Here is a 267,366-nt window from a genome sequence, read left to right on the forward strand (position 1 = left end):
GAGCCCACATGCTGCAACTAAGGAGCCCGTCTGCTGCAACTAAGACCCCATGCAACCAAATAAATAAATAAATAAATATTAAAAAAAAAAAATACTTCCAGCAAGAAGTAAAAATGGAACCTGGGGTGGTAGTCAGGGAAGTGATGGGAAGTGGTTGGATTCTGGAAATATTTTGAAGGCTGAGCCAACAGGATTTGCTGATGGATCAGAGGTGAGGTGCAAGAAAGAAAGTGGAGTAGAGAATGCCTCCAGCACATTTAGCTTAAGTAACAGAAGGGATGGTGTTGCCAGTAACTGAGATGGGGAAAGGGGGACAAGGGAGGAATTTTGGAGGGGCAGAGCATTTTAACATTTCCCTCATGTTAAAATTGAGATGTCTACTAGATGTCTAGCTAGAAGCCAGACTATACAACCTTTTATTCCCATAAAAGGGAGCAAAAAGTATGGGATGGTAGCCATAGGGAGAAGTGGGGTTGAGAGAGATTTCATTTTTTAACATGACAAATGGGGATAATACCTGCTTTGCAGGGCTGTCTTAAGGGTAGAATGAGATCATGTTTGCAGGGTGTTTAGTACAATAGCTGATAATAATAAGAGCTCAATAACTGGTTAATAATGATAATTGTTAATAATGATATGAATAATTCACCATAATTGCTATGATGTAAATAAGCACAAAACCAGAAATGCCTAACCCAGCTGGCAGTTGGGGTGAGGAGAGGATTACTGGAAGACATGATCAAGTTTTGAAAGAGGAGTAGGAATTGGCTAGACAAGGAAGGACAAGGGGGTGGTATTCCAGGGACAGAGGTACAAAACCATGAGAACATGTGGCATTTGGGGGATTATGAGAAGTCAGAGTGAGAAATGTGGCTAGAGAGGAAGACGGGCCAGGTGTAAAGGCCTGTGTGCCATAATAAAGCAAATGGATATTATCCTGAATAATATAATCATGCATTTTGCTAATATGTATTAAGTCCCTGCTAAATACCATACATTGTTGTAGGCTCTGAGGGTACAGCAGGGAACAGGACAAAATCCCCTGCTTCACAGAGCTTACATTCTACTTGAGACAACAGCGCTCACAGAATGAATGAATATTTGCTAAACAAATGAGTGAAAAGGTGGTTGACAGGGTTGGAGATGAATTAGCAAGAAGGGGTGAAGGCAGAAGGAGTTAAAGATGATGCAGGTTTCAGGCCTGGGTACCGGCTAGATGGTAGAACTAGTTACTGAGATAGGGGACCCTGAAGGAACAGGTTAGGGGCAGGGGGTGACCAGTTTGGGATGAGCTGAGTTTGAGGTGCTTATCAGAGAGGGTGTGCAAGGGGCAAAGGACACATTTCTTCTCATCCACTTGACTTCAGTTGGTTGTAACCTCATGAACAGCATGACAGAGGTCCGTTAACCAGGACAACTGGCTATGGGTCCTGTGACCAATGGAAGCCTTCCTTTACAGGTAAGATACAAGCCCACCATTTATCCTGGGGAAATGTCCGCCCCCACCAGGATCTTTTGGATTAGCCTGTCTGCTGCTGCTTCACTGCTCTTGCCAGTGCTTACCTGGCAGAGGGTTTGTCAGCTTCTAAGCCCACCTGGTGCCATCATATGATACCCATTCCTGGCGGTGGAGGGAATAACCTGGATGCTCTGGGTCATCTTGGAAAATGCCTCAGTCACACACAAGCTGAGACCAAATCCCTTCCTTCCTGGTTTGACGATGGGTGGGGTCTTCTTTGAGCACCCTGAACATATTATTCATTCACTTAACAACTATTTTACTGAGCACCTGCTATGTGCCAGGCACCGTTTTGAGGTTTTGTTTTTGAAACTTTGTTTACTTTTCTCTTTTCAAATGATTTTTTTCATATGTACAGAGGTATGTATGTATATATCTCTGGTGAAACATTTAAGTTCTACCCTCTTAGCAAATTTCAGTTATATAGTCTTATCAACCAGAGTCACTTATGTTTTACCAGGCACTGTTTTACGTGCTGGGGAATGGAGTGGCAAACAAGACCAAAGTTTCTGCCGTTATGGAGCTTGTATGTTGTATGTTATATGTTGTATGTTGAATAGTGATAAGTGCTAAGGAGAAATAGTAAAACCCAAGGTGGGTATCAATATTGGGGTAGGGATGAGAAGGTCACTTTTGAGTAAAGACCTGATGTGAGGTTGCTGACCGTGACACTTTGAAAAAGAACATTCCAGGTAGAGAGCATAAATAGCATGTGTGTTGGTGCAGCATGTTTGAGGAGCAGCACAGGGGCTGGAGTGGCTGGAATGAAATGTACCAGGGTCCAAGCGTGGACATGAGGTCAGAGAGGCTTCTGGGAGAATTGTAAGATCAAAGTAAGGACGTGTGTTTTTCCTGAGTGAATCACCCTCCAGGAAGTATCAGAAAGGCTACCAGCCACTAGTTCCTAGGAATCAGCCCCCTTTTGTCTCCTTCAGGAATGAGGTGTAACTCTGCATAAGATCTGTGAATCGTGTAATTCAAATCCTCCAGTGGAACTACTCTCAGGGAAAGTCACAGAGAGGGAGAAGGAAAGAGGCCAGGGCCAGCACCTGAGGAAAGCTCAAGGAATAGACTGGCTCTCTAAGCCCAAAGTTTCAGGCACCGGGACAAGTAAAGTGACATGGCCTTGGGAAGGAGAACCCTTCCCCAGCAGGTATGAAATGCCTGAGGGCCTGCTGCTCAGGGCCGGGATGCAGCTGCCTCCTGCAGCCCTCATCCTCTAGCCCTCCACTGAGCTCTAGATTCTGCATTCCAGCGGCTCCCCTGGCAGCCACAGCAGCAACGGGGCCTTCTGGCCCCATTGGGGCCTGGGATGCTGTGATTCCGGATTTGCCAAAGCTCTGAGGGTGAAGCCCGCACGCGCGCGCGCGCGCGTGCGTGTGTGTGTGTGTGTGTTGGGGCAGCGGAGGCTACTGAGGGTAGTTCTCGGCATCTGCTGGCCGGAGGAAGAGAAGGCTGCTCCAGCATAAGTGGAGACTTACAGCCAGGTTTAGGGTGAGGTGTAAGAGAGCCCAAGCTTCACAAATGCTGGGACCTCAGGCCGGAGTCCTGTGCCTCCAGGAGGAAGATTGGCAGAATGCTTCATGTGGGGGAATAAATGCCCAAATCAATAATGGCGCAAAGGGATGGGTCACTCCCTGAATTCCCAAAGCTCCCATCATTGCATGGCTCAGAGCTACCTGCCACGCCCTTTCCTGCTCCTGCTGCTTGCAGTGGCCTTGCTGGCCTACACAGCTATGAGGCTGGGAGCCCCCAGACCCACACATCAGATCTGAGTCAGTCTCCCCTAGATGTTCCCTCAGTGAAAGTGGCATGAGTGAATGTCACTTCTGCCCTCATCATCCAGGTCCAGGTCTGTTTTTCTCACAGGCCTAGAAGCCCCTGGAAGGCAAGAGCCAGGACTTACAGTCTTGGCTGCCAACTCCTGCCCCAGGGCCAGCACACGGTGGGTGCCAAAACTCACAGAGGACCTCCTGTGTGTCAGGCCCTGGCAAGACACTGGGTGCGCTCTACTGAATAAATGAGGCAAGGCCAAGTCCTTGCCCAGCTGTACAAAGGCTGGGAAGGATCTGCCCAAAGTTAGACAGAGGGTCACCATCCTAACTCTACCTGCAGCTTCATCCCACAGGTGTTCCTCAAATATGCTGTGCCATCCTCATAATTCAGGATGTACCCAGAGGAAGGTACCCCGCCCTCCACCCTCCCCTTCTGGAGCCCTTGACCATCCTGCTCAGGACGTGGAGGCCCACCCCTAATCCACAAGAAATTAAGCCCAACACTCACATCCTGGTTTGTACCCAAGTCAGGGGCTTTTATTTACAGAAAGGCCTGGGTGGATCTAGCGGTTTGGTGGGAGAGGGTGATGCCAGAAAGGGAAGAGAGATGGGTGTTTAAATACTCAGATGGGAGGAAGGCAGGGAGGAAGTAGTGGACTGGCTTAAGGATGGCCACCTCCAGGCAGTCAGCCAGTAAGCCCAGGGGGTGAAAATGGAATCAGGAACCAGCAAAGGCGTCAGTCCACTTGCCCCAAGGACAAGATGGCCAGTGGAGGATGGTGCAAATTAAGGAGACATTTGTTTTGGTGACATTTGAGCGGTGCTCCGGGAAGGAAAGCCACCCCATCCTCTGGACCTTGCACTCTCCGGTGCCACTTGCCCTGTCTGTTAGCCTCACCTTTTCACTCCGATGTCCTCCCTTCCCTTCCCCCATGTTTTAGAATTTCCTTTTCCTCAGGACTCCTGGGTCCCAGACAAAGGTCCTGGGGAAGCTAGTTTCCTGGGCAGAGGAATGGGATGCATGTCCACCCAGAGGGCACCTAGTCCTTTCACCCTAGGATGCCCACTGGGCTCCGTCTTGGCCTGATGCTCATGGCCCCTTGATGGATCCAGGCTCTGTGAGGCGTGCAGACGTGTAGGCTGAGGCTCCAAGGCAGGCCGCAGGCTCACAGAAGCCTGGCAGCCCCATGGGGCCTGGCAGGCCAGGTCGGCCTGCCTCTCCTGGGGCCCCTGGGACCCCTCGATCTCCATCTTTGCCGTTGATTGCCTGGCCAGGCCGGCCAGGCAGTCCTATGAGAGGGAGAAGGTCAAGACATCAAGGTGGGAAAAATGAAGCCAAGGACACACAGAAAGGAGGGACTCTGCCCCAGACACACAGGTTCTGAGAGAGTCGTGTCTGATTGTCCTTTCCTCCCAACTCCCAATCAGTGACTCTGTCTGGGGAGCACATGCCCCTTCCTTTCCCTCCATGAAGCAGATTTTTGTGCAACCCAGGAAGTCCTCAGAATCCCAGCTGTCCAGTTCTCAGCCAGACCCCACCCAGAGGCTCCTGGGTGCTCCGAAAGTATCAAAAATCGGATGTGTGGGACTGAGTTGGCTGAGCCTGAGGCTTCCATGGAAGAGACCCAGTTGTCTTTGGGTCATTAATCCCAGAGCTGAGGGACACAACTGCCACTGGGCAGCGCCAAGATCTTACCTGGGATCCCTGGGGGCCCAGGCATCCCGGGATGCCCTCGTCCAACTTCTCCCCTATCACCCTTCTCTCCACATTTTCCTGCAGAGAAAGAATCAAGCCTTAGTTTTTCAGAATAGGAAAATGCTTTTTTTCTACTCGGCTTGCTACTTAATTTCTATTTCACACACAATTATTTGTTTTGTGCTAGTTTATAATAGGGGAAAGTTGGACATGACTGCAGAACTGATTAAATAAAGGCAAGTCCAAAGGATGGAAGACTATACAGCTGATAAAGGTCTTTACAGGAAAGTGTCTAATAATAACAACAGTTGGCATTTACTATGTGCCAACTCTATGTAAGTTACCTATAAATGTAATCTTCATGACAACTATGAGGTTGTTGCTATTAATATCCCCATTTTACAGATGATAAATCTAAGACCCAGGAAGATAAACAGGTAAGTTGTTCAGGAGCCACAATGAGAAAGTGGCAGAGTCTGGACTCACACCTGTCTTGTGACTCGAGCTTGCCTTCGTTAGTATTTTCTTAATCTGCCTCCCCACTTTTAGAGACATGGAAGGAGGTTTATGGAGTACCACTAAGTAAATTTAAAACAAACAAAACCCCCCAAAAAGCCCAATCTGTAAAACAGTACATTCATTTCTATCAATTAGCTACTGAAAAAGCAAGCCCAGGAGTCACATGTGGGAGAAATGGGTGAAAGTGTCTATACCTCATCCTGGGAAGGAGAATGATGAAAGATAAAACAGGAGGCGGAGCAATCAACTCAGTAACTGAGACCCCTCAGGGGCTGGTCTTAGCCAAACCCCCATCCCCTGGCCACCACAGAACAGCACTCACCCTTGGGCCCGGTGTTGCCAATCTGACCCACGGCTCCCACGATGCCAGGAATGCCCCGAGGGCCAGGGTGCCCAATGGGTCCCTGTTTGCCTGGGTACCCAGGAGGCCCAGGGGGTCCTGGGAGACCCATCATCCCGGTCGCACCCAGAGCCTCCCGCTTGGCACTCACAGCCATCTCTGCCAGTTGCTCTGGAGGGAGGGAGGGAGACAGAGAAGTCTGTAAGATGGGTGTCAGCTCAGTAAAACTGGGGAAGGCAGAGCATCCCGGCCCCTGGCCCCTGGCCCCTACGTGTGCACACAGAACAGCCTGGGGGTTAACCTCCACCTTCCTCAGGCTGTTTTATGGAGGTCAAAGGTCCTGAGAGGGCAGGGATGTAGGTAAGGTCCCCAGACCCTTGGAGGCAGAGCTGGAAGGGCCGCCCCTGACTGCAGACTCTCCAGCAAGGCCACTTGAAGAGGCTCCTGAAGGATGGCGATGCCCTGACTGTGGGGAGGAGTTGTTGCCCCCCCGCCCCTCACCTTGCAGCATCTTCAGCACCACATCCTCGATGTGCTGGTCACTAGCATCTCGGCCCTGAAAGCAGAGGAGGTCTTTCAGGAAGAAGCCCCTGGCTGCCAGGGCTGACCGCTCCAGCGCTATGACCCCCTCCTGTTCCCATTTTCTCACCAGAAGTATTTTCAGCATCTGACTGAAATCCTTCCTGCACACACACCCATCCTCTCTGACCCTGAGGTTTGGAATCAGCCTCAGGGAAGCCAGCTTCCTCTGGGAATTCCCAGCCTTTGGGGCGATAAGCAGCAACCCAAAGAGATGTCCTTCCAAAGAGACCCCTCCACCCCTGGAGGCCAACTTACCGCCACGCCCTGCCTCCCGGGCTGTCCGGGCAAGCCTCGGTTTCCAGCCAGTCCTCGAGGGCCCGGGGGCCCGGGGTAGCCCTGCACCCCCGGGGCGCCTGCATCCCCGCTGGGGCCCGGATAGCCGGCTTCTCCGCGGACTCCTTGCTGCCGAGCGGGGTGGGTGCAGAGCCGGGGTCAGAGGACGCACGCGCTGGGGGCAGCGGGGGGCGGGGCCGGGGAAGGATGGGATGGGGGGGAGGGAAGCCTGGGGAGCCGCGGTCCTGGTCCCCAGCGGCGCCGAGGGAAGGGGGATGGCGGGAGAGGGGGAAGGTGGTGTCGCGGCTGCAGGACTCACCTGTCCCTTGGGCCCCGGCTCGCCGGACTCGCCCTGAAGGCACAAGGAAGCACGGTCACGAGGGGTCCCAGGGCCCGCCCGCCGCTCCCCCCACCCCGCCGCCCCCCACAGCCGGCTCACCTTCTCGCCTTTCTCTCCTGGGAGGCCAGCCACCCCCGGGTCGCCCTGCAGATTGAGACCGAGTCAGACCGCGGTGGTCCCGCGTGGCGTGGGAGCAGGGGTGGGGCGGCTGTGCTGGCCTGTGACACCCGCGTCCCCCGCCCCGACGCGGGATGCCCAGACGGCGGGGGAAGGGGACATGCTGGCACTCACCACTCCGCCGCGGGGCCCGGTCTTCCCTGGGGAGCCCTGGAGAAAGCGGGCGGGGGGGGGGGGGGTCCGGGGCTTGGTGAGCTCGGGTCCAGGGGAGGCTAGGTCCACAGGGTCCCCCCAACCCCGGCTCCTGGCCACACGCCCCTCTGCAGCTCCGCCGCGCCCCTGCCCCCACCCCCACCCCGGGGTCCCTTGGGACCCGCAGGGAGTACTTTTTCCACGAAGATTTGCGGTGCTCAAGGATCTCACTGCCCTCCACCGACTCCTCCCCCAGAGTCTTAAGGCTTCTTTCCCTGGTATTTTCCAGCCCCATTTGGTACCTTGTCTCCCTTGATTCCTGGCAAGCCTTGGGGCCCTGGAATTCCGGGGGGACCCTGTTCCCCCTTGGGGCCCTGAGGAGAAAAGAAACCAGAGGAGTAAGTCAGATGAGGTGCCCAGACATGCTCCCCATGCCCATCTCAGCCGCCCTGCACTTACCTGTAGGCCTTGAGGGCCTGGCTGCCCCACTGGCCCCCTCTCACCGTGGTCACCCTGAAATGGAAAGTGAAGGTCACATCCGGCTATCAGCGGGGGCAGCCTCTCCCTGCCAGATCCCAGACCCTGCGTGGTCAGGGTGCCCTCCATTCCTGCTGTCACCACCGTGGAGGTCCTTGGCTCCACTTCAGACCAGCAAACTGAGGCCCTGACTGGGAGGCCTCATGCAGGCTGGGCAGGACTGGGCAGGTACTGGAGCCTTGAGAGGACCCAGATCCTGGGTCCAACAGTGCCAGCTGCTGCAGAGGCCCCCAGGGAGGGGCCACTGTGCCAGGCACTTACCTTCTGCCCCATGATGCCCTGGGGACCGATTTCTCCTCGAGGCCCTGGCTCTCCCTGGGGGACAGAGAAATCAGAGGTGAGCAATAGCCTGGAGGATCCCTCCCTTCCACACCTGGCCAGCCCCTACCCACCCTTGGGGCTCAGCTAATTTGCTTCATCAGGAAGACTTCCTTCACCTCCTCTTCTTCCGGTCCCTGTACTTTTCCTTCATAGGACCCAATACAGTTGTAGTCATCATGCGATCATTTATTTAATTTAATGTCTGTCTCTCCCACGAAACTGTAAGCTCCATGTGAGTAGGAGACTGTCTATCTCAGCGTCTAGCGGGTTGCAGATATTTGGTGAATGTTTATGGAATGAATGAATCAATGACTTCCTGCTGGATTCTCAGCCCCAGTCAGTTGGGCCACCTGGAGAGGTCCTACCCCAGGACAGAAGCAGCTCCCACCCTCTCTGCATTGTACACAGGGAAACCGGGGCCCAGAGAGAGAAGAGAGCTTCCCTGGGTCAGTGGCAGAGCCTTGACTGGCACCGAGGGCACCCCTAGGCTAGGGGTCCACCTCATAGTCTCACTCAGGCCCCATACAATGAGTGCAGGGTCCTCAGGCCTGGGGGAGCGGGGGAAGGGAGCAAAGCAAGAGCCCTTGTGTCAGAAGAGGGGACACTCACCTCCTTCCCGGGGGAACCAGAGACTCCTGGGAAGCCTTGCCGGCCTGGCTCACCCTGCAGGAAAACAGAGTTCTGAGGTCAGTCTGTGTAGCCCAGTCAGGCCCTTGGCCTTGGAGAAGCCCAGGGAACCTTAAAAAGACTCTGGAACCAAATGAGTTGGGGAGAGGAGAGGGTTATTGGTGAGGTCCTCTGGACTCCATTGATTTTCCTGTTTCTCATCTAGGTATGCAGCCATGCCATCCTGTCTCCTCTAGCCAGGATGAGGGTGGGAGGGAGGGGACAGGAGGGAGGTGGTTAGGCCCAAGGGACTTGTGTCCAGGCCAAGTCTCTGATCTTGGGCTGAGGACTGGGCCTTGCAGTCTTTAAGCCGTGTCCCTGGTCCCTGCCCCCAGGCTCCCTTGCTCAGATGAAGCCAACTCTGCCCTCTCACCTTGTCTCCAGGGCCTCCTTTTGTCCCAGGCTGGCCGGGCACACCCTGTAGAAGGAAGCTGATGTCAGTTTCTCCCCTGGCAGGGGGAGCCCTGTGCACCTACTGCTTTACCTCCCGGATTCCTCCCCTGCCTTATGGGAGCTGAACAGCAGAAGGCCCAGCCATGAACTTGACTGTGCCTAGCCGCGAATCCCTGGTGAGAGAGTAGGTGGGTACAGAAGGACCTGCCTACAAGTGCCTGTGGTCCATGGGGAGAAGGGGACCACATGTGAGTGCACACAGGAACACAGTCTGCACGTGGACATGTTAGCGGGCCTCGGCCTCAGTACCCCTGGCAGGGAGGGACGGGGGTTCCCAGAAGGTGTGGGATGGAGGTGGGCCTGACGGTGAGAAGGCACAGAGAGATGGGAAGGGCATTCCAAGCAGAGGGACCAGTAAAGGCTTGAACGTGTGGAGGCAGAAAAGCCAAGGCCATGTTGAGAAGGGAAAGGATGAAGAGAGGCAGTGGCTGATGAGGCGGAGGGATAGGCTGGGGTCCGATTATGGTGGTCCTTAGATGCTAAGGTGAGCTGCGAGGACGAGGGGTGTAGCTGTGCTGTTCACAACTTTCCCTGCCACTTACTGGACCTCAGTAACTCTATTGAATGACTGGACAGAATGACTTTTTCCTGGAGGCAGCAGGGGAGGGGGAGCACGGAAGGTGTTTAGCAGGGAAATGGTCAGATTCCACTTAGCCAACATGGACGGTTGGAATGGTCAAAGAGAAGGCCGGAGCAACTGTCCAAATGATGAAGCCCAAGCCAGGCCAGACTTGGTGAGGAGGCCTGAGCTGGGTGGGGACAGGGACTGGAGCACGAGCCCTGGGTGTGTGACTTCCATCTCATCAGCCACTCACGCCACCGTGGGGAGGTGGGCCACAGGGTGCCTGGCCTCCTGGAGGAGGATAAGCAACTTGCTGTGTGGCAGCCCCCACGGCTCCGCCCCATACTCACCACTAGGCCCTGGTGGCCCGGGTTTCCTGGCCGCCCCACCTGTCCTGCGCTGCCCTGCGAGAGACAGAACCAGAGACACAGATGAGTCTCCCACCCGAGTGGAGGCAGGGAAACTGAGGGCCCGAGGCAACCAGGAATGTGTCCGTGACACGCGTGAGGATCCCAGGCTCCTGGGCCTCCAGGCTCAGTGTGATGGGACTCAGAGCCTCAGCCGGAAAGGGCCCTGACCCTTGCCCCAATCCCACCAGCCGTCCCCACTCCTACCTTCATGCCAGGTGTGCCTGGGGTCCCGTCCTTGCCGTCAATGCCTGGTGGGCCCTGCTCAGGAGGAAAGTCGAAGGGACACTCACAATGGGGAGATGCCTAGGGTCAGGCCACCCACCCATGTCCCTGTGCGTAGGAAGTGAGTCAGGTCATCTTGGGAAGCCCCACCAGCCAATTGGGGGTGGAAGTGGGAAGGGATTTCGTGGGATGGACCACAGTCCTTCCCTTGTGTGGGTGATAAGTGTCCCAGGACCTCTCCTACATCACCACCCTATTTACAGGTGAAAAAACTAAGGCACAGAAAGAGGGCATTTCCCGAGGTGACAGCCCACTGGCAACAGAGTTCAGTCTAGAATCCCAGGCTCCTCCTCCTCTGGGGGCTTGGACAGCTGCCTGGACCCCGCCCTCTGTCCACTTACGGTTGCTCCCTTCGGGCCTGTTATTCCCTGGGGTCCTCGGATACCTTGGCTGCCCTGCAAAGTAGACAGAGATCAGATCACCTTCAGGAGGCTGAACTCCTGTCTGGCTGTTCAGAGAAGGGAACAGCTGAGAACAGTGACCTCCGGGTCCCAGGGTCCCTGTGGCACAGGCCATGCTGTGCGGGGGCCGGAGGAGAGGGGCCTAGTTGTGTGAGTTTGCCCTGGACCTAGCGGGAGGGAGCAGAGGTCAGCACCAAGCAGGCTGGGCTGGAGCAGAACAGGGGAGGAGCCAGCGCTGAGACCCACCAAGGCCCCGAGTGACACTGATGTGAAGAAACACAGCAACTAAAGACAATGTGTGCACTTGGTTTGGGTCTTGATTTGAACAAGAACCCTGAAAAGACATTTTTGAGATCACTGGGAAAAACTGACTACGAGCTGATGATTAGATGATGTTCAGGAATAATTGATAATTTTGTTGGTGTGATAATGATATCGTGGTTATGTGAGGAAAGAGCCTTATTTGTAAGAGATACATTCAAAAGTGGGTAACATGACGTAATGTTAAGAATTTGCTTGAAAATATCAGAGCAAAGCAATGAAGTGAAGGAAAGAAAGGGAGAAGAGGATGGATGAAGTGAGAGCGGTAAAAGGTTAATTTGGGGAGGTAGGTACATAAGAGATCACTATATTATTCGCCCTACTTTTGCGTTTGTCAAAAAACTTGCACAATAAAAAAACTAACAAAAAGAAAAACAACCCTAACTTTACCTTCTGCTCAATTTTTCTGTAAACTCAGAACTGCTCAAAAGAGATAGTCTTTTACTTTAAAAAAAAGAGAGAGTTAAGAGAACTGGGATCGGACCAAATCCCATTAGCCCCATGACTGATTCCCTGGAATTTCATTGTCTGGCCCCAGTGACCGTGGGACTGCATTACACGGTTCTCCCAAAGTCTGAATTTGATCAGCAACAGGCTGGGCTTGGAGGAGGGGGCTGCTGGGGCTGGCTGGGCTCTGGGCACAGACGTTCCTCCCTCACATCAGTCACCCACACGCACAGACATGCAGAATAACGTATGCACACACACACACACGTTTGTGCACGCACGTGAGCCTTGGGTGGAGCTGAGTTCACCCAGTTCTCCCCAGGGGCCGTGACTGGACAGGGGTGCCTGAGGACTCACCACGTCACCCTTCTCCCCAGCTCGGCCTGGTGGCCCCGGAGGACCTTCCTCACCCTGGCAAGAAGGACAAACAGAAATGCAAGTTATGTGGGCTCAGGCGGAGCCGCACCCCTCTGCAGCCCTAGGAGCTGTGTCTGGAGGAGGTGAGTGTGGGCAGAAGCAGGAGTGGACTCACTGGTGACCCGGCGGCGCCGATGGAGCCCACCATGCCTTTGTACCCGTGAGGACCCTGGGGAGAGGAGAGGTCGCGGGTCAGTGCTGGCTGGACCCCAGAGGCCAGAGGGCTGGTTCCAGCAGCTCTTGCAGGACACCCCAGACCCACTCACCGTCTCTCCTTTGGGTCCCGCCATGCCCGGGTAGCCCCTGATGCCCTGGGGACCCTGTCAAGACAGAAGAATGACAGCGATGGCAACTAGAAGGCCCACTTCATGACACCTTCCCTGACCCCCACCCAATTTTCTCAGTGCCTCTCTGAGGCAGGCACGGAGTCCCTATCACAGACGGTCACTGATGCTCGGAGGTGGGAGAGACTCGCCAGGGTCACTCAGAAGGGACAGTGGCAGAACCTGGGCCTCAGGTGAGTCTTCTGGCTGACAGCCTTGGTTCCTGTCCCCCAGTCTCTCACAGTCAGCCTCAGCCTCCCTCCCCCACCCCCAACCCAGAGACACACCAGCTGGACACAGGTGTCTCTTTCACAAGTTAGAGCCCAGAGCAGGAGAATGACTCCACTAAGGTCTCCCAGGAGAGGTGAGGAGGGCCCTTGGAAAGTGTTCCTTACCGGCGGTCCAGGGATGCCTTGCTCTCCAGAGGCACCCACATCTCCCTTGGGACCCTAAGGGGCAGGAAAGAGCAGTCAGATAGGCAGGCAGATCGAGAGACAAACATACAGACAACCAAAGACACCATCCTCTTCCCAGCAAAAGCAGACAGGAAGGCCTCCTAGAAACCATTCGGTCCCATGTGATGGACGGATGGGGAAATGGAAGCACAGCAAGGAGAACGGACTTGCCCAGGGACACATTGACCTAGAATCTAGTCCTCTTGCCTCCCAGCTCAAGGCTTTATCCCCAGAGCCCCACAGGGGAAGGGGAAGGGAGAAGGATGGGGGGGAGGCTCCTGTAGGGCCCTCTCCACACACACACCCTCCCAGGGCCCTCAGCCCTCACACTCACCGGCTTCCCCTGGCGGCCGGAATCTCCCAGAAGCCCGCGCTTGCCAGGATGCCCCTGCAGGGAAGGAGAGAGCTCAGAGTAGGTCCCCTCCCCACCCCCCATCCCCCAAGACTTGGGCCAGGAGCTCACCTTCACTCCCTGCAGCCCCGGGGGCCCTTTCACGCCCGCTGGACAGTTGGTTGGACACTGGAAAGGAAATCCCGCAGGGCTCTGAGGTCACTGGCCTGCCCCAGGCCAACTGGGCAGTGCTTCCCCATCTTGCCAGCTCCGAGCCCTCCTCCCACCGCACCTGGCTGCACCTCTCAGCTGCAGCCCCTCCCCCCTCCCTCTGACCCTACCTCCTGAAGGAACCTATCTCCTTGCCCGCCCCTCTCAACATGACCCGCCCCTTCCCCCGATTAGCCCCGCCCACCCCCACCCCCGCACCGCCTCTCACCAGGAAGTCCGCGCTGCCTTCCAGACCCTGAATGGTTCCTGGGCGGCCCTGAGAAAAGATGTATGGAGACGGAGCCTGAAGCAAACTGTCCCCACCCCGGGCTTGCGCCAAGGACTCTTGTCCTTCCCCAGCCACACACTGCCGTGTGGGAGGTCTGAGGACACTTACCGGTTTCCCAGGGGGCCCCGGGGGCCCTGCTGGTCCCTCTGGTCCAGGATCCCCCTGGAAGCAAGAAGGGCCCAAATCATACCCTTGTCCAGTCCTGCCTAGGTCACCCCTGCCCCCTCCTCCAGTTCCTGCTACTGCCCTGTCCACCCTGCCCTCCAGGTCACCTCCTGAGATCTGGGCTCTTGGGGAGATCAAGGCCTGATCTTCGGGGGGATGGCCCCAGCCCTTGGACTCCCTGGAAGACCTACCACAGGGTGGGCTCAGCAGGAAGGGTTTCTGCCCTAGACCTGCAGGAGCTCCCTGGTGGCCAGAGGCAGACTCAAGAAATCCTGGAGAGATACTCAGCTTGCCAGCTTAAAGGCAGAGGGCAGGAGGCAGAGTGAGCAGAGGGGTAGCTGGGGCTCACCTTGGGGCCCGTGATTCCCATCTCACCAGGGAGGCCAACAGGTCCAGGTGGTCCCTAGGGACAGAGACATCAGTGGCTGGGATGCCTCAGAGGGTCAGCCCAGCCCTGGCACAGAGGGACCCAGAGCCCTCTTCCCCACTTTCACTTTGCAACCAACACCAGAGAAGCTGACAGATTAGGGCTTTAAGGGCCAGAGAATCTCAGAGCCAGTGGATACGCCCAGAGTTCTCTGACAAGTCTGCCCACTTCCAACACCATCACAGCATGCTGGCCCCTCCCCATGCTGGTCAGTCCCCTGGAAGCCCTCTGTACCCTCCTTCCCGGAGAGTCCCAGGGACTCTGCCCCATCCCTGAAGACTTACAGGAGGTCCGGCGAAGCCAGGGCCCTGGAACAGAAGAAAAGATTAGGTTCATGGCTCCTTTTACAAGTCCCCCTACCCACAAAGGGTCCTTTAAAGCTCTTGCCAGTTATACTCACCGGCAGGCCGGGGGGACCTGGGAGCCCAGGCTGGCCCTGCAAGAGCAATGGAGAGGCTCAGAGGCTGGGGTCTCCTGGGTCCCTGATCCTGTCTGCAGAAGCCCCTCCCAAACTCTGGCGCTAGATTGCCCGTGCTGAGGCCCCCAGCAGGCTACTTACCTTGACTCCAGGGATCCCCATAGAACCAGGCTCCCCCTTGGCTCCAGTTAGACCCTGGCGAAGAAAGAGAAGGTATATCCGTGAGAGACGAACCTGCTCCCTGACCCACGGGGCAGGGCGGGTCCAGAGGTCTCTCCTGGGTGGGCCCAGGCTGCCTTTCACCACACTCCATGAAGGCCTAAGGGCATCAACACCTCACTTCCCTTCCGCCGGTTCCCACCATAGCCCTTGACAATTATTGTCTTTTGAAAGATGAGAAACCAAGGCCCAAAGATTTGTCAGCCCAAACCTCATGCCTCAAGTCTAGGAGTCTAGAAAACCTAGATAGACATAGGTCTGGATTAGCCATTGTCTTGATGTCTGCCCTTGGCAACTTTTTCTGAGCCTTAGTTTTCTCATCTGCAAAATGGATTAATAATCATGCTTGCTTCTCTGGGTGGCTATGAAAACTGATGTGGAAGGCAATATACTTTGTAATCTTTGCAGGGTGTGGACGAGTTGGAACGGCCCTGGTGGCTGGTCACAGCCCTAATGGGCACCTCTTGCACCAGCAGGGCAAAGGCAACTCATGGGGTCCTCTTCTTCCTCCCATCTTTCAGTGACTGACTCAAATGTATGCCCCAAGAAGAAGACTTCCCAATGCCCCTAGCTGTGTCCAGGAGCCTGTGACCTTGGGGTCCCCGGGAACTCTGTGGTATCAGCCAAATAATGTTCCTCTCCTGAGTGGTGCCTGGGGCTGTGATGGGTGGAGTGGGGAAGGAAAAAGGAGAGGAAGGGAGAGGGAGCATAAGGGCAGCTCTGCCCAGAGTATTCAGTTTGATACTTGGGGGCCAGAAATGTGAGACTAAATTCTGGCTGCTGCTGATGAGCAGAACCTGTCTCTGGACCCCCATTTGCTTGTGATTCAATGCTCCTGGGGTGGGTGTGAGGTCACAATCTCATATGAAGGTGAGCGGGGCTCACAGCTGTAGAGTCTCCATCCTGCTCTGAATAGCAGATCAGGGAAGATGCCAGAATTGGGTTCTGGAAGTCAGTGGGTGGAGCCCTAACCTGCTCTACCTGACGCTCAGGTAGGTACTCACGTCAATCCCGGGCTTGCCGTCTGGCCCATCTGGCCCCGCTTTGCCAGGCTCTCCCTTAGGTCCCTTGAAAACAGAGGTGGAGCAAACATTAGACACAGGAGGGCAAGACCTGGAAGGGTCAGAGGTCAAGGAGGAAAAAGCACTCACCGGAGGGCCAGCTTTCCCAGGGGGCCCCTTGTCACCCTGCAAGATACAAGTTGTTGAGACAGCACACTATGGCTCGTGCTCCCCCAGATGGGCACACACAAGCCCTGGCTGGCCCGGCCCACACGCTCCTCTCCTCACTCTCCTCTCTTCTGTCCTGGGCCCTCTCAAGCCTTGTGCTTTTTAGAAAAATAGCTCCCTTTCCCGCAAGAAAACCATAGGTGGATTGAGACCAATCCCAGGCAGGCTGCAGAGGGTGATAACAGCATGCGAGTGGGTTCTCGTCATGCCAGTGTTGGTAAGGGGCCAGTTAGGAGACCTGCGAACAGGGTTGTTGGCTCCAAGTTACCTCGGAGAGCAGGTGCCTCTTGGATTTGAGCAAGTGTGGGGAGAAACATGGGGTTTTTAGGAAAACATGAAGGGGAGGTAAGCGAAGGGGGCAGTGACGGCCTTCTGGGTTGGGGTCAGGAAAACGAGATGGGGCAGGGGCAAGGACCAAGGGGACAGATTCAATCTGTCACCAAGGCAAGAAGGACCTCCTTCCCCTGTGACAAAGGACCCTTGGTGGAGGACAGACATGGGCTGTGGAATCACATTCAGCCCCAGAGAGACATCCAGGCATTTCAGAGCCTGTGGCGGCCAGAGAGCCTGGCAGGGACCCTGTGCCCTGTGTTTGGAGGGTGGGGCACCAGGTTGAATAGAAGGCTGTCGAGATAAGTAAACATGGGGTTGACCTCCTGGGGGAGCATCCAGAATGAGGTATTTAACCCTCACTGTGGTAGGGAGAGCAGGGAACGAGACCAGCTGGTTCTAAATCGGGGAGAAAAATGCAAAGGGAAGAGACGGGAGTCTGGCCCTAGCTGGTCAGCGGTCTGGCCAAGGCTCCCAAGCTACCCTGAAGAAGCATCCAGACGTGCCAGGGGGCAGGGCGAGGAGGCAGGGCGCCTCCCACCCCCAAAAAGAAGGGAGGAGGGGGCGAGGGATAAGGAATCGCTGTGAGCTGTGGCGGGCAGACCGAACAGCAGCTCCTTGTCCGCCGGCGGCTATAACGGGCTCTGCATCTCGGGGCTGGTTTGAGGTTTTTGTAGAACAAACGGTCTCCTTGTGGTGCAGGCCGGCGCCGCCTACTGGCAACAGGGGGCACTGCATCTCCAGGCGTCAACCTCACCGCCCCGCCCCCCGCCCCCTACTCCCAGGGCTCACAAAGTTCCCCTTTGTCCGCCGCCTCTCTCCCCGTCCCGTCCCAGGTTAGAGACTCACGTCGATTCCGTCGGATCCAGGCACTCCCGGTGGCCCTGGGGGGCCCGGGGGGCCCCGCTCTCCTGGTGGACCTCTCTGAAAACACATACAGGGGTGCAGCCCTCAGATAGTGCAGGGAACTGGGCATCCAGGAGTGCACCTCTCCCCGAGGAAATGGAGCTCCTCAGGGAGCCGCGAACTCCCCGTTTATTGAGAACCCACTGTGTACCAGATATTGTGTACCATTACATATATTATCTTCTTGAATGCTTAGAACTGTGAGGCCGAAACTAAAAAACCCCAGTTTGCAGTTGAGGAAACAGGCTCTGAAAGATGAAGGGGTCCGTGATCACCGGAAGTAAGCGGTGGAGCCAGAATTCCGTCCTAGGTCTCCCCAACTCCTTCCACTGTACCATGTTGCCCTTGCGCTGTCGTGGGTGGGAACAGATGGAGATGCTAATGGTTCAAATAAATAACCGATGGTAAGGAAGATGGTGCCTAGAGACGCTTGGTCCTCAATGGACGGTTGCTCGGATTCTTTTTAGGTGAACAACAGATACTGAAGGTGAGTAGGTACCCCTTCCTCTCCCCCCGGTGCGGATAAAGTCCGACGGGACAGCTGGGGAGGCGCAGAGAGACGGGGCGTGGGGGGACCCAGGGAAGGGAAGCCTGTTCTCTCCTCCTGTTCAGAGCACCCCTCTCGCAGCACCGCTCCTCCGTCCTCCCTTAGGTGGCTCTCTTACGGGGCCACCCCCGCCTCGGGTGGGGGTCCCCCGCCTGCCAGGTGCCCGCGCCCTCCCCAGGCCGAGAAGTGCCAGGCTGGCGCCCGGCAGGCCCCAGATGGCGCCCGGGCCCTGCCCCTCCGCGCCCGCGTCCCGTTAGGCCCCCTCCCCCCAGCCGGCCCTCGAAAGTGAGACGCGAGCGCGCGAGCCCGGCAGAGAGGCAGCAGCCAGCGAGAGCGGCGTCTGGCTGGAGCCGGCGCCCCCTGGGAGGCGGCGGGGGCGGAGAATCCGGAGCCCCGTGAATGGGCACCATTGTGTCCCCCGCCACCTGGGCTCTCCGGGCTGCCAGGACCCGGCGCCAGCTCTCGCCGCACGCTGCCCGTCCCAGGCAGGGCCGAGCATCTCGGGACAGGGTCCCTCTGGCTCCCCGGCTCATCCACCCCCTTTCACTGTGCCGAGACGCTCCCCGTTTGTGCCCCTCCTAAGGGGACGTGCGCCGCGGGACTGTCCGAAGCTGCCCCTCGCGCTAGGGAGTGTCAGCAGAGGGTGGGGGTCAGGCAGAGAGAGCCCTTGGCTAGACCGCGGGATGCTGAACCCCGGACCCAGACCCCGCAGTCCGGACCCCGGCGCGGGACTTACGATCTGCGCCAGGGCGAGCCCGAGCACCTGCAGGAGAACCAGGAGGCTGCGGCGGGCGGCCGCAGGGGCCATGGCGGGCGGCAGACTCGAGGAGGATGGGTGCCGGCTCCGCGCACGCACCGACCGCTGAGGCTCCCGGCGCGGCCGCGCTAGCTGCTCTCTCTCGGACGGGGCGGGTCCGGCCTCCCGAATATGCGGCGGGGCGGGGCGGGGGGCCCGCGGGGGTCTGTCACCTGAGAGGACCCGGGGAGGGAGGCCGGCGCCCTCGGCCCAGCTCCGCCCCGCTCCGTCCAGCCGCCAGCGCCCACCCTCCATCCTCGCCTCGGGCTTCCCCGAGGCATCGGCCGGGTAATCCGAAGAGCCGCCAGGGTGCGGGACGGGGACCACGCCTCCGTTTCTCTCTGAGGAGGCAGAGGGCCTTCCCAGGTCCCTGTCCAGCCTGATCTCTAGGACCCAGCCCCTTCCCCCGACCCACAGTCCGCGTCCCATCCCCTGAGCCACGTCTTCGGCCACTTCTGCCTGCGAGCCCCGGCCTGGGTGCTCTACGCCAGGGCCCAGGCCCAGGGCGCCTCAGGTTCTGCAGACCTTGGAGCAGGCTCTGCCCCTCCCCACCCACCTCGTTCCTCTCCACATACAGTCAGTCAGGCCTCTTCCATATTAAAACGTACCAAGACCCTTCCTGCATCAGCCATCCTGTGAATACCCACTCCGCCTCCTCCCTCTGGCTTCACTGCTAACACTAGCACTTCTAAACTTCCTCATCTTCCTCTCATCTCCCTGCTTCCGCCCCTGCTGGAGGTCACCACTGAGGCTTAACCCCTCTTCAGTCCTCCAGTCGTGAAGCTGTTGGCACCTGGGTCTGCCTTGGCCATTCCATCCTTGAAGTCTTCCCTGTCCAGGTGTCCACCATCCAGCCCTTCTTCTATTGCTTTTTCTTCTCTGCAGCTCCCTTAAGCACCAGAGTCTGTGGCATTGGCCAGCTGTCTCCCTCCAAGTGATCTCCTCCCTGATCATGGAAACAACCATCACCTTATTTACCGGTTTCCAAAATAACCTCTCTCCAGAGTTTCTTACCTTCCCTTTCATTCACTTAAGCAATGTTGGTAGAGTGCTTTGGAATCTGACTCTGTCACTGAGTATGACCACAGGACCTAAAACCATATGAAGTCTCAGTTTGCTCATCTGTAAAAAGGAATAATAGTCCCTATCTTACAGGGTTTTTGTGAAGACTGAACGGGATGATGCATATGATGTCCTTAATCTAGCAAGCAGCACATAGTAGGTGCTTGATACATTTCTGCTTTCATCATGATTTATTGAGGACTTTCTGTGTACCAGTCCTGCACCCAATGTGGGGAAGACAACCGCAAGCAGGTCAGCTAAAATAGTGAAGGAGAATACTCTCTGGAACCTGGGAAAGTTCAACTCCATTGGGCATGTTGGCAAAGGGCCTTGGGCTTTGAAAGGGGTTCCTGGAGCTGAGTTTGGGAGAAAGGGCTTGAGAGAACTTAATTGCACTGCCTAACAGAGTGAAGAAGAATTTGAAGTTTGTAGGAAGTAAGATGAGAGGAGGAGGAGGCGACAGAGGGCTGATGGGTACTGCCTGGGTGCGCGGAACGATTTGTAAAGGACGTCTAAGAAATGGGATGTACAAAGTAGTTGGTTTTATGTTGTTTATTTCTTCCTCTCTTTGTAGACTAAGCACACAAAAGCCTCTGAGGTGTAAGTGTTGTTTGTGTGTGTGTGTGTGTGTGGAGACTGTGGAAAGGGGATGAGCTTCACATTTGGACAGCACACGAGTGTATTCATTGTTTATCGCAGCGTAACAAACCATCTAAAAACTGAGTGGCTTAAGACAACCATTTCTTGGATTGGGAATTCAAGAATGGCTCTGCTGATTGGTTCTGACTTGAGGTCTATTACAAGGTTGCAGTTAGATGGTGACTGGAGTTGGAGTCAGCAGGAGCCTTCTTCACTCATGTGTCTGGTGTCTGTACTGGGAAGCCTCCAATAGGCTGGAACAAATGGAATTTCTTGGGCAGCTCTCTCCTTGATCCTTTTGTGAGCTTGCCACAAGTATCTCCCACATGGCAGCTTCAAGGTAGCTGAACTTCTTACACAGCAGTTCAGTGAGAGCAGGACAATACCAGACTAAAGCAGAATTGCCTCCCAGGACCCAGGCTCGGAAGTCACAGTGTCAATTTCAGCACATTCTTTTGGTGCAGGCAATTACAAAGGTTTGCCCAGTTTCAAGGGGAAGGAACAGAGACCCCCAACTCTTGATGGATGAGTGTCAATGTCACAATTCAAGAAGAGCATGGGGGCCCAGACAAGATGTCAGCCTTCGGGTGAGTACTCCCAGGTATGTTCACCACCAGCTTTTATGTCCCAAGAGAGGGCCCCCCCTACCTCCCCAGGAGACCCTCCAAGACCAGTAGGAAGAAGCAGAGACATGAGGAATGCACATGCATAAAAGAAAGACCGTGTGAAATCACAGCGACAAGGCAGCCACTTGTAAGACAAGGAGAGAGGTCTCAGGAGAAACCAACCCTGCCAGCACCTTGATCTTGAACTACCAGCCTCCAGAATTGTGAGAAAATAAAATTCTGTTGTTTAAGTCAACAAACAACAACCAAAAAAACAAAACAACCCCCCCCCCCCCAAAAAAAGAGGAAGAGCATGGAGGGCGGGACATATATTGGTGCAGCCATCTTTGGAAAGTACAACCTAGCACACTCGGGCTTATAAACTGAACCAATTCAGTGGAAGCTTAAGCTCAAAGCAGGAGCTGATCAAGAGAAATCTTAGACACAAGACATGGATCAGAGGTTCCAGCCAATCTCATATAGCTGTTAAGGAACAGGGAATAAATGGAGAGTCATATATCCACATTCCTGGATAGGAAGTCTCAATGTTGCAAAGATGTCAACTTAAGTCTATAAATTCCACGCAATCCCAATCAAAATCGGAATGCAGTTTTTATGAAATTTGACAAACTGATTCTAAAGAGAGATTCTAGGAGAGAAATGGCACGAAAATAGCCAATAAAAAATTTAAAAGCAAATGAGAAACATCTTTCCCCACCAGCGATCAAAACATACTATATAGCAAGTATTGTTTTATCAACCCAAGTATAGAAGAAAGACAGAAGACACATACACACACTTATCACATATATTTAATCTACGATAAAGGTCTATATATTTAGTTTATGATAACGGTTAACTTTAAGATCATTGAGGAAAATGTAGATCAGTCAATGAATTTTGAAGCAATTGGATATATATTCAGAAAAAAATGTCAATTTTGTAGTAAGGAAAACTTTCCTGAGCAATAGACAAAACCATGAAAAGATGTTTAAATGTGACTTCACAACACTTTTAAAATGTCTTTTATTTTATTTTATTTTTAAAAATTTTTGGCCGCGTTGGGTCTTCGTTGCTGCACTTGGGCTTTCTCTAGTTGCAGTGAGTGGGGGCTACTCTTTGTTGCGGTGCAGCCTTCTCATTGCAGTGGCTTCTCTTGTTGCGGAGCATGGGCTCTAGGCGCGTGGGCTTCAGTAGTTGTGGCACACGGGCTCATTAGTTATGACTCATGGGATCTAGAGCACAGGCTCAGTAATTGTGGCGCACGGGCTTAGTTGCTCCGCCGCATGTGGGATATTCCCGGACCAGGGCTTGAACCCGTGTCCCCTGCATTGGCAGGCAGATTCTTAACCACTGCGCCACCAGGGAACCCCCTAAAATGTCTTTATAATAAAAATGTTTAGATAAAATTAAAAGATGGAGAGAAAATATTCACCATCTACATTAGCAGACAAAGAATTAATATGGATAACATACAAAGAACTCTTACAAATCAATAAAGCAAGCTCTATCAAACACTTCAAAGGAATATCTAATTTGAATCTTCTACAAGCTTTTTAGAGAATGGAAAAATAAAGAACGCTCTCAAACTCATTTTATGGGGCTGATATAACCTTGATATCCAAACCAGTGATGGGCTGTAAGAGAAAGGAATATGGGAGACCAATCTGTCTTATGAACACAGATGGAAAAATCCTATTTAAAATACTAGCAGAGTGAATGTAGCAATCTATTAAAAGATACATCATGACCAAGTTAGTTTTATACCGAGTTTAAAATTAGAAAATCTATTAATGTAATTCACCACATTATTAAAGAAGAAAGGTTTAAGGTCACTTCAAAATGCCAAAAAAAGAAACTCAAATGTCTGCTCTTGTCTTTCCACCTACCATAGTAATTACCTCTGCAAGAATAAACCTGAAAATGGTGGCCCAAGAAACCAGGTACTAGACCAGAAGGAAACATTGACATCACACCCTACCAGCCTCATCTCTCCCAAAGGATGCACAGAGCCTGGATGCAGCATCATTAGTCATTAGGGAAACGCAAATCAAAACCACAATGAGGTAGTACTTCACACCCACTGGGGCGGCTATAATAAAAAATTAGGTAATGAAAATGTTAGCAAGGATGAGGAGAAATTGGAACCCTCATACACTGCTAATAGGAACGTAAAACGGTACTGCTGATTTGGAAACAGCCTGGCAGTTCCTTGTACACAAATGTCCATTGTAGCATTATTCACAATAGCCAAAAAGTGGAAACAACCCCAGTGTCCATCAACTGATGAATGGATAAATAAAATGTGACATATACATACAATGTAATACTATTTGGCAATAAAAAGAAATACATGTAGCATTGTACATGCTACAACATGAATGAACCCTGAAAACATCCTAAGTAAAGGAAGCCAATCACAAAGGACCACATATTCTATTATTTTATTTATACAAAACGTTCCTAATAGGTAAATCTATAAAGGTGGAAAGTGGATTGATGATTGCCTAGAGCTGAGGGAAGGAAGTAGTTGAGGAGAAATGGGGAGTGACTGTTAATAGTTACAGAGTTTCTTTTTTTGAGATGATGAAAATGTTCTAAAATTAACTGTGGTGATGATTGTATGTACAACTTTGAGAAAATACTAGATATCATTAAATTATATGCTTTAAGTAGATGAAATGTATGATATGTGAATTATATCTCAATAAAGCTGTTATTTAAAAAACTGATAGAATTGAAAAAATAGAAATAGACAAATGCACAGTTTAAGTTGGAGACTTCAACATCCCTCTCTCAACAACCGATAGAACAACTCGACAGAAAATCAGCAAGAATATAGAACTCAACACTCTGTTCCAGAAAATAGGAGAGAACACTTTTCAATTCATTTTATGAAGCTAGAATTACTCTGATAGCAAAACTATATAGATATTATGTTACAGATACATAACATCCCATTTTATCAGTTTGAGGGAAGTGTATAAAACTTATCTCCCTTCATGTCCTTTTACTCTTCCACATTTATAATATAATTATCTTAAACATTTATTTTACGTACACTTAGAAGCACATCAAAAAGTGTTATAATTTTTGCTTCAACCTCCAAGCACAACTTAGAAAGCTCAAAGAAGTATTTACCCATATTTTTGCTTACCATGTTTTTCTTTCCTTCCTGATGTTCCTAGATTCATTTTAAAAAATTCTTTCTTCTTTGTTTAGACAACTTTCTTTAGCTATTATTTTACAGTAAGTCTGCTGGCAACAAATCCTTTTAGTTTTCCTTTACCTGACAATGTCCAGATTTATCCTTCATTATTGAAGTTTATTTTCACTGCTTTTGGGTTGATAGTCTTTTCTTTCAGCACTTGAAAAGTGTGCCACTTCCTTCTGGACTTCAGGGTTTCTGGTGAGAAATCAGCATTCACATTGTTTTTTCCTCCCTTGAGGTAATGTAGTGTTTTTTCAATCGCTGCTTTCAAGATTTTATAAATGTCAGTTAGGCGAAGTTGACCGGTAGTGTTGTTCAAATTTTCTATATCGTTACTGATTTTTGTTGGTCTATAAATTCTATCAATTATTTTAAAAGGGGTGTTAAAATCTCCTGCTACAATTGCAGATTTGTCTAATTTTCAATTTCATTTTGTCAATTTTTGTTTTGTGTATTTTGTAGTTCTGCTATTAAGTGTGTTGATATTTAGGATTGTTATGTATTCTTGATTAATTAATCTGTTTATCATAAAATTACCCACTTTATCTTTGGTGATACTCCTCATCTTGCAGGCTATTTTGTGTGATATTAATATACTCACTCCAGCTTTCATGTGTTTAGAGTTTGCATGACATCATTTTTTTTTTTTTTGGCTCTGTTGGGTCTTCGTTGCTGCGTGTGGGCTTTCTCTAGTTGCAGCAAGTGGGAGCTACTCTTCATTGTGGTGCGCCGGCTTCTCACTGTGGTGGCTTCTCTTGTTGTGGAGCACAGGCTGTATGCAGGCGGGCTTCAGTAGTTGTGGCACATGGGCTCAGTAGTTGTGGCTCGCGGGCTCTAGAGCACAGGCTCAGTAGTTGTGGCACATGGGCTTAGTTGCCCCGTGGTATGTGGGATCTTCCCGGACCAGGGATCGAACCCATGTCCCCTGCATCAGCAGGCAGATTCTTAACCACTGCACCACCAGGGAAGCCCCTGCATGACATCTTACTTCATCATTTTACTTTAAACCTTTTGTGTCTTTATATTTAAATTTCATCTTTTGTAAACAGTATATAGTTGGGTCTTGATTTGTTTTCCAGCCTGACAATCTTTGCCTTTTAATTAGAGTGGCCCACCTACATTTAAAGTAATTATAGACATGATTGGGTTTAATTTTATCAACTTGTTATTTTAATTTTATTTTTTTAATTAATTAATTTATTTTTGGCTGTGTTGGGTCTTCGTTTCTGTGTGAGGGCTTTCTCTAGTTGCGGCAAGCTGGGGCCACTCTTCATCGCGGTGCGCCCGCCTCTCACTATCGCGGCGTCTCTTGTTGCGGAGCACAGGCTCCAGACGCGCAGGCTCAGTAGTTGTGGCTCACGGGGCTAGTTGCTCTGCGGCATGTGGGAATCTTCGCAGACCAGGGCTCGAACCCGTGTCTCCTGCATTGGCAGGCAGATTCCCAGCCACTGCGCCACCAGGGAAGCTCTCAACTTGTTATTTTCTTTTATCTTCTCTCTTGTTTCTTGGTCCCTTCTTTCATGTCTTCTTCTGGTATAATTGAGTATATTTTAGCATTTTATTTTATTTCCTCTACTGGCATTTTATTTATTTATTTTTAAAATTTTATTTATTTATTTTTTTATTTTTGGTTGTGTTGGGTCTTTGTTGCTGCGCGTGGGCTTGCCGCGAGCGGGGGCTACTCTTCGTTGCGGTGCGCGGGCTTCTCATTGAGGTGGCTTCTCGTTGTGGAGCACGGGCTCTAGGCGCACCGGCTCAGTAGCTGTGGCTCGCAGGCTCTAGAGCGCAGGCTCAGTAGTTGTGGCGCACAGGCTTAGTTGCTCCGTGGCATGTGGGATCTTCTCAGACCAGGGCTCGAACCCATGTCCCCTGCATTGGCAGGCGGATTCTTAACCACTGCGCCACCAGGGAAGCCCCTCTACTGGCATTTTAATGATATCTCTTTGCAGTCTTTTATTAGTGATTGCTGTGGGGATTTGCAATATGCAACTCTATCTTATCACAGTCTACTTAGAAGTAATATTATACCACTTCGTATAATACACCTTATAATGTAAGAACCTTACGACAGTTTAATTTCATTGCCACTCCTCTTGTTCACTGTACTGTTTTTGTTGCATATTTTACTTCTACATATGTTATAAACCCCACAATATGTTGTTATTATTTATTGTTTTAAGAAGTCCATTGACCTTTTTTCCAAGAGAAATAAAAATATTTTATCTTCATAAGAACCTATAACGTGGGCTTCCCTGGTGGCGCAGTGGTTGAGAATCTGCCTGCTAATGCAGGGACACGGGTTCGAGCCCTGGTCTGGGAAGATCCCACATGCCGTGGAGCAACTAGGCCCGTGAGCCACAACTACTGAGCCTGCGCGTCTGGAGCCTGTGCTCCGCAAAAAGAGAGGCCGCGATAGTGAGAGGCCCGCACACCGCGATGAAGAGTGGCCCCCGCTTGCCGCAACTAGAGAAAGCCCTCGCACAGAAACGAAGACCCAACACAGCCAAAAATAACTTAATTAATTAAAAATAAAATAAAATAACAAATGTTCAAGTAAAAAAAAAAAGAACCTATAACGTTTGTATTTTTAGAATTAAATTCCACAAATAGTTTAGGTACTATTTTCTATTACTGTTTCAACATGGCTGTTCTTGGCTTTGCATTTGCCTGGGGTACCGTGACTTCTTAACTGGTTTCTTGAGTTCTCATAAAGGCATTCTGAACTGTATATTGTTATTAAGTCTGTGTCTTTGATGGGGAGCAAGGTCTGGACTTCCTATTGCACCATCTTGCTGACATCACTCTCCAAAAGTCCACTGACTTTTAAAGAATTTAGAAAGTAAAAAATAATATACTTAATGTTTATCAACATATTTACCATTTCCAGTGCTCTTCCTTCTTTTGTGTAAATCCAAAGTGACATTTTGTATAATTTCCATTCAAGCTGAAGTCCCTTCTACATCATTTCACACATTTGGGTCTTTGGTGACAAATTCAACTTCAATCTAACTGAAATTTCTTCATTTTGTCTTCATTTTTTTTTTTTTTTAATTTTTATTTATTTATTTATTTATTTATGGCTGTGTTGGGTCTTCGTTACTGCGCGAGGGCTTTCTCCAGTTGCGGCAAGCGGGGGCCACTCTTCATCGCGGTGCGCGGGCCTCTCACTATCGTGGCCTCTCTTGTTGGGGAGCACAGGCTCCAGACGCGCAGGCTCAGTAATTGTGGCTCATGGGCCTAGTTGCTCCGCGGCTTGTGGGATCTTCCCAGACCAGGGCTCGAACCCGTGTCCCCTGCATTGGCAGGCAGATTCTCAACCACTGTGCCACCAGGGAAGCCCCTTGTCTTCATTTTTGAAATATATTTTCATTGGACCTTGAATTCTAGATTTGCAGGGGGTTTTTTTGTTTGTTTTGTTTTAGCACTTTAAAGATATTGTTCCAGTGTCATCTGGGCTCCACTGTGTCATCTGGGCTCCATTGTTTCTAGTGACTACTCAGTTGTCATTTTTATAGTTGTTTCCCTGTATGTAATATGTTTTTTGAAAATCTCTGGCCACTTTTAAGTTATTTCTTTATTTTTAAGTTTTCAATAGTTTGACTATTATGTATTCTGATGTAGTTTGATTTGTACTTATCATACTTTGTGTTTCTGAGCTTCCTCGATATATAGATTGCTGCGTTTTGTTTTATTTTTAATTAAATTTAGAAATTTGTTAGCAATATTTCCTCAAAAATTTGTTATTCCTCATAATCTCTCTCTCATCTTTCTGGAACTCTAATTATACATATATTGGACCCTTCAATAGTGTCCCATAGGTCATGAAGTTTGTGATTATTTTTTCCCAATCTTTTATTTTTCTCTATGATTCAGGCTGCTTGATTCCTATTATCTTGTCTTACATGTATGGATTATTTCTTTAGTTGTGTCAAATCTGCTATTAATACATCCAATACATTTTAAAATTTCAGATATTGTATTTTTCATTTCTAGGCTTTCCATTTGGTTCTTTTCTACTGTTTCCAAGCCTCTCCTGAACGTCCTCATTTTTTTACCTAATATAAAATCCATCTTTTCTTGTGGACTATTAAACATATATTTTCATGGTTATTATAAAGTCCTTGGGTCCTAATTCCAATATCTGGATTGTCTATAGCTCTGTTTCTTTTTTTTTTTAATTTTTAAATTTTATTTATTTTTTATAGAGCAGGTTCTTCTTAGTTATCTATTTTATACATATTAGTGTATATATGTCAATCCCAATCTCCCAGCTCATCCCACCACCCACCCCCACCACTTTCCCCCCTTGGTGTCCATATGTTTGTTCTGTACATCTGTGTCTCTATTTCTGTATGGCTCTGTTTCTATTGACTTATTTTTCTACTTGACTATGAATCACATTTTCTTGGTTTCGTCATATATATATATATATATATATATATATATATATATATATATATATATATATATATATACTGGGCATGAATGATGTGCTATAGAGACTCTGAATTTTGTAATATTCCTCTGAAGAGTGTCAAAATATTTTTCAGCCAACAGTTAACTTACCGGTGGATCATCCTGAACTTACGGATGTTTGCTTTTACTCTTTGTTGGGGTAAGTCTACTTTTGGTTTTGCTCCTAGATCTAGGATATATCTCTTAGTTATAGGATATAGAGTTTTTTCCTAAGCTGTGGTCTTTCTGGGATTTTAATAGAATGTCCTGGGTGTTTACCAAGCATTTCTAACCTGGCATAATTTAAACTCCAAGCTGTCTTTCTTGCAGTGGACAGCAGCTACAATCTTTGCTCAGTTCTCTCATCCTTCATTATAGATTTCTCCGTGGGGTACTTGGAGTCTTGTTTGTGCATGTGCAATTCAGAAGTTAGCCAAGGATTAGAAGGCAGTTTATGTACAAATTTTTGGCCATCCCTCCTTTTGGCTCTTTTGTTTCTGGGGTTTTCCCCTAAATTTTTAGGCACTGTGGCAACTCTGAACTCTGTCCTCTAATTCATCAAACCAATAGGATTCTGGATTTCTGTTTGAATTTTAGTTTCCCTGTGCTGTGAAGATTGAGAAATACCTTTGGCAGAAAATCCACATCTAGCGTGGCTCACTTATTTTAAATGCTGAATCCTCCTTCAGTTTATGCCTGCTTTTGGTCACTTTCCTGTTCCATAATTCAGTTTTTTTGTTGAATATTTTGACAACTTCCTCCACTGTTACCAGAGCTGGAACTCAGCCCAATTTAGGAATTTAACAACTATTTAGTGAACACCTGCTTTATACTGGATAGGTATAACTTTGAACAAGGTAGACGGCTTCACAGAGCTCACACTTGGGGGTGGGGGGCTCAGATAAAAAAGAACCGTGCTGTAGGCTGTGTTATGGGAAATTTGGAGGACTATGGGGGCCAAAGGTATATTGATGTCAACTCTCTAATAAGGATTTTGCTAGGGATCCTATTTGTAGTTCCTTCTCAGATATGCTTAGCTCAGCCAAAAGATTTCCTTGAGCTTTTCTTTCTTTTTGCTCTTCCTCCCTCATTTCCTTCCTTCCATTCATCCTCTTTCCCTTCCTTCTTTCTAAAATATTCACTGCACCTTTTTTCTATACCCAGGCACTGTTCTGTATACTGCAGAGGGTGTGGTTATCCTTAGCTGGTCCTTAAAGACTCCACCTCCAGAAAGTCTTCCCAGCCTCTACAACCTAGATTAGCCCAGAGCACATGACTGAAATTCATTAAAAAATTTTTTTTTCCACTATTATTTCCCACGGACCTACTTACTATGTGTCAGGCCTATAGTGTGAGGAATTAATTAAGTGACAAAATCATAAAAAGGATAGCTAAAAACTACTATTTATTAGGAACATTTATCATTTATATATTTGTATTATTATAATATAATTATATATTTATAACAGTACATATTGAGCACTTGCTATATGACAAATATTGTACTAGTGTGTTATGTGCATTTTGTTGTTAAGTCCTCAGAACCCCTCGATGAGGTGGGTCCCTTGATTATTCCCATTTTATGAAAAGAAGACTGAGGCTTAGAGGAATGAAGTGATTTCCCCAAGGATGCTCAGCTGGGTTTCCCCTGTTTCTGGTTATGGTAGGTACCAGTAATATGCATTTCCTCCCTTTTCCACTAAGATCACCGTTTATGGCTGTGCAATTTGAGCTCTGCACAAAAGTGGATGACAGAGCAGGGAGTGGAATGAAATCCAGCCCCACCGCAAGCCTGCCATCACTTTTTTTTTTGCTGCTCCTAGCCCTTCTTTTTTTTTTAAAATAAATTTATTTATTTATTTATTTGTGTATTTATTTTTGGCTGCGTTGGGTCTTCGTTGCTGCGCAAGGGCCTTCTCTAGTTGCAGAGAGCGGGGGCTACTCTTCCGTTGCGGTGCACGGGCTTCTCATTGCGGTGGCTTCTCTCGTTGGGAGCACCGGCTCTAGGCGCGCGGGCTCCAGTATTTGTGGCACTCGGGCTTCAGTAGTTGTGGCTCACGGGCTCTAGAGCGCAGGCTCAGCTGTTGTGGCGCGTGGGCTTAGTTTCTCCGCGGCATGTAGGATCTTCCTGGACCAGGGCTCGAACCCGTGTCCCCTGCATCGGCAAGCGGATTCTTAACCACTGAGCCACCAGGGAAATTCCTCTTAGTGAATTCTTAGACTTGAGGCCTGTGCCACTCCAGTTTACAATACTCGGACCTCTAATCTCTAATCTTCCAATCCCTGATCTTTTCTCTGCAATTCTGATGGGAAGGAGATGTGGACTTGGATCAAGAAGGAAAGGTCACACCCCCTTCCCCACCCATTCCTCCCTCTCTGGGAGAGTCCAACTCCTGGCCTGCAGAAAATCAGGCTTCTGGTCCTCTGGTGCCACCTAGTGGTTCTCTGCCGCATAACACCATGCTGAAAACTTCACAAGGTGAATAAAAGCCTTTTTCTCAGGTAGAAAAATTCCTAGGGAGATGGAATGCAGAGAGAAGATAAAACACGGTGGGAAGTCAGTGAGGGAGAGATCACAGCTTCTGGGGAATTACAGCTTAGAAATTGTGTTCAGCTAAACTTGGGTCCTGATTCTACCACAAACTAATTGTGTGACCTTGAGCAAGTCACTTCACCTCTTTGAACCTCAGTTTCCTCGTTTGTAAAACAGAGGCAACACTAATGCCTCTTGATGTCCATGAAGTGCTTAGCACAGTGCCCTGCAAGCTTTGGATATTTATTTTAGGTAGAAGGAACTTTGTAAGCAAAGACAGGGAACAGGACGAATGTTCAGAGCACAGGGTAGATAACATGATCCCTCCTCCCTGCTGGAATTGGGTGGGGTAGCGGAGCACGGGTCTCAGCCACAGCACAGTGAGAGGAGCTAGAAGCCCTTCTTGGAACCAGCTGCCCATTCTAAACGGAGCCCCAGCCGTAAGTAGGTTTGCTCCCCTGGACTCTGGCTGCTGTCATATGCCTAGCAGAAAATGCCAACCACCATACTTCCTTTTCAAGCTGGAGCAGAGCTCCTCCAGACTCCTGTGAACTGCCCAATCCTGGTCTTGGTTCCATATTCCCCCCTATTTCTTGCATCTGATTCTTTCCCAGTTCTGGTACAACATTGGTAAACCCCAGTGCTGGCTTCCATGAGCTATATTCTCCTTGTTTTCCTCCTGCTTTTCTATAGGTGTCCCTTCTCAAGCTCCTTTGTGGGTTTCTTTTCTCTGCACACCCTTATTTACCACTCCAAAGGGTCCTGTCTTGTCCTTTTCTTCTTAATGCGTATGTTCTTCTTGGGCCACCTAACCCACTCCACTGACTTTAGCTATCACTTATGTTTTCCCCAGAGCCTCAGAGCACTTATCCAACTGCTTCTTGGATGTTCCCCAGGTACCACCAACTTGATATGTCCAAAATGAAATGATCTGCTTGCCCCCAAGCTTGCTCTTCTTCCTGTGTGGCCCACACAGCCAGTGGTTCCTTTGTCCTGTTGCTTAAGCCAAAAATCTGGGTGTCAGCCTGGACTCTTCCCTCTCTTCTCCCCCAGAAGTATTATCACCATGTTCCAGTCACAATGCCTCATATATGTTTATCAATCCATCCCCACTGCAACTCTGGACCCCAGCCTCTTTTGCTTGGATTACAACCACCTCTGAATTTGACTCTTTGCCTCAGTTTTGCCCCTTGTTTGTTTGTTGTGTTCCCTCCTGGAGGCTCTAGGGGGGAGTCCATCTCCTAGCCTTTTCCACATTCTAGAGGCTTCCCACATTCCTTGGTTCATGATCCCCATCCTCCATCTTCAAAGCCAGAAAAATTACACCTCTCTGACCATTCGTTCATAGTCAAATTTCTCTACGCTTCTCTCTTCTGTTTTCCTCTACTTAAAAAAAAGAAAATCACATTTCCTTGTGATTGCATTTGGACCCACGTATAATCTAGGGTAATCTCTCCATCTCAAGATCCTTAACTTCATTATATCTACAAAGATCCTCCTGCCATGTAGTGTAACAAATTCACAGATTCTGAGCATTAGGATGTGGACATGAGAGCTCTTATTTTACCTACCATAGTCGTCTCTCTGCCCTCCAAATATGTCTGTCTTACATGAAAAATACATTCACTTCATTCCAAAAAGTTCCCCCAAAGTCTCAGCCCATTAAAGTATCAACTCAAAGTCCAAAATCTCATCAGCTCAAAAGTCCCAAGTCTCACCACTGAAATTGTCTGTGTTTGTTAGGTATTGGATGACACTCAGTATAATCTAGTGAAGTTTCTCTCCATCTGTGGACCTGTGAAACTAGAAAACAAGTTCTCTGCTCCCCAAATAGAATGGTGCTACTGGCATAAGGTAACAGTTATAGACATTCGTGTGCAAAAAGAGAGAAAAAGAAGAGATAAAGGAATCACCAGTCCCAAGTAATTTCAAAATTAAGTTGGACAAACTCCAGTAAGTTTCAAGGCCTAGGAATAATACTCTGTAGCTCAAGGCTCAGCTCTCCGGGCCCACAGATCTGCCTCCTGAGTCATTTTTCTTTTTTCTTGAAAGATAGCAGCTGTTTCAAGGCTAGTCTTATCAGCCTGTTTCCTGCCTGTAGAATTTTGGGAGTCATGTAGTCTTCTTTCATTTCATCCTCTCTGTCCCTTTCAGTCCAAGTTCCACTGTTTCTCCTGGTATAAAATTCTCAAGAACCTTGTAGGTCTCTCATGTAAGCCCACGAATTCACTCCATTAGACAAGAGGCTCCTCCACAGATCTTCCCTAGATCATTTCATTTCTATTTTTGGCTTCTGTTGAGATAGATGAGGGGAATCTGTGGGTCACATACTTAATCTCTCCAAAAAGCCTTTATGTGGCTGAATACGCAAATCTTTGGATCTTTCAGAGAAATTAACAAAAGAATGTCCAGCACATCCTCAGCTTTTCCCCTTAAACAGCTTTCCCGGCAGTGAATCTCTTCATTTTAATATCATGTGCAATTTAGATAGGCTGAGAATTCCCCAAATCATCAAGTCCTGGCTCTTTTTTGTTGGTCAGTTCTTCTTTCAATTTATCTGTTTCCCCTCTCATTTTACCATAAGTGGCAAGAAACCAGGCCATACCCTTCAACTCTTTGCTTGGAAATCTCCTCAGCTAAATATTCAAGTTCATTGTTGATAAGTTCTGCTTTCCACAGAACTGCAGGGCACACAATCCTAAGGTTTTGGGGGTTTTTTGGGGTTTTTTTTTTTTTTGCCACTGGGTATCACCCTTTCCTCCAGTTTCCAATGACGTGTTCCTCATCTCCTTCTGAGCCTGAGGCCTCACAGGCAGCACTCTAGCATTCATATTGCTACCAAGTTTGTTCATGCTGATTTAGGTATCCTCCAAGTCGATTTATGTTTTCTCTGCCATGCTTTTCTCTGAGTCCTCACTGGCAGAGTCATTAGTCTCCATATTTCTACTAAGGTCTGTCCAAGGTGATCTCGGTTTTTTTCTTTCATACCCCTCAGAGATTTTCCCGCCTCTTCCCACAGTCCAATTCCAAAGTCACTTCCACTTGTTCAGGTATCTGTTACAGCGGCACCAAATCTGTATTATTAGTTCTTATTGCTGTTGTAACAAATTACCTCAAACGTAGTGGCCTAAAACCACACAAGTCTGTGATCTCAAAGTTCTGTGGGTCAGAAGTCCGACACTGGGCTAAAATCAAGATGTGAGCATGGCCATCTTCCTTTCCAGAGACTCTAGAGGAGAGTCTATTTCCTTTACTTTTCTACATTCTAAAGGCTTCCTAGGACTTCCCTGGTGGCGCAGTGGTTAAGAATCCACCTGCCAATGGATGGGACACGGGTTCGATCCCTGGTACGGGAATATCCCACATGCTGCAGAGCAACTAAGCCCGTGCACCACAACTACTGAGCCTGCACTCTAGAGCCCGTGAGCCACAACTACTGAGCCTGCGTGCCACAACTACTGAAGCCCGCGTGCCTATAGCCTGTGCTCCGCAGCAAGAGAAGCCACCACAATAAGTCAGCCGCACCCCACTAAAGAGTAGCTAAATAAATAAATAAATAAATAAATAAATAGGACCCAATTCATTATTTTAAAAATAAATAAATAAATAAATAAAGGCTTCCTACATTCCTTGGCTCATGGCCCTCCTTTTCCATTTTTCACGGCCAGCCATGATACATTTTTCTTATCATTCTTCCATAGCAAATCTCCTCTGCCTCTCCCTCCTGCCCTCCTCGCCTTCCACTTTTAAGAATGCTTGTGATTACATAGAGCCCATCGGCTAGTCTAGGCTAATCTCCTCATCTCAAGAGCATTAATTTAATCATGCCTGCAAAATCCCTTTGGCCACATAATATAACATATTCACAGGTTCCAGAGGTTAGGATGTGGAAATCTTTGGGAAGCCATTATTCTGCCTACCACGCCCCTGCAAATTTTAGCCAGTGTGGTCTCTCCAAACAAATTCGGTCATGTTACTTCCCTGCTTAAAATTCTTTTTTTTAATTAAAAAAAATTTTTTTTTTAATTTTTAAAAAAATTTAATTTATTTTTTTGGCTGCATTGGGTCTTCATTGTGGTGTGCGGGCTTCTCATTGCAGTGGCTTCTCCTGTTGCGGAGCACGGGCTCTAGGCGCACAGGCTTCAGTAGTTGCAGTATGCAGGCTCAGTAGTGGTGGCGCACGGGCTTATTTGCTCCGCGGCATGTGGGATTTTCCCGGACCAGGGATCGAACCCGTGTCCCCTCCATTGGCAGGTGGATTCTTAACCACTGCGCCACCTGGGAAGTCCGTTGCTTAAAATTCTTAAATGAGTTTTGTCTTGGGGGCAAACATATCATGTGGTACACCTGAAATTAATATAATGTTATATGTCAATTATACCTCAATTAAAAAACTGAAAAAACAAACCAAAAATGAATCTTGAATGGCTCCCCATGGACTTCAGGATACAGATCAAATTCCTACTGTGGCTGTTATAAAGCAACTTTTGTGATCTGGCCGTCCTTACCCACTGGACACTCTCTCACCTTCCCCTGCAGTCCTGCCTCAAGCACCCTGCAATACAGCCACATGCAGCCGCTCAGTTCCCATGCTGCCACCAAGGTCATTGTTCATTGAGTTCAGCATCGAGTCTAGTTGAGCATCGTCTTCTTCTGGAAGCCTTCCCTGCGTTAGGTGTCCCCCTCCAACACCTTCCAGCACGTTTCCCAAGGCAGGGTGTGTCCTATGGCATTGGAATGACCCGTGGACTTTTCAGTCTCCCCCACTAGATTGTAAACTCCATGAGGGCAGGGACTGTGTCTGCCCCGTTGCTGTGTCCTCTATGTGTGCCCCGCAAGGGTCCACTATGAGATAGGTTCTTCATGAGTTTGCTTTGAGAAGTAATGGACACGATTCCTTCCAGCTCACACATTCTGTTCTGTGAACTCTCACTGCAGGATGCGCTGGAGGATTTTGGCAGAGGTGTCCAAGGCAATCATCATGCTCGTGGGAGTGATGCTGAGCTGTGAATGACAGAGGCAGAAGTGAGAGCCTTGAGCGGCCAGACCGTTGCCTCGCTAATGGTTTCCGCTGATTCCCAGCTCAGAAGGCAACACTTCTAGCCCCAACTGTCACACCCCAGGGTAGTCAAGGAGTTTCCCTTCTGTTGATGGAAAGGAGACTCCTCAGCTCTAAAGGTTCACGTTTGCTTTTATTTTTTATTGTTTTTTTGTGAAAAACAAAACAGTAAGTAGCATCCAGACTCCCACCTCTTAAAAATGCTTTCTCTCTCAAGCTCTCTCTCTCCCCGCCACCATACACCCAATCTGCTTTTCTTCAACATATCAACATATCATGGATTTCTTTGATCAGTACATAAAGACTCCTCTTTTTTTAAATAAGTTTATTTATTTATTTATTCTTTCATTCATTTATTTATTTTGGCTGCGTTGGGTCTTCGCTGCTGCGCGTGGGCTTTCTCTAGTTGCAGTGAGTGGGGGCTACTCTTGGTTGTGGTGCGCGGGCTTCTCATTACAGTGGCTTCTCTTGCTGCAGAGCACAGGCTCTAGGCGCGCGGGCTTCAGTAGTTGTGGCTCGCGGGCTCTAGAGCGCAGGCTCAGTAGTTGTGGCGCACTGGCTTAGTTGCTCCATGGCATGTGGGATCTTGCCAGACCAGGGCTCGAACCCATGTCCCCTGAGTTGGCAGGCGGATTCTTAACCACTGCGCCACCAGGGAAGCCCTTTTCCAATATAGTTTATTACAAGATACTGGATATAGTTCCTTGTGCTATGCAGTAAATCCTTGTTGTTATCTGTTTTATATACAGTAGCGTGCATCTGTTAATCTCATACTCCTAATTTATCCCTCCCACTCCCCTTCCCCTTTGGTAACCATATGTTTGTTTTCTATGTCTGTGAGTTTGTTTCTGTTTTGTGTATAGATTCATTTGTATCATTTTTTAGATTCCACATATAAGTGATATCTTATGATATTTGTCTTTCTTTGTCGGGCTTACTTCACTTAGTATGATGATCTCTAGGTCCATCCATGATTGCTGAACATCTTTTAATGTGACTCCATGTAAAGACTGGACTGCTTTGGATGTGTTAGGATTACAAAAACAGTGGATGCCACTGAATACGCATCTTAAGGTGCTTTTGCTATTATTTCTGCAGGAGCCATCCCCAGAAGAGGAGTCCTTTGTTCAGTAGTATGTGCATTTAAATACCACTCCAAAAATGTATCAAACCACTTTCTGAGAAGTTTGTAACCTCTTTTATGCTCCCACCATGATTTGTGAGCCTGCCATTTTTCTACACCCTCACTAATACCAGACCTTATCTATCTTTCATGTGTTTGCTATCGTGATAGGAAAAACATGCACTAGCCAAGTAATTCCTTTTCTTTTTATTAGTAGGGAGGTTGTGCCAGACATTTTGATGACACCATTTTGATCTGGTTGATATTTTCACTCTATGTTTATGAATATAAATGTTTTAATCAGAATTGTACCCGGTGTTTTACAGACCTAATACTTTCAACACCTCTACTGTTCCAATGAGTAACCCAAAGGTATACCACAAGTGGCAGAACTAGGTTTAGAAATCAGCTCTCTTAAACTCTAATTCGAAAAGACACATGCACCCCAATGTTCATAGCAGCACTATTTACAATAGCCAAGACATGGAAGCAACCTAAATGTCCACTGACAGATGAATGGATAAAGAAGATGTGGTACATATATACAATGGAATACTACTCTGCCATAAAAAAGAATGAAATAATGCCATTTGCAGCAACATGGATGGACCTAGAGATTATCATACTAAGTGAAGTAAGTTAGACAGAGAAAGACAAATACCATATGATAGCACTTATATGTGAAATCTAAAATATGATACAAATGAACTTATTTACAAAACAGAAACAGACTCACAGGCATAGAAAACAAACTTATGGTTACCAAAGGGGAAAGAGGTTGGGGGAGGGATAAATTAGGAGTATGGGATTAACAGATATACTGTTTATACTATATATAAAATAGATAAACAACAAGGTCCTACTGCATAGCACAGGGAACTATATTCAATTTCCTTTAATAAGCCATAATGGAACAGAATATGAAAAATAATATATATATGTATGTATAACTGAATCACTTTGCTGTACACCAGAAACTAACACAACATTGTAAATCAACTATACTTCAATTTAAAGAAAAGAAAGAAAATCAGCTCTCTTGAATCCCAGTTCCACGCTATTTCCTCTAGCTCATGTCCACTCACCATGACAGGAAGCAGCTGCGTGAAAACAGAAAACCCCAGGTTACAAACAAGGGCTAATTTCACAGTCTTCTTTCTCTGGTTCCGAGTTTAAGCTTCTCTGAAAGAACCAGTCATGTCACTATTCTACTCCATCACATAATTTATTCATTCTATAATTTTTTTTTGAGTGCTCAGAACTGAGACTGCAACAGTGAAAGTGATGTTTAGGCAAGAACCTGCAGATGAGCAGAAACAAGCGAGATGATCCCTTGAGTGTTTTGGGCAGAACACTAATTTGTCACCCACTTAAGCCAATAGTCTTTAACTATTCATTCAAAATGTATTCAACAGAGAGCAGAATACTATACAAGGGAAGGTTGGAGAGGGAGACCTATTGAGGGAAGTATTCTTTTACTCCTCCATTATACTAAGCAATTCAACTCTAGCCCAAACTTGCAAAACAAAAGCCCTACTTTTAACCAAATCCACCCATCCTCTCTAAAGGCAGTTGCTGGAACACACGCTTGTAGGTTTCAAACCCTCCATCCCACCCAACAGTAGTACACATTATTCTTGAACGGAGTTTGTTTTGTTTTTTAATATAACCAGTCTTTATGTTTCCAGGGTTTCCTCTTATGATTTGGGGTCTGGATCTGTGTGGGAGCTAGCCAAGTGAAGAGGAGGGATGGAGTGGGGATGAGGGGTGTGGAGTAAGGCATGGTCTTCCGGGCAGCGGGACCAGCCAATGGAGGTCCAGAGGGGAAAAGAATCCTGACCTAGAAGGACCAAAATTATGTCAGGCTGGAAAGGAAAGGAGGTGGGGAAAGTCTGACATCAGAGTTTTTTCCTTCTCTTCTACCTATTAAATTAGAAAAATATCTTCAAATCTGTTATTTCTATCACAGGTCATACTTTTCAACTCATTTTTATATCTCTTAGTATATTTTTGTATTTGTTATATCATTTTTATATCAAATCATGTATACCTGTTATATTTGTGGTGTCTTCTAGAATATGCATCAAGGAGATAGATGATGAGATCAATGCCAACGGTCCCCTTACCCTCACCCTCCGCCCCTACAGAAATATGTTACTTAACCAGTCTCTATGTTTGCAAAAATAGTAATGCTGAGAAGAAAGTTACAATACATAATTAATTGTGGATTTACTGGATTGTCTCCTTTGTACAGTGCTAGAATGGGAGCTCAAGGTCTGATTTTTTAGGGAATTCCCTGGTGGTCTAGTGATTAGGACTCCGAGCTTTCAGTCTCTGGTCAGGGAAGTAAGATCACACAAGCTGCATGGTGACTAAGATCCCGCAAGCAGCGCAGCTCGGCCAAAAAAAAAGTCTTGTTTTTTAAGGTATTTAATATACTGCTGGTGGTTTTCCAGAAAAAAAAAAAATTAAACCAATTTAAATTTCTAACAATAGTAAATGAAAATGCATAGTTCCCTATATCTTTAACAATGCTGGGTATTATAATTAAACTTCTTTTGCTAACCTGGTAAGTTTTTAAAAACCTCGTTTACATATGCATTTCTTTCATTACTAATAAGGCTAAATATTTTTCTTATGTCTATTAACCATTTGTACTTTTTCTGTGAATTGTCTTCGAATGATTCTTTGTCCATTTTTCTATTGGAGGGCATTTTATTGATTTATAGTGTAGTATTAGGATATTATCATTTTGTCAATTTTGTAATACATATTTTTCCAGCTTGTTGCTTGCTTTTATATATAATTTATGATTTTTCTAGCATATAGATTTACATTTTTTGTACATGTGAATTCTTCTATGGTTTTCATACTTAGATAATTCCATGGAAACCGCCTCTAAATAGTCACCTTTACAAAACTGATTTTGAGGGCTTCCTTGGTGGTGCAGTGGTTGAGAATCCGCCTGCCAATGGAGGGGACATGGGTTCGAGCCCTGTTTCGGGAATTTCCCACATGCCGCGGAGCAACTATGCCCGTGTGCCACAACTGCTGAGCCTGTGCTCTAGAGCCCTCGAGCCACAACTACTGAGCCCGCGTGCCTAGAGCCCGTGCTCCACAACGAGAGAAGCCACTGCATTGAGAAGCCCACGCACCGCAACGAAGACCCAACACAGCCAAAAGTAAATAAATTAAATAAATAAATAAAACTGATTTTAATGTGTTATAAATTGTGCTTAAAGATATCCTTGCATTCAACTATAATTATTACTTTTGAATAAATTCATTAAAGTGGAATTATCATGACTGAATATGCAATATTCTAAGACATTTAATATATATTTCTGAATTGTTCCCCAGAATTGTGTTAACAAATCTGTACCCCTCCCCACAGCAGTATACAAGATTACTGGTTTTCTACCTCCTAGACCAAATGAGGGTATCATAATTTTAAAATCTTTGCCAATATAACAGGTGAAACCAATTTTATTATTCTATTAATTTGTATGTATTTCTAGTGAGAGCAAATTTTTTTCCATATGTTTATTGATCATTTTGTTTTTTAGTGAAAGTGTCGGCACATATCACCTACCCTATTTTTCTATTGGGACATTTAATGTATTAAATGCTCCCACAGTTGCATTTCTCTGAATTTTTCTTAGACTACTATTTCTGCCTCTTGTTGGTGCTATGTTATTTAATGCATGAAGTTCTGTGACTTCAGTTATAAAGTGGGGTCAAAAATAGGCCTGCTGCTCATAGTTAATAATAAGGATAGGCCCCCTTTGTTGAGACTTCCCTGGCGGTGCAGTGGTTAAGAATCCGCCTGCCAATGCAGGGGACGCAGGTTCAAGCCCTGATCCAGGAAGATCCCACATGCCGCGGAGCAGCTAAGCCCCTGCACCACAACTACTGAGCCTGCGCTCTAGAGCCCGTGAGCCACAACTACTGAGCCTGTGCACCACAACTACTGAAGCCCATGTGCCTAGAGCCCGTGCTATACAACAGAGAAGCCACCGCAATGAGAAGCCTGCACACCGCAACCAAAAGTAGCCCCCGCCCCTGCTCGCCGCAACTAGAGAAAAGTCTGCGTGCAGCAATGAAGACCCAACGCAGCCAAAAATAAGTAAATAAAATAAATAAATTTATTTTTTAAAAAAAGGATAGGCCCCCCCCTTTTGTTAAATACCTACAATATCCCAGATACTTCTCAGGTACTTCTCATATATTATTTCAAATGTTCATAACCACCATTTTAATCCCATGTTAGAGATAAGAACACCGAGGCACATAAAGGTTAAGTAGGTAGAGGTCATGTAGAGAGCAAGTGGAGAGATCTTTATTATTTCTAATCCTCATGACAACTTGTGTGGTGTTATTTTCTCTGCAATCCAAGCACCCATTTTCCATTCTTTCTAAGGTCACTCACAGGAGCCCCTTGTCCAATATGGTATCTTGTAGGCGGTTTTTGGAAACAGCAGAGGGCTGGTGAGTCAGATAGACAGGAAGAACTGTCTCCAGCCTTTTCAGAGAGCAAAGGTTGGTGGAATGGACAGTACTCTCCAGCCCTCTCAGAGGCTGTGGAGGTAAATCCTCCACCAGTAATGAGGAGCAGGTGTGTGGCCATGGGATCTCTGTCTCAAGAAGCCATGGAGTGGCTGCCCAGCTGGGTTCAGTACCAGAGACCAGGCCAGAGGAGCCAGGGGAGAAGTCACGAGCTTCCCCAGCCATGACCTTCAGCAGGGTACCCAAACAGAACCAGCTGTACCTCAGGGTACATCAGCACCAGATATGTAGGAATCAGATCAGACCCATCACACCGTTTTGGAGATTAGCAAAAGGCACAGAAGGCAATGTACAAACCTGAGGTCCCTACTCCATGACACCATAAGAGCATGACCAGAAGAGGTCCAGGAATCAATGAGGACTTCAAGAACAGAGGAAAGTGGGCTTCAAGAATGGGTGATACATCTGTTTCCTGGTAAGAGACAAAACCAAGAGAAAGACTGTATTATTGGTGCAAAACTGAATTTGTGTGGCAATTTGCAAATCTGGGCTACTTCCTGTTCAGGCACTAGTTGTGTAATATATTTGGGTAATAGGGCCCCACCTTGCTGGATCAAGGGAAATTCCCACCTTACTCGAGGGTACTGACAAAGTTATTTGGAGGTCTGTTGAGTCTACCTGGATGAATATTTCAAGTATATGGTACTTAAAGGGCTGAGAACCTAAAAGCCTTCTTAAACTCAGGAACTGATTGGAAAGAACCAAAAGAACACCATTGTCGAACAGGTTTAGTCATGTGAAGAACATTTCTGTATCATCTTCTAAAACATTTTTTAATAAAGTAATTTCTCTTTAAGAAAAATAAGCAATTATATTCTGTCCTGCTATGCTTGTTCATTCATTACAAATAATGGTTGCAAGCCTCCAGAGTTGAGAGACTTCTGAAGACACAAAGTAGGGAACAGATCCAACTGATCCTACTCTACCAGGAATCACAGGGACAAGTCGTAGATGAGAAGTTCCTCTGCACTTATCCCACTCTCCTTGGAAACATCCACTCCTGTTGCATTTTTCTGGTGACTTCTTGGTGCAGGGAGTGCCATTCTGGAGTGTCCCCGCTTTGACGGAGAGCAGTGGTTCTTGCATCATAGATGTCCCATCTCCCCCTTTCCCATCATTTGGAAGAGGTGATAGAGGGCAGGACTGAGAGGTTTATGGAGAGAGGAGGAACTCTGTGACCTCGCAAGTGTTTCTCATACACTGGAGGAGTACCCGTCTCTCTCTTGGCATTTGTTGGAGATTGCCCATTTCAGAGATTTCACGGGAAAGGGCTCTGGACAGGAAAACAGAACCCTGGTTCTAGTCTGAGCCCTGTCCTTCTCTAGTTAACCTGGAGCTAGAATCTGGTTGGAGTCTGAATTTATTCTGGTGATACATACAAAATTTAATGACTAATTCTTTGATTCCTCAAAGAAGTGATTCTTAACCTTGTTTGGGTTATGCATATTTTTCAAATCTAGGACCCACTCCTCAGAAAAGTGAGCACACCCACACACCCATGAAATTTGTCTTATAATTTCAGAGGGTTGACAAGGCACTAAAGTCCATCTGTGGACCCAGGTTAAGATACCCTCCAAGCTTTAATGATATTAGGAACAGTGTGAAGTTCAACCTCCTCAGCACAGCAGACAAGGTCCTTTATAATATGGCCCTTTGCTCCTTCTCCAGCTTTTCCTAACACTCATCACATGTACCCTTTCTAACAATTCACAGTTCTCCTTTTCCACTTCTGCCTTTTCATGAATACTTATATCTCTGCCTGGAGTGTCCTCCTGCTTGATTGCCTGGAAACTAACTCTATTAAGACAGAGCTAAGCACTTCTTTTTCTGTGTTATGGGTACCAAAACAGGGCATTTTGATGGGCTGTTTGATCAATGGTATCAAACAGTCACTATGTCAAATCTCCATGTTAACATGTAAAAACAGTGTTTCTTTCAGCCAGTGGACTGGAGAGGATTTTCTGTCCCCTCTTTCCTCTATTCCTTCCCCTGTTTATTTCTAATGGAAAGGGATTCTTTCAGCATAATGAATTATGATCAGAACCACCATTTCATGAGAGGCAGATAATATTAATAAGAATTCGATTTCTATGTCTTGTAGATTCTCCCATCTCAAGAATTTGCAAGTTCTAAGGCTACTTTTGCAGAAGAGTGACAAAATCTTCTGCTGCTTTTCCAGGATGGGGTCAGGAATGATGTTATCTATGACTCTGACCATCATAAACCCTGTGGCAGATGCTGTCTGCTGGCTGTCCACAGCCATTCCCAGCCCCCTTCTCTACTGTTGCCTTCTGGTATAGGGCCTGGAAAACCAGACACACACTTTCGTCACCACCTTTGTAGTTAGGGGTTGAGTCATGCAGCCTGGTTCTGGCTAAGGAGCCTTAAAGGAAAGTCTGCTGGGAGGTTCTGGGGAAAACTTTGCTTTCCTGATAAAAGGGATTGAAGGCATTCTTTCTTCCTCTTTCTGTCTTCAAAGATGATGTGATGTTTGGAGCTGTGGCAACTATTTTGTGGCCATGAGGTTATTAGCATGAGCAGTGGTTCTCAAACTTGAGTGTGCAGCAGAATCATGCAGAGGGCTTCTTAAAACACGGACTGCTGGGACCTATTCCAGAGTTTCTGATTCCTAGGTCTGAAGTAGGCCTGGGAATTTGCATTGCTAACAAATTTTCATGTGATGCTGATGTTGCTGGGCTGGGGGCCACTCTTTGAGACCCACTGAATGTGAGAGTGGGAATTCAATAGCCTAATGAGGGCAAAGCAGAATGATAGAGTCTGGATGCTGATGGCCTTGTCAGGTAGCTTAATCAATGTAAATAACTGCCCCGCCTGTGGATTTCTTGTTCTGTGAGAAAATAAACCACTCTTTGTTTAAGCCATGGTTATTTGGCTTTCTTATGACTCACATTCAAAAGCATTCTGAACTTACAGAGAGCTGGACTCTGTGGGGAGGGCAGATGGAGAGAAAAATCTAGAAGAATGCTTATTTGAGGCTAACTTAGCATGGAGTAAAAACCGCCTCAACAGGAAATACTTTGAAACATTTCTCAGAGTCCATGGGTATGATTATAGTAAAATTGTGGTTTTTTTAAAATATTAGGTTAACTAAAAATTTTTTTTTATCAAACTAAAACGTTACAATATATTAAAAATCTAATTATGCAAGGCTTATAATGACAAATGATAATGATCTGCCCTACCCCTACCCCTACCCCTACCCCTACCCCCCCTGCTCCTACTCCTCTGAGGCAACTGTTTTCAGGGGTTTTTTTTGTTTTTGTTTTTCGTTTTTGTCTCTTTTTTTTTGGTAATCGTTTTCTTTTTTTTTTTATAAATTTATTTATTTTATTTGTTTATTTTTGGCTGCGTTGGGTCTTCGTTGCTGCGCAAGAGCTTTCTCTAGTTGCCACGAGTGGAGGCTACTCTTCATTGTGGTGCGTGGGCTTCTCATTGCGGTGGCTTCTCTTGTTGCGGAGCACGGGCTCTAGGCGCACAGGCTTCAGTAGTTGCGACGCGTGGGCTCAGTAGTTGTGGCTCACGGGCTCTAGAGCACAGGCTCAGTAGTCGTGGCACACGGGCTTAGCTGCTCCGTGGCATGTGGGATCTTCCCAGACGAGGGCTCAAACCCGTGTCCCCTGCATTGGCAGGCGGATTCTTAACCACTGCGCCACCAGGGAAGTCCCTGGCAATCGTTTTCAACGCTTCTTGTTTCTTCTGGAATTTACAAATTTACCTAAATGACATGCTTATACTACCATTATATACCTTTTTGGCTTTGTTTATTCATGTCCTGCTATGGAAGATGAGCATTTAGATTTCTTTTTCTGTATCCTTCCCCCACCACACACCACCTACTTCCTGTCCCACATCTTCCCAATATAGTTAAATAACAATATTTTGCTCAATTAATACTCAATGTCTCTCATATTATGACTAAATATTATTGACTGCTGAGGCTTGTATTCACTGATTACATTTTTTCTGGCTAAACTTTTTTTTCTTCTGGAGTCAATAATTGCTCCATTTTTTATTTGCTTAATTCTCTATGAATCTATGATTAATTCATACCCCTTATCCTCTGACAGAAGAGAATTTCCTCTTGGTTCCAACACATCACCTAATCTATAAATTTCATTTTTCTTGGCACTGGCCATTCTACTGCTCCAATCTGGGGTAGCTACTCTGCTGTATAACTGTCACCCTGGAATTTCCCTTCTCCATCACACTGGGAATAACCTCTATCTTTTTCCTGTTGAATCCTCTCTTTTTTGGATTTGATGTTTCCCTTTTCCTTGATTTACTCTGTCATTTTGGACAAAGTATGCATGGGAGGTGAATCAGGTTCCAACAGGAAGCATATGGCCAACACAAAGAGGGCAATTGAAAAGAGTTTAAAGAAGGGACCATTTTACAAAATGTGGGCAGGGTTAAAAAAAATTCAAGGGGCATGATGTACCTCGGGGCTAGCAACAGCCGGAAGCTGCTGCCCTCAAAGCTGAAAGGGGCAAAAGGAGCTGGTGTTCCCAGAACGTGGTGAGAGCCACAGCCACAGGAGAGGGCCACCTCATAGGCACTCTGGCTGTCACTTAGGAATGTGGTTGTTCTGCCAGCAGGGAGAAAGCAGGGAAAATAAATAATTCAACTTCTATTCACTCCTGCCCTCTGATATCCCACTCATGCCTCCAACTGGCTGAATTCAACCAGAAGCCAGTGTTCAGGGGAGCTGAGCTGATACCCTACACAGAGGTTGCCTCTTGGGGCACAGAGCAGGGTGAAGGGTGGAGAGTGGATATGGGGTGTGGGTGCAGTGGAGCACAGCCAGCATAGGAGGTAAAATCTTGAAATCTAGTGTATCTGAAAGTGTCTTTACTCAATGCTGCCTCTAGAGCAATAGTTCTGCTGGTATAGAATTCTGGGCTGGCAACTCTTTTTTTTTTTTTTCTTTTTGAAAACATTTTTATTGGAGTATAGTTGATTTACAATGTTGTGTTAGTTTCTGCTATACAGCAAAGTGAATCAGTTATACATATACATCCACTCTTTTATAGATTCTTTCCCCATATAGGCCATTACAGAGTACTGAGTAGAGTTCCCTGTGTTATACAGTAGGTCCGTAATAGTTATCCATTTTATATATAGTAGTGTGTATATGTCATTCCCAATCTCCCAATTTATCCCTCCCTCACCTTTCCCCCTTGGTAACCATAAGTTTGTTTTTTACATCTGTGACTCTATTTCTGTTTTGTAAATAAGTTCTCTTGTACCATTGTTTTAGATTCCACATATAAGCAATACCATGTTTGTCTGTGTCTGACTTACTTCACTCAGTATGACAATCTCTAGGTCCATACATGTTGCTGCATATAGCATTATTTCATCCTTTTTTATGGCTGAGTAAAATTGCATTGTATATATGTACCACAACTTCTTTTTTTCTTTTTGAATTTTACCTATTTTTTACACAGCAGGTTCTTATTAGTTATCTATTTTATATATATTAGTGTATATATGTCAATCCCAATCTCCCAATTCATCCCACCACCACCACCACCACCACTTTCCCCCCTTGGTGTCCATACGTTTGTTCTCTACATCTGTCTCTATTTCTGCCCTGCAAACCGGTTCATCTGTACCATTTTTCTAGGTTCCACATATATGCATTAATATACGATATTTGTTTTTCTCTTTCTGACTTACTTCACTCTGTATGACAGTCTCTAGATCCAACCACGTCTCTACAAATGACCCAATTTCATTCCTTTCTATGGCTGAGTAATATTCCATTGTATATATGTACCACATCTTCTTTATCCATTTGTCTGTCGATGGGCATTTAGGTTGCTTCCATGACCAGGCTATTGAAAATAGAGTTGCAATGAATATTGGGGTACATGTGTCTTTTTGAATTATGGTTTTCTCTGGGTATATGCCCAGTGGTGGGATTGCTGGATCATATGGTAATTCTATTTTTAGTTTTTAAAGGAACCTCCATACTGTTCTCCATAGTGGCTGTATCAATTTACATTTCCACCACCAGTGCAAGAGGGTTCCCTTTTCTCCACACCCTCTCCAGCATTTGTTGTTTGTAGATTTTCTGATGATCCCCATTCTAACTGGTGTGAGGTGATACCTCATTGTAGTTTTGATTTGCATTTCTCTAGCAATTAGTAACGTTGAGCAGCTTTTCATGTGCTTCTTGGCCATCTGTGTGTCTTCTTTGGAGAAATGTCTATTTAGGTCTTCTGCCCATTTTTTGATTGGGTTGTTTGTTTTTTTAATATTGAGCTGCATGAGCTGTTTATATACTTTGGAGGTTAATCCTTTGTCCATTGATTCGTTTGCAAATATTTTCTCCCATTCTGAGGGTTGTCTTTTCGTCTTGTTTGTAGTTTCCTTTGCTTTACAAAAGCTTTTAAGTTTCATTAGGTCCCATTTGTTTATTTTTGTTTTTACTTCCATTACTCTAGGAGGTGGATCAAAAAAAATCTTGCTGTGATTTATGTCAAAGAGTGTTCTTCCTATGTTTTCCTCTAAGAGTTTTATAGTGTCCGGTCTTACATTTAGGTCTCTAATCCATTTTTTTAAAAATTTATTTATTTTTTATTTTTATTTTTGGCTGCATTGGGTCTTTGTTGCTGGATGCGGGCTTTCTCTGGTTGCGGCGAGAGGGGGCTACTCTTCGTTGTGGTGCGCGGGCTTCTCATTGCAGTGGCTTCTCTTTTTGTGGAGCACGGGCTCTAGGCGTGCGGGCTCAGTAGCGTGGCACACGAGCTCTAGAACACAGGCTCAGTAGTTGTGGGACACGGGATTAGTTGCTCTGCAGCATGTGGGATCTTCCCGGGCCAGGGCTCGAACCCATGTCCCCTGCATTGGCAGGCGGATTCTTAACCACTGTGCCACCAGAGAAACCCCTCTAATCCATTTTGAGTTTATTTTTGTATATGGTGTTAGGGGGTGTTCTAATTTCATTCTTTTATATGTAGCTGTCCAGTTTTCCCAGCACCACTTATTGAAGAGACTGTCTTTTCGCCATTGTATATCCTTGCCTCCTTTGTCATAGATTTTCACAATACTGATTCTTCCAATCCAAGAACATGGTATATCTCTCCGTTTGTTTGTTTCATCTTTGATTTCTTTCATCAGTGTCTTATAGTTTTCTGAGTACAGGTCTTTTACCTCCTTAGGTAGGCTTATTCCTAGGTATTTTATTCTTTTTGTTGCAATGGTGAATGGGATTGTTTCCTTAATTTCTCTTTCTGATCTTTTGTTGTTAGTGTATAGGAATGCAAGAGATTTCTGTGCATTAATTTTGTATCCTGCAAATTTACCAAAGTCATTGATTATCTCTAGTAGTTTTCTGGTGGCATCTTTAGGATTCTCTATATATAGTATCACGTCATCTGCAAACAGTGACAGTTTTATTCCTTCTTTTCCAATTTGTATTCCTTTTATTTCTTTTTCTTCTCTGATTGCCATGGTTAGGACTTCCAAAGCTATGTTGAATAATAGTGGTGAGAGTGGACATCCTTGTCTCGTTCCTGATCTTAGAGGAAATGCTTTCAGTTTTTCACCATTGAGAATGATGTTTGCTGTGGGTTTGTTGTATATGGCCTTTATTATATTGAGGTAAGTTCCCTTTATGCCCACTTTCTGGAGAGTTTTTATCATAAATGGGTGTTGAATTTTGTCAAAAGCTTTTTTTGCATCTATTGAGATGATCATATAGTTTTTATTCTTCAATTTGTTAATATGGTGTATCACAGTGATTGATTTGCATATATTGAAGAATCCTTGCATCTCTGGGATAAATCCCACTTGATCATGGTGTATGATCCTTTTAATGTGTTGTTGGATTCTGTTTGCTAGTATTTTGTTGAGGATTTTTGCATCTATATTCATCAGTGATATTGCTCTATAATTTTCTTTTTTTGTAGTATCTTTGTTTGGTTTTGGTATCAGGGTGATGGTGGCCTCATAGAATGAGTTTGGGAGTGTTCCTTCCTCTGCTATTTTTTGGAAGAGTTGAGAAGGATGGGTGTTAGCTCTTCTCTAATTGTTTGATAGAATTCACCTGTGAAGCCATCTGGTCCTGGACTTTTGTTTGTTGGAAGATTTTTAATCACAGTTTCAATTTCTGTGCTTGTGATTGGTCTGTTCATATTTTCTATCTCTTCCTGGTTCAGTCTTGGAAGGTTATACCTTTCTAAGAATTTGTCCATTTCTTCCAGCTTGTCCATTTTATTGGCATAGAGTTGCTTACAGTAGTCTCTTAGGATGCTTTGTATTTCTGTGGTGTCCATTGTAACTTCTCCTTTTTCATTTCTAATTTTATTGATTTGAGTCCTCTCCCTCTTTTTCTTGATGAGTCTGTCTAAAGGTTTATCAATTTTGTTTACTTTCTCAAAGAACCAGCTTTTAGGTCTATTGATCTTTGCTATTGTTTATTTTGTTTCTATTTAATTTATTTCTGCTCTGATCTTTATGATTTCTTTCCTTCTACTAACTTTGGGTTTTGTTTATTCTTCTTTCTCTAGTTCCTTTCGGTGTAAGGCTAGATTGTTCATTTGATATTTTTCTTGTTTCTTGAGGTAGGCTTGTATTGCCAAAAACTTCCCTCTCAGAACTGCTTTTGCTGCATCCCATAGGTTTTGGATCGTCGTGTTTTCGTTGTAATTTGTCTCTAGGTATTTTTTGATTTCCTCTTTGATTTCTTCAGTGATCTCTTGGTTATTCAGTAACGTATTGTTTAGCGTCCATGTGTTTGTGTTTTTTGCATTTTTTTCCCTGTAATTGATTTCTAATCTCATAGCATTGTGGTTGGAAAAGATGCTTGATATGATTTCAATTTTCTTAAATTTACCAAGGCTTGATTTGTGACCCAAGATGTGATCTATCCTGGAGAATGTTCTGTGTGCACTTGAGAAGAAAGTGTAATCTGCTGTTTTGGGATGGAATGTCTTATAAATATCAATTAAATCTATCTGGTCTATTGTGTCATTTAAAGCTTGTGTTTCCTTATTAATTTTCTGTCTGGATGATCTGTCCATCGGTGTAAGTGAGGTGTTGAAGTCCCCCATTATTATTGCGTTACTGTCGATTTCCTCTTTTATAGCTGTTAGCAGCTGCCTTATGTATCGAGGTGCTCCTATGCTGGGTGCATATATATTTATAATTGTTATATCTTCTTCTTGGATTGATCCCTTGATCATTATGTAGTGTCCTTCCTTGTCTCTTGTAACATTCTTTATTTTAAAGTCTATTTTATCTGATATGAGTATTGCTACTCCAGCTTTCTTTTGATTTCCATTTGCGTGGAGTATCTTTTTCCATCCCCTCACTTTCAGTCTGTATGTGTCCCTAGGTCTGAAGTGGGTCTCTTGTAGACAGCATATATATGGGTCTTGTTTTTGTATCCATTCAGCGAGCCTGTGTCTTTTGATTGGAGCATTTAATCCATTCATGTTTAAGGTAATTATCGATATGTATGTTCCTATTATCATTTTCTTAATTGTTATGGGTTTGTTTTTGTAGGTCTTTTTCTTCTCTTGTGTTTCCCACTTAGAGAAGTTCCTTTAGCATTTGTTGTAAAGCTGGTTTGGTGGTGCTGAATTCTCTTAGCTTTTACTTGTCTGTAAAGCTTTTGATTTCTCCATTGAATCTGATTGAGATCCTTCCTGGGTAGAGTAATCTTGGTTGTAGGTTCTTCCTTTTCATCACTTTAGGTATATCATGCCACTCCCTTCTGGCTTGTAGAATTTCTGCTGAGAAATCAGCTGTTACCCTTATGGGAATTCCCTTGTATGTTATTTGTCGTTTTTCCCTTGTTGCTTTCAGTAATTTTTCTTTGTCTTTTATTTTTGTCAGTTTGATTACTATGTGTCTCTGCGTGTTTCTCCTTGGGTTTATCCTGACTGAGACTCTCTGAACTTCCTGGACTTGGGTGGCTATTTTCTTTCCCTTGTTAGGGAAGTTTTCGACTATAATCCCTTCAAATATTTTCTCGGGTCTTTTCTCTCTCTCTTCTCCTTCTGGGACCCCTATAATGCGAATGTTGTTGCGTTTAGTTGTCCCAGAGGTCTCTTAGGCTGTCTTCATTTCTTTTCATTCTTTTTTCTTTATTCTGTTCCACAGCAGTGAATTCCACCCTTCTGTCTTCCAGGTCACTTATCCGTTCTTCTGCCTCAGTTATTCTGCTATTGATTCCTTCTAGTGTATTTTTCATGTTAGTTATTGTATTGTTCACCTCTGTTTGTTTGTTCTTTAATTCTTCTAGGTGTTTGTTCTTTAATTCTTCTAGGTCTTTTTAAAATACTTCTAGCATCTTCTTGATCTTTGCCTCCATTCTTTTTCTGAGGTCCTGTATCATCTTTAGTTGTTTTTCTAGGTTTTTTTTTTTTTAAGTATTTGTTTTGTTTTGTTTTTTTTATTTATGGCTGTGTTGGGGCTTCTTTCCTGTGCGAGGGCTTTCTCCAGTTGTGGCAAGCGGGGGCCACTCTTCATCGCGGTGCACGGGCCTCTCACTATCACAGCCTCTCTTGTTGCGGAGCACAGGCTCCAGACGCGTAGGCTCAGTAATTGTGGCTCACGGGCCCAGCCGCTCTGCGGCATGTGGGATCTTGCCAGACCAGGGCTCGAACCCGTGTCCACTGCATTGGCAGGCAGATTCTCAACCACTGCACCACCAGGGAAGCCCTTTTTCTGGGGTTTTATCCTGTTCCTTCATCTGGTACAAAGTCCTCTCCTTTTCATTTTGTCTGTCTCTCTGTGAATGTGGTTTTCCTTCCACAGGCTGCAGAATTGTAGTTCTTCTTGCTTCTGCTGTCTGCCCTCTGGTGGATCTGGGCTGGCAACTCCTTTTCCTCGGGATTTTGGAGGCAATTTCCATTGTTCCCCGGCTTCCAGAGTTGCTGTTGAGAACTCTGTGCCATCCTGATTCTTGATCCTTTTTATGTGACTTGTTTTTCCTTTCTGGAAACTTAAGATCTTGTCTTTGCCCCAGTGTTCTGCTATTTGGTGAGGGGTAAGTTTCTGTTATTATACAACAGGGTCTGCAGAGTAGGCCAGGCCAGGTATACTTGCTCAATCCCTCCTAGGCCCTGAAAATGCAAGAAATATGAATATCTGTGCCCACTCTCCTGCATCATTACATAGTTGCAATGCAACTGCTCACATGTGATGTCTGGTCACTATTATGCACCTGCAGGCAACATAGCATGATTGCAGTGATGGTGAGTTAGGCTGGGATTCAGACACTGCTAGTACAGACGACTCTGCCTCCTCTCCCAGATTCGTACTGGTTGATAGTCATGGGAGGTTTTATTGTGAAACTAAGAGAGAGAAGGGAGGACAGAGATGTTTAGTAGAGGTAGGGAGCTCAAGTTGTCTTGAGGAAAATGGTGAGTTTATATGGCATTGAAGTCTGTTCCCCTCAGACTCTTCAGGTCCCTGGGCAATGGGCCTGAGCCCTTAGGTTAGAGGGAGAGGTTCAAACCCAGCTAAGCTGCCTTTAAGAAAGACTTTGTGAGGACTTCCCTGGTGGTGCAGTGGTTAAGAATCCGCCTGCCAATGCAGGGGACACGGGTTCGAGCCCTGGTCCAGGAAGATCCCACATGCCGCGGAGCAACTAAGCCCGTGCACCACAACTACTGAGCCCGCACTCTAGAGCCCACAAGCCACAACTACTGAACCTGCGTGTTGCAACTACTGAAGCCCGTGAGCCTAGAGCCCGTGCTCTGCAACAAGAGAAGCCACCACAGTGAGAAGCCTGTGCACTGCAATGAAGAGTAGCCCCAGCTCGCCCCAACCAGAGAAAGCCCGCATGCAGCAACGAAGACCCAATGCAGCCAAAAATAAATAAATAAATAAATATATTTTAAAAAAAGGAAAGAAAGACTTTGTGAGACTGCACACCAGTCATATGGGGCCCAGATGACAATGTGTGACGGAGCTGGGGAGAGGCCATCCTCTCTGTCCTTGCAAGGAACCACCACTGATCACCTGGAGTCCTGAGAAATGCTATGAACAGCAAGAAATAGTGCTGTTGACAGAGACACGGCTTTCTCACAGTGCACTCCATCAGCAATGGAAAATCAAGGCTCTTCCTAGAGTCTCAGGCTGTGGAAATAGACAAATGGGAAGTGGAGCAGGAGAGGAGGGGCATGTAGCTCAGCCTCAGATCTCAAAGAGTTGGCTTATGGAGCAGATATACGTTTGCAAGGCAGTGGATCTGCAGTCCACTGCAAGGCAGGGGAAGCTTTTAAATAATCACAAGTGCTCTACACTGAGAAAAAAAATTGAGAGTTGGCTGAAGAGAGTTATTGAATAGATTATGAGTTCACTTGAGACCCTTAGTTCATTTACATGTGACAAATAGTACAGAGCTAGCAATAAAATGGAGAACCTAATTATCCAGCTTTTTTTTTTCAATTTTTATTTTACATTGGAGTATAGTTGATTTACAATGTTGTGTTAGTTTCAGGTGTACAGAAAAGTGATTTCATTTTACATATACATATATCTATTTTTTTTCAGATTCTTTTCCCATATAGGTTATTATAAAGTACTGAGTAGAGTTCCCTGTGCTGTACCGTAGGTCCTTTTGGTTATCTCAGCTTTCTTGATGAAAGTCATTTTATTGAGTATTACCCTGAATAGGTAAAGTGTCTGAGCAGTGGATTAGAAACTGCTTTATTTCAATATGTGACTCAGAAGATTTGATCTCTTAGCAAGAAGATATACTAATGATATTCTCCAATAGCAACAGTCCCAAAATATTCACCATACCATTTTTTTGGTAGTATTCTGGGCATTTTACCACAGTGACTATTCTAATATAACAGTTTAAAAACAAGTTTCTATTTTGTACTTTTATTTATGTGAGTTGGGGTTTCAAAATATTCTGATATAAAGACCAAGAAGAGAAATCATCTGGCAGTTGAGTATATGTGGTGTCAAGTCTCTTCAATTCATCCCAGTTTTCTGAAATCCATAGGTATAATGCAACCAAACTGTATCCAGTAGCCACTGAGACAGATAGGGAACTCTTATCTCTGGCGGTAGCTAATGTGAAATAGTTTTATGACAAGATAACACAGTCACATTATGGAATAGAGGGAACATTTTTGCAAGAATTGTCAAGGAAAAATTCAAGACTTCAAAAACAAATATATGTACTTGCGGAGAGGAGAAGTTTGCTTTGGCCATATTCTCAGACCCTGGGATATGCATTCACTTTCCTCTGCTTTTTTTTTTTTTTTTTGGCCATGCCACCTAGGATCTTAGTTCCCCGATCAGGGATCGAACCCATGCACCCTGCAGTGGAAGCATGGAGTCCTAACCACTGGACCACCAGGGAATTCTCTCCTATGTTATTAGTAATAATAAAAATAATAATAATAGCAGCTAATACTTGATGTATCAGTTGGGATAGGCTCTGTTATGCCTGGGGGTAAACAAAATTCAGTGGCTTAACACAAAGAAAGCTAATTTCTTGCTCATGCTACATATCCTTTATGGGTTGGCAGCGGGCTCTCACTTATTAGCTACTCAGGAATTTAGGATAATAGAGCAACCACTGTTATGGACTGAATGTTTAAGTCCATAATTCCCCAAATTCATATGTTGAGATCCTGCCCCCTAATGTGATTGTATTAGGAAGTTCAGCCTTTGGAAAGTGATTAGGTCATGAGGGTGAGGGTGGAGTCCTCATTAATGGGATTAGTGCCCTTATAAAGGGACCCCAGAGAGCTCTATTGCCCCTTCCACCATGTGAAGACACAGTGCTAAGTCCCCTGCTGTGAACCAGGAAGTGGGCTCTCACAGAATCTTTTGGTGCCTTGACCTTGTACTTCCCAGTCTCCAGAACTGTGAGAAATAAATTTCTGTTTATAAGCCACCCAGTCTATGGTATTCTGTTATGGTACTAAGACAACCACCATCTTGAACGTTGATGGTTTCCATGCCAGAGGGAAAGAGAATCCGAGGAGTCTCAAAGCAGTAAATAAATGCTTCAGGCATGAAGTGACACATATCCTTTCTGCTCAAACTCATTGGCCACACCCAACCATAAGAGGGCCATGAAATAAAACCCTACCATGCACCCAGAAGGCAGAAAGCCAGAGATATTTAGTGAAGAGCATTAATTGTCTATCGCTCACTGAGTGCCAAGAGCTATTCTAAATATATTACAGGCATTATCTCAGTTAAGCTTCACAAAAATCCTATGAAATAGGTGGGTTTAAAATCATTATCATACACATTTTACACAGAGAGGTTAAGTTACATGATAAAAGTCATACAGATAGTAAGTGGTAAAGCTCTTTTAAAGCTTTAAAAGATTTAAATCCAGTCATTCTGGTCCCATAGTCTGTGTGCTTAACCACCAGACTAGGCAATCTCTCTCTAGATGGGGAATTTTGAGAAGCAATGTCATAGATCATGGAGAGCCACTAAAGGGTTTTTAATAAGGAGCGTTAGTCAACCAGATTTGCCATTTAGAAAGCTCTCTCCAAAGAGTGGGGTGAAGGATCAAATTAACTAGGTTAGACTAAGGCAGGAAGGCTATTTGCATAGTGCAGAGATGAAGATGAGGAGAATTTGAACTAAGGCACAATGATCACAATTAACTGGGTAATCTTGAGCCTTTCTTTCATCAACTTGAGACTCTGTTTCATCATTTTTTGAAAAATGATTATGTTAATACCTATCCTGATGCAGTTTTCTGAGGATCATAATATATAACATAAGCAAAAACTCTGATAGTACTAAGGCTCTGGAATCATAGAGATCTAGGTTAAAAATCCCAGCTCTACTACTCCCTAGATGAAGGAGTTTATTATTCTAACTCTCAGTTTGCTCATTTGTCAAATAGGTGTTAAAATAAGGAAATTTAAGTAAGTTAAAGTAAGAAAAATGATTACAAATGGGATATAGGTTGAGAAAATTAGCTTAGGAGGAAGGCAGAATTCCTTCTAGAGAAAGAACTGAGAGTTTGTTTAGGAAAAATACCTTAATGAACTTTTGTGTTTATGAAAGTCAAATCTCCTTAGGCATGGCTTAGAAGGAAAGAGCTTTAGACAGAGAATCAAATTGTTTTGATTGATAAAGTAATAGAAAATTTTAGTTTTCCTCTGATGAAAGTTTTGAGGGCATCCTGATGTTTGGGGGAAAGTAAAGAGATGGAGGAGAGTTTGCCTAGAGATAAGATAACTCTGAGCATCTGGTCTTACCAGCTTCCCTGATCCATTCTTCCCATAGCAGCAGTGACCTTTTAAAACCACTAATTGAATCATGTTGTTCCCCCTCCCCCCAGGACAGTGCCTGATACTTAAAAGTTTCTCAGTAACAATCTGCTAAGCCAATGAATGAACGGAATGAGTGAACAAAAACATTTGCCAGATGGCAGGTGGGTCCCTAAAGAAAAGGACAGCCATTGAGAAATTCTGTACTTACTACACTCTGTAGTAAGGGTGGCTTTGGACAGTGGTGTTTAATAATCATTTTAAAGTAGTTACCTATTCTTTTACTGTAATTACCCCTCCTCTCCACCCCACCTCTCCAAATAACCTTCAGTAAAGGTCTGCTGCACAAAACTGCACTATTTTGGGAGGATTGAGGAATGAAACAAGGAAGTGTCTAGGCACCAGGCAAAACAATGCCCAAAGATGTCAGTAATCACAAGAGGAGACCTAATGAACAGGGGGACCAGGAATTCAGCAGGAGCATGCATTCCAAGTGAGAGGTAACCAGAATCCTCTGAAAAGTTGGGGAGGTTGTGATGTCCTCTTATCCTGGGTTAGGAGGTTGGGCCCTTCTATTTGGCTGTTGAAGGAAAGAATAAGCTGGAGGACTTTGGAGTATTCACAACCACCACGTTACATAAGGATGGTAAATATTTAACTCGTAGAGAGGTTTTGGGATTATATTGGGATAATGCATATAAAGCGCTTAGCACAGCGCCTGGCACATAGTAAGAGCTCAGCTAATGTTAATTGTTTCCCTTCGCTTGCCTCTACTCTCTCCACTCGCTTTCCGCCGGCTCCATTCATTCTTTTCCAAGGACATGCAGGGGGCGGGCCCACTTCCCCCTCCGCCCCACCCAAGCCCCGCCCCTCACTTCTGCCCCGATTGGTTCCTGAGAGGCGGAGCGGAGGGAAGAGCCCATTCCGAAGCGGAGGGGGCGGGGCGCATGCGCGGGCTGGGAGGGGTGGAGGAGGAGAGGAAGAGCTGCCGGAAGTAGGCGGCAGAGGTGGTGGCAGGGCTGGCAGCAGCTGCCAGGGAAACCGAGGCGCGGGACGCACGGCTCGCAGACAGGCAGGCCTGGGGGTCGTCTCTGCGCCCGGCACGCAGGAGGCCTGAGCGCCCCCCTTGCCTGGGCTGAGGGTCCCTGCCTGGTCCGGCAGCCTCGTCGGGACCTGGGTCTTTCCCTAAGCCCGCCAGGGGGCGCCGCGCTGAGGGGCTGCAGAGTGGGGGGCGGGCGCGGCTGACCCGAGAAGGGGTGCCGGGCCGGGCGGTGGGAGAGGGCTCTCCCCCGCTCAGGAGGTGCCCCTGGGCGGGGGACCAGGAGTCCTCACCTCCGAACTGAGGCAGGGGTTTCTGGGGGCGAGGAGGGCGCGTCGCCCTCTGCCCCCGCCGGCACCCTGGCCATGACGGGCAAATCGGTGAAGGACGTGGATCGGTACCAGGCGGTCCTAGCCAACCTGCTGCTGGAGGAGGATAACAAGTTTTGTGCGGACTGCCAGTCTAAAGGTAGCACATCCCACCTGGCGGGCGAGGGGTGCAGCCTCCGGGCGGCGCGGGGGAGGCGGCCTGTGTGGGGAGGGGGCGGTCTCTGGAGCTTAGGTGGCTCGGATCATCTAAATGATAACGCGTGCTACCGTTGCTGATGAGGCTGCTAGGTGTTCTGCGGCGCCGGGATTGGTGTGGGGAGAGGTTGCGAGGGCGAGTGTGTGTGGTTGGGGGGTGGGGCGGTGGTGGTGTGGGTGGAAGTGGCGTGGTGTGTGCAGGTGAGAATGTCTGTATTTCAGGGCTCTGAATGAGTTCTGGGCCGACTGTCAGTCCAGAGGCAGCCCAGAGCTCGCAGCCTTCCGCTTGCAAAGCTGGGGGCGAACTGCGGTGGTGCGCGCGGGGGTGGGGGGGGGGCGGGGAGAAGCGAGATGACGGGGAGGAAAACTGCTTAAATGATTTTTAAAGGTGGTGAGCGTCGCTGCCTGCTATTTGGTTAGCAGTTCCATCTGTCATTTTACAGCCTTGCTGAGATCTGACAGAGCGCTTAGGTGGCTTTCCTCTTTTTGGATGTGTGGAGGGGGGAAATGCCTTATGCAGTGACACAGTGCGGACTTCTAGACAGCCTAGCCCTGGCTTGTGGAGTGTGTTGGAGGCCTGATGTGTGTGTGGTGGCAGAAACTAGCAGACTGTGTCTGTAGTGCAGGATTGGTTTAATCAGTGCGGAGGAGGAAGCAAGGGATACATCGAATTTGTTGCTTTCATGGCCATCATCCTTCTTAAGGTGAAATATGACCGTTGTAGACTGGCAGAGCCATTTAGTCTTTGTTTTCTGTGCCCTCAAAGATTCATGATTTGATACAATTACAAATCAGTATGCTACGAAAGCTTGGTTATTAGTGAAATATTTGCACTCGAAATTGATAGATTATAAATATTTTGTTTCCTTATTTTCTTTCTGAATTCTTTGGAATATAAATTGGAGAAGTTGGGAAAATTCTTTTCCTTTTTGGTTTGGGTAGAAAGAGATATATTTTGGGAGCTATTGTTAATTTACTTTTGTTCATAATGCAGTGAATTTACCTGGATTGTTTGCCATATAGCATGTTGGGCGTATAGTACACAACAAAGGTTCAAATGTATTTGTATTTATCAATATTGAGAAAGGAAGTACATGCTTAATTAATGCTTTCACTTAATTACCTTTTATTTTAGAGAAGTAAGGTTTTTGTTTTGTTTTTGTTTGTTTTTATTTTTGGCTGCGTTGGATCTTCGTTGCTGCACGCGGGCTTTTCTACGGTTGCGGCAAGCGGGGACTACTCTTCGTTGAGGTGCGCGGGCTTCTCAGTGTGGTGGCTTCTCTTGCTGGGAGCACAGGCTCTAGGCACGTGAGCTTCAGTAGTTGTGGCACACGGGCTCAGCAGTTATGGCTCGCGGGCTCTAGAGCGCAGCCTCAGTAGTTGTGGTGCACAGGCTTAGTTGCTCCATGGCATGTGGGATCTTCCCTTGCCAGGGCTCGAACCCGTGTCCCCTGCATTGGCAGGCGGATTCTTAACCACTGTGCCACCAGGGAAGTCCGAGAAGTAAGGTTATTTAAGGAGAACAGGAGACAGATACCACCAGGAAAGTCCGAGAAGTAAGGCTATTTAGGAGAACAGGAGACAGATACTTTGATTTGGACACCTTGTAGTATATTTTAGTAGCCTTTACCAATGGATAAATGGCATGTGCCATTAGGAAAGCAGGTCCCCAGGCTTCTCTCCTGAATTTTTGCATTGGCAATAATTCATTTTAAAAAGTACTTTAGAATCAATTTACGTTGAGTAAGTTAATTTCTTATAGTTGACTCTTGTGAGATCTTGTGCTAGATCTATTGGAAGATTCAGTTTAAAATTTAAGAGTATATCTCTTGGTTTTACTCAAATTCCCTTGTGTCCTCAGTTGACAGATCTTGAGTCACAGTGAAGCAACCCACTGGAGTGAGCATTGCTACATTTGGGGAGTCAGATGCCATTTTGATGATTAGTACCACCCTCATCCCCTATTTTGCATACCACTCTTATACTTACTCATATTCCTATAAAATATAGCACATGGAAGAGAGGTTGATTGATCACTTCTTCCTCCAAATTTTCCGTTGCTCTTTATCAACAGAATTACTGGGGATCAGGTAATAAAACATTAGTCAATTCATTCTTAATGAGAGCTAGTAACTGCTGGCCTGTAAACTTTATTAACTGCTCTTGATAATAGAATCCTGGTTTCTGAAACAATTTCTTTTCACAAATTAGCTTTACGTTTTGGCTTGGTGGCTTCAGTGACTCGGCCATTGTATTAAAAAGGAGATGACAATGTGTCAGTCAGTCATCTTTCAGTTAAGACATTTGTTGTGGCCTCAGTTTATCCAGTTTGTGAATAAGCTAGCCCCTTCCACTCTTTCAACTCCTTTTACTCATTTTCCCTCTCCTTTTTCCTGATTTTAGTTGTTGTAATCATCATGTGGACAAATGTCAGACCATGGAAGGAAGAAACACTTGCATCTGTAGATTAAGTTAGCTGTTCAGCTCTGGTAAAAATAAATAATAATAATACATTTAGTGGGAGGAGGAATTTTAAAGCTGTAGGCTAAAATGAGGTTTGTACTTGAGTATTTATCTGTAGGTCTCATGTCCTTTCTTCCTTAGAAAACTGAGAGCTTAATTGTATAGGACCTGGTGAGTGACTGCTTGCTAATCCATTAATATGAAATCAGATGATGTAGTCCTGAACTGCAGACCTTTGAGCAGGTATTTTTGTAATGTTCCAAAATAACTCTGGCAATAAATCTTTTTTAAAAAAATCTTAAACTGATTTAAGAATGATATTATCTTTAGATATGTAATTTGAACATCAGAATAGAGAATAATCATGTGTTCTCTTTGTATAGTACAAGTTTTGTTGGTCCTGGGGTTTTTTAACTCTCTTGAGCATGAGACTCACCAGTTTCCGGTACCTCTAAGGCATTGAAATAATTTCTGTGTGGGAACGGAGGCTGCTTTGGTATTGCCTTTAAAAAAATGCTGTGACTTGCTTTAGGCTGAAAGATGTGGTTTCATCACCCAAAGCCCTTAAGTTATTGTGACCTTTAGGGTAAAATTTTGGACTGACTTAAGTTGTGGAAGAACAGAGGACAAACATACTGGAAATTTCAGATATGTTAATGGTTAATTCCATCTAGTTGAGGCCAGGTCCCGTTTTTGGATAGACCGTTGGTGGGGTTGTACTGGTCTAAGGTTTAGTCTTTAGCTCTGCAGTTGCATATTTTATCAGTGTGGCTAGAATAACCCCTAATCAACCTCGTCAAAGACTGGTTTAGAACTTCCCTGGTGGCGCAGTGGTTAAGAATCCGCCTGCCAATGCAGGGGACACGGGTTTGAGCCCTGGTCCAGGAAGATCCCACATGCCGTGGAACAACAAAAGACTTGTTTAAACTGGACACTATCTTATTTACCATGAAAGGATCTACCTTTCTGATGACCTGAATACTTACATCCACTGTTGGGACACTCCTTTCTCAGTATCAAGGTTAGTGAAAACTTGAGAGCTGTTTAATGAGCAAAGAATTAGAATGGAAGAAATTTGATGGTCTTGAGGAATATTTACTTCCAACTGTGAGATACCACATGGAATTCTGGAGTCTGACAAAAACTTTGTAATACCTTTTTACTTCTCTGTTCTTCTGCTACATCCCATTTCTGAAATGTTTCACTTTGAATCACCTAACCATTGCCTTTGTTCCAACTCCCATTATGTATTCTTAAATTTCAATTCACTTTTTGCAAAACCACTTTCATGTGGTTCAGAATTCAAAAAGTTCAAAAGGGAATATGTACAGTGAAAAGTGGTGTTCCTGTCCCTGATCCCTTAGCCACCATTTTCCAGTGCTTCTGGAAGTAACCACTGTTAGTAATTTCTTATGTGACTTTTAAGAGATAGTATATGCATGGACAAAAAGACTACATTTAAATAAATTTCTTTTCAGTGCTTTTATGCAAATAGTAGCATGTTACCCACAGTTCATGGCACCTGGCATTTTTCAGTCCACAATATAATGTGGAGGGCATGGAGATTCCCTCTCCATGCACGTTAAAGAGCGTCCCCATTCTTTCAGGGTATTAAGTTGAAAGACATGCGTAAGTGATTTGGAAACATCTACTCTCATTGAAGTCATCTTAGAAAGTGTCCTAGGCCCATCCATAGCACAGGTAGGCTCACCTTTCAGGTGGCAAAGAATCAGAGCTGTAAACTTTTGATGTTGGAACATACGGTTAAACTCCATTACTCTGCTTATTTTAGCTTTGTGACCTTCAGCACACTACCTTTCTCAGTTTAATTTTCCTCATTTGAAAAATAAAAATGCCTCGTAAGCTAAAGTGTTACACAAATGTAAGCATTATTTATTATTACCATAGCTGAACTTGTTTATTTTAGCTTGATTTTATTCATTTCACTTTCAGACTTTATTCCCTTAAATACTCTAGTTACTGGAAGCCACAGTTAGAATGACTCACTGAATAACTCACCGAATAAAAAACCACCTAGTTTTTAAGCCAAAACCATTTCCTATAGGACTTTATGGTACCCTTGAGGATGGTCTCTGGATGTTTCCTGACTCTTCAAAGTTGTACGAAAGGTTAGACCAGGGAATCTTTTTGTAGACATTTTTTTTTAACATTAGTCTTTTAATATTAGTTTTTTTAATATTAAATTTTAACTCTGGTAAATTAATCTCTAGCTTTGCTTTACATTTGTTTTCTGTCAATAGCTAAATCATTGCCTGTTAAATATCATTCCTTAGAAATGAACATTCCTATCAATTTTAAATTATTTTAGCTGTATCTGTGGCACCTCTTAAGAGATTTTTAAAAATTGCATCAGATCTGGACAACAGAAGGAATTTTCCTTCCATCTCTAGTTGTTAAACACCCTTCTCCAGCCAAGATCAAATAACCTTCTGGCTTTTTACAGCTAATGCACCTTAACTCTGACAGTTGTAGTTAGGTTGACACAGTTTTACTGAAAGTAATTTATAAAAGTCCCCATTAGGTTGTCTTTTAATATCAACTTGTTAAACCTGTTCCCTGGGAGATACTTTGCTATTTGTTCTCCTTGCCATTATCCAGTGGCAGTGGGATAGAGAGTACAAAATGCCTTATCTTTTAAGAACTCTTTGCAAGCCTGAGAGTACAATCCCACACTACATATATTCATTCAGAAAATAGTTCTTAAGCACCTGCTTTGCGTCAGACACTGTACCAAGACATGTAGATTAAAAGATAGGGCCTTTGGTTTCAAGGATTTTATAGTCTAATGGGCAAGCAGATGTGTAAGCAGATAAATGATGCAATGTAGTAATTATCATTGTAGGATTGTGTACAGGGAGAAATGAAAGCATTGAAGAAAGCAAGAAAGTCTGCCTAGGAAGTCGTGGCTCAGAGAGACAAGTAGGCTATGTCTTGAATGATAAACATGACTTTGTCAGGTGAATTTAGGGCATTCCAGGCAGAGGAAGCAGAATGTGCAGTAGCCAAGATGTGCTGTACCATGTGTATAGTCTCCAAGATGTGCTGTACCGTGTGTGTGTGTGTGTGTGTGTGTGTATGTGTATGTGTGTGTTGGGGATTGGCAAGGGATAAGGTAGGCAGAGACCCATAAGGTTAAAATCCTAGCTCTGTTGTTGACTTGCCGTATGGCATTGAGATTATGAATATGCTTTAGACTCCCTGTTGTGTAAGAAGCCCCTAGTATTGGAAGTCCACCTGCTACTCAAATGGAATTATAAATATTGCAAACGTGAAATGTTCTCTAACTGCTGAGTAGTAAGGAAGGTCTGAGGATTGTGCCCACTAGATCTCCATGGAAGTGTACCCTCATGAGTACATTAAACTATCTTAGAGAAGCCTAGTGAAATGTCAGCAGTAGATGTCATGCCATTTCTGGAGTTGGTGACGTTGAATTTTGAGGCTGAGCGTGCTCTCATACTCAAGCAGTCTAAGGGTGTTGAATATTTGAGTGTGCCCTTGGTTGTTCAGTGCTTAGGATGTGTAAACAGGCAGTTGCAGCCACATCTCTCAGTATACCTTTCAACAAATCTATTGCTTTTAAATAAATCAGAAAATTTCCTTCTTTCTGCATTTTTCATCTGATGTCATTATGGTATGTAGGTGGCAGCTTTTTTGGGCACAGTTGTCTATATTACTGTTCACCCCATGAGTCATTGTAGGTTTCTGTTCTGCCTGAAAATTCCATCTTGGAAATAATGTCATGCAGCTGGAGACCACAACACGTTACTCGTTATGAACATTGCAGCTGGCTTTGTATGTTATGTTGGAAGCTACCTATGCCATAAGGAAGAGATAAAGTGACTTATTAAATGGACTCAGACTCAATTCCTCCAAATGATATCCCCTGTGAAAAAGATGCCCAGCAAGAATCTGCATAAAACACACATGTGTTTTACATTCTAAGCATACAGTGCCTAACTTTTGTCATTGTGTCTGCTTAAATCCTTATCACAGTTACACTTCTGTTTGAGCAAGTGGCCAGTTTAAGTAGATACTAACTTTGAAAAGTTCTGTGTTGGCCCCTGGAGTGTGACAGTTCAGCATACCACATTGAAAAGGTAGGAACCAAGTCTATGTAGAGTAGAACCCCTTAAAGTTAATTCACTTTTACCAAAGTGAATTATTTTTAAAGAAATATTCCTCTGCTAGTTAACTTCTTAAAATTGTAACTTGCTACATTTAACACATCCACTAGAATGTAAGCTCCATGAGGGCAGGGGTTTTGTGCCTGTTTTGTTCACTATAGTATTCCTGGCACCTAGAACAATGGTTGGCACAGGTCAGGCTCTCAGTAATTATTTGTTTGAACAATATAAATCCTTTGTTTCTTATTAGAAGAAATCCCTTATAAGTTATCTGAATATTTGTGTAATTCTTAGGAAAGCTAAGTTTTAAAATATATTTTAAAGTCAGGGACCCTCCAGAGAAACAGAAAGCACTGTAGGTGGTACAAGCAGAGGGAATTTAATATGGAATAGTTTCCATAGGTGATACAAGAGCCAAGAAGGTCAGTGGGGTGGTGAGACAACCCAGAGATTGGCAACACCTGGGAGCTCCTAGGCCCCTAAGGAAATTAGAAGATGCTAGTGTCACCAAAGGCCAGAAGACTGAGCCATCTGCTGTGAGCTAGAAGCCTGGAAAGAAGAGCTGTCTGGTGGCAGCTGGAACTCGGACCAAGTAAGATAGAGAGCATTACCCTGGCTTCCCTCCTTCTCCTGCCTTTCCTCATCAGTGCCTCCCATTGGTGGAACTTACTCAGAAATCAGTTGGCAAGGGAGCCTGGGAGATGTAGTTCCCTGTGATAGTGTAGAGCAAGGGGAGGATCCAAGCTGAGACAGGCAAAGGCACAAAGGCATTTAAATCTCCAAGATGTAATTCTTTCTCCTTGTAAGTAGACAGTTATTTTGGACAAGCAATAAGAAGGGTTTTCAGGCAGATAACCTCTTGTGCTTCAAAAGGATCTTAACTGTTGCCGAAACAGTAATTAGTCCTGGGAAGTAATGTAACTTTGTATAGTCATGTAACAAGTAGTGTAACTTTTATATAGCCATTGCCTATATAATTAGGATGTGCGGCTTCCGTGGAATCTGTATTTGACTTTTGGTCTCCACCAGGACAATTTATCGTTTGGTTACTCAGAAAATAAGTTCCCACCCTGTTAATTCTGGGAAGCCTTAAGCATGATGTGTATGCACTGAGCTTGTCCCATCTACAACTAAAAACTTTGAGTCCGTAACACTTAAGACGTACAAAGAGAGTTTTGAGGATTGCAGCCTTAAAACGTGGTACAGATTAGACTTTCCTTGATCGTTAAGGAAGTTTTCCTTGTGCCACGTATCTTTTTAAACAGTTTGATCGGTTTGCCTGTGCCGCCCGCCCCGCGATTCAGTCCGCTTACCACTGGGTGAGAGAGGTAAGATCACTGGACATACTATCTTCTATACTGAACCTGAAAAATAAAAAATATTTTGTCTTATTCGGCAGGTTGCTGCCACTCCATTTAAAGACAAAGCTTCTCAAGTTATGGCTACTAGTTTTCTCCTTGATTATAAAGTGTTTAATGAGTTACGTGATACAAGTTTAGCACTTTCTAGAAGTGCTTTTTTTGTCAATCAGGTCACCTGCCTTTGGGCGCCTGCCACGTTAATGGAATTGGTGGAACTAGGCCAACAAGGGTTTTCAGTGGAGTGTATGTTTGCTTTTAGGCTGTTATTTTCCACAGAAGCTATGGATAAGGAACCCTCATCGAGTAAAGTTACCAATGGTAAAAAAAATTGCATAGGTTTCATGGTTTTTCTCTTTTCTCCAAAAATTAATTTCCTCTTCTCAGGTACTACTGTAATTCACAGATGTGATTGAAATGTAATTTGGTATTGTAAAAAGCGTATCAGCCTGCTTCCCAGAGTACCAGTTGTTCCCATCCACTCCATTTTACCTTAAGAGGTACATCTATGCGTTTTTGAAGCCTCATGTTTAATAATTACAATATTTCACTACTGTATTTGACTCTTCCATTTTCCAAACTTTCTCCTTCCCTACCCCACTCTTCTGGATCCTATATTTCCCCACAGGCTTTGTGGATGCTGGTCCATTGATGGCTGAACTGCAGGTCCCTTCCCAGTGGAAAACCCCAGAGATGAGCCAAATCTGCCTTCATCTGTGGCCATCCATCAGTGTAAGGTTGCCCTGGTGGTTGTCTTCAGTTTGTCCACCACTCCCCGTGACCCCCATGCTCCCTCCTGGGTGGCTGAAACGCCCTGGAATCCCACCTTTGTAACATATTGCTGGGATTTTATTATTGCTGCTCGTTTTCGTTTTCAAGTAATGTTAAGTAGTTTTCTGACCATTTTTGTTGACCATAGCCCTCTTTTCCCCATTTGTATATTTCCTATGGGTATTCTGGTTTGATTTTTACATACCTGTAGGATATGGTTTATTTAGAAAGTACTGGGCTTCATAAGCCCACTTGGAAAATGCTCTGTTGATCCTTATTTAACTTCAAGTCAAAACTTTCAAAAAGAAATGTCTTAATCGGAAACAATGAGAACTGGATCCCGCAGGCTTCGCGTCATTTCTCCTCACCCAAAAAACAAATGTGTAACTTTCTCATTTTATCATGTGTTGAAAATAGTAGAGCAAATACAGGAGGAAGAGAGACGTACTCTCAGCTGTAGCTGTTAAGCCTGTCCCAGCGTAGAGATGTGAGAAAATAGAGCACCTTTTCTTTTCCTCTACTGAAAATAGCCATACTGTCTTTCACAGCAGTTGCTAGTGATGGGAAGACCATAAATCCCCACGCCTCTATCTCAGAGCTTACGTCTTTAGATGTGAGTTTACATGTTAATCCTACAATGTTACTTCCTGAAGTGCACAGAGAGTAAATTTTAACTTCTTCCTCTTTTCTTATCTTAGTGGAAGTCCCCTCTGTGTGTGTGTGTATTTAGAAGTGAGATCTCTAGTGTTTCAAGCCTTGAGTTAAAAACTTTGTCTTAATATTGTTTAGACGGTTTTTGTTCTATCTAATGCCTTCGAAAAATAATTTCGTACAGAATTTTCCATGTGAACTGGTAATATCATATGCTGGTGAGGGAAGGGGCATTGGTGTCTTTTCTTGTTGATACTTTACCACTTGGGTTATAACTGACCCAAGCCCTCTGATGAGAAATAGAAAGGAAACTCCCTGTTCTTACCGTGATGCTTGTGTTCAAAATAGCTGGCAACAATGGACCTAATGGAAACCGATTTGTGTGACGGCTGATTTGAAAAAGAAAGAAAGAGAAGATTCAGGCTCTTCTGCTGTGTTGAAAGCATTTTTATTGAAATAATAGCTGTAAGGACTGGGGACTTTGTCTCTCTGAAGGTAGATGTGAGGGGTTGGGTTGGAGGAACTGTTTCAGACTGAGGAGAATTTTGAGCAAAGGTCTTTCGTAGAGTGTGAGTGCTATTATTAACGTTACTAGCTTTTATGTGAGAGAAAGGAAGCATCATTAAATACAACATTGGAATCAGGAAGATTCCAAATCACCTCCCCTGAGCGTTCTGACTTGGTTTTGAGCCTAGTCTGTGAATAGGCATCAGGCACAAGTGACTCAAATCAAGGGCAGAGTAAAAATAAGGCTCAGTTTCATTAGACTTCTTATGCATATAAGGGGAAAAAAGGGACTTCCTTGGCGGTCCAGTGGTTAAGACTCCTCGCTTCCACTGCAGGGGACGGGGGTTTGATCCCCAGTCGTGGAACTAAGATCCCACATGCTGGATGACCAAAAAGAAAAAAGAAAAACAAAAAAAAATTTGTTACCATAGGAACAGACTCCCAGACCAGTTGTGCTTATTAGCTAAACATTAAATGCTTTTCTTTAAAAAACAAAAACTTTATTTTTTCTCATTATGAAAGTTATTCATATTTGTGATGAAAATCATCGGAAAGTATGAAAAAGTATGATGCAGAAGATATTTCATATAATCCTTATCACCCATTTTTTATTTCCGCTTATACTATAATAATTTTATATCATTATTGTTTTGCTTAACATTTATCATAAGCATTTTTCATGACATTAAAAACATTTAAATGCCTTTATTGTATTCCATTGTTTGAATATATCATTACTTAACTCTTGCCCAATTGTTGGACCCTTGGGTCTTAATTTTTCAGTGTTATAAGATAATGAAACATTGTGAATTTTTGTGTTGCTGTGAGACTAATGGGTTATTTATGTGTTCAGAGTTGAGTAGTTATGTGGGCCCTCTAATTTTAAGGAGTTGTCAGGGAGTCCTCTGGGTGGAGCCCATGTAGGGATGGCCTTGCCGTGGGGGCAGTTCATTTTGAACTGCCTCATGGCAGTGGACATTTGAGACAAGGAGCACAGAGAGCTGGGGAGAATCCCGGCTTGACTGTAAGGAACAGATTTATGGGACATGATCACAGCAAGATGGGCCAAGATATATTCTTATATCTCACGTGCAATTTCCACATTATATACTTGGTATGTGGAAATATTGTTGGGCCGTTGATCAGCATCTTATGTTGTTCATACAGGCCTCCTTCACTTAAACTCAGTCCACTGAGGATGAGGATTAGAAGCCCGACATTGGTGGAAAGGGGATAACAGCTACTGTTTTTTGTTTTTGTTTTACAAAGCTTTCCTTAGACTGTGCATTCCATGAGGTCAGGGACTGAGTCCCATGTCTTCCTGTTAGCTAAAGCACAGCATCGGATACATAGTGTCTGTCTCCGTAGTGAACACTATTCTAGTTATGCGTGTTCAGATCATAATCTTGTTTAGTTTTCTGAAAGTCACCCTCATACTCTTAACTCAGATATTTGAAGCTCTGTGACATTGCAGGAAGCCAAGCAGGTGAATCTCAAGGTTGCTCTGCGGCAGTTGCTTCTGTGCACCATCTCTTTTGTGTGCTCTGGCATCTGTACCGCCTTGAAAGCTGGAGCCAGTCACAGAGCTGGTATTCTGCCCTTTCCGTAGGAGGTCTCAGTGAGACACACCATTTTAGGGGAAATGGAGCAGGGAGTGTAAAACGGGAGTCTGAAACAGCAGTCCTTTAGCCTTTTTGTGGGCTGGGAGTAAATATTTAGACACTGTCCTCAGGTGCTATAGAGATTAATCATAACCTTGCAACACTTAGAAGCTCCCCTTGTTCCTGCTGGAACAGGTTTGTCTAATTTGAAGAACCTTGCTTTGGCTCTTTTGAAGCCGAGATTTTTTTCCCCAAGAGACCTGCCCTGAGTTCCTCTGCGTAATGTCCCCTTTGCAGGAACTTTCTATCCACACGGCTGGCATCTTTGTGCCACCCGCTTGCAACATACCTTCTGACCTGTACCTCATTATACCCAATTTTGAAACACCTGGCTTTTGAAACATAGTGAATATCTTCTTTTGAAAGGGCAAATCTCCACTTTTTGCTCTGCTCCCTTAAGCCAGGGCTGTTTCGATGACTAACATTCTGCGTGTCCCTGGACTAACCATCTATACTTTGGTCCCAGAATTCATTTCTATTCTGCTGTTTCTGTGGAGATGAAAGTTCTCTAGCTTTTGGATACGGTTGTGATTCAGTTAAACTCGCACTGGTTTTCCATCTGTTTGCCATTGGTTGGGGCTCCTCTGATGTGTTGGGAAAGCTGCACACTGTCGTGGAAGGGAGAAGTTCACATGTCTGTGGTCTTGTACAAGAGTTCATTTGCTGACTCGGAAGGTTTTGTGTAAAGCCTCTCTCTGCCTGTGTGAAAAGCACGAGCTTCCCTTCAAACAAGTGAAAAACGAGTTCTGCCTGGCTGCTTGTTCTTCGCTCTCCTCCACTTCTGGGCTTCCTCTGAGGAAGAGGAACGTGGCTGGGAAGGGGTGTGGATGAGCCTTCACACACAAGCTCAGGCCTTGGGCTTTCCAGCAGCAGAGAGTGTGTACGTGAGAAGAGAAAAGAACACCTGAAGAATAGGATATCAATTTAGAGACTATTATTGAGCATCTACTATGTATAACACACATTTGGGGTATAGAAAGATGTTCCTCATTCCAGTCCAGCTGGTGATTTCTTCTATGAACTTGGGTAAATGACTTGACCTCCCCGGGCCTTAGATTCTCCGGCTGTGCTTGGACTAGATAATCCTTAAGGTTCTTTCCAGTTTTGGAATTCTGTATCTAAATGTTTATCTGTTTGTTACAGAACAAGAGAAATGGCTTTTCCACAGGATTGGCATATTCTTTTTTTTTTTTTAAAGTTTGGGGAACTTGGTGCAGGCCCAGTAGCTGGCAAGTGGTAGAACTCCTATTTGAAATTGGAGTTGTATGAATCCAAAGACTGTTTTCTTTTTCTTTTTTTTTTTAATTAATTAATTAATTTATTTTTGGCTGTGTTGGGTCCTCGCCTCCGCGCGAGGGCCCTCTCTAGTTGTGGCAAGCGGGGGCCACTCTTCATCGCGGTGCGCGGGCCTCTCACTCTCGCGGCCTCTCTTGTTGCGGAGCACAGGCTCCAGACGCGCAGGCTCAGTAGCTGTGGGTCACGGGCCTAGTTGCTCCGCGGCATGTGGGATCTTCCCAGACCAGGGCTCGAACCCGTGTCCCCTGCATTAGCAGGCAGATTCTCAACCACTGCGCCACCACGGAAGCCCAGGATTGGCATATTCTTATATCTCACATGCTTCAAACTAAGTGGCTTCAAGATGGTTTCTCAGCACTATTGATGTTTCGGATACTTCTTTGTTGAGAGGTTGTCCTGTATAGGAGGTAAAGCAGCATCCTTGGCGTCACCTACTAGATGCCAGTAGCACCCCAACTTTCTGCCAGTTGTGACAACTAAAAATGTCTCCAGACATTGACATTGCCACCTGGGGGGAAAATTGCTTCAGTTGAGAAGCACTGCTCTAAAGAAAGAAGAGTGGTACTGTTTGAATGTGGCTATTTTTAATATCTATTTTCATATTGGTCCTCTGCTGCTTATTACCTGTCCTGGGGATGGAGGATGAAGAGCAATCTCATTGGTCAAGAGCTCTGTCACCTTTCTTTGGTAGCTTCTTCTAAAGATATGCCTCCCCTCAGTGGGCAGGCTTCCTTTGCATCTTCAGTATTTTTTTCAGAATATGAGAAGCTATTGGTTGTTGCAAAGAGGAAGCTAAGGCTTTAACGGGAAGTAACTTAAAAAACATAAAGAACTAAATGTCCCCAGGGGGTGAAGACAATAACTTCTAGAGAATCGAGTTAAACATCTGTTTCCTGAAGTGAGGTCATGAGTGATAGGAAATTAGTTTAATTATAATGTCAAGTTTTGAAACATCAGGTCCACCTGGCCGACTTTGAAATGATTGCCCAGCTGTTAGCTCAGCGATCCATCTCTACACACTTCCAACCCCCAGCCTGATGAAAGCCATTGAGGTAGTGATTGAAATGTTCTAGCTCTCTTATAAGATCTGGGTTTTATCCTTATTGCTTTCGCTACAAAATGTTGGTTTTATTTTATTTAAAAAAATTTTTAACCATTTTTTTGAAGTGTAGTTAGTTTACAACATTGTGTTAGTTTCAGGTGTACAGCAAACTGATTCAGTTATATATATATATATATATATATATATATATATATATATATATATATATATATATATATATATATATATTCTTTTTCAGATTCTTTTCCATTATAGGTTGTTAAAAGATATTGAATATAGTTCCCTGTGCTATACAGTAGGTCCTTGTTGTTTATCTATCTTATATATAGTAGTGTGTATATGTTAATCCCAGAGTCCTAATTTATCTCTCCCCCACCCCCAAATGTTCTTTTTAGGTTGAATTACTTTACATTTGTCCCCAGTGTCATCTTTTTCTCATCTCTTTTCAATCCACATTCTTGACTGGGTTGGGTGCAGAATGATGCTCTTTGCTGATTGGGGTAGAGTGTGTTCTATGAGCATCCTTGCTGGGATGCTCTGCAATCCCAGAGCCGTGACTGAGACACTTGAGCCTGTGTCAGTCTCTATCCCTCAGTCCTGGCAGGCTCCGTGTTCCATTCCAGCTGAGCCTTTGCCGGAGTAATTGGCCGCATGGAGCCTTCAAGCCAAACAATTGTTTGTACTGAGATAGTCTCACTGTTTGGCTCCTAATCAAATAATCTCCTTCCTGCCCCCAATGAAAGCAGCTATTTTTTATTTCCTCCCTCCCCTTTTCAGAGAAGCCATGCCTCAGCTACCACTCTTCTTGCTTATTCATGAATGCTTTAAGCAGGGTCTTTGTGTAGAGGAAATTAGCTAGAGCCAAAATATCCCAGCTAACCAGGCTACAAGGAACATTAAGGACACCCTTCCTCCTAATTTTCTATGTAGGATATTTAAATCACCTTTGTGTGGTTTTCTGAGTAATAAGGGATTCAAACCTCAAGTCCACATAAGAAAAATACTCATTCTAGGTTTTTAAAAAGTATGCTAACTTAGGCAGTTGTTACCTAAAGGAGCTCACAAAATAAAAACAAATATAAAACCCAGCAACAGAACAAGCATAGATGAGTGCCACAGGAGAATGACAAAGTGCTTTGAGAGTCAGAAGAGGAAGGAAAAAAGGCTTGATGGAGACAGTGGATGGAGCAAGATTTTCACAAAATGAGGTTTTGCAAATGAAAGTAATAGCCCACGTAGAGCTATTTGTGAGCAATATTAAGTTGATCCAGAAAGTATAAGTAGTCCAGTTTTCCTTATTTGTCAAACCTGTGAACCTCCAAAACACGAATTCAGGAAAGAGAATCCACAGGTAGAGATGGAAAGTTGCCCAGGTGGCCCCAGTGTGTCCTGCTTCTCTTTCCCTCTTTGGGTGCTTCTTCTGGATTATCGATGCTTTCATCGCATTGCTGCCTCTGCTCTAAAGCTCTGGCTCATATATAGATACAAATCACTTCCTTTGATTCTTTTCTCTTAGCCCTGTTAACACCATTCAGAACTTTGAGTACAAGGAGGGAACAAAAAAGGGAACTTGGGCTTCCCTGGTGGCGCAGTGGTTGAGAGTCTGCCTGCTAGTGCAGGGGGCACGGGTTCGAGCCCTGGTCTGGGAGGATCCCACATGCCACGGAGCAGCTGGGCCCGTGAGCCACAACTACTGAGCCTGCGCGTCTGGAGCCTGTGCCCCGCAACGGGAGGGGCCGCAATAGTGAAAAGCCCGCGCACCGCGATGAAGAGCGGTCCGCGCACCACGATGAAGAGTGGCCCCCGCTTGCCGCAACTGGAGAAAGCCCTCGCACGAACCGAAGACCCAACACAGCCAAAAATAAATAATAAATAAATAAATAAAAGTAGCTATAAAAAAATTAAAAAAAAAAAAAGGGAACTTATCACAAAATATATGAAACTAAAAAACAGTCACCCTTGTCTTGGAAGGCTTAACTTCTGATCCTACCTCACTCGGCTTGTTCCCAGTCCCTGTTCTGTTTCAGAATCCTGAGGTCACTTGCCTTAGCTTCATAGGACCAGTGTAGATTCTTAGTTACCTTCCTTGATTTTTTTTTTTTTTTTTCAGCACCAGGTCCTCCTCCATGTGAAAGGTACTGTCTAAGGACCCAGCACCAGCAATGTTCTCTCTAGAGAACTTGACCCAGAGGATAAAGCCAAACTAGCCTTCCTGTGCAGCTGCTCACTTAGGGCTCTTTTACTCATTTCTCAGTGGATAGGCATCCAGGCCTCTTCCTAAGGTTACTGGCATAACCAGAGACCTCATCCTCCAGGCCGAACTCAAGATTCTCCAGAAAGAGAGGGGCTTCCCACTTGGAGGCCCAGCACTATGTACCACAACTTTCATACTGGTCTCTCATGGGAGCATTTATTTAACAAGAGCTATGAACATACTGGTTTTTTTTAGAAGGGAAAACTTTTATTTTGACTTCATAAAAATTTAAAACATTTCAACAGCAAAGCATTTGCTAAACAAAATAACAGAGGTTAAAGAGAAATTTAAAAACAAGGACCAAAAATTGGAAAATGTCAATTCCCCTAATCTATGCATTTAGGGCTAAACCAATAAAAATAGTACTGAGATTAGCTGGGGATGTTGTTATTTAGTTTTTGTTTATTTTTACATTGTTTTAAAAACCAATCAAAATTTATAAGGATAAATATTGTTACTTTTATAGATTTTTAATGACAGCTTGTTGCATTTCCTGTATTGTTTCAAATGCCTCCACCTGGTCGCATCAAACTTCAATTGATGCTTTAAGTAATAGAGGATCTTTTATTGCAGCCAAAGTATAGCAGGTATGCTGTCCAATTCTAGAGAGTCCAATGAAGTGGAAATAATATATTCTTAAGCATTATATTAAACCCTATCTTAGGAATTATAGTGAAAGCAAATGTAGCATCAATTGAATAACAGCCATTAACTAAAGAGAGAAATCAAGAGGACTTTTAAAGACGGAAAACATTAGGCAGATGTCCTACTACGGTTGTGGATATTTAGGAGGTGGCTGCTCTGGAATTAAACCTGGACATGACCCTGGGTCCCTCAGCCCTCATGGTTTGACCTCCTCCTTCCCTGGGAACCTGATGAAGGAGAGGGATTCCCTGACCCTCTCGGGCCTCTGCTTGCTGAATAGCGGGGCAGAGGAGCCCCTGGGGGAAAGCTGGAATTTAAACCCTGCTTTGGCCAATTTTGTCTCCTGTGACCGTTTCTTTTCTTAGCTTGTTGAGCTTTCTCTCAGTCAACAGAGATGCCAGCCAACTTTGTTGAGGGTTTTTTCTCATGGGACATGATCCATCTTTGATAGAAGGAAATGTTTCTTTCCAATTCTCTCTCTAGGTCTTTGGCCAGCTTTCTGTAGGAGTTGCACTTGGGGTGTACACTGCTGATATTTTCGTACACTTTGGGAAGTTTCTTCTTTCCTTCTAAGCAGTAAATTCCCTCCTTGATTAACTTTTTGCAAAGTTTCATTATATGTTCTTGATGTAGTTCAGTCACTATTTGAAGTTTCAGCTGAAGCTTTTGAATTTCACTTTCAAGCTGTGAATATTCAAATTGCAAAGAGGGTTGCTCAGTTTGGAAATTTTTCATTTGACTTGTAAGCTCCTTTTCATTTGATTGTCTTCACATAATTTTTTTTAAATTAATTTATTTATTTTTGGCTGCGTTGGGTCTTCGTTGCTGTGCCTGGGCTTTCTATAGTTGCAGTGAGCGGGGGCTACTCTTCGTTGCAGTGCGCGGGCTTCTTATTGCGGTGGCTTCTCTTGTTGTGGAGCACGGGCTCTAGGTGCGCGGCTGCAGTAGTTGTGGCATGCGGTCTTCAGTAGTTGTGGCTCACAGGCTCTAGAGCACAGGCTCAGTAGTTGTGGCACACAGGCTTAGTTGCTCCGCGACATGTGGGATCTTCCTGGACCAGGGCTCGAACCCGTGTACCCTGCATTGGCAGGCGGATTTTTAACCACTGTGCCACCAGGGAAGCCCATCTTCACATAATTTTTAAAATGTTCCTTGCTTTTCTCCTTCTAGCCTTTTTAAGGAAACATTTAAGTAACAGCATGGATGAGTTTCTTTGAATCGACTTCTGACTCATAGTCTAGGTGGTCTCCATTTTCTGATCCATTCTTTTTGTCTAATCCCAAATTGCCATCATCCACATAATCTCTAAAGAGAGCAGGTAAATTTGTCCTCTCCAGCACAGTTTTTGTCATAGATCTTTTTAGCTGGCTCTTTTTATGATTTACAACCTATTTCACCCGTGTAGTTGAGTTTTCAAACATTTTTTTTCTTCATTTCCCACACTCTATGCCCCCATCCTGCAGCTTCTCGGGAAAGCAATCCTAGGCTTTCCTGAAAATGAGTGTTTTCAACCATACCATCCATTCTTTCCCTCTGAAGTTGTTCTGCATTCTTCTGAGACGCTTTTAGGGTGTTTTGGCACCAGTCACTAAGGGTTGGAGAGAGTTTGACGTATCTTTGAGTAACCATGTATGTCCTTGAAGGCAAGCCACCATCCCTTCATGAAATGAAAGTTTAAGGGCTCACTTCTAGTTCTTTTTCGAGAAAATCTACTGTGTTCTCAAGTAAAGAGGTGGACATGTTTAGATTATTACGTTTTGCCATACTCAAGGTTTGTAACGTCAGAGGACTGGCCTCTGCTGCAGGCATCAGCTTGTGTAATCAGTCTAATCTTCTCACTGACTTTATGAGATTCTTCAACCCGGGTAGAAGATGTTTTGGCTAGCTCTTTTCCCCTCTTTAAAATATTATCAGCTCTCTACTATGAAAACAATCATAGCATCACATACCAGAACCTCCCAGGGAAACCCCAAGAGACTTGGGCCTTGTTTCAGGCTTTTAGAGAGCACCACCAGCGGTACTGCACAGCTGCCTGCTCCAGGACTGGCTGGAAAGACACCCTTGTGGCAGTCGGAGGCCCTCTGGGTAGAATCAGGGACTCACCTTGTCCGGGAGTCCCTCAGTCTGCCTCTTGTCCCCAAATCAGAGAAAGGCCTCTGGGTGTCTGTGGGTGAGAGTCACCCTCTCAGATTTCTCTGTGTGGCTGGAACCTGGCAGCTGGCAGCTACACACACCATTTTAGAGGAAGTGATGTCTTTGTTGGTGTATAGAAGTAAGAAGAGGAATAACAAGAATTGATTCTAGAAAGGCCCAGATCATGGAAGAATTTAAGCCACACTTAGTTTGGAGTTCAGTTGACAGTGGGGGTCTAAGTTACATGTCTTTGAATGGGGCAGTGACATCATCAGCACATACCTTGGCAGAATGTCCTTTTCAGAGCCAAAAAAAAAAAAAAAAGTTCAGACTAGGACCTGGTCCTTTCCCTTCTGAAGTATTCTGGGAAATAGAGTTGAGTAATAAAGGTACAGGTTGTTTGATTTCGTAGTCTTTATTACCAGAAACATCACCTAAGTATACATTAGTTACCGTCCACTGCTGGGATGGCCAGAAAGGAAGAGTTAGAGCCTAACCTGCAATAAATCTCTACCTTCCAATAATAAATAAGGCAGATAAGATTGATGTGGAGCTAAATTTACTAAAAGTTAATTGCCCTTCCTTCAGTCTTTTCAGAGTAGTTTAATTAATTTTAGAGATACAGTTATTATCTTTTAGCCCATAGCTTTGTGCCTAGCAGGGGTCAGGTAAATACCATGAGATATGTACAAGCATGTTACTGGACTAATCCAGAGCAAGTACTGGTTTTCCTAGGATTTAAAGGAAATGAATAGCCAGTATATAGAGAAGCTGAGAAAGCTGCTGCACCCAGCAGTAGACATGTGCGTTGTTCTAGCGCTGGCCCTTTGGCTGTTTTATTGTTTTAGGCTTATTACTTTCTGTAGGCTTTTTATCAATTGTATTTAATTTTCTCCACCACCACCCCCGCTCCAGAGCAGAGCAAAGTCAAGGCCAATTCATTGTCTGTAAGCACTGCTAACAGCAAGAGAAAGATTAACAATGTCTCCTCCTTTTTTCCCACTAGTCCCCATTCCACTTCCCTGTTGATTTCCTAGTGTTACAAGCTTTAATGTCTTTAGAGAAAGACCATTTTATTTTATTTTAAAAAGAATTTATTTATTGGCTGCGTTGGGTCTTCGTTGCTGCGCGCGGGCTTTGTCTAGTTGCGGCGAGCGGGGGCTACTCTTCATTGCGGTGTGCTGGCTTCTCCTTGCGGTGGCTTCTCTTGTTGTGGAGCACACGCTCTAGGCACGCGGGGGCTTCAGTAGTTGTGGCACTCGGGCTCAGTAGTTGTGGCTCGCGGACTTTAGAGCGCAGGCTCAGTAGTTGTGGCTCACGGGCTTAGTTGCTCTGCGGCATGTGGGATCTTCCCAGACCAGGGCTCGAACCCCTGTCCCCTGCACTGGCAGGCAGATTCTTAACCACTGCACCACCAGGGAAGCCCCAAAGACCATTTTAAGTTATCTGCTGAAATGGGTTTAGATGTAGACTAACTAATTATTTCATCAGTGAGTGCTCAGCAGTGTTCTACTTCACTAACCACCTTTTTCTGGTTACCTGATAGGAGGATAATGTTGCTTTGCTTCGCCTCCATGGATATCATAGCAGTTTGTTTGCTACATCTGTTCTGTCATTGACCTCCTGGATTAAGTTGGCTCAACTGGCTTGTATTTTAGTTGAGTGTAGAATAGCTGCTCTCTTCTTCTAGAATCTTCAAACCTCTATCTGTATCTTGCATTTTTTGTTATTTTATATAAATATGGGAGTAGTATAGAAGCAGCACCAGGAGGTAAAAATGGTAAGAAGGCAGATTAATGGGACTCAGTGTAAAGAAGGCATCTCTAGTATTCAATGCCATCCAACAGTAGAATGGCCTTCCTTTTGAAATGGTACATAACTGACTTAGTACCAGAGCTGTTTAGGGAGGAACCAGATAAAAGGATCTCAATGACTAATGAGAAGGTTAGACTCACCGACTTCTAATGTTCTTTCCATCTCTGATTTTCCAATTTTAAATTCCTTGGTGTAGTATTTACCTTTATTCTCTAATCCATCTCAGAAATCTTTCAATTTGTTTTGTCTCAAACATTTAAGAAGATTAACTTCTGCTTTTTCAAATATATGAACGTGGACAGTGTCTCTTTTTGACAAAAGGAAACAACATTCTTACAAGATGTACCGGATGGAAAGGGACTTACTTCTCTTGCAGAGCGTACTGAGAGCAGAGGTTGATTGAGTAAGCTTTTATTTTGGCCTCATGGTTCCTTAAAATGTTTGTACTTACAGAGGTTCAAAGTTACTGTTTATTGTTATTTTCGAATAGGGAACTAGGTGAATTCTCTTTTGTGTAGATGGGATTAGGCTGATAAACATACCTCTTAATAGCCCTACTTAATTTCTCCAAGATGCCACTGGTGTTTATGTGTATTCTTCTTTGTAGTGAATCAAGGGTTGAAGGGGTATAATGAGTGGAACTGAGGTACCTAGCGTTAGAATTGTTCTTAAAACAAATACTGCTGCTGCTTCGCTTTGATTCTCGAATTTCATGCTGGAGTTAATGACAGGCCAAGTTCAGGAGAAATTTGCCTCTATTTTCAAATCAAAATGTGTTGATGGAGGTTCTTCCTTATGTGTCTGTCACGTTTAAACCAGCTTTCAGTGCCAATCATAGGCTCCATGAACTGAATTTGATTTCATATTTTTAGATTCATCAAAATCTAACATCTTCAGGGAATTCCCTGGAGGTCCAATGGTTAGGGCTCCGTGCTTCCCCTGCAGGGGGCACAGGTTTGATCCCTGGTCGGGGAACTAAGGTCCTTTATGCCTCATGATGCGGCCAAAAAAAAAAAAAAAGACCTAACATCTTCATGGATTATCTCACGTTGTACCTTCAGAACCACTGAATTTCAAGCAGGAAGGGACATGAAAATTTCCTACAAATCAGCCAGTAGAACAATGATACTAGAAGGGACTTTACAGCTCATGGTTTACCCCACCCACTGTGCAGGGATCATTTCTCCACCATCCCTGAGAGTTGATCATCCAGCCTCTTCTTGAACACTTGCGCTTACTGGGATTCCACTGTTTCTGGATATTCTGCATTTGTTTTCACACAACCTTAATTATTAGTTAGGAAATTCTTCCCCAGAGTGTGCCCAAATCAACTTCTACTCACTGGTGCTACCTCTGCCTTTGGAGCCTCACCAAAGTAACCTAATCCCTTTTCTGTGTAATATCTTTGCCTTGAAAGTGTTTGAAAAGTTCTTCTCCCTTCATTTTGCAAAACAGAAAAAAATTGTATGCCTTTTGTCTTGTTAATTGACGACTTCATTTAACAAATACTTATTTTGTATGTACTACTTGCAAGTATGGTGGTAAATGTTTGGGATAAATGATGAAGGGACAAGGTCCTTGCCTTCCAGAGCTGATAGTCTATTTAAGGCAAGAGAGTCTCATAAACAACTAACTGTAATAAGATATTAAGTATTGGAAGAGCAAAGCATGCAATGGACTCTTAGCCATAGCAAAGGTCAAGATTTATTCCCTTGACGGCCTCACAGAAAGAGGTGACATTAGACTAGATTTTGAAGTTTTTGAGCAGGGAATGGAGGAGAAAGCCATTTCAGGTAGGAAGAAGGTGTAGGCAAAGAGGCGTGAGTCATGACATTTTTCAGAATGATGACTTGCTCATCCTGTGTAAAGCATGGGCTTTACACAGGATTATTTATTTATTATCATGCTAAGGAGTTTCAACTTATCTTGCAGCCAGTAAGGAGCCATGGATGGCTCTGTTGTTTTGTTTTTAAAATACCTGTACTGTTTTTTCTCATTACAAAAGTAATACAAGTTCATTGCAAACAATTCAGAGAGTATATAAAAAAAAAGGAAAATAAATATTTCACAATCCCACTACCCAGAAATAATAGCTTTTAATATTTTACATATATCCTTCTACACATTTTTTTCTGTGTATACATATACATTTATTCACATTCTTAAACAAAAATGGTTTGATTTGTTCTGTTTATACTGTTTAAAATTGTATTTTATAATTAATACAACATGGACATGTTTCTATATTAAATAAAGAGCTACAATTTTCTTTTCCCTAACTGAGTAGTGATCTCATAGTTCTTTTATGGAATCTGTTGATGTTTTTTGTTGGAACATTAATATATTAATGAACATTCTTAATATATTTCTTTGTGTACTTGACCTGTTGTTTCCCTGATGAATTCTTACAGCAGGGGTGGGTGGTGTTCAAAGGATTTACTTACTTTTAATTAATTTTTAAACAAATTTTGCCTCCCTGCTGTGTGCGAGGAACTGTGCTGTGTCCTGGGAATGTAACAGTGAACATCACAGATCTGCCTGCTCTTGTGGCACTTATAGTTTAGTGGAAAAGACATGTTCAGCAATCACACAAATAAATATATGATAAAATATGGTACAACTTAGAAGGAAAAAGTAAAGGGTAAAATAAATGAAAGTTTATAACCTTTGAAAAGTCCTTATTTTTAGAGGTATATACCAAAATATATACAGATTGAATGGTATGATATTTGGGATTTGCTTCAAAATATTCCAAGGTTGGGAGTTGAGTGTGTGGGAGTATAGCTAAAGTAAGATTGGCCAGAGGTTGATAATTGCTGAAGCTGCTGGTTAATTATGCTCGGCTTTTGTGCGTTTGAAATTTTCCATAACGAAGTGTAAAAACCAGAAGAAAAGATGGAGGAGAGAATATAATCTGGTTTAGGTTGGGGGACCAAGGAAAGGCTCCTTTGAGGAAGAAGCTTTTCAGCTGAGACCTTCATGATATATAGGAGTTGACCAGGCTACAAGGGGTGGATAGTGGTTGGGGAAGGAGCTCTTTAGGCAGTGAGAGAGTGTACAAAGGCCAGAAGCCCTAAGTAAAGAACATGTTGGTGTTTTGAGGAAATGAAAGAAGGCTGGCGTGATTGGAGTTGAGAAGCTGGGGAAGTAGCCATGGGCCAGATCATGTAAGACCTTGGAGACCACGTTAAGGATTTTGTTCTTTAATCCAACAGTGACAGAAGGCAGGCTTCCCTAGAAAGGTTTTAAGCAGCTGAGTGACAAGGTCACTTTTGCTTCTTTAAGAGCTCAAGCTGACTGTTTTGCAGAGAATGGTTTTGGTTTGGTGTTGGAGGAGAAGGGAATGTAAAAGCGGAGACAGACATTAATTAGGAGGTTATTGCACTAGTCCAAGAGATCTGGTGAGTTTGGATTAGAGAAATAGTGTTGCAGATGGAGAGAGGAGATACTGATTTGAGAGATATTTGGTCTTGGTGATGGTGTAGATATGGCGGTTGAAGAAGACAGGTATAAAAAATGATGTATAAATTTCTGACTGCTGCGTTTGAACGGATGGAGGTGTAATTGATTAAGATGGAGAAGAATGGAGGAAGAACAGGTTTTGTGGCAAGAGATTGAGAGTTCAGTTTGGAATATGCCATTCAGAAAATTAGCACCAATTTACATTTGCACCTCTATATTTGAGACTACATGAAAAGTTTACATTTGGGGGCCTGATCTGTACAGATTTGTGTTTTGGAGAGATTATTCTGGTGGGAGTCTGTTTAGTTGTTAGTCTGTGAGCTCTTTGAAATAGGGAATTTCATCTTCATTGTCTCTGCTTTTGTATTCCTGGTACCTAGCAGGCAGAGTGCTTGGCACATAGTAGGTACTCAACAAATAATATTAAAAGAATGAATGCTTAATACAACATTGTAAATTAACTATATTTCAATAAAAATTTTTAAAGAAGAGCTAACAAAAAAATCTTATGCCCATTTAAAAAAAAATGAATGCTTATAGGTGAGATATGAGAAGGTCTAGGTAGAAATGGATAGATTCTGGGAAAGTTTCCAAGGTAGATTCAACAGGGCTTGGATGGAAGATGGAAGAGAATTTCTCTCCCTTACTTGACCCTTCTTGCTGCTGAAGAGCTTTTCAACAGCTCCAAGATGCTGGCAGGTCTAATTTATGGGTATCCATTGATTTAGCAATGGTTTTTTTTCCCCCTTAACATTTATTTTTTGGAACTCCATAGGTTAGAGATCAACAAGTTGTAATTATTATAATAGTAGCTTCAAGCTATCTGTAACTCTAGTTCTCTTCTCTCTGCTGATTTCTCAAGCCCAGAACCCTCCTAGGCCTAGTAGCTCTGGTGATGGGGGAAGTTTCAGCAGCAAGAAAAATTTGCAGCTGGGCATCAGTAGTTAACTCGGTTATGTAGAAGCCATCCAGTAGTTGAATGTACATCGGATTTATTTATATGCTTTCCATTTTACAAATGGAGAAATAAGCCCTGGAGAATCTTGTCAAAAGGCATGTAACTAGTCAATGTAAGCCCAGATTTCCCTGATACTGGGCTGGTACTTACTAGAGCTGATTTCTTGACAGATTAGCCAAATCCATATACTTTTTTCATTTTTACTGATCCCTCATTGCAGAGTGATTATTTGTTAATTTTAATATTGCTTAATGCTTCCTGAGCCTGCTTGTAGGCCCCTGATGAATATGTTCACTTAGCCATGACCTTGCTCTTATGTTGTGCTAATCACTACCAGTTTATATTGCTGTCTATCCTCTTTGCTTTCAAAATGGTTTGAAATATTGCCTCTCAGAGTCTCTTTCCATTTTCGACTTCAAAATGGTATCTTTTATATTTTCTCCCTGGTTGCCATGGCCAATGTGTATGGAACAATTGGATTATCTTTGCATGTATCCCATGTTTAAGTAGGCTGGCCTTGTAGCAACAGTACCAGGTACTGTGGAATCCAGGCACATCAGATGGCTGTCAGCTTCCCACCTTCCTCTGTGTGTGCAGTGGAGGCGTGTATGGACACCAGGGCAGGGCGGGGGCGTATAACAGAAAAGGGGAACAGCTGGGGGTTTAAGTAGTATATTCTCAAGGAATATTTTGAGGGAGATAAAAGAAACTGCTTAAAATTTCATGTTTTCTAGAAGACTTTGAAATTGAATCGAGGGTAAGTTTCTTTCTGCTCTTCAGTCCGTTGATTTTGATTCTGACGTTTTAGGACTAGAACTCACATTCCTGTCTAACAAGCAGCATTCTGTGGTGTTGCATAGTGTTGGTTTATACATATGAATTCGTTAACATGCTCTTATCGGACTTCCCTGGTGGCGCAGTGGTTAAGAATCCACCTGCCAATGCAGGGGACACGGGTTCGAGACCTGGTCAGGGAAGATCCCACAACTGCGGAGCAACTAATCCCGTGCACCACAACTACTGAGCCTGCGCTCTAGAGCCCGCGAGCCACAACTACTGAGCCCACATGCCACAACTACTGAGCGCACGTGCCACAACTACTGAAGCCCGCATGCTTAGAGCCTGTGCTCTGCAACAAAGAGAAGCTACCGCAATGAGAAGCCCGCGCACCACAACGAAAAGTAGCCCCCGCTCGCCGCAACTAGAGAAAGCCCAGGCGCAGCAACGAAGACCCAACGCAGCCAAAAATAATTAATTAAAAAAACAAAACAAAACATGCTCTTATCATGAAGGAGATGAATGGGAAATGGGTTCCAGAAATCTCATTCTATACCATGTTCTTATATGTAGCTCTCTTTTATTATTACCCCTCCATATTCTCAGCACTGTGAGGTGAATATTATTGTACACATTTTGTAGATGAGGAAACTGGGTTTTAGGAAGCTTAAGTATCTCTCTGAAGGTCACACAGCTAATCATTGACGAAGCTGACCTTCGAAATGTAAGTTTTTTTCTGGCTGCAAAGATTATGCTTTTAATAACAACACCATTTTCCCATATTTTCAGCCATATAAGTATCTCTCCTGTGTTTTCCTTTTCTCCAATTTCAGAATCCTTTATGGAGCATGCAGTTATTGATTAATAAATCTAGTGGCTTAAAACTAAAGGAGGCTGAGTGTCTGAGATAGAACTGTCTGTATTTCACAGGGAAAAGGTTGTAGGAGGGATGTGGGAGGGGGAGCAGAGAAGGCTTCCTCTGACCTTTCATGAAAATATTTTTGCCTGTGTTTCTATACTGAGGCCTCGTTAGCGGCTCCAGAATATCAGGATTTAGTCTTGTATTCCTCCGAGGCAAAGAGACGTTAAATACTCTGGAACGGGATCTGGAGAAATTCCACGGTTGTGACAGTAGCTTAGATGTTTGGGAATCACCTTCTCCAGACTTAGGGTCAGGAAGCAAATAGCATAACATTCCACAGGTAACTTTTTACTTTTATTTTTGGCTGTGTTGGGTCTTTGTTGCTGAGCACGGGCTTTCTATAGTTGCAGTGAACGGGGGCTACTCTTCATTGCGGTGCACAGGCTTTCTCATTGCGGTGGCTTCTCTTACTGCGAAGCACGGGCTCTAGGCGTGTGGCCTTCAGTAGTTGTGGCTCGCGGGCTCTAGAGCGCAGGCTCAGTAGTTGTGGCGCATGGGCTTAGTTGCTTCCTGGACCAGGGATCGAACCCGTGTCACCTGCATTGGCAGGCAGATTCTTAACCACTGCACCACCAGGGAAGTCCCACAGCTACCTTTTAATTAGTGTTTTTGGCTTCTAATTTTGTTAGCAAACAAATATAATGTAACTATCTTATGAGTTCTAGAATCTAGAGCAAAGGGAAAATGGTAAAGAAACATGAAATATTAACTTTTGGTCCCATTTAAAATCCTGTATAATTTAGATTTTATCTGAGTTCCTTTATGAAAACTGTAACCCAAAATAGACATACAGCACGCTAAGGAACCTCATTCACATCTATTTAGGTTTTCTGTTTTGTGTTTATGTTAACTCCCACTGAAAGAAGTGTGTGGATCATTTGTGTGTTTATTGGCTACATAGCAGATCTACTGTGCAAATCTGTCTGGGGATTTGAAGGGACTGAAGGTCTTTTTAGAAGATAAATCTATCTGAGCCTAGCAAGATTAGAGCAGTAAGAGGGTATTGGGATAAAATTTCAGGCCAAGAACACCACCTGGTGGTTATAAGGAGGACTTGAGCCTTCTGTATTTGTAGTTTTTGCCATAGTATCAGTAATATCTTTGTCCAAAAATTACATTCTTACTTATAATAATTGCAGATTCAAATTTCTAAGAATAATTTTCTGCCATATGATTCTAGCATTCCCTTATTAAAACTGCTGCCAAAACCCTTAGACCAACCAAACTATTATCTGTGTCCAGCAGAATTGAAACCTCATGTCCTTTGTTGCTCCAAATGCAGGTCCTGTTTATCTCTGTAGAAAATCAATTAGTGTCTTTTCACCTCTTTATCAAAACCTCTAACTTTGACATCATGCTTCTTTTATGTGGTAAATTTCTGCTTAGTGGAATGATGGCAGAGGAAATATTAGTGATTTTTCAGCAAGTGTTTGGCAGGTGTCATATAAAAGTAAGTCAGTTTTATCCTGTATAAAAATTATGAAGAAGAGTTTGAAAATTTCCCAGAGTGATTATTAGGGTGAGCAAAGTTGGCAGGAGATTATGTAACAGAATTTTACTGAAATACATATCTGAGATTTCTTTTTTATTGCTGTAAGTACCTTTATTATTTGACAACTGTGAATCTAAATAATTCTGTAGTTGGGTAAAGTAGGGACATCAGCCCGAGGGGAAAGGATCCTATTAAGTGAATCTGGATGCATATTTTATAGGCCTGGTTGGGAGGGGAAGATAAACAAAGTTTTAAATTTCAGGCTGAGCCTTGAGCTGGCATGGCATGTCTGTATCTTTTTTCCTAGTAGGAAAACTGAACCCAGGTCTCACTACCATTGAAATGTTTCTTGAGGGAGGGCTGTTCGTGTAAGATACTAAATAGAATGTGACATGACTTCCCATTGTTCTCCTGGGATTTTTAAAAACCATGAGTAACAGTATTATAATATTTGCATTTCAACACTCATATTATCAGACACTGTAAAAAGCTGCTCCGTACTCAAATGCCCACACATTATATAATCCCATTTATATGAAATGTCCAGAATTGGCAAATCTACAGAGACAGAAAGTAGATTTGTGGTTGCCTGGGGCTGGGGTGGGGGGAAGTTGGGAGGAAATGGGGAGTGCTTGCTAATGGGCTTGAGATTTCTTTTTGGGGTGTACACCATCACCAGAATTAGATAGTGGTGATGGTGTACAATTCTGTCTGAGAATACTAAAAACCACTGTATTGTACACTTAAAAAAAATTGAAACTTAAAGAAAGCTGATTCTTGGAGGAATGAACAAAACCAATTTTTTAAAGAAAGGTGATTATGGGAATTCCCTGGCGGTCCAGTGGTTAGGACTCAGCACTTTCACTGCCAGGACCTAGGTTCATTCCCTGGTTGGGGAACTAAGATCCTGCAAGCTGCACAGCACAGCCAAAAAAGTAAAAATAAAATCTAAAAAATAGTTTTTTAAAGATGATTGTGGTAACAATTCTCTCACTTATGTTCTAGCAGAAATGTTGTCTGATAATCTAAATATTCCACTTTGGGTCTTGAATGTTGTTTTAATTTGTACTTTATTGCCCTGTTCCTGACCTCCACAGGACCACGATGGGCCTCCTGGAACATTGGTGTGTTCATCTGCATTCGATGTGCTGGAATCCACAGGAATCTCGGGGTGCACATATCCAGGGTAAAGTCAGTTAACCTCGACCAGTGGACTCAGGAACAGATCCAGGTATTTACACAGCCCAAGAGTGAGTCAACTGCTCCCATACTTCCATGTAAAAGTAGTTCCGGATGCATTTCAGTCAAACTGGGCATAAAGGCGAAGGTAAAGGAAAGTTTAGTTGTTAAACACTTATGTCACATTTAACATTTTTAATCTTTATATTTAAGACCCAAGTTATTCTACTTATATTTTGCTTCCTTCAAAGCACAAAGAGTCTATGGACTAGGACCCCATGGATCCATGAAGGTATAAAGGGGGAATCCTTGGATTATTTTCTAAGGGCCTTGGCATTTGCAGATCTAACGTTTATAGTTTTAGATACTCACTTAAAAAAAGAAAACCTCCCAACACATAGACTTATAATAATGTTTTATTGCAGAAATGCATATGTGAATCTTGCTTGCTGTTAGGTTGGTGGGCTGGGCATGAGACACTTAAGTTAGTGAGTCCAGCCTGGCCCAAGAGCTGCACCTCGATGTGGCTTCATTGTTCTATATTCTCTTCCTGCATTGAAACTTGTTAAAGTAATTTAAAAAAATTTTTTTTCCTTTGTTTGGGGGGAAAGAGGCTCCAAAGAAAACCAGTTGCTAAAGTTGGTGTTAGAAATAAGAGGTTATTCTTAACAGAAAATGGCTTTATAAGGTACTTTAGATTATTTTTATGGATTCACTAAAGGACTAAAAGGTTAGTTATATTTTCCAGTTACACTTTACTGCATCTTATGAAGGAAATTACATGCCATGGAGGTATTTGGGAATTTGAAGATTTTTTAAAATCTTGGAATTTCTCTCTCACAAGTGTTAAGGAGTCTTTCAAAAGCCTAATGAGAAACACATTTATTGGTAATACAGCGGAATAGGTTAATTACTGCTATAAACTCAGAATTGTAGTTGTTCCTGATTATTGCCTGCCTGATTAGGCACTGATTATTGCCTGCCAAGTAGACATTTTGATTGGCAGCTATGTCTTGGACTTTGAAATGGGATCTTGAATTATTATTGAATTAAGTGTATCCTGTCAGACAAATCTTTCAATAAAAGGAGGAGGGGTGGCAGGAAAGACAGCTGTGAAAGTAAATGGTTGGGAGTAGAGCAGAGAGAATCATGGATTGGAAATCAGAATACAGGTTTAAATCTCGGTTCTGCCACTCCCTAGGTTGGTTCTTCAATTGTAAAATGGTACAATTGGGTGAGAAGTTTTTCAGTTCTTTCCTGATGTGACATTCCTTGTTTCCACATCTTTTTTATTGCAGTGCATGCAAGAGATGGGGAATGGAAAGGCAAACCGACTTTATGAAGCCTACCTGCCTGAGACCTTTCGGCGACCTCAAATAGACCCGTATCTTTTCTGGAGCAACTCAGAAGGCTGAGTGGTTTTTTTGGTGTTTTGGGAGAGTCACACAAGACTCAGAACCCATGATCTGACTGGGCCATATCTATATGTGGATTAGTCGAAGTCTGGCTTTTCCTCTCTCCTGCAACCAAGACACATAGGAAGTCCACGTATACTTTCTAATGTCAGAATGGTGGTGTCACATGGGGAAGACTTGTTCAGGAATTAAGACTGCAGTGGTTCACTGTGAATTCTTCCAGAAAGTGACATCTCCAATAATTTTTGGATCTCTGAAACCATTGTTTGATAAAAAGAATAGTTTATTGTGCTATGTTGAGTTAGCAAAACTGCCATTCATTTTTAACACCTTTTTATATCCTAGCTCAAAGAATTAATTGTTGTTGACCAGTTAATCCATAACTTTCTTCCCCCATCCCCTCCAAAGGAGATAGCACCCAGCTCACAAAACCAAACCCCCTGGACGCAGTGCTTCTCAAAATGTGGTTTGTAGACCATCTTATTAGAGTTTGCTTTTGGTGGGTGCAGGTGGAACCTGTTAAATGCAGATTTGGGGCCCTGCAGAGGATCCACTGATCAGAATCTGGCAGTGGGGCACAAGAGGTTATAAGGGGCACTCGGGTGCCTTTGTTTAAGACTTGTTGACTTAAGGGCTTTAAAATAGATACTTGACTGCTTTACCTGTATTCTAGAATAGCCACAGGCTCCACTGATGTCAAAATGAAGATTGATCCCATTTTCTACTATCATTACTCTGAAGGAAAATCCTAGGAAATGGTGATTCCCTGCAGTAACCACGAAGGAGGCATTTAAAGGTTTTGGTCAGGGAAACCCCACGTGAAGAGACAGGAGCCATGTGGGGAAACCAGGTAGGAGGGAGAGAGGAGAACGATGTTCCATGGGATACCAATTGACCTTTTATAGTCATTCCATGAAAAAGATTTGTTTGATTTATCCTTAATAAGCTTTCTGCAGAGCTGTCGAGGGATTTATTCGAGATAAATATGAGAAGAAGAAATACATGGACCGAAGTCTGGACATCAATGCCTTTAGGGTTGGTTGTAAATCTTTCAAGTTTTGTTCATAATAAATAATTTGCTTATTAATCAGCCCAGGTGGGAATCTGAAGAACAGCTACCAAAATATTCTAAGACCATAAAGAAAAAAACAAAGTAGAAAAAAGCCAGCTATAGAATCAAGACCATGAGGTATCATGGAGCAAACTTTTGCCACAGGGATGGACCAACCATCAGTGAATTCTTTACCTTGATTTGGATTTAGATGTTAGTGATTCCCAGCTCCAAATTCTTCAGATGGACATGTTGGGCATACTAGATCAAACAGAATAATATGTGTGTGTATGTATATACGTGTGTGTGTGTGTGTGTGTGTGTGTGCATTTTTTTGCTGTAAATGCAGTCAACAAAATTAGGTGTAATTAAAGCACCAGAGTTTCCTTCAGTTTGACCAGCATATTATTTCCAGTGTGTCAACAGACTGCCAATGGGACCCTTGTTCTTGAGAGGGGGTTTTAGGAGACTCCCAGTTGCCAAATACACTTTTCATCCTAGGCGTGTAGTTAGAATCTGAAATACAGTGTATGATAACTGGACAAGTATAACATACAGGAGGAAATACAACACGGTTTCTGGAAGAAGAAAACATGCCTGACTAATGACAACTAGAGAGGAACCAATAAATATGACTATTTAGACCTTCAAAAAGCCTTTGACAAGACTCTATAGTAAATCTGCTTTGGAATAATTGACTGTTTCTCTAACCAAGGAAGTATGGAGAATATGGGATTCTCCAGTTCTAGCCAAGGACCTATCTAGCTATCCTCTATCTTCTATCTGTTGTTTATGTTAATGGAAGATGTACTAGCCAGTGAAATCATTAAGTTTACACAGGGCTCTAAGCCCTTCCAGGTAATTTAAAGTCAAGCTAATTGGAATCAGCTCCAGACTGATCTTTTGAGCTTGTGTGAAAAGGAACACTAACTGGGAGGTGAATTTCAGTGTAGGCAAGTGCAGGGTGATACGCGTAGTTAGGTAAAGATAATTCCTTCTCAACTTAGTATGAAGGACTCTTACCTCACAGTCATCCAGAAAAGGGACCTGGAAGTTATTGTAACTGTCCCAAGAAAGAATTAACCCAGTGTACAGCTACGGCTTGGATGGCATCATCAAAAAGGGTTTGAAACCAAAGCACAAACGTTTCCTTTCGTTTGTAGAAAACTATGGTCTGTCTGCATAGCTCTACTCATTGTACCAGAACATATGAAATCAGACGAGGTCAGAAAAAGGTATCTGAGGTAATTCAGAAGGTGGGAGAAGAGGAAAGAGTAGCTATATGGAGATAGATAGTGTTCATTCGTAATTAGGTTGCTGGTGTACCGTACCCCATGAAAGCAGCCTGTTTTACTCACTGAATGTTTTCATTTAGGAAGGAAATATCTCCTATGTGCCAAAGAGCTATTTCAAACTTTTTTATTTGATGTACTTAGATTTTTTTTTTTTTTTTTTTTGGCTGTGTTGGGTCCTCGTTTCTGTGCGAGGGCTTTCTCTAGTTGCGGCAAGCGGGGGCCGCTCTTCATCGCGGTGCGCGGGCCTCTCACCATCGCGGCCTCTCCTGCTGCGGAGCACAGGCTCCAGGCGCGTAGGCTCAGTAGTTGTGGCTCATGGGCCCAGTTGCTCCGCGGCATGTGGGATCTTCCCAGACCAGGGCTCGAACCCGTGTCCCCTGCATTAGCAGGCAGATTCTCAACCACTGCACCACCAGGGAAGCCCCTGTACTTAGATTTTTAAAAAATATTCTTGCAAAGATTTATATGCCAAGAATTAATATTTGCTAAGTGAAGGCATTTATTATCAAATCTAAAAGAAACTGCCTTTGTTAATTAAAGAGTATTCTTTTTAAATGGACAGGTAAGACATTTTTAACTTCAAGAAATAAAGTGTTCTGTATTAAAGCATTACACTATGCATGAAACAGACATAGCTGCGTGTGTTCTTCATGATTATAATACCACTTTATAGATAATACGAAAGTTAAAGTGGAAAATCCATGCCTACTCTTATCTTTACTAATGATTATCATTTTGGTGTGTTCTCCCATTTTTTTCCTACTTTTTGGAGGCGTAATTATAATACAGTTATATAGAATGTCTCCTGCTTTCACTCGACTTAACACATCATTTTTTTTTTTGGTAACATTACTTGTTAGTTTTCACAACTTGTAATTGTTGGATCTTATTCAGTGAGTAACTAGATCACAGTTTATTTTACTATTCTCCTCTGTGGCATAAAGGTTAAGTTTTTCTTCAGCATATAAAATTCTGGGATGAAGTTCTTGGTGTATATAACCTTTTCCATGTTTTGGATTATTTTCTTAAGATACATTACAAAATATTGTATTATCTAGGGCAAAGGGTTTCAGTATTTGTCTCTTCGTACTTTTGCCAATATACTTTCTAGAAGTTGTGCTATTTTATACTGTCTTCTTAGCATTGGGTAAGAGTGGTAGTTTTACTCAATCCCTACCAATATTAGATATTATTATTAAGATTTTTCTCCCTCAAAAAGTGCTTTTTTTTTTTTTGGCTATGCCTTGCAGCTTGAGGGATCTTAGCTCCCCAGCCGGGGATCGAACCTGGGCCCTCAGCAATGTAAGCGCAGAGTTCTAACCACTGGACCTCCAGTGAATTCCCCCCAAAATGAATTTTAAATTTCACTTTTTGATGATTAGCAGGGCTGACCATTTTTCATGTGTATGCTATACTTCCTTTTTTTTTTAGTCAAATTTTATTTTTAAAAAAAGCAGCAGATCGACATTACAATTCAAGAATCTAATGTAAATATGCGCTTGACAATGAAGCACATCTGAGTATGGAGTGAAAAAAGTTTTCGAAAAATCCATCAAACGTATCATCTCCAAATACCCAAATAATAAATCACTTCTACAGGCCTTTTGTTGAGTGGAATCATAAACAAAGAACAGAAGATTTATTGCTGTGAAAACAAATCTGTAGTACAGTAGTATGAATCTTGGGTATTAAGCATAATCAGTTGAATCAAGTTAGGAAGTTGAAAATCTAATAAGAAATTTGTGTGTGTGAGAGAAAGTCTATACGCCAGTTGACCCAAGAGCAACTGAGATATCAAACTTGTTCAGTGAGACCAGACATTATTTTAAATCTCCATATTTTGAAGGAAATTAAAAATTACAATTCCAACAGCCCACAAACTAAATAAAAACTGTAGAAAGCAATTAAAACTATGTTCAAAGAGCCACTTTTTCAGCTCAATTTCAGCACCCCAAGGGAAAAGAAAAGCATCCATGACTATCACAGATGAAAACAGAATGAATGTCATCGGAATCAGTTATTTTTCCCCACTGAGGTATAAAATCTATATAGAAATTTGATACTATACTATAACAAATGGTACTTCTCATAGTTCTGTTTTAATTTCCTTTAAACCCTGTTTAATATAGTTTTTTTTAATTGTTGTAAAAATGTTTTCATGATTCTGAATCTGGTTCCAGTTCTTTTTCATTTATTTTTATATCAATATTTAATACACTGGCTACCAGTTCTAATCAGAAAAAAAGTCTTGGACGTCTCTTCATTATAAAAGCATATTCAGCAGAAATTACTGATATGCAAGCAAACCATAAAAGGTTCAGCTCTCTGGAAATCACATTTTCGTAGATTGTTTCAGTCTGAATATTCTTTACAATGATTCTTGATGGAAGACTCTTCCAATCTTGTAAACATCAGCGTGCACAGTCTCGCTACTACGTAGTTTCATATCCTTGGACAGGAGGGCCGGTTCACAGCTAGTGAAAGCGAGAGCAGTCTAAGTTTTAATGGCTGATAAACCCTACATCCTACAGGAGGAAAGCACTTTTCCTTTTTTGCTACTTAAGAATGTAGCAGAAATGGATGCTGAGGTAGCCCAGTCAATCCTTATTTTTTTCTTTTTTTGTAAATTTGGTCTCAGAATATTTCTGGAAGGGTGACATTTCGAAGAAGCCACTGCTGGGACTGGCTTCCATTGCAGTCTCTAATGCTGGGCACCTGGCTGTCCTCTTCCGTGGCTTTATCTAGGCACTGATTACTGTTCACATGCTGCAGGGTTAATTTCACCGGGTCATACTCCTAAAGTTGGTTGCCTTTTAGGTGGTGGCATTTGAGCATTGTGACTGGGCCATTAAGTTTGGAGACACCCAAGCAAAGGTCATCTGTTCTAATTTCTTTGTTGGCAGTGTAAGAGAAAACCTGATTACCTCCCATACTGTGACAGTTAAAAATTCCAACTTTTTCATTCTCTTTTCTAGCCATGTTATCCAGACACTGATTTGTTTCCACATTTCATATCTCTCCCAAAGAGAAATAGTGATGTGGAATCTGAGAATTGGCATAAATATTCTCTAGGTACCAAGAGAAAGGTCTGCATTGGAGTTTGCGTCTTAGACCAAGTCTTGGTGGTATATCTCCATAATCTACCTTTGTAACACCTGGAGAAATTATATAGAAGAAATGCTTGAATTCATCCATCCACACTTCTGCAAGACATCTGTTATTTTTATGGATAATCTGCCCTGTGCCTCCTGGAAATATGTAGGGTATAGCTTTCTGAAACACATGTCCAACATGTGAGCAAGTAACAGTCTCCAAAGTTCCTCCACACTGCCAAATCCTAAAGGAAATTTCTAGGTTTTCTCCTCCCCAAATATCCATTCCAGCATCATATGTTCCAATTTCCTGAAAGTAATCTCTGTCTATTGAAAAAAAGGCCTCCTGCCATTGTAGGTGTTCTCACAGGAAGAGTTCGATCACCTTTCCTTCTGTCCATTTCTCTTTGGGGCACAAGATACCAGTGAAAATTGAGCTTCCAGTTGAATCCACCATAGGTCATGTCAGAACCTGCCATGTACTCAAAAGTATCATCACTGATCACATCAGTGATAGGCTAGTCCACTGTCTTCCTGTCATGTTTGATCCTGGCTAAGAGAGGCTCCAGCCACCCCACTGTACACTCAACAGTGAGCATCTAAAAAGGTGATCACTTGGCCTTTAGACACTGCAGCTCCTTTTAACCTAGCTCTGATCAATCCAGAGCATGGCTTCATTCGAATTACATGAACTGGTAATTTAATTTTTTCACATAACTCTCTAGAGGTCTTTTCAAAAAGTCTCTTTCACTGGCATCATCTACTAGAACAGTTTCTTCTAGCATGTGTCTTGGTGAGCGATTAGTGACACTATGGACAGTTCGCAGAAGTGTGCTCCAAGCCTCATTGTGGGAAACAATCACCACACTTGTTGTGATAATATTCCTTGTATCCAGGAACATTATCTAGATACACCTTTGTTTTACACCCTTCTAACCTAACATCTGGTGAAGATCTGTTGAGTGCAACCATCTCACTTGCCGTTAAATTGAACTGATTGATTTTATCCTTTTTTTTTTTTTAATAAATTTATTTATTTTTGGCTGTGTTGGGTCTTCGTTTCTGTGCGAGGACTTTCTCCAGTTGCGGCGGGCGGGGGCCACTCTTCATCGCAGTGCGCGGGCCTCTCACTATCGCGGCCTTTCTTGTTGCGGAGCACAGGCTCCAGACACGCAGGCTCAGTAGTTGTAGCTCATGGGCCCAGTTGCTCCGCGGCATGTGGGATCGTCCCAGACCAGGGCTCGAACCCGTGTCCCCTGCATTAGCAGGCAGATTCTCAACCACTGCGCCAACGGGGAAGCCTGAACTTGTTGATTTTAAACATCTCTTTCATCTTTTCTTGATCCTCTTTGGGAATGACGACTGGTTTCCCCATTTCTCCAGGACCTTCATGAGGCTTTTGTACTGGCTCTAGAACATCCCCAGCAGGAAGTCCTCTCTCTTTTTTTTTCATCACATTTGTTGCATTCACTGAAGTAAAACAGCAGGAACATATCCAAGAGTACCCAAATCAAGGAGGTGGCTAGGACCACCTTGCAATACGCAAATTTTCTCATGGCACTTTAAGTCAAATGCAAAATTTTAAAATATATATAAATATACAAAGATCATGAAAATTATTCCAATCCAGTTTCATCAGAAATCACGTTCATAACCTTGGTCCGCGCGGCAGCGGCGGCGGCGGCGGCGGCGGCGGCGGGCGCTCCTCGGGGCCGGCCCCGGCGGTCGCGGCGCGGTCCCGTGAGCCGCAGCGCGGGCGCTACTGTCGGTCCGCCGCGCCGCCTCCTCGACCACTGCCTGCGGCTCCCCGGGCGGGCCCGACGCGAGCCCCGCCTCCGCCGCCTATACTTCCTTTTATATGCCTGTGTTCTTGTTTACTTTGTGGCTCTGTTATGCATTTAGATTTCTTTTGATGATAAAAATGTGACCAGTAACAGTATAATCTGTGCAAGTATTATGAAACTGCCTCTGAAAGTAACAAAAACTGAGGAAGACTTTCTAATATTCTGGTTTTGATGTGCTTTTTGGTTTTATACAGGTGATGCATTCAGGACACCCTAAAAGGGATACTTGAATCCTTTTACTCATTTTTGCCTTATTTTCTTGGTTTTTGTTTTTCTAATCTTTAAGCTTGGTTTATTTTCTTATTTTTAAAAAAGGAGATGAAGAGGGAGAGAACTTTTGATGGAAGTTAGAAAATCACAAAGGCTGTATGCCGAGTAAGATGAACAGTTTTCACCCCTGTGCCAAGATGAGCAAGTTAAACTAGGGTCAAAAAGGGGCAGCAAACCGGTGAAATGGCTTAACCCCTGTAGATAACCCAGTCTGCACACTAGCGGTCATAAGTGTGTTAGGCAGAACAAGGAGGGAGGTGCTTAAGAAATCTGAAAGATGCCTGTTGCAGCCTTGAGGCCAGGGTGGAAGAAGCCAACGCTCATGCCCCACACCAAGAAACCCCGAGTCTGTCAGACTCCTACATCAGATTCAGTAGGGATATTTGTGTCCTTTTGGGCCATTTGAGGTTATAATTTGTTGAACTGTTAGTCACCGTGGGGCCTGTTCTTTGTCTTGTTTTGTTAAATCATCATAGAAAGAAAAAGATGACAAGTGGAAAAGAGGGAGCGAACCAGCTCCGGAGAAAAAAATGGAACCTGTTGTTTTTGAGAAAGTTAAAATGGTAAGTGGGGAAGTATGTGTACTGTGTGGATGGCCTTGTTCACACGGCGTGTTCACATGTGGAGGGGACGGGTGGGGTGGTGTTGATAGCGTATCTCACCATTGCACCTGGGGCTAAAGGGGGGCCACGTTTAGGTTAGATCACCCGCTGACATTTCTGCTGCTTTCTCATTGCCTTGTTGCTGCCTGATCTGCTCTGTAACACTTCTTTTGGGGTCCAGGTGGGAGCTTAGGAACTGCATCTGTCCCATCTGAGCAAGAGGCACGTTTCAGGGCAGAATGCCAAGGCTCTGTGACACCTTCTGAGCAGATGCTACATTAGTCCTTCTCTCCTTAGACCTTCTTTACCTCGTTCTCCTGTTGTGGTTAAGAACAGTCCAGAAGCCAGGCTATCCTCATCCATTTTAAACCATCCCTTCTTGTATTCTTGCTCTGTCATATGGAAGTAGACACCTTTCTTTTCCCATAGGACATATTGTGGCAGTGGTAGTAGATGCTCCACTATAGGAGTTTAGATTCTCGGGAAAGAGGACTTTTTACTATTTGCTTAAGGAAGAGTCTTCTATCATCATTCTGAATTGCACTGTCTGCAGAACACATTCCTTAGTGATACTGGCAGAGTGAATTAGGTAACCTTTAACTGAGCTCCTTTTCGGTATTAAAGGTTTTCTAATCACTGAGAGATGTGTTGGCTCTTGTACCATAGGACACCTGCCTTTATTCTTGGCTTTTCCTGGGACCAGAAACTGCTGCTCCTGTTGGATACCCTGATCTGTGGTTGTCTTGGTTTCAGAAAGATCTGTCTCTTCAGAAAGCCAAATAAGCACAGATGACAGCTTTGTTTTTCACTTTAGGTTTGATTTCTGCACTGTGCCTCCTGACTTGATTTTTTCACACGACGCTTCCTGAGTTGTGTTTCTTTGGTAACTCTCTGAATAACAGCAGCCAAGCCACAAGAACCCCTGTGGCTTTACAGCAGAGAGGAGAATAGAAGGTTCAAAAACACCTGCTTATTTCTTTCTGTAACGTATTTTCACCTTAGCCACAGAAAAAAGAAGATCTACAGCTACCTCGGAAAAGTTCCCCGAAATCCACAGCACCTGTCATGGATTTGTTGGGCCTTGGTAAGAGTTAGACTTTTCCACTCCCATAATCATACAAATTTTGATGAATTCTCTGTGATCCTGGGAAGATAGGTAGAGATGGGACTCTTCCGTTGGTGGCTTCATCACTAAGATTGTTCCCTCGTGTTCTTCCTGTTGTTTTACATCTGAGCAGTTGTTCTAAGAGGTGTTTCATTTTTCACCGTACTGTGAAAAATGTACAGTGATAGAGTAGTGGTTAAGTACAGTAGTGGTGGAGCATGGCCATTGAAGCCAAAGTCCCAACTCTGCCACCTACTATCTATGTGACCTTGGGTAGCTCACTTAACGTCTAAACATTACTTTCCTAACCTACGTAGTGAGGATGATACGAGTCTACTTCAAAGATGATGTTGGAAGGATTAAATGAGATAATGCCTCTAAAACTCTTAACTCCTTGCCCAGCACAAACTAAGCATTCATTAAACGTTAGCAAGTTTCACTAAACCAGCACCTGTGAGCCCTGCCCCCATCCCTCTCATTTTCCAGGTGCATCCTGTTTCTGAGACGGCCCATTACCTTGTGATCATGATTTTCCTCCAAACTTTTGAAACCCTGAACTAGTGGTTCTACCCCTTTCAGAAATAGAGCCTATTCTTACCTTTCACAGTACTGATGGCTATACTTTGTTTCAGTCCATTCCTGCTGATTTAGGTTATTGGCTACTTCGGCTTCTAATGTCTATACTTTTCATTTCCCTCTGAAAATGAATCCTACACAGCTCTGCCCCTCAAATAGCCCGAAAGGAGCCAGCCAGCCCCCTTGCGGTGGTGATAACGTAGCCTTCAAGCCTGGGTTTCTGCTGTCCTTTGCCTGAAAGCTGGGCTACAGGCTTCTCCAGACTGTTCTGGGGAATGTGGGGTGAGGCCTCTTATGAGATGCCCCATCCAAGCTGGGTGGTTCCAGAACATAGATTTCTGGGTTCTTGATGGAGCATGTGGGCCTTCGCTGCTTTGTGTCTAGAATAGAAGGAAGGAATGGGCTTAATGAGCAGTGCTACGTTTTAACTTTGATCTCTCTTTCCAGATGCTCCTGTGTCCTGCTCCATTGCAAATAGTAAGACCAGTAATACCCTAGAGAAGGATTTAGATCTTTTGGCCTCTGTTCCATCTCCCTCTTCTTCAGTTTCCAGAAAGGTGAGTCTTGTGGGTGCCTCAGGATTAAAGAGCATTCTGGAAAGGGTGATTTTGATAACGTAATCATGGAACCAAGTCATGCTTCCTTGGTGGAATTGGACTTTGGTTTTCTTGATTCTTCCCTTAACGCTATCATCTGTGTTACAGCCTAAGGTTACTATTCATTCCATGTTGTCTCCTGCCCAAAAAGAGTGGGCCCTTTGAGTGGACTTCTGTTGAAGGTGTGTCAGGTTGTAAAGGCTGATCCTGTAGGTCAGCTCCTCAGCCTGAGTTATTGCCAGAGAGTTTGTAAGTAGGAAAGACTTGAAACCTTTAATGGCTACCATTTGTGGAATACCTGCTGTGTACAACAGGCACAGTGCTAGGTGATTTTGTATCTCATTTTGTATATTTCATTTATGATTTAAAATACTCACCACAACCCTGCAAAATGGATCTTTTATAGATGAGGAAATGTTAGTTCAGAAAAGTTAATGTGACTAGCTTCTCGTTGCACAACTAGTAAGTGGTGGCACTGGGATCTTAACTCAGTTCTCTCTGGATGCATCAGTTGTAGGTCATTTTTATTTGTTTATGTGTTAGTTTTCCACCAAATCACATTGTTTTGCTAAAGAACAAAGAATTGTACCAGAGCTTAACTATCAGGTGTTTCCAGATATTTGTATGGTAAAAGCGTCAGGAAGCTATTAACTCGAGCCACGAACTCTTATTGCAAATGTTAGAAGCGGCAGAGAGATGCAGGAGGTCCTTACAGAGACCCCCATGAGGACCATTCCAATCCCCACCCCCCGCCCCCTTTGCCCTAAGGTTGTAGGTTCCATGCCAACCGCGGGGAGTGCCGGCTCTGTTCCCGAAAACCTAAACCTGTTTCCAGAGCCAGGGAGCAAATCAGAAGAAACAGGCAAGAAGCAGCTCTCTAAAGACTCCATCCTTTCACTCTATGGATCCCAGACGCCTCAGATGCCTGCCCAAGGTAGAGTTCATGGGGGTCATGGCAATGTGCCGGACAGAGACGTGAGGCCTTACATGCAGGAATCATTTGTTGTGACAGGGGCAGTTGCTCTGGGGGCCAGGATATCATACTCCAAACAAACCTGAACATGACATTCCTTGTGAAGCTACCACGTATCAGGAGATAGAGATTAACGTAACTCGGAGCCATACTTCTGTGGGGTCTGGCATCACAGCTCTGTGAAGTCTGACTCAGGGTCCGGATCTGGACCCTAAAGGGGAAGTGGCTGGGTCAGCAGCCCGCTGGAAGCCATAGCAAGTCTTGTAGGGGCTCTGTCTAACCGTTTTGCTGTGTAAAAGAGCATTCTGAGTTGAGTAATCCTGAGGAATTCTAGCTGGAAAGGAGCAGCCAGTGAGAGTTTGGACTCACCTCGTACGCATTCCTCTTTAACAGATCTGTGTGTATGTTTTCTTGGCAGCAATGTTCATGGCTCCTGCTCAGATGGCATATCCCACAGCCTACCCCAGCTTCCCTGGGGTTACACCTCCTAACAGCCTAATGGGGAGCATGATGCCCCCACCAGTAGGCATGGTAGCTCAGCCAGGAGCTTCTGGTATGGTTGCCCCCATGGCCATGCCTGCAGGCTATATGGGTGGCATGCAGGCATCCATGATGGGTGTGCCAAACGGAATGGTGACCACCCAGCAGGCCGGCTACATGGCAGGCCTGGCAGCTATGCCCCAGACTGTGTACGGGGTTCAGCCAGCTCAGCAGCTGCAGTGGAACCTTACTCAGGTAAGCTGCTCCATTTCACTCAGGACAAGAGTTCTGAGCCTCCCTCAAGTCCGTCTCACTTAGTGTCTCTCCCTTACCCTTTGAACCCTTGCAGTGTAAATGAGATATTGCCAGAGACATGCTCGGGTCTGCTTCATTTATTTATTTTTTTAACAGAACATCTGTCTAACCTCAGACTTTCTAAGGCATTTTGGGTTCCTGTAGAATAAGGGTAACTGCCTAATTCTAAAACTCTCCACACATTCACCAAAACAACCTATACAGAGAAACAATGAGTGCAAATAAAAGCACCCATAGCTCACGACTACCGCATCTAATAGAATACTACAGACCTCAAATTACGTGGCAGTAGGCATATAAACACCGAAATCCACCAGAGCCAGCATCACAGAGAGACCATGTGAAAAGAGGAGAGGGAGCAGGGGGCTAGAGGTGATAAGAGCATAGATAAAATCACCCGCTAGAAAGAGAAAGCCCTGTCCTGATTAGAGGCATGCGGAGAAGAGGTCTGAGACGTGGTGGAGTAGAACTCTGGTTACTTGGAGAATCAAAAACAAGGGACTTGAAATATATAGGTTTATGAGTGGTAGCTTTGGAAAAGCATTGTGTCTAGGAGAGATGGGGATGACCTAGAAGGAGGGGGTGCTGTTTGGAGACCTGGTGGTGAAGCGGAAGTAAGAAATGAGAAGTGGAAAAGAGAATCACAAAATCAGAAGATCCACCATTCTCCTTCCCACCAAATAATCATTTCACTATACTAACAGAAGAGGGCGCTCTTGTACTAACAAATCTAGTAGTCTCCCCAGACCCTCTCACCTGTCTGTATTATTGCTGATTCGGAAAAATAGAGCACTACAAACTAAACAGAAAGTGGCAGATGACATTCATACAAAACTACTATGAGAAGAAAATAGAAAATGAAAATCAGAACATTTCAGGAAGTGGAAATTCTCCCCCAAAAGCAGTCACGAAGTAGAAGAAAACTGTTACACGGTCCACCAATCTGAATTAAATGTCCTTTAACAAACACTTGCAGATAAGACAAAACAGCTTGAATCAGAAATTTAAAAACTTAGAACCAAAATGGACAAAAAACTGGAAGTTGTGAAGTGAAAGTTTACTGAACTCAGGAAACAAATTGGAAAATGACACAATTATCTTAGAAATAGACTGAATTACAAGTTAGTCAAAGGAGAATAGATTCAACTGAAAATATGTTTGGCATTGAGGAAAGGCATGAAACAGCTCAGAGAAGAGAACTAAATATAGGGAGCCGTAATAAGAATCAGAGAGAAAGTAGTGCAGAAGTCAGGCAAAGAAGACCTAACATAAATATATTTGGAGACTCCCAAAGAAAAAGACAAAATAGTGGAACAGAATTAATATATTTAAAACTATAATACAAGACCATTTCTTAGAAATAAAAGACTTGAATATAATATTGAAAGAACCCACTGTGTATCTGGAAAAATTGACTCAGAATGGTCAACTCTAACATATCCCAGTAAACTTTTAGACTCTGTAGACAAGAAAAAAAATCCATGAGTCCATAGGGATATTTTTAAAAAGTGGGTGTGGGATAGAGGGAGGGAAAGCCTTCTTTGCTGAAGAATGACAACTAATAATTGTAGAACGAACAGGGTATTCACACATTCTCAAAGAAATACCCTTCAGATTACTTATTAAGTACAGTGAAAGAACATATGATGGATACAACCTAAGATAAGTGATCAAACATAGAATTATCAACAGTGGGGCACATTAATTTCATGTGCTTCCTGGTATCTTATACTAAGAAGGACACATTATCACTTACATGGAATTTTTGCCCAAAATATTTAACTTGGATCCAATCATAAGAAAACATGAGATAAATCTAAATTGAAGGATTTTCTGCAAAATAACCAACCTGGACTCTTAAAACAGTGTCAGGAAAAAATGGCAGGGGAACTCTTCTAGATTAAAGGAGACTAAAGAGATGTAAAATTGAAATGTAATGTATATTAGAATATAGTGTTAATATTAAACGTCTTGGACGTATTAGTTGTAATGTGGTTCTAGGAAAGTCTTCTTTCTTATGAGATGATTCCTGACTTATTAAGGGGTGAAATGTCACGATATGTGCAATTTTCAGTGCCCATCAAAATGTTTAAAAGGTGACATATATGTATATATCAGAGAGAGAATAAGGCAAAAATGTTAACAATTGGTGAATTTAAGGAGCGATATATGGATTTCATTGTACTATTCTTTCAACCTTTCTGTAAATTTGAAATTTTCTTTAAAAGCTGGAGGAAGAAAAATAGTTATACCTTCTCCTAAAGGAAAAGAACTTAAACAGAAAATGTACCAGGCTTGGGAAATTTAAGGCATTTTTCTTTGAGAAATAGTTTCTTCTGTTCACTGCCGGAGGCCAGGCTTTCAACTGAATTCATAAAGAGACCCCAACCCCACCCAGGCCTGATGCCACCGACTCTTTTCTCCCAGCAATTTCCCTTCTCATACACTGAAGACCTGAAGACATGTTGGTCTTTTTTTTTTTTTTTTTTTTTTGCCTTCCTTTGTTCATTCTGAATGGTCCAGTTTCCTTTCCTTCTTCTTCTTCTCTCTGCTCGAGAACTTTCCCTGACACTGTCGGTAATGACTCTGCGGGAGATAAGACAGGAGCGCCAGCGTGGGGGCTTCTCTTTCTACTCTCAGGGTTGGCCACGGCCAGTTCACAACAGGCCCCTTCTTTTCAGGATGAGAGATTGGAAAAGAAACAGAGACTAACCTCCCATGCCACTTTTATGTTGAGTCGCTCCAGGATTCCCCCTTCCCCTTCCTGAGCAGTAGTCTCAGACAACATCTCCCTTCTGGAAAGTCCTTCATCTTCGTGGTCTGGTATCCTCGGAATGACCCGAGGGGGTTCAGGGCAGTTATGTACCCCGACAGAGCTCCCCTTTGTTTCACTCTCCCCTCCCCGCAGGCGGAAGGACTCCTTCCCTGCCTGTTGCTCTGGTTGGCCGCAGGCCCACAGCCTGGTCTGAGAGTCTCCCCTCTCCCTTTCAGATGACCCAGCAGATGGCTGGGATGAACTTCTGTGGCGCCAACGGCATGCTGAGCTACGGACAGTCCATGAACGGCGGGAACGGACAGGCAGCAAATCAGACTCTCAGCCCTCAGATGTGGAAATAAAAAACAACCCACCTGGATGACTACCACTCTCCTCAGCGCCTCTCTCCCCCCGTGTTTCCTCTTTCCCCAACTGCTCCCCCACCCCCATCCCCTTTCCTACCTCTCTCTGTTTGGTTTAGAAACTGCTCAATCCATCACTTGGGACTTGGCATTCTGCGCAGCCCAGCCACGTCCCAAACACGCGGACCTCTCTGTTGTTTTCTGTCGTGCCTGTCCCCCAGCTCTCCTGACTCCCTCCCCAGCCTCAGCCCTGGTCCTCTCCTGGCACCAGCGCCCTAGTAACTGTTGGCAGAAGGCACTTAGACTGCAGGATCAATGTGCACACCTTTGAGCACCTTTCCCACCAGGTGAAACCTCCTATCAGACTCAGGAAGGTCTGATAAGCTATTTCCATATGTTTAAATTTGGGGTGAAAACAGAGGCATCATGCTCCCCTGATTTATGGGAATGAAGAAAGTAATGAAATCAAATTAAATATTCCTTGGGTCTTAGAGCAGTTTGGCCCTAGCCCTGGCATGAGGCAAACGCCCTCCTACGAGGACGAGCAAAAATAAGACTCTACTTTGCCCTGAATTGCTTTCTGGATCTGAGGCTTCAAGACTTGCTGCTTCGGCCAGCCTTTATTAGTACCAAAGACTCTACGAAGGTTCCCCACAAAAACACACACCCGTTTCCCTGCCTCCATCCTGCCTTCAGTAGGATCTGACTTTGTGGCTGGAGGACCAGCCCCTCCCGTGGGAATGCAGAGCTTAACATGTGTACTGCTTGTGTGTGTGTGTGTGTGTGTGTGTGTGTGTGTGTGTGTATTCCGCCTCCCACTCCCTCCCCATCTGCTCTGGGTATTTTTGTTTTTGTTTTTTTAGTTTTAGGTTTGCAACAGAGGGAGGTTAATTTATCAACAGCCTAAAACTGTTGCCAGTTTTTCTTTAGTTAAAAAAAGGTACAATCTCATTGGTAGCTCCCTTCTTCCTTTCCCCTCTCCGCCCTGCCAGTCGCTCTCTCCTGCCGGTGTGTCCAGGCTGCTCTGTCTCCCCACCTGTCCAGGTGTATGAGGCAGAGTGCCTGGGCAGCTTTCCTCTCAGTCATCGTTCACCCCACTTGAAAATTAAAACAAGGAAACTTTGCTCAAAAGATTTCATCTTTGGGAACCGCAACTCCTGGTTGCCTTTCTCCTGTGTATGTGTAAATTCCTTAATAAATATTGCAGGGAAGGACCGCTCGCTTGCTCTCACTGTGTCACTCCTGGAGGAGGGTGAGTTCCACGCAGATTTTCTGCTTTCCAGGGGCAGTTCCCTCACTTTCCGTATTTTTAAAAACTATTACATTTAGGATGGATAAACAACAAGGTCCTACTGCACAGGGAACTATATCCAATCTCCTGGGATAAACCATAATGGAAAAGAATATAAAAAAAGAATGTATATATGTATATAACTGAGTCACTTTGCTATACAGCAGAGATTAGCACAACATTGTAAATCAACTGTGTTTCCATTACAAAACAAAAAACTTTATACAGAACATACCCAGGGGCCAGGCCCAGGCCCAGGCAGTCAGAAAGGGGGCCTTTCTCCAGAGGTGTCTAGAGTTGTGAGGGAGGGAACTCTGGATTTCTGTACCTGCTGGAGTCCCAGAACATCAGAACTAGAAGCACTCCCCCGCAACCCCACGCCAATAAAAAGCTGAGCCCACACCCGCCCTTCCTTTGAGTACACCTTTTGAATACTTCCAGGTGTAAGTGAGAGGACAGCACAGTGGCTAAGAAAGTCAGCTCTGGATCAGGCTGCCAGTATTCATATCCCTTCTTACTCTGTGACCTGGGCAAGCTACTCAGCCCCTGGGTCTTAGTGTAAAATGGGACTCATGGTAATACTTAAAGTAAAATGAAGCAATTCCTGTGGTGCATTTAGCACACAGGGCACTTTGCACTCAAATGTTAGCAAATATTATGTGCCAGGCCTATGTTAGGTATTAACTCATTCAACAAATATTCAATAAGTGCTTACAATGTGCCAGGCACTGTCTTAGGCTCTGGAATGAAGCAATGAATCAAAACTCCCTGATCTCATGGGGTATTGTGGTAGGAGATGGACAATAAACAAGTAAATAGATTATTTAATTTCAGGTAGTAATAATACAAGGTAAGACAAGTTTAGAGGAGAGGGTGGGTATGGGACCGTTTGGATGGAACAGTCAGAAGGAGGTTACATTGGAACTGAGACCTGAATTAGGAGCCAGTCGTGTGGAGATCTGGAAAAACATGACAGCAAAGGTAGGCGTCTGTGTTGGAGATAGTTCGGTGGAGGTATTGGTTTGGGAGTCATCAGGGTGTGGATGGTATGTAAAGCCATGAGACCAGATGAAGTCACCTAAGGAGAGAGCATAAGGAGAAGAGGACTGAGCCTTGGGGCCCATCAGCTTTTAGAATTTGGGAAGAAGAGATAAGAAAAAAATGAATCTGACGTAGTCCCTGCTCTCAAGAAGCTTACAGAATCGTGGGGCAACAGACTTAGAATCTCTTTTACATGTTTTAGGGGAGCTAGGAAGGTCAGGGAAGCCTTCCTAAGGTCAGAGGCGTTTGAGCTGAGTCCTGGGGGCCAGGGAGGAGTTAACCAGTGGGTGAGGTGGGGGTGAGGAGAAGAGTCGTCCAGACAGTACCATGTGAAGGAAGAGACAGAAACCTGCAAGAGCACAGAACATTCCAGGAAGCACAAGCAGTTCTCTTTCTAAGGTCTGATGTGAGTCAAGGTGTGGTGAGAGGTGAGACTCAAGTGGGTTTGGGTCGGATCACGGGGGGCTTCCTTCACCCTAGGAAGGAGTTTAGCCTGAAGCGTTGTAAGCAGTGGAGTGACATGGTCAGATCCGAGTTTCAGGCGGCTCACTCTTGCATTGCCGACAACAGTGTGTTTGCGAGAACAAGACCAGGTCTAGGGGACTAGAGAAGGGCAAGAGCTGAATGAGGGCCATGGTAGTGGAGGTGGGGAGACTGGAGCCGCTCGGAGGAGCATTTCATGAACAGCTTATGAGGCACATGGGGTGCTGACAGGTGTAGCACAAAAACGCTAAAATAAGTTTGGGAAAGACTGCATGTTGTATCACTTCTTGTACCGATACATCTAGAATATAATATCCAAAAAAAAAAAGGGAATTCCCTGGCAGCCCAGTGGTTAGGACTCGGTGCTGTCACTGCACCTGGTTGTCCTGGTTCTATCCGTGGTCGGGGAACTAAGATTCTGCAAGCTGTGCAGCGTGGCAAAAAACAAACAAAAAAAACAACAAAAAAAAAAACACCACCAAAACAAAACAAAACGAAAACAAATAGTAATGGCTCCAAAAAGTCCTGTGGTAAAACTATTTAAAACAATTAATAGACTATATTTTTTAAAGCAGTTTTAGGTTCACAACGAAATTGAGCAGAAAGTACAGAGAGTTTCCATATACCCCTGTCCCCCACCTAGCCTCCTCCACTTTTGACATCCTGCACCAGAACTGTACATTTGTTACAAACAATGAACCTACACCAACAGATCATTATCATAATCTACATTATGGTGCATTTTGGTGTTGTATCTTCTTTGGGTTTTGACAAAAGTACAATGACATGTATTCACCATTATAGTATAATACAGAATAGTTTCACTGTCTTGAAAACCCTCTGTGCTCTGCGTATCCATCCCTTGCTCCCACATAACTCCTGGAAACTAATGATTTTTTTTTTAATGTCTCCATAGTTTTGCCTTTTCCAGAATGTCATAGAGCTGGGATCATACAGTTTGTAGCCTTTTCAGATTGACTTCTTTTACGTAGTAATATGCATTTTTGTCTTTTCATGGCTTGTTAGCTCATTTCTGTTTAGTGCTGAATAGTATTTCAGAGCCTGAATGTGCCACAGTTTATTTTATCTATTCACTTACTGAAGGACATCTTGGTTGCTTCCAAGTTTTGGCAATTATAAATAAAGTTGCTATAAACATCTGTGTGCAGGTTTTTGTGTAGACATAAATTTCCAATCCATTTGAGTTATTACCAAGGAGCATGATCATATGGTAAGAGTATATTTAGTTTTGTAAGAAATTGCCATGTGTCTTCCAAAGTGGCTGAACCATTTTGCATTCCTACCAGTGATGAATGAGAGTTCCTATTGCTCCACATCCTTACTAGCGTTTGGTGGTGTCAGTGTTTTTGGATCTAGGCCATTCTAATAGGTGTGTAGTGGTACCCCACTGCTGTTTTAATTTGCAATCACCTAATACGTAGTGTTGAATATCTTTTCAAATGTTTGTTTGCCATCTGTATACTTTAATTAGATTAAATTTAAGAACTGTTTATCAAAAGATTCCATTAACAGAGTAGAAAGGCTTACCACAGAATAAGCAAAAATATTTGAAACACATGATAAAGGACTTGTATTCAGAATATATGAAGAACTGCAAAACGAGAGAAAGACAGGCAAGCTAATGGAAAAACAGACAATGTAGACCTGACTAGGCACTTCAAGAGGCTACCAAAATGGCTAACAAACATATGAAGAGATGCCCAATCTCATTAGTAATTGGGGAAATACAAATAAAAACCACAATGAGACATCACTAAACACATACCAGAAAGGCTAAAATGAAAAAAGATAATCCAAGTGTTGGCAAATATGTGGAGCAATGGGAACACACAACTGGTAGGAGTGTAAACTGATACAACTACTTTGGAAAATGGTTTAGTATTATCTACTAATGTTGCTACCTAGATATACCTATAATTCAGTAATTCTACTCCTAGGTATACACCAAATAGAAATGCATGTACATGAGCATTAAAGACAAGCATAAGAATGTTCATCATTATGCATGATATCGCCAAACCAGAGACAATCCAGGTGTCCATCAGCAGAAAAATGGGTAAAGAAATTGTAGTATGTTTATGTAACAGAATACTAAACAGCAATGGAAATTGCCAAACCAGAGTTATATACAACCACGTAGAGAAATCTCACAAACTTAATGTTGAAAACATTTTTCACTGTGTCATTTGAAAGTATGTTGCAGACATAGTGATACTTCACCATTAAATATTTGAGCATGCACCTTCTAGGAGTGATATATTCTTCTATATAACCACCATAACATTTTCATGCCATATTTGAGCATGCATTTTCTGAGTGATATATTCTTCTGTATAACCACAATACCATTTTCATACCAATGAAGATTAACAATAATTCAATACCACCTAAAATTCTGTCCATTTTTAATTTTTGCCAGTTATCCCAAGAATGTCTTCTGTTCCTTTTTTTTTTTTTAACCAAGATCCAATTTAGGTTTATGCATTGCATTTGGTTATTATGTCTATTCAATTTCTTTTCATTTGGAACAATGCCTCTACCTTTTTTCCCCATGACATTGACTTTTTGAAGCCAATTCATAGAAAGTTCTACATTTTTCATCTACCTGGAAACTAGAAAGTAGGTCTAGATTCACATTAAATATTTTGGCAAGAATATCTCATAGTTTATCTGGAGTACATCATATCACATCAAGGAGCAAATAATACCTGGAGGAAGGGACTTATACAGTCATTGGCAAAAATATGAGGAATCCATATGAAAATATTGAGTGTTCGATCAAGAAGACCAAGATGTAATTTAGGGTCAGGTGGTATGTATTGGCATGCATGCACCTACCGCAGATCTTAGATTTAATGTCCTGGATGCAGCATCTGGGCATATTTAAAATAGATAAAGCTAAACATTATATTGGCCAATCCTAAAAGCTGGGAAGACAGAAATTCCTTTGTATAATGTAGAGAAAAGATTCCAAAACTCAAGGAATTCTGGAATGAATTACCAAATATGTCATCCCTTTTCCCAACCTGTCCCTGGCAGAACCCTGAAGACATTCCCTTTACCCAATGGCTTGAGACATACTTTCTTATATAAGTACTAGAGTCCTTAAAACATGAGTTAGCAGGTGTTCTCTAGAGGCCAAGAATGCTAAAGTGTGCTCCCTATCTTCAGTGGAGTTGGGACGTTTCCAATAGTAGCCTTTAACAGTGGCCCACCTGCAATTTATGGTAATCAGAATGGATACCAAGATCTCTGGAGGTGATTAATTGAGGATAGGGACCCAGACAAGTAGCAGCTCACTAAAGCCCTGCTTGATCTGTATAGCCAAAATTTCTCCAGGTTTGGAGACAGATGTCATCAAGATAAAAATGTAGCCCTGTATTCTATTGCTAGACCTGAGCTAGTTCAAAGACCTAGAGCCTATGGAAAAATGGAGAGGCCAGGTATCCTTGAGGAGGGAGCTTATAAACGCCCCGTAAGTGTATAATGTGTATCTTACTTCCGGCTTTCCCCAAAGGGACCCGTTACCATTTTACCTGGGTCAATACACTAGGGAAACTACACAAACACTTTGGCAACAGTTGGACACTAGCTGTTAGCTATCACTATGTCCTGAGTACCCATAATGTTGGCCACTTGTCAGAGTGGAAGCATATAGAGATCAGGTAATGATGGAGTTTTGACCTAAGTCAGTCTCACCATAGGCCCAATGGAACCTTAAACCCCTCCTGTAGTAGTTTCCCCATTTCTGAGTGTCTAGTTGGAAAAGATGCCCTTAGCAACTGAACGAATTCTCACATGGGCTTGCTGACCAGTGAAGTAAGGACTGTTGAGAAAAGAGTGGAGAAGAGGAAGCTCCTGGAGCTCTTCCCTATCAAAATAATAAATCAGTAGCAGTATTACATCTCTGGGAGAATTTAAGAGACCACATGTCCATTTAACTTCAGTCTAGCTGGTGCAAAAGATGGATGGGTTTGGGAGGATGACAGTAAATTACCATTAACTTCTTCAGGTTAATACCTCCAAACTGGGTGATACTCATTACAGGTGCTTTTCCGAAGTTATTTCCTTATTGAATCTAATCAGGATAGTGTTTGACACATGATATATGTCTATTAACATTATAATTTTGGAGAGGGAATTTATCCTGATAACCAAAAATATCAGAAGGAATTTTTTGCTTTCGCTTGGTAGAACAGCAGTATGAGTTTACCACCCCATCTGAGGGATATGATTGCCTCTTAGATCTATGCAATAGTTCAATCTGTAGAGGCTTTGGCTCTCTCACCACAGTAGATTGTATTTTCCAAGATGGCTCCCACCAACATATACCCCATCCCACACTGGCATTCTTCCATTGAAAGGTGGGGTCTATTTTCTCTCCCTTTGAACACGAATAGTCCTTTATAACTGCCTCAACCAATAGAATGCAGCAGATATGACACTGTGTGACTTCTCAGGCTAGGTTATAAAAGGGCAATACGTATGGCTTCTTCCTGGCTCTCTCTCTCTGTCTCGGGACTCTTGCCCTTCATACCAAGGCAACAGATTTTGAGAAAGCCCAGGCTACATAGAGAAGTCATATGTGGGTTTCTGGCCAACAGCCCTGGCCAGGCCTACGTGGCAGTAAATAACCTTCAGATGATTCCAGCTCTTTGCCTTTGAGTCTTTCAGCTAGGCTTCCAACATAATGGCACAAAGACAAGCTGTCTGCACTGTGCCCTGTCTGTATTTCTGACTTATGGGAACTGTGAGAGATAATAAATGATTATTATTGTTTTAAGCAGGAAGTAATAGGCAATCTATCATGTAATCTAATCTACAGGGAGTCCTGCCACATCAATGACTTATTTGAGGCATGTTGGGCTGATTCTTTTATTTTTTTAATTTTTTGGCCACACCGTGACCAGTGATCAAACTCATGGCCCCTGCATTGGGAGTGTGGAGTCTTAACCACCGGACCACCAGGGAAGTCCCCAGGCTGACCCTTTTAAAGGAAAGAACAAGTTGCTGAACTTGCTACCCTCTGTATTAAAAAAGAAGTACTGCACTTGATGAGTCCCTTTGGATTTGTAAAGCAAATATACCATAGTTGGGTGTGTTGACACAACGGATTTTGGAGGTGACCTGAAAAACTGCCTACTTCAAGTGGAGTCCAGAGTGACAAATGTTCCTCTTGTTCAAGCTACAGGCATTTCTTCCCTCAGCCCGCATGATTCAGTAGATCAGTAGCAGATCAGGATACTGTTTGTACACTCTTATAAGCCCCAATTAAAGAACCACCAAGAAGGCAATTATGGTTTTCGAAGCTATGCCCTCTTTGGCAAGTAACTATTTCCCCACCTGGCCTTGGTGGGGATTGAATCACAGATCATGAGACCCTAGGTGCCGTGGGACCAGAGCTGCCCATAATGAACTGGGTAGTGGTCTGCCTGGGCCATATCTTTGGAGAACCTTCCATGTCAGTATCTTTAGATCTTTTTCTCTTCGGCCGATTGGAGTCACTGGAGAAGTGTTTTCAGATTTGCTACCCAGGGAGTATAGACCTGTGTGGAAGCATTCTGGGAAGAAGATTGGGAGTCTCAAGTTCAGTGTGCAAATTTTCATGTATCCTTGCCCCATTCCCTCTTCCATTTCCAGCATAGTACCCTGCCCTCAACTGTGCCTGGTGTTCTTCAGTTCAGAGACCCCTCTGTTTTATCTTCTCCTTAAATTACTCCTCTAGTCTCCCACAGAGAGATAAAGAAGGCTTCCCTGGTGGCGCAGTGGTTGAGAATCTGCCTGCCAATGCAGGGGACACGGGTTCGACCCCTGGTCTGGGAAGATCCCACATGCCGCGGAGCAGCTGGGCCCGTGAGCCACAATTACTGAGCCTGCGCGTCTGGGCCTGTACTCCGCAACAAGAGAGGCCGCGACAGTGAGAGGCCCGCGCACCGCGATGAAGAGTGGCCCCCGCTCGCCGCAACTAGAGAAAGCCCTCGCACAGAAACGAAGACCCAACACAGCCAAAAATAAATAAATAAATAAATAAAATTTATAAAAAAAAAGAATGTCCATGTTAAAAATAAAGATTAAATGCCTCCCTTCCTGGGATGCCAATAAAAAAAAAAAAAAAAGAAGGACAGTCACCTGACTGTGGAGTACTGTAGAGATGCTGGAAATCTAACTGCTTCTAACAGATTTGCAACCAATATTCTATGTTTAACATTGCTTTCACTGCCCATTTCCAGAAGTACCCCGGGCAACCAATTTGTTTGCTTTTGGGGATTCTGTAATGTAAATCAGGTTGCTTCTTGGCTTTCCCCACTGCTCACTTAGGATTCAACCTTTTAAGAACTCATAAAGCTATCATCACTCATCCATTTCTTGTCTTCTGGATTTATGCTTTTGGTTTTAAATCCTTTTTTTCTGCAGTTATGATGGGATTTTGTGAGGGAGTGGAGCTAAATACATGTGTTCCATCTGCTCCCTTTAACTAGAACTTAAGACCACAAGACAAGGGCTAAGAAGGCAGAAAGGCCAGAGGATGGGACCCTTCTTTTGGAAAGGGGTGCAGTTTTCCCAGGGAAGAGAGTTATGGACTGAGAGCCTCAAGGAAAAGAGCACCTGTGGGACGAGGGTTGTGACTACAGTCCTTGTGAAGTCTAAAGTGACAAGTACTTTCTTTCTAAGAGAGTTCAAGTTCATTACGATTGTAATTCTGAATTTCCCTGACTCTGCCATAAAAGTTTTCATAAGACTTCAGTCTGGTTTATGAATATTGCGGGGGTTTAAGGAAAGCAAGAAGAAGATGGCTTTAATCTTTCCCATTGTCTCCCAGGATGGAGAAGGGGCATTAGCTTTGAGTGCCCACTCCCTAGTGAAACCAATGGACCCCGGAGGATTGTTCCAGAGAGGACAAGAGAAGAAAGAATAACCATCTGTTAATTCTCATGTGTTAGTGAAGGTTGTTCCTTTGAAGAGAAAGGACTCCAGCAAAATTCTGGATTTTTTAAGTGGAGTGGCAAGATGATTTATAAACTGAATGAATTCACTGGAAGCAGAAGCTCAGAACCAGGGGTGACTGTGACTCTGAAAGACAATTTTATTTTATTTTTTTATTTTTTTAATTGAAGTATAGTTGATTTAAACTGTTGTGTTCATTTCTGCTGCACAGAAAAGTGACCCAGTTATACAAATATATACATTCCTTTTTATATTCTTTTCCATTATGGTTTATCCCAGGACATTGGATATAGTTCCCTGTGCTATACAGTAAGACCATTTGTTCCTCCATTCTATACGTTATAGTTTGCAGCTACTAATCCCAAACTCCCAGTCCATCCCTCCCCCACCGCCCTCCCCCTTGGCAACCACAAGTCTGTTCTCTATGTGAAAGACAATTTTAATTGTTACATATTTATCTTTTTAACTGTTTAATTGAAGTATATACTACATATAGGAAAGTATACAAATTATACATGTATAGCTTGATGAATTTTCTATGTATTTATTTTTAATGTGTATTAGAAGAAATATAATTGGTACATTAAATATGGAATTTCAAGGATATTATTGCTTGGGATTAGAGTAGTGTAGGCTGGTAAGGCACTCACTTTACAAGGACTGCATGATTTGTAGGATCATTGTTCACACATTCAGTGACTGATTTGGGTTCTCTCAGAAACACATCCTGACAAAGGGTTGGGTGCAAGTAGTTTATTTGGGAAATACCAATAGGGGGTGGGGGAAATGAGACAGGGAAAGGAAGATAGCCAGTAAAGGGTACACTATTAAGCTTGTTATCTCTGTAAGAGACTGGAGCTTAATCACACTGAAACTCTGGGAAAGTGCATAATACAAATCTCAGAATCATGCCACCTAGTGGTGAGCAGACTGGGCATTGTCAAACCAACTGGCAAGAGTCATTGGTTGAGCCCCGGTAGTGGGTGTAGTGGGAGGGTTATCAATGTTAATTCCTTGCCCAGCTGCAGAGATGCAGATGCTGGCAGCTGGCATCGCTGAAGCACACTGGGAAGTCTCAAGGGTATGCACAGGACACAAACAGCGTCGGCTACTGTAACTAAACTTACCATCATAAGTGCTTGGAAGCATGGATAGTATAGGTGATTCTGAGTGCTAGCACAGATTCCTCCTGGTGGAAGTTGACAATCATTTGCGATGGAAAATATGTAGAAGATTATATAATTGTAAATTGAAATTGGGCCTCACTCTGTCACTAATCATAATGTTAATTTCCTTTTGACCCTATCATGAATCAGTGGTGAAAATGGTATTTCTAAAGGATAAGGCTGAAAACTGTAATGGAAATGTGAACAGTAGTGGTGATTTGAATAAAATTTACCGATTATGCACAGGGAGAACCTGGGCGTGAAGGTTTAAGATAAATACCTAACAAAGCTGTTAAGATTATCAGTCCTGTAAGAGAGGGTCACTGAATTCTCCCGTTTTCTCAGATCCATGAAGAGATGGGCAATGATTTCAAACACGTTCTGTTTCATTCAGAAGCTCATTGGTTCTGAATGAAACCACTGAAGAGCAGCATCTCTTCAAGATGCTAAAATGACTTCATCTTTCTGGATCACATTTGTAAGAACATGTTCCTAACTGGCAATGGCTCCAGATAGATTTATCCTTTGAACAATCTAAATGCAGTCCTGCAAGGCAAGGTTTAAACCAGTTTTCCACTTGAAAGATCAAATGCACTGAATAACAATGTTGTGTAACTGGAGCCGTGGGGTGGACCTCTTTAAAATGGTGAGTTGGGGGACTTCCCTGGTGGTCCAGTGGTTGGGACTCAGCACTTTCACTGCCATGGACCCGGGCTCAATCCCTGGTGGGGGAATTAAGATCCCACAAGCCGTGCAGCACGGCCAAAAATAAATAAATAATTTTTTTTTAATTAAAAAAAAGTTCTTTTATCTATAAAAATAAAATAAAACGGTGAGTTGGGTTCCTTTTGTTTGGTTGATATGCTGATTAACTCATCTGAACTACTCTCTGAGACTATATTTTGAAGATTATGAAGAGACACTTGAAAGACTTGCTAAAATGTCTTCGTAGGGATTTTCTGAATCTGGTGGCAGAGATGAATAGATAAGGAGCCCTCTCTCCAGTATCTCTGATCTTTAATCAAACAACTTGACACATTTTGAAGATCAAATTCTAGATATTGTATTAGATGTCCTATTGAAATAATTATTAAACAAAAATTTCTCATAATTTTGGTTAGTTTCTAACTCCATCAGAAATGCAGTTATCTTGTCCTTGTATACCATGCATGCAAGTGAATTAGGATTTCCAGTGCTGGCTCATATCAAATCTGAAAAATGGAAACATTAATGTAGAAGCCCATCTTTTTTTTTTTTTTTTTCGGTAAGTGACGTCAATCCAAACATCTCTCCCTATTCTTAAATTGATAAACAATTCCATTCTTTGCATTGAGAAACTTATTTTCAGATATGTACTTTTGTAAATTGACTGAGTTATTATTTCTTCTTTTCATTGTTTTATTTAAAATTTTAATTTCTTGGATTCAGTATTTTTATTTATTTTGTGGCATGTAATGCTTTCCTACTTACAGTAGAAAAATTTGTTCTCTTTTTCAATACATTTATTGAAATAAAGGGAGTTGAGAGCTTCAATATAATGCAGCCAGCATCATTTGGCATAAATCCCCAGTTCAAGCACAGTGTTACAATGATCTGCTTTAGGATCATGTTATATTCCTTTTGTTTAATTTGTGCATGTTAACAGTGTAGCATGTATTTTTCTCTACATTCAGATACTCTGCACAAACGTAAGTATGCATATAATAATTAGTATATTTACATACACACATATACCTGTATATATACACACAAATATACATATTTTGGGGATAGTTATTAGTCTGAATCATATATTGCTTTTTTTGTATGTCAAAACTGATCAAATATCAAGAAATTCACATGATTTGGTTTAATACTTTCTCACTTAAAACTATCTCATGGAAATCCCACCAAGTGATGGTATAGCTCCAGTTGATTCATTTATAAGGCCTTTTTAAAGTTCTTGGTGTGGGCCAATCATCATTTATTCAGCAGTTTCCATACTGGTGGGCATTTACTTTCCTATTTTCTGCCAGTAAAACCAGTTCTGCAATAACCATTCTTGTACAGTTGTCCTTTGTAACAACGCTATTTTTTCCAAGGGATAGATTCTCAAAGTAGGAATGATTTGTTAAAAGAGTATGTATTTTTTATTTTAAGAGAAGTTTCCAGATTACTTTCCAGAAAGACAGGTGTCCACTTCTATAATCAATGTATGGGAGTATTCTCTCCCTGCATTCCCACTTGCAATAGCTGTTATAGTTCTTATTTTTGCCCAGTTTGGGTGTAAAGTGATGTATCATTATTACTTTTCATTTGCATGTTTGGCTCTCTTTTCATATGCTTGTTGACTATTTGGATTTCTCTTCTGTGAATTGTCTAATCATCATGTTCTTTGCCCATTTTCTCACTGGGTTAATTTTTTCTCCCCCCCACCTCCACTTTTTTTACAAGGATGGAGTTGACTTGAAATCAGTAGTTGAGGTATTGTTGTTATTGACTGTCAGTGCCCAAGTATTGGTTAAGTTATGTGCATTGTTGGTACTGGAACTGTTGAGTTTAATTACTATGATAAATGTCATAAAAGTTACAGAGTGGTTTGGCATTACAATGAAAAAATTATGAGGTACCATAAAAGGGCACAGAAACAGAGTAGCATGAGATGTAACAAAAATCCATGCCTAGAAATAGTCTGGCTGAAAGAGCTCCTTCATTAAGTATACAATAAAATTCTACACTATAAAAAACTGTGTATTAATTTAATTGCAACATTTTTCTTTATTAGTAGTACATAAATAATGGTGTATTTAAAATAAATGATATTTTAGAGTCAAATACATATTTTTGTATATCTGCATTACAAATATTTTTTTTCAGATGTGTCATCTGTATGTTGACTTTGTTTAAGTGATCTTTTGCCTACAAAAGTTTTTAATTTGTATCTAGTCAAGTATGTTGATCAAGTTTTCAGACTTTTTGTTAAAAGCGTTTCTCCCACTAATAGATTGTATACGTACTTTTTTTCAACATTTTTATTGGGGTATAATTGATATACAATAAAACTGCAAGTATTTAATGTCTACATTTGATGAGTTTGGACATGTGCATGGACCCATGAAACCATCACCACAATTAAGAAAGCAGAATCTATATAGAATCTATTTTCACCTCCAAAAGTTTCCCTGAGTCCTTTTTATTTTTTTGTGTGTGATGAGAACACATAACACGAGATCTACTCTCAACAAATTTCTAAGTGTGCAATACAGTATCGTTAACCATAGGCACAATGTTGTACAGTGGATCTCTAGAACTTAATCATCTTGCAGAACTGAAACCTTATAGCAATTGAACAACTCCCATTTTCTTCTCTCCCCAGCCCCTGGTAACTACTGTTCTATTTGTATATGTACTCTTTTGGATTTTCTTGCAAGATTTTTGTAAGAGTTTAATACAACTGGAATATTTCTGAATATGGTTTAAGATAGGGATCCGTTTTTATTTTCTTCCAGATTGGTAAGTACTAAAATTCCATAGGCTTCACTTATTAAACAATTCACCCATTTCCTTCTGAATTGAGCTACCACCTTTGTCATTTAATAAATTCTCACATATACTAGAATCTATTTTTTGATTCCCTAGTCTGTTCCATTGGTGTATTTGTCATTTCTCACACCAGTATCATAATTATATGGCTATGATGACCCAAAGACACTCCAGAATCCTTTCAATAATCATCACCATCATCATCATCATCACCATCATCATCATCCTTTTAACTTAGAAAGCAATTCTGGTGAACTTGTTCCTTGCAAATATAAGAGACTTAATCACAAAACTATGCATAGAATCACCTTTGTTTGAACATTTTAGTAGTTTACTTTAAAACAAAACTTAACTTTCCAGAAATTATATGATGTGTAACATGTACAGTAGAAACCCAACTTGATTTGTTCCTGTTGTGGACTGAATGTTTGTGTCCCTGCCCAATTCAAATTCAGTTTGAAGCCCCAATAGGACTGTACTTGGAGATAAGATCTTAGGTTAAATGAGGTCTTAAGTAAAAGATTTGTGTCTTTATAAGAAAAAACACCAAAGAGCTCACTCTCTCTTCCTATATGCATACAAGAAGAGGTCATGTGAGACCTCACATGAGGTCTCACACACAGCAAGATGGCAACTACCTACAAGTCAAGAGAAGAGTCCTCAGATTGTAATCTACCTTGCCAGCACCTTGATCTTGGACTCCCCAGCCTTCAGAACTGTAAAAAGAAAAAATTCTGCTGTTTAAGCTATCCATTCTATGGTATTTAGTTGTAGCAGCCCAAGCAGACTAATACAGTTCCCTAAATGGCTAACTAGTTGTCCTAATGACACTTACTGAATAATTCATCATCACTCCACTAATTTGTAATGCCACTTTTATAATATTTTAAATTTAAATGAATTACCGAGTCTGTTTTAGGGGTCCCAATTTCATTTCATTAATTTATGAGTATATTTTGGCACTAGTTTTATCTTATTTTGATTATTGTGCCTTATATTATATTGATAAAACAATTTATACCAATTATATTGGTAGGTCAAGTCTGACATCATTATTGTTGGAAATTTTTACTGGCCATTCTGGAATACTTAGCATTCCAGGTAAACTTTAGAATCATTTAATTTAATGAAAGGAAAAGTTGAGATTTTGATTGTGGAGCATTAAAGGAGGAAAAGTGACATATTTAGAATGTTCTATTCCAATCCATGAACATGGTGTACATCATTATTTTCTCCATTTAAATCAGTAACTTCTGTGGTTTTATTTATAATGTTCTGCATAACTCTCGTTGTTCGTTCTTAGCAATATTTTTCCAATATTTTACTATGAAAATATTCAAACATACAGGAAAGTTGAAAGAGTTTTACAGTGAGCATCCATGTACCACTACCTAGACTCTACCATTAACTTGGTACTATATTTTATGCTGTTTTTTTGTTGAGTAGTAGACAGAAGCGCAGACTGCCTGGATTCACCACTTGCAAGCTGTATGGTGCAGGGCAAGTTACTTAACTTCTCCAAACCTCAGTTTTCTTATCTGCAAAGTGGGAATAATAATAACATTTACCTCAAGGGGTTGTTATGAGGACTACATTGGTTAAAATATGTAATACGGGACTTCCCTGGTGGCGCAGTGGTTAAGAATCTGCCTGCCAACACAGGGGGACACGGGTTCAAGCCCTGGTCTGGGAAGATCCCACATACCACAGAGCAACTAAGCCCGTGCATCACAACTACTGAGCCTGTGCTCTAGAGCCTGTGAGCCACAACTACTGAGCCCGTGTGCCTAGAGCCCATGCTCCGCAACAGAGAAGTGACTGCAGTGAGAAGCCCAGGCCCCACAACAAAGAGTAGGCCCCACTTGCTGCAACTAGAGAAAGCCCACATGCAGCAACTTAGACCCAACACAGCCAAAAAAATTAATTAATTAATTAATTAAAAAAATATGTAATGCACTTAGAACAAAGCTTCATACTCTGTAAATACTATATGCTGGTGTGTTAGTCTGCTTGGGCTGCTGTAACAAAATATCATAGACTGGGCGGCTTAAACAATGGAAATTTACTTTTTCACAGTTCTGAAAGCTAGAAGTCCCAGATCAAGATTTGGCAGGATCAGTTTCTGATGAGGGCTCTCTTCCTGTCTGTATATGGTGACTTCTTGCTAAATCCTCATATTACCCTTCCTCAGTGTCTGCATTCAGAGAGAGATTAAGCCTTCTGGTGTCTCTTCTTAAAGAGACACTAATCCTATAGGATCAGGGCCCCACCCTTATGACCTCATTTAATCTTAATTACAGACAGTCCCCAACTTATAATCTTTCAACTTTACGGTTCTGTGAAAGTGATATGTATTCAGTAGAAACCATAATTTGAATTTTAATCTTTTCCTGGGCTAGCAATATTTGGTATAATACCCTCTCATGATACTGGGCAGTGGCAGTGAGCCTCAGCTCCCAGTCAGTCACAGTCATAAGGATAAAGAATCAATGTACTTACAACCATTCTGCACCCACACAGCCATTCTGTTTTTCACTTTCAGTACAGTATTCAGTAAATTACATGAGATATTCAATACTTTCTTATAAAATAGGCTTCACGTTAGACGATATTGCCCAACTGTAGGGTGATGTAAGGGTCTGAGCACGTTTAAGGTAGGCTAGGCTAAGCTATGATGTTTGGTAGGTTAGGTGTATTAAATGCATTTCTGACTTACTGTATTTTCAATTTATCATGGGCTTATCTGGATGTAACCCCATCATAAGCCCAGGAAGGTCTATACTTTTTTTTTTTAATTTATTTTATTAATTAATTTAATTTTGGCTGCGTTGGGTCTTCGTTGCTGCTCAGGGGCTTTCTCTAGTTGCAGAGAGCGGGGGCTACTCTTTGCTGCGGTGCAGGCTTCTCATTGCGGTGGCTTCTCTTGTTGCAGAGCAGGGACTCTAGGCGCGTGGGCTTCAGTAGTTGTGGCTCCCGGCCGCATGGGCTTTGTTGCTCCGCGGCATGTGGGATACTCCCGGACCAGGGCTCCAACCCGTGTGCCCTGCATTGGCAGGCGGATTCTTAACAACTGCGACACCAGGGAAGTCCAAGATCTGTACTTCCTTACTCCAAATATAGCTACACTGGGGGTTAGAGCTTCAACGTATGAATTTGGAGGGCTGGGTGGGGAGACACAGACATTCAGTCCATAATAGCTAGCAATCACATCGTTTTTTTGTTTTGTTGTGGTTTTTTGTCTTTGGCCGCACCGCGCGGCATGCGGAACTTCCCTGACCAGAGACGGCACTCGCGCCCTCTGCAGTCCAAGCGCAGAGTCTTAACCACTGGACCACCAGGGAAGTTCAGCAATCACATAGTTTTATTCTATTTTCTGAATTGTTATTTTTGTAGGCTATTGATGTAGAAAATAAAACAGCACTACAGTATAATCATTTTTGCAGAAAATACATAAAAATGCATTTTAAAAATTGTGTGTGTGTAGGTGTCTGTGCACCAAATGTTAGCAATGGTTACTCTGCTTGGTGAGATTACAGATAAGTTATTTCGTATTTTGTGGCATTTTAGAAATATAAGGAAAGCAGTTAACGTAAGAACTTATTGAATATTAGGACAAACAACTACCTGACCGTGGTATTCTTCTAATGGAACACTGGATTCCATTCCACTTTCAGTCTTTTCTACGTACATATTAAGTGAAAGTGGTATGGATTCTTTTACACCAACGTTGTTTCGACAAAAAAGAGATACAGATGTTTCCCTTTGTCAAGGGTTTCAAATCTCCCGGCGGAAACATTCACACGTCTATGCCTGTCAGAGGGGAGCCGGTTCTATTCAGTAGTCTCGGCGGGGACGGGAACACAGGCTTTGTTTCCTTCCGCAGTAGCAGGCTGCTTCACCCTGGGTTCGGGGCCCGAGCTGCGTGCAAACGGAGAGTGATGGGACAGTATCCCGGGGCGCATCCCGGCAGGCGCCGGCGACCTGGCAGGCTGCCCCGCAGGACGCCGGGAACCGCGCGCTGAGACCGCTGCCGCGCAGCCGCACCAGCCGGACTGCGCTACGTGGGGCATCTTGGCACTGCGCGGAGACCGGTCCGTCGCGGCAGGAGGACTAGGGCGTGCGGCCCGAGCTGGTGAGAGGGGTGAGCCAGGGCTCCCCTGGGTCTGGGGAGGGGACAAGCCGGGTAGCGCCGCCTCGGCCCCGCCCGCCGTCACCCGTGGCGCGCAGTGTGCCCCGCGCCCCAGAGTCGGGCTCAGACAAAGGCTGCGAGGGCAGGGCCGGGCGGTTCAGCCCTGGAGAAAAGGTTTATCCTCTCCATTTCGGGAGGAGCAAACTGGATTAGCGGGGTTACGTGATTTGCCGCAGCCGGCAAGGGGAGGAGCTGGGATTCAAAGCCAGATCCTTTTTGATTCCAAATCTCAGACTACTTTAAACCTAGCGCTGCCTAAAACAAAGAATTGGGTTTTATTTATCCCATTATGCTTCATGACCCCAGCGCAGTGTTTTGGACCATATGGACTGTGTATATCCACGGTCTCCATGTATCTGTTGTAAAAAATGTTCAGTGATTGGTGCAAGCTCTAGAATTCTGACCATGTGATTGAACTTTCCGGATCCTTTTGCTGACTCTGATGTTTTCTAACCAGCATGGCTAGGGGCCTGTAGACTTGGCGATTTCGAATAAACACCTGGAGCCTCCCGCTGCCTGCTGAGGAGACAGACGGAGCGCAAGGATGGGACGTGTTCCTTGAGAGCCTAGGGGGTGAAAAGGTCCGGACTCCGGATTTTGGTGCTGTATGTTCGCCGGGTTCCTGAGCGTGGAGGACACCTGTGCCACCGTGAAGCCTCCCGTCAGTTTCCGGCAGTTTCCTCATCAAAAGTGGACAAGCCCAGTCAGGACTCTCTGCCCTGTGAGCTGAGCTACAGTTCGCCAGAAGGGAGCGCTGAAGTCATCATGCTTCAGAGACTCCTATTCACCCTGCCCGTCGAGGCCGGCACCTGGGTGAAGTTGCACCATCCAAAGAAGGCCACGGAGGGGGCGCCCCTGTGGGAGGACGTGACTAAGATATTTGAAGGAGAAGGTGAGAATAGACTGCTGGGTGGGAGGCAGGCAGAGCAGCATCGGCTAGGGTGGGAAGGAAAGTGGGCACCCGAGCAGAAGCATCGACTTAGGTAAAAGGTCTCTGGAGTTCTCGATTATTGCTCCTGGCTTGGGGTTTTCCCAGGTAGTAGTGGTTCGTTCAGCCGAAAACTAATAGTTCAGTGTCATGGTTGTGTATGTTATTTCTTTTTATCTTCCCCATGGGTGCGTGGGGCTGGGAGGACTTGCCTGATTTTCCTTATTTTACAGTGAGGAAATGTGAATCAAATGAATGACCTGTCCAGGTATGGGGGGGGTAGGCCAGAAGTAGAAGGCAGCAGGGAAAGTACCAGGTGAGACTGGAGTATCTTGTGCTAGAATAGCAAGGAAGAGCTCAAAGACCAATGGACGTCTACCAGAAGGATGCAGAAGCCCGGTTCAAATTGGGGACAGTTTGAGTGTCCAGATTTTTTTTAAAGGGCCTTTTATTTATTTATTTTATTTTTGGCTGCGTTGGGTCTTCGTTGCTGGGCGCAGGCTTTCTCTAGTTGTAGCGAACGGGGGCCACTCTTCATTGCAGTGCATGGGCTTCTCATTGCGGTGGCTTCTCTTGTTGCAGAGCACGGGCTTCAGTAGTTGTGGCTCATGGGCTCTAGAGTGCAGGCTCAGTAGTTGTGATGCATGGGCTTAGTTCCTCCAAGGCATGTGGGATCTTCCTGGACCAGGGCTCGAACCCGTTTCCCCTGCATTGGCAGGCGGATTCTTAACCACTGCGCCACCAGGGAAACCCTAAGTGTCCAGATTGATTGTAACACCTTAAATAAGTAAAATTCCACACATTCATGATGACACTTAAAATAGAGAAAGAAAGTCACAGATGTAGAAAATAAACTTATGGTTACCAAGGGGGGAAGGAGGGATGGGATGAATTGGGAGGTTGGGATTGACATACATACACTACTATTTATAAAATGGAAAACTAATGAGAACCTACTCTGTATAGCACAGGGAACTCTACTCAGTGCTCTGTGGTGACCTAAATAGGAAGGGACTCTAAAAAAGAGTGGATATATGTATATGTATAACTGATTCACTTTGCTGTACAGCAGAAACTAACACAACATTGTAAAGCAACTATACGCCAATAACAATTTTAAAAAAAAGAAAAAGAATTTAGGAAACTCCCCAAAATAAATAAATATAACAGAGAAAAGGGGGGGGAGAAAACTCATCTGCCATATTGGAAGTGATTAATACACTGATTTCTTACTTTGAAAATAGGTTTTTATGGGAATGAAGGATGCATTTACCTTGCTTTTTACATCCTTTTCAGAGAATACCTGCCAACAATAAATGTAGAAAGAATGATAGAATATTTTACTGTAAATGAAGTAATTGGAAGGTTGGTAGGGAATAGGATATTCACATGGTGTCAAGGTATGGCCCCCACAAATCACCTGCTAAATGCCAGGGAAAGGACATACTTTTTCAATGACAAGATCTAGTGGTCACTATCTTTTGGTTTTTTATAATTTTATTTATATTTGGCTGCGTTGGGTCTTCGTTGCTGCGCACAGGCTTTCTCTAGTTGTGGCGAGCGGGGCTACTTTTCGTTGCGGTGCGCGGGCTTCTCATTGCAGTGGCTTCTCTTGTTGTGGAGCACGGGCTCTAGGCGTGCAGGCTTCAGTAGTTGTGGCTTCCGGGCTCTAGAGCACAGGCTCAGTAGTTGTGGCGCACGGGCTTAGTTGCTCTGCAGCATGTGGGATATTCCCGGACCAGGGCTCGAACCCGTGTCCCCTACGTTGGCAGATGGATTCTTAACCACTGCGCCACCAGGGAGGTCCTAGTGATCACTATCTTAACCAAGTGTCCCAGTGATGGGATAACCTGACATTTTGTGCCTTCTGGGTGATGTAATATAAAGCACATGGTATCACCCATGAAGAATCCCTGCCTAAAATGTTTAACCTGATCCAAATTAATCTTAAAGGCTGAACTTCTGGTTTAAAGAAAATACAGGGGATGGAGAAATAAGAGAAACCCCACCATGAGGATACAGTAAGCCGATGCCAGTGTCATGAAAGAAAGGCAAGTACTGTCTAGAGTAAGAGAGACTTTGAATAATAACCACTTAAAATGTGTGAGCCTTAACTGGAAAAAATCTAGGATAAAAGACAGTTTGGGAACAGTTGAGGAAATCTGAATATGGACTGAATATTTAGATGATCCTATGGAATTATTGTTAACTCTCTGAAGTGTGGTAATTGGTATCATGGTCATGCAGGAGAAGATTCTTTGAAGTATTTAGGGAGGAAGTATCATGATGTCTGCAACTTTGAAATGGTTCAGAAAAAAATATAGATAGATGAAACAAATATGGCAAATGTTAACGATCATTTAATGTGTTAGATATATGGGTGTTCAACATTCATGATAAAAAGTTAAGGGAAAAATACAAGGATAATAATTCATGTGCCTTAATTGCTAGTTCATATTTTTAATATGTCAAATTTCAGCCAGTACTTCTTGAATTCTAGCAGCCTGGCATAATTTAGTTGTGCTTAAGTAGCAGATGGGAAAAAATGAACCAGATACAGTTTCTATGCATATACTCATACTAATACCCAATTGACAGTGATAAGTATAAAAATAAATATAATAGGAGGCAGCCTGAGATAGATACCAGTGTAGAGATAAAAACCAAGCGTTGGAGGAATACAGGGGAGAGGAAGCATTCCTCTCATTAAGGGGCTCTGAGAAAACTTCACTCGAACTGGTCTAGAAGGATACCTCAGTTTTTCACTGAGTAGGACTTGGGGGAAAGTACTGAGGTGGGTGCTATCCAGGTATGTTCAAAGAATGGTGAATAGGATTATGTGGTGGGTGTGTCCAGAGGATGAAGGATGGTGTTTAGAGGCAGGTAATACTTGAAGAAGCAGCTTTGGACTGGTTGTGGAGGATCTTGAAGTCTATGGTAAAGTGTTTGGATTTTTCTTTCTTGAAAGTGAGGAACCTTTGAGGATTTTTGTACAAAGGAATGGCCTGGTAGGTCTGTGCTTTTGGACCAGCGTTGTCCATTGGGAAACATTAATCCCCCAGTCAACGCACTGCAGATCCTCCTCCTTAAGGAGGCTCCAGCCTGCTCTTGAGTTGCTCTGAATGTCCCTCATTGTATTGAATGTATTGAGAGAGGGGCCATATTCAGCAGGTCTGCAGGCAGTTTTTCTATTTGGGGGATCTGGGAAGATGCAAACCTCATAGCTCTTTTCCTTTCCCAGTTCTGCTATCTCAGGATGCTGATGAGACCCAGGGAGAAAGTTTTGAGGATGAAGTGACATCTGGGTCCCTGACCGCAGAATCCCAGGTAGGTTGGAGTTTCCTGTCACTTTCTTGAAATTGTTTCTCAGATTTTAAGAGCCCTGGCTTCGATTTTCTTTGATTCGACTTCCTGGATTGGATTTTCTTAGCCTGTTAGAAACCAGGCTGCATGGATTGATTTCACAGGGATTTTCCCCACCTGTAGTAACCTTCCTCAGAAACCCTCTTGTTTCTAGCAAACCTCTAGCCATTTATACAACAAATTTAAAAATCATGTGTGTGAGTGTGTGTGTGTAAGAGAGAGAAAAAGTATATAATATAATTCTTGCCCTTAAGCATCTCAAGATGTCATCCAGGGGAAAGACAAACATTGTAAAATATTTAAAGCAACACTTTAAAATGAACAGAGAGGTTCTGATATTCTTGGAGATGTATACACTTCATTAATGACCTTTAAGAAAGGATTTTTGGTCATGTTCTGGAGCAGAATTATAGATGATAGAGAAATGAGTAGAGAAGCTACTGACAGGTCCTAAAGGACACAAACTAAACAGGCTAAGAAGAAAAGGAAGGAGAACTTCCAAGAGCAGTTTAATAGTGTCTGCGTATCATACATGAGCTCATCAGAAAACCAGTGACACCGGCAGGCAAAGCTCTGCACAGCCAAACCCCAGAAGCATAGGGAAACTCAAGAGAATTAGAGAGTAATCAGAGAAAACCAATATAGAAGGAGATATTATTAGAGAACAGAAGAGTTTTAAAGTGGAGTGATCGTAAGTTCCAAAATCACATGGTACAGGGTTTAGTCCCATGTCTTTAACCTTCCTCAAATTCATCGGTTAAATATGGAGGCTAGTGTCTAGTAGGCCTGAAATGCATTCCAGAATTATTTACAATACATAAAAAGCATTAAAATAGTCTTAATTCCATACTTAAGGAATTTGTTATTATCTCAGCCTTCTGGCTTCTGGGTTCTCTTTGCATTTGGTAATATTTTAAAAAAATAACCCAAATGGTTATTAATTTGTGTAGATCATTCATAACAGGCTCTTGTACCTCACAATGCGGTGTCTGCTTTGGTCAAAGAATCTTCCTTACTAGGCAGAATTCGTGCTCCCTCTAAAAGTGTGCTGTTCTCACATACTTTTTTTACCAACAGAAATACCCAGCTAAGGGTCTTATCCATGCTGAAATGTTCTCATTTTTAAAAAAATATTTATTTATTTGGCTGCGTCGGGTCTTAGTTGTGGCACGCGGGATCTTTCCTTGCAGCAAGCGGGCTCTTCGTTGTGGCACGCGGGCTGTAGAGCGCGCAGGCTTAGTTGCCCCGCGGCACGTGGGATCATAGTTCCCTGACCAGGGATCGAGCCTGCGTCCCCTGCATTGGAAGGCAGGTTCTTAACCACTGGACCATAGGGGAAGTCCCGAAATGTTCTCATTTTAACCAATTCTTTCAGCCCAACCAGGGTCCCTGTTTTCTCTTGTGGCCTTAGCCCCTTTTGAACCCTTTCCTTTCTCAAATAGTCCTGATTTTTATTGTCCTTAACCTAAATTACTATATACTGTTCTGTGACCTTCTTTAATATAGTTCATGAGTATTTTGCCTTCAACCAAATTGTGTGTTGGAAAAGACAGCTTACACACTCCCTACATTGTTTTGTAACCTCCAGCAGAGAATCAGCCAGTTTTCAAGAGGGTGTCCATAGGAACTGGCAGAGGCTTGATGACAAAGAGATCTCTTTCTAGCCTTTCCTGCATCAGAGATGGGCTCCCGCATGTGGCAGACTACCTCATAAATTTAAGTCCTTACATACAGACTGACATAGACTAGACCTGTCTAGCCTGAGGAGAATCTCTGCTGAGTGGTGTTTCTCCACCCCTGTGATGGATTTGCTTTAAAAAAAAAAAAAAAAAAAAAAAAAAAGAGGGTGTCCAGGAAAACTTGGCTAAAATCTGTTAGCATCTAGACAAGGTTAGAACAACTTCCTAACTCTGGCTGAAAAGGAACATATTTGATGTTCTAGGAACTGTTAACCTTCAAAGACATATCTGTGGACTTCACCCAGGAGGAGTGGGGGCAGCTGGCCCCTGCTCACCGGAATCTGTACCGGGAGGTGATGCTGGAGAACTATGGGAACCTGGTCTCAGTGGGTAAGGATGGGTTCCCCTTGTAACTAGAACCTGCCTATTGGAATAAAAATCTTTTATTTCTAAGTTAAGTGGTATGCTTGGTCTTTGGGTTCTGTGTGAGAGATTTCTAGTTCCTTCTGAACATCAAGTCAGGATTGCTGTGGTCTTTTCTGCCCTGGTCTTTCTACTCTACCCTTCAGAAGGCCTGAATAACAAAGAACTATCTTTAAATTCTTGGGATGCCTCTTTGACCTCAGCACATGTAGTTTTCTTCTTCTTCATGAGCAGGATATCAGCTTTCCAAACCTGGTGTGATTTCCCAGTTGGAGAAGGGAGAAGAACCATGGCTGATGGAGAGAGAGATTTCAGGAGGTCCAAGTCCAGGTAAGAGCAAGGCAGATGGAGCCTTTGTCACGTTTGCCAGAGAGTTCGGCTTAAAGGCTTCTTCAGGCCATGGGGGAGGCTGCAGCCACCCGGGTGAGACCCACAAGAAACCTGATTACCACTCTGTCCCCCTTTCCTGCACTTGCCTCTTCTCATTAGTTTCTTTGGAGTCAGAGGAAAAGAGATGCCTTTCTCATCAGGGTTAGCTGCCTTCACCATTTCTCCTGACCTGACATTTGTGGTTTTCTTGCTTTCTCCAGCATTCTAAACCTTACCCTGATCATAGTTTCTTTCTCCTATACATTCAGTTATCCATGGATCTCTCCTCATAAAGACAGTACCCTTCACCAGATCCTTATGTTATTTTATCATGACTTTCACTTTCTCTGATGATTCCATTTAAAATTTTTTCCTAAATCTTATTCTATGACCATATCTTCAATTCTGATTCTCCTTTTAACTTGTGTAATTTAACTTTTATTTCAGATAATTTACGACTCTTTGAGAAGTCACCACAGAATTCCTTCTTACCAAATCCAATGGCTTTTAATAGTCTTCTTCAACTTCTAAGAACAGTAATAATGACACTGTTTTCCAAGCTGGCTTCTGCGAGTCCTGTGCCTACTTTAACCGCATCTTACAAATGAGGAAAAGAAGGCTCTTAGGTTAAGAAACCTGTACATGATCGTTTAGCTTCTACTTGGTGGAATCAGTATTTGTCTAATCATTCTGACTCCACAGTTTGTGTTCTTTTTTTTTTTAATTACAACCCATTTTTATTTTTTAAATTTTTTAAAAATTTTTATTTATTTATTTTATTTTTGGCTGCATTGGGTCTTCGTTGCTGCGCACGAGCTTTCTTTAGTTGCAGCGAGCGGGGGCTACTCTTCGTGTGGTGCACGGGCTTCTTTTGTGGAGCACGGGCTCTAGGCACGTGGGCTTTAGTAGTTGTGACATGGGGGCTTCAGTAGTTGTGGCTCGTGGGCTCTAGAGCTCAGGCTCAGTAGTTGTGGCTCACGGGCTTAGTTGCTTCGTGGCATGTGGGATCTTCCCGGACCAGGGCTCAAACCCATGTCCCCCGCATTGGTAGGCGGATTCTTAACCACTGCGCCACCAGGGAAGCTGCCACAGTTTGTGTTCTTATGGTGCTGTCCTGCAGGGCAGCATTAGGTTATATAGACCACACCACCTTCTTGGTATCTTTTTTTTTTTTTTAAAGATATTCGCCATGTATTTCTTCTTTAGGTCTTTTTTTTTTTTTAATTTATTTTTGTATTTATTTTTGGCTGTGTTGGGTCTTCGTTTCTGTGCGAGGGCTTTCTCTAGTTGCGGCAAGCGGGGGCCACTCTTCATCGCGGTGCACAGGCCTCTCACTATCGCGGCCTCTCTTGTTGCGGAGCACAGGCTCCAGACGGGCAGGCTCAGTAGTTGTGGCTCACGGGCCTAGTTGCTCCGCGGCGTGTGGGATTTTCCCAGACCAGGGCTTGAACCCGTGTCCCCTGCATTAGCAGGCAGATTCTCAACCACTGCGCCACCAGGGAAGCCCACCTTCTTGGTATCTTTTCTTCCACCAGCTAATTTAATAATTTTTGTCTCCTCTATCTCTCTTATTGCTTCTTCAATGCTTCTCATAAGTCTCCTTTTTTAATGCAGATATATAATTGACGCCTTTGTTAGGCTAAGCTAAACTACTATAGTGTATAGACTCTAAAGTTTGGCTCACACAGAATAGGACTTTCTTGTTCATGTATTGATCTGTTTAGTTCAGTGGACAGTTCTTTTCCCCCTGACAATTCAGGGACAGAGATTCCTTCCACATGGTGGTTCCATCATCCTCGAGGGCCTCCTCATCATCTAAGTTTGTCCAGCAGTAGAAGAAGAGCACAGAGGGGTTCATTTGGGTGGTTTTTACAGGCCAGACTAGAATGGCTAACATCACTTTTCACTCTCATTCACTTAATGGGGGAGACCTTTGTCACTTCACTCAATCAAATTCAAGGAAGGTTGAGAAATATAGTATAGTTGTGTGACCAAAGTAGGGAGAAGAGATTTCAGAATGGCCAACAGTCTCTGCCACAATCCCTGAGGAGCCTCTGTCTTTTACACTGCTGTTCTGTTTCTGCACAAACTCCCACAAATGCATTATGATGGTCTCAACTATCCCTTTGACATCTATATTCCCCATATTTTCATCTTTGTCATATATGTTCATATGAACTCTATTCTCACATATCCCTGGTGTTTGGGACATCTCTATATAGACATGCTGTTGTTACTTCAAGCCCAGCACATCCAAAAACAGAAGCTATCTTCTCTCCCAAACAAAGTTCTCATCCTGACTCCTCCTGTTCTTTTAGCCTCTGAGACTAGAAATCATGGTATCAGCAAGAATGTATCATGCTTTCTACTCTGTTTTTCCCTCATTCTCCATGGTTTCTTCTTTGATATTACCTGCTAGGTCCACTTCTACTCTTTATCTCTGTTGATACCTTGCTAAGCCAGGTTCCCATCATCCCATGCCAATTACTATAATTTCTAGTTGTATTTGTTGATGTCTTCCTTTTTTTTCTGAATCATTTTGAATGTTACTGCCAGATTTGACCACTTGAAATATCACATTTATCTTTTTTTTACCCTAAAAAGAAAAGTTAAATGCCTCCTTATTCCCTGTAGTAAGTAATCCAAACATCTCTACTTGCTTTTTGAGTCCACTCCAAAATTTATTCAGCTATTACCAAGTACTTTGTATGCGCTATTACTAAAATGAGGTTAGGCATTCTGGGGACTAAGATTTTGCCGTGAACAGGAAATATTGGTGCTTTAGAATGACAGGGTCCAGAATGGTTGGATAGGAATAGAGAGTAAAAATCCAGGAAACTCCCTCATCCAAAAATGCTGTGTCATGTATACTATGGATAAAATACATATTCTCTATCTTTTAAGATTTTACAGTGTAATTAATGTTTGGTCACAAATTAAGAAATCATTTTTCACCTCTTATATAGGCAGAAATTATGAAGATAGATAAAAATCCAGCGAGTTTGCAGGGAAGGGCACCCATATTCACTGATAGCCCACATACCCATAACCCAATACTTTCTTTTTAGTAAATCCTATGAAACATTGACAGGAGTGTACACAAACTTATATATAATGACAAAGTGAAAAATCAGAGACAACCTGAATATTTTTTAGTAAAGTCAAATATGTCTGTAAGTAGAATGTAATACAATTGTTAAAAGGAATGAGATAAATCTAAATGTACAGACATATAATTGAGTTTAAAAAAAACAAAACAGATGCAGAACTATATGTATTCCATGATCCCCTTTTTTGGGTAGAAATGTATATTTATGACCATATATACACAAGTGCACACATTCACATGCGTATATTATTGAGAAATGTCTGAACAGATGCATTCCAAAATCCTAAGAGATTAAAGGAAATGGAGATGAGATTGAGAGAGGCTATCCTTTTTCAGTGAATGCATTTCTATATTATTTGATGTTTTATTTTAACATGCACAGAGTATGAGATACTTAAATTTTTTTAAGTAAATAAAATTTTGTCATAGGAATATGAGCTCGAGATGATATCGTGTTAGAATTCTTATCTCCTTGTCTTATCTCTTGATATTTGCCCTTCCAGTGATGCTTTCTTCTTAGTCCATTTCCTCTTGCAATTCTCATGGATGAACTCCTCCCAATTTTTAAAGGCACCTTACATACTTTTAACAGCTTCTTTGTGTTGACCACTTTGTTACTTTCATATCAGCTCTCTAGGTGGCAGGATCCTATTTGAAGACAGTCCAACCCTCCTGTACCTAGTATATATTATTTTTTTCCCCTCCTGTTCTCACTGTGGCCTTTTATTTTTTAAAATTCAGTGAATATGAGTTATTTATATTTTTGGATTTCTTTCAGACTTGGAAGATGAAACAGAAACCAAGGAGTCAGTCTTAAAGAATGACATCTCGTGGGAAGAATTACACCATGACCTGATGATGGAAAGGTCCACAAGAGGAAGCACCTTGGTTTCCACATTGGGAAGGGTCTCCAAATGTCATAAGTTAGAAAACCACCAGGAGAACCAAGGAATGGGTACAGGGCAAATCCCCTTGATCCACAAGAAAACACTCACGCAGGAGAGTGGCCAAGAATCTAACAGATGTGTGAAAAGTATTAATGTGTGCTCAAAAGTTATTCCAGGACCAATAGATCCTCCAAGGAAAAGACACCATAAATATGACATATCTAGAAAGAAAAGTAGATGCAATTTAGGTTTGATTAATCATTCAAGGAATTATACAAGAATGAAAACCTTTGAATGTAATATTTGTGAGAAAATCTTCAAACAGCTCATTCATCTTACAGAACACATGAGAATTCATACTGGAGAGAAACCTTTCAGATGTAAAGAATGTGGAAAAGCCTTTAGCCAAAGTTCATCCCTTATTCCACATCAGAGAATCCATACTGGCGAGAAACCCTATGAGTGTAAAGAATGCGGGAAAACCTTCAGACATCCATCATCTCTTACTCAACATGTTAGAATTCATACTGGGGAGAAACCCTATGAATGTGGTGTATGTGAGAAAGCATTCAGCCAGAGCATTGGGCTGATCCAGCATCTGAGAACTCATGTCAGAGAGAAACCTTTTACATGCAAAGACTGTGGAAAAGCATTTTTCCAGATTAGACACCTCAGGCAACATGAGATTATTCATACTGGTGTGAAACCCTATATTTGTAATGTATGCAGTAAAACCTTCAGCCACAGCACATACCTAACTCAACACCAGAGAACTCATACTGGGGAAAGACCATATAAATGTAAGGAATGTGGGAAAGCCTTTAGCCAGAGAATACATCTTTCTATCCATCAAAGAGTCCATACTGGAGTGAAACCTTATGAATGCAGTCATTGTGGGAAAGCCTTCAGGCATGATTCGTCCTTTGCTAAACATCAGAGAATTCATACTGGAGAAAAACCATATGATTGTAATGAATGTGGAAAAGCCTTCAGCTGTAGTTCCTCACTTATTCGACATTGCAAAACACATTTAAGAAATTCCTTCAGCAATGATATGTGAAATATGTTCAACATCAGAGAATCCCCAAATCGGAGCAAAAGCCTCTAAATCTGTGGTTTTCTGACTTTTGGATTCCAAGAACCAATAATTTTTTTTAATGGTTTGACCCAATGTTACAACTATTAATTTTGCCATATTAAAAAAAAACTACCTATTATACGCATTGTTTCAGAAAAGAAAGGGCATTTTAATACTTAAAAGTACAGGAAGGATATATTCATAGAGAACAGCCCTTTACATTGAATTAAATTTGCTTTATGAAAATCTCCCAAATTTGTCTTTATTTTTCTCATTTCACTGTGGGCCAGTGAAATCATCACAACAGGCCAGTGATCTGTGATTGGCTTTGAGAGTCACTGTTTTAAATATCCCTTTAATGAATCAGAATAAAATATAATCTTTACTATAGCCCTTTATATGGCTAGAAGAGGTATAAATAGAAATGTCAGTTGTCTCATTTCTAGAAGAAATAATGTTAAAGGGAGTTTTCTAGACTTGATAGATAATCTGCTATACATGAGATACTTACATTTTATGGTTTTCTATAGAGAGGAATTGGCAAACTTTTTCTATAAAGGGCCAGATAGTAAATATGTTAGGTGTTGTAGGCCATATGGCCTCTGTCAGAACTACTCAACTCTACCATTTTAGTGCAAAAGCATCCAGAGACAATATATAAATCAGGGTATCTCAATCTTGGCACTGCTGATATTTGGGGGCCAGATACTTTGTTATGGGCAGCCATCCTGTGCATTGTAGGGTGTTTAGCAGCATCCCTGGCCACTGGATGCCAGTAGTCCCCTCATCCATTGTGACGACCAAAACTTTCCCCAGACATTGCTAGATGTCCCCTGGAGGGCAAGGTAGTTGCTAGTTGAGAACCACTGACAAATGAATGGGTGTAGCTGTGTTCCAATAAGCTTTATTTAAAAGACAAGTTTGAGTTGCATTTAGCCCGAGGGTTGTAGTTTGCCACTCCTGCTATAGAGTATGTAAAATGATTAATACTGACAATGGACTGTCATTTAACGTCCAATTTGTATGTTTGTTTATATCATCTGTGCCAAAAATCTTATTTCCTTACCAATTCCTTTGGTATTTTGTTGCAAAAAGTTTTTTTTTTTTTGTCACAATTGTAATGCTGTTGTGGAAGCCTAGGAATTATTTATGGAGATATTTATGCAGACTTTATTTCATAATGATACTTTTTTTGTTCATCCACAAGTGCTTTGAGATGTATCTCTAAAAGATAACCACCACTCTTTTAAGACTTAACTGCAATTCCATTATTACACGTAAGAAGATTAGGCCATAATTCCTTAATACATGTTGATGTTTTTTTGAAGATAGATATATTAAGATTGGTGGCTGCCATTTTAATTGTTTTTGACTTTCCATTTGCCAAATGTACAGTATTAGATTCAAAAATGTGCTTTCGGCTGAGTGGGAGGGTCTTTGAGATAGCCCCAGAAAAACACATCTAGAGGCCCACCAAAGAGGACCAGGGAGAAAGTGACCACGGGCCAAACTGAGGCAGGGAAGTTTGAGAGAAGAAGTGGAGGAGTTGATTCATAGTACTTCACTGTATTTATAAATACTGCATCCTTCCAAACATAATTGAAGATTGGTCAAGTTCAACTTCTTACTCTTAAATGTAAGAACAAACAATTCAACTGCCTGAGCATTGTGTGAACTATCAAAAGTAAAGCTGTTAATCCAGAATATATACCATTTTCTCTAGACATTTTCTATTAGTATATTTACTTTAAAAAAAAAAAAACTGGCTTCTAACTCTTAAGTCCTGTATGACTTTGATGGCAGAGGACAGAGTGAGGATGCTCACTGTTCCTTATATATGTTTGTCCATGTTTCTGTGGTCTTAGATTTCCCAAGAATTTGGGTTTCTCTGATTGCTTCTTTTAGTGAAAGGCATGACCATCACTTTTCTCTGCCTCAGTGAGTCCCTGCCTCAGTGATCTCATATAATGTCTTATAGCTTAAAATACTATCTCTGTTTAATTGCCAAATTCACCTCCCCAGCCCAGACCCTTCTTCTGAACTCCAACCTCTTCCTGACATTGAGCCTTTACACTAGTTGTTTCTTCAGACATCCTACCCTTCCCTTCTCATCTTTGCTCAATGTTGCCTTTTCACTGAAGCCTGTTCTGACCATGCTACTTAATACTGCAACCTGTCCCTTACCCACTAACTTCAATATTCCCAACCCCCCCCCTTAATTTGTTCTATTCTTTCTTTGTCCATATCACATATCACCTAACATACTAGATAATTTACATATTTACTATGCTTATTATTTACTATTGTCTCCCCTTACTAGTATGTAAGCTCCATGAGAGCAGGGATCTGTTTTGTTTGCCAGTGTATCATAAATGCCTAGAATAGTGCCTGGCACACAGTAGGGACTCAAGAAATATTTGTTGAATTGCTTTGATTTGAACTGAATTGAATTACGTATCTATGATGACAGTAGAGAAAGGCAGTTCCTATACCGTCTCATCTAGATTTTATAGGTGAGGAAAACTTTTCGTTTCCTTTTTTAATTTTTATTTATTTATTTTATTTTTGGCTGTGTTGGGTCTTCGTTTCTGTGCAAGGACTTTCTCTAGTTGCGGCAAGCGGGAGCCACTCTTCATCGCGGTGCGGGGGCCTTTCACTATCGCGGCCCCTCTTGTTGCGGAGCACAGGCTCCAGATGCGCAGGCTCAGTAGTTGTGGCTCACGGGCCCAGTTGCTCCGAGGCATGTGGGATCCTCCCACACCAGGGCTCGAACCCGTGTCCCCTGCACTGGCAGGCAGATTCTCAACCACTGCGCCACCAGGGAAGCCCCGTTTCCTTTTTTTTTTCTTTGCAAATGGATCAGAATTTATAAGCCTCTAAGAATGGTGAATCATAACTGACATACTTTTAAGATAGAAGAGTATTTTTAAGTTAATTTGTTTAAAATGCAGTTAAGTAGGGCTGATTAACTACATGACTTTATCTTTGTTTTGTAAAAGAGTTTACATTACCACCTTCCTTCATCCGAAAGGAGACTAGAGTTTATTCTCTGTGGAGAAGGACAAGTTGCTCTGGAATCAGAGACACCAGACACAGAAGAGACAGGGGTAAGAAACAGGGCTGAAATGGAGACTGAATGGTGGCATGCGCAGCCCCTCTCCCGGAGGAAGCCAGGCTCCACCCCTTCAACAGCCCCCCACCCCAGTTTAACTCATCCCTTCATATATAATGTATTTGTATGACTATTGTTAGTCTTGGTATCACTGAAAAGGTTATTTCCTATATTTTGAGTTTGTGTTTTTATATCTGATGCAATTGAGGATCTAAACGTTTCTGCTTTCCAAATTTCTAGTCAATTATCCAAATACCCCTCATTGTTTGTCATCCCCTTTCAACTGATTGTTTGTGCCAAGTACACTCTGTACATCTACAGAGATGACCTTATTTAAATGGCATCATTCCTATGAAATAGATACTATTATTTCCCCCCATTTTATAAATGAAGACACTGAAGATCTGAGGGGATAAATGATATGCCCAAGGTTGCACAGCTAAGCAGTTGAAATGCTGGATGGGTTAAACTGCTGGGACAGGAGCTGGGCTGTGTGTGACATTCACATGTCTTTTAATTTCTCTGATGAGACATTTTTATGAAAATATATGTAGTTGATTTCAAAACACAGGTAAGTTTCCTCTATTTACCTTTATTTTTCTAAAAGTTTCTTTTCAAAATATGTATGTTGAAGCCCTAACACCCAATGTGATTGTATTTGGTGAAGGGCTTTTGGAAGGTAATTAGGGTTAGATGAGGTCATGAGAGTGACCTTCATGATGGAATTAGTGCCCTTATAAGAAGAGACGCCAGAGAACAAACTCCCTTTCCCTCTCCCTCCGTTACTAATGGTCTGTTACTAACGGACCCTTAGTCTGTTCCGGTTGCTGTAAGAAAAATATCATAGACTGGGTGGCTTATAAATAGCACAAATTTATTGCTCACAATTTTGGAGGCTGAAAGTTCATGATCAGGATAGCAGCACGGTCAGGTTCTGGTGAAAGCCCTCTTCTGGGTTGCAGACTGCCGACTTCTCCCTGTGTTCTCACATGGTGGAAGGAGCTAGGGAGCCCACTGGGCTCTTTTTTTAAGGTCACTAATCTCATTCATGAGGGTTCCACCCCCCTGACCTAAGTGCCTCCCAATGCCCCACCTCTTAACTACTGTCAATTGGGTATTTTGGATTTCAACATATGAATTTGGAGGGGACACAAACATTCAGATCATTGCACACCCAAATTTATGTTTCTGACCCCAAACAGCACTTCAGACTCTTAATTCCAAGTGCATAATTGACTCTTGGATGTGTATTAGGCATCTCAAATTTAACAAGTCCGTTTCTGACACTGCTCTGTTTCCAGTATTTCCTGTCTCAGTAAATGGGAGCATCCAATTGCTCAATCAGAATCATCTTGACTCCTCAATCCCTCAGAAAATTCTGTCGGCTCTATCTTCAGAATATATCTTTTCTCATCACCTCCACTGCTACCACCTAATCCAGTTCACTATTTTCTTTCACAATGGATTATTGCACACTTGCATCCCCTATAGTTTATTCTCCAGATAGCACCCATATGATTTATGTTCTCACTATGATTTGCCTCAAGCAATACAGCATTCCTTGCTGGTCCATGCATATGCCCATCCCTTCTCCCACCTCGGGGCCTTTGCCTTCTCTAAGATGCTCTTTCTCCAGATACAAATGTGGCTCATTTCCTGACTTCTATCAGGTCTCTGGTCAAATAGCATCTCATCAGAGGGATTTTCCTGAATTACCCTGTATAAAATAGCTCCCCACTTATAGCTGTTCTCTTTTGGGTTGATTATATATTATCACTTCTTCCCCCCTCTTTACTAGTTCGAAGTTATATATTCTACTTCTGTTCTTTTAGTGGTTACCATGAATGTTACAACATGCTTTTTTTTTTTTTAATTTTTAAATTAAGTTTTATTGGCGCATAGTTGCTTTACAATGTTGTGTTAGCTTCTACTGCACAGCAAAATGAATCAGGCATTCATATACATATATCCCCTCCCTTTTGTATTTCCCTCCCATTTAGGACACCACAGTGCATTAAGTAGAGTTCCCTGTGCTATACAGTAGGTTCCCCTCAGTTGTCTATTTTATACATAGTGTCAATAGTGTATATGTGTCAATCCCAATCTCCCAATTCCCCCCCACCCCACCCCTTTCCCCCTTGGTATCCATACATTTGTTCTTTATGTCTGTGTCTCTATTTCTGCTTTGCAACATGCATTTTTTAGAAACTTTATTAAGTTATGATACTCATACAGAAAAGCGCGTATATAGAGATAAATATCTTAATGAGTTTTCAAAATTAAATGCATCTGTGTAACCAGCTCATAGGTTAAGAACAGAAATTATAGCCATCCAGAAGCGGTGCTCCCTTCCAGTCACTATCCTCTAAAAGGTAACTTCTAACACCATAGGTTAATTTCACCTGTTTTTGTACTTTATTTAAATAGAATTACATGTATTCTTTTGTATCTGGCTTCTTTTGCTCAATACTATATTTGTGAGATTCATCAATATTGTTGTGTGTAGTTCTAGTCTTTATTTTCATTGCTGTGTGTACTCTATTGTATGATATAGCAATATTTATTTGCTCAGTCCACTGCTGATGGGCATTGGGTGGTTTCCAGTTTGGGATTAATATAAAGAATGTTCTATGAACATTCTAGTATATGTCTTTTGGTAAATACATGTATCCATTTGGTTATATACCAAAGGATAGGATTGCTGGATCATAATGTTCAGCTTCAGTAAATACTACTACCAAATGCTTTTCTGAAATAGTTGTACCAAATTATACCCTCACCAGAAATACCTGAAATCTCTGGTCCTTAATTTTAATCTGGGTTAATTTATCAGTTTTGTCCTTTATGTCTAGCACTTTTTATTCCATGTAATAAATCTATGCCCATTTCAAGGTTGTAAAAATACTCTCCTACTTTCTTCTAAAAAATTTTGTTTTATCTATCACATTTAGATTTGCAATCCATCAGGACTGATTTTTGTTTATGTTGTAAAGTAGAGGTTAATATAAAGGTCCAACTGACCCATCACCAACTTATTTAAAAGACCTTCTTTTCCTCCACCCTTGTCCTAAATCAGGTGATGGTCTATATGTAGGTCTGAATATTGGACTCTTGTTCCATTGTCAGTTTATCTATTCTTGCACCAATACCTACCTCATTGTCTTAATTACTGATACTATAACTTTATAATAGGTTTTCATATTCAGTAATATAAGACTACTGGCTAACAATATACATTTTCTACTTATCAGAATGTAATGTTAATGAATACCTCTACTCTCCTCTACAATAGTCCTTAGAGCACTTTAACTATGACACTTTAACTTAGAATACTTTAACTCAATTCACCCTCTTCCCAACCTCTATGCCGTTGTTTTTGGATATTAAATCTTTTTTTTTAACATTTTATTGGAGTATAATTGCTTTGCAATGGTGTGTTAGTTTCTGCTTTATAACAAAGTGAATCAGCTATACATATACATATATCCCTGCATCTCCAAATCTATTTTTTTTAACCTCACAAATTATTAAGATTTTTACTCTACATCATTAATGCTCATTTATAGTCACATATTTTTTTTCTTTGTTCTTTGTTCCTTTTTGCACTTTTGTCCTTTTGTCTGGAATCATTTTCTTTCTGCCTAAAGTTCAGCCTTGAAAATTTTCTTTAATGTAGTCTGTTGGTGGCAAACTCTCTCATTTTTTTTTGTCTGAAAATATCTTTATTTCTCCTTTACTCTTGAAAGATTTTTTTAAAATTCTGCATTGAATTCTGTGTTGTCAATTATTTCCTCACAACACATTGAAGATTTCATTCCACTGTCTTCTGGCTTCCATTATCGCTGATGATAAGTTAGCTGTCACAATGCTGCTTGTGCTAGTTATCAAAATTTTCCACTGTATTAATTACGAATTTCTGCACAATAAGTCCAAAACTTAATGGCTTAAAAAAATAAACATTTTTTAATCTCATATTTTTTAATGAGTCAGTAATTCAGAGGCTGCTTAGTTGGGAGGTTCTGGCTCAGAATTCAGTCAATATGAAGTTGCAGTAAGATGTCAGCTGAGATTGGAGTCATCCAAAGGCTTGGTTGGGACTAAAGGATACACTTCCAAGATGGCTAACTCAAATGGCTGGCAAGTTCCTCAGAGCAAGCAATCAAAGAGTGTGCAAAGCAGAAGTGGCAATCTTTTGTGACTTAACTTCTGAAATCACATACTGTCACTGCCACCACATTCCTGTCTTTTTTTTTTTTTTTTTGCCACTCTGCATGGCATGTGGGATCTTAGTTCCAAGACCAGGGATCTAACCCACGCCCCCTGCAGTGGAAGCATGGAGTCTTAATCACTGGACTGGACTGCCAGGGAATCCCACATTTTATTCTTTAGAAGTCAGTCTGACTCACATTCAAGGAGAGGGAGGAAGGAATGGGCATATTTTAAAACTACCACAGTCACTTTTAAGATTTTCTCTTTGTCTTCAGTTTTTTTCAGTTTCACTATGATGTGTCTAGGTGTGGATTTCTTTTTGTTTAACTCATTAGAGAGTTATTTGGCTTCCTAAATCTGTGATCTGTTTGCTTTCACAGGTATTGAAAAATATTTAGCCATTATCTCTTCAAATACTGTCTCTGTCTCTCCTCTTAAACTTATGCTAGATCTTTTCACTGTAACAGCTATGTCTCTTATTCTCTCTTCTATATATTTCATCCTTTTGTTTCTTAATGCTTCATTCTAGATAATCTCTTCTGACCTACCTTCCATTTCATTTATTCTCTATTCATCTATCTGCCATTATATGCATTCAATGAATTCTTAATTTTGTTACTGTATTTCTTTGTCATAGAGTTTCTATTTAGTTTTTTAAAAATATATGTTGTATCACTTTTTATAGTTTCCAGGTATCTGCCAAAACTGAGTTATCTTTTATTTCTTTAAACAAAGAAAACATAAATTGTTTTATACTTTGCGTCTGGTAATTCCAAAAGCAGTTGTCTTTGTAGATCTATTTCTGTTGTTTGTGATTCTGCTGAAACACTCACTAGGAGTCTAGTTTCCCTGTGTACCTGCCTATCTTTAACTCTGTACTCACCATTTCTACGAAAACTTACATGTAGGAACAATCTAAGGCCTATAATTATAATGCTTTCCTCCAGAGAGGATTTGTATTTGTTTTTGCCAGGCATCTGATAGCATCTCAGTCAGAGACCACCTTAAACCAAAATCAAGACTTGGACAGGCAATTTGACCCTAGCCTGTAAATTCCCCTGAAGCTGTTCCACTTCCAATTCATTCTTCTCCTGAGTGTATAGCCCTTTGGGGTCCCAGTTATTATACAGAGGGTCTTCTATTTCACTCCCCACACACTGTATTTTATTTATTTTTTCTTCTTTGAAGTGAAAAATTATAATTTTCCAGTTAGGCAAATACCCTCAGCAAAGGCATCTTCCAAGTCATATCATGTCCCTGGATCCTGGCTTTCCAGCTTTTGGTCTGGCAATTCCCTAATATCATGCCATCTCTTAGACAGCTTGCTATGGGCTGAATAGCATCCCCCTAAAATTCAGATGTTGGAATCCTAACCCCCAGTACTTCAGAATGTGACTGTATTTAATCACATATTCAAGTGATTAAGCTTGGTCACTTTAAAGAGGTGATTAATTTAGAATGAGGCATTGGGGTATACTCTAATCCAATCCAATCTTCATATAAGGAGATTTTAAGAAGTGTCCTTATAAGAAAAAGAAGAAAATTTGACACATAGAGAGACACTAGGGGCATGAAAGCACACAGAGGAAAGACCATGTGAGGTCACAGGGAGAAGGGAGCCATTTGTAAGCCAAGGAGAATGGCCTCAGGAGAAACCAATCCTGCTGAGACCTGGATCCTGGGCTTTTAGCCTCCAAAACTGTGAGAAAATAAATTTCTGTTATTTAAGCCACCTAGTCTGTGGTATTTTGTTGCAGCAGCCCTAGCAAATTAATACATTCCTTTTAAGAACTTCACATACTCTGCATGTATTCCAGAGTTTTTAAAATTTGATTGTTGTTTCCTGAGGTGGGTTGATATAAAGATGCTAGCCCACTGTTACCAGAAAGAGGAACTCCAGTCATCGCCTATCCCTCTCTCCACACACTGCCTCCTTTCTCTTCATAACCCTTACCATCACTTGGGGGATTATCTCTTTATTTTTCTATTTATCGTGGACTGAAGAAAAGTGCACAACCTAAAAGTTGCATGTTAAGTTTTATTTGGGGAACTTGCTGAGGACTATAGCCTGGGAGACAGCCTCTCAGATAGCTCTGAGGAACTGCTTTGAAGAGGTAAGGGAGGAGCCAGGATACACAGGATTTTTTGCTGAAGAAAGACGTGTAGTCAAACTTAAAAGATTACTGTTAATCTACGGACATCTCAAAAAAACTTAATGATTTTAGTGCTTTTCTACGTATGGGAAGATGCAAGAGTCTGGGCTCATTGAAATTATTCCTTAGATACGCATCTTAACTATCTAGGGCCAGTATCCAGAGTGCAGAGTGTTTCCTGTTTGTCTCCATCCTGAATTCCCCTCTCAGTGAGGGCTGCAGTGGCTGATGGCTTGATGTCAGGCAATTTGTTGTTTACTGGAATGGCAGGCAATATTCCCTTTCTACATTATTATTATCTATTTAATTTTGCCAGAATTAAGATCCAAGAAAGCAGGGACTGCTTTTTGATAACTGGTATCTCCCCAGAGTCTGTAACAATGTGTGGCAGATCTAGGCACTCAGAAGATAGTTGAATAAATGAATGAATGAACGACAGAGAAAGGGCTTCCCCACCAGAAGAGCTGGGCGGGCCACCTAGTCTCTTGGGACCACAGTCAGGAAACGCAGGCGGTCCGCCTGGGTGGCCGCTGACCAGGTTCTGGCAGCCCTGGGGGCACGCGTGCTGTGGGGGAATCCGGCAGAGTCCGGGTTCCGGGTTTTCGGGAGCACCTGCCTCCCTGGAGAGGGCGGGGCCCTCGCGGCTCCCCGTGGGCGGAGCGGGCGGCCAGGCGTGCTGAGCCGCCGGAAGAAGGGCGGGCGCCGGGGTCTGTGGCTGCACCGCAGCATCGGGGGCCGCACCCGGAACCCGCCAGGGCCCGGGCGAGAGCGACCCGGGGCACGGGCAAAGGCGACGGCGCGCCGGGAGGGTGGAGGCGCCGGGACACCCGGGCTGCGGCCCAGGAGGCTGGGCGCCGGTGGGCCTGGCTGCTGCCGCCGGGCCGGCATCAAAGCAGCGGCCGGCGAGCTGTAGCCTCGCCCGCGTCTGCGGAAAGCCGGTTCTGGGCACCCCTCGCATTGCGGCCCCCAAAGCCCCGCTCCCGGGGGTGCGGCCGGGAAAGGATACCTTGGAGGGGCGGTGGGTTCACCTGGTACCGCAGCACCCGCCCTAGGCCGCCTCGCGGGAATTTGGAAAAGATTCCCCGGTCCTGTCCGAAGGCCGATAGTCCTCTGAGCTTCCGAAGGAAGCCTGCGTGAACGTTGGGCGTTTTTAAAAGAATCATTGTGTTGGGTGGGGATGTGGTCTGTCTATAAAAGGCCGGGAAAGAACAAAATCTGTTACCCACGGCCCTTCTCTAAAGAGACACCCTCTGGAGCTGAAAGCCTCAAGAACGGGCTCTCTCACGCCCCCATCTCTCGTCCTGCCAGCGTCCAAGGCCGGTCTGGTGAGTAGGAAGCTAAGCTGCCTGTGTCTGCAAGTCTCTAAGTCCGAGGGAGGCACTTCTGGGAGCAGTGAGAAGGGGGGCATCTCGAAATGAAGCTTCTCCGTTTTTAACCATTTCATAAGATTCGAAAGTTTCCTCACTTTGGTAACAAGCCATTTTACTTTTTATTTATTCAGGGTTAGGATATTTTCCTACATGCTCCTATCCATAGGAGGCAGCTCCTTTCTCTGCATCAGTCACAGCTGAAAACAAGAAGAAGCCAAACACCCTGCCCCACAAACTCCAAAAAGTTAGGCCGGCTCCCTTTCCAGGGAGCTAGGACTAGGACTGTTCTTGGGGCCAGGATACACTGGACCTGGTCGCTGTGGAGGCACATGTTCAGATGCCAGGGGGTTCGATGAGATGATGAATCTGGGCTGTTTCCAAATTTTCCTGCTACAAACAGTTATGCAATAGTCCTCATTATATTCAAAGTACTATATTTCCTCCATTTGAAGACATACCCCTCTCCCCCAGTTGAACGTTTCTGAAAGCAGGATGTATCTTAACCCAGAGGTTAAAAGGACTTGCCAGCTGCTGGGCATCCACGTGGGTGGTGCTGTGTCTGTCACTACTTGCCCGTGTGAAAACACAGCCATGTGATTATTCCATCAGTTGAGATACTTGAACTTTAAATTCAGATCTGTAATTGTTTTTAAAAAATAATTTTAAAAGGTAATGCTATGATTGCAACATTAAAGCAAAAGGTTTTTTTTTTTTTTAATTATTAGCACCTTTAATTATTATTTATTTTATTTTATTTTATTTTGGCTGTGTTGGGTCTTCGTTTCTGTGCGAGGGCTTCCTCCAGTTGCGGCAAGCGGGGGCCACTCTTCATCGCGGTGCGCGGGCCTCTCACTATCGTGGCCTCTCTTGTTGCGGAGCACAGGCTCCAGACGCGCAGGCTCAGTAGTTGTGGCTCACGGGGCTAGTTGCTCCGCGACGTGTGGGATCTTCCCAGACCAGGGCTCGAACCCGTGTCCCCTGCATTAGCAGGCAGATGCTCAACCACTGCACCACCAGGGAAGCCCAAAGCAAAAGGTTTTTAATAATGTCTATGAAGGTACTGTATTCCCAGTATTGTTACAGCCCTATGAAGTACATTTATTATCTGCATTTTCTAGATGATGAGACTGAAGCTCAGAGAATTGAAGTGTCTTAGAGCTTTGAAGTGCAAGTGTCAGGATTCTAACCCAGGCTGTCTGGTTTCTAAGCTGGCCCTCTTAACTCCCAAGTCTGTATCCAGGCAGAAGGTGCATGCAGCTTACAAGGAAGGATGTCAGGGCAGGGACTGTGTATGTTTGTGTATCCTTGGTGTTTGTGTGTCATTGGCTGTTGATGAAAGTGTGTATAGAACTGGAAATGAAAGCCACATCCAAAGCACCAGTTATACTTATTTCCACATTGATGCCACACCTTTGTTTTTGGATCTTTTGCAGTTTTAAATATATTTCTGCAAGTTCTGGAGTTCTAGCTGTATGATCAGTTTTCTGGATCCCTCCTCTCCTGCCTTTTGCTCCTCTAGAAGAATATGAAGAGGCATGTACTCAGACCTACTCAACCGGCCACCTCCCAAGCAGGCAGTACTTAATTTCAGAAAGGGGTCACTTTTTCAGACCTGTTCAAGCCACATTAGCCTCTAGGAGCCCCTAGGTTCTGGTGCCTCAGGGACACGCCAAAGTCCTGAGGGCAGGAGATTGTGATCAGAGGAGGACCATACAACTGTGAGGCGTCTCAGCAGAGGCTCTGGCAGTGTCCTCCCCAGAAGTGGACAAGGCCAGTCGGGTGGCATCATCATGCTACAGCAGCTCCTGATTACCCTGCCCACTGAGGCCGGCACCTGGGTGAAGTTGCACCATCCACAGAAGGCCAAGGAAGGGGCGCCCCTGTGGGAGGACGTGACCAAGATGTTTGAAGAAGGTGAGAGAGGCTGATGGAGGGAGGGGATGGAAGCAGAGGAAGGGGTCTCAGTCTGCTTGCAGGAAGATAGGTACACACGTCATTGAGGTGTCTCTAGGGGAGAAAATTGGAGGAAGGGAGGTCCTTGGGGCTCATGCTTATGGCTTTGGGGAAGGGGATAGCTGTGAGAGAAACTGTTGGGCTCTGAGCACTGGATCCTTGCGACACGTGTGCCATGCCGCTCCCATCTCGTGTCCTCGAATAAACACAGGACAGGAAGACAGAATTCAGGGTGTTCCCCACCAGCGGCTCCCAAGTGTGTAAGTGTGACTCACAGACGTTGGGGTCAAAGGTTTCTACTTTCTTAAGCCCTCCAGTGGTTTTCCTTCACAAGTTTCGGTCATTTTAACCCCAAACCAATATTTTTTTCTTTCTTTTCATCTCCTGCCAGGAAGAAGGAATGACATGCTTAGTAACTCTCTTTTTACCTTGAAATATATGAGTTCAGTGGGAAACATAACCAAGATTACGCAGTATTTGGTGGTTGGGTCAGAATAGATGGGTGGACAGAGGAATTTGTATGTCTCGTGTGGTCTCTTAGTTCGTACCTATAACACTTCAAATCCAGCTTGTATTTGTTATATGCTAGCTCTGTCAGGCAGGGGACTTTGCTAAGCATCTTGATGGATGGAAAAATGAATAATGATCTCTAATGCTAATTATTAGTTGATGGAGATAGACACATACTCAGATCAAACGAATAGAAAGTAGCCTAAATACATTCTGTGGTAAAATTCTTTTGGAAGACAAGAGACAGGAAACATTCTTCTGATTGTACTTGTCAGAGAAAATTTCACGAAGCAGATAGCATTGAATTGGGCCTTAAAAGATGTCTAAGTTTTTTTTACGGAAGAATGGAGGAAAAGATGCAAAAGTGGGTACCTTGAAGAGTGGTTCAGAGAATGGAGACTGTTCTAGTCTAACTAAGGGTTAAGAATGTAGTCACTGTATGGGTCCCACAGATAAAGGATGGTGGTTAGAGGAAACTAATGCGGGGGAAATGTGCTTCAGGCAGATTATAGAGTGCCTTGAAGTCCATGGGAGGTGTTTGTATTTTTCTTTCTTGTCGGGAACCTTTGAACAAAGGAGTGGCCTGGTAGGTCTGTGCTTTTGGACCAGCACTGGCCATTGGGAAACGTTAATGCCCAAAGCAATGCCCTGCAGATCCTCCTCATTAAGGAGGCTCCAGTCTGCTCTTGAGTTGCTCTGAATGTCCCTCTGTGAATGTTTTGAGAGGGGGGCCATATTCAGCAGATCTACAGGCAGTTTTTCTATTTGGGGGATTTGGGGAGATGCAAACTTTCTGGCTCTTTTCCTTCCTCAGCTCTGCTATCTCAGGATGCTGATGAGACCCAAGGAGAAAGTTTAAAGGATGAAGTGACTCCTGGGGCCCTGACAAGAGACTCCCAGGTGGGTTGAAGTTTCCTGTCACTTTCTTGACATGCTTTTTGGTTTTTAAGATTATAACTTGCCCTTTTCTGGGAAGTTGGGGTATATTGAGGCTAACGAATTTCACCCAGGGAACTCAGTGCAAGTTAGTCTTTTACAGAAAACTGGGCTGCAGTGGCAGCAGTTTCCTTACTCATAGAAAATGCTTGTTTCTAACCAACATCTAGATCTAATGTTGTGTGAATTTTTGTAGAGAAAGCAAAATGAGTGATATAATTCTAGCCCCTAAAAACTTGGGACCTAAGATAAACCTCAATTTTGAAAAAATAATGAATTTATTTATTTATTTATTTTTGGCTGCATTGGGTCTTTGTTGCTGCGTGTGGGCTTTCTCTAGTTGGGGCGAGCGGGGGCTACTCTTCGTTGCAGTGTGCGGGCTTCTCATTGCGGTGGCTTCTCTTGTTGCGGAGCACGGGCTTTAGGCGCGTGGGATTCGTGGGCTCTAGAGCGCAGGCTCAGTAGTTGTGGTGCATGGGCTTAGTTGCTCCGCGGCATGTGGGATCTTCCCGGACCAGGGATGGAACCCATGTTCCCTGCATTGGCAGGCGGATTCTTAACCACTGCGCCACCAGGGAAGTCCGATAAACCTCAATTTTTATGAGTATTTCATACTCAAAAACAAACTTAATGAGAATAAAGTTTTGACGTTTTTAGTGAGGTACATCTATCACTTCATGAGGTGGCCCTTAGAATAGTGTCTGGAGCAGAGGTCAAACTGCAGCCAAAGACGTGAGTAGAGAAGAAATGGTCAGGCCACAGAGCATACACATTAGACAGGCTGCACGGTTACAACAGGGTGTGGAAACGGTGTCCTTACCACCTGGTAGAAGGATAGGTGAAACAGAAGGAAAACTGTAGAATAAACAAGAAAGGAAGACTGTTAAAGAGGAGATGTTATTCGAGGACAGAAGAGTTTTAGGTGAGAACTTGGGTTCTGAAATTAGATGGTACAGGATTTGAACTCATCTCCTGTATTTACTTGCTCGGTGATTTTTTTAGCTGTTTACAATCCCAGTTTCCTCTGTTAATTCAGATGCTAACACCTTTTAGGATTGAAATGTATTCCAGGGTTATTTCTGGTAATATGGAAGAAGTAATAATATTCTAATTATTTGAAGAGGTATCTTATATCTACATCCCACTTATCTGGAATTCTTACCACCTGACATTTGTCAAAAACTGGTGGGATTCTTAGCACTGGGATAAGATTAAATTTCTTAAAATTGAGTTGTAATTTACATATAGGAAAATACACTTAAGAGAGTACATAGTTCTATTTTGACGTATGTATGTACCATGTAACCAAATCAAGATATAGGGCATTTCCACCATCTCAGAATGTTCCCTTGTGCCCCTTTCCAATTAAAATTCTGTTTTACCCCCAGTAGAGAGTACATGGGATCTCTGCATTATTTCTTACAACTGCATGTAAATCTACAATTAAAATTATATAATAAATCTGTAATCTCAAAATAAAAAGTTTACTTTAAAAAGGAATCTAAAAAAAAAAAAAGAATTTATATGCTGCAATGGTTAGGTATAGTGCTCTACAAATGTCAGTTAGGTTAAGTTGGTTGATAGGTTGTTCAAATCTATATCCTTGATGAATTTTTGTCTACTTGTTCCATCATTTACTGAGAGGAGTGTTAAAATCTCTAATTATTATGGTTTCATCTATATCTCCCTTTAGTTCTGTCAACTCTGCTTTATTTATTTTGAATTCTGTTATCAGGTGCATAAACACATAGGATTGTTGTCTTCTTGATGGACTGACCATTTATCATTACGAAATGTCTCTTCTTTATGCCTCATAATATTCTTTTTCCTAAGCCCACTTTGTCTGATTTAACATAGCTCCTCCAGTGTTTTTAGTTATTGTTGGTATAGGATAGCTTTTTCTCATTCTTTTACTTTCTTTTTTAAAATTTATTTATTTATTTATTTTTGGCTGCGTTGGGTCTTCGTTGCTGCGCCCGGGCTTTCTCTAGTTGTGGCAAGTGGGGGCTACTCTTCATTGCGGTGCGTGGGCTTCTCATTGTGGTGGCTTCTCTTGTTGTGGAGCATGGGCTCTGGGGTGCGCAGGCTTCAGTAGTTGTGGCATGCAGGCTCAGTAGTTGTGGTTTGTGGGCTCTAGAGTGCAGGCTCAGTAGTTGTGGCGCACGGGCTTAGTTGCTGCGCGGCATGTGAGATCTTCCCAGAACAGGGATCAAACCTGTGTCCCCTGCATTGGCAGGCAGATTCTTAACCACTGCGCCACCAGGGAAGTCCCTCATTCTTTTACTTTTAACTTATTTGTGCCTTTATATTTAAAGTGTGACCTTCTTAAATATAGCTGGGTTGTGCTTGCTTAGTACATTTACAGTTACATAATCATTGATGTGGTGGGATTTAAGTGTATATTCTTGTTCTTTGTTTGCTGTTTGTCAAATCTATTCTTTTGTTTCTTTGTTCCTCTCCTGCCTTCTTTTGGATTGTGCAGTTTTTTTAGTATTCTATTTTATGTCCTCTAATGACTTTTTTAGCTGTACTTCTTTCATTTGTTTTTAGTGGTTGCTCTAGCTATTACAATATGCATTTTTCACATGTCACAGTTGAATTACTACTATACTGTTTCACATATAATATGAAAGCTTTATTTTCCCATTTACTCTTCCCATTCTTTGTGTATTGTCATCATGCTTTTCACTTTACATCTTATACACCCCATAATACATTGTTCTTATTTTTGCTTTTAACAGTAAATTGTCTTCTAAGAAATTAAGAAAAGGAAAAAAAACGAGCCTTTCATCTTTGCACACATTTACCAATTCAAGCACTTTTCATTCCTTCCTTTAGTTCCAAGTTTTTTTTTTTAACTTTTGAATTTTATTTTATTTATTTTTTATACAGCAGGTTCTTATTAGTTGTCTATTTTATACATATTAGTGTATATATGTCAATCAGTATCTCCCAATTCATCCCACCACCAAGTTCTAAGTTTCTAACTGACATTATTTCCCTTCAGCCTAAAGAATGTCATTTAGCATCTCCTGTAGTGGGGGTGTTCTGATGATGAATTCTCACAGCTTTGGTGATCTAAAAATGTCTTTATATGGTCTTCCTATTTGAGAATCTTTTACTGAATATAGAATTCTAGGGTGACTGTTTTTTCTTTTAAGCACTTTAAAGATGTTCCATGATTTTGTGGCTTGTATTGTTTCAAATGAGAAGTCAGCTATTATTCTTATTCTTTCCCCAGATGTGACATGTCTTTCTGTTTGTTCCTTTGTTTTATACCAACTTTTCTTGTTTGTTTTGTTCCTCCTTTCCTACCTTTTTTTCACTACTTTTATGTTCTTCCGTTTTATCTTTGCTCTTCAGCAGTTTTAATGGTGTGCATAGACATGATATTCTCTGAATTTCTTTTCCCCCCCATGGAGGGTTTGCTGGCTTTTGGATTTGTGGGTTGAGTTTTTACTCAAATTTGGAAAATTTTCAGGCTTTATTTCTTCAGATATTTTTTTCTGCTCATTCTCTCTTCTCCTTCTTAGATTCTAATTACTTGTATATTAGACTACTTGATATTATCCCAGGTTTTTTTGTTTTTTTGTTTTTCTTTTTCTCTCTTGGTGCTTCCATTTGAATACTATCTGTTGACCTGTGTTTAAGTTTCACTGATTTTGTCTTCATCAGGGTCCATCTGTTGTTAAGCCCATCCAGTGGATTTTTCAGATATTGTATTTTTCACTTATAGAATTGTCTTTTAGTTCTTTTTTAGCATTTCTATCTCTCTCCTCAATTAACCCCACATTTTCACCTATTCTATCCATATTTTTATTGTAAATTCTTCAACATTTATTTTTTAAATAAATTCATTTATTTATTTATTTTTGGCTGCGTTGGGTCTTCATTGCTGTGTGCAGGCTTTCTCTAGTTGCGGGGAGTGGGGGCTACTCTTCCTTGCGGTGCGCAGGCTTCTCATTGTGGCGGCTTCTCTTGTTGTGGAGCACGGGCTCTAGGGCACGCAGGCTTCAGTAGTTGTGGTGCAGGGGCTTAGTTGCTCTGCAGCATGTGGGATCTTCCTGGACCAGGGCTTGAACCCGTGTCCCCTGAATTGGCAGGCAGGTTCTTAACCACTGCGCCACCAGGGAAGCCCTCTTCAACATACATTTTAATAATTTCTTTAAACTTCTTTTCTGCTAATTCCAATGACTTGGTTACCTAGGTGTTTGCTTCTTATGTTTTTATTTTCTTGATTATAGGTCAGAAATTCCTCCTTCTTTGTATGTCTAATAATTTTTTATTGTAGTTCAGATATTGTGTATAAAAGAATGGTGGAGGATGAAATATGCATAGATAGGTCCGTTTCTCCGTCAGCCTGGAAGGACATTGGTGTTGAGGTGAATAACTATCATGGTTTCCAGTTCTTTGACAAAACCTCAGATGCATGGCCTCCTGGCCAAGCATCTGCTATTTCATACTGTTAGAGCATTCATTGTATCCCTGGGGGTTGCAGCTTTCTACAGGATTGCTTTGGCTGAACCAAGAAAGAAGGCATATGCAGATTTCTACAGAAATTGTGGTTCCATGAAAAATTTTGAGGCAATGAGGAAGGCTGGTATCTTTCAGAGTGCAAAGTGATTTTAGAATGTAAAGAATTTCTTTGGGTTGAGTTGCATGAAGTTTGTCACTGACCTGTGTTCCTGAACTATGAAACATGAATATCTGGGCTAAGGAATAATTTCTCTTGTTAAATAAACAATTAACAAATAAAGATATATATGGATAGATAGATACATAGATATAGTCTGTTTATTTCTTTTGTCTGTTCCATTTATTTACAGAAGACTCTAAGCCTTTTCCTCTGACTGGTGGTTAAGGTGAGGGACTGATTATTCATATTTTTCCTAGAGCTGTGGCTGAGCTCTGGCTGAGATACACTTTAATTTGATTGAGTTCACTTCTGATTAACCCAAGTACCAGTGCCCCATGCCACCACTGCTGAGGGGCCGATCCTTTTTACTTCTTCAGTATTTGAGCTAGGGAGGGGTTAGACCACAGTTCCAGACAGTTTTGTTCATCTTGCATTAAACTCCAGCAGGGCCCCAGAATTTCAACTCAGCAGGGATGCACTGATCTTTGTGACAATAAGTGCTAAAAGCCTCTCTCTTCCCTCCCCCAGGCCCTCTGATCTCATCTCCTTGCATTCCCCTTCACTAGCCCACCTCCAGCAATGCTGGCTACTCTCCTGTTCCTCAGACAAGCCAAGGACACTCTCACCTCAGGTCCTTTGTCCCCATCTGGAAGGCTCTCCCCTCAGATTTCTATGTGGCTCTTCCTCACTGAGTTCATGTCTCTGTTCAAATATCACCCTTTTAGGAAGGCCTTCCCCAGCCACCCTACGTGAAAGATCCTCCCCATCCTCACTGTGGCTCTCCCTGTTCCCCTTATCCTGCTTAATTTTTTTCTAAGACATATATGACCATCTGTGCTTCTGTATGTTTAATTATTTATGGTAGTCTCCGAGAATCACCAAACAGATCCAGAGGAGGCTCCCAGTAAAACTAGTTTAGAATCTCTCAGAATTTAGAATACTGTAAGAACATCTTGGATCTTGATGGAGATGGTCTCAGACTGAAAAGGAATATGTTTGACATTCTAGGAACTGTTGACCTTCAAGGACATATCTGTGGACTTCACCCAGGAGGAGTGGGGGCAGCTGGCCCCTGCTCACCGGAATCTGTACCGGGAGGTGATGCTGGAGAACTATGGGAACCTGGTCTCAGTGGGTAAGCATGGGTTACACATACGTCCAGAAACCTGCCCATTACAGGACAGTCACTATTCCTAAATTATTAAATGCTGTAGATTCCCTGGAGCCTGGCCTTGGGTTCTGTGTTGGAGATAGATGTCTCATTCCTTTGAAAATCAAGCCAGAGCATACCTGAATCTCCTCCCTTGGGGGAACAGTTTTACTTTGTAGAGTGAGAACATAAAAACATGCTGTGGTGCCCCTTTCTGTTTTCAGAGACCCTAAATACCAGAGGATTGGAACTACATTCCAGGGATGGTTCTTAGACCTCAGCATAAATATTCATACCCTTTTTTTCACTCCATAAGTAGGATGTCAACTTTCCAAACCTAGTGTGATTTCCCAGTTGGAGAAAGGAGAAGCGCCATGGATGACAGAGAAAGAAGGCCCAGGAGATCCCAGTTCAGGTGAGACCAAGGCAGATGGTGCCTTTCAATATGTAGGCCAGAGTGCCCAGCATCTTCCCAGGCTGCGGGAAGGCTGAGAGGGTGGACAGGCATGCACTGAACCCGATTTTACCCCTCCCTTTGCACCCCTTTCCTTCACCTAACCTTGCAAAAGTCTCTGAAGTTGGAGGGAAAAGAAGTCTTCTCTTCATTAAGGTTAAACTTGATTTTCCTTCTTTCTTCAGTATCCTAAAGTCTGCCAATCGAAAGCTCCTTTCCCTAAGCAGTCAGATGTACGTGGTCTCTCCTCAAAGAAAACAGATCTCTTTTCAGGACTCTCGCTGCATTCTACAAATCTTTAATCTTCTCTCTTGCATTCTATTTCTACTTTTCACCAACTTTCCAGTTTACAATCCTAGCTTTGATTCTCACTCTCCCTTTAACTCAAGTATCTTTATTTATTGTAATAACTATTTTATGGAAAGTCCTGCAAGAGAAATTACCACAGGATTCCTTCTCATCAAATCCAATGGTTTTTAACAGTCTCCTTAAACTTTGCTTTTATTATGAAATATTTTAGATATTCAGAAAGGCATAGAGAATATTATAATAAATTTCTATGTAGCTTCCACCTAGATTAAGAAATAAAACAGAGTTTAAGCCCTGCTATTCCCCTCCTACCTTTTGAAACAACCAATTCTTCTGAGTTTAAATATTTTCATTTGTGTATGTATCTTCATACTTGTATTGCATGTGTTTATCCCCAAGCAATATATAATACTGTTTTGCATGTTCTTATTCTTTAAATAAATGGTATATATACTTTTCCACTTGCTTTTCTCATTCAACACCGTTGATATTTATCCATATTGTTCTGGTTCATTCATTTCTGTTGAATTAATAAAGCACAATTTATCCATTTTCCTGCTGATAGACATTTATACTGTTTCTAAATTTGGGGATTACAAAGATACTGGAGTAAAACTTTGTGTAAAACTTCTCGTGTTTCTCTGAGATATTTGATAGAAGCAGACTTGTTGGGTCACCTTCATTTTGCTAGGTTTTACAAAATTGTTCTTCAAACTAGTTGCACCAATTAGTACTCCTATCAGCAGGTATTGAGAGGTTCCAGAACTCAGCATCTTTGTCAACACTTGTCATTGTCAAAGTTTCACATTTTTATAAATTCAGTGGGTGAATATCTTGTTGGTTTTTTTCATTTTCCTGATTACTAATAAGAGGGAGCATATTTTTCATGTTTATTGGCCATCTATTCAGGATTCCTTTTCTGTAAATTACTTGTTTATATCCTTTGTGAATTTTTATATTATCTTTTTTCCTTATTGATTTATAGAAAAAATATATATATTATTTTATATCTTTAAGATTTTGATTTTCATACTTAGGTTAAATCTGAATTTATTTTATATGTAGTATGAGGTGAGGCTCTAGTTTAACTTTTTACATTTGGATAATCAGTCCAAGAGCCAATTATTGAATAGTTAATGCCACTCTGTCACCTGCCAAGTTTCTAATGCCAGGCTGTCTTAATTACTATATTTCATAGTGAGACTTAATATCTTGTTCTTCAAAATTGTCCTGGCTATTGTTAGCCCCTTGCTTTTCCATATGAATTATATAATGAGTGCATCAATTACACACACACACACACACACACACACACACAAAATACTCTGGTGGTATTTTGATTGGAATAGAATTGAATTTATAGATCAATTTGGGAGGGAATTGATATTATGATATTGAGTCCTACTGTCCAGGAACGTGGTATATTGCTCCACTTACTGATATTTCCTAATTTTTTAAAATAAAGGATTTTCCCCCATAAAAGTCTTGTACACATTGCACATCTTTTGTCAGATTTATCCTGAAGAACTTATATTTTATTGCTATTTTATTTTATTTTTTTGGCCACCCTGCACAGCTGGTGGGATCTTGGTTCCCCAACCAGGGATCGAACCCGGGCCCTTGGCAGTGAGAGCACGGAGTCCTAACCACTGGACCGCCAGGGAATTCCCTGCTATTTTAAATGGTATAAATTTTTTCAATTATGTTTTCTCTTTTTTGCTAGTGTGTAATAACATAACTGGTTTTGATCTTCTAGCCAGCCACCTTGTTTCACTCTGTTATTAATTCCAATAATTTGTACATTCTCCTGGGTTTTCTCTTTTTCAACTTATAATAATAATAGCTACCATGAATGTTCTTTCCCTGCCTCTGGATGAAATCTCAGAGAGGTCCCATAGGTGGTCCAGTCCCTTTAAATAATAAGAACAGTCTGATTTTAGTGAAATGTGTAATTCAGTATAATAATAAAAACTCCCCACTTCAAAGTTATATCTTCTCTCCTCCCCTAGCTTGGGCCTGCTTCAGCTTGGATACCGAATTGGGAAGGGGTCATAGATGGCCTGTTCTCTCTTCCCCTATCTTCTTCTTCTCCTCTTCCTTCTCCCTGATCCAGGACCAGAATCAGGGGCCTGCAGAACATAGACTTTATTTTTGCATCTATTCATTTAGAATTTGGAATTTGGAAGTACCAATGATCCTTCTGTGTTAACCAAAAATCCTACAAGAAGTTATACTTTTCAGGAATATGGAACTGTCAGTTGAAATATTAGTAATGGTACAATAAATTATTTTAAAAAACCAGTCAGAATTTTAAATATCCTTTAAAGAAAGGATATTTTCATAGAACATAGCAATAGTAGCAACATAGCAGTCTGGGTTTCTTACAAGTCTCCTTTGTATAATTAACACTTCCTGGGACAGATTAATAACTACAGGAAGCAGAACAATATGTAAATATTAATATAAGCTTCAGTAAAAGACAGCTTGACATTCTTGTGAATGCTCTTAGTTCAAATTTTTTTGTTTTTTTTTTTTTTTTTGGCCACACCGTGCAGCTTGCGGGATCTTAGCTCCCTGACCAGGTATTGAACCCGAGCCCTCGGCAGTAAAAGTGCACAGTCCTAACCACTGGACCACCAGGGAATTCCCTCAAACCTTATTTTTTGAACTAGCTGGAGTGGGAAGAGGGAAATCTTTTTATCTTTCTGAGAATGTTTTCCAAAAGTAGTTATGAATTAAAAAGACACTGTTAAGACATAGCCTTATGAAATTTCATTATTTAGTATTAATAGAAAGAAGAGGACTAAAATGTTCAAATTTTTACCCTATATATAAAATCACACTTTCACCTGGTTCATTGTTTCTTAATTTCCCATTACCTCTCCAGACTGCCTAACCATATTTAAATATACTCAAAACTTCATGTATTTTATATGTATTGTTATCTAAATCTCTAGTCCATACCCAGTATAATAATTGATTTTTCAAAGCATAATGAATATGAGTTATTTGCATTTTTTCCATTTCTTTCAGACTTGAAGGGTAAAACAGAAACAGCTGTGTCAACTGCAAAGAACGACGTTTTACAGGAACAGTTCTATCATGGCATGATGATGGAAAGGTTCATGAGGGATGATGTCATTTATTCCACATTGAGAAAAGTCTCAAAATATGATGATGAGTTAGAAAACCACCAGGATAGCCATGGGAGAGACGTGAGACAAACCATCTTGACCCATAAGAGGAGAGGCCAAGAAACTTACAAATATGGCAAAAATATTGTGAGTTCTAATGTTGTTATAGAACAGAGGCACCATAAATATGACACACCTAGAAAGAGAAACAAATACAAATCAGATCTGATTAATCATCCAACAAGTTACATAAGAACAAAAACCTACGAATGTAATATATGTGAAAAAGTCTTCAAACAACCCATTCACCTTACCGAACACATGAGAATTCATACTGGTGAGAAACCTTTCAGATGTAAGGAATGCGGAAGGGCCTTTAGTCAAAGTGCATCCCTTACCACCCACCAAAGAATCCATACTGGTGAGAAACCCTTTGAATGTGAAGAATGTGGCAAAGCCTTCAGACATCGCTCATCTCTTAATCAACATCATAGAACTCACACTGGTGAGAAACCCTATGTATGTGATAAATGTCAGAAAGCTTTCAGCCAGAACATTAGCTTGATCCAACATTTGAGAACTCATTCTGGAGAGAAACCCTTTACATGCAATGAATGTGGGAAAACCTTTAGACAGATTAGACACCTTAGTGAACATATAAGAATTCATACTGGGGAGAAGCCCTATGCATGCACCACATGTTGTAAAACCTTTAGTCATAGAGCTTATCTAACGCATCACCAGAGAATCCATACTGGGGAGAGACCCTACAAATGTAAGGAATGTGGGAAAGCCTTTAGGCAAAGGATACACCTTAGCAACCATAAAACTGTTCATACAGGAGTGAAAGCGTATGAATGCAACCGCTGTGGAAAAGCCTACAGGCATGATTCATCCTTTAAGAAACATCAGAGGCATCACACAGGAGAAAAACCTTACGAATGTAATGAATGTGGAAAAGCCTTCAGCTATAATTCATCACTTACTCGACACCATGAAATACACAGGAGAAATGCCTTCCAGAATAATGCATAAAAACAGATTATTCAACATGAACAAAAGCCAGGTCTAAATCAGTGATTCTGTGCTTTGAATTTCAGGACTCTAAATTGGAGGAATTGACATAATGATGCCAACTTCTAATTTTGCCCATTGTGTAAATAAACATTACATTGATAACTACTGTCTACTAATATCTCCACACAAAGTACTTAATCAAGAATAAAGATGGCCCTTCAAATTAAATTCAACAATATAGAAAATTCACACATTATTACTTTTATGATTTCATTGTAGATTAATAAATTATTCATCATGGGCATTCACTGATTTACAGACCAGCATTTGGGGACTACTGTTTAAAACATCACCACCCCCATTTTTTTTTAATTAAAAAATTTTTTAATGGGGAAAACTTTCACGTGGTATAAACTTCAAAAGGTACAGTCAGTTGTGTAAGTGAAAAGACTTCTTCCTCGATCCCCCATCACAAAATTCTGCCAGAGGCAACCATTTTTTATAACTAAGTTTTTTGTACACCCTTCCAGAGATCATTCTGTTTAAATCCAAGAGAATACATATATACATTTTTTACTTTTTAAGCATAAATGGCAGCCCCCCATACAAACATATTACTTTTATTACTTCACTGTGTATCATGGAGGTCACTCCATATCAGTAAACAAAGTGCCTCCTCATTCTTTTTTTATAGCTGATAGTATTCCATGGTTTGAATGTACTTTAGCCACTTCACTATAGATGGATTTTTGAATTTCCAATCTTTTATTTATATGATGTTGCAATGAATAGTCTTATGCATTTTTATTTCTCACAATGTAAGTATATGCATAGGGTAAATTCCTAGAACAGGAATTTCTGTGCTAAAGGGTATGCACATTTGTATGGTGGATACTGCCAAACTGACCTTCATAGAGGTTGGACCAATTTATTTTCCAGCAAGATACAGAACTGTGGGAACCATATCTGGTGCTGAAGCATCTCCTGAGCCAACAGCCCCATCATCCATTAAAGAAGTATCAGCTTCTCTCAATAACATAGCCTAGAAGTACCAGCTGAGCTGCATCCCCATAAAGAGCAGCACTTGCCATCCCTGGAGACAGACAGAAATCTGCATGTTATCAAATAGCAGCCAGACCCACCAAAGTCTCAGTTGGAGAAGGAGAAGACATCTCTCCACCAACTGTTACAGTCCCTGACGTCTGAGTCTGGAACTGTCTGATGAATTAGAGTTCCTTTAAAGAGACTGATCCACCTGCCTTAGCAAGTATAATCTTGGCTGCAACCCCTTTGTTTGGAATGGAGGAAAACTGACAATGGAGTCAGGGTACTTAATATAGCAGGATATACCACAGCTGATCAACTGACCATACGTAGCATTTTACAGGATGGCAATGTTAGCGAGTTACTGTTCACATGTGAGAGGAGACAGAAACGAGGTAGGACATGACTTTCTAATTAATAAACATTAATTAATGAAGAGAGCATTAATTAGTTGACATTGCTTATTATGTGTGAAAGCTGAGTGCCAAGGTCAGGACCACAGTGATTTTGTACATGTTCATTTTTCATTCTGGTAAAGTTTTATTAAAGTTTTAGTGATTCTGTGAAATGTTGATGGATTTCCCCTCATCTTCATCCCCACAGCCACTACTCAGTTATAAACCAAAGCCTGGCACTTAAGATCCTTCATTACATCTAGTCCTACCTTACAGCTTCCTCTTCCATTTACTTATCTCCTTCCTATATGGGCTCTGACTACACTCAAATATATTAGTTGAGAATCTTTAAGTTACAAGTAACAGAAATCAACTGAGGTTAGTTAAGTCTCAAAGAGAGGTGTTAATAGAGGGATATTGGGGTATCTCATGGAATTCAGGGCAGCGATACATTATAATAGTGGACTGAGACCAGGATCTGAAACGCTTTGGAAAACCCAGGCAGTTTTCTCTCCATCTCTGACCTCTGCTTCTTCTGTTTTCTTCATTCTGGCTTTTCTTTTTTGTTTTCAACACCTCATTGCAAATCATGGTTACCATCAGCTTTAGATTTTACATATATTCAGTTTCCATCACTCAGAGATAAACTGTCTTCTCTTTCTCACTTCTTATCTCAAAGTCATGGGGAAGCTCTCTTACTGGCCCAGCTAGGTCAGGTGCCCACTGCTAAACAAATCAACTGTAGTCAGAGATCTCAGCTTCTGTGGGAACCATGTGGATGGTGTGGTGGTGAATGGGGCGGGGGTGGGGTGGGCTGGAGGGGCAGGAGAGCAGAAGAAAGGGTTACTGTTCATAGCATTCCAGATCCTACTCACTCTTCAATGCTGGCTCATCAGATCAGAACTTTAGAACTGGAAAGGATATAGGAACTCATCTAATTGAAACTTCTCTCTTTATAGATGAAGAAATGGAGACTCCCCTTCTTTAATTACTCACATCTTTTCACCTGAGTCATATTTTTGAGCATTTTTCCCTCTAAGTTTGTTAGCCTGGCTTTCCAAACACTTGCCCTTAGCTGCTTTTCGCCGTTGTAAGAGTTTTACTTCTCAGATCTATTGCCCCAAGGAGGTCTTTCATAAATTATGCTTCAGAGCCTACCCACTGGCTTTGCCTTTTATCAGTGCTTATTCATTCATTCGATTTATCCCACAGGCACTTCTCCTTCTGTTGGTTATGTGAATGTTCTTCCCCAGAACTGTGTCCTTAGGCATAATTCTCTTCTCAAGCTAGACATTTTGTCTGATCTTGTTAACATCCCAACGCCTCTTACATCTACATCTATATCTTACAAATCTCTCCTGGGCTCTAGGAGAAAACATTATGTTCTATATCCCACTGGATATCTCCACTTGGGTAACTCATAGTCACCTCAAAGTCAGTGTGTCCAAAACTCGACTCAATTTTTTCAATAAAATCTGTATTCCTTAATCCAGGAAGTGGTATCACCACTCATCCAATTCTCCAGTTTAAACTTCTCCCTCTCATCCATCACCTTTCCCAATCAGTCACCAGGTCCTATACATTCTGTTTAGGATCTCTTCAGTTTATATCCTCTGCTCTATTCCCATTGTCAGTACTTTAATCAGGCTCTTAGCATTTCCTAACTGCTTAAATAGATTCCCAAATATTTTTTCTATATCTAATCTGGACTCATCTCTCTATCGTCCCCACTGCTGCTGGAGTGGTCACACTAAAACATATAACTAATCAAATTATTGCTTGAAATCCCTCAATGGTTTCTTATAACTTGAAGCTAAATGTCAGATTCCTTAATAGAATACTTGGTATAGAGCACTGCCTATTTTTCTAGTAGTGGCTCCCAAATTTCCCCCCAAGCGTACTTCTCTCCAGCCATAAACATCTTATGGTCCTCCAAATATTCCATGCTATTTCATGGTTTCTGGTCATCAACTATGCTATTTTTTCCTCTTTCTGCCTAACTTCTTTGTTAGCTCCTACTCATCCTCCCAGATTTAGTTTGTGTCACATCTTCAGGGAATGCTACACAAAATTTATGAAGTTTTGGATGAACACTTGAAGTCTTGGCTGAATTTACTAAATAAATATCTAGGCCTTATCCTACAGGATTTTTGACTAGAGAGTGATAGCAAGGGATTTTAATTTTATAAAATTACTCTGGAATGACTATGGAGGACCATGGCTCAACATGAAGCAATAGCCAGGGCTATTCAACTTCAATTTGCTTCACACTGTTGCTTGCTACACTTCCTTCTTTTCTTACCCTTGCTACCATGGGTTTGCACCTAAAAAAAAAAAAAAATCATCTAATCCTTGCCTCAGGCTCTGTTTTCTTGAAGACTCTGGTTAAGACAAGCACACAGCCCCAGTTTGAGTAATCAGGGCCAATTGGACAATTTCTGGACTTATCTTTGAGGTATTAGGGAATGGACTTCCTTTTTTTCCACTGGACACAAATCTGGAAGACTGTGGCCCTGGAAGCTACTGGCAGTGGAAGAGGAGGAAGACTGCCTATAAATGCAAAAACACAGAGGAAATAGATCCAAGAAATGGAGAGAGAAAACTCAGTTCTGGTCTCACTGTTTGACATCTGGATCAAGCCTCACCTGAAGCTAGAGCTCCTGGGTTTTCAAACTGATAAATGAATAAACCCTAATTGATTCAAGAGTTCAAATGTCCTACATCTGAGGCTGCCTGTTTTAGCAGAAGCATGGCCCAGTCTTACATCCTTAACTGATTCCCAGCTCCCCCAACTTCCTAGCTTAGGGCTACCTTTTCTGGCTTTCTCCAGCTAAGCAACGCCCTTTTCAATTACCAGAAACTGGTGTTTGGCTAAAGAGAGGCTGACCTTAATACAGGGAAGAGAAGATTCTCAAATACAGAATATTGTCAGTGGGTTTCTCTTAAGCATATAAAAATTATGTCAGTAATTGTTCTAGCATCTGTAAGGAACACAAACTTGAGCAAGATAAATTCCCTGCCCTTAGGTCTGATGCTCAAGAGCAGTAATGTCCAAGAGAAATATAATGTGAGCCACAACACAAATGCGAACCACATAAATAATTTAATAATTTCTACCAGCCACATTAATACAATAAAAAGCAGTAAGTAAAATTAATTTTAAAAATCTATTCCATTTGATACAATATATCCAAATATTACTATTTCAACATGTAATCAATATAAAAGTTATTAGAGTTAACTTTTTTTTTTTTACTAAATCTTCAAAATACAGTATTTTATAGTTACAGCAGATGTCATTTTGAACTAGCCACATTTCAAATGCTTAAGAGCCACACGTGCCTAGTGGCTACTGTGTTGGACAGTGAAGCTCTCGAGAGCATTCATATAGATAAACACTTACTTTTATCATATAAACACTTCAATGGAAGACTGTAATCAGTGTGATTTAGAGGTACAAATTCTACCCTCTGAAAGAGTAAGGAAAGTAAGATGGAAAGAGGAAAACAGACAATTTGTGTCTAACAGTATTTCCCATATTACAGATATCCCTGGAGGTGGAGGAACTAAATCAAAGGCTTTTGTATACAGATGGACCTTAAATGCCCCGACTTCTTCTTCTTTCCTTTGGGGAAAGGGTAACATTTTCTGAAATTTGAGAATGAAAGCTTTGGGCAACATCGTCCTCCTATCTTGGAAATTTCTTTTCCCCACAGCATGATCATTTCTGAATCGCTTCTGCTTCACTCCACCAATCAGCATTGCCCCCTCAAACTCCGTTTGAAGATAACAGGTCCATGTGTGAAAGGGTTGAGGAGGGGCTTTCGTGCATTGGGAGTTGCATCCTGGTGAAGGAAAGTTATACTTGGGAGGAGGCAGAAACCTCCAGCCTCAATACAGCAATGCCCACCCATATTTCACTTGATGTGTAAGACTTCCCTCAGCTTTCGTATTTCCAAGAACAAGGACGTTTTCCTACACAACCACAAAATCATTTTCACACTCAGGATATTGATAATTGATTGATACTATTATCTAATATGTGTCGCATTTAAATTCCCCCAACTGACCCAAAATCTTTGTAGTTTTCTTTTTTATTTAACTTTTTTTTTTTTTTTTTGGCCGTGCTGCGCTGCTTGCGGAATCTTAGTTCCCTGACCAGCGATTGAACCCAGGCGAGGGCAGTGAAAGCACTGGTCCACCAGGGAACTCCCAACATTTTTGTATTTTTTTTAAAAGAAATCGGGGAATTCCCTGGCAGTCCGGTAGTTAGGACTCGCTTTCACTGCTGGTGCTGGGGTTCAATCCCTGGTGGGGACACTAAGATCCGCAAGCTGCGAGGCCCATAAATAAGTAAGTAAATAGATAAATAAATACATAAATAAAATCTTTCCCTATTCTGAAGTCCAAAATGCATTTAGGTTTTTAATCCTCCTGGAATTGATATTTGTGATGAAGTGACACAAGGGGTCTCATTTTATGTTTTTTTTCATAAGGATACCCTATTGTCTCAGAACCTTCATTGAAAATACCATCTTTTTTTCTCCATTGCAATGCGATGCCACCTTTGTCACAAATCGTTTCCAAATATGTGATGACTGTTAAAAAAAAAAAAAAGCAATAATTGTCATAAAAGTCAGACTAGTGGTTTCCTCAGGAAGGAGGCATGGGAGTGTATTTGGGAAGGGCACGACACTATCTATTTTTGCTCTACATGATGACATGTCTGTTCAATAATTATTATACTTACCTTTCTATTTCAGAATATAATTGTGTTATATTTCCCAATAAAAGGGTTAATTAAAAAGTAAGCAAATAGAAAAAAGAAATACATTGATGAGACGAGCGTCAGCATCTTTGAAAAGTGAGTTCGTGGTTGTTCTCTCAGCTGGGAAAGCTGGTGCGAGGTGCAAAGAAAGGCGTACAGAACCCAAGGTGGCAAAGCGCAGACGCAGCGCTAACGGGCAGACGCCAAGGGCACCGCGGAAAGGGACATGCCCAGACCTTTCTCCTACACTGGCTTGGCAGTAGCCGGGAGCCGCCAGGGTGGAGCTTCTTGGTCAAGTGACGGCGCAGTTCCGTCCCGAATGAACTCACACGCACAGCCAGCGGCCCACAAAGACGACCTCCGCAGAGGCGGACCCGCATCAGGACCCTCCTCCGCCCCGCAGCGAGTGGGATTCGCGTCTGAGCCGCAGACGCGCGAAGACTAAGCGGCGCAGCTGAGGCCTCCGGGAGGGGGCGGACCTTGGGCAGCCGCTGGGCATTCTGGGCCTGGTGTCCAGGCGGCTTTTGTGAGAAGCGCGAAAGCAGAGGTCCTCTCCCTGACTTGCACTTGCGCGTCCGGGGAAAGGGTCCGGGAGCGGTTCCGAGGCCGCGACGGGGCCGGTGGAGTCCGGGGTTCCGAGGCATATCCCAGGTTAGGGGAAGGCCGGCGAATGCGGGTGGCGGGCTGAGGGGCTGAGTTTTGGAACCCAGGGATCTGTCCCCGCGGGTGCCGCGTCCCCCCAACCCCCTTTCTGGGTGGGAACGGCTCCGGGGCAGCGGCTTATCTCGTCTGCTCCTGTGGGTTCAGGACCTTTCGATCTTGGAAGACCCTGCTGTCGGCTGGGACCCCTTCCCTAGTCCAGCAATCCGTTGCTCTCTCCTCCAGGACACTGTAGGGAGGTGCTCAGTAAACTTTCGGGCAAGCATGCAACTCCCCGGGAGACAGTGGTTTTGGGACCGGTGGGAAGGTCCCCGCTGAAGGCAGACTTTCTTGGAGCCCACAAGTCCGGGCTGCACCGAACAAGTCAGGATGTTGAGCGTGAAGGCAGAGGCACTGCCGCAGGCAGCAGGAACCCATCAGAGGGGAAAAACATTTGATCTGAGGTCTCTGCCCGAGCTTCTGGGCCGAAGTTGGGGCTGGAAGAGGAAACTGCTCTCGGAGCTGCTGGGGGACCTTCGTTATTACTGACCCTTTTACTTGCAGGGAGCAGGGATTGGATCAAGTAACTGCATCCAGGGTATGGGCAAAACGAAGAAGTCACGGAGAATTTGCCCTCGGAGCGAGGCAAGCGTTACGTAGGATCTGGGGTGGGCAACAGTCTGTGCAGTGTGGATCAGAGAGGAGGAAACGCCGCAATGTGAGGGACTGGTCAGGTGAGAAAGGACCAAAAGTCTCTGTTCTAGCAAGGCCCAGAGTTGCTAATCTGGATTCTCCGATTGCAGACCTGGTCTTTCAGAGCTCTTTCCTCCTCCCCCAGCCTTGTCATTTCAGCATTCTGCCTTTCCTGTGAGGAGGAAGATCAGCCAAGTCCCAGGTGAGTAGAAGTTTCTTCTCTCCTAAAATTTAATTTGTCAGAGGGAATAGGTGTACTATCTCATCTCTCCCTTGAGAAGGAGAAGGAGATCCACATTTGTTGTGTGCCAGTGTGTGTACTTTGTCATCACTCAATTGTTTGGGTAGCTGAGTACGGTTGGAAGGAGTACTCTAATTTTAAAGATGTGTCAGTAGCCTCAGGGAAACTGAAAACTTGCCCAAGAATACTCATAAGGCAAGTAGCATACTAAATACTATTGACCTACTCAGGTTCAGAATCCAGATCTGTAGGACCCCCAGACTCTTGACAGCATGCTGGTGTTTCCCAAACATCTCATTCACTTACCACCTATTTCTACCATACCTATGTACCACATGTATTGTTAGTCTCATATTTTTAATTTTTTACTTACATTTATTTAAAAAATCAAACTTGTGCTGAGAAACACTACATATGAAATTATGCATTTGAAGAACACTCTAAGCTTTATATTTATTCTAAGATGCTGATCCATGTACCATGTAAAATCATCTCCTGTCAAAAAGATACAAACTGAATTTTGGGACACAGTGCACTGCATCATGCCCTTGCCTGGATTTTTTCTGCATAGGGAAGTCCAAGCAACACACTGAGTCTAAATTGTCCATCCCCATTGTATTGTTTTTTCCTTTTAGGTAAATAATTCCACAAAGAATGCTCTCCTTTTGTGTCTTCTTCTTTTTTTTTTTAAATATAAATTTATTTATTTATTTATTTTTGGCTGTGTTGGGTCTTGTTGCTGTGCGTGGGTTTTCTCTAATTGCGGTGAGCGGGGCTACACTTCGTTGCGGTGCGTGGGCTTCTCATTGCGGTGGCTTCTCTTGTTGCAGAGCACAGGCTCTAGGTGCGCGGGCTTCAGTAGATGCAGTCTGTGAGCTCAGTAGTTGTGGCTCGTGGGCTCTAGAGCGCAGGCTCAGTAGTTGGGGCGCATGGGCGTAGTTGCTCCGCGGCATGTGGGATCTTCCTGGACCAGGGCTCGAACCCGTGTCCCTTGCACTGGCAGGGGGATTCTTCACCACTGCACCTCCAGGGAAGTCCCTTGTGTCTTCTTTACAAACATTTCACTTACCTATTAAGAGCTACCCTGTTTTGAGTGTTGTATGTAAAACAAGTAGGAAGTCCATACATTTCAGGAGCTTACGCTCTCTTTGGGGAATTAATAGATACGTATGAAATAATTGAAACCAGTACTGTCCAATAGAACTTTGTGTGACAGGGAAGTGTTCTATATCTGTGCCTTATAATGTGGTACCCACCAACCACATGTAGTTACTGAGCACTTGAAATGTGCCTAATTTTATTTAATTTTAATTAAATTTAAATAGCTGCATGTGACTGTTGGCTACATATTGGATAGCCCAGAACTGGATATTTGAAGTAAACTATTTTCAAGGTCAGTTGATTGGATTTAGTGCCCTCTCCTGCAGAGGGGTGGGGGTAGGGGCAACCCGAAGTATACATGTTAATTGCCATTTAATTTTTGTTTCTTGGTGGAGGGTAAAGATTCTCTCCCAGTTTCAGGGACTTCAGAGTCCAAATAACGTTACTCATTCTGAAACTATCATCATCTAAGGCACATTTATACTTTAAGACACTTGTGCAAACGTGCAGCTTCTGTGTTTTATTACTGTTGAAGTATCCTATAAAGCAATAACTTTATAGGATATACCCAGAAGTCTTAGCATTGTATTACTTTGGTTCATTGCAGATAACTTGTTTTCCAGCTCTCTGTGTTTTCCTTCATTAGGGACATTTAGACTATTTAAAAATTAGTTAAGTACAATGATAACTAATATTAATACCATTTTCAAGGTATCAGTGTTAAGTTTTCAACATGGGAGTTGGTACATACGGCTCTTTCATTGCTCCTTAGAGTAGCAAGGAGGAAGCTTCGCTCATAGTTTTTACCTCAATCAGCTTCAATTCTGTGTCAAGTTATTTTCCTGTCACCCAAAGTCAAAATACTAGTGGGCTGCTCATACCTTGTTTTGTTTTTTGTTTGTTTTGGTTTTTTTGTATGCAGGGTTAGATATGTGAAGTAAGAAGGAAGGCTTAAAAAGAGTATCTTCACAAGATAATTTGCCTAGTTTCTTTTTTTTTAATATTTTAATTTTATTGGAGTATAGTTTTTTTTTTTTACATTTATTTATTTATTTATTTGGTTGCACTGGGTCTTAGTTGCAGCAGGTGGGCTCCTTAGTTGTGGCTCGCCGGCTCCTTAGTTGTGGCATGCAAACTCTTAGTTGCAGCATGCATATGGGATCTAGTTTCCTGACCAGGGATTGAACCCGGGCCCCCTGCATTGGGAGCGCAGAGTCTTAACCACTGCACCATCAGGGAAGTCCCTTTATTGGAGTATAGTTGATTTACAATGTTCTGTTAGTTTCAGGTGTACGGTAAAGTGATTCATATACATATACATATACTCATTCTTTTTTAGATTCTTTTCTCATATAGGTTATCACAGAATATTGGGTAGAGTTCCCTGTGCTATACAGTAGGTCCTTGTTGGTTATCTAAATATCTTATATATAGTAGTGTACATGTGCTCACCCCAAGCTCCTGATTTATCCCTCCCCCCTACTAGTTTCTTTTTTTCTGACCAGGGATTGAACCTGGCCCACGGCAGTGAAAGCCCAGAGTCCTAACCACTAGGCCACCAGGGAACTCCCCTAGTTTCTTAAGATTAAAAATACTTGAGAGACAAAACAATCAAACGTAATGTATGGTCTTTGTTTCCTGGTTTAACGAAAAGCTATCCAAATGTTTTTTAGGGCAGCTGAGGAAATTTGAATATGGACTGGAGTATTAGGGAATTATTAATTTTGGTAGATATGATAATATTGTAGTTAATGTAGGAGGCTTCTTTGGAAATGTATGTGAAGCATTTGTATTTGAAGCATGATGATGTCTGTAATTTACTTTAAAATAGTTAGGCTAAAAAAAAAGCACCTGAAAGAAGCAAACACAGCAACATGTCAACAGTTATTTATCTAGATTGTGTTCATTGTTCTATTCTGTCTCCTGTGCTTGTGACATTGTTTGCTGTAAAAAGGGAGAGTATTTGTCCCTCAGTAGAGTAGTGAGATATTTGGTGTGAAGCACTTGGCTCCGTGTCTAGCACGCAATAACTGTGCAATAAATATTCACTATTATTTATAGCAAAATACAGTAATATTTTAAGAGTTTTCACTTACATAGTTTCCATCATAAGCTAATTTCTTGTGGAGGGAGAAAATAAACTTAGTGGGAAACACCAATTTCTATAGTGTTAGGAGGAATTTATACAGTCAGTAAAGGTAAAGTAAAACCCACCAAGAGCTTTTTCTTCTTGTCATTTTCTTAATATATCTCAAACACAAAAAACAACTGATTTCCACATGTTGCTGTGAATATCCTCTCTCGTTACTTCATGCTATTACTTCATGAGTAGATCTATTTGTATTTATCTGTAGTTAGTCTTTGAATTTTGCCGCACTACGTTTCTGAGAACTACATTTAAAAGCAGTCACTGTAGAGCTGATTCTGCTCAAGGAACAGTTTGTTATTGAGGTTTATTTTCCTAGTCAAGGACTTTGTATCAAAAGAATTGTAGAAGTGGTCCATGGTAAACTGGCAAACATTGCTCCAACATTTACAATGATCTACATTCGCTTAAAAAATGAAATAATGTCCCAAGTCAGTAGAATTTTGAAGGAAAAAAGGCAAACCTCTAATTTCCTTTTAAATGAAGAAACTGAGGACAAAGTAGGTGATTTGCTTAAAGTCACACATGGTATGTTAATACCAGATTCAGTAATAAAACTTAAGTTTTATTTTGCACTTAAAAATTTTTGCCAAGTATTCATATATGGATGATACAATGAGTCTTATTGTTGTAAATTGTACCCGTAGTACAACTCTATAGCATTACTAATTGGTCATAAATAAATAAGCATCTTTAAAGACTGTATATAAATAATTAGTCATGATTCTTTTTTACCTCATTGGAATTTGAAAGTGCTTTTGAGAAATTTTTCATTTGGGTAATGCATTTCTTTAACATGATATGCACGGCCTTTGCCCAATCCAGAGCTGTGCCATGGCAGAGACTAGGGAAGAGGAGACGGTGTCAGCAGAGGCCTCAGGGTTCTCAGACTTGAGTGACTCAGAGTTTCTGGACCTGGAGGATACACAAGAGTCAAGTACTTCACCTAACAAGCCTGGCCCTTCTTCTGAACTCCCTGGGAAGGATGGCAAGCTCATAAGCTTACCAAAGTGGAAAAGAGGATTGGATGTCTCGTCACCTATGGAACGATTCCATCTTAAATATTTGTATGTCACTGACCTGTCTACTCAGAACTGGTGCGAACAGCAAATGGTATATGGGAAGGAGCTTCCTGGCTTCTTGACACCTGAGAAGTCAGCTGTTTTGGACACTGGTGCCAGCATCCACCTAGCTAGAGAACTAGAAGTTCATGATCTTGTGACTGTCCCCATCACCTCTAAAGAAGATGCTTGGGCAGTTAAGTTTCTGAACATATTATCAATGATTCCTACCCTGCAGTCAGAAGGGCGCATCAGAGAGTTTCCAGTGTTTGGAGAAGTGGAGGGTGTGCTCCTTGTTGGAGTGATTGATGAGCTGCACTATACAGCCAGGGGGGAACTGGAACTGGCTGAACTCAAGACACGCAGGCGCCCTGTGCTCCCTCCGGACGCTCAGAAAAAAAAAGACTGTTTTCAGGTCAGCCTGTACAAATATATCTTTGATGCCATGGTACAAGGGAAAGTGACCACTGCTAGCCTAATCCACCACACAAAATTGCATCCAGAAAAGCCACTGGGACCTTCAGTGCTGAGGCATGCCCGGCAGGGAGGCTTCTCTGTGAAGTCCTTGGGTGACCTCATGGAGCTGGTCTTCTTGTCTCTAACACTGTCTGACCTCCCAGTTATTGATATCCTGAAGATTGAGTATATCCACCAAGAGACTGCCACTGTGCTGGGTACAGAGATAGTGGCCTTTGAAGAGACGGAGGTGAGAAACAAAGTGCAGCACTATATGGCCTACTGGGTGGGCCACCGAGAGCCTCAAGGGGTTGATGTGGAGGAGGCTTGGAAATGCCGGACATGCAACTATGCAGATATCTGTGAGTGGAGGAAGAGCGGTGGGTTGCCCAACTCCATGCTAGAGCCGCAAGCCAAACAAGCCAAATGAACGGAAGATAGACTTTCAGGAACTTTGATCTTTCCTGCTCCTAATGTACTCAGCAGAGTGAAAGAGGACCAGTCTCTGAGCTTGACTTCCATGGAGAGTGTTCTTATTTTGGTTCTTTTCATATTTCCTCAGCCTCTTACCACACAAATCCAGGACCAAGGCTCAGGGGTGAGTGGGAGACATCTGGGATTATACTGTCTCTGGAGCTTCGCCATAGATTGCCAAGAAGACAGATGCTTATCATGGCTGGAGCAAGGTATCCTTCAACAATCTTTGCTTTCCTAAGAAGATTCTTCAGTTTCTTTTACGTCTCTTCCCTATTTTTTCTCAATCAGGGTTTCTACATTTTATATAATGAAATAAAAATGAAACACTGTCCAGGTTGGTTGAACTGGTTTTTTTCATAATCTCAACCCTTCAAAGAGGACCACCAGAATAGTTGTGTGTGCATGTTATTCCAAGCCTTTAAGTACATACATAAACATATTTCTGAAGTAGTGGAATGAGCAGAGCAGGAATTTAAAAGAAGCCTAATACATATGCTCAAAGAAATAAGGAAAAATGAAGCAGGAACAGGAAGTCCTAAAAAATGAAAATAGTAAATATGATATTAATATTTACAAAAGAATGAATACGTGAGTGGAAGCTTGTATTACCTTCAACCCCACAGGTGCCCAGCATCTCCTACTCTAAGACCAGAGCATAAGTGATGCCCTGGAATTAGACCTGGACTCTATTCTTTACTAGCTTGGGACCTTGGGGAAGTTTCTAAGCCTTTTCTGAGCCTCAGTTTTCCAATATGGAAAATGGAGTGATGGTAATTATACTCACCTCATAGAGTTATTATGAGGATTAAATGAGATGATGCATGCAAAGAGCTTAGGACAGTACTCGGCACATCAGAATCATTCAATGATTCAGTATATGGATGGCGCTGCTGCTACTGCCGCTGCTGCTGATAATAATGAAGATAATGTTGATGATAGTGTAAGTTGTTTCTAGTCCTTTGCTTCATTCATCTCTGTTTTTCCATTGAGCAACATTCTCAAATATTTTGGTCTCAGATCCTTTGCATGCTTAAAAATTATTGACGATACCAAAGACATATTGTTTATGTTGGTTTTATCAATGATATTTACTATAAGTCAAAACTGAGAATCTAAATACATGTTTATTAATTCATTAAAAAATAACAATAAACCCATATGTTAGCATAAATAAAATATTTTCATTAAAAAATAACTTTTAAAAATTAAAAAAAAAAAAAGAAAAACATAATACATTAAGTAACATGTGACATTCACACACTGTACAATCCAGCGATACCATTCCTGAGTATACGCTAAGAGAAACTCTTATACATGTACAACAGGGAATATTAACAAGAGCTTTGTAACGCTTTCACAATAGCAAAACCTAAACCTAGAAGCTGCCTAGGTGCATATCATTGGAAGAGTAGGGTGATGTGGTACGGCAGCCAAAACACATGAGCAACAATGACATGCAACCATGTGGATGAAAATGAGCACACAATATTAAGTGAAAAAGTAAGTCCCAAAAGGTTACATATGGCATGATATTCTGTTTATAAAGTGAAAAACAACAAAGTAAAAACATTTTAAGATATTTAAAGATGATGAAGAGGAATCTCAGTGCATCTTAGAGGAATCTCAGTGGAGCCCTTAACTGCAGGCATCTCCAACAAGACCAGAGGAAAGAATGATATGGACATCACCTGGAAGGAGGAGGCTTATTTATGGACACACTCCTGGAGAATTTGCAAAAGTAGATGGAAGGAGAGGAGCTGGCAGGGGTGGGGTTTCTATATTAACTAGAAGGCCAGGAGCCAGCAGAACACGGTGAATATTGTTAGCATAGCTGCATGTTATACATGAACTGGTAAAACCTGGACATTTATAGGAGTCAGAGTAGGCTACCTCTGCAGGCCTTCTGAGCTACACATACTCTTTTCTTATGGACAGTGGGAATCTTGTAATAACTCTTCCCATTTACTGAGGGAGTATTCTGTCCCAGGCACTGTGCTAAGCACTTTTTATGATTAAATCTGTGTATCCATTATTATCCCTGATGAGGGAACCGAAGCTTAGAAGGGTTATAAAACTTGCCCAAGGTCACACAGTTTGGAAGTGGTTGACTCCAGCCTAGATTGTCTGACTGCAGTGCTTATGCTCTTAACTAGTACACTGTAAATTTTTCTTGCTGTGTTAAGCTGCCTACACTGTGCGTCATTATAGGCCCTAAGAAGTTTGGACTCAAATTTGGGGCATGGTAAACTGAAACTTATGAGATAAATACTATTAAGCTAATAGTCTTCAAAAAAAGAACTTGGGGTTTCCCTGGTGGCACAGTGGTTGAGAGTCTGCCTGCCAATGCAGGGGACACGGGTTCGAGCCCTGGTCTGGGAAGATCCCACATGCCGTGGAGCAACTAAGCCCGTGAGCCACAATTACTGAGCCTGCGCGTCTGGAGCCTGTGCTCCGCAACAAGAGAGGCCGCGATGGTGAGAGGCGCGCGCACCGCGATGAAGAGTGGCTCCCACTTGCTGCAGCTAGACAGAACCCTCGCACAGAAACGAAGACCCAACACAGCCATAAATAAAAAACAAACAAACAAACAAAAAGAATCCCCCATTCTTAAAAAAAAAAAAAAGAACTTGCTCAGGCCTCTGTAGCACAATCTTAGTTATATTAGCATCTTTAAGAACAGGAAAAAGAAAATCAGTTGGTTTTAGACAGTGACTAATTTAGTAGAATTTAGTCAGAATTCTGTAATTCAGTAATTCCCTGAGCTCTCAAATCCTTATTTTATTTTATTTTTTAATTTGGCCATGACACAGTCCATTTATTTATTTATTTATTATTTTTAAAAATTTTATTTATTTTTGGCTGCGTTGGGTCTTTGTTGCTGCGCGCTGGCTTTTCTCTAGTGGTGAGTGGGGGCTACTCTTCGTTGCGGAGCGTGGGCTTCTCATTGCCATGGCTTCTCTCATTGCGGAGCAGGGGCTCTAGGCATGCGGGCTTCACTAGTTGCAGCATGCGGGCTTAGTAGTTGCGGCGTGTGGGCTCTAGGGTGCAGCCTCAGTAGTCGTGGTACACGGGCTTAGTTGCTCCTTGGTATGTGGGATCTTCCCGGACCAGGGATTGAACCCGTGTCTCCTGCATTGGCAGGCGGATTCTTAACCATTGCACCACCAGGGAAGTCCACAAATCCTTATTTTAAATTAACACCTTTCGGTCATCACTTTATGGTTTCTCACAGAGTAGTTGAGGCATCTGTAGTTGGGATCACCCCAGGATCACTGATGCTGTTCTCTACAAGAGATACTTCCCTGGTTTGCAGCTGCCTCATATCTAATAATGTCATCTCTCCCATGTATGTATCATACAGTATGATGTGATATGAAGTTGATAAGGTTCTTCAAGATATTTTTATGGATGTATCAACATATATTTATATGAACTCTGCCTAAGGTGTCTGACTCCAAATTATGAATCTCTTGGATGTTTGTTCAGTGAGTGGGTGAATGAAAAGAGATGTCACAACGAAGCTATTTCTTGATTTTAAAAAAAGCAAAAAAACTTGCTTCTTGGGCCAGAGAATGGGCTAAGTACCTAAATTAGGATTAGGTCCAACTGTTCATAATAGAAATTGCCAAAACAATAGTGGTTAAACAAAATAGAAATGGATTTCTTTCATGAAAAAGAACCCTAGATATAGTTAGTCTAGGTCATGATGTCCGGAGACCAGGTTCCTTCTCTCTTGTTTCTCTAAAATCAATAAGTGTCTTCCTACTTCATAGTCCAAAATGGCTGCCCAAACTCAAGTCACCTATACACATTCAGCATAAAGCTGAAATGTGAAAAGGGTATTATTTTAAGGACACTTCATAAATTTGCAGCACTGACATCCCACTGGCCAAAATTTGGTCACTACAAGGGAGGTTGGGATATGTAATTTTTATTCTGGGAAAGCATATGTGCAGACAAAAATTGGAGAGTCTATGAACTGCAAAAACCAGAGAATGGATATTGAGTGACAGCTTGCCATCTCTGCCACACTGAGATGTTTCAGTAACAGAGCTTGCACTTTTTGCCTTGCTAAGGACCCGACACTCTTGGAGGAAAAGAGGAAGATGTGAACATGACACCTCCACCATCCACCTTCAGAAATTTTCATCTTCCCCAGCTGAAATTACTCCCTATCCGTTAAACATGAACTCCCCATTCCTCCCTCCCTTCAGCTCCTGGCAGTCACTATAATACTTTCTGTCTCTATGAGTCTGACCACTCTAGGTACCTCATATAAGTGGAATCATACAGTATTTGTCCTTTTGTGACTGGTTTATTTCACTTAGCTTAACATTTTCAAGTTGCATCCATGTTATAGCCTGTGTCAGAATTTCCTTCCTTTTTAAGACTGAATAATATTCTATTGTGTCAATATCTTTTAAAAGTAAGTGGGAGCAAAGTAGTATTCCAGAGGAGGAGCTGACTTGGTAAAAGTTAATGTGTTGCAGAATGATTTGTCTCAGGTGGATCTGAAATTGGAACTATTGTAGTGGTGTCACAATCCACCAGGTTGCATCAGATCCTCAAATGTGGAAGCAAAAAATGCAGAGTGGTCCTGTTGGCATGGGAGAAAGAGGAGGCTCCAAGTCCTGGAGGTCTGGATGAAGTGAAAAATGAGCGGTATTGAATTCCAGGTCAGTATCCTAGGAATATTGATTAGGCCCCATAAGCAGAATCTGTGCCTGCGGACCACAAGTAAGCTAAGAATTGTTATCCTAGCCTCGGTTTCTCCAGTTCCACTGAACTTCACTTCTGCTGTCCTTCAGTAATGTCTCCAATAACCACAACATTCATTGGATATCTTTATTGAGAGCATCTTCTTCCAGTCTGTGGCTTACCTTTTTATTCAGTCATGGTGTCTTTTGATGAGCAAAATTTTACTGAAGACCAGTTTCAGTGTTTCATTAGTGCTTTTTGTATCTCATTTAAGATATATTTTCCTACTTTAACACACCTTGCTTCTTTTACTTATCAATTTATTTTGGAGTTGTTTCATATTAGTATTTATAGTTTATCTCCTTCCTTTCAGCAGCCACAAAGGATTCCGTTGTAAAGATATAATACTGCTGTTTATCTAATCAGGCCTCTATTTACATCCACTTAGGCTCTTTCCTATCTTTTCCTACTACAAACACTATAATAATATATAAAGTAGAAAGTAAACGTTGCTCTTACATATACACCTATTAATCCTGAATCCCAAAATAACCATCGATAGGAAGTTGATAAGGTTCTTCAAGATATTTTTATGGATGTATCAACATATATTTAAATATAAAACAAGTATGTGTGTATTGGGGTGTATGTGATTAGACACAAAAAATCCTCTGTAGCATGCTTGTTTCAGTCAAGTCTTATCATGGATAGTGTCATATCTGGATAATTCATGGATAGTGTCATATCTGGATAATATAGTATTTCACTGGATAGGTGTAATATCATTCATCACTTAATTATCCCTTCCCAGTGGGTACATACAGGGATAGATATAGACACATAAATGCACAGCCTATATATAAACATTGATATTGTAAATATTTTTCTGATTTTCCTCCTTATTCCAAGGCCTAGAAATTTTGGGATATAAGGCTGCACAATTAAAATACATCTGGACAACACTGTAAATCAACTATACTTCAATTTAAGATAAATAAATAAATAGATAAGATCCACATTGCCCTGCAGAAATATTATACCGTTTAGACTCCAGGATTCCCCAAAGCAAGGCTCTTTTGTATGTATCATTATAGTATCATCATATGACATAATATAATAACTCAAATTATTTGTGAGAAAGAAGTACATAAAAGTGTATATTCTTCCACACCCTAACACTAGTATTATAATTCTTTTTAAATGATGCCAATCTGAGATAATTGATATCTTAGCCTTAATATTTTATTTATTTATTTATTTACTTATTTATTTATTCATTTTTGGCTGCATTGGGTCTTCGTTGCTGTGCACGGGCTTTCTCTAGTTGTGGTGAACAGGGGCCACTCTTGGTTGCAGTACGTGGGCTTCTCACTGCGGTGGCTTCTTTTGTTGAGGAGCATGGGCTCTAGGCTTGCAGGCTTCAGTAGTTGTGGTGCACAGGCTTAGTTGCTCCGCGGCATGTGGGATCAGACCAGGGCTCGAACCCGTGTCCCCTGCATTGGCAGGTGGATTCTTAACCACTGCGCCACCAGGGAAGTCCAGCCTTAATATTTTAATTTGCACTACTCAGATAATCTAGGAAGATGAGTATCGGTCCTTTATTTGTTGATAATTTGTACTTCTTTTATGAATTGCTCATATTCACTGCCCATTTTCTTTCTTTCTTTTTTTTTGGCCACCCTGCGTGGCATGCGGGATCTTAGTTCCCCAACCAGGTATGGAACCCGTGCCTCCTGCAGTGGAAGCGCAGAGTCCTAACCACTGGACCGCAAGGGAAGTCTACTGCCCTTTTTTTTTTTTTTTTTTTTTAACTGCCCATTTTTAATGGAGATTTTAGTCTTTTTAAATGATTCTTAAAATCCAGTTTACTGCATGTCTTTAAATTTCCTTTATGGTGGATTTTTCTGATTAAATAATACATGTTCATTATTTTAAAATCCAAAAAAATACATTAAAATGTAAGGAAGAAAGTACTCTCTTTAAATTTTTTCAACTATTATTTCTTTGGTTATTGCTTCTCTGTCTTATTTTCTCTTTATGGAATACTTTTATGTGTATTTCTATTATATATACTTTCTGTATTCCTAATTTTTTCCTATTGTTTTATTCTCTTTGTCATTTTCTCTTAATACTGAGAAAATTGTTTGTTCTGGTCTTCAACTTCTTCAACTTAGAAAATATTTCTTTGAGTATTATCTCTCTATTCTCTTGTCTCCTTCTGAACTGCTTTGATATGTACACTAAATTTCCTTGACCTGCCTTCTATATCTGTTATCTTTCTCTCGTATTTCACTCTTTTTATTTTTTATCTTTACATTCTAAGAATTCTTTGAACTGGTTATCTAGTTAACTACCCCTATCCCCAGCCCCAGCCCCAGCCCCAGGTAACCACCATTCTATTCTGTTTTTATACACTGAAATACAGAGAAACTCTTAAATGTGAAATTTGGGGAGAACATTTTAATGAATGTTTCTAACTCCATAAAAGAGACAATATCTAGGAAAGTAATCTCATTAGTACCGTGAGTAGAGTGAAATATGTAAAACTGGTATTCGTGGAAAAACGGGTCAAGGATGTTTAACATGCAAGTCACTCAGTAGCTATGGGTGTATTTCTTTTTTAGACTCATGTTCAAAAAAAAACTAATAGAAGTGCTTTTTATCTTTTAATCTCATGGTTCATTAGCTGCATTATGAACATAATAATGTAAATTCTCTCCTAACATACTCTCTGGACTCCTACTTAGAGATGTAATTGTTTCATCTGTCACTGTCTCAGTTTTCTAAATCTTGAAAATGTTACATTGAGTGATCAAGATCAGTGTCTTCTGGACCACTTCTTAACCTCTTTTTTGTTTAATTTTAGACATATTAGCCTTTGAAACTGGAAGTCATAATTCTCAGAAGTCTAGAGTAGTCATTAATGACATGGATCCTCTATTTTAATAGACCTTGATGATAATTGACTTAAGATTTTTAAAAAATACCCAAATTGAACTTCTAGAGATGAAAAATGCAATGTCTGAGATGAAAAATATAGTGGATGGGATAAATGACAGATTTGACATTGTAAAAGAAACGATTAGCGGACTTGCAGATGTAGCAATAGAAAACATCCAAAATGAAACAGAGAGAAAAAAAGTACTGAAATGGAAAAAACAGAACATAATTAGCTATGGGAAAACTTTAAGTGATAGTCTAATATATATGTAATTGTAGTCCACAAAGGAAGGGAAGGGAGGAAGGACAGAAAAAGTATTTGAAGACATAATGATGAAACCTTTTCCAGATTTAATGAAAACTCTAAACCCACAGATCCGAGAAGCTCAATGACCTCTATGCCCAAGAAACATGGAGAAAGTTAAACCAAGGCACATAGTAATCAAATTGCTTAAAGCCAGTGATAATGAGAAAATCTTAAAAGCAGCCAGAGGGGAAAAAAAATAAAGATGATAGCAGATTGCTTGTTGGACATGATAGAAGCCAGAAAAAGGAGTGGAGTAATATCTTTAAAATCCTGAAAATAAAAACCGCAACCTAGAATTCTTTGTGCTGTGAAGATATTTTTCAAAAATGAAAGTGAAATAAAGACTTAGTGACATACAGAAGTTGAAAGAATTCATCACAAGCAGGCCTATGTAGAAGTAATGTTATAGGAAGTCCTTCAAGCAGAAGGAAAATGATACCAGCTGGAAATCTGGATGTAAAGGATCTGGATATACACAAAGGAAAGAAGCCCACAGGAAATGGTAACTACATGAGAAAATATAAAACACTTTAAAAATTATTTAAATCTCTTTAAAAGGTAACTTGCCTTTTAAAAGTAATGATAATAGAGTGTTTTCTGGGATTTATAATCTACTTAGAAGTATGAAAATAGCACAAAAACCAGGAAGAGAGAAATGAAAGTTTACTGTTGTAAAGTTCCTTTTTTTTAAAGCCATTTTAAAAATTGAGATATAATTGACATATAACATTATATGTTATAGAGTTCTTATATTCTGGTAAGTGAAGTGGTATAATATACCTTGAAAAGTAATCTGTGATAAGTTAAAAATGTATACTATAAACCTTAAAGCAACCACTAAAGAGACAAAATAAAGATATATAGCTAATAAGCCAACACAGTAGATTAAAATGAAATCATTAAAAATTTTAATCCAATGGAAGGTGGGGGAAAAGGAATAAAGAACAGATGGAGAAATAAAAAAACACTTAGTTAAAAAAAAAAAACACACTTAATAAGATGGAAGGTTTAAACCAGTCATATCAATCATATTAAATGTAAATGTTCTGAGGACCTCAATTAAAAGGCAGTGATTGTCAGCTTGTATAAAAAAGAAAGACCCAAATATAAGCTTCCTAAAAGAAACTTACTTTAAATATAAAGACAGTAAAAGGTTAAAACTCAAAGAATGGAAAACGATACCATGTTAACACTACTCAAAAGAAACTTTGTCAGTAGAAGGTGCTGGAGGTGCACTGGAGGAGGAAGATGTGATGGTTAATTTTCTGTGTCCACTTGAGTAGGCTAAGGGATGCCCAGATAGCTGGAAAAAAAATATTATTTATGGATATGTCTGTGAGAGTGTTTCCAGAAGAGATCAGCATATGATTCAGGGTGCTGACTAGTAAGGAAGATCTGCCCTCACCAATGGCAGCTATTATCTGTTGAGGGTCAGAACAGAACAAAAAAAGGTAAAGAAAGGGCAATTTCTTGCTCTCTCTTCTTGTACCGGGGCATCCATCCTCTGCCCTCAGACACTGGAGCACCTGGTACTCCAGGACTTACACTAGTGCACCCACTCTACTCTAGATCTCAGGCCTTTAGCCTCAGACTAGGTGTTACACCATTGATTGGCTCCCTTGGTTCATGGGCATTCAAACTGAGACTGAATTATTCACACTGACTTTACTGGTTCTCCGGCTTGCAGACTGGGGAACTTCTTAGCCTCCATAACCACTTGAACCAATTCCTATAGTTCATCTCTCTCTCTCTCTCTCTCTCTCTCATATATATACATCGGTTTAAACCACATGGGTCCACTTATACCTGGATTTTTTTCAATACATACTACACAATCTTGGTTGGTTGAATTCAAGGATGCAGAACCCGGGATAAAGAGGGCTGGTGTAAAGTTACATGCAAATTTTTTACTTCTCGAAGGGTTGTTGCCCCTAACCCCCTAATTGTTCAACGGTCAGCTGTGTGTGTGTGTGTGTGTGTGTGTGTGGTGTGTATCCCCCATTGGTTCTGTTTCTCTGGAGAATCCTAATACAGAAGAGGTTTTCTTTCCTAGTTCCAATGTGTTTATCTGGTTGGGCTCTTGCAGAGTTTTGTTTGTTTTTGGTAGTTCCCTGGCAGGCAGCAGCAAGTGGTACCTCCCTAGTTTCCCCACTTCCAACCCCTTCCAGAAGTTTCCAAAAGCATCTGGTCTTACCTCCTCATGGACAACTTCATGCACACACCCCATCTCAAGCATTTTTAAGAGGCAAGCAGCACCTCCCTGTGAATGGCTTCATCCCACAGGTTCAGCAGCATTCCCAAGGGCAGCTAATGAGTTCCACATGTGCCCCAACTCACTTCCCAGCCTTTTACTAGTGACAGCTTTCCAGTGAGTCAACAACCACCACCCTCTTCTCAGGCAGCTTCTGGGAGGCGTTCCTGTTAGTCCAGTCCATGTTTCAGCTGGCTTTCCAGCATGTCAACCATAACCCTGCAGGCAGTTTCCTAGCAAATTTCATCAGCATTCTAGCCAGTGATCCTTTACTCAACAATCTTGGGTTGTCAGTTGCACACCAGCTGTGGCCTGTAACAACCCAGGAAACTTGGTCATTTGATGGGTTTCAAACATATCCTCACATGAATCCCAGCCTTGGGGAAGAGTCTCCCCCTCCAAGTTTATTTCTTTTGGGGATACCCTCCCCAGCTCCAGGGTATTCTTTTTTTTTTTTTTTTTTTTTTTAAATTATTTATTTATTTATTTATTTATTTTTGGCTGTGTTGGGTCTTCGTTTCTGTGCGAGGGCTTTCTCTAGTTGCGGCAAGTGGGGGCCACTCCTCATTGCGGTGCGCGGGCCTCTCATTATCACGGCCTCTCTTGTTGCGGAGCACAGGCTCCAGACGCGCAGGCTCAGTAATTGTGGCTCACGGGGCTAGTTGCTCCGCGGCATGTGGGATCTTCCCAGACCAGGGCTCGAACCCATGTCCCCTGCATTGGCAGGCAGATTCCCAACCACTGCGCCACCGGGGAAGCCCCCAGGGTATTCTTTAGAGTGCTTTTTATTCCCCAATTAGCCAATTCCCAGTTACACCAATTCCCTATTAATAATTCTTTATATTAAATGTTCCTTGTTCAAAATACTTTGTGGTTTCTGTCTCTGGATTGAACCCTAATAATACACCAGGGATAAAGAGGGGCACTTAACAATAAAAGGGTCAGTTCATTAGGAGATCATAGCAGTCCTAAGTGTTTAGGTATCTAAAACAGAATATCAAAATACATGAGGCAAAAACTGATAGAAATACAAGGAGAAATAGACTAGACAAGCCCACAATTAAAGTGTGAGATTCCAATAGTCCTCTCTATAAATGATGAGGACAAAACTAGTAGAAATATAGAAGAGTTAACACTATCAACTATTTGACCTAATTACCACTTATACAACACTCCTCCCAACAAAAGCAGAATACAGGGCTTCCCTGGTGGCGCAGTGGTTGAGAATCTGCCTGCTAATGCAGGGGACACGGGTTCGAGCCCTGGTCTGGGAAGATCCCACATGCCGCGGAGCAACTAGGCCCGTGAGCCACAATTACTGAGCCTGCGCGTCTGGAGCCTGTGCTCCGCAACAAGAGAGGCCACGATAGTGAGAGGCCCGTGCACCGCGATGAAGAGTGGCCCCCGCTCGCCGCAACTGGAGAAAGCCCTCGCACAGAAACGAAGACCCAACACAGCCATAAATAAGTAAATTAAAAAAAAAAAAAAAAGAAGAAAATTCTTATTAAAAAAAAAAAAAGCAGAATACACATTTTTTTCAAGTGGACATAGAATGTTTATCAAGATAAACTTCTGGACCATAAAACAAGTCTGAATAAATTTATGTGGATGAAAGTCATACAAAGTATGCTCTCTGATGACAATGGAATTAAGTTAGAGCTTGATGACAGGTATCTGAATATCTGAACAATAAAAAAAATGTGCAAACTAAATAACACACTTAAGTAACCTATGAGTCAATAAAGAAATCACAGGGAATTCCTTGGTGGTCCAGTGGTTAGGACTCCATACTTTCACTGCCAAGGGCCTGGGTTCAATCCCTGACTGGGGAACTAAGATCTCAAGCTGCACAATGTGGCCAAGAAAAAAAAAAAAAAATCACAAAAAGAGAAATTAGTAGATTTTTTTTTTTGGCCATGCCACGTGCGGCATGTGGGATCTTAGTTCCCCAATCCAGGTTCAAACCCACGCCCCCTGCAGTGGAAGTGTGGCATCTTAACCACTGGACTGCCAGGGAAGTCCCAGAAATTATTTAGATTTGACTGAAAATGAAAACAATATACAAAAATGTGTGGGATGCAGTATATTACAGGGAAATTGATACCACTAATGCCACTAACTGGAAAAGAAGAAAGATCTCAAATTACTGACCTCAGTGTTCACCTTAAACCAACAAAAGGAGAGAAAATGAAATTCAAAGAAAGCATAAAAATGAAATAAACTTTGGAGCTGAAATCAATGAAATAGAAAACAGATAATAGAGAAAAATCAAAAGCTGGTTCTGAGATCAATAAAATTGATAAGTTCTAACCAGAGCAATCAGGAAAAAAAAAAAAAGAGGGAAGACACATGACCAATATCAGGAATGAGGTGATAGTACTACAAATAGTATAGATCTTAAAAGAATAATAAGATGAGACTTCCCTGGTGGTCCAGTGGTTAAGAATCAGTCTTGCAATGCAAGGGACACTGGTTCAATCCCTGGTTGGGGAACTAAGATCCCACATGCCACGTGGCAACTAAGCCTGCGCGCCGCAACTACTGAGCCCGTGCGCCACAACGAGATGAGCCTGCGTGCCGCAACTACAGAGCTCATGTGCTCTGGAGCCTACGCACCACAACTAGAGAGCCCGCGCACTGCAACTAATGAGCCTGTGCGCCACAACTAGAGAGAAGCCCGCACACCACAACGAAGAGCCCATGCACCAGAACGAACGATCCCACGTGATGCAACTAAGACCTGACGCAGCCAAAAAATAAATAAATATTTTTAAAAATAATAAGAGAATATAATGAACAACTTTATGCCAATACATTTGACAGCTTAGATGATACAGAAAAATTCCTTGAAAGACACAAACTACCAAAGCTCTCTCAAGAAGAAAATTTGTAACCCAAATAGCCCTATATCTAATAAAGAGATTGACTTTGTAGTTTAAAACCTTCCCACAAAGAAAACTCCAGGTCCAGATGACTTTACTGCTGAATTCTACCCAATATTTAAAGAAGAAATAATACTAAAGTCTACACAAACTTCCAGAAAATGGAAGGGGAGGGAAACTTCCCTACTCATTCAATGATGCCAGCATTACTCTGATACCCAGACCACATATTACTGGTAGACCAGTATACCCTATGAACATAAATGCAAAGATTTTAAACAAAATTTTAGCAAACAGAATCCAACAATACAGAAAAAGGACATGACCAAATGAGGTTTATGCCAGGAATGCAAGATTGGTTTAACATTAAAAACTCAATGTAATTCACCATATTAATATACTAAAAATGAAAAAACATGATAATCTCAATAGATACAAAAATTTTTTTGAGAAAATACAGCATCTGTTCTTCAGAAAAACTCTTGGAAAACTAAAACTAAAAGGGAACTTCCTCAATCTCATGAAGGGCATCTACAAGAAACCTACAGTTAACATTATACTTAATGGTGAAAGACAATGTTTTTCCCCTTAGTTCAGAAAAAAGGCAGTTATGTCATCTGTCACCATTTCTAGTCATCCTTGCAGTGGTGGATAACTTATTTCCAGTGCAATAAGTTAAGGAAAATTGATAAAAGGCATCCAGATTGAGGGGGAAGAAATAAAACTTTTTATTTGCAGATAACATGATTATCTATGTAAGAAATCCCATGGAAACTTTGAAAAAGCTAACAGACCAACATTCACAAATAAATTGTATTTCTACATAGTCACAACAAACAATTGTTAATGGAAATTCAAAAATACAATTTATAATATCAAAATTATGAAATATTTAGGGATAAATCTGACCAAAAAATATGCAAGAGTTGTACACTGAAAACTAGAAAACACTGCTGAGAGAAATTAAAGTAGACTTAAATAAATGATGAGATATACCATGCTCATGGATTGGAAAACTCAATATTGTTAAGATGTCAGTTTTCCCCAAATTGATCTATAGATTCAAGACCCTAGCCAGACAGGTTGCACTTATGGACATGAAACTATAGACAGTTTCACATTTATTCAGTATTCATAAATCTTTATTTAGCACCTATTTTGTGTCAGGCTCTGGAGATATAGTCATAGACAAAACTAAAATTCTACTCACACCAAGTCCAACGTGTGGGCTTTTTTCCCCATCACCAAGCAATTCTCAGACATCAGCTGAGTGTTGTATAGTTCAACTCAATTCTGCCACTATCTACCTGGCAATAATGTCAGGTCTCACACGTTAAGGGTTCAGTCCTCTAAGACTGCCTGTCTCGCCCCACTTCAGATGCCAATTGCAAGTCCTGGTTATCTACCTGTGCTTCTGACCTACCAGCTATAGATTGGAGGTTCCAACAACCCCCTCCTTGGGTTTGTTTAGTTTACTAGAACTGGCTCACAGAACTCAGAGAAACATTTTACTTACTAGACTACCAGTTTATTATTAAAGGATATAACTCAAGAACAGCCATATGGAAGAGATGCATAAGGCAAAGTATGGAAAAAGGGCGCAGATCTTCCATGCCCTCTCTGGGCACATCACTCTCCCCACACCTCCACGTGTTCACCAACCCAGAAGCTCTCTGAATCTCATCTTTTTGGGTTTTTATTACATAGCCATGATTGATTAAATCATTCATTACATAGCCATGATTGATTAAATCACTGGCCATTGGCTATTGATTCAACCTCCAGCCTCTCTCGCCTCCCCAGAGGTTAGGAGGCATGGGACTGAAAGTTCCAACCCTCTAATCACATGGTTTGGTTTTCCTGGCAATCAGCCCCCATCCTTAGGTGCAGTCCAAAAGTCACCTAATTAACATAACAAAAGACACCATGCTCATTCTCATCACTTAGGGAATTCCAAGAGTTTTAGGAGCTCTGAGCCAGAATTGGGGATGAAGGCCAAATACATATTTCTTATTATAAATCACAATATCACAAAAACGAATAAAATATATGCCCTCATAGAACATATATACTATGAGAGAAAGACAGGAAAAAGGAAGAAGAGAAATCAAGGATGGCTCTTAAATATTTGATTTGAACATGTGAAGTTGGAGGTGGCTTTTAAGCCTCTTGACGGGGAGATTTCAAGTAGGCATAAGGAATTAGGGGTCAGAAATTCAGGGGAGAGATGAGGGCTGGAGATATAGATTTCTCAGTCAACGTCAAATAAGTGGTATTTAAAGCCATGAGACTGAATGAGACCATTTAAGAAAAACTTCAGAAAGAAAAGGCCCAAGGCCAAACCCTTGAATATTCCAACATTTGGAGGCAGGACAGAGGGAGAGTATTCAGTAAAGAAAATAAAGAAGTAGTGTTAGTGAGGTGGGAGAAATGATCTTTTGTGAGATGTTCTAGAAGCCAAAATAAGGAAGTATTTCAATTTTCTTAAATGCCGTTGAGGTCAAATATGAGGACTAAGAAAGTCCATTTAATTTTTCAACTGGAATTTCATTGGTAACTTGACAAGAGCAGTTTTAGGAGTGTAGTTATGGTCAAGAAGCCAATTAGAATGGACTGAGGAGACAGTTGGAAGTGAGAAAATGTAGGCAGCAACAAGAAGCAACTCTTTAGAGAAAATTATTCTATGAAAGCAAGCTAGGAAATAGAGCAATTGCTCAAGAGAGCTACATGTCAAGAAAGGACTTTTTAAAGATGAGACATAAAAACATGTCTTTATGACACTGAAAATGCCAGTAAAGTTAAGGGCTACTAATATCAAGTGGGCTCTTAATGCTGCCAGGCAATTGTACTACATTTCTGTAATCCATTCACTCTCCCCATTCCTAAATAACGTTAGGATCTCAGATGCCATTGATTATAAGATACATCATTATTTTACATATTACTAAGAAAGAAAAAAATGCTGCCAATTAAACTATGGCATGCCATAATTTGTAAGACAGCAATTTCACAGATGTTGAAATATGAAAAAGTATTAGAATCAATGTAATACAGTATTTTCTTTCCTCAAACCTTTAATACCTTCTCCCTATCTTCACTTCGAGCTTCCTATTTCACTGAGAAAATAGAAGCACTCAGGTGAGGACATCCTCATTCTCCCACCACCAAATCTGTCCACCTGTCTGCATCTGTACCTATCGACTCTGCCTCCCCCTCCCCCTTTTTTTAACATCTTTATTGGAGTATAATTGCTTTACAATGCTGTGTTAGTTTCTGCTGTATAACAAAGTGAAGCAGCTATATGTATACATATATCCCCATATCTCCTCCCTCTTGCGTCTCCCTCCCACCCTCCCTATCCCACCCCTCTAGGTGGTCACAAAGCACCAAGCTGATCTCCCTGTGCTATGCAGCTGCTTCCCACTAGCTATCTGTTTTACATTTGGTAGTGTATATATGTCCATGCCACTCTCTCACTTTGTCCCAGCTTACTCTTCCCCCTCCCTGTATGCCTCCCCTTTTATTTCAATGAATAAATTGTCCATACTCTTGCTTAGAACTGATCCCCCCGATTATGTACTGAATTACATCCCTTCTTTCCTCAAGGACTTTCCTCCTGCAACCGTCGTTTTTCCTGTATTGTCCATTTCCCCTCTCCACTGTATCATTTTAATTAGGATACAAACACTAATTTCTTCCATCTTAAAAAAAAATTCTGGACCCCAATTCCATATGCAGAGGACAGCTTTATTTTTCTACTCATCTTAAAAAAGCAAAACTGAAGAAGTTGTCTATATGTACTTGCTTTCTCCCATTGCTTCGTCCCACCCTTACCTAACTCTTATCAGACTTTATCAAACTTCCATCACTACACCAAAAGGGCATGTTTCAACAACTCCCACACTGCTCAATCCAGTAGTCAATTATTAGTTCTCATCCTACCTGACCTATCAGCAGCATTTAATGCAGTGGATCATTCCTTCCTTCTTGGAACATTTTCTTCCCTTGATTTTGCAGATTCAAACCCTCCTTCTTTTCCACCTGCCTCATGGATTATTCCATCTCAGTCTTCTTTGTTGGGTCCTTTTCATCTCCCTGACCTAAGCTAGTGTATGGGTAGAAGAAACTGAACTAAGGGTAAATTATTCTCTTTAGCATACTACTGATTTAGATTTTCCAGTATTTAAAAATTCTGGTGTCTATACAGATGGCCAAGAGGTACATGAAAAGCTGCTCAACATCACTAATTATTAGAGAAATGCAAATCAAAACTACAATGAGGTATCACCTCACACTGGTTAGAATGGGCATCATCAGAAAACCTAAAAACAACAAATGCTGGAGAGGGTGTGGAGAAAAGGGACCCCTCTTGCACTGTTGGTGGGAATGTAAATTGATACAGCCACTATGGAGAGCAGTATGGAGGTTCCTTAAAAAACTAAAAATAGAATTACCATATGACCCAGCAATCCCACTACTGGGCATATACCCCGAGAAAACCATAATTCAAAAAGACACATGCGCCCCAATGTTCATTGCAGCTCTGTTTACAGTAGCCAGGTCATGGAAGCAACCTAAATGCCCATCGACAGATGAATAGATAAAGAAGATGTGGTACATATATACAATGGAATATTACTCAGCCATAAAAAAGGAATGAAATTGGGTCATTTGTAGAGACGTGGATGGATCTAGAGACTGTCATACAGAGTGAAGTAAGTCAGAAAGAAGAACAAATATCGTGTATTAACACATATATGTGGAATCTAGAAAAATGGTACAGATGAACCAGTTTGCAGGGCAGAAATAGAGAAAGAGATGTAGAGAACAAACGTATGGACACCAAAGGGGAAAGCGGGAGGTGGGGAGTGGTGGTGGGATGAACTGGGAGATTGGGAATGACATATATACACTAATATATATAAAATAGATAAGTAATAAGAATCTACTGTATAAAAAAATAAAATTTCCAAAAAAAATTCTGATGTCTATCATTTTAAACAAAAAGGATATATATATATATCTCCCTTTTATAAATGACCCTGGCTCTCCAAGTGGCCCCATAGATACTAACCCAGGAATCTCCCCCAGAAGAGGCAGAAGCATGTGACGCATTCCGGAAACGAGCTCCCCGGGCCTTATGGGAAATGTAGTGCCCGATGAATAGCCTGCACCGCGGGGGAGCCTGGGAATCTCTGGGTGGGCAGTTACTTCCGCACACGCGCAGTGGAGCAGTAGCCTGTAGTCTGTAATTTTCCAACCAGCACTGTATGAAGTGAGAGTGGGGGTTTCTCCCAGATCTGGGAGATCTCCGTAACCTGATCTCCAGCTTAGAGTCGGAGCTGGGAGTGTGGCAGTGAAAGACTGGCAGGTATGACTCTGCAGAACTTGGGGGACATAAGGGAAGGGCGGGAAGAAAGGGACCGGTTTATTGGCTTACCGAACTGAAAATAAAACCTTAAAACTCTCACGTGCGGTGACTTCGTGTTTGGGTGTGTGGGTCCTGTTCAATTCTGGAGTAGTTCAGAGAAAGCAAGAGAAGGGCCCGACCGCCGCTCAGAGGGTTCCTAGATCCCGGGTGGGGCTAGAGCAAGCTCAGTTTGCATTCCTGCCCTTGCAAGTAAAGGACACTGTGTAGAAGTCTGTGCATCAAACTACACCTTCCCTGATTACAGGAGCACAGTTGGCCCTACCAGAACCATTTAAAACCATTTACAGTGGTTTAAAATTAAACCATGTGAAGGGATCTAGGAATAAAGTGTTTCTAGAGAAACTTCGATGCACTCTTAGGGTATTCTTACAACAATCATCCGAAGTAAATATTCTCCATTTTGCATATGAATTAACTGAAGCTGAGAGAGGTGAAGTTAACTTGCCTAGACTCAAACAGTTTAGCATAGTAGAAGATCTGAGATTCAAATCCAGATGAGTTTTCTTCAAATTTCATTTTTTTCTCAAGATGAAAAAAACCTGCAAAACAAAGCGTTGGACATATTTTCCTTTTGAAATATTTGAGTAATGTATGCTGAGTAAAATTCGGTGTGTCTTTTTTTTTTTTTTTTTTTTTAAGGATCTCTTGGTGAATCTTCAGATTTTCCAGTGAAGACGAAATAAAGCTGGGAGTCCATCTTGCACATTTTAGCCTTTCTAGGGCCCTAGCAGCGCTGGTTGGAATTTCAAAAAGCCTAGACTGGGCTCATAGGAGATAGTGAATTCCGAGGGGGAGGGGGAGGGGAAGGGAGAGGGAGAAACAGATTTAGAGTCTAAACTGAAGACTCCAGCTTAAAAAAAATCCGCCCCGCCCCCTCCCTTCCGGGTCCCTGGATCCAGCCTTCTCAAGAAACCTATTTGAGATCTCTTACTCCAGCTACAGAACAGAGACCAGAGAATCACAGGAAGGAATGACTTCTAAAGATACTGAGCTTCGGAGGTCAGGCTTTCAGTTATCCTTTTAACTCATTCATTATTTACTTAGGATACAAGTATTTGTATTTACTTAGGATACATTTCTGGGAGAAAAAAAAAGTCACTGGTTTAAAGGTTAACGACTTGCTGTTAGGTTTGTAGGACAGAAATGTACAAGATACTTATCTAAGCTCCACATATTAATAACACATACAGAGATCATTGCTTATAAAATGTAGACTTTTCTGACTTGCTAGAAATGTCGTTCTCCCACTGGGTGACATTTTCTGAGACTGCGGTGTGTGTGCTTCTGTTTTCATAGAGCAGGGTTCTACATTGCAGTCCTGGTGTTTCTCATGTCTTTACTCTCTTCCCCATTTCTACTTTCATAGATCTCTGTGTAAGAGCTGCAGAAATGATCAACTTAGAGGTAAGGCATCCATTTATTGCTATTTTAAATCTCTTTAAAAATCCATATAGGGACTTCCCTGGCGGTCCAGTGGTTAAGACTCCGTGCTTCCACTGCAGGGGGCGCGGGTTCCATCGAGGAACTAAGATCCTGCATGCCGTGCGGCGCAGCCAAAAAAAAAAACAATCCACATAATAAAAAGGAAATGTATAATTCCTTTCCATAATAAAAAGGAAAACGTAACTTGAATAGATCAGTTCCAAAAGTGCTAAGTTGATATCCAGATTATAGGGTCTGCACTTAGTTGGAGCTGCATAAGTATACCCAGTCTTTCTGGTGATCATAGAAAATGGATAGCCAACCTTTTAAAGTACTGGCTTTGTCCTTGAGAATAAAGCAGAACAATTCCCCGGATAAGTAAATTTTTTCCTGGCACAATTCTCCAAAGAAAATATCTTACAATGGGTTTTCTTTTTTTTTTTTTGCCGCACCCCGAGGCTTGTGGAATCTTACTTCCCCAACCAGGGATTGAACCCGCGACCCAGCAGTGAGAGTGCTGAGTCCTAACCACCGGCCCACCAGGGGATTCCCACAATGGGTTTTCATAGAGATAGTGTTAGAAACAATATTGACAGTAACAATCCTGTGATAAATATAACATCAGTTTTCCTATGACTTTCTTTTTTTAAATTTTTATTTATTTATTTATTTATTTATTTGGTTGCACCAGGTCTTAGTTGCAGCAGGGGGGCTCCTTAGTTGTGGCTCACCTGCTCCTTAGTTGTAGCATGCAAACTCTTAGTTGAGGCATGCATTTGGGATCTATTTCCCTGACTGGGGATTGAATCCAGGCCCCCTGCACTGGAAGCGTGGAGTCCTAACCAGTGTGCCACCAGGGAATTCCCTCCTGTGACTTTCTTAGAGTGTTCCCTAGAATAAGCAGAGAACATAGTGCCAAGAAGTGCTATATGAACTCAATTTGTAAGTCCAGGTACGTGTCCTTTTTAATATTCACCTGGATTCATAAGTAAACCTTGCGCCTTTTCCAGAGTCTTCAGCAATTCTTGAGCATTTTCTCTTCCATGTGAATTTAAAAATCAGCTTGTCAAGGTCCATAAGGGGGTGTGTTAGGTATTTTTATTGTGATTGCATTACACTTTTAGATTAATTTGGAGAGAATTCATAACTTTTCAATAATGAGTTCTCCATTTTTTTAAACTGAAGTAGAGTTGATTTACAATGTTGTGCCAGTGTCCGCTGTACAGCAAAGTGACTCAGTTATACACATAGAGACATGCTTTTTTCATATTCTTTTCCATTTTGGTTTATCACAGGATATTGAATATAGTTCCCTGTGCTATACGTTAGGACCTTGTTGTTTATCCATTCTAAATGTAATAGTTTGCATCTATCAACCACAAACTACCAGGCCATCCCTCTCCCTCCCCTCCTCCCCGTTGGCAACCACACGTCTGTTCTCTATGTCTGTGAGTCAGTTTCTGATTTGTAGATAGGTTCATTTGTGCCATATTTTAGATTCCACATATAAGTGATATCATATGGTATTAGTCTTTCTCTTTCTGACTTACTTCATTTAGTATGATAATCTCTAGTTGCATCCATGTTGCTGCCAATGGCATTATTTCATTCTTTTTTATGGCTGAGTAATATTCCATTGTATATATGTACCACATCTTCTTTATCCATTCATCTGTCAATGGACATTTAGGTTGTTTCCATGTTTTGGCTGTTGTGAATAGTGCTGCTGTGAACATAGGGGTGCATGTATCTTTTTGAATTATAGTTTTGTCCAGGTACATTCCCAGGAGTGGGATTGCTGGATCATATGGTAATTCTATTTTTAGTTTTCTGAGGGACAGCCATACTGTTCTCCATAGTGACTGTACCAACTTACATTCCCACCAACAGTGTAGGAGGGTTCCCTTTTCTCCACACCCTCTCCAGCATTTGTTATTTGTGAGTTCTTCATTTTATTCAGTGTTTTTTGGTCCTTCAGTACAGTTTTATAGGTTTATTATGGTAATTCTTTTACATTTCTTATGATGTTTATTCTTATATATGGTTTAAGTTGCTATTGAGAATGGAATGGATCTTTTTTCATTATATTTTCTATTTGGCTATTCTGGTGTAGAGGAAAGTATGGATTTATCTATTTGACTTTATGTCAACTTACAGAACTCTTACTAAGTCCAAGAGTTTTTTAGTTGATTCTTAGATTTTCTAGATAGACCATCATATACTCTTCAAATGGAGTTTTGTTCCTTATTGCCTAATATGTAGGCTCCATTTTTTTTTCTTGTCTTATGTCAATGGACAGGACTTCTAGTAACTATAATTTTGAATGTAATTTCTAGCCAAAATCTTTTTTGTTCCAGTTTTAGTGGGAATGCTTCCAGTGTCTTACTGTTTCCTCTTGTAATCTGGTAGATAGTTGTTTTTTTGTTTTGTTTTGTTTTTTAAACCAAGTTAAGGATTTTTAGCTTGTTAAGATTGTTTTCATAAATTGGGAACTTTTTTCCTCATATCATTTTTTTATACCTGTCAATAAAGTAATATATTTTTTCTTTAATATAACAGTTTAAAGAATTTCTAATACATTTCCCAATATTGAACTATCTGTGCATTCCTGGGGTAAACCCTGCCTAGTCTCTTAACTTTTTTTTTTTTCCCTAATATTTATTTATTTATTTATTTGGCTGCACCGGGTCTTAGTTGTGGCATGTGGGATCTTTGTTGCCGTGTGCGGGATCTTTAGTTGTGGCATGCAGGCTTTTTTAGTTGTGGCATGTGAATCTAGTTCCCTAACCAGGGACTGAACCCAGGCCCCCTGCTTTGGGAGTGAGGAGTCTTAACCACTGGACCACCAGGGAAGTCCCTCTCTTAACTTTTTTTTTTTTTTAATAAATTTATTTATTTATTTATTTATTTATTATTTTTGGCTGTGTTGGGTCTTCGTTTCTGTGCGAGGGCTTTCTCTAGTTGTGGCAAGCGGGGGCCACTCTTCATCACGGTGCGCGGGCCTCTCATTATCGCGGCCTCTCTTGTTGCGGAGCACAGGCTCCAGACGCGCAGGCTCAGTAGTTGTGGCTCACGGGCCTAGTTGCTCCGCGGCATGTGGGATCTTCCCAGACCAGGGCTCGAACCCGTGTCCCCTGCCTTGGCAGGCAGATTCTCAACCACTGCGCCACCAGGGAAGCCCTCTTAACTTTTTAAAGGGACAGATAGTAAATATTTTAGGCTTGAAGGCCATATAACCTCTGTGGCAACTACTCAACTCTGCTCTTGTAGTTGAAGTAAACAAATGGACATAACTATGTTCCAGTTACATTTTATTTACAAACACAGGCGGTCAGCCTGTGGGTTGTAGTTTGCTGACACCTGCTTTATATGGTCTTAACTACCTCTTTGCAGTAGGCATGTTGCCACATGCCTTTTTAATTTCAGTTTAAGTTAAACATGATTTTGACTTTATGGTTGAGAGGATATATTTTATCATATTAAAAAATCTGTATTTTTCTATTTTATTATGCTTATGTGCGTCTGGCCTATTAACCTTATAGCCCCTCTAACATCTTATTACCTTTACATGTTTGTTTTGCAGTGTCTAATAGATTGTAAGATCTCTGAGGGCAGTAATAATTTTATTCTTTTTTGTATCTCTAGTACTGTACTTGGTATGTCCTCATTGAATATTGTATGAGTGAATGAATGAAGAACATATAAGTAATATTTTAAAATAATTTTATTGAGACATAATTCATATATTACAAATTGACCCCTTTAAAATATATACAATTTAGTGGGGTTTTTTAGTATATTATCATAATTGTGAACCCATCACCACTAATCTCAGAACATTTTCATTACTCTCAAAAGAAACCCCATATCCATTAGCAGTCACTCCCCATTCCTTCCTTCCCCCAGCCCTGAATTACTTTATGTTTATATGTATTTGCCTATTCTGAACATTTCATACAAATGGAACCATACAATATGTGATCTCTTGTGACTGGCTTCTCTCAGCCAGCACAAAATTTTCAAGGATCATCTATGTTGTAGAGTCCTTTTTATTGCTGAATAATATTGGATCATATGGATGTACCTCATTTTGTTTATCTATTTATTAGCTGATGGATACTCATACTGTTGCCACTTTTGCCTATTATGAATAATTCTGCTATGGGCATTTGTGTATGGTTTTTTTTGGGGGGGGGATGTATGATTTCAATTCTTTTGCGTATATACCTAGGAAAAATTGCTGGGTCATATGGTGACTCTATGTTTGACATTTTGAGGAGCTCCTGAACTGTTTTCCATAGTTGCTGCACCATTTTACAGTTCTACCATCAATGTATGAGAGTTCCAGTTTCTCCCTATCCTTATTAACACTTGTCATTGTCTGCCTTTGATTTTAGCCATCCTAGTGGGTATAAAGTGATACCTCATTGTGGTTTTAATTTGTATTTACTAATGATGTTGAACATCTTTTCATGTGCTTATGGACCATAATCTGTTTTTGGAAAAATGTCTGTTCAAATCCTTTGCCCATTTTTAAATTGGGTTTTCTTTTTATTGTTGTGTTGTAAGAATTCTTTTTATAATTTAGATACAAATTTCTTTTTAGATATATGATTTACAAATATTTCCTCCTATTTTGTGAATTGTCTTTTTCACTTTCTTCATGGTGTGCTTTGAAGCTTAAAAATGTTTAATTTTGATGAATACCAATTTATCTATTTTTTTTCTTTTGTCACTTACACTTTTTCTGTCATGTGTAAGAAACCATTGCCTAATCCCAGGTCATAAAGACTTACTCCCTTGTTTTCATCTAAGAATTATATACAGTTGACCCTTGAGCAACACGGGTTTGAACCGTGTGGGTCCACTTATATGCAGATTTTTTTCAATACATACATACTACAGTACTACATGACCTGTGGTTCGTTGAATTTGTGGTTGTGGAACCACGGATATGGAGGGCTGTAAAGTTATTATGTGGATTTTTAACTGTGGGGAGGTTGGCACCCCTAACCCCCAAGTTGTTCAAGGGTCACCTCTAGTTTTAACTCTTACACATAGGTCTCTGATCCATTTTCAGTTCATTTTTATATATGATGTGAGGTGTGTGTGTTGAGGGGAGTCCAACTTCATTTTTTTGCATGTGGAGATCCAGTTGTTCCAACACCATTTGTTTAAAAGACCATTCTTTCCCCCATTGAATTATCCTGGTACTAGTTGAATATTTTTAATATAATTTTTGTTTCTATCACAAAGTATATTTCTGAATCAGGTGTACAGTAGTTATCATACATTACTTTCTGAAAACTCAACAATCAACATGATATGATCCTAAGAGGCTGCCATGATTCTCTTACAAGTCCCCAAATGATGCACACTTTAGTTTGAAGATCCATGTACTATTACAGGGATCAGTGACACTCCAGGATGTGGCTGTGGAATTCACCCCAGAGGAGTGGCAGCTGCTTGACTGTGATCAGAGAACCTTGTATTGGGATGTGATGTTGGAGAACTTTAGAAACCTCATCTCAATGGGTAAGGACAGTGGGTGGTAACTTTTCAGTGTAACTCATTATGTTTTAATAGTGCCCTTCCTTTAAGACCTGTGAAAGCTGTGAACATTCTGAAGCATTAGTAAGTTTGTCCCTGAATTTTAGTGGTCAAAGATTCTTAATCCCCTTTGGGGATCAGATAATTTGTTTAATGCTTCTGCCTCCCAAATGAAGAAGGGTCTTTTCTGTTCTAAAGCTTGTCTGTCATCTTCACAGGCCCTAAGACTCCAGGAGGCAAACCCGAATTGTGAGGTAGTCGTTTGTTCCTAGCACTTTGTCCCCAGTTCTGTGTTGTTTCCCATGAACAGGGTGTCCAGTCACCAAAACAAAAGTGATCTTCAAGGTGGAGCAAGGACAAGAGCCATGGATGGTGGAGAGAGAGAACCCATGTTGGCGCTCTCCAGGTGAGTCAGAGAAAACAGGTAGATGGGAGTCTCTGGAACTGAGATCTCAGTTGGTGAGTGAGGGACAGGCACCTCTGAATTACTTTGCAGGAAGCACCTCTTAAAACCACACACCTTTGAAAGTGACTGGGTACACCTGACACAACATCCTCAGATCCCCAGATGGCACCTTCACTTCCACTCTTCCACGTGGCTACTCTTTCTGTTTCTCAGCTCTTGTTTGGGAGGATGTCCTTCCTCTCTGCTCTGGCTCCTCACGCTGCCTGTTGCGTCGAAGTGCTTGTTGGTTCTCTCAGTTCCTAGAATCCTCATTCTTCTTCCCTCCTCAACATGATGGCCGATCTTTCCATACATCAATTTCTAATAATGTAATCAAATTATGTGGATTTGAAGTCTTATTCCACCAACCTCTGTCTAACCTAATTATTTTGTAGCACAACTTTATTTATAAAATAGGGATAATATTACTTTTTACCTCAGGTTTTTGTAAAGATTATATGAGTTAATACAAGCAAAACCCTTCATATAGTGGCAGACAGTAAGTGTTCAGCATATGTTAGTTGTTTTTATTTCAAAACTTTTATAACACATGTTCTTCCTAATTTTTTTCCTTTTTTAAAAAAACTTGTTCCTTTTCTTGCAGCATATACTCCCCCTGTGTACCCTACCTTGCTTATCTTTAATCTTACGGCTAACTTGGGGTATCTACCTTCTAGTGCATCTTTCTGCTTCACTTGATAATATTGATATCTTTTGGAAATTGTCCTCCAACTTTATTTGAATTAGTTCCTCACTAATCTGCCCTCACCCTTTCTCACAGCTTATTCACCGTTTGCTTTTTGACTTCTCTTCCATCTTCTGAAATTCTGTCCACAGTAACTCCCTCAGAAACTTCATCACTTTAAAGACTACAGTTATTTACTTTGTGCCATCTCCAGCATCTTTGCCTCACCAGCTTTCCATTCCCATAATTTTACCCTACCTGGCCTTATTGTCTGTTTTTTCATAGTAACCAATTTTTAATATTCTTCAACCCTTTACCTTTATCCTTACAATAAAAGGTAATGACTGGCCTGCTGCTCTGTAGTCATAAAATCACTGTGGTAAGCAACTGGCTTTTTCTCTTAAGAATTTCTCCTTAAATACTATTGTGACTTATTACCTATAATTTCAACTACTAGTTTATCCAAGACTGACTCAAAATAAAATCTTCCCTTTGCACAGAGTCCATAAAAGAAGTATGTTTCAAATGATTAAGATACCAATTAAATGTGTTTTAGATTCCCTGGAACCCTAATTACTACTGGCATAAACCAAATGAATTTTAACTCCTGATATGGTATCTCGGCTGTTTATGTAAATACTTATATTGCCAATTCCAGCCTATTTTCTGGTTTATCTTAGATGTTCTTGCAAGATTTATCTGAATTATTTCATTTTGCTTGTCACTCTTCTGACAAACATGTTATTCCTGTATAACCTGTATTATGGTATTTAAATGGCTTATCCCTCTGTATGTGATCCCATTTCGTTTATCCAGAATTGTCCGTCTTTTCCCTATTCCATGCAATTAGACTCTTTAGCATCCTCTGTACACAGTTTTCTTTTCTGCATCAGTCCTTTTGATTCTGATGTGCTCCATCTAACTAAAGCTGTTACCGAAAGCTCGGCCTCTCTGTACAGCGATGCTGAATCAAATCACAGTTTTGGGTGAAGTAGAAGAGGATAGCTTTATTGCTTTGCCAGGCAAAGGGAGACACACTCGGCTTCTGCCTTGAAAAACTATGTGTCTCTCCCCCAGAGGATTTGATTAAGGGCTTTATAACAGGGGTTCAAAGGTGGGGTCCTGACAAGATTAGGGTGTGAGCAGGGCTTACACTCCCTCAGTCTCAGGTGGTCTTCTCTTAATCTTGATGAGCTTCTCTGGTCCCTTTAATCCTGCCTCAGGTGGTTTCTTAGCTGCTCCTCCCTTGATTAGCAACTGTTCAAATCCACCCTTTGGAACTCAGGGAAGGTCATGGGAGGCTTGAGTCTTGCCTGGAAGAAATGGTGGACAAAAGGAGGCCTTAGTGCCCAGGCCTCACGGTTTCAGTGCCTGGGAGCCTCTCAAGGCCCCACTCGGTTTCAAAACCAGCATGCTATGAAGTCTGAATTCAGTTTTCTCCTCTTTCATGGTAACTTTAGCCTACATTGATCTCTGCCTTCTTTGAATTCCCATCCCAACTCTACTATGGCTCTGTCACGAAAACTTGACATATACTATCTTAGATTTTTTTTTAATCCTGTGGCTTTTAAGACTTTTTTTAAAAAACACCTGTGGCTTTAAGGCATGTTTTCTCATGATTACTCCCTGAAGAGAAAGTCCAGTATCATTTTTTTTCTTTACACCATTGCTGAGCACATCATGGACATTCAATGAATATTTAATTAATTCATTTTTGTAAAGTCAGGGATTGTGGGGATGTTTCTTATCCTTTCATTCAACAAGGCTTTTTATTGTTCCCTGAGAAGGATTCAAATAAAGAAAAAAAATTGTTTTTCCAGGTGTGTAAATTGTAGTTGAAAAGGCAAAACATAGCCATATATTTTAAAATTTGATGAATGTGGAACATTTGTTCAATGCACAGTAACATTGTGGTTTTAATCTAGTTAGTTGTCAAAATAAATGGTTTAGGCAGCAGTGATGACTGTCTTAGAAGTTCAGAGAAAATGGAGCCTAAAGTTTAAAGTAGGCAAAGACTGGAGGAGCCTTTCTTTTAAGATCATGGAACAATGGCTCCTCCCTAAAGGATATCTAAATACTACATAGGATGAGAGAGGATGAAGGAGGGCAAGTTAAGGTGGGGAAGGAACATGAGCAAATGATTGTAGCTATTTAGAATCTAGAATCCTTGGAACAGAAGTAGGTATTTGTTGAGGGCTAGAGCAGTGCATGCTTAGATACCATGAGTGAATTCATTGTATTGCATATTTTTGTTCACCAGGCTGATTACCCTGGATTTTTCAGTTGGTTAATGTTGGCCAAGGTAACACAGGATGCTGCTTCTCATTGGTTGAAGTAGAGCGGAAAGAAGACAGGAACCCAGTCCCCACATTTAGAACCACTCAATAAAGAAATGTGTATTAATGGCTATAGCCCACTACTCAGCCAGCTCCACAGAGGATAAGGCATGAAGCAAAAGGCTAGGGGTATTGTAGTAACTCCACATGGAAGGAAATTCAGGAGTGGGGAATTATAACCCCCTCCCTAATTTTTTTTGTTTTTTTTAATGGAACAGTGGATTTGGGATTTATAGGGTTTTGAGACTAGGAGTCTAAAAATGTGACTTCAGGAGCAAAGAGGCTTTCTGGGGACTAGTTTGTTAGGAAGATTGAAAGAGGATGTAAAAGCAGTACTTGTCATATATCAAAACTCAGCCTGAATAAAAATGGTAACAAGCAGATAGAATCTGTGCTTGGGCTAAGAATAGCACACCCTCAAATGACCTGCTAGACCTTTGTGTTCCTGGGCTTACAAGTACGTGTAAGAATGAATCCCAGCTGTAGTAGAGTTGGAGCCCTGTCTACAGATATGTCTCAGCCGTGGTTTGGATGAGGTTAGAGGATTGGAGATAGAAAAATGTTCCTGAAGGGAAGTGACATTGTGCCAGATGATCAAGAGGAAAAAGAGATATGAATGAGGGAAATAAGGAGCTATCCTACCTGGGTAATCTAGGGATTAGGTAGTAAGGACCCTGATTCTGATCTCCCTTCTCCAAATCTAGTTTTCCCTCTGATATTTTCCCTTAACTCCCTTGTCTCTTGTTCCCCTGGCTACCCAGTCCATTGATCACATCTCCACAGTGGGCTCTCTTCATTCTGTGAGCTAACCATATGTCCTTATTGAGAAATTGAGCAACTTTTTGATTTCCTTTGTACCCTCCTTACTGTACCTTTTGCTATTTTACTATCTTTCCTCAGGTCACAAGTTAAGCCATCTATTCTCATTGTCATTCTGTGCTCCCATTTCCTCTTTAGCAGTTTTATTCGTAAAGCTCAGGAGCAAGGCAAATACAGATTTGTTTCAGAACGAGAGACTAGATTTGAAATCATATATGTTTCTATAACTGTTGATGGCAAAAATTAACTAGGAATGTTTCACTGTACTCCTTTTTAGAAGCTGACTGCCCACTTATTGATGAATCAGACAAGAACCAGGAAAGCAAAGACAATTTTTTGAATTCAGTTTTGTTCATGTTCAATAAAATTCTGACTGTGAAGAGACTTCATGGTTATAATATGAGCACAAGTCTTAATCCTACAAGAAAAAAATCATATAAATGTAAGTCATATAGGAAGAGTTTGCAACCTACTTCAGACTTACTTAATTGTAATAGATGTTATACTGGAGAAAACTGTTATGAATGCAGTGAATGTGGGAAAGCCTTCAAAAAGAAGTTTCATTTTATTAGACATGAAAAAAATCATACAAGAAAAAAACCCTTTGAATGCAACGACTGTGGGAAAGCCTATAGCAGGAAGGCTCACCTTGCAACTCATCAGAAAATACATAATGGAGAGAGACCCTTTGTGTGCAGTGATTGTGGGAAAGCGTTTACGCATAAAGCACAACTCGTGGTCCATCAGAGACTCCACACTGGAGAGAAGCCTTATGAATGCGGTCAATGCGGGAAATCATTCACCTGGAACTCCTCCTTTACTCAACACGTGAAATCACATACACTTGAGAACTCATTTGAATGTAAGGAATGTGGGAAAACCTTCAGGTATAGTTCATCCCTTTATAAACACTCTAGATTTCATACAGGAGAGAAACCCTATCGATGCATCGTATGCGGCAAAGCCTTTGGCAACACTTCTGTGCTTGTTACGCATCAAAGAATTCACACAGGAGAGAAACCTTATGGATGTATTGAATGTGGCAAAGCCTTCATCAAGAAGTCTCATCTCCTCAGACATCAGATAATTCATACAGGAGAAAAGCCCTATGAATGTAGCAAATGTGGGAAAGCATTTTCCCAGAAGTCAAATCTTATTGTACATCAGAAAATTCATATGTAATATTCACTTATGAATCTGAGAAAACTTTAAATATTTGATAAACCTTATTAAGTAGAGAATTTATGATGAGGAGAAATCCACCAATCTGAATGAACTGGAAGAATAAATTCCCATTAAAAAAACCAATGCCAATCATGTTCTCAAGTGATAATAAAGTTTTTAGAGAAAAGATCACAGAAAAAGTTAATTTATAAATGCACATAGAGCTTGGAAAGTAAGCATAAATTAAACAATCAAGGAATCAGTGAAAACTACATTTACCATCTCTGATTTTTAATTTTTATAACAAATTATACAATTATGCAAGTGTGAGTATAAAATGTTTATATTATATATTATATTAAATTATATCTATTAAGAGTTTCTGCAGTAAATTTCACCATTTTTTTCTTCCAACCCTAACAGTAACATGCAAGTGAAAACATGTGGTTTAATATGTAGTATGAATTTCAGTAATATTTTCACCCATTTGCTGGCACTTTTAAGGGGTATGGCAGTGTTACTGAATGTCATTCTCAAACTTGTTATAAAGATGTATAGAATTACACATATGTATAATTTAACAAGATACCAGTTGAGAGGGGGAAAGCAGTTGTATTCTGTATTACAGTAAGTACTCAGTTGAGGAAAAGAAGTATTTAAATAAGTGTGTAAATAAAACATTTGCCCTTCAAATATTCCTGTTCTTTTTCATTGATATATTTACCTAAGGTGTAAGCATAGCTCAAGTAGTAGTTAACTAGGGTATCATCTACATTTCATTTTAATAAACTAGAGTATCATGATACTTTGCAACTTTCAGGGAGTGAGCTTTGGGGTCTATTTTTTGTTTTCTTGTAAGAAATTGATACAGGTTTAGCTCCTAGGGGTGCCTGGAATTTACCATGTGACAGCACAGGCAGCATTAATCGAGTTGAAAAAAGCACATTTTTTTTTTGCTTAGCAACTTCACTTTGGAACGTGACATTTTGTAAGTTCCACATGTTCCCTTAAAAGGATGAACCAACCATTATTTAAGCTACAGTTTTTACTGCTGTTCACAATATTCTTTGATAATGTCAAAAAACTTTTATGCCTTTTCTTGAGTTGTGACAAAACAACTTGAACCTAAATTCAGAAATCAAGCCTTTTCAAGTTTAAGCTCAGTTACAACTATATTACATTGTTTTTCTCTCATTGGCCATTTTTTGAAGAGTAATGCTGAGTAATGATTATAAATGAATGATAGTACTTTTTTTTGAACAAGCACACTAGCACTTAAGGATCTAAATTATTTACTGACTTTTTTGCTTGACCAAACTTTAGTCAGGCTCCTGAACCTTTCCGAGGCCCACTTGCACACTTACTTGTAAAATCTAGTTTTAGCAAGAACCCTGCTAAGTCATTTTAACCAGAACCCTGCACCCTCAATATCTGATCAGGTTCCTCATCCTCCATCATCCTTCAGGTGATGTCTGATCACCCTAGCCTGTCTTCAGCAGGAATCCTATAAGGCAGATTCAGCCAGAACCCTCCTTACCCGTGATGTTTTCTCTTAGTAATTTTCCACCCACTGACCCCTACCCTACTCCTTAGCTATAAATTCCTACTTGTGCATGGTGTATTCAGAGTTGAGTGCAATCTCTCCCCAACTAAAATCCCATGGCAGTGGTCCCTATGCCTATCACACTGGTCCTCAGTAAAGTCTGTCTTGTCATTTGTCATCTTTAACAAATGTCACTGAATACCTTTTTTCTTTAACACTTCCCCAGTTGTTTTAGGAGGCGGCATACTGGTTACACTCTTGCAGTTTCAGAATTTTCTGTTACCTTCTTTCTTTTGGAATTGTCTTCAGAATCCATTTGTCAGCCACACAGCGAATTCTTTAGGTATGTATAGTCACGGGACTTGCCTTTTTTTTTCAACTCAACAGTCTTCTCTCATTTCCTACATGAAATCCTTGTTTTACCCTACTCAGTGCTTTCCATTCCCATCCTATCTCCCCTTCCCATGCCCATGCTTCTCATCTGAGAAACTCCAAACTATGTAAGGCTACAGGAAGAGGACACATATTAGGAGGCAGTAGGGCGCTCTACTGTTGTCGGCATGATGTGAGGTCCCCTTGGAAGAGCAGCTGTGTAGGTCGAGGTGGCAAGAGGTGTGCGATGGTCTGTGAATAAAACAAGGGAATTTTAATTGTAATATGTCAGGAAGCATGTTATCTAGGTTCCATAAATTAATTCACTCCCTTAAGTGGAAGAAGGAATACAGTAGAGCAAGTTAAAATACACTTCCTTGGGCTTCCCTGGTGGCGCAGTGGTTAAGAATCCGCCTGCCAATGCAGGGGACACGGGTTCAAGCCCTGGTCCAGGAAGATCCCACATGCCACGGAGCAACTAAGCCCGTGCGCCATAACTGCTGAACCTGCGCTCTAGAGCCCACGAGCCACAACTACTGAGCCCATGTGCCACAACTACTGAAGCCCACGCACCTAGAGCCTGTGCTCTGCAACAAGAGAAGCCACCGCAATGAGAAGCCCATTCGCAACGAAGGATAACCTCCGCTTGCTGCAACTAGAGAAAGCCCACGCTCAGGAACAAAGACCCAATGCAGCCAAAAATTTAAAAAAATTTTTTTAAATATATATATATACTTCCTTACTGGACAAATATAAACTGCCACCTTGAGAGTTTCTGTCACTGAGCTCATTGGCTTAGGCCATACGAGATTTTGGCAACAAGAAAACCAAAACTATGCTTAGTTCCATCCAAACATCTCAGATTCCCAGAACTCCCTAGTCTATTTGTATTCTGTGGCTGAAACAGCCATACACAATCTAAATGAGAACTTCCTCGATTTTTCCCACCTCTAAGAGTTTGTCATACCTTGAGATTTTCTTTCATTTTTTACTTTATAAAAAGATCACTGAAAAATACCTTCTTTCTCTTTTATTTATACACAGATGGCAGATAGGGCATTTTCTCCCCAGTGAAACTTCATTTTTTTCTGATTATATCATATATGCTAATTTTTAAGAATCAAATACAAAAAGTATAATGAAAAGAAGAAAACAGAGAAAGTGGAAAAGGCAGATCTAAGTTTAGGAGTCTTTGAGTTCTGGAAAAAGAGAGTTTAGGCTTTATAAAGGTGTAAAAAAAAGTAAGGATAACTAGAAAAGCATAGAAATATAATGTGTAACTTAAAAATCTGAAGAGAGCAATAATGAAAACTTCATAAATCCAACAGAGCAGGAAAGGTGAAAGTTGCAGAAAACGATATAATAAATAGAAAGCCAAAAAAAAGTAGAAATAAATAAAAGCATATCAATAATAATATTAATTGCAAATGTGTTAAACTCACCTATGATGAGGAAGAAACAATGGTCTCTTATTTTTTTAGAAGCACTTTAGTCTTTTAGTAATTTCCTTTGCAAAACTAAAAGCATATTATTTCCAGTGAGCTAGTGCATACCACAGAAAACCTTGATTTACATTACCACCAAGATCTCATGTAATAGGAGCAGAGTAGTCCCCCAAAAGAAAAATAGGGTCTGTTACCAAAAGAAGGAAGAAGAGGAAGTTCCCTGGTGGCCTAGTGGCTAGGATTCTGGGCTTTCACTGCAGTGGCCTGGGTTCAATCCCTGGTTGGGGAATTGAGATCCTGCAAGCTGCATGCTGTGGGCAGAAAAAAAAAAAAAAAAAGGAAGAAGTGAGGCTGAGAAGATGTCCAATAACATTTCACCCCTTTGAACATGGACATTATGTTATATGACCACAGTTCAATGATCAAAATTTTAAAAAATTTACCACTGGTATAATACTATTCTCTAATCTATCATCCATAAAATTCCCCCGTTGTCTCAATACTGTTCTTTTCTAAAGAAATTTTTAATTTTGGAATAATTTTAGGTTTACAGAAAAGTTTCAAAGCTAGTACAGAGAGTTCCCATATATCCTTCACCTATTGCCCCTAAAGTTAACATCTTTTATTACCAGAGCACAACTAAGAAGCCAACACCGGTTTATCACAATTAACTAAATTCCAGATTTTATTCATATTTCACTAGTTTTTCAATAAATGTCCTTTTTCTGATCTAGGATCCAATCCAAGATACCACACTGCATTTAAACCAATAATGTTTTTCTTAACAATTTTTTTTTTCTGGTCCAGGATCCAAACCAGGATTACCCATTGTATTTAGTTGTCATATTTCTTCAGACTCCTTTAATCTGGAACAATTCCTCAGCCTTTCAACATCTTTCATGACATTGATATTTTTGGAGAGTACAGGCCAGCTATTTTGTAGAGTGCCCCTCCGTTTTGGTTGGTCTGATGATTCCTCATGATTAGATTCAAGTTATGCATTTGGGCAAGTATATCATGTAAGTGATATTCTTAGCATTTCATGTCAGGAGGCACAATGTCAAACTTGTCTTATTACTGGTGATCTTACTTTTTTTTAATTTTATTTTTAAATTTTATTTTTTTATTGATTTACTTATTTGGCTGAGGTGGGTCTTCATTGCTGCACGCGGGCTTTCTCTAGTTGTGGCGAGCAGGGGCTACTCTTCGTTGCAGTGCGCAGGCCTCTCATCGTGGTGGCTTCTCTTGTGGAGCACAGGCTCTAAGTGCGCAGGCTTCAGTAGTTGTGGCGTGCGGGCTCAGTAGATGTGGCTCACGGGGTCTAGAGCACAGGCTCAGTAGTTGTGGCGCATGGGCTTAGTTGCTTCGCAGCATATGGGATCTTCCCGGACCAGGGCTCCAACCCGTGTCCCCTGCATTGGCAGGCGGATTCTTAACGACTGCGCCACCAGGGAAGTCCCATTACTGGTCACTTTAACTTTAATTACTTGGTTAGGGTGGCATCCACCACATTTCTACATTGTAAAATTACCATTTTCCCCTTAATTAATTAATTACTTAATTACAAAGGGGAAAATGGTAATTAAGTAATTTTCAGGGGAAATAATATCCTGTTCCTCATCAGACTTTCACTAAAGTGCTAGTTTTAGCACTGTTAATCTACCCGTTCCCCTTCCGTCTTTTTTTTTTTCCTTCTTGAATTTTTTTTTTTTCCACAGAAACCATCTCTTTGTCTCACTGAAATTCCCCCAATCTAGACTTTTCAGGTCATGTTCTCTTAAACTCATTCCAAACAGGCTTTCCCCTACACCACTCCGCTGAAACTGTTCTGGTAAAGGTCACCGATAAAATTCTACTTGCTGTATCCAATGACCAAGTCGTCGGCCTTAATTATTAACAGCTTAGGACACGATGTAGCCCTCGGTTCTCTGTGAAGCATTTATTTCCACGTTGCTTACAGCAGCCACATTCTCCTGGTTCTCCTCCTGCTTCACTGATCTTTCCTTCTCAGTCTCCCTGCTGAGTCCTTCTCACCTCTACAAACTCTCAACTTGGGAATATCCCAGGGCTCTATCCTCAGACCTCTTCTCTTCTCTCTCTATATGCTCTTCATTGGTAACCCCATTTGTTTAATGGTTTTAAAGTCTATCTATATAATGATATCTCCCAAATGTATTTCTTGTAGACATCTCTCCTGAACTCAAGCATATTTGCCGAACTTCACCACCTGGTTGTCTCTAATCAGCCTCTCAAACTCAACATGTTCAAAACAGGTCCTGCTCTCTCTCCTTCTCCCTAGATGTGCTCCTCTTGCAGCCTTCTCCATCTCATCTGATGGCAATTCCATCCTTTCACTTGCTCACACCTGGAACTTGGGAATCATCCTTGAGTCTCCTTTTTCTCTCATACCTTACATATGATCTACAGTAAATCAATATCGAGTCTGCCTTCAAACTAGACCTTGAATGCAACTACTTCTCACTAGCTCTTCTGCTACTACTTGGTCTGAGCCACCATCATCTCACTTCTTGATTATTCTAATGACTTCCTAACTGGTTATACCCTGGCTTTCCTCCAGTTTATTCTCCACACAGCAGCCAGAGTGATCATATTAAAACTTGAGTCAGACCATGCCACTCCTCTGCTCAAAATTCTCCAGAAGCCTCTATTTTCACTCAGAGGAAAAGCTGAAGTCCTTACATTGATTACAAGTCCCTCCACAGTCTGGGCCCTCACCCCTCCTTACCTCTTTATTATTCTCCCTTCTCCAGGTACACGGCCCTCCTTGCTGTTCTTTAAATGTGTTTGGCACTTTCTGCTTCAGGTCTTTGCTCTTGCTGTTTCCTCTACCTAAAACCCTTTTTCATATGGCATGAGTTTGCAACTTCATTTCCTTCAGGTCTTTGCTCAAATATCTCCTAAGAGAGGCCTTCCTGGACTACTCTGTTTAAAACTGCAGCCCTCCACTACTGCCTATCCCCTTTCATTGCACTATTTTTCTCCATAGCATTTATCAATATCTAATAAAATAGAACATTAGCTCCACGAGGCAGGCATTTTTGTCTGTTTTGCTCACTACTCCATACCCAAATCAATGTCTGGTATATAACAGGAACTCAGGCAACATGTTTTTGTTGAATGAATATTAGATATATGCTTACGATAAGGCCTGACAGTATACACACATTAAAAAAAAAGAAAAAAAAGGGACTTCTCTGGTGGTCCAGTGGTTAAGAATCTGCCTTCCAATGCAGGGGACGTGGGTCCGATCCCTGGTCAGGGAACTAAGATCCCACATGCCACGGGGCAACTAAGCCCATGCGCCACAACTACTGAGGCTGTGGGCCACAACTAGAGAGAAGCCCGAATGCCGCAATGAAAGATCCCATGTGCTGCAACTAAGACCCTATGCAGCCATAAATAAATTAATAAATAATAAATATTTTTTTAAAAAAAGAGAGAGAGAGAGAGGGGTGGAGAGGGGCTGAGGGGTGGAGGAGAAAGGTCTGAAGAAACCTATAGAAGAGAAGTTGTCCCAAACCTCGTCTGGGTAAAGGTGTTTTTTTTTGCATACTATAATTCATGACTTCCTTCTGGGAAAAAATGATCATTCCTGATAAGCAATTTCTAAATGACTTTAATGGAATTAAGACTTGTTATAGAAACTAGTTATCCACCCAATCTGATGCCTGTCAGATACACTCTCATTTTTATAGCTCGCCAACGATTATGTAACCCTTCTCTTTTCCTATATAAACTTTTCCCTGAGTGAAACTTGAAATTGCCCTCTTGCTGTTCCCTTACAGCTAGATTGTAATAAAGCTTTGAAACATACTCATAACTAAGCTGTCTGAAACTAAAAACCTTTTTAACAGGGATCTAATACATTAATTTACATAGTTTAGATTTTAAAACTATTTACAGATGATATGTTATCACAGTGTTACTAAATTTAATTCTTTTTAAAAATAAAATGAAAGAAGAAACCCTTCCTTTAAATAGATTACTGTTTTCTATTTACCACGTCTATATGGCATATGTTTTCTATATGTCACAGACTAGAAATCTCCGCTAGATGAAGAGGAAATCCCTGAGGCCTTCCGGACATAAACTCCAGGAGCCGTATGGGAAATGTAGTCTCTGGTGGATTTCCCCAGAGAACCCTGGGGGGAGGGTCTGGGTGCGTCGCTACTTCCGCACACGCGCAGTGGGGACCTCAGGAAGTGTTTGCGTTCTTCCACGTGTTTCAGTACTGAGCGGCGGGTGAGCCAGAAGGGCTTGAGGGACAGGTGGAGAGCAGAGACCGGCTTCTCAGTTCATGTGAAGAAAGCAAAATTGTAGGTAACTCCTATGCGCGGGGGCATTTGGCTCAGAGGAAGCCGAGTAAGGGCTGGGCTCCTTTCTGCCCAGGTCTGGCAGGGGCGTGGCGGGCCAGTCTGCGTTGCTGTGTTGTAGGTAGTGTGGACCGCGTAGGGAGCCCCCGCCTGTGCGTTGAACCGCAACTCATCTCATTCCACAAGATTTTTGACTCGCCGAAGGCAGTAAACCCCTTCAAAGCGGCGGGGAAGAGAACCAATACAGCCAGTGCCAGACACTGTTAAGCACATTATTTTAAAGTATTGGCATTTGTTTATCACGATGACTTTGTAAGTGTACTCATCGTTTTACAGGGAGTTGTGAAGCTGCTTCAAATCACACAGCTAGTTAGTGGAGGAGCGAGTATTCAAACTCAGTGCCATTTTACCCAAATTTCATTATTTTTGCAACTTAGTACTTTGCCTAAAACAAAGAGTTAGTTTGTATTCTTCTTGAGTGAATGCTAAATGAACTTCAACTTGTGATCATTGTTATTGAGAGAACTCTTGGTGTCTCTGCAGGAAGACTGTGTAATTGAACCTGAGGGTCCCTCTTGCGTATTCTTGCCTGTTTCAGTGTCCAGCGGCCCTGGTTAAAATCTACAAAAAGCCAACCTAGGGCCACAGGATGGTGAGTTTAAAGAATCGCGGCCCAACGTGAAGGTTCTCGTTGAAGGAGTGTTGCTTCTCCATCAGATTAACCCCGGGAAGAGGCTCTCCTGACCTGTGACTTTTTTACCCCATTTCAGTTGAGGCAAGAAGCAACTTCTGTCTCTACTATCTAGTGAGAGTAGGGCTTGACTCATGGCATTACATGTAAGTACCATCAAGGACTGTGTTTATGGAGGTGTTGCCCCAAATGTTTGAGGAGAGAGGTGAGAATTACAGAAAATAAGTTTGGGTTTATGGGTCAGGCTCCACAGGAAAATGAAACTCACAGGAGGAGAATGAGGGTATGGTCAAGGGAAAGAAGAATCAAGAGCTACTACAGAAAAAATTCTGCTTCTTTCCTAAACACATTTATTCATTCCCCTTCTCTCTTTCTCTCTCTCTCAGACTCTCACAGACACACATTCACACCAGTGCATTCCCTTCCTCATTGCTTCCTTCACAATTAAGCTGGCTCCTTACTATTTTAGTTGTCATATTTGCCCTTTGGGGTTATGCTGATTCCCTTTCTCCCCTTACCTAAATGCAGAACTAGTTTACAGAGTAATCACAGCCTCATGGTGCTAGAAGGACTTTTAGGAGTCTTCTGGTTCTGCTTCTTCATTTTAAGGAGATGGCAATTGAGTGCTAGAGTCCCACAGCTTGTTAGTGGCTGAGTCAGGCCTGAAATCCAGTCTTCAATTCCCAGACTGTTCTTTTTCCTGCATCACAGTTCAAAAGTTTTGCCACGGGACTTACGTGGTGGCGCAGTGGTTAAGAATCCGCCTGCCAATACAGGGGACACGGGTTCGAGCCCTGGTCCGGGAAGACCCCACATGCCGCGGAGCAACTAAGCCCTTGCGCCACAACTACTGAGCCCCTGTGCCACAACTACTGAAGCGTGTGCGCCTAGAGCCCATGCTCTGCAACAAGAGAAGCCACCGCAATGAGAAGCCCGCGCACTGCAATGAAGAGTAGCCCCCACTTGCCACAACTAGAGAAAGCCCACGGGCAGCAACGAAGACCTAGCACAGCCAAAAATAAAAAAAATTAAAAAAAGTTTTGCCGCACCGCAGCGGCATGCAGGATCTTAGTTCCCTGCCCAGGGATTGAACCGGTGCCCCCTGCAGTGGAAGCACAGAGTCTTAACCACTGGCCTGCCAGGGAAGTCCTCTGCATCACAGTTCAGTTGGGCCAAAGTTGCTTAATAAGTTTCTTTTGAAACCATGTAACAAGGAGTTTGATTCATTCAGCAAATATTTGCTGAGTGTCTGTTGTGGACCAAACACCATTCTGGTATTTGGTGTACCACAGTGAGCAAAACAGAATCTATGTTTTTCATGGAGGTAGAGAAACAAAAACCAAATAAACAGATACACAATCTGTCATTTGATAGTAGGTGCAATGGAGAAAAAGACAGAGTAAGGGTGTGCAGAGTGGTGGTGACTGTGAGGGAGGAAGCTCTTTTATCTGAGGTTGTCAAGAAAAGCCTCGCTGCTAAGTGACCTGTAAACAGAGACCTGAAGGAATTTAGAGAGTAAGCTGTGCAGTATCTCGATTTTTCCCTGGGGGAGAACAGCCCAGACAGAAGAGATGTGCAGAGATCCTGAGTAATCATCCTTGGTATTTTGGAGGAAGAGCAAGAAAGCTGAATGTCTGATCAGAGTGACTATAGGAGGGTGCTTGAAGGATTGAAGTAGATGAGGTTAGAAGAGGTGGAACCAAGATGTTGTAGGGCGTTACAGACCTTTGTTTAAATTTTATATGTATATTTTTAAACTGTATATATTTACATGTATGTGTATATGTATATATTTGAAAAAATAATACATTATAAATATTTAAAAAGTACAAATATGTAAAAAAATAAAATAGAAGTTACATATGATTCTGCTGTCTTTACAACCCTAAATAACAGTTATTTACATTTTGGTAAATAGCTATTATTTTTTTGCAGAGACCACCAAGCTTGTGTGTCTCTGTATCTGAGTGCATATTCTTTTAAAAGGGGAGGGGAGGATCATGTTATATATTTTAACGTACTTTTTTCACCTACAAATATAAATGGAACCTCTTTCCAAAGCAGTATCTTTCTACAGCATCTTTTTTTTTAAATCAAAACTGTTAATGGACATTTAAGCTATCATCTTTTTTTTAAAATCAACACTCTATTAATGGACATTTAAGCTATTGTCTGTGTTTTCATATTATAAGCAATGATATAAAAACATTATTTTTCATCTCTCCCTTTCTCCCCTTTTTTATTTTTAAAAATAGTCACAGTCTTATTGAGTGCTTACCACATATTGTTCTGAGTGGTTTCCATGTATTCACTTATTTAATCCTCGTAAAAATCCTATGATGTGTGTACTATTATCACCAGCGTTTTGCAGATAAGAAAACTGAGGTATAGAGTAGTTAAGTAACTTTCTCAGGGTCATTGCTGCTAGTAAGTGGAGTAGCTGAATTTGAACTCGGTTGCCTGGCTCCAGAACTCAGGCTTTTAATCTTCATATCCATCAATTTTTATTTCTTTGGGATAAGTTTCTGGGAGAAAAGAAATCACTAGATCAGAAATTAACAATAAATTGTAATAGATCAATGGGCAGAAATGTATACATCTACCCAAGAGAGACCATCCTTATCCAAGTTTCCTGTGATCATATCAGGATTAAAAGTGGACAAGTTGGTCTTTCTATAACATGGACTTCCCTGCTTGTTTGAAAAGTCATTCTTTCCCCAGTAGCCTTTTTTGTAGCTGGCATACGGGTACTTATTTCTAGGCTGGAAAGGCAGGGGACTCCCCCTGTCTTGTTTTCGTAGATAGGTGTCCTTTCTCATGAGCCGCAGAAAGCGACCAACTTCCAGGCAAGATATCCATCCATCCATACGTCTATCCATCCATTTATTCATTCAAATTCCACTTTGCTTTCTGGTGAATTTGAAGTGACTTGTAAGACTCCATATATTAAAGTGGAAAAGTATTAATAGGTAAGAATATAAATGGGAAAAATATAGATTGAATTTTTTTTTTTTATTTTTTTAGTAGGTCTGTGTCTTTATTCCCATCTTGCCACTAGGTTCTTCATGACCTTTTTTTTTTTTTTTTCCTTAGATTCCATATATATGTGTTAGCATACTGTATTTGTTTTTCTCTTTCTGACTTACTTCACTCTGTATTGAAGAAAAATTAGAAAATTGATACGGAGGCCGTAGGGTCTGCACATACTTTGTAATGTTGAGATGCAAATTTATGCTTAATCTTGGCAGTCATAAAAACAGGATACCCAATCAGTGAAGTTATTGGCCATGTCCTAGAGAATAAGGTATAACAATTCCATAGATAAAGATTTTCCTGGCACTTATCGTGAAAGAAAAAAATTTGATGATTTGTCAGAAATGAGTAGCCGTCTTCATATGACTGTTTTTCAGTGTCCCTTTGTATAAGCAGAATACATGAGGCCAAAACAATGCTCAGTGAACTTAGTATTATCTTATTCCTTCTCTTCCTCTCCCTCTCTCCATATATATGTACGTATACGTATGTATATATACGTATGTGTGTATATGTATATAGTGGGACAGTTTTAATACGATTTTCTTCTATCACAAATTTTAATTCTAAATCAAGTACGTAGTTTTTAGTTATTCTAGGTAACTTACTGCAAACTCTGAACATATGAACATAATTAGAGGAATTGCTCTGAATCCCCTCCACATACCCCAGTGGTGCTCACTTCAGGTCGAAGATGAATGTACTATTACAGGGATCAGTGACATTCCAGGATGTGGCCGTGGACTTCACCCTGGAGGAGTGGCAGCTGCTGGGATGTGCTCAGAGGAAGCTGTATTGGGATGTGATGCTGGAGAACTTTAGAAACCTCATCTCAGTGGGTAAGGACAACTTCCCTGTGTAACTCAGGATATACTAATAGTACCCTTCCTTTAAGACTTGAGAAACCTGTGAACATTCTGAAGCATTAGTAAGTTTGACCCTGAATTTTAGTGGTCAAAGAATCTTTTTCTTTTTTTTGCTATTTCTGTTTGTTTGTTTGTTTATTTATGGCCGTGTTGGGTCTTCTTTGCTGCGTGTGGGCTTTCGCTTTCTCTAGTTGTGGCGAGCGGGGGCTACTCTTCGTTGCGGTGCGTGGGCTTCTCATTGCGGTGGCTTCTCTTGTTGCGGAGCACGGGCTCTAGGCACGTGGGCTTCAGTAGTTGTGGCACTCGGGCTCAGTAGTTATGGCTGCGAGCTCTAGAGAGCAGGCTTGGTAGTTGTGGTGCACGGGCCTCGTTGCTCCTCAGCATGTGGGATCTTCCCGGACCAGGGCTCGAACCCATGTCCCCTGCATTGGCAGGCAGATTCTTAACCACTGCGCCACCAGCTTAGTCCGGTCAAAGATTCATAATCCCCTTTGGGGATCAGGTAGTATGTTTAATGCTTCTGCCTCCCAAATGAAGAAGGGTCTTTTCTGTTCTAAAGCTTGTTTGTTATCTTCACAGGCCCTAAGACTCCAGGAGGCAAACCCGAATTGTGAGGTAGTCGTTTGTTCCTAGCACTTTGTCCCCAGTTCTGTGTTGTTTCCCATGAACAGGGTGTCCAGTCACCAAAACAAAAGTGATCTTCAAGGTGGAGCAAGGACAAGAGCCATGGATGGTGGAGAGAGAGAACCCATGTTGGCGCTCTCCAGGTGAGTCAGAGAAAACAGGTAGATGGGAGTCTCTGGAACTGAGATCTCAGTTGGTGAGTGAGGGACAGGCACCTCTGAAATACTTTGCAGGAAGCACCTCTTAAAACCACACACCTTTGAAAGTGACTGGGTACACCTGACACAACATCCTCAGATCCCCAGATGGCACCTTCACTTCCACTCTTCCACGTGGCTACTCTTTCTGTTTCTCAGCTCTTGTTTGGGAGGATGTCCTTCCTCTCTGCTCTGGCTCCTCACGCTGCCTGTTGCGTCGAAGTGCTTGTTGGTTCTCTCAGTTCCTAGAATCCTCATTCTTCTTCCCTCCTCAACATGATGGCCGATCTTTCCATACGTCAATTTCTAATAATGTAATCAGATTGTGTTTATTTGAGACATAAGGAATGAGGTAAGAGTCCAAATTGTTACACTAATAAGATTCTCCCTTGATGGAAGGCAATCTCAGAAACAGTGAAGAATTGCCTTCTCCTCCATTTTCCCTAACATTATTATATCAGTGGACTTAGCATTTGTAGCGTTTTGAGCAGTGATGATGTTGTTTTGGACATGGTGTGGCACCATAGTAACAGTAGTCAGAGTTAACTTTCTTAACCACACAGTATATAAAGGCAAAAGTTGGTAAAGCCTAGGAGTCTTATGGTTCGGATCCCCAGAAATCATGGAATCTGTATGTGTGGAAACCAAAATGTGAAATTTGAGTTAAAGAGTGTGGTGTCAGGGGCAAAGCAGAGTTTTGGAGGCTAGTACATCTGGAAGGTTGAAAGAGGTTATAAAAAAATAGGATTATTTATCAGGAAAAATTCTTATCAAGTAGTAGAAATAACTGATGATAGAAGCAAAAGAATTGACATCTGGTCTCTTTTCAACGTTCTGCTGAGCCTCTGTGTTCCTGGGTATGTGTAGGCATTGGAGAATGAATCCTAGCTAGAAGTGGAGTTGGAGAACTTTCTACAAATAGGCCTCAACTGTGGCTTGGGTGGCTAGAGAGGATATAGGAAGGTGCCTATAGGTAAAAGGGAGTTAATGGCTTGACAGTTCTTTGGTGGTTGTGTGCAGGATGAGGAAGGAGAAGGAGAAATGTGTGAAAGAGACTCGGGAGCATCCTAACAGGATAACTTAATTCTTAGATGTTGTAGATTTTGACTCTGGTCAAATTTCCCCAACCCAATCTAGCTCTTCTCATTTCTCAGAATGCCTTTATCTCCTTGTTCCCATGGTTACCCTCCTCGTTCATTCCTCTGAAATGGCTCTCCCCATTCTCAGAGCTACTCTGCATCCATGTTAAGAGCCCTTTTTAACTTTCTTTGTCATTGTTATAAATTACTTTGTGCCTATTTTACCGTCTTTCACAGAATGGAAAGTCATATTTATAAATAGAAAAAGCTACTTGTTCTCATTACTGTTTTCCGGAAGCCTCCATTTCAGCAGTTTCTTCTTAATGCCCAGAGCAGGACAAATACAGATTTCTTTTTTGTTTTGTAGTCCAGAATGGGAGACTAGACCTGAAACCAGAGACTTTTTGCATGTGTGTGGTAAAAAAAAAAATGCATAATATGAAACTTACCCTCATTGGCAAACTTTTAAGTGTATAGTACAATATTGTTAACTGTATACACGTTGGTGTACAGGGGATCTCTAGAACTTCCTCATCTTGCAGGACTGAAACTCTAAACCCATTGAACAACTCGCCATTTCCCACTCCTCCCTGCCCCTGGCAACCACTACTCTACTTTCTGCTTATATAGGTTTGACTATTTTAAATACCTTAAGTAAGTGCTATCATGCAGCTTTTGTCCTTCTGTGACTGGCTGATTTCACTTAGCCTAATGTCCTTGAGGTTCATCCATGCTGTAGCATATGAAGGATTTCCTTCTTTTTTAAAGTATGTATATACCATATTTCCTTTATCCATTCATCTGTCAGTGGACATTTAGATTGTTTCCAACTCTTGGCTATTGTGAATAATGCTGCAGTGAGCACAGGAGTGCTAATATCTCTAGGAAATCCTGTTTTCAATTTTTTTGATAAATACCCAGAAGTGGGATTGCTGGATCATATGGTGGTTCAATCTTTGATATTTTGAGGAAACTCCATACCGTTTTCCACAGTGGCTGTACCATTTTAAATGCACACCAACAGTGCACCAGGGTTCCAATTTCTCCACATTCTTGCCAACACTTGTTATTTTGTTTTTTTGTTTTTTAATAATGGACATCCTAACAGGTGTGAGGTGATATCTTATTGTGGTTTTGATTTGCATTTTCCTGATGATTAGTGATGTTGAGCATCTTTTCATATACCTGTTGACCATTTGTATGTCTCCTTTGGAGAAATGTCTATTAAAGTTCTTTGCCCGTTTTTTGCTATTGAGTTGTAAGGATTCCTTATATATTTTGGGTATTAACAACTTATCCAATATATGTTTTTAAAATATTTTTCCCATTCTGTAGGTTGCCTTTTCACTCTATTAATTGTTTCCTTTTCTTAACAGAAACTTTTTAGTTTGCTGTAGTACCACTTGTCTATTTTTGCTCTTGTTGTCAGTGCTTTTGGTTCCCTATCCAAGAAATCATTGTGAGCACGAATATTCTGAAGTTTTCCCTTATCTTTTCTTCTAGGAGTTTTATAGTTTCAAATCTTATGTTTAAGTCTTTAATATATTTTGAGTTGATTTTTGTGTGTGGTGTAAGATTGGGGTCCAATTTCACTCTTTTACATGTGGGTATCTGGTTTTCCCAGCACTGTTTGTTGAAGAAACTATTCTTTCCCCATTGTGTTGTCTTGGCACACTTCTTGAAGACCATATATGCGTGGGCTTATTTCTGGGCTCTCCATTCTTTTCCATTGGTCTATATGTCTGTCTTTATGCCAGTACCATAAAGTACAGTTTTGATTACTGTAACTTTGTGATGTGGTTTCAAGACAGGAAATGTGAGGCCTGCTGCTTTCTTCTTTCTCAAGATTGTTTTGGCTCTTGGGAGTCCTTCGTGGTTCCATACGAATTTTAGAATTGCTTTCTCTCTTTTTTTTTTTTTTAGTTAATTAATTTATTTTCGGCTGCATTGGGTCTTCGTTGCTGTGCGTGGGCTTTTCTCTATTTGCGGCGAGTGGGGGCTACTCTTTGTTGCGGTGCACAGGCTTCTCATTAGGGTGGCTTCTCTTGTTGCAGAGCACGGGCTCCAGGCGTGTGGGCTTCAGTAGTTGTGGCACATGGGCTCAGTAGTTGTGGCTTGCGGGCTCTAGAGTGCAGGTTTAGTAATTGTGGCACACAGGCTTAGTTGCTCTGCAGCATGTGGGATCTTCCCAGACAAGGGCTCGAACCCTTGTCCGCTGCATTGGCAGGTGGATTCTTTTTTATATATATATAAATTTATTTATTTTATTTATTGATTTTTGGCTGCGTTGGGTCTTTATTGCTGTGCATGGGCTTTCTCTAGTTGCGGTGAGCGGGGGCTACTCTTCGTTGCGGTGCGCGGGCTTCATATTGTGGTGTCTCCTCTTGTTGCGGAGCATGGGCTCTAGACACATGGGCTTCAGTAGTTGTGGCATGCAGGCTCAGTAGTTGTGGCTCGTGGGCTCCAGAGTGCAGGCTCAGTACTTGTGGCGCACGGGCTTAGTTGCTCTGCAGCATGTGGGATCTTCCTGGACCTTGGCCTGAACCTGTTTCCCCTGCATTGGCAGGCGGATTCTTAACCATTGTGCCACCAGGGAAGTCCCAGCAGGAGGATTCTTAACCACTGCACCACCAGGGAAGGCCCCTAGAATTGCTTTTTCAGATTCTGCAAAAAATTCCACTGGGATTGCACTGAATCTGTAGATACATTTGGGTACATTTGGGACATTTTAACAATAGTCCATGAACACAGAAAATGGAAAATGTCTTTCCATTTGTTTGTGTTTTCTTTAATCTCTTTCAGAAGTGTTTTGTAGTTGTCAGTGTACAGGTCTTTCATCTCCTTGGTTAAGTTTATTTTATTCTTTTTGATGCTATTGTAAATGGATTGTTTTCTTAATTTCCTTTTCAGATTGTTTGCTTTTAGGGTATAGAAAGACAACTGACTTTTGTATGTTGATTTTGTATCCTACAACTTTGGTGAATTTATTAGTTCTAACAGTTTTTTCATGGAATCTTTAGGGTTTTCTGAATACAAGATCATGTCATCAATGAACAGAGATTCTTTTACTTCTTCCTTCCCCGTTTGGATGTTTTTTGTTTCTTTTTCTTACCTAATTGGTCTAGCTAGGACTTTAGTCCTATGTTGACCAGAAGTGGTCAGAATAGGCATCCTTGCCCGAAAACATAGACTTTAAAATTTTCTTTCTATTACATGATATTGGAAGGAGTAACTGATAACTGAGAATATTTCATTTTACTCCTTTTTAGAAGTTATCTGCTTACTTGATGATGAGCTAGAGGGACAGGAAGGAGAAGGAAGCAAAGACAATTTTTTGAACCAAGGTATGTTCACCTTCAAGAAAACACTGACCAACGAGACAGTCCAAAATTGTAATCTGAGTATAAATTTTATTTCTTCAAGACAAAAACAACATAAATGTGAATCGAATGGAAAGTGTTTGCAACCTAACTTATACTTTCTTAGTTATAATAAAAGTTATATCAGAGAAAACTCGTATGAATACAAGGAATGTGGAAAAGCCTTCAAAAACAAGTTGTGTCTTATTAGACATGAAAAAAAGCACAGAAGGAGAAAAACCTTTGGGTGCAGTGAATGTGGGAAAGGCTTCCAAAAGAAGTCTCGTCTCATTAGACATGAAAAAAAGCATACAAGGAAAAAAAACACCTTTGAATGCAGTGACTGTGGGAAAGCCTTTAACAGTAAGGGACACCTTGCAGCTCATCAAAGAATTCATAGTGGAGAGAGACCCTTTGTGTGCAGTGATTGTGGGAAAGCTTTTACGCATAAAGCACAACTCGTGGTCCATCAGAGACTCCACACTGGAGAGAAGCCTTATGAATGTGGTCAATGTGGGAAATCATTCACCTGGAACTCCTCCTTTACTCAGCATGTGAAATCGCACACACCCGAGAACTCATTTGAATGTAAGGAGTGTGGGAAAAGCTTCAAGTACAGTTCATCCCTTTATAAACACTCCAGAATCCATACAGGCGAGAAACCATACCGATGCAGAGAATGTGGCAAAGCCTTTGCAGACTCATCAGTGTTGGTCATGCATCAGAGAATTCATACAGGTGAGAAACCCCACGAGTGCACTGAATGTGGCAAAGCCTTCATCAAGAGATCACATCTCCTTAAACATTACTCAACTCACAGCAGAGCAACAAAATAAATGCAACACATGTGGGAAATCTTTTAACTGGAAGACACATCTCATTCTCCATCAAAGAAGTCATAAAAACAAGGGAGCTTTGTAAATGTGGGAAAACTTAAAATTAGCCTTTTACTGAAGCAGCAGAGAATTCATCATGAGAAAAACCCTATCAGTTGAATAAATGTGGAAAAGCATGTTCTATAAGTTATATTACTAATTTTATTGAAAAGATTACAGAAAATTTTGAGCTACAGACAACTAAAATTAGCCTTTTACTGAAGCAGCAAAGAATTCATCATGAGAAAAACCCTATCAGTTGAATAAATGTGGAAAAGCATGTTCTGAAATTCATGTTCTATAAGTGATATTACTAATTTTATTGAAAAGATTACAGAAAATTTTGAGCTACAGACAACTTTACAGTAAAACTGAGGAAGTTGTGAAAAAATTGAATAATTAAGGCATCAGACTGACTATAATTGCATGTGTACACTGCCCCTGATTTATGATTTTTACACAATTTATACAAATGTCTGCATTGCTTAAGAAATTTGTATAACCGTGGGTTTGAAATATATGCTATGCACATTATACAAAATTATATCTGTTATAATGATGGTTGCACAACATTGTGAACGTACTTAATGCCAATGAATTGTACACTTAAAAATGGTTTAGATAGTACATTTTATGTTCTGTATATTTTACTACAATAAAAAATGTATAAATAAAACTTAAACCCCTTCTAAAATTATATCTATTAAGATCTCTGGTAAACACCATCATTGTCTCTTCAAAGCCTAAAATCACCATATCCAGAATTGCCAAATATAAATGAAATAATATGGTTTATTATGTAGGATGAAGGTCAGTGCTATGAACTTGATCTCTAACCATTTCGTGGCACTTATGAATAGTTACGGCAGTTGTTACTGAGCCTTCCTGAGCCTCCTCTTAAATAATAGTCAGGGACAGTTATGAAGTCTTCTGCTCTGCTCAGCTGAGGACATTGTGTAATATGTTTTCTTCTCTGTGCAAAACGTGTGTGTGTGCATGTGTGTGTATGTGCGTGTGTGTATTTAATCCTGATTAACCGGACACTGAAGAAAGAAAACAGCTGTGTTCTGTGTTACTCTAAGCACTTAGTGCAGGGAAAGAGGCATTTCTCCAGATAAATAGTCATAAATAAAAGCCATCCTATTTTACTGGAGCGGCTACGTAAGTAGGAGTGAACCTAAAGCTGTATATAACTGGGGTACTTAGTTTAGAAAAATTAGGTGTCATAATACTTTGTGAGACTTCTGGAAGGAAATTATTAAAATCAATATTTTGATTAAAATAAAATTAAATTGTCTATATTATTATTAAAATCAATTATTACCTTTTTGTTTAGGAAATCGATTCAGAGATATCTCAGGCTTGTTTGGAAATTTCCAGGTGACTACCATAGGTGTCATATCAAGCTATATTGAAAAGTGTTTCTGCTTCCTTGAACTTCTTAGCAACTGTTTTATAATTTGACATTACATAAATTCTGTGTATTCCCTTTAAAGACACATGAACTCACAATGATTTAAGTGAAAATTCTGTATTTCACTTTAAGTGTTGCTTGCTAATATGAGTCTTTAAGCCCTTTCTTCAGACTTGGTTGAAGCTTAGGTACTGCATTGAGCTTGAACCTATATTCACAAAATCAGGTTTTCTCTTGCAAGCATGAGTTTTGGGATTATATGTGTGAACTTGGAATTGTTTTCCCTCATTAACATTTTTGCAGGGTGATGATGACAAAGACGTGAATGAGAGTGATTTTCTGAATATCCATCAAATCTAAGTGAAGCCTTGTCTTACAGAGTTTTCATTCTGAGACTGTATGCTAATTAAACTTAGGTAGTCACACCAAATCACTTGGCAAACCACAGAAGTATATATGTAAATTAATTATAAACTCAGGGATCTTTTTTCAATTTTGACTGCCTTTTCTTTCACTTCCCTTTAAAGCCGTCATTTTGGCTTGTTTAACATTTTCTCTTCCCCTCCTAGCTCTTTCTCAGCTCCTGGCTTTATCAGTAATATTAGTATCTGAGCAAATATAAAGTTTAAGACAGCAAGAAGACAGACACCCTTGGAGGGTGGGGACTGTCTCATTGCTGTTAGAATGAGTATTTGGTATTATGATCTGAGCTCTGAATGAAACTATTTGTTCCCTTTCTTAATTAATAGAGTAAAATAATTAGCTAAGTATGAACCATAATGAAACAAAATTAAATAGGTGTTTAAAAAGTTGAAACAAAGAAAAAAAATTTTTTTTTCTATTTAAACCAAGCCATTGTCAGGCAATAAAACAAAATCCTGAATCTCACTAATTCTAATGCATTTCATGGGTCTAGAGCTCACATTTGTGAGATGTGCAGAAAATCATGTCTAATAATAATCAAGTATACAAATTATTTTTAAGTAAAGTCAAGTGAATTTGAAGTTCTTTTAATAAAACATATACATTTTTATTGAATAAAATAGGATAAGGGGTACTAGACATTTACATATAATTGGAAGACTCTTATATCTGCCAAGACCCTGTTGTTGGTGATTGTTGTGATCACAAGTTATTGTAGTGTTTTACTTTCTTGAGCATATTTAATATATTGCTCAATTTATCTTTCTTTTCTTTTTCTTTTCTTTTCTTTTTTTCTGGGGGGGGGGGGTGTGGCTTGCAGGATCTTAGTTCCTCGACCAAGGATCGAACCCACGCCCTCAGAAGTGAAAGTGCAGAGTCCTAACCACTGGACCACCAGGGAATTCCCTATCTTTTTTAAAAAGTTGAGATATAACTGACATGTAACATCATGTTTGTCTCAGGTGTACAACATAATGAGTCAATATTTGTATACATTGCAAAATGTTCTCCACAAGTCTAGTTAAAATCCATCACCACACAGTTACTAAAATTTTTTTCTTGTGATGAGAACTTTTAAGATCTACTCTCAGCAACTTTCAAATATGCAACACAGTATTATTAACTATTAACCATGCTGTGCATTACATCCCTATTACATATTTTATAACTGGAAGTTTAAAGTTTGTACCTTTTGACCCCCTTCTCCCACTTTGCCCAGCCCCCACTCCCAGCCCTTGGCAGCCACCAATGTGTTCTCTGTAATCTGTGGGTTTGGGTTTTGTTTTGTTTATTTTACAAATAAGTGAGATTATATGGTATTTGTCTTTCTCTGTCTGACTTATTTCACTTAGCAAAATGCCCTCCAGGTCTATCCATGTAGTTGCAAATGGCAGGATTTCCTTCTTTTTTATGGCTGAGTAATATTCCATTGTGTATATACCACATTTTCTTTATCCATTCATCCATCAATTGACACTTAGGTTACTTCCATGTCTTGGCTGTCGTAAATAATGCTGCAAGAAAAAATTTCAAACAATAACTAGTTATATTTTCAAATAATATGTTTAACATGTTTTCTTTCAACTTCAGAAATGTTTGTGGGCAAAGTACTTCTGTATTTAAAGCTAGAGATATGACCATTTATCTGAAAAAAGAACAATAAAAAGTTATTTTCTCACATTTCCAGACTTCTTTGACACCTGGACTCTAGTACTGGACACATAAAAAGTGCTACGTGGGGAGCTTTCTACCATTGACTTCATTCTTTTCCTGTATGACCTCAACCCCAGAACATGATTTTGGCAGGAAGAAAACCAAAATGTTATTTACACTCAGGTCAAATATGATCTTAAATCCCCAGAAGCCCATTTTTCTTCATTGGAAGTCTGTGCCTTTGTCTAGTTGTCCAAAGTGTTTGAAATAGTCATGCATAATGTAAGCAGATTATCCTTTTTCACACCCACCTTCCCTCAAGAATGTTACACTTTGAGATATTTTTACTTTAACTTTTTTCCTTTTAACAGGAACACTCAAATATGCTATTTTTTCTCTGTTTAAGTGTTTATACATGGACATTAAGTTGATTTTTTTTCCAGTTTGAAGATAGGTTTATTTTTGAATGCTTTTATAATACCTGCTTATTAAAAATATATATATATATATCTATATAGAAGGCCAAAAATATCTCGATGAAAATATCACCTGAAATTTCATTTTCCTGAGAAACCAGCATTAACATCAGCCACCCGAGAAGAGCAGGATGCAAGAAGTATCGATGAACAAACAAGTTGTAAACAAGTTGGTAAAGCTGAGTTTATGTTGGGTGTAAGTAATTTAAATGATGACTGCTTTGGGAGAGGGCTAGAAATAAGGTAAAATGAATATTCTAGAGAATAAGGTTGGAAAAGTGGGAGGAATCAGGGCTAAAGTGTTATAAAATCCTTGATCTGGGAAAGGATAGAGATACTAACTTTATACCTTGTTGAATATGCATGTTAAAAATTGAAGGTTAACCACTGAAAGAAATAGACTAGGTCGCAAATCACTAGAGAGAAAAAAGGGGATAGAGAGAGCTGTAAATCCAATAGAAAACAGGAAAGAAAAACCAAAGCAATGAAGGAAAGACATGGTAAATAGAAAGCAAAAATAAAACAGCAGGAATGTGTCAAAGTATATCACTAATCACAATAAATGCAAATGGATTAAATCACCTTTCCTACGGAATAATAACGTTCTATTTTTTTTTTTAATAAATATGTCAGAAGCACCTTATAACTTACATTGCAAAAGGTAGATAATCAGGTGCTCTCCCTAACCCCAAATCAAAAGAGCTGGTGCCTTTCTGGAGAAAGGAAGGAAGAAGATAAATTGGTGATATTGTCAAATTATTTCATGAACTAATACTATCTCTTATAAAAAATGTTTTCTTCAAATAATTTTTTCAAGTCTAGAAATTAACTATAGCTAGGAAGGTAGTAAATGTGTTTAATTAGTATAACAGTTACTGCTTTCTTTTGGACAGAGATGGGATTTAGTCTGATTTTTGAGCAAGATGTTTCATATAGCACAGGAGCAGTAGAAAGTATCTTTAAGATCAGAGCAGCTGTTTCTCTTGCATCAGGGTTCTCTGTCTTCATTATATTTTAATCAAGATGGTAAGAGAGATACTCTTTATTCCTCCTTCTTTTAACCAGAAAGGCCTTAAAAATCCATACTTTTTCAGAGACTACCAGATTGTTTTTTAAAATCCAGGTATAAACTGCATACAAGAAGACTGAAGCAAAATCATACAGAAAGGATGGAAAATAAAGGAATGGAACAAGATCCACTGAGTAAATAATAGAAAGCTGATACATCCTTATTAATTGCTATAGATCAGGAGTTGGCAAACTTTTTCTGTAAAGGGCTAGATATTAAATATTTTAGGCTTTTGTGGGCAATACAGTCTCTGTTACAACTACTCTGCAATAGCATGAAAGCAGCCATAGACACGTAAAAGAACGAGTGTGGTTGTGTTCTAATAAAACTATTTACAAAAACAGTGAGCAGGGGACTTCCCTGGTGGTCCAGTGGTCAAGCTTCCACTGCAAGGGGCACGGGTTCCATCCCTGATTGGGGAAATAAGATTCCTCATGCTGTGTAGTGCGGCCAAAAAAAAGAAAAAAGAAAAACAGGGAGCAAACCAGAGCTGACCCCTGTTCTGACTGTATACTGATTATATAGCGGTGAGCAAAAAAAGGCATGATGCCAGCACTCAACTCAAAAAACAATAATCAAACAAATATATAATAACCCCAGGTATTGATAAGTAAAACATTAAAAAAAAAAACAAAACCCGTCAGGCAATTGAATTCATAGGAAACTAAGGTGGAGTGGCCAAGGAAGACCTCTGAGAAGGGGAGATTTTAAATAGAGACCTGAATGCAGCGAAGGAGGGAGCCTTGGAAAGATTGTGCAAGGGTCCGGAGGCAAGAGTGAGCCTGGCCTGTGGAGAATCAGCAAGAAGTCCAGTGTGGCTGGAGCAGAGAAGTGAAGGTGAGTTTTGTGCATTAGACAGGTGCCAGATTATGTGAGATTTCCTTCTAAATGTGATGGGAAGGTTTTGAAGATTTTGAAGATTTTTAGTGGAAGAGTGGTATAGTCTGGTTTATTTTTGGAAAGTTCTCTCTGACTGTGTGTGGGAAATGGATAGTAGGGATGGCAAGAGGGCAAATAGGGAGACCAGTTAAGAGGCAATTGCCTTGGAGTCCAGACCACAGAGCATGGTGTTTTAGTAGTGGAGGTGCTCTTCTAGGGGCTGGAATGTGTCAACTTTGGAAGCAGTGTGTTGAAAAGGGCAGAGCCACTGTCAGTCTGGGTCACTGCTATGGTCTGAACGTTTGTGTCCCACCGCCCCCAAATTCATACGTTGAAAACCTAATAACCAAGGTGATAGTAGTAGGAGGTGTGGCCTTTGGGAAGGGATTAGGTCATAAGGGCAGAGCCCTCATGACTGGGATTAATGCCTTTATAAAAGAGGCCCCACACACATACCACTGGAACACGCACCCACCCACATCCCTTCCTTCACATGCACACACAACAAATAGACTGCAGGAAATAAAAAGAAGGGAAGCTGTTACACAGCCAAAGAGGCTTAAAGGACAAAAGCAAATGCAATGTAAGGACTGTTTACATCCTGATTCAAATACACCAACTGTAGAAAGCCATCTTTGGATACAACCTGAGAAACCTGAATGTGGATGGAAAGTTAGATGATATTAAGGAATAACTATTCATTTGTGTAGGTATGATAATAGAATAGTAATTATGGCTTTAAAAAATAAGTACTTAGTGATGCAAACTATAGTAATTACAGGCAAAATGACATGATGATTTCTGGTCCTGATTTAAAATTCTCCAGGAAAATAACACACAGTTCCCCTTAAATACCTGTAACTATAACAAGATTGCCAAAATGTTGATAACTGTCAAAGCTGGTTGATGGGTACATGGAGTTCATTACACTATTCTTTTCTGTGAAGTTTGAAAATGTCTGCAATGAAAAATGTTTTCATTGTTCAGTTATTGATTGGAACTGAATTTAGGAGTTAACATGGGCACAGCTGCCATCTTTATAATATTGGTACTTTCCATTGTGAATATGGTATGTCAATGCATTTATTTATGTTTCCTTAAAAAAAAAAGAGGCCCCACAGAGCTTCCTAGCCCCATCCACCATGTAAGAAGGAGTCTGCCACCCTGAAGAGGGCCCTCACCCGACCATGCTGGCACCCTGATCTCAGATTTCCAGCCCCCAGAACTGTGAGAAATAAATTTCTCTTGTTTATAAGCCTCCCAGTCTGTGGTATTTTTTTTATAGCAGCCGGAATGGACTAAAACAGTCGCTGATTGACCACACAGAAAAGAGCTACCCACCAACATGGACCACCTACCCGGACTGTGAAATGAGGAAGAGATAGACTTCTATTTTCCTGAGCCAATGCATTGTAAGATCTATTTGTTACACCAGTTTAGTCTATTATAACTAATACACGGGTTGGCATTGAAGTAGTTTAAGGAGACTAATGACCAGGTTACTATTTTTTTGAAGGATAACTTAGGCAAGCTGAGTGGCACATTGATTGCAGAAAGCAAGGCCATTGAGTAGAATACTGCAGTAGGCCACATAAGGAATGATGAAGCCTGAACCAAGACTGTGGTACTGGGAGATAGAAACTATTATATTTAAAAGATAATTTGGAGGAGGTAATGAACAGGTTTTTTTCATCAACGCATAAGTTATGACTGAAAGGTAAATAAACTGGTCAGGGTTTGGTGAATCAAACTACCCCTCAGTGGTGGAAATGTAAATCAACATAACTTTTTGGACCATTATTTGGTAATGTGCATTAAAAGTCTTAAAATGTCATACCATTTACTTATTTATTTATTTACTTAATAAATTTATTTATTTATTTATTATTTTTGGCTGCCTTGGGTCTTTGTTGCTGCATGCGGGCTTTCTCTAGTTGTGGCGAGCGGGGGCTACTCTTCGTTGTGGTGCACGGGCTTCTCATTGTGGTGGCTTCTCTTGTTGCGGAGCACGGGCTCTAGGTGTGCAGGCTTCAGTAGTTGTGGCATGCAGGCTCAGTAGTTGTGGCCCACGGGCTCTAGAGTGCAGGCTCAGTAGTCGTGGCGCACGGGCTTAGTTGCTCCTCAGCATGTGAGATCTTCCTGGACCAGGGACCGAACCCGTGTCCCCTACATTGGCAGGCAGATTCTTAACCACTGCGCCACCAGGGAAGTCCCTGTCATACCATTTAAAGGAGCAATTCCATTTCTATGAATCTGTCCTAAGGAAATGATTAGAAATATAGTAAATGACTTCAGTACAAAGATGTTTATCATTGTGTTACTTACACTTGCAAAGGTTAGTGTAGTACTAAACCAACCCCCCAATCTAATTAGTGGCTTGTAAGTACAAAGATTTGTTTCTCACCCATAATACCTGACCAGGCTGGACAGGCTGGGGCCTCAGCTCCATGTTGCCCCACTCTGGAACCATCTTGAATGTATTTGTTATCTGCTGCTGCATAGCAAATTACTCCAGAACTTAGTGGCTTAAAACAAGAAACATTTATTTTGTCGCAATTTCTGTGGGTCAGGAATCTGGGCATAGCTTCACTGGATCCTCTGGAGTTTAAGACGGCAATCAGGAATTCCCTGGCGGTCCAGTGGTTAGGACTCTATGCTTTCACCACCGAGGGCTCGGGTTCAATCTCTGGTTGGGGAACTAAAATCCTGTAAGCCATGCTGCGTGGCCTAGATAAATAAATAAACTTCATTAAAAAAAAAAAAAGACTGCAATCAAGGTGTCTGCTGGGGCTACAGTCATCTCAAGCCTCAACAGGGGGAAGGACGTGCTTCCAAGTTCACTTATGTGATGATTGGCAGGCCTCAGAAAATCTATTTCCAAAGTTAACTCATGTGGCTGCTGGCAGGCCTCAGGTCCTACCAGGCGGGATACATCAGCTCTTTACCACACAGCCCTCTCCAGGCACCACGTGGACATCCCACAGCAAAGCAGCTGGCTGCTCTTAAAGTGATTAAGGGAGCAGCAGAGGGTAAAGAGGCCAAGCGTGATGGAAGCCAGAGTCTTTTTGTAACCTAATCTTGGAATTGATATCCCATCACTTTTGTCATATTCCATTCATTAGAAGCAAGTCACCAGGTTCAGTGCACATTCAAGGAGAGGGGATTACGAGGGCTTGAATACCAGAAGGGGATCATTGGGGGCCATTTTAGAGGCTGCTTGCCACAATGAATGTTACAATTTCTGGGGCAGAGGGAAAAGAAACATGACAATTTGTGCATTGGCTCTTAAGAGATTCCTTTTGGAGGTGGCACACATTACTTCTACTCATATTTTGCAGCCAAACAATTTGCATTGTCACCACTAACTTCCAAGGGATGGGCAACTGCAATCCTACCATGTACTGGAAAGAAGAGGGAACCCAGAATATTTGTGAATAGGGCTGACTACCACAGCTACAGGTTCAACAATGGGAGAATAGTTTAAATTTTTGATACATCCATGTGCAGGATGTTATGTAACTCTAACAGATGTTAAGTGGGATTTGTCCTTTAGCCTAGGATAGAAACTAGGATTTACAGGTGAGGCATCAAGTACCCCACATTGTAAAAAGAGGCACAAATAATTGGGGGTCAGACAACTTCTCTGCTTCCAGGACTTGTTAAAGGGTGACCAAACCGACTTTTCCATCCTCAACCATCTTCTCAGACCTGCCCCATAACCCCTACAACCTCATATAACCAGAAGATTGGTCGGAGGGTGGGGATGGGAGTCAGCAGAGTCATGAGTCAGCCGTGACGGAGACTGCCCTGGCATTTCTCTACAAAAATCAAGTGAGTGAGATAGGCTGGGACCTGGGACCCAGGACACTTTACTGGAGTGCTTGCACCTGGACAAACGTCTCCTTGAGCAATAAAATACAAAGAAACTGTAAGGGACTAAAAATAACTGCATGCATGCACAGTTGGGGCAAATTATGAACAGTAAGATACAAAAAGGCCAAAAACCAACTGCCACTTCTGAGGTGCCGGGAGCAAAAGCAGGGTACTGCGCGTTATCCCTGCACTCAGCACCACCAAGGGGGAGGGCAGATCACCTCAGCCACCCCTCCAGCCGACCCACCCATCTGCCCCTAGCCTCACCCCATATAAGGTACCAGCTCACCCCCTTCCTCCGGTAGCAAGCAAGGGAATCTTCTACTTGTTTTCCCTCCCTCGTGCTGCAGCACGAGTCTCAATAAAGCCTTGCCTGATTTTCTCATCTGGCCTCTTATCCATTTCTATTAATTAAAGAGCCCAAGGACCCAAGTTGGTACCGTGAAGAGGGTTGCAAGAGATTCCCCCATGTAGATTGGGGCTGCTTGCAAGGAGTGAAGCCTGTATAGAAACAGCAGGGCAGAGGGGCCACCAAGAGGACACCATATTGAGTACATTAGCTGGGGGCAGGGGACGGATGCAGAGGATAGGAAGATGTCACACGGGGCCAGGCCTCCCCATCCGAGAACTGTGCGGGAGGGCGAGCCGCACTGAGGGGTCCCTCGCCACCCTGCCTTAGAACACCTGCCTGCCCAGAGGTGCATATGAGGTGACATTCTGCAAAGGACCACTGGCCAAATGAGAGATGCCAGTCCCTTTCCCCTTCTCAGCCCCCAACCCCAAGAAGATGAAACTGAGTGTGCCCCTAAAACCACGTTCCTCTGCTGAGTTTATGATTAATCTCTCTATCCAAAATGTTATTCCCTTTTTTGTCCAACACCTGTTCCCCTCATGATTGAGGAGTAGCAAAGAAAAGGGGGGATTGAAACTGAGCAGGACCCCGTGGGGCCCTCCCAAGCACGAAAGCTTTTCTGTGTCCCCCATTTTTTGTTTGTAGGAAAAAGGTTGCAGCCTCTTAGACCTTCCCTGAGTTCCAAAGGGCAGATTCAAACAGTGACTAATAAGGGGAGTGAGGGAATACAGAAACAATGCAGCTTGTATCTCTTAGTTCTACAGGAACTAAGGTCTCCACCCAGGTAGAGGATGGTAACTTTATGCTAAGCATAAGCACATAGACCCCAAACTGGTTGGAACCAGAAGGCTGATGACTGAGATTCCTGGAACACCTCCCACCAACCAATCAGAGGAAGGTCACACACTCTGCAAACCCACCCCCCCAAATTTTGTGTATAAACACTCTTCCTCCAAGTCATCAGGGATTGCAGCTCTTTTGATCATGAGCCACCCTGTTGCCCTGTTCTCCTTGCTCAGCCCTGCAACAGACTTTTCTTGGCTCCAAACCCTGGTATCACTGGGCATTGATTGGGCACATGAACTTGGGTTTGACAACAAAGCCAGGCTCCCAAGCGTGAGGGGGAGAAGTCCCAGCGCGCAGACTCACCCAGCCTGCACACCCTCCCCTCCCCACTCAAAGCTCCGTAGTAGGTCGCAAGCTTCTACATGGCACTGCCACTGTAGGATCCCAGGAACTGAAACTAAAAAGTGGCGTTTCTAGCCCTTGGCAAGGCTGAAGGAGAACCCTCCACACGCCACAGCCAGGGGCACAGGCGATGGTGACAGCGGCGCGAAGGACCGAGGCGGCGCGCCGCGGGGTCTTGTGGGAGACGCCGGGCTCTCTCCGCGCAGGCGCAGTACAGCCCCAGCGGGCTTGGCCCTGCGCTGGGAGACCAGAGACCCGAGACCCGGCTTGAGTCAGGTGAGTCTGGCGGCTCTTGGCAGCGGCAGGAGCTACTTCCGGCAAGGCTGGGGTTCAGAGGGGCACTCTGGGTCAAAGCGAAGATGGCTATCAGAGGGCCAGAGTAGGGGTGGGATTGAGGGACTTGAAGCCCCAAGTCTGGGGCCCCGGGAGCGATCGTCCCCGAAAGAGTGTGTCACCCGCGATTTGGCTGTGGAGGGTCAGATCCTACCAGGTTCTCTAAAGCAGGCACAGTCACCGGCTCTGCTCACCGCAGACAGGAGCGTTCGTGGAACCTCCACCCCCCCTGGCTCCAGGATCCCCTTCTCCTTCAGACTCCAGCCTTGGCTCAGGCCCCTGTGCCTCGCTGCTCCCGGCTGTGGCGCCCCCAGGTCGGGAATGCGATCGCGGCATATCGGCGGGGCGGGACAGCCGCGTATCTCCCCCAGAGCAGTGTGTGCGGGCGCTTCCCCCCTCTGATGTCTCGAGTTTCTCCTTCAAGTGTTTGGCCGCCGGCTTTGCAGTCCCGGTGTCCAGAGGTCCCTAGCCGGAGTTCCTCCGTATGTATCCTGGGAGACGCTTAGTGTAACTTTGAGCCCGGCTGGATTTCCGACTGTGGCACTCTTGCTGTTCTTGAGCCCACAGGAACAAGCCATGCTGGTAGGAAAGAAGACTGCAACTCCTCAGGCAGCTGGACCCCATCTTGAGAGGATACACCTGTGACCTGAGGCTTCCTGCCAAAACTACTAGCCGAGACCGGGGTCTGGAGGAGGAAGTTGTTCTGGAGCTGCTGGGGCTGTGGACGTTCCTCAGCAAGGCTCGGGTCAGGTGACACCTACAGAGAACAGGGAGAGACCGTGGACTTAGAATAGACTGTTCCCCATCTCTTACCTGAGGTGGTGAACAGTCTATAGTGTGGAGAAGAGAAGGCAACGTAGGGCAGGCTGGTTAAGGGAATGCTTCGGGCGGGCTGAACAGTTGTCCCAGCTGGCCACTCTGGGAGCTGCAAGGCAGGCTTGTCTCATGGCTCCTTTCTTTTCCAGCTTTGCCTCCTTAACTCCTTGACCTTGCTGAGGAAGAAGAGATGACCAATTCCCAGGTGAGATGCAGGTTTCCTTTCTCGGTCCCGGTATATATACTCTTGAAGAAAAGGAGAAGGAAACACATTTATGGATGTGCTGGATATACTCAACGTTGACTTTTTCTTTTGATACTCACAACAGTTGTGAGAAGTGGACATTATTTCCATTTTACAGATGTAGCAACTGGCTCAGTGAGGTTTAGAGACCTGTAAAGTTCACCAAGCTATTAAATGGTGGAGCCAGATTTGTCTTTAGGCCCATTGCCTATGCTGTACATGTTGTCAGTGGACAAGTCTTCTCATCCAGGGACTGAGCCTAAATTGTGCACATCTTGAGGGCTGGGCCTAATCTGTGAAATGAAGGACTCTGAAAGGAATGCACTTTCTTGCCTGGTGCCCTCCTTTAGGTTAGGTCTCTTCTCTCCCTAACATGTTGCTCATTCATTTATCTACTTCATCATGGCTGCTCTGTGCTCATTTATTTGTAAGAGCAAAACAAATTGACTTAGATACAATTCTTACTTCAAAGTGTGTGGTTTCTTTGGGGGAGATTAATATGTACATGTATAATATAGTGATTACTACTCACATATACAATGAGTAATATGAAAAGCCACTCTTAAGTGTCAGTTTGAAGACTGCACTCAGTGATAACAGTGCTAGAGGAGGGGAAAAAATCAGTGTGCACTGGGGTGATTGAGGAAGACTAAAGGAGGTGAGCTAGAGAAAATTTGAGTACTACAGGTTTCCCCCGCTATCTGAAAGTAGGGTGTTCCTATGAAACCTTTCCGAAGCCGAAATGGTGGAAAGAAGCAATTACTTTAGGACACATCTTGCTAATGGACACACGAAATAAATCGAGATAAAGCACAGATGCTCACAGACACAGTTCAAAGCTATGGAAGCTTGATGCTGAGTGAAGTTCCTGGGGAAGAAGTTTGGCAGTGCCACTCTAGCAGCCCTGGGTATGTGCTGCTTCTGTAATGACTCTTTGCAAAACAAATGCTGAATGCTTTTTTTGATTTTCGTTTTTCTTCATAAAAGTGAAAATGCTTTTCAGATTTCTTTCTGTTAGCGAAAACAGGTGCTAATGTAGGTCTTTTTTTTTTTTTTTAATGCCAAGTTTCGAATTTATTTATTTATTTTATTTTTGGCTGTGTTGGGTCTTCGTTTCTGTGTGAGGGCTTTCTCTAGTTGCTTCGAGCGGGGGCCACTCTTCATCGCGGTGCGTGGGCCTCTCACTATCACAGCCTCTCTTGTTGCGGAGCACAGGCTCCAGACGCGCAGGCTCAGTAGTTGTGGCTCACGGGCCCAGTTGCTCCGCGGCATGTGGGATCTTCCCAGGCCAGGGCTCGAACCCGTGTCCCCTGCATTGGCAGGCAGATTCTCAACCACTGCGCCACCAGGGAAGCCCGCTAATGTAGGTCTTAATGTAGGTCTTTCATGAAAGCGAAGTGGCAAATAGCAAGGACACCTGTATATGAACTTCCATACCTCTTTCAAGTCTTCACTGTTTTTTGTTGTTTATAATTGCCTTATGGCCTAGTTTATGATCAATTTTTACAGTGTTTCATGTGTGCTTGAGTAGAATGTATATTCTCTAAAGGTAAGTGGGTAGGTACCAACTTTTTTTTTTTAGACCTTCTGCTGGCACAATTCATTCTCATTTTAGGGAGGTCAGTCTTTATTCCATTAAGACCTTCAATTTATTGGATGTGGACAACCCACATTAAGGAGGGCAATCTGCTTTACTCAAAGTCTACCCATTTAAATGTTCATCTCATCTAAAAAACCCTCACAGGAACATCCAGAATAATGTTTGACCAAATATCTAGGCAATGTGGCCCAGCCAAGTTGACATATAAAATTAACCTTCATATCACCCTCTAACCTACTATGTAGTATACTTATGTATTATGTTTCTTCCCTGTCACATACTGATAGAATGTAAGCTAGTTCCACCGGGGCAGTGTTTGTCTGTTTTATTCACTAATGTATCCCCAGAGTCAGGAACAATATCTGATGCATTGTAGGTACACAATAAATATCTATTGAATAAATCTTTATCGTCCTTATCATCCTCCTTACATTCATCCAATGTCAGATGGTTACTTTTGGAAAAAACAAAACTTAAACCCCCATCTATTACTCCTCATATCTAGTGCTCTTTCCATAACGGAACACTTATCTTCAGAAACATCTTGAAGCTGCAGGATTCTCCCAAATAAAGTGAGTGTATTTATTCATTGAACAGGGTTTGTGTTCTTTAAAATCCAAGGATGACCCTTGGGCTGGGCTATGGGTGTTCTTTCTCTTCTACCAGAGAGGGTCTGAGGGCTTTTCGTCAGCATGGTAAAGGAGCATCTCAACTTTCTTGTTACCAACAGAAATCTGGTGCTAAGCAGCCTAGGTCGTAGATAATAATGCTAATTGGAAATTACTTACAGCATTTTCCCCTAATTTTTAATACTTCTATACAATTTTTAAAGCTGTCTATAAGTGTCCGTAAGATCTGACTTGTTTAAAATTTTTGTATCTTTATTGATTTATTTTTGTTTGCTTGACCCATCAAGAATTGAGAAAAAAAGTGTGTGAATCTCTTTGAGTAGTAGATATGTCAATTTCTCTCTGTAGTACTTCCATTTTAAAAAATATATTACTTTGAGGATGTTTTATGAGGTACGTGCAAGTTGGGTTGTTATATCTTCATGGAGAATTAAAGTTTTTATCCCTATGTAGTGACCTTTTATATCACTAGTGATGCTTTGTGTCTAGAAATCTATTTTGTTCGATATTAGTATAGCTATTCCTGCTTTCTTTTGTTTATTATTTACCTGGTTTATCTTTTTCCATTATTTCAACCTTTTCAGGGCCTTATGCTTTAGGTATATCTCTCATTAACTGCTTATAGCTGAATTCTGTCTCCTCCCACTCTCAATCTGATAATCAGCACCTTTTTAACTAGCAAGTTTAGTCTGTTTGCAGTTAGTGTAGTTATTGATATATTTGATGTGTTTGTACTGTCTTGCACCTTAATTTTATTTGTCCATTTTTCCTGTATTTTCCCCTCCTTTCTTACCTTTCTTTTTGTTTGTTTCTTAAGTGGAGAGGGTTTTTTTCTTTTTTTTTTTTCCTCTTTACATGTTTGAAATTTATAACTTATATCCATTCATTTGGTGGTTACCCTTGAAATTTTATTGTGCATACTTGCAAGCCTAGGTTTAAACAATATGTTAACCTCTTTCAGAATAATGCAAGGACTTAGGAACTCTTTACTACTGATCACATCCCCCATTGACTTAAAAGCTATTGTTTTCTGCATTTTATTTACTTTTTATTTTTTTGAACTTGCCAAGCAGCTTGCAGGATCTTAGTTCCCCGACCAGGAATCGAACCTGTACCCCTGCAGTGGAAGTGCAGAGCCCTAACCACTGGACCGCCAGGGAAGTCCCTGTTTTTTGCATTTTAATTCTGTCCTCTTAATAAATTAGATATTATTAGAATTATTATTTTATACAGACAATGTTTGTTTGGATTTACATATATGTTTATCATTTATTTGCTTGCCATTCTTTCTTCTGTCTCAGGCTTTCCTTCTGGGATCACTTTTCTTTTTCCTGAAATACGTTCTTCCTAGAAGTTCCTTTTTAATGCATCTTTAGACATTCCATTTGTTATTTTTTTCACAACTGCATGTTATTTTCAGATAATTTCTTTGCTTTATCATCTTATAATTGCATCTTTTATTTTTTCAAATAATTCATGTATTGCTGTTCTGGTTCTGTATCTGATAGTTTAAATATCTATTGTTGTTGGTAGCGTAAATCTGTTTTCTGCTCACTCTCCCCTTTGATGACTTTAATTGTGAGCTCATTGATTGATCTTTATATATATTAGTCCTATGGGAAATTTTTCTCCAGGGGAAATATGCTTCTGTTTCTGCCAGTAGCTTAGAGGATGGTACTAACATGGGATGGTCCCAGTTCCTCAGAGGTCCCAGGTCAGGCTAAGCTTCCCACCCTGCAGCTGGCATAAGGTTCCGTATACCACAGCAGCGCTGCTATTGGCATCTCTGCAGGGCAACCCGTCCTTTCCAACTGCCTGCCACTCTGCCCTCAGCTCACTGGGTTGTTTTGTCTTATTTTTCCTTTTCAGTTGTGGGGAAAGGAGTAGTCCTTTTTCTTTGTTTCCAGTTAGGTGAAATTCCTTATTTTTGTGACATGATATTATTGACCTGTAAATCTTATAAATATTTGTAGCATCTGGTTTACTATTTTTCAACTTAACTAGTAATCCAAGAAATGTTATAATATAATGAAATGGTATTTTTGCCACCTATCAAATTGGCAGAGATGTGTTTTTTAAAAATACCTACTGGTAAAACCAGGACACTCAAATACTTTTAAACTAAATGTCATTTTGCTACAAACTTTTTGGAGGGCTTTGGAAATATGTGTCAAAAGTCTTTACCTAACAAACCTAACAAAAGTCTTTGAGCTAACAGTTCTACTTTTAGGAATTTACCCTGAGAAAAAGAGTTGATAAGTGCGTATAATTTAAATACAATGATATAACTTGCAGTATCATTATGGTAATGAAAAATAGTAAGTAACTTTAGTGTCCAATATAGGGAGATTTTGTTGTTGTTTTGTTTTTAATATTTATTTATTTATTTATTTGGCTGTGTTGGATCTTAGTTGCGGCACGTGGGATCTTTCGTTGCAATGCGTGGGCTCTTCGCTGTGATGCGTGGGCTCCTCTCTAGTTGTGGTATGCGGGTTTTCCCTTTAGTTGTGGCTCTCTAGTTGAGGCCCACGAGCTCAGTAGTTGTGACACGTGGGCTTAGTTGCTTCCCTGACTAGGGATCGAACCCACATCCCCTGCATTGGAAGGCAGATTCTTTACCACTGGACCACCAGGGAAGTCCTGGGAGATTGTTAAATAAATTATGATATAACCATGAGAAGAGCCACTAGACAGCCATTAGCAAGGTGTAGAAGAATATTTACTAATAGGGGAAAATGTTCATGATATTTTAATTGAAAAATGTTTTAAAAAGTTGTAAAGAATATCCCCAAGTTTTAAAACTTACATATATATGCCAAAATGTAAATAGTAGTTATTTGGGGGCAATATGATTATATGTTTTGTATTTTTTTTTTGTAGTTTTCTCTTATCTTCCATAATAGCACTTTTGTTATCAGAAAAAAATAGCAAATGAAATGTGATTCTCATTGCAAGAGTGGGAGGGAGGGGGTTATCTGAAATGTGTGTTGTTTTATCATCAAGTTTTCTTTCCATAGATGAATGTTAATTATGTCAGTACATACCCTAGGAAAAAGTTATAATTTAAGTGTCTAGCCTAGACATACAAGCCAGCACTTCGTCAAACTAGTGGGCTAGATTAGAGACTCAAAGTTGCCACTGCGTTTTTTGTATTATATAAAAAGAATATGCACTGTTTAGAAAAAATCCTCAGCCAAGTGAATAAATAGTACAGCCGTATTGCACAGACATTTTACAAACAAGGAATATGAAGAAGAACCAAAAAATGTATTTCTTTACATGAGATCAAATAGATCATAGGCTTAGATGTTTCATTTATATCAGCAGCTAATTTATGTGTGCCTGTACTGCTTACTCACCGTGTGTAGGATCATTATAGATGTGAGACATTGCAACACTGCAAGTGATTTTTCAGCACAATCTGTAGTGATACAGCCTTAAATACACTTGATGTTGCTTCTTTAATAGCTGAAATAAAACCTAGGGTTGGGCATTGAAAACTGTGGTTTTAGGCATTTATAATGACACATTCCTACTATATTTAAGAATAAATTTTAGAAAATGACAGAATTTAATTGATGTGATCATTCATTATTCATATCTGGTTAAATTTGTAAAACAGACTCCTTTACAAATATTTTCAATCTCCCGATATTCAAGACCAAGTCAAAATATTATCATTACATATTGATAATCTGTTATTCTCATTTGGGTTTATGTTTTGTCTGTTTATTTCACTAGACCAATGTCCTTTAAAAGTGTTTTTAGGGACTTCCCTGGTGGTCCAGTGATTAAGAATCCATGCTGCCAGTGCAGGGGGCTCGGGTTCAATCCCTGGCTGGGGAACTGAGATCCCGCATGCCGCACGGTGCAGCCAAAAAAAATAAAGTGTTTTTAAATTAGAATTTGATTTATTTTATTAAATGCTGTTTTGCCATCCTGTGAGATGGTCATATGGATTTTCCTTTTTTACTTGTTATGATTATGTATGTTAATAGATTTTCTAATGCCAGCTGTTATCAGTCTAAATTCTTAGGGTCAAATAAACAAAACATTAGCAGTGTCCCTTTATTCAAGACCAACTTGAATATTTTCCACCTTTACAGCCAGTTCCTAAAAGCTTCTCATAATTAAGAATTGAAAATTAGTACTACAGTGTGAACTTGCCTAATTACTGGGAATTTATTTTCATCAACTTTGTTTCTAAAGTTGCTGTATTTCTAGACTTAGAAATTTTGTTACTTCACTGCATTGCAGTGAATGCTCTATATAGGAAATAAGTTTGTGATGATTGAGAAACAGAATTAAGACAGTGGATAGATATCCAGAACATAAGTCTTAAGTGTGCCTTTGAGCCACATAATATATAGTCTTAGAAAATGAGTTACAGTTATTGTAGACTAAGCATTAATGATGTTGATGCTTGAATTTCAAGACTGACAGATCACTATTAAACTATTTCAAAGCTTTATAAAAGACATTGAATTTCATTCTTTGAGCCTTCCCACAATACAACTTAATCTTTCTTCTTAGAACCATAATAAATACAAATAACCACACTAAAAGATCTATCACATCCTCATTCATGTTAGACTTTTTTTTAAGTTGAGGTATAGTTGAATTACAATATTGTATTAGTTTTAGGTGTACAACATAGTGATTCCAAATTTTTATAGATTATATTCCATTTAAAGTTATAAAATATTGGGTATATTCCTGTGCTGTACAATATATCCTTGTAGCTTATTTATTTTATTCACAGTAGTTTGTGCCTCTTACTCCCCTACCCCTATTTTGCTCCTACTCCCTTCCCTCTCCCCGCTGGTAACCACTAGTTGATTCTCTATATCTGTGAGTCTGTTTCTGTTTTGTTATATTCATTCATTTGCTTTTGTTTGTGTGTGTTTTTTTTAGATTCCACATATAAGCGGTAACATACAGTACTTGTCTTTCTCTGTTTGACTTATTTCACTAAGCATAATACCCTCTAGGTCCACCCATGTTGTTGCAAATGGGAAAATTTCATTCTTTTTTATGGCCAAGTAGTATTCCATTCTGTGTCTGTGTGTGTGTGTGTGTGTGTGTGTGTGTGTGTAACATCTTCTTTAGCCATTCATCTATTGATGGACACTTGGGTTGCTTCCATATCTTGGCTATTGTAAATAGTGCTGCTATAAACACTGGGGAGCATGTATCTTTTTAAATTAGTGTTTTCCTTTTCTTTGGATGTATACCCAGGAGTGGGATTGCTGGATCATATGGTAGTTTTATTTTTAGTTTTTTGAGGAACCACTGTTTTCCACAGTGGCTGTACCCATATTAGACTTCCTTACAGTGCAGTGATTGGAAAGGAAAGCACTAGCTTTTAAGTAATCTCCTAAAATCATTTTCAGTTCATAGGACACCTTCCTATCTATTCCCAAAACTGCCAATTCTTATCAAGGGCATTTTAATACCTAGCCACTCTGTTCAGGTATGGATACAGCTATATTTACACTTGGTAGTTAGTCTTTAAGATAGTCTAAGAATCTACAAGCTTGCTTGAAAATAGAAATGATATCTTCCTAATTAAATGTTTAAAGCTGCTGGGCTTCCAAAAAGAATGATAGATCGAAGAATCCTTGGATTTGTTTAATAATAAAGGTATCAGTTAGCCTGGCTAATTAGCCAGCATCAAATGAACTTTATGTTGAAATATAACTTTGAAATGAAATGGAATAGAACTTGGCTTTGTAGATAAATAAGTACATAAAGAATATGGACATTTCCAAGTATGTATCTAAAACATATATAACACTGTGGGTCTGTATATAGTGGTGGAGAGTGAGGGAACGGGAGTAGTTAAGGCTGAAATGCAAGTTTTGGGCAACTGGGTGAAAGGTGATAGTCTTCACTGAGATAAGGAACAGAGGAGATGGAGCCTCTGTGTTTCTGTGTGTGTTTGTGTGTGCAGAGGGGAGTTAGAAGACCGTTTGAAGCACCTGTGGGACATCCAATTAAAGAAGTCTAGAAGGTAGATAGATATCAAGGTCTGAGACAGATCCAGGTGAAAGATACAAATTTATGAGTTGTCACCATGTATATGGTCGTTAAAGTCATGGGCTTGGTTGAGATCATCCAGCTGATATGTGAGAAGAGAAGAAAACGAAGATAACCAGAGAAGAATCTTGAGGAACACAAATATTAATATTTAAGGAATGGGCACAAAAAGAGGAGCCAGAGTAGAGATTATGTTGCAGGAAGGCAGGATGGTATAGACCAATTAGGAGGCAGAGGTGAGATCATCGTGGCTCAGAATAAAGTGGGGGCAGTGGAGGTAAAAGAGATATTTTAGAAGATTTAGTGACGGATCATGTGAGGGATGGGAGAGAGGAAGTCAAGGATGACTCTTTTTTTTCTGACCTAAACATCTGGGTGGTTGGAGGTGGGGTTTCCTGAGTTAGAGAGCATTGGGAGAGAAGCAGTTTTGGAAAGGAAGGTAAAGTCAGAACTGAGCATGTTGATTTAGATGTCTTTGAGACATCCAAATAGATACTTCTTTCACTTGGTAGAAATTTATTGATTACCTACTGTAGATCAGGCACTATGCTTCACGCTGGATGTTCACCAAGGAGATATTTGGGTCTGGAACTCTAGGTATAGCTTGAGGTCTTGGCAGCCAAAGTACATTTGAGAGTTGTCAGCATTCAGTTGGCATTTGAAGCTATCAGAATAGATGAGATCACATAGGGAGAGTGAGAAGAAGGCCTAGGATCCAAGCCAGGAAACCCGCACATTGACCAGTAGAGAAGGAGATTGAGAAAGATTGAACAGAGACTTAGGAGAGTTAGGATACTATGATATCCAGACTCTTGGAGGAGTTTTGAGGAAGACCATGTGGTCAACAGGGCCAAATAATGCCAAGGAGTCAAGCATAAAAAGGATTGAAAACTTTCCATTGGGTTTATCAGCAAGGAAGTCATTAGTTATCTTATGAGGATGAATTTCTAGAATTGGAAATGCTGGATCAAAAGATAATGTTTGATAAATACTGCCAAATTGTTCTCCAAAAAAGTTTATACCAATTTATACTCCTTCCAACGGTATATGGGGGTATGTGTGTTCTCATACTGTCACTGGTACTGGGTATTATAAGTCTTAATCTTTGCCCCAAGGATAGGGGAAAATAATGCCTCGTTCTCTGAATATCCATTTCTTTGATAATTTGTGAGGCAGCATGTCTTTTCATGGGTTTATTGGTAATTTTTTTTTCTTCTTGAAATTACTCATTCAGATTATTTATCATTTGTCCATTTTTAACGGGAGCATTTTAATTGATTTTTAAGAGCTCCTCATATTATTAGCGTTGGTGAGCCTCTGCAAAAGATATACATATCTTTAACATTTTTTTATTGTTCTTTAAATTATTCTTACGGCTTAGGACAAAATTCTGAAGTCCCCTTTATACTGTCTACCTTTCTCAGTGTTGCCAAGTTTATACCCTTTGTACCATGGAAGCTGGTGTAGATGTTTGCTCACTGAAGAGGAATTACTGTTCATTGGTGTCTTAGGAACCTGTTACGTTCAAGGATGTGGCCGTGGACTTCACCGAGGAGGAGTGGGGGCAGCTGGACCCCGCACAAAGGGCCCTGTACAAAGAGGTGATGCTGGAGATCTATGGCAACCTGGTCTTAGTGGGTGAGGACAGCTGCTCTTTGGAGAATTTTCGTTCCCTTGGTTGTTGAAAGCTGTGAGCTCTTAAAGTGTTTAACTAGGTGAGGGCTTGAGATTCAAATATCAGAGTGTTCAAATCACTATTGAAGAAAGAAAAATGTTGCTACTAAGTAAAAACTTGAGTTCCCCCTCCACCATTTATATTTCTTTTTTTTTTTTTTTTGAGGTAAAATTCACATAACATAAAATTAACCATTTGGAAGTGTACAGTTCAGTGGCATTTAGTACATCACAATGTTGTGTAACTACCTCCTCTATCAAGTTCCAAAACATTTTCATCACCCTAAAAGAAAACCCCATACCCATTAAGCAGTCACTCACCATGACCCCCTCCCTGTAATTACTTTTTTAATTAGAAAGGTATTAAAACAAAGTATACTGCATATAAAGTAAAAAGTATCTTTCAGACTATTTTCTATTTATATTACATATAAGCAGACAGAAAATACATAAGCTCACAGATACATATTTGTTTTGTTTCTATTTGTGTATTTATCCGTTTATGTTATAAAAATTAGTTCTGCAACTTTCCTTTTAGTTAGTAACATATGTTAGATATCTTTACATATCAAAATATTTAGACCTATCTCGATCTTTTAACTGGCTATATCATATTCCATTGTATGATGTATTGATATACTGAAATTAATTTTTTTTAATTTATTTATTTAAATTTATTTAGTTTTGGCTGAGTTGGGTCTTTGTTGCTGCACGTGGGCTTTCTCTAGTGAGTGGGGGCTACTCTTTGTTGCAGTGCATGGGCTTCTCATTGCGGTGGCTTCTCTTGTTGCGGAGCACAGGCTCTAGGCACATGGGCTTCAGTAGTTGTGGCACGTGGGCTCTAGAGCGCAGGCTCAGTAGTTGTGGCGCACAGGCTTAGTTGCTCCTCGGCATGTGGGATCTTCCCGGACCAGGGCTTGAACCTGTGTCCCCTGCGTTGGCAGGCGGATTCTTAACCACTACGCCACCAGGGAAGTCCCTTGCATAGTAGTTTGACTGAATAGAGACCTTTAGATTCAAAATCATTTTCCCTGAGAATGTTCTAGCCATTGTATCTTTGTTTTTAAGCCTCGGATATTGCTGATTCTGATTCATTCGTTTAGTAATTTTAGTAATTTTCTCAGTTGTATTTTATCTCATTTTTGTTTGTTTAACCTGTTTTTCTCGTCCCTCCCTTCTTTGGATTTTAGGAGCTTTACCAGGATGTGCCTAGCTAGGCAGTCCTCCCCGCCCCCCTTCCTCCCCCCGCCCCCAGTAATTATATTTGCCTGTCATTGAGCCCGTTCATCTCTGAAGCCTTCAGCTCATGGGAGTTTTCCCTTGATATTTCATGAGGTTTTGTTGAGGGAAAAAGAGGAAAAGCTTTAATTTATTCATTTCTACTTTTTATATTTCATGTCTTCCCTTTTCACGAGTTTTTATTTTGACAAATTTTGGACATCTTTGTCCCCCCTTTTTTTCCTTCCTTTTGTCCTTGTAGGGGGATCATTGGTTTAGGTTTAGCTTGCTTGATGATAGTCTTTTTTCCCTCAAGACTCTGAAAATATTGTACTATTGTCTTTGGTCAGTCTTAGTCTCTTTTCAAGGGAGTAACTTGTTTTGCTTTTTTAATGTTTTGTATGCTTATGTTTTCTTGATCCTTGAAATTCATAAATTTCATCCCGGTAGGTGTATATGTTAGTTTGTCTTTTTTTTTTTTTTTTTTTTTTTAGCACTCCTAAGTGGTCCTGGGAAAATAGAATCAAGTTCTCTTTCAGACTAAGTACATTCTCATTATTTACTATCATTATTATTTCATATTCTTTCTTCTCTCCTTCTGAATCTCTTATACATATAATATATAAGAGCTTCAAGATCATAATTCCATTTTTAAAATCCTTTCCTCTGAGTCCTAGTAGAACTCTTCAAGTTGATCATTTTTCTTTTTAAAGAACTTTATTTATTTTAAAAAATTTTATTTATTTTTGGCTGTGTTGGATCTTCATTGCTGCGCACAGGCATTCTCTAGTTGTGGCGAGCGGGGGCTACTCTTCGTTGTGGTGTGGGCTTCTCGTTGCAGTGGCTTCTCTTGTTGCAGAGCACGGACTCTAGGCTCGTGGGCTTCAGTAGTTGCAGCACGCGGGCTCAGTAGTTGCAGTGCGCAGGCTCAGTAGTTGCAGCGTGCAGGCTCTGGGGCACGCAGGCTTCAGTAGTTGTGCAGCGTGGGCTCAGTAGTTGTGGCTCGCAGGCTCTAGAGCACAGGATCAGTAGTTGTGGCGCACCGGCTTAGTTGCTCCGCGGCATGTGGGATCTTCCCAGACCAGGGCTCAAACCCGTGTCCCCTGCATTGGCAGGCGGATTCTTAACCACTGTGCCACCAGGAAGTCTCCTCTTCAAGTTGATGTTTTAATCCACTAACATAGTTTCTCACATTCTCCAGTCTGATACTCTATTGCTTACAAACTCCATTGAGGTCTTTTAACTTGACAGTCATATTTTTTCGTCGTTGTAAACATTTTCTCATTCTTAAAGCATCCCCTTTCCCACACAGGAAAGAAACTTTATGACTGTGCCGAGTGTGGCAAGAGCTTCAGTCAGAGCACAGACCTTCACATCCACCAGAGAGTCCACACGAGAGAGAAACCTTTCGTGTGTGATACATGCGGCAAAGGCTTCAGTTATAACACGAATCTTCACGTGCATCAGAGGGTCCACACAGGAGAGAAACCTTTTAAGTGCGAGGAGTGTGGCAAGGGCTTCCGTCAGACCCCCAACCTTCGCATCCACTGGAGAGTCCACACTGGAGCAAAACCGTACAAATGTGAGAAGTGTTGTGAGAGCTTCAGACAGAATGTAGACCTCCAAGAGCATCAGAGGGTCCACACAAGAGAAACCGTTTCAATGTGAAACCCTTAAAGCACAAGCTTCTGTGCTCATCAGAAAGTCCACACAGGAGAGAAACCTGTAGGTGTGAGGACTGTGGGAAGGATTCCAATCACAGTGAATCTTCACGTTCTCCAGAGAATGAAACAACAAATGTGATGGGTGTGTGATAAGGGTTTCTTCAGTTAGAGCTTAGATCTTCGAGTTTATCTAAGAATTAATACAGGAGAAAACCCATTTATATGTGCTAAGTGTAGTAAGGGCTTTGGAAAGAGCGCTAACCTTGAGTTCCATAAGTCCCCACAGGAGAGCAATGTTACAAATGTGCAAGTGTGGTAAAGGGTTTCTTTGGAACACAGAGCTTCTCTGCAGAGCGTCTACGCAGGGGAGAAATCATTGATTTCAGTGTCTGTGGTTGGGGCTTCCGTTACAGCACAAACCTTCATGCACATCAGAGTCCATGCGGGGTAGAGACCCTGTGCGCGTGAGAAGCGAGTCAGGCCTTCACCTCCATCTGACTCCACGTGGGAGAAAACCCTGCAGGTGTAGGTGTGTGCATATCTCCCCCTTCCCCAGAGAGCCTGTTTCTACCACGATTCTGGCAGCTCCAAGAGAGGGCAGCTGCATGTGCTTTGCTCACCATTGTGTCCCCAGCTCCTGGCACAGTGCCTGGCAGGAGTAGTCACCTAGTAAATATTTGTTGAATGAGAATCCATGTGGGAGAGAACCCCTATTTGTGTGATAGTGGGGTAAGGACTTCAAGGTCAACATGTTGAAGCCTTTTTAGAAAGTGTGTTCACAGTCAGATCATGGGTTTTGTCATGAGTTAATCCCTGCAGGAGAGAAATCCTGTGAACCTGATGATTATACTAATGGACTTAGAGATAAATGATCAAATTATTAAATCGGTGCAGTAAATTTAAAAATACATGTCTTCAGAATCCACACCCCCAAAACTGTATCAGCTGTAAAAATACTTTAGTCAAAACTCATACATTAAAATGTGTATCTATTCAGGGAAAATAAAATCCTGTGTGTACCCTAATGAGGTTATGTGTCAGGCTCTGGACTGACCACCTCCGCATAAGGTGGACTCCGCCAGAATCTGGTAGCAGTAGCTCTTCTTTTGTTTTATATTTCATCTCAAAGAGGTTTATGTTAGACATAACCAATGAGTTATCCAGGGCCAAGGATTAACAAGGTCTTCCTTTTGGGAGAGATGCCCCTTACCTGGCAAAGTGCCCTTCTAGGCTGGAAGCCTCCTGGCCCTGATTGAGTGTCTCCCTGCCCATCATGTCATCAGGCTGCTGGGAGCTTTGCACCATGGATTATAGAAATCCCCAGGTGAGGCATCTTCAGGGTAAGTGTCTATAGAAGAGATAGCTAAAAAAAGGGGGGCTGGGTCAGGGTTTACAGAAAGGAGTTAGAGGAGAGGAAAGCAAGTCTGAAAGGGTAGGGAATGGTTAGAGGGAAAAGGAAAAAACAGTGCCTGGGAGGTAGTTGGGGGGGTTGATGGGGGTGGGAAGCCCCAAGGCTTCTCCTAAGTCTCTAGCAAGTGTCTCGACCTCCAGTACAGGGCTCTCCTTGGAGATCTATGTTGACCAGAGTGTGGTCTGTAGTGGGTAGAGATGGACCCCAGTGGCATCAGGGCCAATTGGGACCAGAGGTGGAAGAGCTGCTGTGAGGGGCCTTGGAAGGCAACTCTATGCCCCGTCATTTCCCCACGTGGCCCAAGTCAGGCGGGACCATTATTCCTCCAATAGAAGGAAGGATCATCTATGCAGGCAATAATAAGCTTGACCCCCTTCAGGAGACATAAATTAACTAGAGAACAGCCTGGGGGTCTGGCAATGAAAAGGGAAGACCTGGACCAGTAGAGGTTATGAAAAGGTCAGTGACCCAGTGTCATCTCTAAATCTGGGTAGGGAACAGAGAAAGTTGGTCAACATTTCCACTGAGTCCTTCACCTAAGAGCAACGTGTTTTTTACTTAATTTCTTTGTGCTTCAATTTCTCCATCTGTAAAAGGAGATGATAGTATTATTTACTTCATGGGATTGTTATTAGGATCAAATGAATTAATATTTGTAGAATGATTAAAATAGTGCCAGGCACATACTAAGCCTTATAAAAGTATTTCTTGTGTAAATAAAATAAATGAATCCTTCAGTAGTTTTTCAGCAAGTATGTCTGAGAGTAGTAAATTCTTTATTTCTCCCTTGTGAATTATAGCATAGCTGGGTATAGAATTCTAAATTGGCATTTAATTTTTCTCAATAATTCCTTAACCTCTAGTGCTGCTATTAAAAGTCTGTTATTAGTCTAATTATTGTTTCTTTTGAGACAGCCTGACTTTTCTCTCTGGTTAGTTTTAAAATTAGGATTTGCAAAATCCTGAAAAGCAGAAGCGTGTTCTGCCATTTTACTAAATGTATATAGGAGTGGGTTTACTTATAGTTTCCCTAGTCAAGACAGTAGCATGTAAAATAGGTTTTACATGCTATTTTCTCTTTTGTTAATTTTTCATTCTTTATTATATCCTTCTACTTCTATTGGGTGTATCTTTTTTTTTTTTCTAGCGTCTTGAGTTACATGGTTAGAGTTTATTTATTTTTAGCCTTTCTTGTTTTCTAATAAATGCATTTCAGTGCATTTATTAGAAATTAAATTTCCCTTGAATACTTTGGCAGCATCCCTCGCAGGATGCAATTTGGCAGTATGTACCAAAAGCCTTTAAAATGTTTATGCCAATTGACTGAGAAATTTTACATCTAAGAATCTGTGTTAAGGGAATAATCCAATAAATTATGTGTAAAAGGTATACATTACCATGTGTTATTTCTACATTTTTTAAAAGAAGGAAAGGATTACTTTACAATCCAGAGGATGTCATAATATATCGTAGTATATCTCTATGATGCATTATTCTCCAACAAGAAAAGTGATGTTTTTGAATCATTTTTAATGACTTAGGAAAATTTGCATAATATAGCAGATATAAAGACACATACATAGAGGAAAAAACTGGAAAGAAATATACTAATATATTAATAGTGTCAATGGATGATTTTTATTTTCTATTTTATGTTTTTCAGGATTTTGCAAGCAGTCTCTAATGCTTCCCAATCCCTACTGACAACAGTATTAACTCTTCTAATTACAAAATGATACATGCCTATTGTAAAATATGAAAACATTATGAAACAAAAGTAAGTGTAACTGGTTTAATCATGGAGTGTCAACTCAGTGGGGTATATAAGATCATGAAATGGTTCTTTTTTACCCCCAGGCTCTGCCTTCATCCATGTTCTGTTGAATCCTCATGAATGAATGAATGAATGAATGAGTGAGTGAGTACTGAGTGGGAAAGAGACATTGAGGGAGGGCTTTAGGAAAGAGGAAGGCTTTCCCTCACCAATTCCCTGAAGAAGAATACAAACTGGATAAAAGATTACAACTGGTGAAAATATTTCCAATCCATATCACAGACAAAGAGATTCATCTGCCTATTTATCAAGAGCTCTTAGAAATCAAGAAGAAAAAGCACAGGGACTTCCCTGGTGGTGCAGTGGTTAAGAATCCGCCTGCCAATGCAGGGGACACGGGTTTGAGCCCTGGTCCAGGAAGATCCCACATGCTGCAGAGCAACTAAACCCGTGCGCCACAACTACTGATCCTGCACTCTAGAGCCTGCGGGCCACAACTACTAAAGCCCATGTACCTAGAGCCCGTGCTCCACCACAAGAGAAGCCACCGCAATGAGAAGCCCGCGAAGCTTAACGAAGAGTAGTCCCCACTCGCCACAACTAGAGAAAGCCCCCACGCAGCAACGAAGACCCAATGCAGCCAATATTTAATTAATTAATTAAGAAGAAAAAGCACGCAAAAAAATGTGAAGAGACTGTTCAGACATAATACAAATGGCCCTTAAATGTGTGGAAGGATGACAGACTTTTCTCATAATATGAGAAATGCACATCAAAACCATGCTGAGATACCATTTCTCACCTATGGGATTAGCAAAAAATTGAAAATTAAAAAAAAAACAACTGTTGTTAATGAGGCATACAGAAGTAGGCATTTTCATACATTGCCGTGGGGCTTGCAAAATGGAACAACTCCTATGGAGAAGAATTTGACAATATCTACCAACACTGTAGATACATTTGCCTTTTGATCCAGATATTCTATTTCTGAGACTCTATCCCACAGATACACTTGTACATATGCTTCGCAAATATTTGGCATTGTTTCCAATAGTAAAAAATAGAAAACAACACAAATGTCCACCAACAGAGAACTGGTTTAATAAACTATATCCACACAGTGGAATGGTATGCAGCTGTAATAAAAAGTAAGGAAAATTTCCTTGTTGAAATGGAAATACCTCCAAGATATATTATTAAATGAAAAATGCAAGGTGAAGAACAATGTGTATATGTGTATATAAATATATATTTTATAGAAATATATATATATAATGAATTTTATGTAAGAAGGAGAATGAGAATATATATCCATATTTGCTTATATTTGCATAATGTCACACTGGAAGGATAAACAAGGGACTAATAAGATAATTGTCTGGGGGGACAGGAGTGAGAGTGAGGATTTCCTGTACTTTTTTTCTTTTCGTATTCTTAATGTAGTTTTTTTAAATTAATTAATTAATTTATTTATTTATTTTTGGCTGCATTGGGTCTTCGTTGCTGCATGTGGGCTTTCTCTAGTTGCGACGAGCGGAGGCTACTCTCCATTGCAGTGCGCAGGCTTCTTATTGTGGTGGCTTCTCTTGTTGCAGAGCACGGGCTCTAGGTGCACAGGCTTCAGTAGTTGTGGCACGTGGGCTCAGTAGTTGTGGCACACGGGCTCAGTAGTTGTGGCACATGTGCTTAGTTGTTCCACAGCATGTGGGATCTTCCCAGACCAGGGCTTGAACCCATGTTCCCTGCATTGACAGGTGGATTCTTAATGACTGCGCAACCAGGGAAGCCCCTTAATGTAGTTTTTTTTTAAATTAATTAATTAATTAATGGCTGTGTTGGGTCTTCGTTTCTGTGCGAGGGCTTTCTCCAGTTGCGGCAAGCGGGGGCCACTCTTCATCACGGTGCGCGGGCCTCTCACTATCGCGGCCTCTCTTGTTGTGGAGCACAGGCTCCAGACGCGCAGGCTCAGTAGTTGTGGCTCACGGACCCAGTCGCTCCGCGGCACGTGGGATCCTCCCAGACCGGGTCTCGAACCCGTGTCCCCCGCATTGGCAGGCAGACTCTCAACCACTGCGCCACCAGGGAAGCCCCCTTAATGTAGTTTTGATTTGAACATTCTACCTGTTTTTAAAATAGTGCTGAATGAGATCCAATGTCATTTTGGCATTTATTGATATTATAATATTGGTTTCTCTTTATTATTTTATGATTAATTATCTTAATAAAATGTTTTATATGTAATTTTTGCATCTATAGATTTGTCTGATTTCCTTTTTTTTTTTTTTTTCCTTTGGCCTATTTTAATCAGGATTTGTTACTATGGTTCTGGAGTCTCCAAAGTGGGTAATTCACTAAATAACCTAGAAAAAGAAGAGCAAAATACACTCAAAGCAAGCAGAAGGGGATAATAAAGATAAGAGCAGAAATTAATAAAATCGAAAACAGAAAAATAGAGAAAATCAATGGAATCAAAAGCTGATTCTTAAAAAAAAAAAAAAAATCAGTAAAGTTGATAAATATCTAGCCAGACTGACCAAGATAGAAAGAGGGAAGACACAAAGTCCTGACATAAAGAATGAAGGAGGGGACATCACTAGTCTCCCTACAAATATTAAAAGTATAATAAGGAAATACCATGAACAACTCTGTGCACATATATGCAGCAACTTAAATGAAATGGACCAATTTCTTGAAAGACACAAATTACCAAAACTCATTCAAGGAGAAATAAAGTGGATAGTCCTATACCTATTAAAGAAATCTAATTCATGGCTTCCAAAAAAGAAAACTCTAGGTCCAGATGATTTCACTGGTGAATTCTACTAAACATTTAAGGAAGAAACAACAACAATTTTTCACAATCTCTTCCAGAAGATAAAGAGGTAATACTTCCTAGCTCATTTTAATAAAGCCAGCAGTAACCTCATATCGAAAGGAGACAAAGATCCAAGAAAACTACAAACCGATATCTCTGCCCTCCATACATAGAAGCAAAAATTCGTCAACAAAATATTAGCAAGTGAAATTCAGCAATATATAAAAAAGGTAACCAAATGGTGTTCATTCCAGGAATACAAGACTGATTTCAACACTTGAAAATCAATGTAATTCTCCACATTAACAGATTTAAGAAAAACTACATGATCATATAAATAGGTCCAGAAAAAGCACTTTAAAAAATTAACATTCATTCATAATTAAAATTCAGCAAACTAGGAATAAAAGGGAACTTCTTCAGTCTGGTAAAGGTCATCTGCAATAAAACTACAGCTAACATCATACTTAGTGGTGAAAGATGGAATGCTTTCCTCCTAAGACTGGAAATTAATGCAAGAATATCTACTGTCATTACTCCTATTGAATATTGCTGTGGAAGTCTAAGCAAATGTAGTAAGTCTGGAGAAAACTAAAGGCATTCTAGTTGAAAAGGAAGAAGTAAAACTATTCACAGATGATATGATTGTCTATGTAAAATATCCCAAAGAATCTATTAAAAAGCTCTTAGAACTAAAAAGTTTAGCAAGGTTGCAGGATACAAGATCAATATACAAAAATCCGTTGTATTTCTATATATTAGCAATGAACAACTGGAAACACAAATTTAAAAAACAGTACCATTTGTATTAGTTCCAAAGGAGAAAGAAATGCTTAAGTATAAATATAACAAATTATGTGAGGTTTTATGTGCTAAGGAAAGAGGTGAAAAAAGAACTAAAGTGAAGAGACATATCATGCATATGGATTAGAAGATTCAATATAGTTAAGATGGCAGTTCTGCCCAAATTGACCTATAGATTTAATGCAATCCCAAACAAAAATTTATATAGAAAGGTAAAGGAACTAGACTAGCCAAGACAATCTTGAAAAAGAAGAACAAAGTCTGGAGGACTCATACCTGATTTTAAGACATACTATAAATCTACAGCAGTCAAGGCAGTGTAATCTGGGCAAAAGGATAACATAGAATAATGAGACAGAATAGAAATCCCAGAAATGGACTCACAAATATGATGAACCGATTTTTGACCAAGGTGCAATAGCAATTCAGTAGAGAAAGGAAAGTCTTCAATGAATGGTGCTAGGACTGGACGTCTATATGCAAAAATATGAACCTTGATCTACAATTTACACTGTAAAAAATTAACTCAAAATGGATCATAGCTAGACCACAGTGAGATACCACTTCACATTTGCTAGCATGTCACTAATCAAAAAGACAATAACAAGCAGTGATGGTTGGAACTGTCATATATTACTGGTGGAATTGTAAAATGGTGCAACCACTTTGGAAAACAATTTGGCAGTTCCCCAAAAAGTTAAACATAGAGTTGCCAAAAGACCCAGCAGTTCTATTCCTGGGTACACCCAAGAGAAACGAAAACATTTGTCCACACAAAAATGTGTGCACAAATGTTCATAGCAGCAGTGTTCATAATAACTAAAAAGCTGAAACTGTTAAATGTCCATCAACTGGTGAATGGGTAAATAAAATATAGTATATTCATACAGTGGACTATTATTCAGCTATAATAAGAAATGAAGTACTGATGCATGTTACAACATGAATGGACCTTGAAAATATGCTAAGTGAAAGAAGTCACAAAATATCACATATTGTATGATTCAAGTTATATAAAATGCTTAAAATAAGCGAGATTGAAGAGATGGAACATAGATTAATGGTTGCTCGGGGCTAAAGGTAGAAAGTGGAAAAGGGGATTTATTGCTAATGGGTGTGGGTTTTGTTTTTTGGGGGGGTGGATAAAAATGTCCTAAAATTAGGTGTGGTGATGGTTGCACAACTCTGAATATACTAAAAAATATTTAATTTACACATTAAAAGGGTGAATTGTATGGTATGTGAATTATACCTTAATAAAGCTGTTTTTCAAAAAAATGGATCAGAGATCTAAATGTAAAACATAAGATTGTAAAACTCTTAGAAGAAAACATAAGAGAAAATGTTCATGACTTCTAGTTAAGCAGAGTTCTTTGATAAGATAGCAAAAGCACAATCCATGAAAGAAAAAAATTGATTTCATCGGAATGTAAAACTTTTGCTCTGTGAAGGACACTGTTAAGGGAATAAAAAGACAAACCACAGACTAGCAGAAAACACTTGTATGACAAAGGAATATGCCAGAATATATCTTTTAAAAATCTCTCAAAATTCAACAATAAGAAAGCAAACAACCCGATTTAAAAAAAATATATGAATGGATAGTCCACCAGAGAAGGTACACAGATGGTAAATAAGTACCTGAAGAGATGCTCGACATTATTAGTCATTAGGGAAATGCAAATTAAAACCACACTGAGAGGGACTTCCCTGGTGGTCCAGTGGTTAAGAATCCGCCTTCCAGTTCAGGGGACGCGGGTTCAATACCTGGTTGGGGAACTAAGATCCCACATGCTGGGGGGCAATTAAGCCTGTGCACCACAACTACTGAGCCTGCAAGCTCTGGAGCCCAAGCGCCACAACTAGAGAGAAGCCCACGCACTGCAACGAAAGATCCCGTGTGCTGCAACTACGACCTGACACAGCCAAAAATAAATAAATAAATAATAAATAAATAAAACCCCCAATGAGATATCACTACACGCTGTATTATTTATCTATTGCTCTGTAACAAATTACCCCAAAACTTAGTGGCTTAAGACAACATACATTTATTATCTCAGTTTCTGTGGGTCAGGGGTCCAGGCAGAGCTTCACTGGGTCATCTGTTTCAGTCTCTCACAAGGCTTCAGTCAGGTGTTGGCTGGGGCAGCAGTCCCAAATGAAAGTTCAACAGGGGAAGGATCCACTTCCAAGCATGGTTATTAGCAGGACTCAGTTACTTGAGGCTGTTGGATTGTGTGCCTCAGTTCCTTACTGGCTGTTGGCTGCAGACTGCCCTTAGTCCCTTGCCAGGTAGCTCTCTCCATGAGCAAACATGCAAGAAGAGCCAGAAAGAGATGACCAGCAAGACAGAGTCACAGTCATTTGTAACCTGATCACAGAAGTAGCATCCCCATCACCATTACCATATCATTTCAGTTTAAGAAAATGAAAGGGAAATTAATATTGTTAGTTTTTCTTATTCTATTTGTTAGAAGCAAGTTGTTAGGTCCAGCCTGAACTCAAGAGGAGGGAATTATCCAAGGCTGTGATTACCCAGAGGCATGAATATCTTGGGAGCCATATCAGAAGCTTCCTACCACACACCCTTTTTATTTATTTATTTATTTATTTATTTATTTATTTATTTATTTATTTGCATGAGATTCATATTTGTTTATTTATTTTTGGCTGCATTGGGTCTTCGTTGCTGCACATGGGCTTTTCTCTAGTTGCACCGAGTGGGGGCTACTCTACGTTGTGGTGTGCGGGCTTCTCATTGCAGTGGCCTCTCTTGTGGAGCATGGGCTCTAGGCGCACGGGCTTCAATAGTTGTGGCACATGGGCTCAATAGTTGTGGCGCACGGGCTTAGTTGCTCCACAGCATGTGGGATCTTCCCGGACCAGGGCTCAAACCCATGTCCACTGCATTGGCAGGCAGGTTCTCAACCACTGTGCCACCAGGGAAGTCTAGCACACACCCTTTTTAGATGAGCTAAAATAAAAACTTCTAACAATCTTGGAGTTCACACAGTAGAAGGGCCTTGCAAATGTGCTGAGTGGGTTGAGGGTATCAGCCAGTACAAAAACATTTGCAATCATGAAAGCATCTAGGCAGGAGAGAAACCCTATAAAGGAGGTAAAGGTGGTGAGAGTTATTACAGAGCTGCTGATCTTAGAGGTCATCAGAGTCCACATGGGAGAGAAACCAGATCCACATGAAGAGCACAGTAAGGGCTTCCCCAGGTGCTCCACTCTTCTCCATTATACACCCCATTCCCATTCGGGAGAGGAATATATCAGTGTGGTACGTGTGGTAAGAATTTTTCTGAGTGTGAAACTTGGCATTCATAAGAGAGCCCACGGGGAGAGAGACCCTATAAATGTGATGAGTGTGGTAAGGCTCCTCTCAGACGTCAACACTTCACATTCATCTGAGAATCCACACAAGAGAAAAATTGATATGAACAAGTGTGATATGGACTTCAGTCAGAAAGGAAATATTCACCTTTAGTAGAATCTACGTGGAAGAGAAATCCTCTATAATCGATGTGATAATAAGGACGGTCAAAACTGTAAGTTACAGACATGCAGCAGAGACACCTATTACAAATATGACAATCGTGGGGGGGAAAAAGTTCACCTAGAACTTTCAAACTCATAATGACGTTGCACATAAGAAATAAACCATACCAATAGCCTAAGTGAAACTTAAGTGAAAATATTATCTGTCAAGTGTTTTAATGTTACAAGATATAGAAGCAATCACCTTAAGGTTCTGTTTATGAAGAAGCAATAAAAAAAAGTTGAAAAGAATTATATTTATGGAACATCCTGGACCCATAATGAGACTGAAAAAAAACCTCACGAAGAGTTGTGTTCATACCATGACTTGTCCAGTGGTACAAGATTCTGCCAAGAATGCAAGTAATCATGGAAGTAGGTCCACAATGCTGCTTTTCCTGGGTGATGATGTCCTATGCATTGTCTAAAATCTTGTCTTGAGATAGGTGAAACTTTCCACTTTCCCATTTCTTATGTGAGTATCCTTGTTTCTCACAGTGTGGTTTGCAGATCACCTATATCAGAATTACTCAAGGTGAGTACTACAGTGTAAATAATACCTTAGTATTTAGTGCACAAAAACTTCAGTGTACATAATTATCTTGCGGGGGGGGGGGGGGGCACTTGTTAAAATGCAGATTCCCGGGCCTCGACCACATCTTCTTAATCAGTCTACAGGTGTGGGGACCAAGGATTTGCATTTGTAAAGGCTCCTCCTTCCCTTATAGGTGATTATTACGTATACCAAATTTGGAGAATTACTGCTCTATGGGATGTTTGCATAAAGTTAAAAAAAGAAACAAAATCTTAGGTGGCATTTTACTAGTGTGCTGAACCTACTGAATACAGAAATTTCCACCAATAAATTGATCGAAGTAGGGGGTAAAATTCAGGAGACTTGAAAATGCACATTGGCTGCCCACGGAAATATTAACAAAGGGCTCTCTGACATCATCCATGATGAGATGGGTGATGACCATAAATGAAAACTTATGGGGACAAGCAGCCACAACTCGGCTTTTAAATGATGTTATTTCTAAAGCTTCAAACAGCGTTAAACATGGTTTGCTGTGGGAATATACAACTTGATAAGGGGAATCTGGTATGAGTGTATTATATATAAAAAAATAAACAGATTGAGAAATTCCTATAGTCAAGTAGGATAACGGTTAAATTATCCTTAGCACAAAGATGATTAAATTAGACGCATCAGCGTAAATTCAGCCTGTCACTGAAATAATTTGTGCTGTCTCTGGCATCAGCCTATTTACTGTAATTAGTCATATGGAGTGGCATAAATATGCAATTTATAGCCTAATCTGAATCTGTATCAGTGGTTCCCAAATGTGCCTGGGCATCAGAATCAACTGCAGCTTGTTAAAAATATAGTTATCTTGGGTTCCACCCCAGGAGGCTGAGATTCAGCATTTCTGTGAGAAGGCCTGACTGAGCATCTAAGTTCCAGGTTTTGGAACTGCTGCTTTATACTCCTTTTCTAAATGGAATCTGGGCTTCCTAGAGGCTGGCTGATTCAGAATCTTGGTCGTGGCAACTAAGATGGGGTCTGGAACATCCTGTTAAAGTACTGATGTGGACAGAGTTTACTGGGGTCATGATCAAGGGAAGTAAAGGAACCACACAGGAAGAGGGCTTCACAATTCGAGTTGTCAAAGCAATCTCTGATCACCCTTAGGGCCAATGAATATGTTCCACAAGTACTGTTTAAAGAGTATAAAAATAAATTTGCACTTATCAGCAATTCCTCACTGAAAAATGTTTCTGGTACTGGAACACTTTGCTCTATAAGTAAGAAGCTGTTGGTCCTATAATAAATAAGCCGCCTTTTTTGACATGGTACATATGAGTGAGTGAACCAATAAGCTCCAAGCACCCACTCCCAGGTTCTCTACAGAAACCTTAAGCTGGGGCTCTGATACTTTTTCAGAGACATTCCATAGCATTAAATAAGGAGCAGGTATCTACTTCTGAAAACAGGCTGAAGAGGGGCAAAGAGATAAAAAAAGATTGAGCAGTTGTCAGGGCAGGGCTACTGTGCTGTCCATCCTGTTTTTATTTTTAATTTATTTATTTTATTTATTTATTTTTGGCTGCGTTGGGTCTTCATTGCTATGCGCAGGCTTTCTCTAGTTGTGGCGAGCTGGGGCTACTCTTCGTTGCGGTGCGTGGGCTTCTCCTTGCAGTGGCTTCTCTTGTTGCAGAGCACGGGCTCTAGGTGAGCGGGCTTCAGTAATTGTGGCGTGAGAACTCAGTAGTTGTGGCTCTTGGGATCTAGAGCACAGGCTCAGTAGTTGTGGCGCACGGGCTTAGTTGCTCTGTGGCATATGGGATCTTCCCAGACCAGGGCTCAAAACTGTGTCCCCTGCATTGGCAGGCGGATTCTTAACCACTGCACCACCAGGGAAGTCCCTGTCCATCCTATTTTGATGACATTTTAAGACATTTAACACCTTGGCTTCCCTGAAATCAACAAACAGCTAAGGATGAGGTCCCTTCAGGAGACAAGCCATGGTCAGGAGAAGCCTCCTCACCAAGTGCTTTGCCAGCACACTCATCTGGGACTAAAGGTGAGAAATTTGGGGGCAGAGATAGAGGGGAGTCACTGTTTTGGAGGGTTCACTGCACCCTAACAAATAAGCCTTTATTTTATTTTTTTTAATTTATTTTTAGGAGACTTTTGGGGTTTTTTGGTTTTTTGGTTTTTGTTTTGTTTTGTTTCGTTTTTTGGCTGTGTCGGGTCTTAGTTGTGACACACGGGATCTTCCTTGTGGCATGTGGGATCTTTCGTTGCAGGGAGGGGGCTCTTCGTTGTGGTGTGCGGGATTCTTTCTAGTTGTGGCGTGCGGGCTCCAGGGAGCGTGGGCTCTGTAGTTTGCGGCACATGGGCTCTCTAGTTGAGGCGCGTGAGCTCAGTAGTTGTGGCGTGCGGGCTTAGTTGCCCCATGGCATGTGGGATCTTAGTTCCCCAACCAGGGATGGAACCCACATTCCCTGCGTTGGAAGGTGGATTCTTTACCACTGGACCACCAGGGAAGTCCCTTTAGGAGAGTTATTTAGCTTTATTATTATTTTTAATTGAAGTATAGTTGATTTACAATATTATGTTAGTTTCAGGTGTACAAAATAGTGATTCGATATTTTTAATAGATTATACTCTATTTAAAATTATTATAAAATATTGGCTATATATGGGCTTCCCTGGTGGTGCAGTGGTTAAGAATCCGCCTGCCAATGCAGGGGACACGGGTTCGAGCCCTGGTCCGGGAAGATCCCACATGCCGCGGAGCAACTAAGCCTGTGCGCCACAACTACTGAGCCTGCGCTCTAGAGCCCATGAGCCACAACTACTGAGCCCGTGTGCCACAACTACTGAGCCTGCGTGCCTAGAGCCCGTGCTCCGCAACGAAGAGTAGCCCCTGCTCCCTGCAACTAGAGAAAGCCCACGTGCCACAATGAAGACCCAACGCAGCCAAAAATAAATAAACAAAAAATAAATAAATTAAAAAATATATATTGGCTGTATTCCATGTGCTGTACAATATAGCCTTGCAGCTTAAGCCTTTATTTTAATAATCTACTACTAAGCAACTAATATGATCAGTCCACATGGGTAGGTTATGGAGGATAAAGACAAACCATTCCCCTTACCTCCTCTGGTTCCTCCAGCTAACCTGGGCCATCTGGAACACCAAAGCATCCTTGGCAAATTCACCCATAAGCAGCTAAATCAACTTCTTTATCAAGCCTTTCTCCCAACTTAAAATTTCCTCTTAAATAGGAAATAGTTATTTTCGTTAAAGTTTTGGTTTGTGTTAAGCTTTGTTGAATTAATGCCTAAGTCCTGGAATGGCTATCAGGTTTCACTTAGGGAGTTACTTTTCTCCTCTCCCATTGTCCCTATTCCCCAAATCTTAGAAATGTTACCCTCAAGTGACTACGATTGTCATCTTTACTTTTGATCTATTTCTCATCTGCCCTTTGCCTTCATGCTGAGCTTCAGAATTGGAAAGGAGTAACATCTCTTAGGCCAGGGCCATCCTGCTGCTAAATAATCTCTAAAGAGTGTAGTTCTTGGTAATCCTTGATGGGCTTCTTGTGTGTAGTCCCTTCACCATCCAGAATTCTGACTGCAAGTTCTTTCACTCAGACATCAAGGACGACCATGGCTTAACTGGTACAGCCACAGTGGAAAACAGTATGGAGTTTCCTCAAAAAGTTAAAAATAGAACTATCATATGATCCAGCAATTCCACTTCTAGGTATTTATCTGAGGAAAAGGAAAATACTAACTCAAAAAGATATCTGCACCCCCATGTTTATTGCAGCATTATTTACAATAGCCAAGATATGGAAACAACCTAAATGTCCATCCATAGATAAATGGATAAAGAAAATGTGATGCATGCATGCGCACGCGTGCACACACACACACAAGGGAATATTATTCAGCCATAAGAGAAGGAAATCTTGTTGTTTGTGACAATATGGGTGGATCTTGAGGGCATTTTGCTAATTGAAATAAGTCAGACAGAGAAAGATACGTTATGGTCTCACTTATGTGTGGAATATTAAAAAAAAAAAAAACAACCAACAACAACAGGTTCATACCATGGAGAACAGATTGGTAATTGCCAGAGGGGTAGGGGGGGAAATGCGTGAAGGGAATCAAAAGGCACAACTTCCAGTCATAAACTAAATAAGTCATGGAGATATAATGTACAGCATGGTAACTATAGTTAATAATACTATATTGCACATTTGAAAGTTACTAAGACAGTAAATCTTAAAAGTTCTCATCACAAGAAAAAACTATTTTTGTAACTATGTATGGTGACAGATGTTAACTAGACTTATCGTGATAATCATATTACAGTATATACAAATATTGAATCATTATGTTGTATATCTAAAATTAATATAATGATATATGTCAATTACACCTCAATAAAAAGAAGTATGACTATGACTCATTTAAAAGACTCTCAGTGGAGACAAAAATAAATAAGCATTGAATAAGTTCTTTTCTTAAATTGAAGTATAGTTAATTTACAATGTTTTGTTAGTTTCAGGTGTACAGCAAAGTGATTATATATATAATTACTTGTATGATTATATAATATATATATTCATTTTCAGATTCTTTTCCATTTTAAGTTATTACTCTGCGCTACACAGTAGGTCCTTGTTGTTTATCTATTTTATATATAAAATAAGTTCTTTTTTTAATGGTATAAGTAGAGGAATTTAGTACAAAGCAGGTAGCTTTGGTAGTACCAGGTAGCTGGCACTCTCTCCCTGTCTCTCAATCTCCCTCTCTACCAGTTCTTTCTTTCTTTTTTTTTTTTAACATCTTTATTGGAGTATAATTACCTCTCTACCATTTCTGAATATAATTGTTAGCGCCTCTCTACATTTGGGATACAGAGCCACGCTTTGCTTAATTTAGTCATATTGTTCTAGTTAAATGAATTGCAATCCTCAAAATGAATTTGTATGATCTTGATATTCATTTCATTCCAAATACTGTTAACCTTCTATAGCCATAAAGTCCTTGAAGCCACTTTCCTCACTTGCTTTTAAAATTTCCAGAGCTTCACTTACCTATTCAAATTGACTTAAATTCAACCATGAATTGTCCTTAGCAGTCTAATTGGATGGATAGATTTAGTAAATGTTCGTGCATTGAAAGCCATTCACTCATTTAAGGAGAATGCATTGAGTGCAAGTCCTGTGCCAGGCGATCTGATGGGAAAGGCTGGTCTGCTCATTCCTCCTCCTTGTGCCCCTCTGTGTTGGACTGGAAATGTGTGTCCTCTCTGGGAGCTAGCCCAGGTTGGCCAGCACTATATGCGTCACTCAGAGCATTCTGGAACTTCAATAATAATTGTTACTTTTGAGGACATCAATGAGATCACATAGAGCATGATTCCCTTTATTCATCTTCTATGAGTAACTGGAACTCAGATTTCATGGAAGGCTCTCAGTAATAGCAGGAGAAAGTGTGGATGGCCTAGAAAATTAGGTAGACATCTATGACTTGAAGCAGTGAATAAGGAATCACTTAAGGTTTTACACCAGGTGTGGAATAAACAAAACTGGTTGTTTCAGGCAGAGACGTTATTTAGAAAGTATGTGACAGATGGAGACCTAGCTCAGCATAAATGGGAAGGGAGAGTATGGGAGGACCTAAGAGCTATTTCCTAGAAAAACTATAGAAAACAAGGAGAAAATTGGTGGTAGAAAATATAGTATTCATTCAAGCTGACACCATAGTTTCCAGGAGGGAATGTTATGAAGATGGAAAGGTCAGATTTATTCCAAGCGTTCGTAATAGAACAGAAACAATGAGCGTGAGTTTGGGACTACCAGTCTAACTGACGGAAGGCCACCATTTCCCCTCTTGGTGGCTTTATGACTTCACAGAAGTTACTTAACATCACTGACCACCACCTCCCGTCTTTCCAGTTCAGGTTCTCTGGTACCTACACTCCAGTAATTCTTCAACCCCACTGGGGTCTCCCAGGACTTGATGCCGTTTACTTTCCACTATCTGTCTCTCCCCTCCTGTCTCCACTTTCCACCTTTCCATCATTATAAATCTTTGTAAACAGCTTCAACTCTCTCCCCTCCCTCCACCCATCATACTAACCTAGAAAACCTCCAACCCTTGATAACCCCAACTCTGACTCTGGGCCTGTACTCAGCAGCTGTACTCAGCAGCTGATTGTTGTTGGAATAAAGTCACACAACATTGACTGCCTTCACGTTACTCCCCTGACTAGAGTTACTCCCCCTACCAGTTGAATAAGCAACATTCAAGACTTAATCAAACTAATTTTCTTTTTGCTTCTTACCATCTCTATAATATTCATTTATGGAGTAACCTCTTTCCCTGGAAGAGACTCTGGCAGACCCGCCCTTTTCTTCTCTAGGAAATAAATAGCCCTACAGTCACTTTAGGTCCCAAACAGTCTTGATACGGTGATAAGAACACCCAGACATGGCTCAGGGTTGAGCCCTCTCACCTTCCCCACGTGGCAACAGCTTCATCACTCTGCTCCCTCCTCGCTTCCTGCTGTCTCCTCCCCTATTCACTAACCACTGTTTGGGACTCGCCAACGTGTAAGGATGGAGGAGAAAGGAAAGTAGTATGTGAACTGGTACTCTTGAGATCTGATTTCAAGCCCTCTGGTGTAAGCTGGCACTCTGGTTGGCTCTGGTAGATGAAGAAGGTCAGTGCTCTCACAGGTGCTGAGCTGGTTATTCGGAGGTTTCCCATCACTGACACAGCTCTCCTTCAGTAAGCCTGATGCAGAGGAAGGCACCTCTGCTCTAGGTGTCTGCTTATGATTCCTTCCGCAACCCTGGCATCAGATGCCACTTCTCAGCCTACGTCGACCAAGGTCTCTCCACCCCTCCAGACAGCCCTGTTGGACCCTAGATAACAGCATGCCAGCTCCCTCTCTAGCTCCTGGCCCAGAGGAAACATTTGTACCCCTTGTCGCGGCACATTCCGGGAATGAGACTGGTCCCCGTGCAGCAGAGCACCCTGAACAACGCAGTGAAACAGACCTCCTCTGGCCTCCAGACTTCCACGTCTAACTAAGACCCGGCACAGCCAAAATAAATAAAAATAAAAAATAAAAACCCTTCCTCAACCCCACATCCCTCAGCAGCCTTTGAAGGATGGGGTGGGAGAGCAGAAGAGAGACTCCACATCTCCCTCGTGGAGCTGCTGAAAGAAAAAAATTATCTAAAAAATGACATCAAGTCCTAAGCACAGCACCTAGCTTACACCAAGTGCATAAACGTTAGCCATTATTATTGTCATTGTTGCCATTATTCTTGTCAATTTTCATTTCAGTGCTTGCTGCCAGAGTGGAATCTCTTTAAAAGATGTTTCAGGCAATGATCAGGGATCCAAATTTAAGATACAACTCACAACTCCCTTGAAGTAAGGAAAGGATCTCTAATACAGCCTGTTTCCACTCCATCAGTCGGAGGCCATCCTCCTCTACCTGCCAACTGCCAGTTTTAATTATCTCATTCTCTTACTCTAAATATTTTTTCATTGATGTTTCTGCATATTAAAGGACCATATGTTTTAAACATTTCAAAAACAACTGTATTCTTCGGTAATTTTAGAATGCAGAATTTGCTTGCCTCCACCCCTACCCCAGCCAACCCTACCCTCCACCCCAGGCCCACCCCTGGCCCCACCCCTGTCCAGTTTCTGATGACACTTCTCTCTTTTTTTTCTTTTTTTTAATTATTAGCACCTTTTAATTACTATTTATTTATTTATTTATTTATTTATTTGGCTGTGTTGGGTCTTCGTTTCTGTGCGAGGGCTTTCTCTAGTTGCGGCAAGCGGGGGCCACTCTTCATCGCGGTGCGCGGGCCTCTCACTGTCGCGGCCTCTCTTGTTGTGGAGCACAGGCTCCAGACGCGCAGGCTCAGTAGTTGTGGCTCACGGGCCTAGTTGCTCCGCG

The 267,366-nt window shown here is 41.7% G+C and overlaps 7 protein-coding genes, 1 non-coding gene and 1 pseudogene across 17 annotated transcripts; 7 read left to right on the top strand and 2 right to left on the bottom strand.

The window, feature by feature from the left end:
• Positions 1 to 3,821: 3,821 nt before the first annotated feature.
• COL9A2 (collagen type IX alpha 2 chain) lies at positions 3,822 to 19,081 on the bottom strand. Its single transcript, XM_068537898.1, has 32 exons — positions 18,756 to 19,081; positions 17,416 to 17,490; positions 16,159 to 16,194; positions 16,012 to 16,074; positions 14,930 to 14,983; positions 14,771 to 14,806; positions 14,655 to 14,678; positions 14,293 to 14,346; positions 13,887 to 13,940; positions 13,719 to 13,766; positions 13,412 to 13,468; positions 13,283 to 13,336; positions 12,889 to 12,942; positions 12,437 to 12,490; positions 12,286 to 12,339; positions 12,111 to 12,164; positions 10,926 to 10,979; positions 10,507 to 10,560; positions 10,243 to 10,296; positions 9,251 to 9,295; positions 8,821 to 8,874; positions 8,152 to 8,205; positions 7,813 to 7,866; positions 7,656 to 7,727; positions 7,336 to 7,371; positions 7,144 to 7,188; positions 7,024 to 7,056; positions 6,687 to 6,833; positions 6,351 to 6,405; positions 5,832 to 6,020; positions 4,991 to 5,068; positions 3,822 to 4,584 (listed from the first exon to the last, which is right to left on the bottom strand). Exons 1-32 carry the CDS (start codon positions 19,068 to 19,070, stop codon positions 4,385 to 4,387), a joined length of 2,310 nt encoding a protein of 769 aa, XP_068393999.1. The 5' UTR covers positions 19,071 to 19,081; the 3' UTR covers positions 3,822 to 4,384.
• Positions 19,082 to 58,289: 39,208 nt separating this feature from the next.
• On the top strand, positions 58,290 to 106,370 carry SMAP2 (small ArfGAP2). The gene is made up of 10 exons (XM_068539609.1): positions 58,290 to 58,817; positions 88,344 to 88,477; positions 89,724 to 89,809; positions 90,797 to 90,875; positions 97,869 to 97,955; positions 98,997 to 99,078; positions 100,123 to 100,232; positions 101,040 to 101,205; positions 101,663 to 101,979; positions 105,031 to 106,370. Exons 1-10 carry the CDS (start codon positions 58,715 to 58,717, stop codon positions 105,154 to 105,156), a joined length of 1,290 nt encoding a protein of 429 aa, XP_068395710.1. The 5' UTR covers positions 58,290 to 58,714; the 3' UTR covers positions 105,157 to 106,370.
• Positions 94,797 to 96,839, bottom strand: LOC137760992 (polypeptide N-acetylgalactosaminyltransferase 1-like; annotated as a pseudogene).
• Positions 106,371 to 124,520: 18,150 nt separating the features above from the next.
• ZFP69B (ZFP69 zinc finger protein B) lies at positions 124,521 to 160,821 on the top strand. Its single transcript, XM_068537528.1, has 13 exons — positions 124,521 to 124,706; positions 127,984 to 128,069; positions 130,048 to 130,174; positions 130,442 to 130,537; positions 134,464 to 135,628; positions 145,709 to 146,257; positions 146,322 to 146,449; positions 148,196 to 148,408; positions 149,772 to 149,857; positions 155,538 to 155,664; positions 155,996 to 156,094; positions 158,019 to 158,126; positions 159,476 to 160,821. Exons 1-13 carry the CDS (start codon positions 124,580 to 124,582, stop codon positions 160,609 to 160,611), a joined length of 4,047 nt encoding a protein of 1,348 aa, XP_068393629.1. The 5' UTR covers positions 124,521 to 124,579; the 3' UTR covers positions 160,612 to 160,821.
• Positions 129,707 to 129,802, top strand: LOC137763221 (small nucleolar RNA SNORA12). Its single transcript, XR_011073775.1, has one exon. It is a non-coding gene; the product is annotated as a small nucleolar RNA SNORA12 (small nucleolar RNA).
• A 6,613-nt stretch (positions 160,822 to 167,434) lies between the features above and the next one.
• On the top strand, positions 167,435 to 204,819 carry ZNF684 (zinc finger protein 684). Of its 5 annotated transcripts, XM_068539612.1 has the most exons (6): positions 167,435 to 167,451; positions 168,278 to 168,334; positions 193,490 to 193,527; positions 198,954 to 199,080; positions 199,406 to 199,501; positions 203,658 to 204,819. In XM_068539612.1, the coding sequence occupies exons 3-6, from the start codon at positions 193,513 to 193,515 to the stop codon at positions 204,560 to 204,562; spliced, it is 1,143 nt and encodes a 380-aa protein (XP_068395713.1). In that variant the 5' UTR covers positions 167,435 to 167,451; positions 168,278 to 168,334; positions 193,490 to 193,512; the 3' UTR covers positions 204,563 to 204,819. The 5 variants fall into 5 exon arrangements, with proteins under 5 accessions (XP_068395713.1, XP_068395715.1, XP_068395712.1 ...); XM_068539614.1 differs by lacking the exons at positions 167,435 to 167,451; positions 168,278 to 168,334; positions 198,954 to 199,080 and adding exons at positions 191,928 to 192,063; positions 193,060 to 193,122; XM_068539611.1 differs by lacking the exons at positions 167,435 to 167,451; positions 168,278 to 168,334 and adding an exon at positions 191,928 to 192,063.
• EXO5 (exonuclease 5) lies at positions 168,108 to 173,947 on the top strand. 2 transcript variants are annotated; one of them, XM_068539617.1, is made up of 3 exons: positions 168,108 to 168,173; positions 168,278 to 168,334; positions 172,446 to 173,947. In XM_068539617.1, the coding sequence occupies exon 3, from the start codon at positions 172,455 to 172,457 to the stop codon at positions 173,565 to 173,567; it is 1,113 nt and encodes a 370-aa protein (XP_068395718.1). In that variant the 5' UTR covers positions 168,108 to 168,173; positions 168,278 to 168,334; positions 172,446 to 172,454; the 3' UTR covers positions 173,568 to 173,947. The 2 variants fall into 2 exon arrangements, with proteins under 2 accessions (XP_068395718.1, XP_068395717.1); XM_068539616.1 differs by having other exon boundaries at positions 168,173 to 168,334.
• A 7,300-nt stretch (positions 204,820 to 212,119) lies between the features above and the next one.
• On the top strand, positions 212,120 to 223,552 carry LOC137762149 (zinc finger protein 684-like). The gene is made up of 5 exons (XM_068539610.1): positions 212,120 to 212,241; positions 212,782 to 212,890; positions 216,635 to 216,801; positions 217,500 to 217,595; positions 221,998 to 223,552. Exons 3-5 carry the CDS (start codon positions 216,657 to 216,659, stop codon positions 222,921 to 222,923), a joined length of 1,167 nt encoding a protein of 388 aa, XP_068395711.1. The 5' UTR covers positions 212,120 to 212,241; positions 212,782 to 212,890; positions 216,635 to 216,656; the 3' UTR covers positions 222,924 to 223,552.
• Positions 223,553 to 234,492: 10,940 nt separating this feature from the next.
• Positions 234,493 to 251,310, top strand: LOC137762152 (putative zinc finger protein 56). 5 transcript variants are annotated; one of them, XR_011073501.1, is made up of 5 exons: positions 234,500 to 234,565; positions 235,190 to 235,367; positions 235,588 to 235,643; positions 245,462 to 245,665; positions 248,155 to 251,310. XR_011073501.1 is itself a non-coding variant. In XM_068539620.1 (5 exons), exons 3-5 carry the CDS (start codon positions 235,629 to 235,631, stop codon positions 248,508 to 248,510), a joined length of 498 nt encoding a protein of 165 aa, XP_068395721.1. In that variant the 5' UTR covers positions 234,500 to 234,565; positions 235,190 to 235,372; positions 235,588 to 235,628; the 3' UTR covers positions 248,511 to 251,310. The 5 variants fall into 5 exon arrangements, 4 of the variants coding, with proteins under 4 accessions (XP_068395723.1, XP_068395721.1, XP_068395720.1 ...); XM_068539620.1 differs by having other exon boundaries at positions 235,190 to 235,372; positions 245,462 to 245,588; XM_068539619.1 differs by having other exon boundaries at positions 245,462 to 245,588.
• Positions 251,311 to 267,366: the final 16,056 nt, after the last annotated feature.

This window comes from Eschrichtius robustus, chromosome 3 (assembly GCF_028021215.1).
Source record: "Eschrichtius robustus isolate mEscRob2 chromosome 3, mEscRob2.pri, whole genome shotgun sequence".
NCBI classification, from domain to species: domain Eukaryota; kingdom Metazoa; phylum Chordata; class Mammalia; order Artiodactyla; family Eschrichtiidae; genus Eschrichtius; species Eschrichtius robustus.

Coding starts and splice junctions, on each gene's coding strand:
- COL9A2 (XM_068537898.1), bottom strand. CDS start 19,070: ATGGAGGGTGGGCGCTGGCGGCTGGACGGAGCGGGGCGGAGCTGGGCC. Junction 7,867..8,151: donor AGGGCATCATGGGGCAGAAG/GTAAGTGCCTGG, acceptor TTTCCATTTCAG/GGTGACCACGGTGAGAGGGG. Junction 7,372..7,655: donor CAGGAATCAAGGGAGACAAG/GTACCAAATGGG, acceptor CGCTTTCTCCAG/GGCTCCCCAGGGAAGACCGG.
- SMAP2 (XM_068539609.1), top strand. CDS start 58,715: ATGACGGGCAAATCGGTGAAGGACGTGGATCGGTACCAGGCGGTCCTA. Junction 89,810..90,796: donor CGGCGACCTCAAATAGACCC/GTATCTTTTCTG, acceptor AGCTTTCTGCAG/AGCTGTCGAGGGATTTATTC. Junction 101,206..101,662: donor GCCTCAGATGCCTGCCCAAG/GTAGAGTTCATG, acceptor TTTTCTTGGCAG/CAATGTTCATGGCTCCTGCT.
- ZFP69B (XM_068537528.1), top strand. CDS start 124,580: ATGCTTCAGAGACTCCTATTCACCCTGCCCGTCGAGGCCGGCACCTGG. Junction 148,409..149,771: donor GACCAAGATGTTTGAAGAAG/GTGAGAGAGGCT, acceptor TTCCTTCCTCAG/CTCTGCTATCTCAGGATGCT. Junction 158,127..159,475: donor ATTCCCTGCTATTTTAAATG/GTATAAATTTTT, acceptor CATTTCTTTCAG/ACTTGAAGGGTAAAACAGAA.
- EXO5 (XM_068539617.1), top strand. CDS start 172,455: ATGGCAGAGACTAGGGAAGAGGAGACGGTGTCAGCAGAGGCCTCAGGG.
- ZNF684 (XM_068539612.1), top strand. Junction 199,081..199,405: donor TAGAAACCTCATCTCAATGG/GTAAGGACAGTG, acceptor TCCCATGAACAG/GGTGTCCAGTCACCAAAACA. Junction 199,502..203,657: donor CCCATGTTGGCGCTCTCCAG/GTGAGTCAGAGA, acceptor ACTCCTTTTTAG/AAGCTGACTGCCCACTTATT.
- LOC137762149 (XM_068539610.1), top strand. CDS start 216,657: ATGAATGTACTATTACAGGGATCAGTGACATTCCAGGATGTGGCCGTG. Junction 216,802..217,499: donor TAGAAACCTCATCTCAGTGG/GTAAGGACAACT, acceptor TCCCATGAACAG/GGTGTCCAGTCACCAAAACA. Junction 217,596..221,997: donor CCCATGTTGGCGCTCTCCAG/GTGAGTCAGAGA, acceptor ACTCCTTTTTAG/AAGTTATCTGCTTACTTGAT.
- LOC137762152 (XM_068539622.1), top strand. Junction 245,589..248,154: donor TGGCAACCTGGTCTTAGTGG/GTGAGGACAGCT, acceptor TTTCCCACACAG/GAAAGAAACTTTATGACTGT.